The sequence below is a fragment of the Macaca fascicularis genome, chromosome X, assembly GCF_037993035.2.
Source record: "Macaca fascicularis isolate 582-1 chromosome X, T2T-MFA8v1.1".
NCBI classification, from domain to species: domain Eukaryota; kingdom Metazoa; phylum Chordata; class Mammalia; order Primates; family Cercopithecidae; genus Macaca; species Macaca fascicularis.
The window spans coordinates 19,138,858-19,387,122 of NC_088395.1; the positions used below are offsets into that span (position 1 = coordinate 19,138,858).

General features: G+C 43.4%; 2 protein-coding genes across 7 annotated transcripts; one reads left to right on the forward strand and one right to left on the reverse strand.

The window, feature by feature from the left end:
* Window positions 1-72,924: 72,924 nt before the first annotated feature.
* On the forward strand, window positions 72,925-89,259 carry PDHA1 (pyruvate dehydrogenase E1 subunit alpha 1). The gene is made up of 11 exons (XM_045384312.2): window positions 72,925-73,083; window positions 78,274-78,333; window positions 78,874-79,047; window positions 80,168-80,294; window positions 81,953-82,044; window positions 83,361-83,453; window positions 84,534-84,689; window positions 84,863-84,934; window positions 87,089-87,156; window positions 88,330-88,438; window positions 88,906-89,259. The coding sequence occupies exons 1-11, from the start codon at window positions 73,027-73,029 to the stop codon at window positions 89,068-89,070; spliced, it is 1,173 nt and encodes a 390-aa protein (XP_045240247.1). The 5' UTR covers window positions 72,925-73,026; the 3' UTR covers window positions 89,071-89,259.
* A 228-nt stretch (window positions 89,260-89,487) lies between these two features.
* MAP3K15 (mitogen-activated protein kinase kinase kinase 15) lies at window positions 89,488-239,385 on the reverse strand. Of its 6 annotated transcripts, none has more exons than XM_045384311.3 (29): window positions 238,823-239,385; window positions 213,334-213,473; window positions 211,044-211,067; window positions 191,091-191,284; window positions 187,203-187,371; window positions 183,830-183,936; window positions 156,110-156,280; window positions 150,982-151,094; window positions 150,260-150,419; window positions 145,130-145,280; window positions 143,309-143,416; window positions 139,878-139,927; window positions 137,333-137,428; window positions 130,407-130,494; window positions 128,069-128,202; window positions 124,849-124,976; window positions 122,157-122,287; window positions 121,818-121,923; window positions 109,980-110,137; window positions 104,371-104,554; window positions 103,432-103,591; window positions 102,533-102,707; window positions 101,216-101,401; window positions 100,846-100,951; window positions 98,424-98,589; window positions 92,171-92,283; window positions 90,902-91,002; window positions 90,748-90,824; window positions 89,488-90,251 (listed from the first exon to the last, which is right to left on the reverse strand). In XM_045384311.3, the coding sequence occupies exons 1-29, from the start codon at window positions 239,181-239,183 to the stop codon at window positions 90,167-90,169; spliced, it is 3,942 nt and encodes a 1,313-aa protein (XP_045240246.2). In that variant the 5' UTR covers window positions 239,184-239,385; the 3' UTR covers window positions 89,488-90,166. The 6 variants fall into 6 exon arrangements, 5 of the variants coding, with proteins under 5 accessions (XP_045240246.2, XP_005593173.3, XP_015299068.3 ...); XR_287236.4 differs by lacking the exon at window positions 89,488-90,251 and adding an exon at window positions 91,264-91,321 and having other exon boundaries at window positions 90,797-90,824; XM_005593116.5 differs by lacking the exon at window positions 211,044-211,067.
* Between the last annotated feature and the right edge of the window lie 8,880 nt (window positions 239,386-248,265).

Below are 248,265 nucleotides of genomic sequence, written 5' to 3' on the forward strand. Positions count from 1 at the left end.
ATATCTTTTTTTTTTTTTTGAGATGGAGTTTCACTCTTGTTGCCCAGACTGGAGTGCAGTAGTGCGATCTTGGCTCACTGCAACCTCCGCCTCCTGGGTTCGAGTGATTCTCCTGTCTCAGCCTCCTGAGTAGCTGGGATTACAGGTGCCCGCCACCACGCCCAGCTAATTTTTGTATTTTTAGTAGAGATGGGGTTTCGCCATGTTGGCCAGGCTGGTCTAGAACTCCTGACCTCAGGTGATTCACTCGCCTCGGCCTCCCAAAGGGCTGAGATTATAGGCGTGAGCCACCTCACCCGGCCAAAATTTTCTGTATCTTGTGCTGAGTGGTGAATACAATTGTAAAAAAAAAAAAAATCATCTAACTGCATACTTACAAACTATGCATTTTATTATATGTAAGTTATATCTCATTTTTTCAATCAGAAAACAATTACCCCAAATATGACCTGCTATGACACATTTGCACCTTAAAGTGAGTCTTTTACACCTGTAGGGGAAAAGGTGGGAATTAATATTTCGGTCCTGCTGTATAACAGGCTCTGTGTGAGACTTAACATGGAAGAATTAGACTTTTCCATAAAATACTAGGTAATCCTAGGAACCAAATGTAATTCTGTGACATTTCTTATCAGGCTCTTTCAAGAGCAACCACTTTGGGTATTTTAATGGCAGATGGAACTTTTAAGGAATTTTCATTTCTAGGTGGACTAATAGTTCACCTTGAAAATGACAGTAATGTGCATCCAGTTTAACATGATAAAGAATTTCTAGATAAATACTTGATGAATTTCATGTCAACAAGATTATATTTGCCAGTGGAAGGGCTTAAATCAGGATTGAAATCCTAAATTTACATGTGACAATGATAAGTGTCCCACCAACTTGAAAGCACACCAAACAAAATCATAAATTCTCCTTGGCGCCACAATGAATCTCTTTAATACATTTTTATTTCAAGAATAAAACAATCCAGGAAAATCCCAGATGTTCATTTTATAAAGCCAAAATGAAGAATAGAACAAGAATAATCTATAAAACAGAACTTGCTCTTTGGAGGAGAAAAATGAAGTGTGCAGGAAAAGAAAAAAAATAAATGTAGGTTTTCTATTATTGTTTTGTACTCTACTTCTCCAGATCTATTTGCTTTATATATTTAGGTGCTCTGATGTTCCATGCATGTATATTTACAACTGTTATATCCTGTTGCTGAATTAACCCCTTCATCATTATATAATGACTTCCTTTGTCTCTTTTTAGTTTTTTACTTAAGATCTATTTTATCTAAGTATAGCTACTCCCATTCTTTTTTGGTTTCCATTTGCATGAAGTATCTTTTTTGTCTATGTGTATCCTTAGAGGTGAAATGAGTTTCTAAAAGAAATTTTTATTTTTTTAATCCATTCAGCTATTTAACCCATTTACATTCAAGGTTATTAGCGCTAGGTAAGGACTTACTATTGCCATTTTGTTTATTTTTTTTTTCTAGTTCTTTTGTGGATTCTTTGTTCCTTTCTTCCTTTCTTGCTGTCTTCCTTTGTGATTGTGATTTTTCTCTAGTGATATGTTTTGATTCCTTGCTTTCTGTTTTTCGTGTATCTACTATAGGTTTTTGGTTTGTGGTTGCCATAAGACTTACAAAAAATGTAGTTATAACAGGTTATTTTAAGCTGATAACAACTTAACTTTGATTGCAAAAGAAAACACCAACTTTATACTTTTATTCCACTCCCACTCCCCTCATCCACATTTTGAATTTTTGATACCACTATTTACAGCTTTCTATATTGCATATCACTTAACAAATTATTATAGTTACTATTTTTAATAGTTTTCCCCTTTAACACTGATACTTAAGCTGTAAGTAATTTATGCACCACTATTACATGATTAAAGTATTCTGAATTTGACTGTGTGCTTACATTTATCAGTGAGTTTTATCTCTTTAAATGTGTTTTGTTTTTTTTTGTTTTTTTGTTTTTTTGGTTTTTTTTGAGATGGAATCTCACTGTCACCCAGGCTGGAGTGCAGTAGCGCGATCTCACCATTCTCCTGCCTCAGCCTCCTGAGTAGCTGGGACCACAGGTGCCCGCCACCACGCCTGGCTAATTTTTTGTATTTTTAGTAGAGATGGGGTTTCACCATGTTAGCCAGGATGGTCTCGATCTCCTGACCTCGTGATCTGCCCACCTTGGCCTCCCAAAGTGCTGGGATTACAGGCGTGAGCCACCGTGCCCGGCCTCTTTTTAAATGTTTTTATGTTACTCACTAACATTCTTATCTTTCAGCTTAATGAACTCCATTTAGCATTTTTTCTTTCTTAAATAAAAAGCATAATTTAATAAGGCAATAAAAATATTTAAAAGCAATGTGATAACAACACTGAATATTTTCTAATTGTTTAAAGACCAATTATTACCAATAAATTATTATAGTGTCACCTGTAGCCATGAGAAACCACCCAGAAATACTTCTATTCTAGAATGGAAAGATATCTTATCACACTCTCATGACTGATTCTGATCAATTTTATTAATATTAAGATCCTGAGCAGGGTACCTATTTAACCAATAACATTTGAGGGGAAACTACCCTTACATGCACTCGTGCCCATTTTGACCTCTTCAAATGACAAAAGCTCAGTATAACTGGTTTCCCTAACCAAGAGAATCCTCTCCAATAAAATTAATGCCCAGGAGACCACATGAGCCACCTTCTTCACAAGTGCCCTTTTAGAGGGCCCAGTCTGAAACTGACCTCTCCAAAGTCCTTTGCTTTAAAAAAAAAAAAAAAAAAAAAAAAGATATATTTTTGTTTCTGGCTGGGCACAGTGGCTCACACCTGCAATCCCAGCACTTTGGGAGGCCAAGGTAGACAGATCACTGGAGGTCAGGAGTTTGAGAGCAGATTGGCCAGAATGGTGAAACCCCATCTCTACTAAAAATACAAAAATTAGCCAGGCATGGTGGTGGGTGCCTGTAATTCCAGCTACTCGGGAGGCTGAGGCACGAGAATCATTTGAACCTGGGAAGCAGAGGTTGCAGTGAGCCAAGATGGTACCACTGCACTCCAGTCTGGGTGATAGAGCCAGACTCTGTCTCAAAGAAAAAAAAAAAAAAAGAAAAAGAAAAAAGATATCTTTTTATTTCAATAGCTTTTGGGAGTACAAGTGGTTTTTGGTTACATGGATAAATTGTATAGGGTGAAGTCTGAGATTTTGTATCCATCATCTGAATAGTGTACATTGTATCCAATATGCAGTTTTTTATCCCTCACCCCCATCCTCCCCATCTGAGTCTCTAAAGTCCATTATATCACTCTATATGCCTTTACAAGTCCATTATATCACTTGACATGCCTTATCCATAAAAGAAAGTCTAAACTTTAAGCCTATTATTTGAAGCTTTGTATAATCTGATTCAAAGTCTTATAACCTTTATCTTCTATGACTTTTCTACATTTGCTCTTTGGTCCAGCTAATCCTGTCTACTTAATGACTTCAGAATGACTTTCCAAATCTCACCTCCAAACTTTGTTCATGTTATGATTCCTAGTAGAGTGGCAAAGTGGAAAAAGCATAAATTAAGTTCATTCTCACTCCCTGTTTGGCCACTTATTAGCTATGTGATCCATTTATTAACCATGTGAGCTTGAGCAGGTCTCTCAATCTTTCTTAATATTGATTTTCCTATCTTTAAAATGAGAATATTAGTACCTGCCTCTATTTTGATAGTTTAGTACTCTATTTTAAGTACTAAATGAGATGGCTGATATGTCTGACACATCATCCAGGATAAATATTACTTTCCTATGAGGTTTTATCTTCACTTCTGCCTTGAATTTCCTACCATCTCAAAGCCTTCCTAAATCCTATTCTTTCTTCAGAGTCCCACTCAAGTCCTACATCTTGAAACCTTGTTAAACCACCCACTTCACCACTGAATTGGCCATTAATATCATACTGCCTGATGTTGTAATTTAACTTTTACTAGAATATCTTGTCTCCTCAGTGGTCTTGTAAATTCCTCAAGGGGAGGAACTATTTTTGTGTTTATTATACATCAACCACAGTGCAAGTTCATAGTAGATTTTAATACTGTGCTTCTTCATTAGGATGGGGGAACCCAACAAAACTCAATGGCAAGGTCAGCTGCATAGGTATGTGATATGGTTTGGCTCTGTGTCCCCACCCAAATCTCACCTGGAATTGTAATCCCCATAATTCCCATATGTCAAGGGTGGGACCAGGTAGAGGTACTTTGATCATGGGGGCAGTTTCCCCCATGCTGTTCTCGTGATAGTGAGTGAGTTCTCACAAGATTTGATGGTTTTATAAGCATCTGGCATTTCCTCTGCTTGCACTCACTCCATCTGCCACCTCGTGAAAAAAGTGCCTGCTTCTCCTTTGCCTTCCACCGTGATTATAAGTTTTCTGAGGCTTCCTTAGCAACGTGGAACTGTGAATCAATTAAACCTCTTTCCATTATAAATTACCCAGTCTCAGGTATTTCTTCATAGCAGTGTGAGAATGGACTAATACAGTATGCAACCTGTGCAGACACACAGGTTCCTGTGTTCAGAAGGGCCCCAAGCTTGGTTTAATGCTTGGCTGTTACTGTCTTGGAATTCTTAGTAATTTATGAACAAAGGCCTTACATTTTATTTCGCATTAGGCTTTGTAATTATGTAGCCAGTCCTGCGTGACAGTCTCCCTAATTTGAGGAGACAGAATTCAGAATGCAGAGTAGCCAAGGTAGATAGAATAGAAGTAGCATAAAAGAGAAAGCTACACGGAGAGAGGGCTCCAGAGATTTGCAGAGAGTTCCTCTCAAATCTTCAGCTAAGTACTCAGGTGTGCATATGTATAAAGGGACTACCCAAGTCTAGAGAAAGAATCACTGGGCCGGGTGCGGTGGCTGATGCCTATAATCCCAACACTTTGGGAGGCCGAGGCGGGCAGATCACGAGGTCAAGAGATCAAGACCATCCTGGCCAACATGGTGAAACCCCGTCTCTACTAAAAATACAAAAATTAGCTGGATGTGGTGGTGCATGCCTGTAGTCCCAGCTACTCGGGAGGCTGAGGCAGGAGAATGGTGTGAACTGGGGAGGCAGAGGTTGCAGTGAGCCGAGATGGCACCACTGCACTCCAGCCTGGCGACAGAGCGAGACTCCATCTCAAAAAAACAAAACAAAACAAAAAAAGAATCACTGGAAGGGAAAAGGTAGAATAATCACCAAAGTTTCTTTATTAATATCAAAGTTGATTTCAAAGTAAAGACCATTCCCAGAGATAGCTTTTTCATAATGATTGAAGATGACATAATCCTAAATATTTATTTAGCGTTATCATGAGGACATAAAAATCCTAGATGTTTATATACCTAATAACAGAATTGCAAAATACTTGAGGTAAAACTTAAAGAACTGGAAAAATAGGAAATTCTACAATTATGATCAGAGATTTCAACATGCCTATCTCAGTAGTTGATAGAACTAGTAGACATATAAAATCAATAAGGATATAGAATTGAACAACACTATCAACCCACTTGACCTAATTGACATTATAAAACATTCTACCCAACAACAGCAGAATACACATTATTTTCAAGTACACATGGAACCTTTTAGCAAGAGGGACCCTATTCTGGGCCTGTTTTTAAATGTAGGTTTAATTATTATTCAAATATGGTGAAGCCAACAGAACAGGAGACAATTACCATTGAAAACAGTTTATTCTACTCACAGATCCCAAGAGGAGGGGGCAATTCATGCCACAGGGGACTACACAGGGAAGTACCAGGGTCAGTCAGAAGGCCCAGGGAGAGGTAGGAACTGTGTACAAGAGCCTTTATTGTGGGTTTCCTTGAGCAGGAATGGTGAGACAGGGCAAGCAGGCTTAAAACTGGCTAATTTAAATAGTTTCAGCCTGCTCTGGCCATAGGAGTTGTCTGTCCCTAGTGGTCTGGTACCTGGCCCTGGGATGGTTAGGGCAGATGGGCAGAGTGGCCTGGATTGTAAGAGCTCCATAACGGAGGTGGTTGGGTATGGGCTCTGGATTGGTTGGTTTGCATATGAAAAGTACAGTCCCAGGTGAGTTGTTTGTTATCTCTAGGAACTACCTGGCCCTGGGATTGGCAGCTCCTCTAGGGTCAACAAGGCCCTAAAATGTCAATGCATTGGAAAATACAGAATAGGCTGGGCATGGTGGCTCACGCCTGTAATCCCAGCACTTTGGGAGGCTGCGGCAAGCAGATTGCTTGAGCTCAGGAGTTCGAGACCAGCCTGGTGGGCAACATGGTGAAACCCTGTCTCTACCAAAAAATACAAAAAAAAAAAAAAAAAAAATTACCCGGATGTGGTGGCCTGTGCCTGTAGTACCAGCTACTCATAGGCTGAGGTGGGAGGAGTGGTTGAACCAGGGAGGTCAAGGCTGTAGTGAGCTAGGATCCTGCTACTGTACTCCAGCTTGGGTAACGGAGTGAGATCCTGTCTGAGGAAAAAATATTTATATATATATACACACACACACACACAGAATAAAGATACATGATTAATACAGGGCCATAAAACAAGTCTCAATAAAGGGCCATAAAACAAGTCTCAATAAAATTAAAATTATTCTTATCATTCAAAGTATATTCTCTGACTACAATGGAATTAGAAATCTATAGCAGATATGCAGAAAATCTCCAAATATTTAGAAATTAAACAATATACTTTTGTATGGATAATGGCTGAGGGGAAAAAACAAAGGACATTAAAAAGTATTTTGAACTGAATGAAAATGTAAATATATCAAAGTTTATGGCATAAGAGTGAAGCAGTTCTTGGAGGAAAATTTATGAGTTAGCATTGAAGGCTTGTATTGGAAAAGAAAGATTTTCCCATAAATGGCTTACGTTTCTACCTTAAGAAATAATAAAGAGCAGAAACTAATGAGACGGAAAACATAAAACAGAAAGATCAATGAAACTAAAAGCTGTTATTTGAAAACAATAAAAAAAAATTGATAAGTCCATCGTTAGTTCGCTCAGGAAGACGGAAAGAAAACAAACTATCAGAACCAGTAATAATAGAGGGAACATCACTATAGAACCAACAGACATTAAATAGTTAGTAATGGAATATCAAAAACAACTTTTTACCAATAAATTAGACAACTAAGATGTAATGGGCAAATTTCTTTACTGAGCCTTGATAGTTTGGTCATTAAAGAAGTAGATAGCCCAAGTTTCCCTATATCTACTAAATAAATTAAATTTGTGGTTAAAACCCTTCCCACAAAGAAAACTCCAGGCCCAGATGCCCTCAATGGGGAATTCTACAACATAATATTCCAGAAAATAAGAAGAAACACCTTTCTTTTTGACGGAGTCTCACTCTCGCTCTGTCACCCAGGCTGGAGTGCAGTGGCACAATCTTGTCTCACTGAAACCTCCGCCTCCCAGGTTGAAGCAATTCTCCTGCCTCAGCCTCCCGAGTAGCTGGGATTAGAGGCGTGTGCCACCATGCCTGGCTAATTTTTTGTATTTTTAGTAGAGACAGGGTTTCACCATATTAGCCAGGATAGTCTCGATCTCCTGACCTAGTGATCCACCCTCCCTGGCCTCCCAAAGTGCTTGAGTTATAGGTGTGAGTTACTGTGCCCAGCCGGAAGAAACACTTTCTAACTCATTCTATGAGGCCAGCATTACCCTGATACCCAAAGCAGACAAAATCATTACGAAAACAAAAACAAAAAAAACTATAAGCCAATATCTCATATGAATATAGACACAAAACTTAAAATTTGAACAAATTGAATCCAGCAATATGTAAAAAGAATAATACAGCATGACTAAGTGGGATTTATCCCAGGAAAGCACATGTTGGTTTAACATTTGAAAACCAATCAATTGTAATTTACTGTATTAACAGATTGAGAAGAACCATATTATCTCAATTGATGCAAAAAAAAATTTGACAAAATTCAGCATGCATTCATAAAAGCTCTAAGAAAACTAGGAATAGTGTGCAAAATACTAAGCCCAATAAAGGACATCTACAAAAACCTACAATCTTTAACTTTATGGTGAAAGACTGAATGCATTCCCCATAAGATTATAAATAAGGCAAAAATGTCCACTCTTAATACTCCTATTCTACATTGTACTGAATGTCTTAACCCATACTTTAAAGCAATTAAAAGAAATTAAAGGCATACAGATTGGAAACGAAGAAGTAGCATTGTCTTTATCAACGGACAATATAATCGTCTAAATAGGAAATCCTAGGGAATCTACAAAAAAAAAAAAATCAAACTAGAAATGATTGTCAACTAATTTTATTTCTATGTACTGGCCACAAACCATCAAAAACAAATTTAAAAGATGCCACTTGTAATAGCATCAAAAATATGAAGTACTTAGGGATAAATTTAACAAAATACATGATTTATACAGTAAAAATTATAAAACATTTTTGAGAGAAGTAAGACTTGAATGAATCGAGGAGATATATACTGTGTTTGTGGATTAGAAGGCTCAATATTGTTAAGATGTCACCTGTTCCCAATTTCATTTAGAGATTCAGGACAATCTCAATCAAAATCTCAGCAGGCTTTTTTGAAGAATTTGACAAGCTGATTCTAAAATGCATATGGAAACACAAATGACCTAGAATACCCAAAACAATTTTGAAACAAGAACAAAGCTGGAAGACTTACATTACCTGATTTCAAGACTTATTATAAAGCTAAAGTAAGGAAGACAATGTGGTAAGGTAAATATATACTTTTAGATCAATGGAACCAGAATAGAATCCAGAATAAAGTCACATATAAAACATCAATTGAATTTTTTTTAAAAAAGGTGCCAAGTTAGCTAATAATAATAATATTTTCAACAAATAGTGCTGAAACAATTAGCCATATGTAACAACAACAACAACAAAAACGAACTTGCAACTTTTACCTCATACCATATGTAGAATTTAAGTAAAAAATATAAGGGCTAAAATTGTAATGCTTCTAGAAGAAAATATGGGACAATTGTAGGCAAAGACTTTTTGTTAAAAAAGATTTTTTTTCTCTTTTAAAATTTAAGAGAAGGGACCTTACTATGTTTTGCAGGCTGGACTCAAACTTCTGGGCTCAAGTAATCCTACCACCTCAGCCTCTAAAGTAGCAGAGACTATAGGTACATGCCACCATGCCTGGCTCCAAAGACGTCTTAATGGGATATTAAAAGCACAAAATATTTTGATAAATTGGACTTAATAAAAATGAAAAACTATTCTTTAAAAGTCAGCTGCCGGGCGCAGTGGCTCACGCCTGTGATCCCAGCACTTTGGGAGGCTGAGGGAGGTGGATCACCTGAGGTCAGGAGTTCGAGACCAGCCTGATCAACATGGAGAAACCCCGTCTCTACTAAAAATACAAAATTAGCCGGGCATGGTGGCACATGTCTGTAATTCCAGCTACTCGGGAGGCTGAGGCAGGAGAATCGCTTGAACCTGGGAGGCGGAGGTTGCGGTGAGACGAGATGGCGCCATTGCCCTCCAGCCTGGGCAACGAGAGTGAAACTCAATCTCAAAAAACAAACAAAAAAAAAAGAAGTCAGCTATGGCCGGGCGTGGTGGCTCACACCTGTAGTCCCAGCACTCTGGGAGGCTGAGGCGAGAGGATCACCTGTGGTTAGGAGTTCGAGACCAGCCTGGCTAACATGGTAAAACCCTGCCACTACTAAAAATGCAAAATATTAGCCAGGCATGGTGGCACATGCCTGTAATCCCAGCTACTCGAGAGGCTGAGGCAGGAGAATCGCTTGAACCCAGGAGGCAGAGGTTGGAGTGGGCCAGGATTGCACCACTGCACTCCAGCCTGGGTGACAGACTGAGACTCTGTCTTAAAAAAAAAAAAAAAGTCAGCTACAAAGATAAAAAGGCAAGCCAAAGTCTGGGAGAAGATATTTGCAACACATATATCTGACAAAGAACTTGAAGAAACTCTCCTACCTCAATAAGAAGACAAGCAATATAATTTAAAAACTGGCAAAAAATTTGAACAGGTACTTTACCAGAGAAAACATAAAGGTAGCAAATAAGCAATGAAAATATCCTCGGCCGGGTGCGATGACTCAAGCCTGTAATCCCAGCACTTTGGGAGGCCGAGACGGGCGGATCACGAGGTCAGGAGATCGAGACCATCCTGGCTAACCCGGTGAAACCCCGTCTCTACTAAAAAATACAAAAAACTAGCCAGGCGAGGTGGCGGGCGCCTGTAGTCCCAGCTACTCGGGAGGCTGAGGCAGGAGAATGGTGTGAACCGGGGAGGCGGAGCTTGCAGTGAGCTGAAATCCGGCCACTGCACTCCAGCCTGGGCGACAGAGCAAGACTCCGTCTCAAAAAAAAAAAGAAAAGAAAAAAAAAAGAAAATATCCTCAATATCAATTATTATGGAAATGTAAATTAAAACTCAATGAGATACTGTATTAATTTGCTAAGGCTGCCATAACAAAATACCACAGACTGGGTGGCTTAAACAACAGAAATTTATTTTCTCATAGTTCTGGAGGCTGGAAGTCCAAGATCAAGGTGTCTGCTGGTTGGTTCCTTCTAAGGGCTGTGAAGAAAGGGTCTGTTCGATGCCTCTCTCCTTGGCTTGTAGATGACCATCTTCTACTTACATCTCTTCAGATCATCTTCCCTCTATGCGTATTTATTTCTGCATCCACATTCCCCACACTTTTTTTTTTTTAAGACAGGGTCTTACTCTGTCACCCATGCTGGAGTGCAGTAGCACAATCAGGGCTCACTGCAGCCTTGACCTCCCAGGCTCAAGCGATCCTCCTGCCTCAGGCCCCAAGTAGCTGGGATTACAGGTATGCACCACCATTTCCCTCCCTTTTTTAAGGACACCAGTCATGTTGGATCAGGGCACACCCTAGTGATCTCGTTTTAACTTGATTACATTTGACCTTATCTCCAAGTAAGGTCAAATTCTAATATGCTAGAGGTTAGGCCTTCAACATAAGGATTTGTGGGGAGGGGGACACAATTCAGCCTATAACATCACTGCATACATATTAGAATAGTTAAATTTTAAAAGATGTGTTGGCAAGGATGCGGCACACTAGAAACTCTCACACTGCTGCTGGTGGGAATGGAAAATGGTGCAATGACTTTGGAAAAGTTTGGTGGTTTCTTATAAAGTTAAACACATACCAAGAAAGCCACACAGAAATTCCACTCCTAGGTATTTGCCCAAGAGAAATGAAAGCATATGTCTATACAAAGACTTGTACAGTAATATTCATAATAGCTTTATCTGTAACAGCCCTGAACTAGAAACCACTCAAATATCCTACAACAAGTCAATGGATAGGCAAGTTACAGAATATTATTCAGGAACAAAAAAGAATAAACTATTGATACACAGAGTAACTTGGATAAATCCCAAAATAATTGGTCAGTGCAATGACAGAATCCAGACACAAAAGATTTCATTTATATAAAACTCTAGAAAACATAAACTATTAAGTAGTAAAAAGAAACAGATCAGTTATTGGGAATAGACAAAGGGATAGGGGAAGGGAGAAATTACAAAGGATCATGAGGACATACTTGTTATTTCAACTGTGCTGATGGGTTCACATATATATTTATAACATATATATAATATACGTATGAAACCATCAGCATGTGTGTATATATAAATATATATACCTACACAATATGTTAAAATGCATCAAATTATACTTTTGAAATATGTGTAATTTATGTTTATATCAATTATACTTCAATTAAGCTGAAAATAAAGGGACATGATTATACCAACTCTTTTTTAAAAAAAATCTGATAATTCTAATGCTATTCAAATTGCTGTAGACTATAGAAAAATTTTTTAAATGTTTATATATAAAGTTGGACTAAAATCTGATAAATATTGCAAATACACACATACAGTATCACAGTCTAATCTCAATTATGTATTTTGAGGCAAAAATTCTGAATAAAATATGAGCAAAGAATGTAATAGTATATTGATCAAATTAATGACTAAGTACAGTTTACTCAGGATTAAGAAAAATTCAATATTAGTAAATTTTTAAAATATTATTTGTCATAGTAATAGATCTGGTGGGAGATGAAGTGATCCTCTCTCTAGACACTGAAAAGGTATTTGGTAGAAATTAGCCAGTATTTTTTTTGCCACTATTTTTGATAGAAAAAAAAGACACATAAAAAATAGGAAGATATAGACTCTTTAAGATATGCACACACACATAGCTATCTTTGGCCAAAAGCCAGCATATTACTTAAATGGAAAAACGCTAGAGCCTTTCTCATTAAAGTCAAAATCAAGACAAAGAAAACCATTATTTGTCACTGTATTTGAGGTACTACTGAGCACAATTAGATGGGGAAAGAAAACAGAAGTATGAAAATTGGGAAGAGGCAAACTATCAAAAGAATCAACGGAAAAATGATTACAAATACAGAATTTAGTAAAGCAGCAGGGTAAAAATTTCATAAACAGCCATATGTCCAAAGAAAAATGAAAAGACCACGCTTTCAAAAGTAACAAAAATTCTCCATTACCTAGGAATTAAATTCTCAAGAAATATTAATATACAATAGCTATGAAAGCAAAACTTTGAAGGACTATGTATATATATATGTGTATATCCATATATGTGTGTGTCTATATATATGTGTGTGTGTATATATATATCATGTTCTTCATGAAGAATTGCCTTCATAAAGATTTTTTAATAAGAAAAAGACAATTCTTCAAAAATGGGTGAAAGACCCATAGCATTGCACAATATAAAATACAAACACCCAATAAAAGTATGAAAAGATCCTCAATTTCATGACTTATCAGAGAAATACAAATTAAAGCCAAAATGAAATACTATGCACCTGCAAGATTGGCAAAAATGACCATCTGACAATATCATGTTCACAAAGATAAAGAATAAGGAGACTCCTCATAACCAAGGGTAGGAGTCTAAATTGCCACAACTGTGGCACTTAGAAAAGTACAGTTTGTCATTGTCTTCTAAAGCTGAAAATTTATATTTTCTCCAGATTATAAACAAACCATTCAGAAACTTGCCCACTTATGTACCAGGACACAAGTAAAAGAATAGCAGCATTGTTTCTGGTAGCCCCAGATTGGAAACAACCCAAATTTCCATCAACAATAAAATGATACATTAAAATGGTATATTCTTACAGTAGAGTACTGCACAGCAATAGAAATGAATGAACTAGAGCTACATGAACAACCTGATGAATAGCACAAAGCAATATTTTGCATTCTCACAAAAGAATATGTACAATATGTTTCCTTTTAGAGAATGTTCTAAAACAGGTCAAACTAAATTACCACATAGATGATGAAATTATATGAAAGTGAGAAAGTGATAATAATAAAAGCCAGGTTCCTTTTAGGGCAAAGGAAAGGAAATAGTAAGGAGGATTTGGATGCTTAAAATGTCCTTTTGTCCTTTTTTTAACCCAAATGATATTTAGACAGGTGTCCACTTTATAATGTTTCATTATGCTTCCTATTTTGTGTGTACTTTTTGCCAAGTTATTTCAGAATTTCAAAGGAAAAAACCCCACTACAATAGTAAGATGTGCTAAGTATATAAAAAGATACCAAGAAAAAAGGAATGGCAGATGGTTCTTAAATATGAGACAAGATGCTCAGCCTCACTTGTGGAGAAAAAACAGATGCAAATTAAAATTATATTCAGATACCACTTTTTGCTTATTAGATTGGCAAAAATCCATAGCATGCCTTGTTAGTGAGGCTGTAGGAAACAGACATCCTCATATATTAAATCTGCATGATCCCTGTGGAGGGTAATTTGGCAATATCTATAAAATTACAGATGTATATTACCATTTCATCCAGTAATCCAATTTTTGGGAATTTCACGTAAAATATACCTCCTTATGTCTAAAATGATTTATGTACAGTATTATTCAAACATTATTTGTAACAGCAAGTAAATGAAAACCACTCAAATGCCCATCAATTGGGAACTGGTTACATAAATTATGGTACAGCTGTACAAGGGAACCCATGCAGCTAGACCAAGGCAATGAGGAGGATCTGTATGTACTGACATGTAAAACTCTCCAGGATGCATTATCAAACAAAGGAAAAGATTCAGAACCTTATATATAGAGGTTACCTTTGTTCGCACGCGTGTAACAACTCTGGAAGGATATACATGATACTGAAAGATGATACCTATAGGAGGGTGGGGAGTGGAAAATAAGTGAGAGATGGAAGTGGGAAGGAGACTTCAGCTATATAACCTTTCTATATAATACATATATATATAATATATACATACAAAATATATAAATTATATAATTTTATATATAAATGTAAAACTATATATAATTATGTATATTCTATATAAAATTATATGATAGATTATATATTTATAATATATTAAATTACATATTTTATATAATATATTTAAATGTTTGAAACACGGGTCCTATTGTGGGGAGGGGGTAGGGGGGAGGGATAGCATTAGGAGATATACCTAATGTAAATGACGAGTTAATGGGTGCAGCACACCAACATGGCACATGTATACATATGTAACAAACCTGCACGTTGTGCACATGTACCCTAGAACTTAAAGTATAATAAAAAAAAAGTTTGAAACAAGTAGATATAATATCAATTCAAAAAGTTAAATTTTTTGTTTTGAGACAGAGTCTCACTCTGTCTCCCAGGCTAGAGTGCAGTGACACTATCTCAGCTCACTGCAACCTCTGCCTCCTGGGTTCAACTGATTCTTGTGCTTCAGCCTCCTGAGTAGCTGGGATTACAGGCATGTGCTACTACGCCCAGCTAATAAAAAACTTAAATTCTCAAAGGAAAAAATATATATACACAAAAAATGTTTACCAATGGAACCATAAGTCTGTTGGTGTTTGGGGATGGAGAAGAGACAAATGACTTCACACTCAGATGAACAGGACCAAATCTGTGAAAATAAAATGACACAACTCTAATAACCAAAAAGTCACTGGAAGGTTCTTGGATAACACTGAAATACCATTAAGAGCCCTTGATACCTTGTGACAAATGGGGAATCAACAGTCATTGGTTGATGAAAGTTACTAGGAAAATTATTTCCTTTTTATACCCCATTAAAGTTGAGACTGTTCACCAACCTTTGCAATTGTGAAGGATATCAAAGGGTACAGAGTTGTGTCTGTATTTCCTGTTTAGTTAAACTTGAAGTTTCATTATTCTTTAATTGAATGATACATCACTAGAGGTTAAGTAATTTCTCTTAGATATCAGTAGAAAGCTTATTTACTGATAGATATTAGCACCTTAGTAACATTTATGATTCATGAGTCAATTCCACTAACATTTTCGTGCTTGGAAAAATTCTATGATTTGGTCCAAGAAATTTCTCAATTTCTACCTCTTTTAATTCTATTATATGTAACATGTCAGGCAATTTTCTTGTGTAGACATTTTTCTTTTTAAAACTGCATCATGTCATCTTTTAAAAATTTTCAGTGACAATCATGAAACCAAATTTAAGTTAAAATTCAACCATGTCTGATATTACAAATGCAAACACCACCAACATAACGTTTAAATGGTCAGATCATTTCTGTACATGGCACAGACAATCACAACCACATCACAACTTGCTGCTTTGCCTAAAGGCTGACAAATTTTCTTAAACATGTATTGCCATTTGGGAATTGTTAAAATATTTTATTGCCTCATATTATTGACGAGATATGTTCAAGACTTGTTAAAGTGAATTTACATAATTTTCATCAGTACCTTTAGGATACAGTTTAGGGAATAGGTAGTAAATTTCAAAGCTTGCAGGTGAATTGACTGAATAACATCTTTTAAGATTGTGTTTAGCTGCATATGGCCTAACTGTGGTGACATATCCAAATAGGGGTTTATATTTCTCACATCGGTGGAATTCAGAGGTTAGCAATCTGATCTGCAAGCAATGTCCCAGGATCCTTCCACTTTGAACTCCACCATCCTTAGAGTATGGTTTTCCATACTGTGCTTGTTACCCAATGGATATGTGATGGCGACTCCATCACCAGCCTTATGTCTGCATTCCAGCCAGAAAACATCAACAAGACAGGGAGGTGGGGGTAGCATCCATATCAGAATATCAAACGCGTTCCCAGAAACCCTTTGTTGACATCTGTTCAGGTCCCATCAGCTACAATGTGTCACCTGGCCTTACTTCGCTGCAAGGGAATCTGAAAGGGTATTTTTAGCTAGGCACTCTGCCTTCCAGAACAGAAGTCTGTGTCATCAAAGAGAAAATGGGCATTGAGTATAGGTGTCTAATAGTATCTTCCCCGTCACCAAGAGGTTAAGACAAGTTAAGGACTTGTCTCCTTACTGTCAGTGAAATGCCCCACGATTCAGACGTGGGGGTGCTGAGGAGAAAAATGAAAAAGAGCATATTCACACAACAATATATTTCATCCAAAAATCCCACTGTTTTTAGAAACAAAATTAGCTCCTGTGTGGTTATTAAAGAAGATTCAGGTTATATAATCCAGATCCTGTTGTAACTCTGGACCACATGTGATTGTTCGGGATCACCACGAACTAGACCTCACTCCACATGGCTATTCTTGTTTCCAGTCACATTGTCTTCTCATGTTCACCACAGAAATGGATGGCAAGACAGAGCTGGTCATTCACTGCCCCGCAAGAATATTTCTATAAAGGTCTCTAGTGGAGCCCATGAACAATCGTCCTTGGAAGAGAGTCTTGACTGGAAATAGCTGTCATTGGGTCTACCTTGTAAAGAATCAAGGACGCAGAATGGGTCTTTTGGTCCTGTAACTAAACAACACAGACTTTAGCATGGCCTGTATCAGATCAACTGAGTTCAGTTTTCTGGACTCCTCAAAATTATCATTCAAAAAAAATGATTTTATATGTGATTTACAATGATTAGATGAAGAAAGCAGACTGAACCCACATGCCAGCCTTCCCTTCTGCCCTCAAAGCTGTTGAAGTGACAGAAAAGATATACACACACAGTTTTGAAAATAATTAATGCATGTCAGTGCTAGAAAATAGGAATCTCTGAAAGAGGGAAAATGTGATCGAATAGAAAGCAAGAATAAATTAGGGATTTTAGAAATTAAAATTTTGATTGTTGACATTTTCTGCCCTGCAACTCCTAGTTATTTATAAGAAGTTTTAAGAGAGGGGCCGGGCACGGTGGCTTACACCTGTAATCCCAGCACTTTGGGAGGCCAAGGTGGGTGGATCACCTGAGTTCAGGAGTTCAAGACCCCAGCCTGGCCAACATGGTGAAAGCCCGTCTCTACTAGAAATACAAAAATTAGCCAGACGTGGTGATGCATGCCTGTAATTCCAGCTACTTGAATGGCTGAGGCAGGAGAATTACTTGAACCGGGGAGGCAGAGGTTACAGTGAGCCAAGATTATGCCACTGCACTCCAGCCTGGGTGACAGAATAAGACTCTGTCTCAAAAAAATAAAACCCCAAAACAAAACAAAAACAAGTTTTAAGCGAGGAAATAAAGTGTCTTAAGCCCTGTTTTCTAAGCAATTAGCACCTTCCAAATTAGTAGTTTAAAAATCTTAGAGTACAGCTCTTTAAAGATGAAGATAAATCATATTAGGGTAGAATCACTACCAAAGATTTGGATTTGGAAAGGACTTTGGCCATTCTGAAAAAAATGAGGCAAGTCTAACCAATTTGCTAGCCCAGCGTGAAAGACGATGTTGCTTCTGTAGTGTGATATGGTTTGGTTCTGTGTCCCCACCCAAATCTCATCTCGAATTGTAATTCCCATGTGTCAAGGGAGGGACCTGGTGGGAGGTGACTGGATCATGGGGCAGATTCCCCCATGATGTTCTTGGGATAGTGAGGGAATTGATCTCATGGTTTTAAAAGTGGCAGTTTTTTCCTGCACCCTCTTGCTCTTTTGCTGCCCTGTAAGATGTGCCTTGCTTCCTCTTTGCCTTCTGCCATGATTATAAGTTTCCTGAGGCCTCCTCAGTCATTAGGAACTGTGAGTCAATTAAAGACTCACAGTTTTTCTTTATAAATTACCCAGTCTCGGGTATTCTTTATAGCAGCATGACAATGGACTAATACATAGTGCCTGAGTGATTTGCTAGCAATAAAAAAAATCCATGATATTCCATGTGGTCCAAACAAGGCTTAAGCTGTGACAGGTGCCAAAACTACACTGGAAGCCTTGACAGAACCAGCTGACTCTTCTATACAGTTTCCAGCCTCTAAGCTTTTCAGGTCTTAGCTGGAAATACTAGAAACAGAATCTTTCCCAGTCTTTTGAAGTTTGTCTAGCAAAATCACTTTGTGATTTTGTGCTTAAAAAAAAAAAGAACACGAATATGATTCTGTAAAACAAATTAGTGTGTAATGAAATGATTTAAAATTTACTACATTCATTATCTGCTCACAGTATCTGGCATGATTACAATAAAACTCCATTAGAGAAATATGGAACGGTCCAGATTCAGAATTGTCTGATTTCTTAATGAAGAACAATAGGGCATTTAGTTGGTTGAGAAACAACAGTTCCTTTGAATTACAAATTAACTCAATATTAGTGCTGTGGTTTTAATGCATTTAATATTTCATCACAGTGGGAAGTCTACTAGGCTTGAAACAGGACATCTGAATTCTAATTCTAGGTCTGTTACTACATGCCTCATGACTTTGAACAAAACAGTTAACCTCTCTGAGCTTTGGTTTCCTCATCTGGAATATGAAAGGATTGGACTAAAATATTCTCCAAGGTTTTCTTCCTACCTCTGAAATATGGTGGCTCCATTTCTTTTTTCCCCCCAGGGCTCTTTGATTCCCACACCTCCTTCCTCTATTCCAGGCTTCTAGGTTACTCTTGCCTCTACTTCCCCCACTGCCCAAGGTTATTCTTTGTGACATCTGCCATCCTAGGCAGTAGCACCTATCCCGGGCTTCTTCCTCCTGGACGCCAATGAAAACTTCCTCTCACGTGTCCCATTTCCTCAGAGCCATTCTACACATGGATTTCCTTCTCTGAGTAACAGTTCCTTCACCTAAGAGAGTGAAGTGATGCTGAGGATAGGAGCTACTGTGGCTAGGTCAGGGTTGGGGAAAGGTCAAGTTCTCCTGTCTGTTCCATGCTGCTGGGCCCTGTTCTGTGATAATCAAGCCTTGCATGCTTGCCTCTAATGTGGGTCTGTAAGGAGGGTCCTGGGGGGTTGAGAGACTGAGGGAGGGAGATGCTCGCCTGGTTTTGAATAAAAGTAAAGCGGAAAGCCTTTGCCCAACATGCATAAACATCAGCCTATTCAGGTTGGGCATAGTGGCTCATGCCTGTAATCCCAGCACTTTGAGGGGCTGAAGCAGGCAGATCACTTGAGGTCAGGAGTTTGAGAACAGCCTGGACAACATGGTGAAACCCTGTCTCTACCAAAAATACGAAAATTAGCCAGGCAGGTTGGCGCGCACCTGTAATCCTAGCCACTGGGGAGGCTGAGGCACAAGAATCACTTGAACCTGGGAGGCGGAGATTGCAGAGGTTGCACTGAGCCAACATGGCGCCACTGCACTCCAGTCTAGGTAACAGTGCGAGACCCTGTCTCAAAAAAAACAGTCTATTCAGTCATTTAAATTTTAATTTAAACTTATGCAAATGAGGTAGAGTACATGTAATTGCATCTGTGTACATAATAACCATTATGTACAGTATTGTAATAATTTATATCTATACTTAAATATAAGTGGTTTAGTTTTGATTTTTGCCTATGGGAATCTCACCCCAAACCCTTAGATGTTTGTCTAATTCTCTCGGGTTTTTTCTCCCCATCGTGGGTTTTGAAGGAAGTTTTCTGGGCAGTGGAGACACCAAGGCACTAAGCAGCTGGGCGCGGTGGCTCATGCCTGTAATCCCAGCACTTTGGGAGGCCGAGGCGGGCAGATCATGAGGTCATGAGATCAAGACCAACCTGGCCAACATAGTGAAACCCCATCTCTACTAAAAAATACCAAAATTGGCTGGGTGTGGTGGCACGTGCCTGTAGTCCCAGTTACTTGGGAGGCTGAGGTAGGAGAATCGCTTGAACCTGGGGGGCGGAGGTTGCAGTGAGCCCAGATTGTGCCACTGCATTCCAGCCTGGCAACAGAGCAAGACTCTGTCTTTTAAAAAAAAATTACTTCACAATCCCCTATATTGCCTGTCCTCCCAATTCTATGAGTCAGTTGGCATATTTATCTTATAAGCCTGCATGTCACAATACCCAGCCTGCCTGTAACACAAACACAAGGTCACAAAGTGCATGCCCGACATTTACAAGCTCTCCTGAACCCCAAATCTTCTCTCCAAAAACCAAGTTCCCCGGAGCGTCTCCCTTCTGGCTGGATTGGCACGGTTGTAGTGTATATTTATGCATGTGTGTGTTTACCCTACAGGCTAAATGATTGCATCTTTTCTTTTAACACACTTACATGAGAAATGTCTCCTGTGTGTAGCCTGAAACTTTATTTTTCACTTTAACCAAAACATTATCTCTCACTTATCAATATCTTGGCCCACGTGTTGTTGTGCCACGGCAGAAATACTCAGTATAAGAAAACCGAAAGGCAAGGAAATTCTGTGTCGTCTCCCTTGGTATTCCACCTCCCCACCCCCACCCTCGTGTCTAGACATTGCAGCAGGCTTAACAGTTACCACCCTTTTTTTTTTTTTTTTCCACATTTCATTAATTGGACAAGTCAAACAATAGCTAATGTGGCAATTCTGTGCAAGTTAAAACACTGGAACATGTTACCCCACATTGCCTGCCAAATCACACTAAAATTTGGATCCACGAAGGTGCTGAAAGACTTTTTCAAAAGTTTGTCCTGCCTGGCTTCCTGCTTTTTCGGCCGACTTTTAAAAGGGATCAGAGGAAGTTGTTCAAGAAGCAAATCAACTACAACAGCATAAATAGCAAAACAGCATAAAAATAACACTTCCTTGTTATTTTTCACAATTAACTGAAATCCAGAGTTTGGTGGCGGGGGAGAAAAAAAGGGAGTGAGACAGAGCGTCCCCACACCCTGAGATAATTGCATCAGGGTGGAAAAATGAACACCACACCCAGGCGGTCAGATTTCTGGGGTCACTTAATCACGCTCTGCACACCTGTGCTCAGAAGGCAGTGCAGCTGCAGAGACAAATGCTATTAGACGAAGAAGCCAATGATCCTGTTCCTTGCTAGATTTAGCTGCTTCCAAATGTCCAAGATGAGCTCAAACAATCTTTGAAAAGTGAAGTGAAGCAAAAGCACAAAAATGGTCTCCGCAGTGTGCTCTGCCAGAGTCAGTCTCGGGGCCAAAAATTCTCTTCCACACTGCTTCAACCTATGCTTGGTCTTCCAACAGGACCTCAGTTTCCCATGGCCATGACGTTCTTCAGATGCTCTGTGCATGGAGTGAGCTGTATAAATGAGGGTCTCCAGCAGACCCCAGAAGCACCTTCAGATTCAGTCCCTCTAAATATCGTCAGCTCTGTCTGTACCTCTTCTTCTTGGGTTTCCTTGCTTATAGTATTCCCAGTAAATATTACTAAGAGGTGAGAATGTGAACACTTGCAGGAAGTAGAACAGCGATTATTCATTCTTTTGTCACAGATTTCCATGGAAATCCAGGAAATGAAACAGAAAGGAAGTTGATCAAAGAACTGCTTTAGGTTTGTAGTCTGATTTTCATGAAAGTTCGGTCAGGAGACCATACTAGACAACCTCAAAGGCCAATTCAGGCCTGAAATGCTGCTTTTTTTTTTTTTTTTTTTTTTTTTTTTTTTTTGCCTGCACATTAGGATTTGGGTCTGGATTGGGAACAGGATTTAATATACCAAAGCAGGCCATGAGCCTGGCTGCTGAACTTCCCGAGTTCAAGATATGGTTGGTTGCCACATCCTTCCATGGATTTGGTCTATTTTACAGCTAGAGGCAAGGATCCAGTGTTTGAGAAGAAATCCTGGGATGATTCTGAGATTGCTGTTGATGATCCCCATCCTACCCTGGAAGTCTTCAGAAGGACAAATCTATCCATCTCTCTAGGGCACTTAGAAGAGGACCTGGAGTTGGCCTGGAGCCTCTGAAAGCAATTACCAGCAAAGCCCATTCCCTCGTGGGAATCCACTTCAGTTTTTACACTCATCTAGAGCTAGCAGGATGATAAAGCAGGTTTGCCATCAGTGCCCTGTATCCCCTGTTAGAGCGCACAGGCCCCATATTGTTCTTTCCCTTTCTTCTTCCTGGGTACTTAATGCACTCATGTGGTCCCTGCATGGTCCAGCATATTCCACCAGCTAGACGAACCCTGGTGCCTCCCAGCCACTGTCACACCTCACTTGGATCTTGCAGCAGTGTCTGGTCTTGAACCTCCTACAATCTGTTTTCTATCCTAGAGCACAAATCTTGTCAGGTTATAGTCTTTCCTAAAACCCTTCCTTGGCTTTCCATTAGCGTTAGGTTGGACAGCACGCTTCTTTCCATGGTGGGCTTGTCATTTAACATCTGGCCTGTGCTGCTCTCTCCAGCCTCATCCCTTGCTACTTTCCTACACACATGCAATGCTCTCTGCAGAATTTTCTTCAGTTCCTTTACTGCACCATGCCTTCCAGCCTTCATACCTGCTATTCCCTTTCCCTCTCCCGGAATACTCTTTCCTTCCTTCCTTTTTTTTTTTTTTTTTTTTTTTTTGAGACGGAGTCTCCCTTTGTCACCCAGGCTGGAGTGCAGTGGCGCGATCTCGGCTCACTGCAAGCTCCGCCTCCCGGGTTCACGCCATTCCCCTGCCTCAGCCTCCGAGTAGCTGGGACTACAGGCACGCACCACCACGCCCGGCTAATTTTTTGTATTTTTAGTAGAGATGGGGTTTCACCGTGTTAGCCAGGATGGTCTCGATCTCCTGACCTCGTGATCCGCCCGCCTCAGCCTCCCAAAGTGCTGGATTACAGGCATGAGCCACTGCGCCCGGCTTTCCTTCCTTCTTTGCACAGGTCATCTTTGACATGAGTTCACTCCTCATCTTTCTCCACCATGAAGCCCCCTAATTTCCCTAGGCTGGTTTCTATTCTCCTATAGCCACCTGTACGTCTCCAGTCACACCTCCTTGTCACTGCTTCGTTGGTTGCCTGTCACCCCTGACTAGACAGAAAGCTCCACGGATGCAGGAACTTTACCTGTTTTGTTTGCCATCAATCCGTCCAGGCACCTGGATGTATTCTTACTGCCATGCTTAGCAGATTTAGCAGAAACTCACCATCACCCTTGGCCTGATGGATCTCAAAAAATAACAATACTACCTAATATTTCCACTTCGGGGTCTACAACATTACTTCCTTTGACATGTCATCTTGAGAGGTAGGCAGATGAGCTCCACCTTGATATACCAGTGTCCTGGGGCTCAGGGCAAAAGCCTCAATCATCATTGTCTATTCACTCAGTGGCTACTTCTGTCTACAATATGAAAGGCCTCATGTTAGTTTCTAAGGATACAAACATGAAAAAAGAATGATCTTTGTACCTGAGAATCTCAAGGTCTAGACAGAAACAAAGTGTGAGAAGTTGTAATGGAGGTATGAACAAAATGTGGTGGAAACAGAAAAGCTACTGACTCGACTTGGGGAAGGTAGAAAGGTCACAGCCAGTTCCTTTTGTCTTCCTGCAAGCTTCTACTGATCCTTTGAGACTAACTTAACCTGTTACCCGATCCTTGCCTTTTCTCCTCTCTATCCCTTTTTGAGGCTCCCTCAGTTCTACATAGAACAAACTGAACCGTGGTCCCATAGCACACTTATTTTATAACACCTATCAAGTTCCTCAAGTCTAGGAAATTTCTGTAAGTCAGGAAAAGTGGAAGTCAGGCCCACCAGATGGCTGCTACATGTGGGCTGAGGAGCCTCCAGAGAGAGAACTTGATCCCAGACACACTGAGCCCAATGGGAAACCTTAGTCATCAGGCAGGAGAGGCAATCTACAAGCTAAAGGATGAGAAGCGATTCTGAGGACAGCAGGATGTCTGCCACTGAGATTTTCATACCTCTAAACCTCCAGTGCAAACTCACAGCTGGAGTGTGAGCTGGAGGGCTGTGAATGAAAGCCGAAAGAGCTGTTTCACTAAAAACCTTTAAGAAATTCAGATATTGGCTGTATGCTTTGGGAGCCCTCTAACAGACTGAGACATAAAGGAGAGATGGGCATCCTCCCCCTTTATCCACTGCAGACCACATCTCTGGTACTACAGGGACCCCAGTGAGCCTGGAATTGCCCCTGGCCAAGCAGCAGTGACACCCAGCCAAGACTTCAATGCCGTAAGTAGAAAGACAAGCACCCAGTGGGACAAGATAGATCCCTAGGGTAGTACTTACCAAATTGTGGGGCTTGATGCATTAGTTAGTGGGTCATGAAAATAAATTGGCGGCTCATGACCAGCAGTTTTTAATAGACTAGAATTGGATTAAAAAATCAGAGAGCCTCAGAAGTAGTGTTTTATGGAAGTAGGCATATATGTATATGCAAGTATGTGTGCATGTGTGAGTATACATGTATAAATGTACTGGGTCATTATGTAAAATATATCCCTTCCTGTGGACCATGGTCAAAATCACAAAGGGATTGCCTGTGGAACAGTAGCATCTGATAGAAATGGTAGTTAACTTAAATCCTGTATTTAAGTTCATAAATATTCCCAGATGTAACCAAGTACGGTTTGCAAGAGCTAGCTGCACGATCCACTATAATAGCCGTTAGCACATGTGGCTATTTAAACTAAGTAACTAAAAATAACAATTCCATTCTTTAGTAGTACTGGCCACGTTTCAAATGCTCAAAAGAGACTTCTGGCACAAAAGAGGCTATGCTCAAAAGGGGCTAGTACATTTTTCGCATATACCTTATTGGATAGCACAGATATAGAACATTTCTAACATCCAGAAAGTTCTATTGGACAGCTCTAGGCTACAGGTTCCATATCAGCAGGAGCGGGGAAGAGTCAGTGAACTATAGGCACTGACTGTTCCGGCTTCTGCCTATACCCACAGACAGATGAGCCCTGGGAATCCTAGAGAAATGATGTACTATCTACTTCCCCACAACCTATTCCCAGCCTGTCCAACTGGATTGTGAGGCCCTTGAAGATGGACACTATGTCTTACTCATCTTTGTCTACAAGAAGAAGAGCAAGTTTAGGGAACTGAGAGAACTGAAGCTGAAAAGATTATGAGATATCCAGGAAGAGAGATTTCCAGGATATGGTTCTTAACCCTGCTTCTGTGTCAGAAATTACCTGTGGAGTTTTAAAAACATGCAAATGCTTAGGCCTTGCTCTACATAAATTGGACCAGAAATCCCAGGGATGGGGCATGTACACCTATATATTTTTAAAGTTCTACAGGTGATTGTAAAGTATACTCTGACTCCATCATTGACCCCTATAATTATAGAACTTGAAAAAGAGGTTAAGCTGGACATTAGGTTTAGAAATCATCAACATGTAAACTGTACTTATGCAAGAGGAATGGATGAGTTCACTCATGGAGATTGAAGAACAAGAAGAGAGGATAAAGCACAAAACCTAAGATGGAAAGAGGCAAGACTAACATAGGATCCTGAGAAGTGAAGGTCAAAGAACTAAAAAGGAACATCAGTAAGTGTGCATTTTAGATGCAAGTAACAGAACGTCCTAGCTCACATCAGCTTAAACAATAAGGAAACTTCACACACAAGAAGTTCACTAGCATGGGCTCCAGGCATAGTATATGAGGGCTTCAACTTCACTTCTGTGCAACTTGTCCAGAATAGTGTCGGCTTCCTCCCCAGGCTGGAGGGGAAATGACTGCAAAAGTTCTTAAAGCAATTGTTCATTGTCATGTGGGATAGAACCATCACGATTGACTTAGACTAATCATATTTGGGTTTGAATGAATGTTGAGGTGTCAATCACAGTAAACACGACAGAAGGGAAGCAGAAGAGATGGGTGTCAGAGAAGTCAAAGGAGAAAGTAGATTACCTGCAGAGTCAAATGCTGCATTGAGGTTAGGGTGCATACTTTGCACATAGTAGAATTGAATTATTTTTAATAAAACATATTTTCTGGTGGTTGATCATGATAAATTAGCCTTACCTAGCTGGAACCATGATATATAACAGCTCAGAATTCTAGCAGGTCACTCAAAGGCAGAGATCAAGAAACAAAGAGGGTCATAGTAAAACAAAAAGAAAAAAGAATGGAAGGTCAAGAGTAGGGAGAAAAAAAAGAAGTTTTTAAGTTGCCATTAACAGCACAGAAGACATCTTACCATCATATCCAGCCAAGAAAAAAGTGTTAAATCAACCAGAGAACACATATTCCAAAGGTCCAGATTTAAGAGCAGCTGTAACTTGTGACTTATGGTAAATTTAAAGAACTTCAGTGTCTTGTTTTACTTAGTGTTGTCAAGGCAGCCCCATGGCCTCAAAAACTTTGGCAAAGCAATTTTTTGGCCAACAGAGAAGCCATCTCTCAGAGGCCTCCGTTGGCCATTACCCACTATGTAGATCAGTTCCTTGATGCTATTCTCAGAACAAATTTTCCAACAGATGATAAGTCCATGAAAACACACTGAGAATTGTAGGATAATTTATTTTCCATCTGTTTTCACCTGTACTCAATTGAGGATACCAGACCATAGCCCAGGCAATATATGACAGAGGCCAAGGGCTACTCCACCCGTATTTTATAAAGTACCCATCGTGCCAATTTTAGCATTGCAGCTGTAAATAACAAGACCCCAGAGTCCCGGGGAGTGATCTCATTCTCAGACATATATCTGAGCTTAAAGACAACCAGTGTGTTGTTAGGGATCATTGTGTTACTGGGGGTGCTGAGCTCACTAAAGCTTACGTGGCCCAGCTTCATTTCCTAAGGGTTCTTATGTGCATTCTCCCCTCCCTTTTCCATCTGGGAATTGCATAAACCGTTTCTCAGGGACCAAAATATAAGAACCATGCACTGGGAGATTTGGTAAGAAGTAGGGGAGGCACATCATCTCTACTGGCATAGTCTGATAGTTTCATTTTTGTATTACTCAGTGGGGAATTTAACAGCAAAGCACACTGGAGATGTCAATTGAAAACTCGCCTTAAAATCTGTCAGCAGTTTCCCATGGCTTTTGCAATAAAGATCAAATTCCTAATATGGCTTACAAGACCTTGCAGGGTCTGCCAGCCCCTCCACTATCCACCATGCTGCCCCCTACTTCTCACTGTCCTCTGGTTCCCTGGCAGAGGAGGTCCAGTTCCCTCTATCTGGAACCCGCTCTACCTCACACACAGTCTTCTCCTACTTTGTTCTTAATAATCCTAAAAAGTTCAACTCAAAAGTTACTTCCTCAAAGAAGCTTTCCTAGATTATATTAGGATCATCCATTATACCTTTTCCTAACTATCTGAATTTTTTTTCTTCTAGGACATTTATTCAATTGTGTAATTAGTTCTTTAATTTCTGTCTTTCGTGAACACTCTTAAGTATAATATGAGTTTGGTGATCATGTGTATCTTGTTCACTCTCCTCAGCACCCAGCCCAGTGCCTGGCACATTGTAACTCAGTAAGTATCTTGCCTACCAAATGACTGCATGCATGAGTTGCCATTCCTCATCTCCATTTGAGCTAAAGTGGGTGATTCTAAATTCCAGTCTGTTCAATATTGAAATAGCTCAAAAGGTTTTTTCTTATGCTGGTTAGTTAAATTCCATCTGCTTTCTTCTCCCTTTGTTCAAACACTTTTTTTTTTTTTTTTTTTTTTTTTTTTTTTTTTTTTGAGACAGTGTCTTTCTCTGTTGCCAGACTGGAGTGCAGTGGCATGATCTCAGCTCACTGCAACCTCCACCTCCCGGGTTCAAGCGATTCTCCTGCCTCAGCCTCCCGAGTAGCTGGGACTATAGGCATGTGCCACCACGCCCAGCTAATTTTTGTATTTTTAGTAGAGATGGGGTTTCACCATGTTGGCCATGATGGTCTTGATTTCCAGACCTCATGATCTGCCCGCCTTGGCCTCCCAAAGTGCTGGGATTACAGGTGTGAGCCATCGCGCCTGACCCCTGTTCAAACACTTTTTAAATAACAGTTTCATTGGCATATAATTCACATGCCATATAATTCACCCACTTAAAGTGGATAGTTCAATGATTTTTGGCATATTCACAGTTATGCAGCCATCACCACCAGTAATTTTTGGTATGGTTTGACTTTTTGTCCCCACCCAAATCTCATTTTGAATTGTAATCCCGTAATCCCCATGTGTCGTGGAAGGGACCCAGTGGGAGGCAACTGAATCATGGGGGCAGTTTCTCCCCATGCTGTTCTCATGATAGTGAGTGAGTTCTCACGAGATTTGATGGTTTCATAAGCGACTGGCATTTCCCTTGCTAGCACTCATACTTCTCCTTCCTGCTGCCATTTGAAAAAGGACATGTTTGCTTTCCCTTCTGCCATGATTATAAGTTTCCTGAGGCCTCCCCAGCCTGGCGGAACTGTGAGTCAGGTAAACTTTGTTTCTTTATAAATTACCCAGTCTCGGGCAGTTCTTTATAGCAGCATGAGAACAGACTAATACAATCTTAGAATCTTTTCATCACCCCAAAAGGAAATCCTGTACCCATTAGACAGGCACTCCTCCATTTTCTCCCAGTCCTAGGCAATCAGTCTACTTTCTGTCTCTGTAGATATGCCTATTTGGGACATTTTATATAAATGGAATCATATAGTATGTGGTATTTTGTGACTGGTTTCTTCACTTAGCGTAATGTATCAAGATTGTAGCATATATCAGCACTTCATTTCATTTTATTGCCAAATAATACTCCATTCCATAAACACTTTATCAGTTGATGGTCACTTGAATTGTTTCTATCTTTTAGATATTATGAATAATGCTGCTGCTATTTATACATTGATGTGCAAATTTTTGTATGGACATGTATTTTCATTTTTCATGACATATACATAAGAGTAGAATTTCTGGGTCATATGGTAATTCTATGTATAACCTTTTGAGGAACTGCCAAACTGATTTCCAAAGCAGCTGCACCGTTTTACATTCCTACCAGAAGGATATAAGGGTTCTAATTTCTCCACATCTTCACCAACACTTGTTATGGTCCAACATTGTAATTATAGCTATCCTAGTGGGGTATGAAGTAGTTTTTTGTGGGGTTGTTATTGTTGTTGTTGTTGTTGAAATGGAGTCTTGCCCTGTCACCCAGGCTGGACTGCAGTGGCACGATCTCAGCTCACTGCAACTTTTGCCTTTCAGATTCAAGCAATTCTCCTGCCTCAGCCTCCTGAGTAGCTGGGACTACAGGCGTGCACCACCACACCCAGCTAATTTTTGTATTTTTACTAGAGATGGAGTTTCACCATGTTGGCCAGGCTGGTTTCAAACTCCTGACCTCAGGAAATCCACCCACCTCGGCCTCCCAAAATGCTGGGATTACAGGAGTGAGCTACGGTACCCAGCCCACATTGTGGTTTTGATTTGCATTTCCTTGGTAATAAAGGATGTTGAGTATCTTTTCATGTGCTTATTGGTCATTTGTATACCTTCTTTGCAGAGCTGTCTATTCAGAGCCCTTGCCTATTTTATAATTTAGTTGTTTTCATTGTTGAGTTCTTTATATATTCTAGATATGAATTCCTTATCAGACATCTGATTTACAAGAATTTTCTGTCCCTCTGTGGGTTGTCTTTTCACTGTTTTAATAGTGTCCTTTCAGGCACAAAAGTCTTTGATTTCGATGGAATCAAATTTATCTACTTTCTCTTTTGTTGCCTACACCTTGGGTGTCATATCTATGAAACCATTGCCTCATCTGAAGTCATAAAGACTTAGGCCTATTTTTCTTCTGTGAGTTTTTATTTTTGATCTATTTGAGTGAATTTTTGTATGTGATGTGAAGAAGAGTTCCAACTTCATTCTTTTGCATGTGAGTATCCAGTTGTCCAGTACTATTTACTGAAAAAACTCTTCCCCCAATTGAATTATTTTGTTACCTTTGTCAAAAATCAATTAACTGTAAATGTGATTTATTTCTGGACTCACAATTTTATTCCATTGAGCTATAAGTCCAGCCTTATACAAGTACCACACTGTCTTGATTGTTGTAGCTTTGTAGTAAGTTTTGAAATTGGAATATATAAGTCCTCCAGCTTTGTTCTTCTTTTTCAAGATTGTTTGAGCTACTCTGGGTCTCTTGCATTTCCATGTCAATTTTAGGGTCAGTTTGTCTATTTCTGCAAAGAAGCTAGCTGGGGTTTGGATAGGGATTACATGAAACCTGTAGATCAATTTGAAAACTCATCTTAACAATATTAATTCTTCTGGCTTATGAACATGAGATATCTTTCCATTTATTTAGTCCTTCTTTAATTTCTTTCAGTGTTTAGTAGTTTTCAGAGTACATGTTTCATACTCCTTTTGTTAAATTTATTCCTAAGTATTTTATTATTTTTTATGCTATTTATAAATGAAATTATTTTCTTAATTTTATCCTTGGATTGTTCATTCCAAGTAGATAGGAATAAAATTGATTTTTGTATATTGATCTTGTGCCCTACAACCTTGTTGTTAAAGGTATCACAACCTGGAATCTGAACTATCAGTTCTCTTTTTTTTTTTGAGATGGAGTCTCACTCTGTCACCCAGGCTGGAGTGCAGTCACATGACCTCAGCTCACTGCAACCTCCACCTCCCAGGTTCAAGCGATTCTTGTGCCTCAGCCTCCTGAGTAGCTGGGACTATAGGTGTGTACCACCCCACCCAGCTAATTTTTGTATTTTTAGTAGAGATGGCGTTTTGTCATGTTGGTCAGGCTGGTCTTGAACTCCTGACGTCAGGTGATCCACTAACCTCGGCTGCCCAAAGTGCTGGGATTATGGGTGTGAGCCACCTTGCCCAATCTATTGCTTCTATTTCATCTAATTAATCACATCTGGGTTGAAATCTTACTGTTCAATGTTACTCTTTATGTGGAGGTCTTATTTTAAATGAATCAATTAAATTGTCATATTTAAAGGATAACCTGGCTGAGTATAAAATGCACAGGCCACACTTTCTTTTGCTAAGAACTCTAAAGCTACTGCCCCATTCCCTTTTGGGCTAGACATGGCTATGGAGAAGAATTAAACCAGTCTGCCTGTATCCCTCTTTTGTGGTTGCCTTCTTTCTGCTTGGATGCTTGATTGAAACTCATTTATTTAATAGTTCTGTATCTTTTTCCTAGAATGGAGGGGTATCCTTTAGATCCACAGCAGAGGTATCAATTTCAGTAAATGTGATATTGGCAATACTTTATCATGCACATTCCAATTTTGTCAATTGACTCAGCAATGTTCTTTATAGCATATTCCCTTGTAATGCAGGATCTTCTGTAAGTTTATGTATTGCATTAAGTTGTCATGTTCTTTAAGCCCCTTTCATATGAATCCATTCATTGATGTTTGTTTTTGATGACATTGACATATTTAAAAAAATACAGATCATTGGCTTTTTTTAAAAATAGAATGTTCCTTAGATTCCAGTTTTATATTCCCAGCCAGAACACCCAGAATACTATATACATGTTGTGTCTTTCTCGGGATCTCACAGCCATCTGATGTCTATCTGACCCTCATTTGTGATGTTAATTCTAATCCCCTCATTGAGTTGTTACCCAATTCTATTTCATTACTAATATTCTAAAATATTAACATTTGTCTTTTTCCTCTGTTCCAGCTGCATAATCTCAAACTTTTTCTCTGTCAATAATTTGATATTATACTTTGTATCCATTCTCCTTGCTGTTTCTAATTAATTCTTTCAACCTCTAGTAGTATTGTTCTGGTCCTCAGTATGTTTCCTTATCTCTGACATCTCCCTTTTTAGCCACACCTGTTGTTTCAGCATTTCATCTTGTTTCTTTGTCTTACTTTTATTTTCTCATTCTCAGTGTTGGCAGCTGTCCAGATCGGTTTTTCCTGACCCCCTTCCAATTTAACTAAAATTTATTTATTTTTATCTTATAGCTCCAACATGAGGTCTAAATCAGGTGGTCTGTACACTGTTCTCTGCCCTGACAGTATGATCATGGGGGTGGAGGCAGAGAGTTCAACTGGAATTGTGTGTCCCCAGTGGACATGGACTGTCTACAGAATTTCTTCCGTGTCCTATGCTAGGAATTCAGACCTCATACTTGGGTACATATCCTATTCCTAGTATGTTGCATCTTTAGGCTTGAAATTTATGCTTCAAATTTTAAATGAATCTATAGTAAATGGCACAATCAGGGGATTTTATTTTTCTGTCTCTAATAAAATACTCAGGGCTTTTCCTTGTTTTTTTCCTAGAGATTGTTACTTTATTTATTTGTTTATTTATTTATTTATTTTTTGAGACAGAGTCTCACTATATTGCCAAGGCTGGAGTGCAGTGGTGCAATCTGGGCTCACTGCAACCTCTGCTTCCCGGGTTCAAGCGATTCTCCTGCCTCAGCCTCCCAAGTAGCTGGGACTACAGGCATGCATTACCACACCTGGCTAATTTTTATATTTTTAGTAGAGCCGGAGTTTTACCATGTTGGCCAGGCTGATGTTGAACTCCTGACCTCAGGTGATCCTCCCGCATCGGCCTCCCAAAGTGCTGGGATTACAGGCATGAGCCACTGTGCCCAGCAAGAGTTTGTTACTTTTCTTATCAATTCTCTTTTCTCTAAATTGAGAGTTACTGGTAAGAATTTGAATTTTTGTTGACTCACCTTTTTCTCCTCCAGTATGACTTCAGGTGACTGTAGGTAGAGGTAAGGGTGAGTTTAAGAGCAATGGTGTGGGGATAAATGTTTAACAACTGGCTCTCAAAAATACAAATCCATAATGTACAAGGTATGCCAATTTTCATAGTTTAAATACTCCCACCATAGCCAGGTTCAAGCTGCCAACATGACACTACTAAATGCGGAACTGGCACACACATCATCATTATATAGTATTCCTACCACACAGGCAGACTACATGTAAACAGCCTCAGGAGCATAGATAAAACTAGGATGAAATATAACAAATAGGAAGTGATGATTTTTGAGAATTTACTACCTTTGCTTTAAATATAACTTATTAATTATAAATTTATATACTTTAATTCGTAATAATTGCTGTGTTTATGAACTGGCTCGAAAGATCTCTGAAAATTGGACTTTGGGCTCTGACAAACCCCAGTATGAAACTGCTCCAACACAGCATTGAGCCCAGAGTAAGAGCCTGAATTATCCATTTCTTCCCCTGGCCACCATTTCTTTATTTTTATTTTTTATTTTTTGGCAGGCACAAGGTTGTACCCCTTTTCTTCTATGGTTGCTGTTGTTAAACTTTTGCTATTTTTTTTAAACATTCCTTTTTATTTGTATTAAGGGAAAGAAATTCTATGATTGGCTTCATCCTGCCATCTTTATTTCAAGATCTTACTCTTTTTCTCACTCTACAAGTTTCTCTTGGTCTTTTTAGGTTTTATGTACTGTTTGGAACGGAGAAGAAAGTAATAGCATCTAAAATAGAAATAATAAGTCTTAGCTAAGTATAAACACTAACCAGAGTTGGAAAAATAGTAAGTTAACCACTCAAGTTGAGGAAAGTTAACAAAGAAACAATTGTAGAGCTATGTAAAGATTTCAAACAGACAATATTCAATAATAATAGAGATAATTTACCCTGAAGAAAGAAAGAATCATTTTCCAACACATGGCAGATGACCAGCCCCTTACATGTTACTTTGAAGGGTGAGGTTTAGTGATAGGTGCCTCAGTGTACCCAAGAGCATGTGAGCTGGTCAAATACAGGTAATTTGTTTTATATATATGTTGGCCAAATTTTATATATATGTGTGCATATATATATACACACACACACACACACGTACACACATACATGCAACATATATATAATTTTTTGAAAAAAATTCTATACTGAGAAGAGTGTTTTTAAAGGATTACTTATTAAATGATTCCTCACTGAATCAAATCATAGATTCTAGTCAGTGTTTCCAAAAATACAAGTTATTCCCAGCCCTGGCTGAACGTTAAAATCACCTGGGGAGCTTTTAAAAAGCACCAATGCCAGGACCCCACTCCAAAAAATTGTGATTGAATTGGGCTAGGGTGGAGCTGTGCTATTAGTATTTTTGAAAAGCTCCCCAGGTGATTTTCATCAGCAGCCAGGGTTGAGAATCCCTGTCATAATGTAACATTTAGCATTTTATTAATACTCCAGAGAATCTACTAAAGTAAATATATTAGCCCCATAAGACAGTAATGAATAGGAAAAATGGTAAATTTCCTGGAGCTATATAAAGAAAAACAAGATAATCACAATGTCATGAAGGTCTGTTTTGGCTGGGCCTCCAAAAATTTTATAATTTTTAAAAAACCTATGCAATGACTTATTGGAGCAAAAGTTTAACCATTATAATAATAGCTTGAAGCTGCATACTAAAAAATAGCATGCTTTCAGTTTTTCTTTTGGAGTTCAGGATTGTCAAGATGGGGACATCAGCATGTACAGTTATTCATTAGGCAGGGAGAGACCCCATGAGCCTTCTACAATAAAATCCTATTGATGTGTTTTAGTTAAAGATGGAGCCAACATTTATCCTTTCTGAGCAAACTGTTCCTCAAGAAGACAAATTAAAATAAGATTTTAAGGGGAGATCTCTAAAATATTTAACCGAATCAGCTTCCCCCAAGGACTTGATTACAAGGGAATTAAGAGACTTCATAGATGCGGTAATTATCTACTCACCAAAACAGGATCCTTGAAGATCTCTTCTACTTTTCAAATTAGATTTAATTATTGAGTGTGTTTAAAATAATATAGATACATTTCTCTATTAATCAGGACTCTTTCGGTTGCACATAAATCTAATTCATTTAAAGTTAAGAAGAAAAGGAATTTATTGGTCAAATGACTAAAAATTCTAGAGACAGATTTCAGGCAAGGCTAGGTCTAGGGTCTCAAACAATGTCATCAGATATCGGTCTTGTCCTTTCCATCTCTCTTCTGTTTTCCCTGCGAGTAGATTCCATTCTTAGGCAGATTATCTCCTCATGGTAGCAAGATGGCTGCCAGTGGCTCTAGGCTTTTCTACAGCTGTTCAGCAGCCGCAGCAGAACCACTCCATTTCAACGGTGCCAACAAAAATCATAAAATTGAGTCTTACTGGCTCGGATTGGACTGGTTTGGGCCCCTCCTTTAACCAATCTCTGTATGCACTGGGGTGCCATATTCTGATTGCCCAGGATTTTGTCACATGCTTACCCCTGGAACTGGAGTGGGGTCAATTGTACCTGATTTACATGATTGAGGGTGGGGTAGAGGGTGGTTACCCAAAGGGAGATTGCCATCAGAAGACTTGGGGAATAGATGTTGAGCCAAGAAAAACAGGTTCACCGTGATTTAGACAAATTATTTCAAATGAAACTTCCCCAACTCTCTTTACTCCAACTTCCCATACAGCTACAACCACCGAGGCTTTATGGTATCTTAGAAGTTATTTTGTTTCTCAAAATTCAAGTATATTATCCTATATCCCTTTGGTATCATGAATAAATATCTTTGGATAAGAGGTAGGTACTTAATAAATGCTGAAGGGGGGTTGTGCTATATCAGGCTACTACTGAAGTTTGATATATTACCTTTTTATTTGCCTCAAGAGAGCTAAAAATTTATTTCGTATGAGAAATGCAACTTTTTGAAGAATAGATTAACATGGCTGAAGACACCGCTCTCTAAACACTCTTTAGTCACAGAGACAAAAAGCCTTATGTCCAAGTTTCCCTCGAACCCAAAGCAGATGTCTTGAGGTTATTTTCAAACTAGAAGGAAGCACACCCTGAATGGGTGAGAATATCAGTATAAACGACCTCAGAAACACCATCAGTTTCCACAGTTCTGAGGTGTACTGTTAGAAGCGAGTTAGGGACCAGTATTGAAAGAGTTTATGGTTTCTGTTTTGTTAGTCCCAGTCGTCATGGCAACCCACGGGTTCTACATAAAGCCTGAAGCCAGCAGACATGTAATGGAATACATTCCTCCGTGTGAGTCAAGCCTTGTTGAAAAGGAAGCAATCACCCTGTTATGGAAATAAATCATAAACTCCTATGAACTGCCCAGAGTTGAAATAAGCAACTTTTTTGGAATCACATTTCCCCCTCCTCCCACATATTTTTGATGATAAGTAAGTTGGCAGCACTTCATTTCTGATGAGACTGTCCGTTCCATCTTTGAGAAGGGGCGTAGTAATCTGTGGCCTGCTGTCTACCTCCCGAGGTTTCAGCGAGGATCAGATGAGAAAGTACGTGAGAGAACTGTGAACAATGCTTTGGGCTACACTAACGTAGCTAGTGCTATTGGTTAGGAGTCCTTAACATTCACAAATGGAAGTTCCAGATACTATTTTCACCCACCCCTGAGCCATTAGAGACGACTTCCTATGACATACATATTAATATTTTGTTCAGTCTAAAAACCCAAGTGACAAAACTTCCGCTGTTCCCCTGGGGCATCCTGTTCCACCACAGAGCCAGCAAGTTCATGCCAGTAGAATATAGTATTTAATAGCTTGGACTTTGGAATCAGACAGACATGGATTCAAATCCCAGCTCTGCTGCTTTGTAGCAATGGGAACTCAGGCGTGTTACTTAACATTTTCGCATTTCAGATTCTTGTTTATAAAATGGAGGTAATGGCACCTACTTCACAGAGCTGTGAGGAAAATTCAATACAATAATGTTAATACAATAATGTTAATACAGTAATGTTAATAAAAGCACCTAGCAGTCTCTGGCACATAGGAGCAAATACATGTTAGATATAATTGTTATTAGCTTTATTCTCTTGGGACATGACCATCTTTATTTTCTTGCTAATTCTTATTGGAAGTGTTTCTTACCATATTAAATCCTTTTTTCTTCTTGATTTTCTTTCTTGCTTTCAAGTACCATTTTAGGCCAGATGTGGTGGCTCACGCCTGTAATCCCAACACTTTGGGAGGTAGAGGTGGGAGGATCGCTTGACCCCAGGAGTTCAAGACCAGTCTGGGCAACAGAGGGAGACCCCTATCTCTACAAAAAATGGAAAAAATAGCTGGGCATGGTGGTGGATGCTTATAGTCCCAGCTACTTGGGAGGCTGAGGTGGGAGGATCCCTTGAGCCCAGGAGTTTGAGGTTGCAGTGAGCTGTAATCACACCACTGCACTCCAGCCTGGGCAACAGAGCAAGATTCCATCTCAAAAAAAAAAAAGCAAAAACCCAAATCACCAAATGCTATTTTAATACTTTCTGCTATTTTAATCATCACCTTTTGTTATCTCATTGATTAGAATAAACACAAACCATTGATTGGTTTATCCTTGAAAAGTAGATTTCATGACAAAGATTCTTAGCATCTTTAGTTACTTATTGTCCAGTATTATTATTATTGGCTTTACTGCTCTATGCTGACCCCAACTCACCACCATGTTTTCACGGGACCTCCTTGGCTCAGATATGAGGACATTGTTAAAGTGTCAGTGGGCAAACCCACTTCTGACAGGTGGGATAATGGGGGTCAGCAGTGACAGCCATACACTCCCTGATGCCTTCACCAGGCAGGGAGCTGGGCTTGGATGATCCACAAAAGCCACGTTGCACAATTTTGGCAGCAAGTTTCATCCATTATTTATCCATTACATGGACAACCTGGTTAGATGCCTGCAGCTTGGGCCTGAGCTCTTCATCATTCCAGCATTGTCAGCCTGAGTCGACCGATTTCTGCTTCTAGGAAAGTTCCTTTAGAGAGGGGTGGAAATTCCACCAAACTCCAGAATTCTTTCAAACTCCTGAACTGGTGAACCCTTGAGCAGATTCTTCTAATGGACTCAGAAGAACAGGATTTGGAGCTGCACATTTGCATAGGATCAGTTTTTCCAAGAAATGTAGCCCTCCCTTTGGATAATTAATTTGGAAACATTGGCGAGTCCTTCTACCTGGCCACATTTGTTTTCCCCATCTTCTTGGAGACTGACCTTAAAATAGTTTCTCTATCTTCATTCTTCCAGCGATTTCATGTATTCTTTTCCAGCATCTTCATTAATTTTCATACTAGGCTGATTTTTCTCTGCTATAAAAGGTTTTTAGGTTCTTTAATGATAGCTCCTTAATTCCTTCTGAACCTGCTTCTCCAGCACAGAGTACAGTTCAACAAAAGGGATTTTTACAGGCACGCCACATCCCTTAGTGACCAACATGTTAAGTAATATATTCTTGGCCTCTCCCTCACCAGCAAGCCTCGATAGTTGGGTTGTGTGGGGAGGGAGGGGGTACAGTAGTCAATTCCCAAAACAGATTTTTTCCTCTTTACTCAAAGACACCTTGAGGACCTCATGTTCAAGTCAGAACTATTTTGGGCGAAAAGGAGACAGGACATTTGAAACCTTTGTGTCTGGTAAAGTCCTCCCCAAATAGCATTAGACTCTCATCTCTTCTTTGCAGTTGCTAATGGGTCGGTCAAATGCTGATTACACCACCCTTGCCTTGGTCTGTACTCTGACCCTAAGACCTCTTCTTTTAGGCTGGTCATTTCTTTAGTTAGAACCACAATCTGAAGGGAAAAATGTGTTTGATTAGAGTCTGAGTCAATTTTTTAAAAAGACTTCATATGCTCCAAAATTATTTTATTCCATCTGACCAAATAGCCTGGTGTCTATTTTTAAAAATATCGATTATGCCCTGCAATGAACTTGCCATTTTCAAAACAACACAAACTCTAAGGCAATAATAGTGATTTGTAGTGATATTGGTAAACCAGGGGTACCTAACTTAATTGGAGTTCAGTTTTTTAAATTGCAAAGTTGTAAATATTATTTACAATTTCTTCACTAATGGAGCTGTAATTTTATGCAGAGAAGGGCTTCTCACCCTCAGCACCATTGACATTTGGGCCGGAGAATTCGTTGTTAGGGAGTAGAGTTTGGGGTCCTATGCATTATGGGATGTTTAGCAGCACCCCTGATCCGTACCCATTAGATGCCAGCAGAATTCTCATTCCAGTTGTGACAACCAAAAATGTCTTCAGACATTGCCAAGCATCCCCTTGGGGACACAGCAGCCCCCTGGTTGAGACACACTGATGTATAGGACCCGGCAACACTGTCTTTGCCTTGCTTGCTTTTCTGGACTATGAAAATCTTAGAGTCTGATGAAAAATAAGAACACTAAGTCCCAGAATGTCCCATTTTGACTCTATTATTATAAAATCCTTTACTTTTCTCATTCAGCATTTTTAGGAAAACAATAACACTTCCAAATATAGTTATGATATATAAACATTGGTCCCTGGCACATCTCACCTCTCTGCTAATGGGTCAACAAGAACAGGACTTTTCATGAAGTTTTCCAAGAGCTTGCAGGCCCCCTCTCTGGCCTAGTTCACTGAGGGCCAGGGTAAAACTACTCATTAGCAAAGTGACTAACCTACAGGCCCATTAGTTGAAATAGTGAGGGGAAAAGGAGCGTAATGTTTCCTGTGTACTGTTTTCTTTTTTAAAGTTTAATATGCAGTCGTCTAATGAGTGGCCACATCCAAGTTGATTTTACAAATTGGCAAGTTTGGTCTTTTGCTGTCCAAGTACTTCCAGGCTCATCGGGATTTCCATAGGCCCTGAAGTAAAAGGAAAATGGTGGCATCCCATGCATTCTCTGCTCTAATAACTGCTCCTCTACCCCATCTCCCATTTCCTTCGCCATCCAGCTTCTTCCTGACTTAGACTTTCTTGCTCTTCTGAAGACCGGCTGACGATCCCACCCACTCCCCTAAGCTTGGAAAGAGGCAAAGAAAAGAGCAGTAACCAGAACCTGAAAGAATAGCTGTTGGGGCAACCATCTTGTGGGAGCTGGTTGGTATACCACAAAACCCAGCAAGCCGTGTTGACCCAGCAAGGAGGGGACCTGGAGAATAAATAGCCCAACCTCACTCTCCCTTGCCCTCCAGTTCCTGCCACAACCTTCTATTGGCCAAACCCAACCAGAAAAGGGAGAGCAAGGGAGCCTGATGATGCCATCCATATGGGGTGGCCTTCCTAGGCATACAGCAGAGTGGAGGAGGACGAAGAATGGATCTGGGGAACAAACGGAAGATATCTAGCCCACACTGCAATCCCAAGGAACATCAGAAGCCCTCGGAGTAGGGAAAGATGTCACTTGAAAATTATCCCCTGGTAATTCCCCTGTGTCCTCTGGGGTTGAGACAAGCTGCCTTAAAGCATGACGGAATGTTTCAAAGCTCTCTAACCCCCTGCAGAGGGTTCCATTGCTGAACTACCCAGAAATAGACTCAGCTTCTACAATCACCATTCCATTCTATGCCTTTTCCACTTACCCGTTGTTTTTCTGATTTCTGCATGAATCTATCTGCAGGAAGATCATTTGCTAATCTGTTTTCTCCTCACTTTGGTGTTCACAATCACTTCAACTCCATGTAATATTTAATATTAAAAGCAAACTTTTAAAGTCAACTTTATTAAGGTATGTTTGACAAATAACAAGCATTTCACCTCACACGGGAGGTCATGAATATTCCTTCATAGAAGAGTGTGGGCATCCCTCGCGTGTGGACAAACTGTGTAGGCTTCTGGGGTTTTTGGTTTGTTGGTTTGGGTGGGGAGGGGAGTGTTATTGGGGTTTTTTTCTGAGAAGCACACAAAATCACACTGCTTTCTGAAAAAGGTACCATCCCAAATTAATAGCACTACGAAAAATGTGAAATCCTGATGAACAGCAGAATGACACTGCATATACCCACCTAAATTTGAAGTGTCTCTCAAAGAATCCCCACTACTTAGAAATATCAGTGACAATGTAGTTTCTGATTGACTACTAAGAGAGTTTTACAAGGTATGATTTATAAGCTAATTTAAATATAGCAATCATCATCATCATCATCTTCTTTTTTTTTTTTTTCTTTTTTTGAGACAGGATCTCGCTCTGTCACCCAGGCTGGAGTGCAATGGCACCATCATGGCTCACTGCAGCCTCACACTCCTGGCCTAGAGCGCTCCTCCCACCTCAGTCTCCTGAATGGCTGGGACTACAGGCACATGCCACCATGCCTGGCTAATTTCTTAAATTTATTATAGAGATGGGGTCTCGGCCGGGCACGGTGGCTCAAGCCTGTAATCCCAGCACTTTGGGAGGCTGAGACGGGTGGATCACGAGGTCAGGAGATCGAGACCATCCTGGCTAACACGGTGAAACCCCGTCTCTACTAAAAAAAAAAAGTACAAAAAACTAGCCGGGCTAGGTGGCGGGCGCCTGTAGTCCCAGCTACTCGGGAGGCTGAGGCAGGAGAATGGCGTAAACCCGGGAGGCAGAGCTTGCAGTGAGCTGAGATCCAGCTACTGCACTCCAGCCTGGGCGATAGAGCGAGACTCCGTCTCAACAAAAAAAAAAAAAAAAAAAAAAAGAGATGGGGTCTCGCTCTGTTGCCAAGGTTTGTCCTGAACTCCTGAGCTCAAGTGATCCTCTTGCCTCTGCCTCCCAAAGTGCTGAGATTACAGGCGTGAGACACCACACCCAGTAGCAATCTCCTTGCATAGCAAAATAAGTAAATCTCACAAAGAAAATGAATATGGGAAACTAATGTTAGTATCATCAAAACACAATAGACAAGAATAATGGGGGAAGTTGTAGGAGTTACCCTTCAGTTTACATTTAAATCTACAAACATCATTTTGGGATGGTTACACTTAGATAAGTTATTAGTGTCCATTAATAAGTAAAGCTTTTATTTCAAAAGTATATTTGAATATGTAATATATGTAAAGCAAGAAACCAAGTTTAACCAACTTCAGTGATTTTAATTTTAAAAATTCAGATTAACAAATAATTAGCTTTTACAATTGAAATGTAAGCAGAGATAATCCCTGAATATTGTCATTCTTTCTATTCTTACTGTTAACTTTTTAACTATTACATTTACACTTATGTGTATGTTTGATACACAGAGATACATATATACTGCCGTAGCTTGTGTTTTTGTTTGAGAAACTTAAAATTATGCTCTGACATTATGTCAAAAAAAAAAAAAAAACCAAAAAACTTGAATTCGCTACCACACCTGAAGTTGACACAAAATCTGCTAATCTACATACTCTTCAGAATCTGCTGTGAATTTCTAATGTCTAGTAGGGTTGAGGAACAAAAGCCATCCATATCCAAGACCAGTTTTACATGTAGGTGAAGTCAGTGGTTTATTATTTCAACAAAAATTAATTGAGCTCCTCCTATATGTGGGGCCCTATGCTAGATTCTAAGAATGTAGTGTAAATGTGACAGGAAATGTTCTGATTATGTTTCAACAGAGGAGACAGACAACAGGTCAACAAATAAGTAGGCAGTATCATCCCACGGGGTGATAAGTCCTCTGATGGTGTGAAAGGATAGGAAGTGGCTACGTGGGTGGCTGTCTTAATAGGATGGTCAGGGAAGCCCTCTCTGAGGAGATGTTTAAGCAAATATCAAAATTGGTGGCTCATGCCTGTAATTCCAACACTTTGGGAGGCCGAGGCAGGAGGATCCCTTGAGTGCAGGAATTCAAAACCAGCCTGACTGATGTGGTGAAACTCCGTCTCTACAAAAAATACAAAAATTAGCTGAACATGGGGGCGTGCACCTCTAGCCCCAGCTACTCACGGGAGGATTGCTTGAGCCTAGGAGGCTGAGGTTGCTGTGAGCCACGATCATACCACCGCATGTCAGCCCAGGTGACAGAGCGAGACCTTGTCTCAAAACAAACAAACAAACAAACAAACAAACAAACAGACAAACCCACGAGTGGAAGAGTGAGCCATGAGAGTATCTGGAGAGTGTTCTCAGCAGAGGGAATGGCAAGCGCAAAGGCCCTGAGGTGAGAATAACCTTGATATATCCCCAAAACAACAAGAAGGTCAATGTGGGAGGTCTGGAATGAGCAAAACATGGGATCAGAGGCAGAATCCATATTGTGCCAGGCTTTCTACACATAGGAAGGCATTGGAGTTTCATTCTAAGTGGGATAAGAAAAACTATGAGAGTATTTTAAGGTGAGGAATGATCTGATTGAACTGGAATGAATCTTTCTGGCAGCTGTGTGGAGAATGGATGAGGAGGGAAGAGAGACTGTGGGATAGTCTAAGCAGGAGATGATGACGGCTTTCTACAAGGTGAAATTGGAAGCATATCAAGATCTTCTTTAGCCAGGCATGGTGGCACATGCCTGTAAGTCCCAGTTACTTGTGAGGCTGAGGTGGGAGGATCACTTGATCCTAGGAGGTCGAGGCTGCAGTGAGCCGAGATCATGCTACTGCACTCCAGCCTGGGCAATAGGGCAAGACCCTGTCTCAAAAATTAAAAAACAAAACAAAACTCAAAAAGACCTTGTCCTAAAATATCTTCCCCACTACCCACCACCCATTCTAGAAATTCCATCGCACATATACTAAAATCGGAAGGATACAAACATGAATAGCGTGGCACCTGTGCGAGGTAGTAGTTCATTTGTTTAAACATGACATTTTTCTGGGTATTCCTTGAAGTTGCAGGCATATAACATCAGTTCACCAGCTGCATGGTGCCAATGAGTTTGTCAGGGCATTTTCCCCTAGGGCAGGCTGAAATGGGCAGCGTGGTGGGGAACCCTAGCCTCAGCAGAAAGAAAGGAGAAAAATGGAAAAAACTTCTTCAGTGGAGGAAGAAGTCTGTAGTAGGCACTGAATAAGTATCTGTTGAAGAAAAGAACCTTTCCCGTCATCACTGTCTTACCCAGAGCTGACCCAGCACGTTGAGTAGGCCACCAAATGGCCCACCGTCATCAACACCGAGGACCAGGAGCCAAACATAGAAGACATGTAGGTGTGGACTCAGCCCCACTAGACCAGACAGGTGGGTGATCAGCTGGCAGAACTCCCCATAGCTGCTCCAGTCCTGCAGCTTGGAAGACAGGCGGGCCTCTGTGAGGAAGCTGCTTGACCTGCCTTCCAAAAGGACTCTGAGGACACAGTCCATGACTGTACACAGCTAGGGATACCCAGTAGCCTCTGAGCCTGTGGCCATGACCCTCTCGAGGTTGTACAACTGTATACCCCCTGAACTCTGGAAGACAGGCCCGCAGGGCGAGCCAGGGGCCTTGTGGGCATGGACTCTGAGCTAGGACACATCATTGCTTTGCAGAGCAAAGCCCTGCAATCAATAGTATTCACTCCACATGCAAAAGGACTCCCTGCCTGTCTCATGGTTTGTACCCATTTTGTTCTGCTTATGCAAGAGTAGGGTTTAGGGCCGGGTCTTCCCCACCAATGGATCCTGGTGATCATAATCATCAGAGGTAAATATGTGTACCGTCCTGACCTGAATGTTTATATTGGTTCACTCACCAGGTCCCAGCACAGTGGCAAAGAAGGTACTGCTATCTTCATTCTCCAAGGGAGTCTCAGAGAAGTTAAGTCATTCGCCCAAGATCCCAAACCTAGAACCCAAATCTGGGCTTCCTCATGCTAAATTCAAGGCTTTTCTCACAATCCCAGCTCGCAGTGTAACAGGTGGATCATAGCAAATCTTAAATTCATGTGTGTTGGAAAGAAGGGAGGGAGACATCAAGTGGGGAGGGGGTGATTATGTCATATCTTTAGAGAACTGATCAAACAATGAATTGAAGCACTTGGATACCAACCAGTTCTCTAAATTCAGTTTCTGAAAATTTTGGCCTCTGATAAAATTATTTCCTGGGTGGAAGATCGTTAGATGTCAGAACAATCATGTTGGCAAGATGGACTTTAGGGAGTTTTAACTCCCTATCCACCCTTTCCCCATCCCTACCTCCCACCCTTTTCAGGGCAGGTTTACATTTAATTCTATATTGATCAGGGAGCCAAAATAAATTTATATTTAACTTTCTTAAAAAAAAAAAAAGCTAGGCCGGGAGCGGTGGCTCAAGCCTGTAATCCCAGCACTTTGGGAGGCCGAGACGGGTGGATCACGAGGTCAGGAGATCGAGACATCCTGGCTGACACGGTGAAACCCCGTCTCTACTAAAAAATACAAAAAAACTAGCCGGGCGAGGTGGCAGGCGCCTGTAGTCCCAGCTACTCGGGAGGCTGAGGCAGGAGAATGGCGAGAACCCGGGAGGCGGAGCTTGCAGTGAGCCAAGATCACGCCACTGCACTCTAGCCTGGGCGGCAGAGCGAGACTCTGTCTCAAAAAAAAAAAAAAAAAAAAAAAAAAGCTAGATGTTTATCAAACCTCTATTGTGTGTAAAGCAGAAGGCCAAGGGCCGTGGGGAAGCTATGTTCCCTGGAACCTCAGAGTTTAGAATGTAGTGTAGAACTGAGTCTAATTTATTTAACCTCATGAGACCTTAACCTTCTTATCTGTGAATGGAGATGATAGTGCCTACCTCATAGGATTGTTGTGGGAATTAAAGGAGACTGTGCCGTATACACTAGTGCATAATAGATGCTCAAAAACATATAGTAATGACTCCATTCCTGGAAGGGTCAGTATGTTCTTAAGTAACCAAATTGCATTAGTCTGTCCTCACATTGCTAATAAAGACATACCTGAGACTGGGTAATTTATAAAGGAACAGGGTTTAATGGACTCACAGTTCCACATGACTGGAGAGGCCTCACAATCATGGCAGAAGGCAAGGAGCAGCAAGTCATATCTTACATGGATGGTGGCAGGCAAAGAGAGAGAACTTGTGTAGGGGAACACCTCTTTATAAAACCATCAAATCTCGTGAGACTTATTTATTATCATGAGAATAGCTCAGGAAAGACCCATCCCCATGATTCAATTACCTCCCACTGGGTCCCTCCCAAGTGGGAGGTAATTGTGGGAGCTACAATTTAAGATGGTATTTGGGTGGGGACACAGCCAAACCGTATCACACATCCAGCAAATGGTATTAGAGGTGTGCCAAGAGTTGGCTGATTTAACTTCTCACTAAGATGTAAAGGGCTGGCATTGGACCCCTTCCCTAGTAGGTTTTGATAGGAAGAATGGAAGGGTAGGCTTCTGAGGCAGGGAGTACTGACAAGAAGAGGAAGAACACACAATGGGAAACAAAGTGCCCAAAGGGCTCAAATAAGATGTTTGATTTGAAGGCAGAGGCAGGCAATAAGACACCAAACCATAAACAAAGCTGGTCTGAGTATTTTGTTTTATTTGTTCTGCACCTCTTGGAAGCAAGTGCAGCAGGGAAAGGCCAGGAATTCCGAAAAATAAAAGCTCATGTTAGCATCAGTCCCAACTCACCAAGCCAAGCTGTCCTGGAGATTTTAACTATGCAGCATTCATCCTCATTGCCCTATGGGTTCTGGTCAATGGAAACTGGTTTGCTCTTAGAAGGATTTTGCAAGCTGACTTCAGTCCCTGACAACATCTGTACTCTCTTGCTCCTCTTAGAACTTGAAATAATATTTAGGGACTGTCTTGAAACACTGAGTGCTGTCTGGTTCTTTAGTTAGGTACTTCCTCCATCATCTCATCCTGTCCACTGAAGGCCCCAGCTTCTATGAGACAAGCAGGCTGCAGGCTGCCGTGGTCACCTAGTGCCTGGTTGTGCTACCACTGATCCAGTTCATGCTATCACATTACCACCTAGGCTTCTTGGGATCAGAGCTTGAGGCCCCCATCCAAGATGACAGTACATTAACTTGTGCTGCCCCAGAGAAGGCCCTGCGTAACCTAAGACCCCCATTACTGTGACTGGAATGAATGAAACCAAAACACACACTTCACTGGAAAAACCTTGGTGGAGCTATTTCAAAAGGACTTCAAAATCACACAAATCATGGGAATGTCAATTAGTGCAGCCACTGTGGAAAACAATTTGGTGGTGTCTCAGTCTGTTCTGTGCTGCTATAACAGAATACCTGAGAGTGAGTAATTCGTGATGAATAGATATTTACTGGCTTACAGTTCTGGAGGCTGTGAAGTCCAATATCAAGAAACTGGCATCTGACAAGGGCCTTCTTGCTGTGTCTTCACATGGCAGAAGGTGAGAAGGAGAGATAGAGGACAAGAGGGGGACCAAACTCACCCTTTTATAATGGCACCAGCAACACCCATGAGGGTGGAGCCCTCATGGCATATTACCTCTCAAAGTTCCCATCTCTTGATACTGTTTCAATGGCAATTAAATTTTAACATGCATTTTGGAGGGGACAAACATTTAAACCATAGAAGGTGGTAACTAAACAAGTTAAACATAGACTTGCTATGTTTATACAGTTCCACTCCTGGGTATATACCCAAAAGATTTGAAAACAGGTGTTCGAACCAAAACTTGTACACAAATGTCCATAGCAGCATTATTCGTAAATAGCCAAAAGGTGGAAACAACACAAATGTCTATCAGCTGAGGAATGGATAAACAAAAGTTGGTATATCCATAGAGTGCAATATTATTTAACCATTAAAAGGAATGAAGTACTGATAACGTGCTACAGCATGGATGAACATTGAAAACATTATGCTAAGTGAAAAAAGTCACAAAGAGCCACATATTATATGATTCAATTTATATAAAATGTCCAGAATAGGCAAATCCATGGAGACAAAGTAGTTAGTGGTTGCCAGGGGCTGGGAGGACGGAGGAATGGGAAATGACTGCTTAATGGAAAAGGGGTGATGAAAATGTTTTGGACCTAGATAGCGGTAATGGTTGCATGATGTTGTGAATGTACTAAATGTCACTAAATTATACACTTTAAAATGGTTAAAATGGTAAATGTATGAGTATTTTAGTATAATTTTTAAATTAAATCAAAATTTCAAAAAAAAAAAAACAGTTTTAAGTACTTCTTTCCTCCCCATATTTTTCCTTATTTGAACAACCTTGCAGAAAATGCAGTCAAGAAGTAGTATTTGAATTTTGAAGTCTTAGAAGTTTTTAAAAAACAGCTAATATCAGTTGAATTTTACCTTTTCAACATGTTATTCATTATAAAATATATGGAATTATTTAAATTTATTTTGTTTTTATTTTTCCTGGCTTTATTGCAACATAATTGACAAAAATTGTATATATTTAATGTCTACAACTTGATGTTTTGATCTATGTACACATTGTAAAATGATAACCATAATCAAGCTATTTAACACATTTATGACCTCACAGTTACTTTGTGTGTGTGATGAGAACACTGAAGATCTACTCTCTTAGCAAATTTCAAGTATATGACACAATATTGTTACCTATAGCCATCATGCTATACGTTAGATATCCAGAACTTATTCATTCTGCATAACTGAAACTTTGTACCCCTTGACCAACATTTCCTCATTTCCCTCACTCCCAGTCCCTGGCAACCACCATTCTACTCTGTTTTTTCATGAGTTTGATTTTTTTAGATTCCACAAATAAGTGAGATGAGCAGTATTTGTCTTGCTATGTCTGGCTTATTTCATTTAGCATAATGTCCTCCAGCTTCATCCATGGTGTTGCAAATGGCAGAATTTCCTTCTCTTGTGGGCTGAATAATATTCCATCATATATCTATACACCACATTTTCTTTGTCCATTCATCCATTAATGGACGCTTAGTTTGTTTCCATATCTTGGCTATTGTGAATATGCAATGAACATAGGAGTGCAGATATTTCTTCAACATACTGATTTCATTTCTTTCAGGTATATACACTCAGAAGTGGGATTGCTGAATAATATGGCAGTTCTATTTTTAATTTTTTGAGGAACTTCCATACTGCTGGGAATTTTACGAGGTTCCTCTTTTCTCCACATGTTCGCCAACAATTTTCTGTCTTTTTGATAATACTCATCCTAATGGATGTGAGGTGATATCTCATTGTTTTTTTGATTTGCATTTTCCTGATGATTAGTGATGATAAGCACCTTTTCGTGTGGCTAAGGTCTATTTATATGTCTTAATTGAAGAAATGTCTATTCAAGTCCTTTGCTCATTTTTTAGTCACGTTATTCAGGTTTTTTTGCTCTTGAGTTGTTTGAGTTTGCTATTATATAGCAAACTATATAATAGTTTGCTTAGCAACCCCTTATCAAATGTGTGGTTAACAAATATTTTCTTTCATTCTGTAGGTGTCTCTTCACTCTGCTAATTATTTTCTTTGCTGTATGGGAACTTTTTAGTCTCATGAAATCCCATTTGGATTTTTTTGCTTTTGTTACCTGTGTTTCTGGGGTCATATCCAAAAAATTATTGCACAGACCAACATCAAAAATTGTTTTCCCTATGTATTCTAGTAGTTTTACAGTTTGGGTTTTACATGTAAGTCTTTAAGCCATTTTTAGTTGATTTTTGTATATGGTATGAGATAAGGGTACAATTTCATTCTTTGGCATGTGGATATCCAGTTTTCCCAAAACCATTCACTGAAGAGACTATCCTTTCCCCATTGTGTAGTCTTGTTATCCTTGTCAAAGATTAGTTGATCATATTTGCATAAGTTTATTTCTGGACTCTCTATTCTGTTCCATTGGTATATATGTCTTTATGCCAGCACCATACTGTTTTGATTACTGTAGCTTTGTAAAGTATTTTAAAATCAGTGTGTGATGTCTCTAGTTTTGTTCTTCTTTCACAGATTGCTTTGACTATTTGGGGTCTTTTGTGGTTTCATACGAATTTTAGGATTGATTTTTATACTTCTATGAGAAATGCCATTGGAATTTTTACAAGGATTGCATTGAATACATAGATTGCTTTGGGCAATAAGAACATTTTAACAAAATTAATTCTTCCAGTCTGTGAACACAAAATATCTTTCCATTTATTTGAGCCTTCTTTAACTTCTTTCAGTAATGCTTTATAGTTTTGAGCATATAGATCTTTCACCTCCTTGGTTAAATTTATTCCTAAGTATTTTATGTTTTCTGATGTTGTTGTAAATGGAATTTTTTAGAAATTCCTTTTTCATCTAGTTTGCTGTTATTGTATTAAAATGCAACTGATCTTTGTTGATTTTGTATCCAGCAACTTTATTGAATTTGTTTATTAGTTATAACGGTTTTAGTGTCTTTAGGGTTTTTTACATGTAAGATCATGTCATCAGCAAATAAACAATTTTACTTCTTCTTTTCTGATCTGGATTCCTTTTATTTATGTGTTGTTGTTATTTTACCTAATTGCTCTGGCTAGGACTTCCAGTAACATGTTGAATAAAAGTGGTGAGAGTTTGCATCTTTGTGTTGTTCCTGATCTTAGAGTAAAAGCTTTCAACTTTTCACCTTTGAGTTATGATGTTAGTTGTGGGCTTGTCATATATGACCTTTATTATATTGAAGTACATTCTTTCTATACCTAATTTATTGAGAGTCTTTATCATGAAAGGGTGTTGAATTTTGTCAAATGCTTTTTTCTGCATCTATTTAAATGATCATATATTTATCCTTCATTCTGTTAATTGTGGTGTTTTACATTTATTTATTTGCATATGTTGAAACATTTTTGTATCCCAGGCATAAATCCCACTTGATCATACTGTATGATCCTTTTAATGTGCTGTTAAATTCAGTTTGCTAATATTTTGTTATAGAGTTTTGCACCGATGTTTGTCAGGGATATTGCCCTATTATTTTTTCCTATAATGTCCTTTTCAGCTTTGGTATCAGGGTAATGCCTCATAAAGTGAGTTTGGAAGTGTTCTCTTCTCTTCAGTTTTCTGGAATAATTAGAACAAATTTGTATGAATTCTTCCTTAAATGTTTAGCAGATTTCACCAGTCAAGCCATCTGGTCTTGGGCTTTTCTTTGTTGAGAAGTTTTAGATTACTAATTCAATCTCCTTACCAGTTATTGGTATGTCAGATTTTCTATTTCTTTATGATTCAGTCTGGGTAGATTGTATGTTTCTAGAAATTTATCCATTTCTTTCAGAATATCAAAATTATTGGTGTAGAATTGTATCAGTTATAATGTCTCCTCTCATTTATAATTTTATTTATTTGAGTCTTCTCTTTTTTCTCAGTTAGTCTAGCTAAAGGTTTGTCAATTTTGTTTATCTTTTTAAAAAAACAATCCTTTATTTTTTTTTTAGAGACAGAGTCTGGCTGTGTTGCCCAGGCTGGAGTGCAGTGGCATGATCTCAGCCCACTGCAACCTCCGCCTCCCAGGTTCAAGCAATCCTCCTGCCTCAGCCTCCCAAGTAGCTGGGACTGTAGGCATGCACCACCACACCTGGCTAATACCAATTCTTAATTTTGTTCATCTTTTCTATTGTTTTTCTAATCTGTATTTCATTTATTTCTGCTCTGGTCTTTGTTATTTCCTTCCTTATGCTAACTTTGGGCATAGTCTGTTCTGTTTCTGGTTCCTTGAGATGTAAAATTTGAACAGAGACTCTACGTAGAGAATAATATTGTGTCTACCACTGTTAAATGTCTTGACCTTGATAATTATATTGTTTTTTCATAAGAGTTTCCTTGTTCATAAGAGACACATGCTGAAGTATTCAGGGTGGGGTGAAAGGTTATCATGTCTACAACTTGTGCTCACATGGTTAATTTAAAGTTATGGAGAGAGAGGGAAAGAGGGAGAGAAAGCAAATGTGGTAAAATGTTAACAATACATAAATCCAGGTGAATGGTATACAAGTATTTGTTGTACTGTTCTTATTGTTACTTTTGTGTAGGTATTAATTTTTCTAAATAAGTTTTAGTTGTCATAGAATATGATGAAATGTTCTATGATAAGGCCCTGAGGGAAGGGGGGACAGCAGCCTCATGATCCCTGCTGCCTTGTCAGTGCCCCAGGAAGGTGGCAAGACCTTGGAGGGTATAGCCATGTGACATGTTAAGGGACACTGAATCCCAGGGATGGGGGCTCAGCAAGTAACTGGTAGAGCAAGGATTTGAACTCAGGCAGCCTGACTTTAGAGTCTAGGCTCTTATCCCCTCTGCCATGCTTTTGGGTGGCTGCCCATCTACCCATAAGGCCAGTTCTCCCTGTACAATTCCCACTTCTAGCTCCCAGCTTGCAAAATAGAACCTGTGATTTATTAGAGGAAGATGCTACTCTGTGGTGTAAGAGAAATGTCAGAAGCCTATTCCAGCTCAACAGAGCACAGGAAAATTATTCATTCCATCCCTCTCAATAGGCAGCCAAACTTTCCATACTGCAGATGACTAAAAGATAGAGCGATTGTGCCCAGGAGGGCAGGACTCTACTGCGAAATGTCCTGGCTGGTGATGCTTTCCCCTCCTGCAAAGAGTGAGGTTCTTCCAAGCAACACTGGTGTTCTCCATCCCCCCACGGGTGTGTGACTTAGGTAAGCCTGCCAAAGTTGCACACTGCACCTTATCTGGGGACTTAAAAGAACTGGTCTTGCACTGACGGCAACTTGTGAAGCATAATGAATTGCAGATTCCTTCTGGAGATGCTTCAGCTCCTTGATGTCTCAGATGTGTGGCCAGCATGGAGCACTCCTTGGCAGTGAGGATCCTTCCGCCTCCAGCTGGAGAGGAGGTCCAGATGACAGAAACCAAGGACATCACTCAGATAGAGCATGGCTTTCCCAAGACTCTGTGGAGCAGGCTCACATGTATGAATGGGGCTTTGGGGAGCCTACCCTTTCAGCAGATCCAAACCACACAGATCACAGAGATCTATGGAAAATAATGTCTTCCTCATGAGTTGACTCAATGTTAGCAATAGTCTTTGGCTTGGCTCAGTGGCACTCTGGGTGGAGAAATGATGCAAAGAGCTTTTTCTCTAAGAAAAGGGGGCAACAAAGTCGGCAAAGGACATGCTCTGTAACCTGAAGAAAGGCCTTCCCAAGATAGCATTTGCTTTCTGCTCAGAGAAGCACCATGGGCTGTGGTTCTGTAACTAGTGCTTCCAGTTATATTTCTTACCTATTATTATCAAACCGTAAAACTAATATGGATATAGCTGCCTGTAAATTTGATTATTCCCCAAACTCTGAGAAGTAACTGTCACATATCCCATTTTACAAATAAGTAACCAAGTTAATATAAACCAAAATGATTTTAATTTTAATCAAGATCAAGTTAGAAGCAGAGTACATTCAACAACATGGACAAATCTCATAGATATTAAGTTAAATGAAAGAAGCCAGGCAAGAAAGAACACATACTATATGATTCCACTTATATGAAGTTCAAAAACAGGCAAAACTAAGCCATGGTAAAAGAAATAAGAACAGTGGTTACTTCTGGGAGGGTGGTGTTGACTGGCGAAAGGCATGAGGGAGCCTTCAGGGATGCTAGAAAGTTCCATATCTTAATTTCGGTGGTAGTTCCACAGGTGTAGACATATACAAAAGTTCATCAAGCTGTACTCTTTAAGATTTATGTACTTTATTTAAATTATCTCTCATAAAAGAGTTCACAATTTTTACAGAAATCTTAAAGAAAATATAAGAAACTGTTTTGAAGATGCAAAGCCCCAAATTAACAATCAGCCTTTATTTAGATGGGTGTGAGCAAATCAGTTTATATCAGTTACCATAAAAATTCAGTTAAGCTTTAGTTGTTCTGTATGTTGACATCATAAAGTTGCCCTTAAAAAGAAAAGAAAACAACAAAAATCCAAACTTGGAGCTATGAACGCTTCTTATAGGAACTTACATTTCTTAGAATGTTTACTTAAAGTTGTGGCCTGTGATTGCTATGAATGGTTGATTTTACTCAACTACCTTTGATTACCTGGATGGCCATGACTGTGATCTAATTCTAAATACAGTCATGTGTGACCTAACAATGGAGAATGTTCTCAGAAATGCCTTGTTAGACAATTTCATCATTGTGCAAACATCACAGAGTATACTTACACAAACCTAGATGGTATAGCCTACTACATACGTAGGCTACGTGGTATAGCCTATTGCTCCTAGGCTATAAACCTGTCCAGCATATGTTACTGTACTGATCATAGGCAACTGTAACACAGTGTAAGTATTTGTGAGATAGTAATTTTTCAGCTCCATTATAATCTTATGGGACCACTGTACTACATACATTTTCTCATTGACTGAATTGTTATGTGGTGTGTGACTGTAATTCAACCACGTACTTCTGGGAATTAAGAGCATAGTTAAAGGCATTTCTCCTTGAAAGACATTTAGAAGATAAACACCATGACAAAACAGATCAACTTAAAACACAAAAGAGAATCCTGGAGCTGAGGGGTGTGATAACTAGTCGAGTTGCAAGGCTATCAAATGTGAGAAACAGGCTTGGAGTTTAGAGATTTAAGATGTATTAATGTGATTATGGAGGCTGGCAAGTCCAAAACCTGAAGGGTAGACCAATAGGCTGGAGACCCAGGGAAAAGTCAATGTTGAAGTTCAAGTTTGAAGGCAGTATGCTGGCAGAATTCCTTCTTGCTTGAGGAAGGTCAGTCTTTTGTTCTATTCAGGCCTTCAACTGATTGGATGAGCCCCACCCACTTTATGAAGGGCAATGTGCTTTACTCAATCTACCAATCCCAGTGTTAATCTCACTCAAAAACACCCTTATAAAAACACTCAGCATACTGTTTGACCAAATATCTGGGCAAAATGGCTCAGGCAAGTTCACACATAAAATTAAACATCACAAGTCCATCCCTTGTGAACCTGGCATTTATATGCATCTCCTTAAGCCAACTTAATCTCTAAATAGAGATAATAACAAGGTCATAATTCCACCTAACATGATAGAACCATCCTTCATACAACTGAAAAGCCACTAACCCCTTCCCCAGAAGAGAAGGTAAAGTCTTTAATGTTTACCCTTCTCTTTGACATCCCATAACTTAAATACTATGATGTAAAGTGAATAATACCTAAATACTATGATATAAAATCAACACATCTTATGTTACATAATAAGGGGATAAGAAAGGGAAGAAACCAAAGATATTTCATGCACACAAACATAGTCACAACAAAATAAGAAATACTCATGACAATTACAGTTCTGGTTTCTACACTAGTCACATAGTCATAGCTGATGTTTATAACTACCTTCCTTCACTACTCAATCGATATTTCCTTTGCTCTAAGAATCCTATCCTCATACAACAGCGTCCAAAGGCTAGACTTGGGAAGGAAAATACCTCCTTACCTCCAATATTTTATTAAAAGTCAGGAAAACTTTCCCAGAAGTCCCCAGACAGTTCCATCATGTCTCATTAATCACAACTGCCTTCCAGGCCCATTCATAAACCAGTCAATAGCAAGCAGAACAGAATTGCCATGATTGGCTTAAATTAAGATTCTTCCCAAGAATTGGGGCAGGGGGAGGGTGGGGGGAATGAGGGGGATGATGTCTGACACCTGAACAAAATCAAGGCTCTCTTCAAAAGAAGAAACGCAAAATGGCCGAACCAAGAGTCAACCAACAGTATCTGTCATACAAAGTCAGGAACAAGACAAATACAATATTACTACCGTTCAACAATGTCCTAGAATCCTAGACAAGGCATTAGGACAAGAAAAAGAAATGAAATACAAATAAAAGAGGAGAACATTGTCAGACTATATGCTGACAGTATGATTTTCTGGCAAATCAACTGAAAATGAACAGACATGTTAGTGATGAAAATTATAAGTTGTAATAGAAAAAAATCTCATTTTCAATAGCTACAAAAATAATAAAATGCCTTTGAATGTGTCTAAGAAGAAATGCAAAAAATAATAAAAAGCTAAGTAATTGACATGTATTTGCAGTAACAAAGTAAGTACTTAATCCTCTCAAGATTAAATATAATCCTCTCAAGAATCCAAAGAGCTAGCACTCTTATTATCTCCTCTTGCCCTGTGAAGAAGCTAGAACACAGATTAGCTACCTTATTTAAGGTTGCACAGCTAATAAGCATCAGAGCTGGGAACAGAACCCAAGAAGTTGGCTCAGGAGCTGGTGTTTGAACTACTGCATTGTATCAGCTCCTGAAGAGAAATTGATGAAACCTGACTGAACCATTTATTGCAAGAGAATTTTTTTTTTTAGACAGGGTCTCACTCTGATGCCCAGGCTGGAGTACAGTGATGCAGTCATGGCTCACTACAGGATCAACCTCCTGGGCTCAAGCAATCCTCCTGCCTCAGCCTCCCAAGTAGCTGAGACCACATGCATGTGCCATCATGCCCTGCTAATTTTTGTACTTTTTGTAGAGATGGGGTTTCGCCATGTTACCCAGGCTGGTCTCAAAATTCCCAGCTCAAGCGATCCTCCCACCTCCGCCTCCCAAAGTGCTGGGATTACAGGCATGAACCACCGAGCCCAGCACAAGAGGATTTTTCAGACCTTCATAGGATGATTCTAAAATTCACATGGAAATAAGAATGCACTGGAATAGGCATGACATTGTTTAAAAAAACAGCAATAAGGGAATGTCTTCTTCTACCAGATAGAAGAGCATGCTATATAGCTATGATAATTAAAAATAGTACAGTATTTGCACAAAAAATAATAGAGCAATAGAAAGGAATTCAGATCCCCTAACAAAGAGACTCATGTATATTTGGAGATTAAGTACAAGCCTTTCAGTGACTGTATATTTTCATCCCTCTCAAGTAGATACCTAGAAGTCAGACTTGGGGCAGGAACTCTGTTCTGGTCTATGGTTGCAAACATCCTTGGTTCAAATCCTGGGTCAATCACTTGCTAGATGGGCCCGCATGTGCCTGTTTCTTCATAAGTAAAGAGGAAATGCTCGGCGTACCCACCTCATAGGATTTCTATGTGAGGATTAAATGAGTTAATATTGATGATGTGCTTTGACTGGTACCCAGCACATAGCAAGTGCAATTGAAGTGTTTGTTAATTAAATAAATAAAAGAAATACAGTTAACCCTTGAACAACGTGAGTTTGAACTATGAGAGTCTACTTGTACACAATTTTTTTTTCAACCAAAGGAAGATCGAAAATACAGTATTCTTGGGGCTGGGTGTGGTGGCTCACACCTATAATCCCAGTACTTTGGGAGGCCAAGGTGGGCGGATCACCTGAGGTCAGGAGTTCAAGACCAGCCTGGCCAACGTGGCAAAACTCTGTCTCTACCAAAAATACAAAAATTAGCCGGGTGTGTTGGTGGGCGCCTGTAATCCCAGCTACTCATGAGGCTGAGGCGGGAGAATTGCTTGAACCCGGAAGGCGGAGGTTGCAGTGAGCCCAGATCGCACCATTGCACTCCAGCCTGGGTGAGAGAGCGAGACTCTGTCTCAAAAAAAAAAAAGTATTTTTGGGATGCAACACCTGCAAATGCGGAAGGCCGACTTAGTCTACGAGGGCTGACTGTGGAACTTAAGTATTTGAGGATTTTGTTATACACAGTTGGGAGGAGGGTGTCCTGGAACCAATCCCTAGCCTATACCAAGGGATGACAGTAGATAACAGCAATGGTAGTTCAAATCAGTGGGGAAAGGATAGTCTATGCAATAAATGGGCTGGCATAATTAGCTATCCATTTGAGGAGAGAAATTGGGATTTCCATATCATGCCATTCAAGCCAACACATATGCACTCACACATTTGCAGACATACATACATTTCAGGTGAGTAAAAGACACAAAAATATAGGAATATTAGAAGAAAATATGGAATCTGTTTATAACCTCAGAGTTAGGAAAGACCTTCTTAAGACCAAGAAAACCCCCCACAAAATCATTAATTATTGACATGATTTGAGATGAAATGATTAATAAGTGTAACTGCATCAAAACTAAAAATAAGGCCCGGCACAGTGGCTCACTCCTATAATCCCAGCACGTTGGGAGGCCGAGGTGGAAGGATTGCTTGAGCCCAAGAGTTCAAGACCAGCTTGGGCTACATAGTGGGATGGCATCTTTACAAAAAAAAAAAAAAAATTAATTAGCTGGGCATATGATGCATGCCTGTAGCCCCAGCTACTCAGGAGGCTGAGGCAGGTGGATTTCTTGAACCCAGGAGTGCAAGGCGGCAGTGAGCCATGATCACACCAATGCACTCCAGCCTGAGCGACAGAGCGAGACCCTGTCTCAGAGAAGACAGAGATTTAAAAAAAATATATCTGTAAGACAAAAAACAACATAGACAAGGCTTAGAGATACAATTGGAATAAAATATATGCAACATATGTGACAGGTAAAAAATATACTGCATATATAAAGAACTCTTAAAAATTCATAAGAAAAAAACAGACACCCAAAAGAAAAATGAGCAAAGGATTTAAGTAGACAATACACAAAAGTTGAAACATAAATGATCAATTACTTAGGAAAAGATGCACAAAATCATTAGGAACGGGGAAATGCAAAGTAAATAACTGTGAGATTACTACTCTTCACCCATCAGACTGACAAAACTTAAGAAGTATGACATCAGGGGCTGTGAAAGGTGCTTTCAGGTACCACGGTTGGGAGTGTAAACTGGGAGGCAGTCCACAGACCCTTATTTGAAATCTGTAGGACCAGCTGTGTTTCAGAGTTCACAACACTTCTAATTCTAGAAAGGCAGTGCAATGTACCCACCATATGTTGCATAACACCCACAACAAGGTCTGTATAGCACCTTTAAAACTCCAATCCAATGAATACTTTCTATAGCAACTCTAAGACTATTAAACACTTTCAATAGGCTCATGTCAGTTCAGGTAAGGTTTTAGAACCAGATGGATTCAGAATAAATTGGATTCTACCACCAAATGAATCAGCAAAATTCTTTAAACTTTCAGAACTTTTTGGATATCAGGATTGGAGTGATGAGATTGTGAGCCTGCACTGCTATTTTGAAGGTAATACAGCAATAGCAATAAAATCCAAAATATGCAAACCCATTGACCCAGCAATTCCACTTGCTGATATAGACCCTAAAGAAACACTCCCAGCCTGGGCAACATAGTGAGACCCCTCTCTACAAAAAAATACAAAAATTAGCCAGGTATGGTAGCTCACACCTGTGGTCCCAGCTATTCAGGAGGCTGAGGTGGGAGGATTGCTTGAGCCTGGGAAGTCGAGGCTCCTATGACCCATAATGGTGCCACTGCACTCCAGCCTGGGTGACAAAGCAAGACCCTGTCTCAAAAAAGAAAAACACTCACATGCATTCTCAAAGAAACATGTGGGAGGATGTTTATTACAGCATTATTTGTAAGGATGAAAATCTAGAAGACAAGGAAATGCTCATTAGTATTAGAATGCTTATCTAAATGAAGATGGCCCCATACTCTGGTATACAATGTAGCATTTAAAAGAATGAGGAAGATGTGTATGTGCTGGCATAGAATGATCTCTAAGAAATATTTGTAAGTGGGAAAAAAAAGTTTGCCAAATAAGAATTGCCATTATCACTTAAGTAGAGAGAAAAAAATAAGATGATGTATTTCCTTACATTCATGGGTGCATTAGAATCAACTGTGGACTTTTTAAAACTCCCAATGTCTGGGCAGGGCCCCGGACAATCTTTCATCAAAGCACTGAGAATAATAGGTAAAACCAGAAAAATGTAAATATCCGATGGTAGGGAGATGATTAAATAATAGCTCATCCATACAACAAAATATGATACAGTCATTCAAAATTATGTAGTAGAATGTTCCTTAATGATATGTACATGGTTCTGCAGCAGAATTTAAAAAGAGTTATAGTGGGTGGGCACAGTGGCTCATGCCTGTAATCCCAGCACTTTGGGAGGCTAAGGCGGGTGGATCACTTGAGGTCAGGCATTTGAGATCAGCCTGGTCAACATGGTGAAACCCCATACCTACTAAAAATACAAAAATTAGCCGGGCATGGTGGTGGGTGCCTGTAATCCCAGCTACTCAGGAGGCTGAGCCAGGAGAATCGCTTGCACCCTGGAGGCCGAGGTTGCAGTGAGCCGAGATTGTGCCACTGCACTCCAGCCTAGGTGACAGAGTGAGACTCCGTCTCAAAAAAAAAAAAAAAAAAGTTACAGACTATTTCTGGCATATATCATTTTTGTTAATAATATATTTGTATTTAGAAAAAAATACTAGAAAGCTAAAACACCAAAAGTTTGACAGTTGCTTGCAGTTTCTCTTCTCTGGGTTTATCTGTATTTTTCACTTTCTAAAAAGAACGTGCATTTTCTTTTCAGGCAATGCATGATTTATTTTCAGTCTAAGACCATGTTCCTCAACTCCAGCACTGTTGACATTTGGTAACACGTTGTTCTTTGTTGCGGGCTTTCCTGTGCACTGTGAGATGTTTAGCAGTGTCCCTGTCCCACCAGATGCCAGTAGCACCCTCCCCGCAAGCAGTGACAACCAAAAATGTCTCTAGACACTGCCAAATGGCTCCTAGGGACAAAATCAGTCCTGAGATTTTGAGAACCACAGGTCTAAGAGAACCTAAAACCATTAAACGTCTCAATGAATGACCATGAAATGAAATAAGATTATTCAAACTTTGTTTCAGATTTGCATGATTTTTTTTCATTTTGAAGAAACCAGCGTTCTGCCAATATTTAACCTAAAACCATACTTATTCCAGAAGACGAGGCCACGTCCTCAAATGTGTAAAACAGCAGCAAACAAGAAGTGCCAAGATTCAGAAGTCACGTTTCCCCTTTTAAACTCATTTGTCCACTTGCTGCAAGGTTGAGACCTCTAGAAGCTGAAGTTGGGCCAGCCTCACGGGGCATCCATTTCCCATGTGTCCTCACACTGGACCAAGAACAGGAGAGAAACAGAACCCTCTGACATGTTCTCTATCCAAGACTTCCTAAGGACCCTCCTTCTTACTGATGGACTGTAGTTTCTTGTACATACACAGATGCAGCTGATGCAAGAGAATTCCCCAAGGGTTTTGTGATACAACATTAGTCTGAGTGGAGAAGATTCCATGAACATGTCGTCTAGTACCATTCTAGGCTCTGAGAGGAGCACCATGTTCAAGATACCTACCCTTGAAGGCTCCTCCCATTCTAGTGAGGAACACCCACGATAAACGCATCAACAAAATCATTCCACGGAACGGAGCAGATGGGTCTAGTCACGTGGAAAAGTCACTTGGCGGCAGCAGGGAGGGGCAGCCTTTATCTGGTGATGCCAGCTGAGCCCTCAAGGCAGAGAAGGGGGCATGTATGCAGAGATCTGGGCGTGAGCTGGTGAAAGCAGACCTCTGAGCCTGGAACAAGTGGGAGTATTGGAGGAACAGAAGGGAGAGACGATGTGGCCAGGCTACAGCAAACAGAAGGCCAGTGAGGAGGGGAGAAGTCGGGGTCCGATCAGGTCATGCCTTAATAGGTCTCGGTAAGAACTCTGACTCTTACTCTAATTGCAGTGGGAAAGCACCCGTGCGCGTTAAGCGGGGGAGGGACAAGATCTGGCTTATGCTTTTGGAAGACACCCTTGACTGCCACATAGAGAGTGGACAGGAGCAGGACAAGGCTGCTATTTAGCCTCCACAAGAAGCCCAGATGAGAGAGATGGACAAGCGTGGCCCAACTAGGTGCAGAGGTGGAGGCAGCGACAGATGCAGTCCTGTTTAGAAGAAGGCTCTAGATCTGTGTGGGAACGCTCAGGTGCCATGGAGCACAGCTGAGGGGTGGCAGTAGTGTGGCACTCGGGGCTTTGCAAAGCTCTAGGGTGTGAAGCAGTGACTGATGACAGACACCATGAATGCCAGGGCCTTGGACACCCATTTTGATTTTTAAATAGGCTAATAGGGCATCTTGTAACATCCCTGCGAGTCAAAGCCCAGGACCCCAGGAGCTCCCAGCTGTGTGAGCAATGCAGACCGGGGGCCAAAGCACAGCCCAGTGCCATGAAGAGCCCCAGATTCGTCTTTGACCAATTCCTAATCAGTGGCTGATGCCTAAAACACCACCATTTGAGATTTCTTTGGAGTTTAGGTCTTTAGCTCGGAAGAAAACGCAAATTCCCTTCCCAAAGGCAAAACAGAAGGTGGTGAGGGAGACTGGACCTGAAGTTAGCAGTGTGACCGTGAACTTGAGGGCAGCTGGACGGAGAGGCCGGTCAGGACAGAAGATTCGGATTTCCGATTTAGAAACAGCTTTTGCGCTGTGGAACTGGAAATAATCAGGGGTACATTAGCTGGTGAGCACTGGGAAAGCAGGTTTTGATGGAATGAGGGGACAGGACTCTGTGGCTTCGGGAGATCTCAAAAAGGAGGAGGCAGCAATTAGCACCAGAAAGAGCCGCCAGCTAGCAGGAAGAGAGCTTGGCTGCTTCCCAGGTTTCCTAAGTGAGCTCCGGCCTGGCCTCGAGTGTGTCTGGTCTGCAAATCACCAAGCCCTTGCCTTGTCCTTCTGCAGCTGCTGGTGCAGCCCAGCCTTGGACAGAGTGAGACACTCCCTTCTGGGATGAATCCTGCGGGGACCCTAAAGGCAGCTTTTCCAGGCTCCTCTGGGCCATCAACCCAGTTAATTGGAAAACCATGTTCCTGAATAACTAAGTTACTGAAAAAGCTTCAATAGCTTCTGAAAGCACAATCAAACCTAATTTTCTTACTGAGTTTCTTTTTTTTGAGACAGGGTCTCACTCTGTCGCCTAGGCTGGATGGAGTGCAGTGGTGCAATCTCAGATCACTGCAGCCTGGGTTCAAGTGATCCTCCCACCTCAGCCTCCCAAATAGCTAGGACTACAGGTCTTACTTTTTAAAAATAAACTTAATTTTGCTTATGTTTTAGTTCACTAACTTTTTAAAAAATCTCAACTTGAAGGCATTGAAAAGAACATCGTTATTCTAGTCTTGGAATATAGAAGTCTTGGGAATAGAGCTCAAATGCTCTAGATTTTATTCTATTCATATTTCCTTTCCTCCATTCATTTGATCCTCACTGACCTCTCACTGTTTGTTTGTTTGTTTGTTTGTTTCAGATGGAGTCTCACTCTGTTGCCCAGGCTGGAGTGCAGTGGTGCAATCTTGGTTCACTGCAACCTCCACCTCCCGAGTTCAAGCTATTCTTCTGCCACAGCCTCCCAAGTAGCTGGGACTACAGGCTCGCGCCACCACGCCCAACTAGTTTTTGTATTTTTAGTAGAGACGAGGTTTCACCATGTTGGCCAGGCTGGTCTCGAACTCCTGACCTCAGGTGATCCACCACCTCGGCCTCTCAAAGTGCTAAGATTACAGGCATGAGTCACCGTGCCCAGCCTCACGTTTTTCATTCATTCTTCTTTTAACTTGTTTAATAAATACTGAATTCCTATTATGTATCAACTACTGTAGTAGAGGTTGAGGAGACTGAAAAATTCGATTTGATTTCTGCCTCAGAGGATCTACTACTGGTAGGAAGAATGTGCAAACGAGTCATTAAAATGCAAAGATTAAGTCCTATATTAAGATATATTCAAATCATATGTACTAAATTTTAACTTACACTTTAATTTACCAAGTAAATACATTCTGTAAGTTTATCACCATGTATTAATATGGTTTTTGACTAAATTCCAAGAGAATTCCAGACACATGACAAATTTTCTCATTATGTTAGAACACCACCTGTGGAATTCTTATGTAACTGCAGAGCTGGCTTTTTATTTCTTATGTTAGATACGGACTTTTTTACATAATCGCATAACAGTTTTTAATTTGTTGTGTTAGAGTGTCATCATGTGGAATTTTTATGTAATTGCAGAATATATTTTTGTATCTCTTATGTTAGAATGCCCGCTGTGGGGTTGTCATGTAAATTGCGGGATCGTAAGGCAGATTTTTTTTTTTTTTTTTTTTTTTTTTTTGAGACAGGGTCTCACTCTGTCGCCTGGGCTGGAGTGCAGTGGCGCCATGCACTCGGCTCACTGCAGCCTCCACCTCCCAGGCTCAGGTGATCCTCCCATCAGTCTCCAGAGTAGCTGGGACTACGGGTGCACACCACCACGCCTGGCTAATTTTTTGTACTTTTTTTTTTTTTTTTTTTTTTTGAGATGGAGTGCAGTGGCGTGATCTCAGCTCACTGCAATCTCCGACTCCCTGATTCAAGTGATTCTCCTGCCTCAGCCTCCCGAGTAGCTGGGATTACAGGCATGCGCCACCATGCCCAGCCAATTTTTGTATTTTTACTAGAGATGGGATTTCGGACGCCTGACCTCGTGATCCGCCCACCTTGGCCTCCCAAAGTGCTGGGATTACAGGTGTGAGCCACTGCGCCGGGACATATTGTACTTTTTTTTAATAGAGATGGGGTTTCACCATGTTGGCCAGACTGGTCTCCAACTCCTGGCTTCAAGTGATCCGTGTACCTTGGCCCCCCAAAGTGCTGCGATTACAAGTGTGAGCCACCGTACCCGGTGAGACTTTTTTCTTTTTTCTTTCTTTTTGAAACAGTCCGGCTCTGTTGTCCAGGCTGAAGTGTAGCGGTGTTTTTCTTATTAATGAGGTTCGAGTGCCACCTAGGAAAATTTTCTTGTAATTGCATACAGATATGTTTTTCTTATTACTCTGATTACATCGCCCCCTGATGGAATTTGCCTGCAATTGCATATGAGGGTCTTCCCTATTACTCAGGTTAGAGTGCCACCAGGTAGAATTGTCGCGTAATTGCAGGACAAATATGTTTTTCCCACTATAGTGGTCCCTGCCAACTCTTATCTTCAGGGGATATGTTCCAGGTCCCCCAGTGAATGCCTGAAACTTTGAATAGTACTAAGCTCTCTGTATACTGGCTTTTTCCATCTAATTACCAAGATGGCTAAGTGACGAATGATGGGTAGCATATTCAGTGTGGATACCCTGGACAAAGTGGCGATTCACAGCCTGGGCAGGACAGAGCGGGACGGTGCGAGATTTCATCACACTACTCAGAACAGTATGTAATTTTAAATATGAATCGTTTATTTCTAGAATTTTCTGTTTAATATTTTTGGCGGAGGTTGACCATGGCTAACGAAAACTGCAGAAAGCGAAACCTTGGATAGAGGGGATGGCTGTACGCAGGTTAGTGCGCCACCTGGTGGAATTTTTCTGAAACTGCAGAACAGATGTGTTTGTTATTTCTCTTGTTGGAATGCCACCTGGCGGAATTGTCCTTTGTTAAAAAATACACCTATGGTCCTCAAACTTGGCATCCAAAACACCTGGAGAGCTTGTTATTTTATTTTATTTCTGAGACAGGGTCTTGCTCTAGCACCTAGCTGGAGTGCCGTGGTGTGATCACAGTTCACTGCAGCCTCAACCTCCTGGGCTCAGGCGATTCTCTTGCCTCAGCCTCCCAAGTAGCTGGGACCACAGGTGTGCCACCACGCCCAGCTAATTTTTGTGTTTTTAGTAGCAGTGGACAGGCTGGTCTCAAACTCCTGACCTCAAGCAGTCCTCCCACCTCAGCCTCCCAAAATGCTGGGGTTAGAGGCGTGAGCCAACATGTCCAGCCTGGAGAGCTTTTTAAATAGAAGATTGCAGGTCTCCACTCCCAGAGTTTCTTATTCGGGAGGTTTGGGATGCAGTCTGGGAACTTGCATTTCTAACAGATTTCCCAGTTTGTGTTGATGCTGCTTGTCTGAGGCTGCACTTTGAGAATTACTAAGTCCTCACTCCTTAAATTTTAGTTGCACACATAAGTGGGTTCTTTCCTATATGATTTTCACAAGTCTTTCATCTTTGAAGAACTGTAGAGATTTGAAATCTTGGCTTTCTGGAGTCTTTCCAAAGAACTCAGGATACTTTTTTTTTTTTTTTTTTTTTTTGAGTTGGGGTCTCACTATGTTGCCTAGGCTGGTCTCAAACTCTTGGGCTCAAGTGATCCTCCTGACTCCTGAGTAGCCGGGACCACAGGCACGTGCCACTCTGTGCAGCTCGGGATACCTTTTGATTAAATCTACCAGTTGCTTTTGAAACCAGTTTTTACAACCTGATCTAAATCACTTTACAATGTAGGGTTTTGTCTGGTTTTTATAGCCCTACATCCTAAAATAGGCACTCTTGAAATAATCTGTTGGAAGAATGAATGAATGTGGCCCTTTGACACTACGTCACTTGGATAAATAGGGTCGTGTCCCACAATTAAAGCAGGTGAAGCTCTTTGTCTTTTTCCTTCTCTACAACCTCACTATTATGCTACAATAAAAGAAGTCATAGACAGAATTTTATCCAGATCATTTATTTATGCAGGCACAAAATGTGCCATACATCCTGTTCCCTTAAGCTTGGCAAGGGCCTGTTCTCTCCTTTTGGGAACCATGACAAGCTTCTTCATGAAGTGTTGATCCCAGGCAGACCCAAACAGGTGGCTTGTCAGACGGTTAGACTCTATTCACACGAGAGCTGGCGTCCCTGAGAGTCTTTTGAGCCAACTGCATATCTATTTTCTTTTCTTTTTTCTTTTTTCTTTTTTTTTTTTTTTTTTTTTGAGACGGAGTCTTACTCTGTCACCCAGGCTGGAGTGCAGTGGCGTGATCTCAGCTCACTGCAACCTCTGCCTCCCGGGTTCAAGTGATTCTCCTGACTCAGTGTAACCTGCATGGACCTAGGGGGACTGAACAAAGGGGGCCGAACGTGGGAATAAAAGACAAGAGACAAAATAGTATATTTGGAATAGTATATTTATGACAACCAGCCCTATGAGATGAATGTTGTCATTATGCTCCATTTAAAGATGAGGAAACCGAAGCACAGAGAGTTTAGGCAAATTGCCCGAGGTCACACAGCTGGTAAGCGGTTGAGCCAGGATTTGAGACCAGGCAGACTGGTGCCAGAGTCCAGATGGTAGGCCGCCTCTCCGTAGGACAGTTCTTAGGTTTCCAAAGGCTGCTTCCATTTGGGGATCAGCCACAGAAAATGATTGATAGTAACTTCAGGCCAGACTCATCAGCGTGTGCCTGAAATCTTCCCTATTAAAATACGTATTTTTCCACATATCTCCATTGGATAATAAAAAGACATGATGGGCCGAGTGCAGTGGCTCCCTGTGATTCCAGCACTTTGTGAGGTTGAGGTGGGAGGATCGCTTGAGCCCAGGAGTTTGAGACTTGCCTGGGCAACATAGCGAGACCCTGTCTCTATTTTAAAAATCATATAGAAAGATATGCTCATACTCACTGTGGTTCACCTATCTTAGATTCAGGAACCCCGTGCTCTCCTGAACGCACTATGGCACCTCCTTCCATTAATTTCCTTTAAGGTCCTGTCATGAGAGGGCACAGCTCATCTTCCATATTTACAAAATGCAAAGCTGATATGAACATCCTTCTTTGGCTTCCCATTATTCTTAGGAAAAGTGTCTAAATCTTTAATGAGGTCTAACAGGACCAGGAAAATCTATTGCCAACCTCGTGCTCAGTGCACAGACCACAGCTAGAAGTTCTTCTCAGTGCTGAGGTCTGAATGTGCCCCCTAAAATTCATCTGCTGAAACTTAACCTCCAATGTGAGGGTACTAGGAAGCAGGGCCTTTGGGAGGTGATTAGATGATGAGGATGGAGCCCTGCCCACCCCTCCTGGGCCCCCTTGAATGGAATTAGCACCCTGATGGAAGAGGTTGAAGGGAGCACCCCAGGCCTTTTTTTGCCCTTCCACTCTTCTGCCATGTGCGGACTCAGCCAGAGGGCCCTCACCAGACACTGAATGCCCTGACCGTGGAGTTCCCAACAGCCAGAACCGTAAGCAATCAATGTCTGGGTTTGTTTGGTTGGTTGGTTTTTATTGTTGTTGTTGTTGTTTTTCGAGACAGGGTCTTGCTTTGCCACACAGGCTGGAGTGCAGTGGCACAACTGTGGCTTACTGCAGCTTCGACCTCCCGGGTTCAAGCCATCCTCCCATCTCAGCCTCCCAAGTAGCTGGGACTACAGGCACCTGCCACTATGCCCGGATAATTTTTGTATTTTTTGTAGAGATGGGGTTTCACCACATTGGCTAGGTTGATCTCAAATTCCTGGGCTCAAGCGATCCACCTGCCTCAGCCTTGGAAAGTGCTAAGATTACAGGTATGAGACATCACGCCCAATCAGTGTTTGTTGTTTATAAGTTACCCAGTCTCAGGTATTTTGTTAAAGCCACTCAAACATTACAAAGTCCCCCAACAGCTTGATCTAGTAATTCCTCAGGGGTTACAACACAAGGATATTAAAATTATATGGTTCCTTTTTTATTTACCGCTGGAAATTGTTCTATAAAGAACTATTCCTCATCAACTATTTGTTGACATTGAAATTCAGTCTATATAAGAAAGGCAGAATAAGTCCTCGGTTCTTTCCCTTTACCAGATTTCAGAATAATTACTATTGGGCTGGTCTTTGCTTCTAGGTCTTTCCAGTCGACAGAGTTAAGATACACACACACACACACACACACGCACGCACGCATGCACATCATTTCTGCTTTGAGACACAGTCTCATTCTGTTGCTCAGGCTAGAGTGCACTGGCACGATGATGGCTCACTGCAGCCTCCACTTCCCAGGCACAGGTGATTCTCCTACCTTGGCCTCCCTAGTAGCTGGGACTGCTGGTACGCACCACCATGGCCGGCTAATTTTTTATATTGTGTAGAGACAGGGCCTTACCATGTTGCCCAGGCTGGTCTTGAACTCCTGAGCTCAAATGATCAGCCCACCTTGGCCTCCTAAAGTACTGGGATTACAAGTGTGAGCCACCGTGCCTGGCCAAGATATATATCTTGAAAGGGGGAAATAATCATGAGTTTATACTGGTATTTCCAATTCAAATTCAGGACCACTAGGCTTTGACTTGTTGAATTTTACATTTGTGTCTCTGTCTTTTATACTGAAAATCTTGGTTCCCAGTGGCATTAACATAATTATATATTTACTTTATCAGTGTGGGTATGTGCAGTCAAATAATAATAACACCTGACAAATGAGAACAATTTAAGATTTTTTTCTGTAGAGATGGGGTCTCCCTGTGTTGCCTAGGCTGGTCTAGAACTCCTGGGTTCAAATGATCCTCCCACCTCAGTCTCCCAACGTGCTGGGATTACAGGTGTGAACCTTGCCTTAAGATTTTTTTTCCAGTTCCTTTTGTCTTTAGGCTATACCCCACCAAGTATATGCAGTCACATTGCTGTGGTGTTAAATAACTTAAGATCATTCTCTGCGGGGTTATGCCAACCACTTGATATGTCATTAAATTGATTTGTTGTATTTCATTTCAATATTTATTTCATTGTGTTTTATGGTTGTGTAAAAACATTTATACGGTTCCAAAGTTAAAATCACCCCTAGCCATAATCCCTTCACCAGCTGGTGCTTAGTACATCAAAGACATTCGAAAATATTTGTTGACTTTTATGACATATATATGAGATTGTCCTATTCTAATTCATCTGCTGGGGGATGGGCGTTTCCTACTAGAAAACCAGAGACATGTTAAGGAGCATGATTTGCCTTAAAGCTCAGCTTGATCGAATACTTTTAGGGTGATTTGCTAACGAAAGGTCAAAAGGCATATTACAGGGTCTCTAATCAAAATTGCCCTGCTTCACCCAGATAAGTTTTTTTTGTTTTGTTTTTTAGAGAGATGTGGTCTTGCCCTGTCACCCAGGCTGCAGTGCAGCGGTGCAGCCATAGCTTACTGCTGCCTCAAACTCCTAGGCTCAAGTAATCCTCCCTCCTCAGCATCCCTAGTAGCTGGGACTACAGGCATGCAACACCATACCAGACTAATTATTTTATTTTTTGTAGAGACGGGTATCACTTTGTGGCCCAGGCTGGCCTCAAACTCCTGGCCTCAAGCGATCCTCCTGCCTTGGTCTCCCAAAGTGCTGGGATTACAATTTCCCCCAAGATTAATGAGCCCTCCTTTCTTAAGACTTTCTCTTCCTGCCTTTTGCAACTCTTTCTTTCTCTCCGACCTCCTCTCCTGATACAAGAGTCTTTTGTGAATGTTCTAGCACGTTACTATAGCCTATAGTTACTATAGCCTAGAGTTAATGACTATAACGTTACTATAGCCTATAGTTAATGACTATTAACCACAATCATCACCTGTCACCACTTGACACAGCATCTCAAAGTGTCCCTCACCTTCAAAGTTGCTTCCAACTCCGCTTTGAAATATCTGAAAACAGTTGGGCGCGGTGGCTCACACCTGTAATCCCAGCACTTTGGGAGGCCGAGGTGGGCAGATCACCTGAGGTCAGGAGTTTGAGACCATCCTGGCCAACATGGTGAAACCCCGTCTCTACTAAAAAAATACAAAATTAGTCGGGCATAGTGGTACTCACCTGTTTTCCCAGCTACTCGGGAGGTTGAGTGAGGAGTATCGCTTGAACCCGGGACTCAGGTGTTGCAGTGAGCCAAGATGTCACCACTGTACTCCATCCTGGGCAACAGAATGAGAATCTGTCAAAAAAAAAAAAAAAGAGGCCAGGCGCGGTGGCTCATACCTGTAATCCCAGCACTTTCAGAGGCCAAGACGGGCAGATCACGAGGTCAGGAGATCAAGACCATACTGTCTAACACGGTGAAACCCCATCTCTACTAAAAATACAAAAAGCCCGGTGTGGTGGCGGGCACCTGTAGTCCCAGCTACTCAGGAGGCTGAGGCAGGAGAATGGTGTGAACCCGGGAGGCAGAGCTTGTAGTGAGCCGAGATTGCGCCACTGCACTCCAGCCTGGGCGACAGAGCGAGACTCTGTCTCAAAATAATAATAATAATAATAAATATATATATATATGGAAAACAAGAAATGCAGAGAAAATATCCTAGTCATTGAAAAATGGGTTGCTTTGTTTCTGCACTGCAAAGTTACTACTTTAAACTTTGTAATGAATCTAATCGAGATCATTTGAGATGATGCAAATGTCCTGTTTCTCATCATACATTTACCCACTAACTTTAGCCTCTATTGATGATAATTCTCACCTGCAACAGTTACTGTGGTCTTTGCCAAATGGTGATTTTCTTTTTCTATTTTCATCATTCCTTCTATATTAATTAATTGGAATTCTAATGTAAGGAAAAGTTGTTCCTTCAAACCCATTGATTTGTTCAATCATGTATTTCAGTAGGACCTATATTTTATTTGTTCCTTGCTATATCTTCAGTGTGTAGTACAGTGTCTGACACATAATCGGTGCTCAATAATAGGTGTTGGATGAATGAGCGAATGAATGAATGAATTTGTATCCGTATGTGGCCTACAGAGTTCCCGGACATGCACAACCAATATCACCACCCCATGGAGATGACTCCCAAATTAATATTTTTAGCATATGTTCCAGACTTACAACTCCAACCTCCCGGGAGACATCTTCAGATAGCTGTGCCACCTCCACCACAAGGTCAACATGTCCCAAACCATTCAGACCAGCTTTTTCTCCTGAGCTGGACATCTGGCCTCCAACCTTTTCATTCTCTTTTACCTTTCATATTCTATCAGCAGCAGCAGCTGCTGAAATCATACCATGCAAGTTTCTCACGTCCATCTCTGCCTTTTAATGGCACCCTCTGGCTCTTTTAAGAAGTTTTCTTCCACTACAACATGGTCATCAAGTTGGAAGGACTCAACACGATCTCTCAGTCCAGGGTCTGACCCAGTGCCCAAATTCTTTCTCTAGCTATGCCGAGAGCTGGTCATGCTTTGAACTTCTGCTTTGAATACTTTCAGTGACACTGGGGGAGAATTATCTCATTGGACCATTGTCATTGTTAGAAAATTCATTGTTATGCTGAAATGAAAGGATTTTATTCACACACACACACACACACACACACACACACACACACAAAATAGCTCTTCCTCCTGTAACATGACTGGCCTGAAAATGTGTGAAGACATATCCAATCCTCTCTGGTTTTATTGTTCATTCAATTTTCTGTTCTCCTCCTGGCAGGATTATATTTCACCTTGTGGAACCCAGACATGGTCGGGTAACTAGCTCTGGTCTGTGAAAATTGAGAGGAAGTGACATGTGTCACTTCTGGACAGAAGCTTTGAGAGCCGGTTTAAATGATCCCTTTTCCCTTCATCCATGAGACAAGCTAAGTTCCACAGAGAGGGTGCCACGCTGCGAAGGACCTGTGTTATGAGCACGATGGCTCGTGCCACTTCAAATTCCTCAAGTGACTGAAATTTGGAGGTCAGTTGTTACCCCATCATAACCTAGCCAATTCTAGTTAGCCTGTTTTCTTCCTAACTTCTTTAATCGTTCTTCATAAGTCACAATCTCAGCCCCTCACCATTCTGACCACTGTCCCCTGGATTCCACTCAGCTTAGTCATTATCCCCCTTAAAATGTGGAGCCCAAATGTGAACCCCAGGTGCAATCCCACTAGGGCACAACAGAATGGGTTCCTGTGCCCTTTGATCCTCTGAATAGAGCCTCTGAATAGAGCTTTGGTGTTTGTCTCTGTGTGTGCTTTCATCATTGGCTGAGCCACGCTGTTAACTCGCAGTGAACCAATAACTAGAGAAAAAAGATTTTTCCCATTGACCTCTCGACATATATTGGGAAACAAATTTTTTGATCCGCGTTCAAGTAGACAGGGCAGAATTCTCCAACTGCTACGTGATCTTTTAAAGACAAGTTAGTGGCAGACCATTTACAGAAACCAGGTGTTCTGTCTTTTGGCTCTGAGCATACTGCTAATCTTCATCATCTCGTGTACTGAGCGAGGGCTGCAGAGCTGCAGCACCGGCAGGACTAGGCGCTCGATAGTACCCGGCGCTGCAGTGCGAAATCTAGGAAGGCGCCTTTCCCGCGGCGCCCTGGAGGCGGGACCCCAGCTTCCCACGCAGGCGCTCTCAGGTCCCGCCTCCTCACCCGCCCGCCGCGTGGCGTCGGAAAGAGCGCTCAGCCCCTCCCTCTCTGGCGCTGATACCCAATGGGCAGCCGCAGGCCTTTAGCAGGGGCGGAGCACCCCCTGGACGCCGTTCTGGTTGGCCCGTGGCCCGGCGCAGTGCATGACGTTATTATGACTCTGTCACGTCGCGCTGCGACTGAGGCGTGGCGTCTGCTGGGGCACCTGAAGGAGACTTTGGGACACCCTCGTCGTGCCTCTTGGGTTGTGAGGAGTCTTCGCTGCCGCCAGTGCCCGTGCTTCATGAGGAAGATGCTCGCCGCCGTCTCCCGCGTGTTGTCTGGCGCTTCTCAGAAGCCGGTGAGACCTCCTGGGCGGCCGGGGTGGGGCGCGAGCGGGGCTGAGGCGGGGCCGGAGGGCGGGCCGGGCCGGGCCACCCAGAGCTGGGTAGAAGGAGCTAGGGGAGCCGGGGAGCCTTTACTTCGCCCCCACGCCCTGCTTTCCGTTCCTGGCCTCAGCAGAAGCGACGCGGACCGGGATCCTGCCAAGGTCCCTGTGGACTTCCCCCTTCTCGACACCCCGCTGCCGCCGCCGGGCCCAGCTGTGCGCCGGGCGAAGTCAGTGTGCTCAAGAGGTGCCTGTTGGTTTACAGGACTCGGAAAGGGTGGCCTCGGCCTCCTTCGAGTCTCCGATTGACCCTACTCATTTCAGATCTTCCTAACTTAATTTCTCTTGACCGAGAGGCTTTGTAATAGCGTAGAATCTGGAGACGGAGTGGCTCCGTTCAAACAGCACCCTCACCATTGACTAACCCTGTGACCTTGAGCAAGTTTTTAAACTTCCCGGGGACCCGGTTTCCTGAAATGTTTGCGCTAAGTGGAGTTAATCTCTGAATGGAGATAAGAGTTATCTCTGAAATGTTATCGGTTATTAAAATGTTATCAGTTAACTCTAAAATGGAGTTTTAGAGTTGTTTTGGGGTTGTCTTGAGGATTCAACGAGTGACACGTGTGGATACGATTCCAAATAGCACCCGGCACATAATCGATAGCATGTGTGTTGAATAGTGTTATTTATTGAGTGTCCCGTTCGGTATACATTTCTTGAACACCTGGGCTCAGTTCTGAGGCGGGTTCACAGAGGGTCAGCCTCTTCAGAAACAAACTTCCTCCCCTTCCCTCTCCTTCAACATCTGAGCTTTTCTTGGCAGTGAGTTCAGGAGTGCGGAAGCAGAACTCAGAGGACGCTGCCCTCCCCTCCCCTTACCTACACATTCTTGGGGTACAAGTAGCTAAAGCAAACAGCAACGATGCTTGAGGGGCGGGGGGTAGAGTCCAGCACTATTTCATGGCCTCAGCATTTAGAGGTGCCTAACACCTAAGCTTCTAGCATTCTGACCCCTAGGCACAGTGAGGTCGTGTTCATTGGTGTAACTGCAGGCCTCGGGATTCTGGTAATTCCCCCAGGACTTGATACGGCTCTAAGTACAGGCAGAGATTGTCAAAAGGTAAGAGGTATGCCCCTCTAGGAATCCTGTTGCCTAAAATAATGACAGAACTGCCGGGTGCGGTGGCTCAAGCCTGTAATCCCAGCACTTTGGGAGGCTGAGGCGGGTGGATCACCTGAGGTCAGAAGTTGGAGATCAGCCTGGCCAATGTGGTGAAACCCCATCTCTACTAAAAATACACAATTAGCTGGGCATGGTGGCGGGTTCCTGTAATCCCAGCTACTCTGGAGGCTGAGGCAGGAGAATAGCCTGAGCTCGGGAGGCGGAGTTTGCAGTGAGTGCCATTACGCTACAGCCTGGGCGACAAGAGCAAGACTCCGTGTTTAAAAAAAAAAAAAAAAGTCATTCCCTTTGGGGATATCTGTGGGTAGAGGGCTGTACCGGTAGTTATGGGCTTAGAAACATCCGTCCTTTAGGCACCCCGATGTAGGTTTATTATTTCTTCTGCAAGTCAGGTTTATCGTTTCCTCTATCAGTTTGCAGGGTCTCCCCCCGCCCCCACCTTACAGTAGGAAGAAAATTGAATTCCAGATATGAAGTCACCTTAGAAAGTGCCCAGGTATCTTTCCACTTAGTGGTGTAAACTCTTCAGATAATTAGGAAGTTTTCTGTGTCACTCAACTTGTCGTGGACTAATTAGGAACAATTCCTGAAGCTTTTAAGGGTAGAACTAAAAGTTTCACCTTTATCTTTTTAAAGGGTGGAATAATTAACGTGTTGACTGTTTTTTGTAATTCTTCATACTTATGGATGTCTTTTTACTTAACTATAAGTAAGAAGATAGATCAAGGTTTTAATTTTTTATATCATACATGTAAAAAGACATTTTGTATATAAGCCTTTCACAAAAATCCTGACAGTAAACAATAAGCAGTGGCTCACCCAAATTAGGCAGACTTACTGAACTAGATTCCTACCATCTGTGTGATACTCCATGAAGGGAGGGATAAGTTTAGGCAGCTGGTCTGATGGCTGTGACACAAGTTAATCCCCTTAACCTCCCAAGATGCTGTGTGTTTTTTCCTTTTTCATTTTTTATTCTCCCTGGTATTTTTGTTTTGTTTGAGATAGAGTCTCTTTGTCACCCAGGCTGGAGTGCAGTAGCATGATGACAGCTCACTGCAGCCTCAGCCTGCCGGGCTCGAGCGATCCTCCTACCTTAGCCTCCTGAGTAGCTGGGAACATAGGCGTGCGCCACCATCACACCCAGCCAATTTTAAAAAAATAAATTTTTTTAGTAGAGGCATGGTTTCGCTATGTTGCCCAGTCTGGTCTCCATCTCCAGGCTCAAGCAGTCCTCCCACCTGGGCCTCCCAAAGTGCTGGGATTGCTCTCACTCTCTTAAAACCAGGCAGGTGGGGAGATTCATCTCAGGTTTAAAGATTGCCATTGTCTTATCAAAGAGTGTGTGTTGTGAAACTTTGAAATGAATTTCAAGATTGTGTTTTCATTTTTGAATAAGGTCTATAGTTTTCATAGTTCTTATTTCATGGAAGAAGACTGAATTGCATTTAAAATGTTATTCTTTGTTTTATTGTTTGCATTTCTGTATGACTTTTTGAGATCTTTACTGTGTTTTGGCTTTATAAGTGGTAGGTAAGAGTTTTAATTTACACTGTTAGAATATGGAATTTTTGAAACATTTTTCCTCTTCCACATGAATGATTCCTATGTATTTAGGAAGTTAAAGTTTTACTTTTTTTAAATTAATTTTTTTTTTAGGCTGGACTGCAGTGGCACAATCATAGCTCACTGTAGCCTCAGATGTGCGCCACCACACGTGACTAATTTTTTAATAATTATTTTTGTAGAGATGAGAGTCTCATTATGTTTCCCAGGCTGGCTTTGAACTCGTGGCCTCAAGTGATCCTCCCACCTTGGCCTCCCAAAGTGCTGGGGATTATAGGCATGAGCCACCATGCCCAGCCTAATTATTATTTTTTAAAATTTGAATGGGTTGTTCGTGGTCTCTGTCAGAGAGGAATCCCATTTAACAGAGAATCTTTTTATGACTCTCCAGAGAAAATGAATAGTAAACTTATCTTTTCAACAAGCTCTCAGAAATTACGATACACTCACACTTCTGATAGGACTTTTAGCTTCTTTAACTTTGCTCCTTTCACTCGTATCAGTGGTTCTTATTTTTGAGATACACAATAATGAAGCCAGGGGAGAATGTATCTAAGTAGCTTTCTGGCAGTCCTAATCTTTGCAGGCACGAGATTACGGGTGCGTGCCACAGCACTGGGCCCCTTCTTGCTCTTTATTGTATAGCATTATCCTGCCTCATCGTTTCAACTCTAGGATTGAGAAAGAAGTTACCTTTCCTCTGTTACTGTTTCCTGGCTGATTTGGACTCCTGCCTTCCAAAAACTGCAGTTTCTGTAGTTGTATTTGGAAATTTATTTCGCAATACAGTACATTTCTGGCCCCACAAAATAATTTATTAGTTGCCAAGAATAACACATCTGTTTGATGATTGCCAAATATAACCATTGATTTGCTGTTTCACCCTCTCTCAGCTTTACTTCTTCCTAAATTCCCTTCAGTTTTTCTGAGATACATTAGTGGACTGTCTCTGTCTGTAAGTTAACTGAAACACTGATTCTTAGTATTTCAGTTGTTTTCCTCCAGCACTGTCATTGTCTGTGTTTGTTGGCTTTGTCCTATAATGGTCTATTGAGGGATGAAGAGATATGTAATTAGCTTTCTGCCTATTGGCTTGTACACTCCAGCATATACTTGGCAGATCAGTCTTAACTCTTCTCACCAAGATCCAGTCCACTGCTGGATTACGTAAAGTATGAACACATCAAATGTGCTTTTTATGGAGAAATTATGTTGGTTTACATGTCAGTGTGTGAGAATATGGCAGAAGGGAGTTAAAATAGTACGATAATACTAACTGGATAAATACTGTCATCTAACCTAAACCTTAGCCATTACATAGAATACTTTTGCTGTGAGCAGGTTTGCTCAATTGTAAAACTGGAAAGGAATCATTTCTTGCCTCCTCCCAAGCTTTTTACCTCCAAACAGTGACAGCCACCCAAACGTCAAGAGAACAGTGTTTTAGAGAACGTTTCTTTCTACTGGGGCTTCAGGAGGAGCCTACCCAAGATTTAGGCTGTTCGAATTATAAATTATAAAACAGCTGGCTCAAGCACATTGTGTTTAAGTCAGAGAGTGCTAAGTATCTTTTCTTTTGTCTTGTCTCCCTAATGTATTTATCTCATACTTCAATCAATTTAAAATATTTTTTCTTACAGATCCAATTTGATAGAAGAGTCAACTTTCCCTGGAGTGGGGATTAAATCATAGTTTTATTTGAAGTATAATTTTGGCTTGCTCAAAATGAACAGTATCTGGTTATGACTAGAATGGCATGAACAGGTCGGACGCGGTGGCTCACGCCTGCAATTCCAGCACTTTGGGAGGCCAAGGCAGGTGGATCACCAGAGGTCAGGAGTTGGAGACCAGCCTGGCCAACATGGTGAAACCCTGTCTCTACTAAAAATACAAAAATTGGCCGGGCGTGGTTGTGGGTGCCTGTAATCCCAGCTACTCGGGTGACTGAGACAGAAGAATCACTTGAACCCGGGAGGTGGAGGTTGCAGTGAGCCGAGATTGCGCCACTGCACTCCAGCCTGGGTGATAAAAGCAAAACTCTGTCTCAAAACAAACAAACAAAAGAATGGCATAAACAAACACAGCTCACAGATGATCTAGTCTCTTTAGCCACTAATTTCATTATATTCTCAACTATAATTTCTTTGAAAACAAAGGATGGGTTTGGTTTTTGCCCCTCTTTGCACTGCTTGCCTTCAGATGGCGGGATGATCATGTTTCATTGGCCAAAGCATGAATTCATTTTGGAGGCTAAGAAAGATGCAAACACAGTGCACAGGGTGGAAGAGAAGCCTATGAGTACGTTGGGGCTTATTAAATTTCCATAACTTCATCCTGATAACTGATTAATAGTTATACTTTCCAAAATAGCTGACAAAAAGTACTGATTTGTTTGTATATTTTTGTCTTTTAAGGCAAGCAGAGTGCTGGTAGCATCCCGTAATTTTGCAAATGATGCTACATTTGAAATTAAGGTAAGAGGTGTTTTACTTTGTTAATAATTTTTTCACAGGTACACTCTGATATACAGTTTTACTTTTAGAATAGAACATGTTCAGTCATTTTCTTCTAAACGTTCAGGATCAGAGGTTCAGAGAAGCTTCACGAAAACTAGAATTTATTAGCAGCAGCTTGCTGTTGTTCTGTGGGGGGTAGGGGGAGGAGCTAGAAAATAAAAATAAAAGCTTATTCTAAAGTTTAGAAAGTAATTCAGTGAAATATTTGAATAAGAAGAGTCTTAGTTGTTTCTTTGAAGGTTCTTTCAACCTATATCTCAGTTGGCTTCTAGGGGCTTTCAGTGAAAATCATAGAAAGATTTCCTTTCCCCAAGCCCCATCTCATTGCACAGTGAGGTTTATGGATTTAAGGAACAGAGGCGATATGAAGCATTACTAATGTGCTCCTTAGCAGTTTTTCAAGTTCAATATTATTTGCAATGGAATTAGATCTTAGAGTGGTCAACAGTGTTTGCAGTGTAGTATGTGGAGGATAATAACTACCTTATTCCATTTCAGAAATGTGACCTTCACCGACTGGAAGAAGGCCCTCCTGTCACAACAGTGCTCACCAGGGAGGATGGGCTCAAATACTACAGGATGATGCAGACTGTGCGCCGAATGGAGTTGAAAGCAGATCAGCTGTATAAACAGAAAATTATTCGTGGTTTCTGTCACTTGTGTGATGGTCAGGTGAGTGGTAGGTTTGTGATAGAACTGTGTTTTTAGGTACTGAAGTATGGCTTGTACTTATTGGGCTTTACCCTGCCTTATGTATCAGAAGAGTTTGAGGCTGGTAATGTAATTTTCTTTTATTTATTTATTTTTTTGAGACAATCTCTCTGTCGCCCAGGTTAGAGTTATAGTGGTGTGATCATGGCTCACTGCAGCCTCTGCCCCCTGGGCTCAAGCAGTCCTCCCAGCCTCCCAAGTAGCTGGGACCACAGGTGCACACCACCAGACCCAGCTAATTTTTGTATTTTTTGGAGAGACGGGGTCTCACTGTGTTGCCCAGGCTGGTCTCAAACTTCTGGGCTCAAGTGGTCTGCCCACCTTAGCCTCCCAAGGTGCTAGGATTATAGGCGTGAGCCACTGTGCCTGGCTGAAGCCAGTATTTTAGAATTAAAAAGTAGAATGCCAAAACCTGCTATGAAGCTTAGGCTAAAGAATTCATTCACACATAACATTGCCAGTTTTCTGTTCTCAGAGTTTTACTATTTTAAAACTTTCTGGCACTGTGATCACCTGTACTGTATATAATTTGGAGAGAAAGGATTAGTTTGTTTTTTGTTTTGTGGGCTTATGTCAAGGGTTATAGAATCAAATACCTATAAGGGCCAGCCAGGTAGAATAAATGAGTGAAGAAGGCTAGGTATACAAAACAGAATGGTGACAGGGACTCGTGCTGAACTGGGACCAGCATGCCCTACCCAGAGGAATGCCATGACTTGGTTCCAGCCAGTTGGTGCCATGTGGAAATCAGGGGTAATGCTTCCTGTTTTCCATGTCTCCAAGAGAAGGCGGAAGTCTGGATTTTCATGTGAAATTCCCCAGTGTTTTAATGTTGACATCTGATGTAGGATTTGCTTTTAGGTCACCATACAGGAGAAAGGAAGGAAGTGGCCCATGTGTGGGTTGCCAGTTTATTGCTTCTGGCTTGGGCCGTCCGCTCTGTATTTTGGTGGAAAATAGCTACTTTCTCTGGTTATTAATGACAGGTTCTACTAGCCCAAATATTTCACTACGGTCTAGGAAACGTTTTTATTTAGAAACATGTATCGTATTGCTTCATAGTTTCTCCTTCCTCTAACAGGAAGCTTGCTGTGTGGGCCTGGAAGCCGGCATCAACCCCACAGACCATCTCATAACAGCCTACCGGGCTCATGGCTTTACCTTCACCCGGGGCCTTTCCGTCCGAGAAATTCTCGCAGAGCTTACAGGTTTGCTGTTGATTTACAGAAAGGGGAAATGAGTGGATTAAGTTTTTAAATATCTCTCATTAAGATGCTATTTTATGAGTTAATATTTAAAGTTTTAAGTTTCTTTTTTTAACCCTCTCTCCTTTGGTGCTCTGGTACTTCTGTTGTGCTCTTGAGTTAACTGACCATTTGTGAAGTTCTCTGGCCCCTCAGGTAAAAGTTTAAAACAGTTTAGTGCTATAAAATCACAGTAGATTTGGTTATCATTCAAGCATGCCAGCAGAAGTCTAGCAGTCATAAAAAAGTAAGTTGGGTTGAAGCTTGGTATGCGATGTAAATTCTAGAAATCTTCTTAATATTCCCCTTTTCTTTGTCCCCCTTGACTATTTTTTTGTTTTGGTTTTTTTTTTTGTTTTGTTTTGTTTTGTTTGAGACTGTGTCTCACTCTGTTGTCCAGGCTGGAATGCAGTGGTGTGATCTCAGCTCACTGCAACTGCCACCTCCCAGGTTCAAGCAATTCTCATGCCTTAGCCTCCCAGGTAGCTGGGACTACAGGCATGCACCACCACACCCGGCTAATTTTTGTATTTTTAGTAGAGATGGGGTTTCACCATGTTGGCCAGGCTGGTCTCCAACTCCTGACCTCAGGTGATCTATCTGCCTCGGCCTCCCAAAGTGTGCTGGGATTACAAGCATGAGCCACCACGCCTGGCCTGTTTTGTGTTTTTGAGACAGTCTTGCTTTGTTGCCCAGGCTAGAGTGCAGTGGCCTGCCTCAGCCTCCCAAAATGCTAGGATTACAGGTGTGGGCCACTGTGCCCAGCCCTTCTTCTTATATATATTTTTTTGTTTTGAAGACAGAGTTTCGCTCTTTTGCCCAGGCTGGAGTGGCTGGAGTGAAGTGTGATTTTGGCTCACTGCAACCTCCATCCCCCAGGTTCAAGCAATTCTCCTGTCTCAGCCTCCCGAGTAGCTAGGATTATAGGTGCCAAACCACCACAGCTGGCTAATTTTTGTATTTTTAGTAGAGACCAGGTTTCAGCATGTTGGCCAGGCTGGTCTCGAACTCTTGACCTCAGGTGATCTACCCACTTCGACCTCCCAAAGTGTTAGGATTACAGGCGTGAGCCACTGCACCCGGCCCTCCTTGACTCTTGAACTATGGTTGTCCCTCCATATATCCAGGGGATTGGTTCTAGGACCCTTGAATATACCAAAATCCTCAAATACTCAAGTCCTGAAGTCAGCCTTCCATATCTTCGGGTTTGCATCCTGAGAATATTGTATTTTCAATCCATGTGTGGCTGAAAAAAAAAATCTGTATAAGTGTACCCGTGCAGTTCAAACCCTGTTCAAGGATTGAATATATTTAGTGTACTAGTAGAGGAGAGGTCCTAAGATGTTGGTAACTGGTCAAAAAACCAAAAAAGTCTACGGTACCATCTGGACTTTTGCTAACATCTGAAGGAAACTAAGTGACTGGAGAGTAGGAAAAGCTGGAAAGGTTGAAGCACATGGAACTAGTAAAAGGACAAGCAGAAACGTGTTTGCCTGGAGAGACAGGTACTTAGATGACTGAATTGGCCTCTGCGTTCTAATGGTTGAGCCACTTGGGGTGTGGTTTGGTTTGCTTTGTAGAGTTGGTTTGTGCTGCACATGTGTATGTTCTGCCATTTCCAGGACGAAAAGGAGGTTGTGCTAAAGGGAAAGGAGGATCGATGCACATGTATGCCAAGAACTTCTACGGGGGCAATGGCATCGTGGGAGCGCAGGTAGTCAAGGACGAGGACTGTGTGCTGCTTTAGATTTGGCCCTGGCCTTTGTCTTCAAAAACTTTCCCAGCCCCAGACAACTTTTCGTGAAGTAGTATAGCCATGTGCTGCACAGTGACACTTTGGTCAATGTCGCATATATGATGGTGGACCCATAAACTTATAATAGAGCTGAAAAATTGCTGTCACCTAGTGATGTTGTAGTGGCACAACACATTACCTTTTCTATGTTTAGGTACGCAAATATTTTGCCTACAGGATTCAGTACAGTCACATGCTGTGCAGCGTTGTAGCCTAGGAGCAGTAGGCTCTACCATACAGCCTAGGTGTGCAGTAGGCTGTACCTTCTAGGTTTGTGCATTACAGTATGGTGTTCACACGACAAAATAGCTTAGTGATGCAATTCTGAGAATATATCCCTGTTGTTAAGCGATGCGTGACTGTATTTTGGGGGCTTGGTTTGCTTTTAAAAACCTAGTGCTTCATATCCTACCATTTGAGCGATGAGTTGAGTAGATTTGGATGGTGATTTATAATGTTTCCTTTTAGGTGTCTGCTATTTTATAAGTAAGCAAGAGCCTCTAGCAGTGGAGCCTACCTTCCCCTTCCTATTTGTATTTCAGTACATTGCCTTATCTTGTCAACTTCATTATGGAGTCCTTGTTCTCATCAGTTAGTGAATGATGAAGAATTAACAGCACAAAATTATATCCCAACTGTTTCTTTTCCTAGTATATTAAGATTCTATTATGTGTTTTTTTAAAAAACCTACTTTTTTTTCCCCCCTTTTTTCTTTTGAAATGGAGTCTTGCTAAGCCGCCCAGGCTGGAGCAGTGGTGTGATCTCAGCTCACTGCACCTCCACCCCCGGGTTCAAGCAATTCTCCTGCCTCAGCCTCCTAAGTAGCTGGGACTACAGTTAAGCGCCACCGTGCCCAGCCATTTTTTGTATTTTTAGTAGAGGCAGGGTTTCACCATCTTGTCCAGGATGGTCTCGATCTCTTGACCTCATGATCTGCCCAAAGTGCTGGGATTACAGGCGTGAGCCACCATGCCCGGCCACGTTTTATTTTTTAACTCTTGAATGCAGAAATGTTATTGCTTACTGGTTAAAATAGAACATAGTATTTATATATTACTTTACTGCTTCATTGAAAATATCGGGGGTGGGATAAACAGAGAGATGGGGTTGGAAGGAGAGTTTGTAGCAGCAGTGTAATTTCTGTGCCAGATTCTGACCAGGAGTTAAAATGCAGGGCATTGATATCTCCCCTCATGGATTTCTATGGTTCCTTTCTCGGTTGTCCTTAATGTTAGGTGCCCCTGGGCGCTGGGATTGCTCTAGCCTGTAAGTATAATGGAAAAGATGAGGTCTGCCTGACTTTATATGGCGATGGTGCTGCTAACCAGGTAATTATGTCTCTTAACTTTCCAATAACGGTCTTATTTTCAAAGTGTTTAATATTCACAGTTGAATTTCCAAAGCAGCAGCTTATTGCTTATTAGGTGAAATAGTAATTCCTATGGCTAGCTCAAATTTGGTTGACTTATGGCCAGATTAGAGAGTGACCTTTTAGCATTGTTTCACAAAAGACTTAGGGGGGCGCATTCCTGTGAAGGAGCTCACCTTTGCTCTATATCAGTGCTTGATAAAGGACCTCCCCTAACCTATTGCAAAATGATACAGACCCATTCTCTTGGATGTCCGCGCTGGCAGTGTCAAATTCGGGTAATAGCGTCTCAGTCCTAATTCAGTTTTTGTGCTTCTTTTTGTGCTTCTTTTGGTACCGAGTAATACCCAGTCTGTGGCCGGTACTCTGTGAAGCCCTGTTCTAGAGGCTGATTCTTAGGTGCTGGTTCACTCTGACTATCCAGTGGGCCCGATAGATTTCATACTGATCTTTTTTCCAGTGTGTTCCTTACTGCTAGCATGGCCCCAAAGAAACAAGTAGTAGTTGGTTTGTCATCTTTCTTAGTTGCAAGAGTATGATGCCTGCTGCTTCTTATCTGTCACCCACCCCGCTTTCCCTCACCATCCAAAGCTCGGTTTTTTGGTTGTTTTTTTTGTTTTGTTTTTGAGAGAGAGTCTTGCTCTGTTGCCCAGGCTGGAGCGCAGTGGCACGATCTCCACTCACTGCAAGCTCTGCCTCCCGGGTTCACGCCATTCTCCTGCCTCAGCCTCCCAAGTAGCTGGGACTACAGGCGCCTGCCACCATGCCCGGCTACTTTGTATTTTTAGTAGAGACGGGGTTTCACCGTGTTAGCCAGGACGGTCTTGATCTGCTGACCTCGTGATCCACCCTCCTCGGCCTCCCAAAGTGCTGGGATTACATGGCTGAGCCACCGTGCCCAGCCCAAAGCTCGGTTTTAGAAGAGGAGGCTTTCTGTGCTTTATGAAAGCTTTCTGTGCCAGGCAGAGCAGCAGCTGTTACAGATGATGGATCCTAGAGAAAGAAGCCAAATGAAACCCCTTTTCATAACTACTTCCAGGGCCAGATATTTGAAGCTTACAACATGGCAGCTTTGTGGAAATTACCTTGTATTTTCATCTGTGAGAATAATCGCTATGGAATGGGAACATCTGTTGAGAGAGCAGCAGCCAGCACTGATTACTACAAGAGAGGCGATTTCATTCCTGGGCTGAGAGTAAGGACACCTGTGGTGGGGCCGGGGCCAAGGCCAGGGGTATGTCCTTGTGCAGACCCTTGACAATCTTAGAAACATTGAAGAGTTTCGTTCTCAAACATAAGCAGGTGATGTGAAAGTAAAATGGTTTGGGGCAGCTGGATTCATGCTTCGCCCCTCCCGTTTATTAACAGGTGGATGGAATGGATATCTTGTGCGTCCGAGAGGCGACAAGGTTTGCTGCCGCCTATTGTAGATCTGGGAAGGTAAGACTCTAAAGGCCTCTGGGCTAATGACATTTATCTCTGGAAGTTCAAAGACTGCCTCCCGTGTGCCTGCTGAAGCTGTTAGTGGGTAGCTGATAATTGAGGTGCACAAGATGGAAGCAGAGTGAAGCAAGCAGGGCTCCTTTGGGTAGCTTGGTCTTGGTAGCTCACCTGCTGGGAAGCCCACATTTCTCTCATTTGGGGGAAGTCTGTCCTGGTGCTTCCTCTGCTTTCGCCTGTCTTCATCATGACAACTACACTGCCTTTTTGTTAGGTTAATTCTGTCCCTCCTCCCCACCCCCCATTAATCATGAGTCCCTTGAAGGAACAGATTGGGGATCCCCGTAGTGTCCAGCATAGAATGTCATGTATACAATAGGCATTTAATGTGTGTGTCTTACACAAACAGTATGGTTGAAGCTTGTAATCTTAGTCTTGCTCAGTCCTAAGGATCTTTCCCTTCAGTGTATGGCAGTGAGGGAGATGGTAACAGGGAGACTGGCCTAAAGAGGTTTCAGTTCCTTCAGCACTAGTATAGGCTTAGGAGGTTTGGGTGTTCTCCCTAAATTAGTGTTCCACAGCCCAGACACAAGGTTTCTGAAGTTGTCACTTCAGTGCCATACCATGTATGTTTGGGCAGTGATGCAAATGTCAGAAAGTGGGGAGACAGGGAAGTAAGGGTGGGATGTAGTAACATTAAATAAGAGCTAATGAGTAGAATGAACTAGAGCAGGACCAAGATGACAGCTTGGATACAATGGGCTGAGCAGTCTGTCAGGACCCTAAGGCTGGGAGTGCCAGGCCCTGAGTGATGGATATTGACCCCACCTCTCCCAATTCCTGAAAAGAATACATGCGGGCCAGCCCTGGCTGGAGACATGGTGATTTGTAGAATGTATGACTTCCCAAACACATAACCTTCACAATTCTGAGTTAGGTGTTACTGTTTTGCCCATTTTGCAGACAAGGAAACTGAGCCACAGAGCAGTTAAAGGTACATAGCTACTCTTATCATGGAGCCAGCTCCCCACTCGCCCGTTTTAACTACTGCACCAAACCAATCAAGGATCCTCAATGTTTCCCCATCCCTCAGTGTTCAGAGCCATCTCCTGGAAGTGGGCTAGTGTAGAATGAGCAAGCCACTTGGTGATAGACCCCAAGTGGTCATACTCCCAGCAGAGCCTCAGGGTTTGGGTAGCAGAGGTTGTTGGTGCCTGTCAACTTTGTTACACACTAGCAGGATCTGTGAAGTAGAAGTGGCTGCCAGCCCCACAACACACTACGAGAAAGGAGCATGAGATGGAAATCTGCCTAGCCAATAGCAGGAGGCTCTAGAACATGCTCAAAGCCTTTTTTTTTTTTTTTTTTTTTTTTTGAGACAGAGTCTCGCTCTGTCCCCCAGGCTGGAGTGCAGTGGTGCAATCTCGGCTCACTGCAAGCTCCGCCTCCCGGGTTCATGCCATTCTCCTGCCTCAGCCTCTCGAGTAGCTGGGACTACAGGCGCCCGCCACCGCGCCCGGCTAATTTTTTTTTGTATTTTAAGTAGAGACGGGGTTTCACCGTGTTAGTCAGGATGGTCTTGATCTCCTGACCTTGTGATCCGCCCGCTGCTGGGATTACAGGCGTGAGCCACCGCACCCAGCTGCCTTTTTTTTTTCACAGGGTCTTGCATGGTGGCACACTCACAGCTCACTGCAGCCTTGACCTTCCAGACTCAGGTGATCCAAGTAGCTGGGACTACAGGTACATGCCACCATGCCTGGCTAATTTTTGTGTTTTTTGTAGAAATGGGGTTTTGCCATGTTGTCCAGGCTGGTCTCGATCTCGAACTCCTGGGCTCAAGTGATCCAACCACCTCAGCCTCCCAAAGTGCTGGGATTACAGGCATGAGCCAACACACCTGGCCTTCAAAGCCTTTTTGATTCAAAACAAGCTGTTGGTAGATTGCCTTATTATAAATGAGAAAACTGAAATATGCAATCAATACATGCTAGAAATGAGAACAGATCAGTCAACCAATAAGAAATCCATGATACCTCAAAAGATCTGGTAAGAATACACTGGATGCTTAATAAAGGGCCTGCGTCTGAGGCCGTGGAGTGTCAGCCTGCTCTTCCCGTCATCGTTCCTAACTGCCTACCACTTCTGTTTTAGGGGCCCATCCTGATGGAGCTGCAGACTTATCGTTACCACGGACACAGTATGAGTGATCCTGGAGTCAGGTGTGCTCATGGGCACTGTGGTTTCCAGAAGGGGTGGGCTTTGAATGGTGTTACATGGCAAAAGAAACACATTTCAATATTTGCTTTTGGAGCTAGATACCAGTTCACTTCATGCATGCAGTTGTGTTGGCATCAAGTTACCTGAAAGCAGTGCCTCCTAATAAGAAAGCTTTACTGAAAATGCCTACAATGTATAGTGTGTGTGAGCACGAGCAGTGATTTTTAGAGTGTTATATACCTTAATTGTGCAGGAAAATTGTTACATAAAACAAGACCGATGGTAGTGTAGTATCTTGGGGGCATTTAGCTTTTGTAGGCATTACCCCAAGTCCATGCATGGCATACTCCACCTGAGGAGGATCAGAATTTGGAGATGTTCTTCTGTCTGGTATAGAGCTAAGGGTAACTAGGTGTTCAATCCGTTCAAATACATCAATCAAAAAAGCTAGGTTTCACTAGAAAGGCATGAATTTTACTTTTTTGCTTAGCTCTGGCCTGTAATTCTGGAATCCCAGGGTTGACACAGTTGAATAAATAAGCCTTTGTAGAGTGGATTTCTAAGGGAAAATCATGTAGAGAGCACAGTATATGGAATAGATCCACTTTGTGTAAATCTGTTGTGGAAAATGGTAGAATCCTTTTAGTGTTACTTCAAATGATGTAAGCGTAAGATACATTGGTTTTGCTGGCTATGCTTCTTTAGGGGGGCTTAAGGGAGAAAGGCAAGGCACGTGGATTTCCTGCTTGGTGCTCTTAAAATCTATCACCACACACACCATCTCTGCTGTCCCCTCCCATGTAGTATACAGGAGCCCAAATGGGTGGGATGAGTGACACTTCTTTAGACCCTTATGTCTAAGTCAAAGAAGCAAGCAAAAACTTGGCCCTTGTTGTCAGAATGCCAGGGAAGCCATGTGACTTACCAGCGTACGGTTTTCTAGAAGACAGCAGTAGTTCTTACAGAATGTTAGGCTGTGCTCTGGTATTTTGAAAGTATAACTCTGCCACTCCTATAGTGACATAGCATTGATGTGCCCCTTTGTTTCAGAAACAAACACACTTCTGTATTTCACCTAATTGGGACAATCCAACCCCATGTCATATTTCATCATGCTGTCCTTGCTCTACTGGAACTGTTCTTACTGATCGATTACTACTTTTCCCTCCCCATAGTTACCGTACACGAGAAGAAATTCAGGAAGTAAGAAGTAAGAGTGACCCTATTATGCTTCTCAAGGACAGGATGGTGAACAGCAATCTTGCCAGTGTGGAAGAACTAAAGGTACAGTCACTTGTTTGTGGTGGTTTGAAGGTTGGCTTTTTTCGCCTCCCACAGAAAAAGTTGCCACCCCCTGGGTGGCCACAGCGTTTGGGTGGGTTCCTCCAAGCCCAGAAAGTGATGTGCCGGGGCATAAATAATTCCGAAGCCCCTCGGGGTGGGGGCTTTTCCTTTAGTTTCCTCTATTCAAAATTGTATTACTCTTTAGATTTTGGTGGACTGTAAACCACCATCACAGTGGCAAAGCCCCCACAGTAGCATAGTAGCATAATTCTTTTTTTCCTAAAAGTATACTGTGGATTTTTAATTCATAAAAAATATACACCCTAGAAATCTGTATTCCAAAATCTTCTGAATTAGCAACTGTTCATACTTAGAGTTACACCAGCAACAGGTCCTCCGTAGAACTCTGGTTGGTACCTAAACTGCTGTTCATTCAAAAACCTTTTACACTGTTACCTAATTTTTAGGAAATTGATGTGGAAGTGAGGAAGGAGATTGAGGATGCTGCCCAGTTTGCCACGGCCGATCCTGAGCCACCTTTGGAGGAGCTGGGCTACCACATCTACTCCAGCGACCCACCTTTCGAAGTTCGTGGTGCCAATCAGTGGATCAAGTTTAAGTCAGTCAGTTAAGGGGACTAGAAGGGGAGGTTATACCTTCAGGGGGCTACCAGTGTTCTCAACTTGGTTAAGGAGGAAGAAAACGCAGTCAATGAAATTCTTGTAAACTTCCATTAAGACTAAGTGTGTAGATTGAGCAGGTAGTAATTGCATGCACTTTGTACATTGTTGCATTAAAAGATTAATTATTGAGTGCTTAAAGATTATTTTTGACTTAAAATAGTTGAACAAACACTCTAATTATGAAAAGGAAGAACAATACCTTGTGTGCCTGTTTCCCCCACCCCCAGCCACCTTTTTGGGAGGAGACCATTATCAATCACAGGGCCCCTCACAGGCATGCTTGTGGTAACAGCCCACAGTGTTCTGCCATAGCACCCGCTCCGAGCAGTGTTTGTTGGTGCTACAGCCTGTTTGCGCTGACCATCATTTCTCTGTAAGACATAATATTTATTATCAGGCAGGAGGACAGTTCCATTTTAAAATAAGACTTTCACAATCATTTCAAAGGCCACATAACTTAGTTTTCTCTACTTACACATTCAGTATAAATAAATATGTAGCTATTTTCTGTTCATATCAAACATTAACTACAAGGCACATTCGTATCAATTTTGTGTTTCTCAAATTTAAGTACCATACCAGTTCTGAAGCAGTGTCCCAGCTTCCATGTTAAACACCCCTTGTTTCACCATTCCAGCAAGTGCTAAAGGGTGTACTTTTTTTTTTTTTGAGACAGGGTCTGGCTCTGTTGCCCAGGCTGGAGTGCAGTGGCGTGATCACAGCTCACTGCAGCCTCCATCTCCTGGGCTCAAGCAATCCTCCCACCTCAGCCTCCCTAGTAGCTGGGACTACAGGTGAATTTCCTAATATTCCGGGAGGTCAAAACTAAGGCTCACTGTTTTCACAATACACACAGTTCTATGTTTATAAATAATAGGTTTCAAAAGAAACTCAGGACAGTGTTTAAAACTTAAGTTCTTAAACTATTAATTGAACAATGGCATTTTTAAATACGTAAACAGCAGAATTCGTGTGTACACTAACAGAAGCTTTAACAAAACATGTAGCATGGTGGCACACTCTGCTCCAGCTTAGCTGATTGGTATCAAGCCTCATCTTTGGTTTCTGAGGCCTCCTGAGCCCTTCTGTACTGGGAGACTGCACTCCAGAGCCTGCAGAGGAGACCACCCCTAGGAAACAAACAGAGCTGTCTTCAGAGTCAGAGCTTCAAGCCAACAGAGCTTAAAAATGCAGTCCCCAACTTAAAAACCTAATGAAAATCAAAACATTCTCTTCACATATGGAGGTGACGCTCGTGTCCCAGCAGTGGTAGGACATGGCCTTAGAGGTACGTACCTGCAGAGAGCTGGCTATTTCAAATGACTCAGGAACAAGAAGGCAGGTTGCAGTTTAAAGAAGGGGGTGGGTCCAGCATGCGGGCACGCTTGCTGTGTGCCTTCCCCCACTCCCAGCCAGGCATTAATGGCAGGAAATTGGCCAGCTCTTCTCTGTCACCTTCTGACTTCTGCCTGGCTTTCAGTTTCTGCCATGCCTTGGCTTTTTCCCAGCTTGAACCTAGCAGAACTCCAGAGTTTGGGGGGAGACCCAGCCCTTTGTTTTCTGCTTTAAGCATATTCACACATAAAAAGTCGTGTTCTCTTTTACAAACTGTTTTGAGGCTCTTACCGTAGTCGAAGGTATCTTAGATCTTCCTTAGTGATCTCATTAAGAATATCAGAAAGTGTATAACCCTCTTCAACAATCTGAAACAAAGATCAAATCCTTAAGAGCTGAGCAGCTGTGTAATAACAGCATAAGAATTTCTTTGTTGTAAAGTTACCTTTTCAATTGTCTTTGCATCGGCTCCTTGCAGCCGCAACCAGTCTATAAGTTCTTTATCTGTTCTCTGCCCATAGGGCCCTGCTGGGTTCTCTGTAATACCTGTAACGATTAGCAATTTGTTATCTATTAGTCTAACCATAAAATTCTTCAAAAGTAACCAGGTGGATTAATAAATGATTCCAGAATGTAAATATAATGTGAAAAAGAGATGAATTAGCCCTGTATCACTCAGCCACTATAGTACGTATTACACAATTCATAATTCTGAGATTTCACTTTCTAAAGAGAAGCCTCCTCATCTAGGATACCTTCAGTTAGTTTGGAATTTGACATGTTAGGTCTACCGCTTTAAATGCTTACCCTCACATCTTTCAAATGCCTTTCCTTAGGAATCACATCCCTAACTGCGTTGGAAATCCTACAAAGAAATAGGTTTTAGTGTTGAGGTTTTACATCGGAGCTTATCTAGTCCACATTCCAAGAGGTAGCTCTGGAGCTCATTTCTAAGTGGCCCAAAACGAATGTTGGGTTGACAGAGACATACTTATTTACTTATGCAGTAAACTACCCTTTTTAGGTGTCCAATATGCTATGAAGGTGGCAGAATGGATACAGAAATGATTGTCACTCCCAAAAGTCCTCATGTGCCCTTTTACAATCAGTCCCCTCACCTCCCCATTCTGATTCTGTCCCTGTAGTTCTGCCTTTTCTGGAGGAAAAGGAATCATGGTATGTGAATCTTTTTTTTTTTTTTTTTGAGACAGGGTCTCACTGTCACCCAGGCCAGAGTGCAGTGGCATGACCTCGGCTCATTGCAGCCTCGACGACCTGGGCTCAGGTGATCCTCCCACCTCAGCCTCCTGAGTAGCTAGGACTACAGGCACCCATCCACCAAGCCCAGCTGGTTTTTTTCTATTTTTTTGTAGGAATGAGGTTTTGCCATGTTGACCAGGCTGGTCTTGAACTCCTGGGCTCCAGTGATCTGCTAGCCTCAGCCTCCCAGAGTGCTGGGATTACAGGCACGAGCCACCATGCTTGGCTGTGAATCTAGCTCTTTCACTTAGCATACTGCATTTATAATGCAGCCATGTTGTTGAATGTATCAGTAGTCCCTTTTTATGATTGAGAAGTAGTCTAGAATCTACTGGAGTCCTGGATTAATAGAAGATAACCTCATTGTTTCTTCAAAGCTAACTAGAATATTAGCTAGATTTTAAAGTTTGTCTCTCCCACAAACACACCTAAGAGCAAGTGGAAAATGACTCACAATTTGATTTTAATTTTAACTGAAGGTGATACAATTCTTGAGTTTTCTGTTCTAGAGTTTGCCGCAGAAGATTCTGGTACTCTCTCTCTTTTTCAACTAGGTGTTCCAAAAGTCTGGTTTAAAAAAAAAAAAAAAAAAAAGCCATTATCCAGAGAGCATTCAACACCATTCAATTTAACTCAAGCATCTGTTGTGCATACATTAGAGATTTAAAAAAATGGAAAATGGGACAAGTCTAAGAGTCAGCCTAGAGAGGGAAGCGCATGTGTTTCTTCAGGTTCTGTGACTCAGACTTCAGTCTGCGGAGGGGAACCTTCCTTGTGTTTTCCTCCCCTTGACAACAAAGGCCAGTGCTCACAGCTTGGGTATATTTTTGCAATGGACTCAATGTGTGCCCCTCACCCGCCCCAAGTTCATACGTTGATATCCTAACCCACAAGGTGATGATGTTAGGAGATGGAGCTTTGAGAGGTGAGGTGAGAGGAGTGTCCTTGTGAAAGGAGACCCCAGAGGCTCCCTCATCCCTTCCACTACGTGAGAACACACAGTGAGAAGATGGCCATCTGTGAATGGGGAAGCAGGCCCTCACTGGCCATGGAATCTGCTGGCACCTCGATCTTGGACTTCCAGTCTCCAGAACTGTGAGAAACACATTTCTGTTGTTGATAAGCTGCCTGGTCTCTGGTGTTTTGTTACAGTAGCCTGAACGCACTCAGGCAGTTTTGTCTCAAAAACATATCATGAACCAAAAGATCCCGATGTTGATCAGAACTCAGCCAGAAGGACGATGTGATTATTTAAACCTGGGATAAGGCCGCTGAAACTAGAACAGAATGGTAAGGTTCTTTCCTCCTCACACGGGACTAAACCATGAGGACAGAAGCCCCTGCTTTTTTTTTTTTTTGAGACAGAGTCTCACTCTGTCGCCCAGGCTGGAGTGCAGTGGCACAATCTCGGCTCACTGCAAGCTCCGCCTCCTGGGTTCAGGCGGTTCTTCTGCCTCAGCCTCCTGAGTAGCTGGGACTACAGGCACGTGCCACCATGCCTGGTTAATTTTTGTATTTCTAGTAGAGATGGGGTTTCACCATATTGGCCAGGCTGGTCTCGAACTCCTGACCTCAGATAATCCACCTGCCTCGGCCTCCCAACGTGTTGGGATTACAGGCGTGAGCCACCACACCCAGCCAGAAGCCCCTGCTTTGAATGGGGCAGAGCAGGGACAGTGAGAGATGCTGCTCTGCCGGTGGGGAGGATGGCTCCCGCCAACATCCAGCAAGCACTTCCTACCCAGAATCCAGGACTGTGCCAAACACTGCATGAATTCAGTCACTGAAGCCTTGTGGCACTTCTAGGAAGCACTGGTTGTTCTAAACCCCCGTTTTGAAGCTGAGGTAACTGAGGCAGAGGAGTTAAGTAACGCCCAGAGTCCACAGGCTGGGCTCTTCCCATAGGACCGCCTCCTGAAACCCAGTCTTGCTCATGGGCTCTCTGGGATCAGATAGGACTTGGCACAACTGTGCCTCAAACTTCCGAGTCCCCACATGCCAGCTCAGGCATAGCATGTCTTGGGAGAAAGGGCTGACAGATTGGAACTGTGTCTAGCTTTTGTTGGGGTTCAGAAAACAGTGCCCCCAAATGGCCTCAGCAGCAGCCTCAGATGCAAAAGTTTTCCTCTGACCTTCTCCTGCCTCCCTCTCTCGGTCCATTGTCCTGGAGGCACCATAGAATCCCTCTTCCCCAAAACGGGGCATAGAAACCAGAACTCCTCCCCAAAGCCAGCCACAAAACCTAAAAATATGACTCTAACTTTCCCTCCGCCTTTCTGTGTAAAAATTGGTTATAAAGAAATTCTTGGCTGGACGTGGTGGCTCACACCTGTAATCCCAGCACTTTGGGAGGCTTGGGCGGGCGGATCACCTGAGGTCGGGAGTTCAAGACCAGCCTAACATGGAGAAACCGTCTCTACTAAAAATACAAAATTAGCCGGGCATAGTGGCGCCCGCTACTCGGGAGGCTGAGGCAGGAGAATCGCTTGAACCTGGGAGGCGGAGGTTCAAGTGAGCCAAGATTGTGCCACTGCATTCCAGCCTGGGCAACAAGAGTGAAACTCCGTCTCAAAAAAAACATATTCTTCAGGCTGGGCGCAGGCTGAGGTGGGAGGATCACCTGAGGTCAGGAGTTTGAGACCAGCCTGGCCAACATGGTAAAATCCCGTCTCTACTAAAAATACAAAAATTAGCCGGGCGTGGTAGTGGGCGCCTGTAATCCCAGCTACTCGGGAGGCTGAGGCAGGAGAATCATTTGAACTTGGGAGGCGGAGGTTGCAGTGATTGTGCCACTGCACTCCAGCCTGGGCAACAGAGCCAGACTCCATCTCAAAAAAAAAAAAAAAAAAAAGGTTATTCGATCTATTTTGTTTGACTGTAGGTGATAAGACCCCCATTCCAGAGGGTCCTGCTCCACATCCAGGAGAAAGGAATGCTGCTCAGAGAGACCAGGAAGGATCTAGACAGACAGGCCTTGCTGCGTTTCCCCAGTCTATCAGCATTCAATCAGGCCCTTTTTATCCCTGTTTCTCCACAGCTCTCCATACTTTGTTAAGCCCAAGCACGAAATAAAAATGGACAATTTCCCCTGGATCTTTGGGTCTTCATGCTGAAGGCTCCCGTGTATACATGTTAAATACATTTACATGCCTTCTCTCTAATTAATCAGCCTCATGCAGGTGATTTTCAGCAAACCTCCAGGGGCCAAGGGCCTTGCCCCCCACACTTTTGTTGTTTGCTCACATACCTAGTACATGGAATTTGTTTCTTAACTGTGTGTTCCTTTAATTCATTTATATGATCCATGCTGGTGAACTTGGGAATACAGAACTAAGCTTTATTGAAATTACTGAAGGTGGCTGGGTGTGGTGGCTCACACCTGTCATCCCAGAACTTTGGGAGGCCGAGGCAGGCGGATCACCTGAGGTCAGGAGTTTGAGACCAGCCTGGCCAATATGGTGAAATCCCATCTCTACTAAAAATACAAAAATTAGCCGGGTGTGATGGTATGTGCCTGTGGTCCCAGGTACTCAGGAGGCTGAGGCAGGAGAATTGCCTGAACCTAGGAGGCGGAGGTTGCAGTGAGCCAAGATTGCGCCACTGCACTCCAGGCTGGACGACAGAGCAAGACTCCATCTCAATCAATCAATCAATCAATAAAAAGACTTCAGGTAATTATTGAAGTTGCCATGAGAAATCACTGCAACAGTAGAGAGGTTAGAACACAGGAACTCCCGGATTATTTGGTAGCAAAGTGAGGTGGGGAGAGGAGAACACTTCTGCCCCAGCACAACAGCAAAGAGGAAATATTGATGCTCAGCAAATTAGAAGTCCTCTCCAAGCCCTCCCCTGCCTGCTTTCATCCTGGTCTCTCTAGTAGTCCTCCTTTTACGTTAGTGAAGGAAACAACACAAGCTCATGCCTGTATCCACTGAGAAGGGCTCTCAGGACTCATTCATCAGGACACACACATCATCCTTTCCAAGAGGTGTCATCTTCCTTCAGCTCTGCCCAACTGCCACACAGCCAAGGCACTTCATACTACAGTGATATGGTTTGCCTGTGTCCCCACCCAAATCTCATCTTGAATTGTAGCTCCCATAATTCCCTTGTGTTGTGGGAGGGACCCAGTGGGAGATAACTGAATCATGGGGATGGTTTCCCCTATACTGTTCTCATGGTATTGAATAAGTCTCATGAGATCTGATGCTTTTATAAGGGAAAACCCCTTCCACCTGGCTCTCTCATCCTCTCCTGTCTGCTGCCATGTAAGACGTGCCTTTTACCTTCTGCCATGATTATGAGGCCTCCCCTCATTAAACCTCTTTTTCTTATAAATTGCCCAGTTTCGGGTATGTATCAGCAGCTTGAAAACAGACTAACACACACAAGGACAGGCACCTTAGGCAGGAATATGCAGTTCATGTCAATGCCATTCACAGACTGGCTGCTGTCTAACCAATTCCTCATTCCACTGAGACTGGAAAATAACACAATGACTATCGACAGTGGAGAGGAATAACCTTCAAACCCATATATAATCATTTTATGAATTTGGTGATTATAAATCTTATTGGGTGACCCAGCAACTCCATTACTGGATATATACCCAAAGGAATATAAATAGTTCTATTATAAAGATACATGCACATGTATGTTCGTTGCAGCACTATTCACAATAGCAAAGACATGGAATCATCCTAAATTTCCATCAATAACAAAGAAAATGTGGTACATACACACCATGGAATACTACGCAGCCATAAAAAAGGAACGAGATCATGTCCTTTGCAGGGACATGAATGGAGCTGGAGGCCACTATCCTTAGCAAACAAATGCAGGAACAAAAAACCAAATACCATATGCCGTGGGAGCTAAATGATGAGAACATGTGGACACATAGAGGGGAACAACACACACTGGGGCCTGTCGGAGGGTGGAGGGTAGGAGGAGGGAGAGGATCAGGAAAAGCAACTAATGAGTACTAGGCTTAATACCTGGGTGATGAAACAATCTGTACAACAAACCCCCATGATGCAAGTTTACCTATGTAACAAACCTGCACTTATACTCCTGAACTTAAAAAAAAAAAAAATCTTATTGGGAAAAAATATTAAAGAAATGCTAAGTATTATTACCAACTTTAATATTTGTGATATTTTTAAAACTTTCAAAATGTTGCCACCACTACCATTTAACTAAAACTCTGGGTCTTTTTAAAAAAGAAATGATTAGATGATCTGAGATTGAATTTGAGAGATCCCTGACAGCATATACAACTTTTCATCCAAAATACGTAGCTGCCCCCTTATCTCCCAGTTAAATAGTCATTAGCATTACTCGCCAGTGATCACACAGCAACAAAGCGTCATTTGGAACGAATACCAACTCATTTGCTGTAACTACGGATTACTTTTTTTTTTTTTTTTTTTGAGACGGAGTCTCACTCTGTCACCCAGGCTGGAGTGCAGTGGCATGATCTCGGCTCACTGCAACCTCTGCCACCTGGGTTCAAGTGATTCTCCTGCCTCAGCCTCCTAAGTAGCTGGGATTACAGGCACACGCCACCACGCCTGGCAAATTCTTATATTTTTAGTAGAGACAGGGTTTCACCATACTGGCCAGGCTGGTCTCTAACTCCTGACCTTGTGATCCGCCCGCCTTGGCCTCCCAAAGTGCTGGGATTACAGGCGTGAGCCACCATACCGGGCCAACTATGGATTACTTTTAAAAACCAAATCACGCAGCTGATAATGTGACTTCCCAGAGCAAACAGGAATATTTTTATTCATTTCACAAATATTTCTTCCTTTCTTTTTTTTTTTTTTGAGACGGAGTTCCTCTCTTGTTGACCAGCCTGGAGTGCAATGGCACAATCTCAGCTCACTGCAACCCTGCCTCCCAGGTTCAATCGATTCTCCTGCCTCAGCTTCCCAAGCAGCTGAGATTACAGGCGTGCCCCACCATGCCTGCCTAATTTTGTAGTTTTATAGAGACGGGGTTTCACCATGTTGGCCAGGCTGGTCTCAAACTCCTGACCTTAAGTGATCCACTCACGTCGGCCCCTCAAAGTGTTGGGATTACAGGCGTGAGCCACCATGCCCGTCCATTTCACAAATATTTATTAAGCACCTACCATGTGCCAGGAAGTGAACAAAACAGACCAGTGCATTGGAGGAATATGATGCTGATGCCAGGGTTGCCTGGTTGGGAAGGCAGTCCACTAATGCCCGTCTAGGGATCATGACAAATCACATGGAAGAAATGACAACAGGGCAAACTTCCTCAGGGTTGGGATTATGGGATGTGCATCCACTGATGAAGTGCTAACCAACCCCCAAACCCTGCGACTTCTGCAGGGGCAGGCTGCTGAGCCTGCGAGACCCACACACCATGCCAGGCGCCCCGTCTTGGTGAAAAGACACAGAGAAAGAATTCAGAGATGCTGCTGCCTTCAGTATGAGTAATTTCTGTGTGGCCTGGGGCAAGGTACTATACCACTGATTTTTTTTTTTTTTTAAAGGAAGGCATTCCTCTAGTCCCTCAATTAAGGCTGAGAATACACCCTTGCCCAGTTCGTGGATGATGAAGCTGCTTTTTCCTAAGACCTGGGTGAGACACTCAACAACCAAACCAATTCATCAGCATCTTGGTGGCTCAGGCCATTGTCCCAGCCTCTGCTCCCAGAGGGCCCAGAAGCTTCTCACCTGTTGGTCTCCTGCCTGAGCTCACCCAGCTGGAGGCTCAGGTGCTGCTGGTGGGGCTGGGCCTCCTGGCCAGGTCTGGCCGCTGGGGGATAGCCCTCTTCTGCTTCATCCATGTCCTTATCTACCCCTTCAGTCTCACAGGTAGGCTCAAAGTGGGCTTGGAGCTCTGCAAATCACACAAGACATGACCATGGTGAGCAAATCAGGCCAGTAGGACCTGGGGTCACAGACACCCGGGTCAGCCAACCGGGCTGTTTGGAAGCTGGCCTGGCCCGTGCCATGCTCCATTAGGGGACCGCTGACTTTACAAATGGAGAGGAGACCATTCTATTTGGTTCTCTGCAGCGTAAAGCTGATCACGCCAGTTTCCAGAGGAAGAAATTGAGGCTTAAGGATATAAAGCGAGCCAAGGCCAGCATTTGAAGGGTACAACCAGGCCAGGCGCGGTGGCTTACACCTGCAATCCCAGCACTTTGGGAGGCTGAGGCAGGCAGATCACTTGAGGTCAGGAGTTCGAGACCAGCCTGGTCAACATGGTGAAACCCCATCTCAACTAAAAAATATATACAAAAATTAGCCGGGGCCAGGTGCGGTGGCTCACGCCTGTAATCCCAGCACTTTAGGAGGCTGAGGTGGGCAGATCACAAGGTCAAGAGATCAAGACCATCCTGGCCAACATGGTGAAACCCCATCTCTACTAGAAAAATTAGCTGGGTGTGGTGGCGCACACCTGTAGCCCCAGCTACTCGGGAAGCTGAGGCAGGAGAATTGCTTGAACCCGGGAGATCGAGATTGCAGTGAGGCGAGATCACGTCACTGCACTCCAGCCTGGTGACAGAGCAAGACTCCGTGTAAAGTAATAATAATAAATAAATTAATAAATTAGCTGGGCGTGGTGGTGCATACCCCTGTAATCCCAGCTACTCGGAAGGCTGAGGCACGAGAATCACTTGAACCCAGAAGGTAGAGGCTGCAGTGAGCTGAGATTGTGCCACTGCACTCCAGCCTGAGTGATAGAGCAAGACTGTCCCAGAAAAAAAAAAAAAAAAAAAAAAAGAAAAAAAGAACTAGGTACAGCCAGACTGCCACCCAAGCCTGTGCCGTTTTTACTACAGAAGATGTCTGCTTGGAGTGGGAGAGGAATTAAGCACTGGGGTTTCCCAGGCCTCTCCTGCAGCCGAGCCTGGGCTACACAGTGCATTCAGGAGGGTGAGCCGGAGCCGATCAGCAGGGGGCTGAAGGAAAGGGGGAAACCGTGATGGCAACAGAATGGGCTGTAAAGCCTCCCTTAGCAGGAAGAAGTTGCCAGAGAAGGAGAATCAACTTTGGTAACGTTTCAAAAAGGAAATTGGGCTGGGCGCGGTGGCTCAAGCCTGTAATCCCAGCACTTTGGGAGGCCGAGACGGGCGGATCACGAGGTCAGGAAATCGAGACCATCCTGGCTAACCCAGTGAAACCCCGTCTCTACTAAAAAATACAAAAAAAAAAAAAAAACTAGCTGGGCGAGGTGGCGGCGCCTGTAGTCCTAGCTACTGGGGAGGCTGAGGCAGGAGAACGGCGTGAACCCAGGAGGCGGAGCTTGCAGTGAGTGGAGATCGCGCCACTGGACTCCAGCCTGGGCGAAAGAGCGAGACTCCGTCTCAAAAAACAAAAAAACAAAAAAAAAAAAAACAAAAAGGAAATCGACAAAAACCAAAGATTTCTGTAACTACTATGTGATGATTCGGAGAGAGGAATCTGAGCCACTGTATTGTCAATTACCCAGGAGGCATTCCTCAGTGCACAATGAGGGGGATCCCAGGGGACTGGAGGATCCTTCCTCTCTGGCCCCATGCTCCCTTTTTATTTTATTTTTATTTTATTTTATTTATTTTTATTGAGATGGAATCTCACTCTGTTGCCCAGGCTGGAGTGCAGTGGCGTGATCTCGGCTTACTGCAACCTCCACCACCTAGGTTCAAGCGATTTTCCTGTCTCAGCCTCCGAGTAGCTGAGATTACAGGCATGTGCCACCAAGCCTGGCTAATTTTTTGGTATTTTTAGTAGAGACGGGGTTTCACCATGTTGGCCAGGCTGGTCTCGAACTCCTGACCTCAGTTGATCTGCCCACCTCGTCCTCCCAAAGTGCTGGGATTACAGGCGTGAGCCACCGTGCCCAGCCCCATGCTCCCTTTTGAGATCGTGAGTTTAGTCTATGTGCAGTCACCTTCATTATGCTTCAGGGACATGTAAATACAGCACCATGAGATGCTCTCAGAACTGCAGCATCAGCCCTGCAAGAGGTCTATGACAACAGGCATTTAATTGCAAGGAAGTAGATAACCAAGATGGAAAAGAGAAAAGCAACAACTGTTGAATGAAGAGGATACTTCTTATCTTTTCACGGCCTAAAGCTGACCTTGACCACAAAGGGGGCGCTCACCTGGGATGAGAATGGTGACCGCGGCCTGCACCGCTCGGCGGATGATGTTGTCCATTGCGAACATCCAGTGGGGCCTAATTAAGTGGTTCCTCAAAATTTTATTTACCTAAAAAAACAAAGAAAAATCACAAAAATCCAGATTTCTAGTGCATTGCACGGAGAATCATGGCAATCTATACTCATCCTCTTGGGGACCGCATGTAATTGGCCAGTTCACCCAGATGCCACTTCCTGGACTTCACTGTTTAGGAGGAGCTGCTGAAGCTCAGGGTTCGGGTGCACACAGTTAAGAAGAGATGGGGGCTATGGAGGAAATGGTCACTGAATTCCACGATCTGGTGTGTTCCCTAGGGCCAGATGGAGCACTTACGGCATCCTGAAATCCGAACAGCACCAGGTGAATCTGACTGATGGACGAGCTGTCAAAGTCCAGGTCCACCTTGAGCTTTGAGATTGTGGTCGCCATCACCCGGTGCTCTGGGGAGCGGATGAAGTCCCTCAGGATCCCAATGATTTGCTTGATGTGGCCAACTGAGAGATGCAACTCTTCGGAACTCTGACAACACACACAAATCATTTTCACTGAGTGAGTCGGATTGAGAAAGCGAGAATTCAGAACATACTGGGGGAAGCAAGATGGTTCATTTGCTGAGAAACTTGTGGAACTCCCAGGTGAGAAGGGGTCTCTGTTGGTTCCTGGAATTCCCTCCATAACCATCCTGTCAGGGTTCTGGCCTCTTCTCCCTGGTGGGTGCACGGCTAAGCCCCTCTGTGAATGGCCTCCTGTTTAACCCCTTGTAAGAGCCCCCATCAAGGCCATAGACATAGTTCAGAGCGGAGCAGTGGCCTTTTCCTAAAAGGCCCTTTTCCATCCAAAATAAGGGAGGGGGGCCGGGCGTGGTAGCTCACACCTGTAATCCCAGCACTTTGGGAAGTCTAGGCAGGCGGATCTCCTGAGGTCAGGAGTTCGAGACCAGCCTGGCCAATAAGGTGAAACCCCATCTCTACTAAAAATACAGAAATTAGCTGGGTGTGGTGGCAGGCACCGTGTAATCCCAGCTACTCGGAAGGCTGAGGCGGGAGATTCACTTGAACCTAGGAGGTGGAGCTTGCAGTGAGCCAAGACCACACCGCTGCACTCCAGCCTGGGCGACAGTGAGACTGTCTAAAAAAAATAATAAAGATTAAAAAACAATAATAATAAACTGAAATAAGGGAGGGGGATCGGTTTACCAGTCCTGCGCCCTAGTTCAAAGTCAGATATTTTCACCCATAACCACCCTCCCCAAGGTGGCTGTTCTCCCAGCTTCTGAGGGCAGCTCTAGCATGTCCTACAGTTGGGGATTCACTCCAGGACTCAAAACCGGATCATGCGAGAGGCCAGAGAAAGTGCTTCGGGCTTTCTGCTACAATCTGGCTGGTTTTCACCAGGTGGCAGCACCGCCCCACCAATGCCTAGAATCACTGCGGTATCTGCAAATCCATGTTTCCGCAGAGCTTTTTTCTTTGTATTTTCTTTTGTTTTGTTGGGGAAGGGAAGGACATTAGGGAAACATTTACAGTGATCACTGTAACTATGCAGATGTTCCAGGGCGGCAGGAACCGAGGTCCCTGACTGGACCTGTCTGGGGACTGGGACTTGGGCAGAGGGAGCGGGAAGAGTCGGTGCCCTCCCTCGGGCAAGCACCTGGGCCACGCACTCCTGCAGGTTGGAAACCACCTGGTTCTGCTCCTCCCAGAGGATTTTGTACAGGATGGCGCGGCGCTCACTGTCCTTGCGCAGCAGGAAGAGGCCTGGGTCCCTGTCCTCCGGGGATGAGGCCAAGCCGCGGTCTTCCAAGGCTGAGCTTTCGTCTGGAACACTGTGGACAAACACGTGTGACAATCTCTGTGTGTGCCGGGGCACTGTCCCCGGGAGTGTGTCACATTAGGACGCCCTGGAGGAGGGCTGAGAGGTAACTGCGACGCAGTCCCTGTGCTCAAGAAGATGAAATTGTCAGAGGAAGGACAGACATGCAGTGTTCTGTCAACCCCCACAGCAGCGGGGAGAGCAGGAGGGGGAGGCGGGATAAAGGAGCCTCCCAGGAGAAGGGGAGGAGGGAGGGAGGGAAGGGGGCAAGCGCAGAAGGAGAGGTGAGGGAGGAAAGGTGAGGGGGACAGGGGGAGGAGGGAGAGAGAGCAAGGAAAAGAAGGACGGGAGGAGGAGGGGCATAGGAGGAGGAAGGAGCCAGAAGATGAAGGGACAGAGGGGGCGAGGGGAGGTGATGGGGCGAGGGGAGGTGATGGGGAGAGAGAAGAGGAAGAGGAAAGAGGGGAAGTATCGAAGGAGAGGGGAGAAAGAAGGGAAGAGGAGAGATGGGTGAGGGCACATGTGGGGAATGAAAGGACAGGGAGGGAGGGGCAGGGACAGCGAGTGAATGAAGCGCCCTCCTTGCCAGGATGGGACCGCCCAGCCGCCGTACTGCCCTGCAGAAGGGAAGCAAAACCCCTCAGCGGCCATCTGCTTGGGCCCAGGGAGGTGCCTTGTGGCAGAGGACTGCCAGCACCTTTTCAGGCCTGCAGCGGAGGGACAGGACGCGGGTGTACCTGAGAAGGTGGCCAAGGTGATGCCTGGGCGCCCGGGTCCTCTCAAAGAGTGCGTCAGGCTGGGCGTCGGAGTCCGGGGAGACGGAGCTGTGCTCACTGCTGCTGGTGGCCATGGGCTCCCCCTGTGTGGGCAGGGCCAGGACGACACCCCGGGGACCTTCTGTAGGGGGACAGCCAGACACCGAATGGGGAGCCTCAGAGAGGGACGGGGTAGGGCTGAGTCCCTGGCAGCCCCTCAGGCCCAGGTGAATTGCCCAGGCACCCAGGATCCTGGAGAAATGTGGGTCGGGCGGGGTATGGGCCCCAGGTGCTGTATTTCTACTCCGATGCATGCAGTCGGGGGTCCCTCATGCAGCAAGTTGCTGAGTCACTCTCTGGTGGCTTCTGACCCTGATCGGTACCAGGGAAAAGAGGATAAACTGCTTCCTTTTCAGGGTCCACTCTTACATCATTGCCAGTTAGGACTTACTGCCCCAGAAGGTGTCACTGGACTTCGGTGGCCTGCAGGACAGCCACCTCAGGCAAACCTCCCTGACACATCCTTTCATCAAGGTCAGGGTTGGCACATGATGACAAGCCAGGCTCCAAAACGGAAGCCCCAGGCTCTGCACGTGGGGAAGACAAAGAACCCCAGCTGGGGTACCTCTAGCCCCCCCACTCTCTTCCCAATCCTGAAGGAACAACTTCCAGCAGAGGGCAGTCCAGCCACCCAGAGACGCCCCGGGCCTCTGTCAGAAGATCCAGGTGCATTTATTAGTTAAATTTTGACACCCTCCAAACCTACTGCATAGGTCCCGTCACTCTTTACAAAAATGGGCATGACGTGAGCAGCCCAGTACTCTGGCCGGCCAGAACTCGCCCTCCTAAGCAGCAGAGAAGCCCAGGGGCCCAGCATTCATGTGGCCAGGGTGCTGCCCCAGCTGGCCAGGGAGGCCTCACCTGAGGGCTTGAAGGCAATTCGGTTCTTCTTGGCCTTGTTCACCTGCCTTAAGAAACGCTCTCTCAGTAGCTCAGCGGCGGTGGCGCGTTTGTGGGGGTCAGGCTCGAAACAGGATAAAATGAAGGCTCGGGCTTCAGCTGAAAGAGCTTCTGGAATCTCAGGGTGGATCTTAAACATGCCCACCTGTGTTTAAGGGAGAGACAACCGATGTGTCAGTGAGGCCTTGGGTGAATTCGGGTATCCACGTCTCAGTCCAAAGCTCCTGTACACCTGGCACAGGGCGGGCATAACCCATGCCTCCACCCCGAGGTGGAGTCCATTTCCCGCCCTGCCCCCGGCATCTTGTGACTTGACTTTGACCAACAGATGGTGACAGAAGTGACATGGTGAGAGTTTCGGGGCCTGGGCCTTAAGAGGTCTTGTGGCTCCGCTAGTCCCCCTTAAAGCCCCGAGAATACCATGCAGAGAGGAAGCCCAGGAGGCACAACCCCGTGGAGAGGACGCCCCAGCCATCCCAGCTGGAACTGCCACGAGGGAGGGGCCTCTCAGGCCACTCTGCTCCAGCCAAACCACCTTAGCTGCAACCACGTGAGTGAGCCCAGGCGAGACCCACAGAAGAGCCAACAGCTCACGGAGGCATGAGAAAAAGCCATCGCTTTGAGCTTCTGAAATTTTGGGGTGGTTTGGTACATAGCAGTAGAGAACTGAGATGGGACTTGGAACACAGCCTAGGGCGGCATGTCCTCTAAGGATACTGAAAGGCATCTGTTACCTGTTCCCTGACGCACAGGGTCCCCAAGAGATGCCTTTAACACCTCTCAATCCCTCTGCATCCACAGCCCAGATTCCCAGCCTCCAGCTCAAAACCACAAGCAGACAAAACCTTGAGGCTGCCCACGTACAGACAGGTAAGTAATGGCTCTCTGTCCCTGTGACCTGTAGGGAAGCAAGAGTTGGTTCTGAGCTGTCACATCTTGCTGTGACATGGGCATGCTTCCATGACATGTTACATAGCCCCTCATTCATAACTGTTCCCAGTAGGGTGGCCCTCTCATCTTTTTAGGAGTTGTCACCTTCAGTTTCGCAGTCCACCCTGTGTCTTTTCCAAGCCCACCCAACAATCCAGGCGTGGAAGCTGTTTTGTCCTCCAGACCCACACCCATTCCCAGCTCCTCAGAGCTCCTGGGGGCTGGCTTGGCCTCCACGAGCCCCGCCGAGAGAGCTCAGAGTGCTGCAGTGTAGAGGGTAGAGCCTCCCGACTTCATGTCCCCTTGACTTGGCAGCCATGGCCATGTGCTGTTTCCAACGCACCACTCCTCCTGGCCAGGCTGCCCAGCTCAGGAGTTACAGATTCGAAGAACACTAAATGCTGGGTGAAATCCCCCCACCAGGTCTGCAATGCAGGGCGCCTCACAGGTGGCTCCTCTCACCTGAGCGGTAGGGAGGTTAAGTCGGCAGTGCTCACAGGCGCTAGGATACAAAGACCAACATTCAGGCAAGAACATGAAGAGGAAAGGGTGGCCTCTCCCCTGGCTCTCAGAAGACAGCAAAAGTGGGCAGCACGCTGACACCTGGCTGGGATGTCCTCTTTAAGGGTGCTTTGCTGTGACCCAAAAGGTCCTCATATAGGTCTCCTGGGGCCACTGTAACAAAATACCACAAACTGGGTGGCTGAAACAACAGAAGCTTATTATCTCACAGTCCTGGGGGCCGGAAGTTCAAGATCCAAGTGTTGGCAGGGCCAGGGACTCCTGAAACATGTAGGGAATCCCCCTTTGCCTCTTCTAGCTTCTCGTGGTCTTCAGGTGGTCTCTGGCACTCCTTGGCTCCTAGATGCACCCCCCTCACCCGTCTGCCTCCCCGAGGCATTCCCCTGGGAATCGCACTTTGTCTTCTGAGCATGTGTGTTCAAGTCTCCACCCCCACCCCCCAACTTTTTGAGACAGGGTCTCACTTGTTCGCCCAGGCTGGAATACAGTAGCATGATTATAGCTCACTGCAGCCTCCAACTCCTGGGCCCAAGGGATCCTCCCACCTTAGGTTCCTGAGTAGCTGGGACCACAGGTGTGTGCCACCAAATGGGCTAATTTTTTAATCTTTTGTAGACACAGGGTCTTGCTATGTTGCCCCAGGGGATCTTGAACTCCTGGCCTCAAGTGATCCTCCTGCATCAGCCTCCCAAAGTGCTGGGATTATAGGGGTGAGCCACTGCACCTGGCTCAAATATCCCCCCCTTTTTAAAAGACACCAGGCTGGTCCAAGTGCAGTGGTGTTTGCAGCTAGTTGATGACAAACAGTTACAGATTTCTTTGTTCCTTCTCCACTCCCACTGTTTCACTTGACTAGTTAAAAAAATAAAAAGATTAAAAAAAGAAAAAAAAAGTATAAAGACACCAGTCATACTGGATTAGGGCCCACGTTCCAGACCCCATTTTCATTTGATTTTCTTTGTAAAGACCCTATTTCCAAAGAAGGTCACATTCTGAGGTACTGGGGGTTAGGACTTCATAGATCATTTTTGGTTGACACAGTTAAATCTGCAACACTCCCTTCGGGGGAAAGAGAGTTTCCTTTGTTTCAGATACTGCCCAGAAGTTTCTTGAAATTTTTCTAAAGGATTGAAGGGTACCAGAAATAAGTAACACAGGGGCCATTATTTATTTAATAATAACTTTCTCTTTGGCAATGAAAAGTGACTTCATATGCCATCCAAAGAAGTCAATACATTTTCAAACCCTTCGTACAGGCTGGGCACGGTGGCCCTCGCCTGCACTTGGGCGAGGAGCACTTTGGGATGCGGAGGCAGGTGGATCACTGGAGTTGCCAGACCAGCCTGGCCAACGTGGTGAAACCTCATCTCTACTAAAAATACAAAATAGCCAGGCATTGTGGCCCACGCCTATAATCCCAGCTACTCGGGAGGCTAAGGCAGGAGAATCCCTTGAACCCGGGAGGCAGAGGCTGCAGTGAGCCAAGATCGCACCACTGCACTCCAGCCTGGGCGACAGAGTAAGATTCTGTCCAAAAAAAAAAAAAAAAGGCCTTTGTACAGTGAATTAGCTGAACAAAAACAAGTGGAGGTGGGGAGCCACTCATGCCCTATTGAGCAATCGAGCCAGTCACAGCCTTCAGCCCTCTCCCAGGTTTCCCGGAAGTCAGCTGGTCAGAAAGCAGCCAGTCATGGCTCTCAGGTGGGCCTCATGTTTTTCTCATCACCCGCTGCTGTTTATTCCAACGCTGCTACGGAAGCTGCAGGTTAGATCTACAATGGCCCCAACAGGGTCCACCGCAGATGGTCAAAGTGCTGAGGAAGGTCGTCGCCGTCTTCCAGCTCAGGCACTCAGGGTCCTGTTGGGATTGCAGGTGTCAGAAGACTCTTGTCGACTCGAGGTCTTGGCCTTGGCTCTGAACCCCAGCAGCTGACAGGAGGGCGAGAAGCCCTGAGAACCTTCTTCAGGGGCCTGGCCAGGCTTAAGAGAGCAGCCAAGGCACCCAAACAGGCAGCACTCGGGACCCATTGGACGTGCTGCCCTCACCTCAACCGGCAGAAACCCATACTCACACCTCCAAGTTCCTTCTGCCCAAGAGGCAAGCAGGGAGCCCGGCACAGACGCACGCCATGAAGACACCATGTTTGGCAGAGAAGCCAGGAAGAGGCCTCTGGAATCGCATTCTATCAGGCCCATGTCCACACACTGTGGCCCCATCATCCATAAGCAATGGCCATTCGTCCTTTTGTGAGCCTGCTCTCTCAAGCCAATGCTCCATGGAAGGTCAGTGCTGGAAACGGCATCCGAGGGCCAGAGCCCTGCATTAGTCCGTTCTCATGCTGCTATGAAGAAATACCTGAGACTGGGTAATTTATAAAGAGGTTTCATTGATTCACAGTTCCACGTGGCTGGGGAGGCCTCAGGACATTGACATTCACGGCAGAAGGCACCTCCTTCACAGGGCGGGAGGAGAGAGAATGAGAACCAGCAAAGGGGGAAGCCCTTATAAAACCATCAGATCTCGTGAGAACTCACTATCACAAGAACTGGATGGGGGAAATCGCCCCCATGATTCAATTATCCTCACTAGGTCCCTCCCACAACACGTGGGGATTATGGGAAGTACAGTTCAAGATGAGATTTGGGTAGGGACACGGCCAAACCATATCAAGCCCCTTCCATGTTTCTAAGTATACACGAGGCCAGAAGCTGCACACCTGACCTTGGGTACACAGGGGTGTCCTGGCATCAGCTTCCCGTGAGGCCACAAGGAAGGACATCCCTTTCCACAATTTTGGCTGCTCAGCCGTAAAAACCCCCACCCACAATGCTCAATCTACACTATGCTGGCCCCAGCACACGGACTGCCCTTCCTGTTAGCTCCGGGAGGGTTGTTGGAATGATAAGGGCTATATTTACCTGATAGCCCAACTCCCACCTCTCCAGAAGCCAGTCAGAAACCTGTCCCCCAAAGGCACAGACCCCACATGGCCTTGGAGTCTTACCCACTGTAAGAGCAAACATGAAGGGAAACTAAGGGCCTGGATTCTCCCTGTTGAAAATAAGGGGAAAGGGCCTTCCCCCACCCCCACCCCACCCAGCTTTCTTAGAGCCTTGACTTTAGAGAACTTATAATTGTAAGGTTCTTTCTGTCTCCAAATTACATGTGAATCTTTTAAACAGCTAAATAAGCCTCTTGCCAGAAATGTCTTTTCCAAGGACCTGGAAGCCATCTCTTTGAAATGTAATCATCAAAGAAGAGAGGGTCTCTATCTCCTAGTTTCCTTTTCTTTTTTTTAAACTTGTCATCTTTTATTAATTTTTTCATAACTCTGCTCTCCCCAGAAATAGGAAGGTAGATTTTTCACTTTGGTGGTGGCTTCACTCCAAAACTACCTACCTACTGTCTTAAAGATACGAGTTTAGTGTTTTCCTTTTTTTTTTTTTTTTTGAGGCGGTGTCTCGCTCTGTCACCCAGGCTGGACTGCAGTGGTACAATCTCGCAATCGGCTCACTGCAACCTCTGCCTCCCGGGTTCAAGCGATTCTCCTATTTCAGCCTCCCAAGTAGCTGGGATTACAGGCGTGTACCACCACGTCCAGCTGATTTTTGTGTTTTGTATTAGAGATGGGGTTTTGCCATGATGCCCAGGCTGGTCTCTAACTCCTGACCTCAGGTGATCTACCCGTCTCGGCCTCCCAAATTGCTGGTATTAACAGGTGTGAGCCACCAGGCCCGGCCTATATTTTCCTTTGGATGAAGCCAAACAGTGAACACAAACGGTTCCCCCAATCACCAGGTGAGTCTGAGATGAGCTCTGTGTGACAAATGGCGCCACCAAGTTGTCTTACTTGAGGGCCGGTTCTGGTTTCTCTTGAGATCCCAGACGTCACGGGTTGTGTCTGCTCGGCTCTATGAAGCGGTGAGATTGCTTTCCGTCCCTGCAGTCTCAGCGGATCGCCTGTGACGCATCTCACACTCTGGTTTAATGCTTATTCAATAAAAAACTGTTTCCTTCTCTCCTACCTTTGTGGAGAGGTTTTCTGCACTGGGAGGAGACTTTGTTTTGAATTCTACTTCCCAACCACGCCCAACCTCAATCACAAAGCATGACTTACTTTGAACATTGCTGCCTGCGGCTCACCGAGCTCATGGAACGGAGGCTTGCTGGTGGCCATCTCGATGATGGTGCAGCCCAGGGACCAGATATCGGCTGGGGCACCATACCCACGAGGCCCTTGGTCAATTATCTCAGGTGCCATGTACTGCAGGGTGCCTATTTGGAAAAAAACAAACAGACTGTGGGTACCATATTGCTCAGAAACTAAGTGGCCTGTAGTCCCAGCTACTCGGGAGGCTGAGGCAGGAGGATCACCTGAGCCCAGGTGTTGGAGACCAGCCTGGGCAATATAGCAAGACCTTGTCTCTAAAACAAAACAAAAAACCCACCACTAACTGTGAAATGAATGGCTTCATGAATGGCAGATGGAGTCTTGTCCCATGCATAAATTTTTTTCTTTTTTTTGAGACAGAGTCTCATTCTGTCGCCCAGGCTGGAGTGCAGTGGCGTGATCTCGGCTCACTGCAAACTCTACCTCCCGGGTTCAAGCAATTCTCATGCCACAGCCACCCAAGTAGTTGGGAATAGAGGCACAAACCACCATGCCCGGCTAATTTTTGTATTTTTAGTAGAGACGACGTTTTACCATGTTGGCCAGGCTGGTCTCGAACTCCTGACCTCAGGTGATGTGCCTGCCTCGGCCTCCCAAAGTGCTGGGATTACAGGCGTGAGCCACTGCACCTGGCCTGGTTGCATCTTTCTTTGACCAGAGACATGCAACATGCCTTCCTTTAATACTAACCACGTGGAGAGAGGACTGCCTGGCCCCTCAAAGGACAAATGGCGCAATTCAGTCAGCACATATTAGTACATGCCAAATACGGGGAAGCCAGAACGTGAGAAACACAGCCTGATGGTAGGGAGCTGCCTAGTGGAGGAGATAGACAAAATGCTGGCAGCGGTGGCAGTAATGGCAAAATGTGGTAGGTACTAGGACAGAGAAATACACAGAAGGCTACAAGAACATTAATAAAATAGGGTTTGACTCTCTGCCTGGTTTGGGTCAGGGAAATCTATGGCTGTGTCCATTTGGGTCTCTGAGGAGTAAATGCCAAGACGAGATGAAACATATGAGAGATTTATTGGGGAGGTCGTCTCTGAAGGACAAAGCGGGAGGGACCGGGGCGGGCAGGGCCGGCTACGGACCACACAGCAGGTTCAACACCTGGGAGCGGAGGAGAAGGCAGAATCGGGGACAATCTGGGATGGCAGAGCAGCCCAGAGAGGGCTTCAGCCAGGCCGCTGGGGAGTCTGCAGCCCAAAGTCATCCGCTGGAAGAGTCCCACCTGGGTTCTAGCACCCCTGCCAGGCTCAGGCCTTGGTGGGCAGCAGCCTGGGTAAAGTGTGACTTTGCTGGGTTGGTAGCCAGGGTTGTCAGGGAAGCAGGGTCCTGCTGTGAAGGCCGGAGAGCTGGACAAAGGGGATCATGGGTGTGAGACAGACAGCGGGTCTGGGGAACAAGCCATGTCTGACACAGGGCAGGGTGTGGGAAGAGTTAAGGAGGCAATGGCAAGGGCACAGGCCCAGGGGCAAGCTGGGTGGGCCCAGGGCTCTGGCTTTGGACGTGCTCTTGTGGGTCACAAGCTACCAGAGGTGTGCCACAGGGAAGGTGGTGATCAGCTGTGGCGGCGGGAAGCTGAAGGGTTGTTGAGGGGAGACAGTGCAAGGGGAGGCCAGTAAAGGGCTCTGCGAATAACATCCTTTGTTTTCCTTAAAACTCAGCCTGTGCAAAGGGGACGCGTGTGGAAGTGACAGCAGCTACTGGGGGCTGGCAAAGAAGACAGCAAAGTCAGAGATGACCTTGGCCACGCATGAATAGAACACTGAAACCCAGAGAAATTCAAAGAACTATCTCAGGATTACACAACCAAAGGTTTCCCGAGTTTTAATCAATGAAAGCAGGGACGGGCACGGTGGCTCACACCTGTAATCCCAGCACTTTGGGAGGCCAAGGTGGGCGGATCACCTGAGGTCAGAAGTTCGAGACCAGCCTGGCCAACATGGCGAAACCCCGTCTCTACTAAAAATACAAAAATTAGCCAGGCGTGGTGGTGGGTGCCTGTGATCACAGCTACTCAGGAGGCTGAGACAGGAAAATCCCTTGAACCTGGTTTGCAGTGAGCTGAGAACGCACCACTGCACTCTAGCCTTGGTGACAGAATGAGACTCAGTCTCAAAAAAAAAAAAAAAAAAAAGAGAAAGAAAGCAAAGGGCGCACTGGCTAAAAAGAAAGTTTGGAGAAGCCACCTACTACGCGCCCCTCTGGAAGATCCCATGTCTTATTAGCATTCTTTCCGTGCCCATTTTAAATACTCTAGGGGCGGCTGTGATGGACAGAATGTCCTGCGATGATGGCAACGTTCTATTCTGTGTGGTTAAATATGGTAGTCACTAGCCTCATATATTTGACTGTTGGGCCCTTGAAATGTAGCTAGTGAGACTGAAGAAACGCATTCTTAAGTTTTAATTTTATTCAATTCCAAGTGACTTAAATATAAATTTAAATATGAATTGGGTTGTATCAGTGAGCACAACAGATCGGTGAGGCACAAATGATGGCTTTGGTCTCCAGAGCTGATGCCCTGGCGGGGAAGTGTTCAGTGAGCTGCAGAGTTGGGCAACATGGCGGCACATTACACTTGATGCCCTGTTGGGAAATCCCAGAGCCCCAAGAAGGGAACGTCCGGTGACATAATATCCCCTATGGGCTCTTGCTGCTGTAACAGATGGAGAGGTCTTGGCAGGGAATGTGCCTTCTAACGAATCTCTAATTGAGGAAGGATCCGACACTGTGCTTCTTATGAAGTTATCCTCTCTCAGCTCTGCTCTGTGAGGCTGAGTCTGGGATTCTGCTTCGCTTACAGCTCCCCATTAGGCTCTGTAAGCAGGTGGCGCTAAAGAGAGACCCTGGAAGGAGGTGGGAGGGAGCGGAGACCTGCTGTGTGCTTGCTGTGGCCCTAAGCTTGACATTGGACCCTCAGTTGGCCCCAGTCTCCAGCTGTGTGTCACCCCATACTTCCAGAACCAGCCTCATCTTGCCCCTCAGAGGTACCTGCTCCAGCCTGGTGACACTCCCTCCCAACAAGTTCTAATCTCACCCTCCCATTTGACCCCCAAGCCCTAGGGGGATAGGCTTCCTGATACCTCAGGGCTTCCCTTTCTGCCTTTCTGGTTTTTGGTACCCAGCAAACAGTTATTTCTATTAAATTCTCTCCGTGGAAATAACTGGGGTTATTTTTGTTTTCCTGCCTGGACCCTAACATAATCACTAAATTTATTTCTTCAAAGAGCATGAGAATACATTTATAGATGTATCCAGCAGTAGAAAAAAATGCTAAACCAAACATAAATGGCTAATGCTAATTGGCTCTGGTCAAATAACTGTCCATCCTGGTACAATTATTTCATAATTGAAGCCTATTTAGTCTGCTTAATTCTAAATGTGGAGATTTTGCACAGCAAAGGAAACAGTCAGCAAAGTGAAGAGACAACCCACAGAATGGAAGAAAATATTTGCAAACTACCCCTCTGCCAAGGGATTAATCACCAGAACACATAAGGAGCTCACACAACTCTATCGGAAAAAAAATCTAATAATTTGATTTTTTAAAATGGGCAAAAGATCTGAATAGACATTTCTCAAAAGAAGACATACAAATGTCAAACAGGCATATGAAAGGGTGCTCAACATCCCTAATCATCAGAGAAATGCAAATCAAAACCACAGTGAGACAGTATCTCACTGCAGTTAAAATGGCTGATATCCAAAAGACAGGCAAAAACAAATGTGGGCAAGGATGTAGAGAAAAGAGAACCCTCACACACTGTTGGTGGGAATATAAATTAGTACAACCACCATGGAGAACAGTTTGGAGATTCCTCAAAAAACTAAAAAGAAAGTTATCATAGGATCCGGCAATCCCACTCCTAGGTATATACACAAAAGAAAGGAAATCAGTATATCAAAGAGATATCTGCACTCCCGTGTTTGTTGCAACACTCTTCACCATAGCTAAGATTTGGAGGCAACCTAAGTGTCCATCACCAGATGAATGGATAAAGAAAATGTGGTACTTATATACAATGGAGTACTATTTAGCCATTAAAAGAATGAGATCCTGTCATCTGCAACAACATGGATGGAACTGGAGATCATTATATTAAGCGAAATAAGTCAGGCACAGAAAGAGAAACATTACATGCTCTCACTTATTTGTGGGAGCTAAAAATCAAAACAATAGAACTCAGGGACATAGAGAGTAGAAGGATGGTTACCAAAGGCTGGGAAGGGCAGTGGGGGCTGGGGGAAGGTGGGGATGGTTAGTGGGTACAAAAAAAATAGAAAGAATGAATAAGATCTAGTATTTGATAGCACAACAGGGTGACTATAGTCAATACATTTTGGCCGGGCATGGTGGCTCATGCCTACAATCCCAGCACTTTGGGAGGCCGAGGTGGGTGGATCATTTGAGCCCAGGAGTTTGAGACCAGCCTGGGCAACAGAGCGAGACCCCATCTCTACTAAAAATGTACAAAAAATTAGTCAGGGGTGGTGGTGTACACCTGTAGTCCCAGCTACTTGGGAGGCTGAGGTGGGAGGATCACCTGAGCTCAGGAAGTTGGGGCTGCAGTGAACCAAGATCATGCCACTGCACTCCAGCCTGGGCAGATGGGAGTGAGACCTTGTCTCAAAACAAACAAACAAAACAAAAAAACTGTACATTTAAAAAAAATGAAAAGAGCATAATTGGATTGTTTGTAACACAAAGGATAAATGCCTGAGGTAATAAATACCTTATTTACCCTGATGTGATTATTACACATTAGATGCCTGCATCAAAATAGTCTATATACCCCATAAATATATATACCTACTATATACCCACAAAAGTTAAAATTTGCAGATTTTAAAAAATATGGAGCCATGGTGAACAGCACTCTTTCTAAAGGCAAGGACTTAATAATGGCATTCATAGTAGTTATTTACTGCTGTTTAAGAAATGATCCCCCAAATCTATCAACTCAAACAACAGTTAGGTCTTACAGAGTTTCTAAGGGTTGAAATCCAGGAGCAACTAGCTAGCTAGGTGGACCTGGCTCAGGGTCTCCCAGGAAGTTGCAGTCCAGACAGCAGTTGGGGCTACAGTCATCTGAAGTCTGGACTGGGGCTGGAGGATCAGTTTCCAAGCCCACTCACTAAGGATAGAGCTAGTGGAGGGTTTCGGTTTTTCACTACATGGGATCCTCCATAGGACTGGCTTGAGACATGGCTTCCCTCAGAGAGAGTGATCCGAGAGAAAGAGGAATGGCACACTGCCTTTTATGACCTAGTCTCCAGGTCACACACCATCACTCCCACTCCTTCCTATTCATTAGAAGCAAGTCATTAAGTCCAGTCCACATTCAATGGGAGGGAACCATGCAAGGGTGTGACTGTCAGGAGGCAGGGATCATTGGGGGTCATTTTGGAGGCTGCCTGCCACAAATCTGACTTCTGGTGAGCTCTTGATGGCTTACCAATTGTCTCCACATAGCTTTGTCCATCTGACTCAAACGACTCTGGAAGGTTGGGCAGAGGAAGCACTGTCTACCATTATTCCTGCTTTACACAGGAGGCAACTGAGGTTCAGAGAGGCTAAAGGATTCGCTTAGGCTAGAACCCATGTCTTCTACCTCCAAGTTCAGAACTACACACCATGACATCACTCATCCACATGCTACATCAAGAAGAAGCACTGCTGGAAAAAAAAGCTGCCTGAGTAAGAGCATGTAAGGATTTCCAAAACCATATTGGAGCATCTTTCCATGTCACTGGAAGGTACAGGGCAATAATGGAAAACTGGGTGCTCCATTTTATGCACTACTGTATTCACGGGGTAACCATTCACTCTCAGTACTGCCAACAGAGAGACGGACACACACAACTATTTCAAATACTCAAGGGAACACTCCCTGGTGGGACACACGCTGGGTGTGTACATCAGCTATCCCAAAGGCTGGATTCTGTCGAGAAAACCAAGTGAAGATGGCATTGTGGGGCATCTGAATCATGCACAACTCCTGGAAAATTGGGTTGCCTTAAATCTGGCTCTCACAGGCCAGGCACAGTGGCTCACACCTGTGATCCCAGCACTTTGGGAGGCCGAAGCAGGCGGATGGCTTGAGGTCAGGAGTTCGAGACCAGCCTGGCCAACATGGTGAAACCCCATCTCTACTAAAAGAACAAAAATTAGCCGGGCACAGTGGCACGCGCCGGTGGTCCCAGCTACTCGGGAGGCTGAGGCAGGAGAATCGTTTGAACCTGGGTGGCGGAGGTTGTACTGAGCTGACAACATGCCACTGCACTCCAGCCTGGGCGACACAGTAAGGCTCCATTTCTAAAGAAATAATAATAATAAATAAAAATCTGGTTCTCTTGGGGCCCCATATGCTCCCTAAACTATATTTCCTTCAAGGTATGCCCTAACACACTGGTCACTGGTCACAGCCCACTATGGCTCTTAGGTACCCACACCAGTGCAGTGGTGCAGAGTTCAGAAGAAGGTGACCAAGAGACCCACAGGCACTGACTCAGACCCCCTAGGGCACAAAATCCATTGGGGACTCCTGGAGAATTGTCCAACAGGATTTTAAGATTACCAGCAAAGAAGACACACGACAGAAGACACGAGTTTATAACTGAGGCCCAGGAACCTTCTATTCTGATCAAGGGGCTGAGAGAGTTGACAGAGTAGTGTAGGGGGTGGTGCTGAGGCAGCTTCTTCAGAGAGAGAGATGCTGGGCTGCCTACCCTCTCCCAAGTTACAGGATTTGGGGCAGGACTGTCCCCAAAAGCGTGTGGGCCCAGGGCAATTCAAGCCACTCAATACCAAGTCACGATCAGTACATCTTCCACAGGCCCTTAGAGATACCGTTAGAGCCCAAATTTCGAAATTTCATGTTAATCAAGTACAGAAAAGAAAAGTACGGTACAATCTTCCCATGGTCCAAGGGACTACCCTAGTTGACCTGCCCAAGGGATGAGTCTGGTGGGAAGGGGGCGCCACTTGTTCCTAACCCAAAGCCTTTGAAGGGGGCTTCACTGAGCCGACTCAGCTCCGTGTGTATGTGTTCCTGTAGGTAAATTACACAGTGGACTGGCTCCCAAGGGAGCAAAGGTAACTTCCAGCAGCAGACAGGGGGCTGTATGGTCTGGGGATACTGCCACACCCTCTCAACAGTGGGCTGAAGCTTCATGAACCCCGGACACCAGATGGGGGACCTATTACAGAAATACTGGCTTAGGGTTTATCTTTTATTTTTATTATTTATTTGATTGATTGACTGATTGACAGGGTCTCATTCTGTCGCCCAGGATGGAGTGCAGTGGCACAATCATGGCTCACTGCAGCCTCATTCTTCTGGGCTCAAGTGATCCTCTCACCTCAGCCTCCTGAGTAGCTGGGACTACAAGTGCACACCACACACCCAGTTAATTTTTATATTTTTGGTAGAGACGGGATCTCACTATGTTGGCCAGGCTGGTCTCAAACTCCTGGGCTCAAGCGATCCTCCCACCTCAGCCTCCCAGAGAGCTGGGATTACAGGCATGAGCCACCGTGCCCGGCCTATGGTCTTCCTAAAAGGAATCCTGGGAGTCTCTCTCAGAACCTATTCTGGTTCCAGGAGCTGCCCAATAAAATATTAAAAAGAAAAAAAGAAAAGGAATTCCTGCTCAAACACAGTCCTCCAGGAGCTGAATCCCTCAACAGAAAGAGATGGAGGGAGGATGTGATGTAAGCGGTAAATGACTGGGAGGAGGGGCAGTCAGACAAAGGACAGGCCCCTGCCCACGACACAGGCGTTACATCCAGAGAGAGCCGGCGAGGGAAAATCACTAAACATCAGCCAGGCCCACAGCATGCAAAGCCAGCTTCCAACGGTGCTAGTCAAGTGACAACTTTCCCTGTTCCTGTCCTCTCCTTTCTGCAACTGGTGATTAGAGAGAAGAAGCCAACACCCTGCTCCTGACCACAGGTCGCTGCCTGCAGGGAGAGGGGAGAGCGGTCTGACTTCTGAATGAGGACCAGAGTGTTGATCAGTGTATTAGCCTGAATCCTTCTTTTTTTTTTTTTTTTTTTTTTGAGACAGGGTCTAGCTCTGTCGCCCAGGCTGAAGTGCAGTGGTGCAATCTCCGCTCATGCAACCTCCGCCTCCAGGGTTCAAGCAATAAGTCCTTTTTAATTCCTGAATTCAGACTGTGTGCGCTCCTTCAAGTGTCGGTATGACTTTCTCTGTTATGTAAGGGTGGCTGGAAAAGTCAAAGGAAAGAAATCCCGCCCCGGGCAGGATGAAAAGTGGGAGAGAAAAATCCAGTGGCTTTTGTGATTATACCCTTTGAGTCCAATGGGTTCAACACATAAGTTACACACCTAAACTCAGTTCTCTTAAAGGCTCCTTCCAGCTCTAATAACCCATGACTTCTAAGTACAAGTGAGTATTTAATTAGCAAACACTTCAATTGCACTTGCTATGTGCCAGGGACCAGTCAAAGCACTTCATCAGTAACTCACTTTACTCTCATAAAAACCCTATGAGTAGGTACGACGAGCATTTCTATTTTACTTATGAAGAAACTGAGGCACATGGAGGTTATGCCCAAGGTCACAGAGCTAGCAAGTGGTTGGGCCAGAATTTGAACCGACGATGTTTGCAGCCAGACAGGAACAGAGCTCCTGTCCTGAGTTCTCCTCCTAGGTATCTACCCCAGAGGGCTGAGAACACATGTTCACACACGCTTTGTATGCGAATGTTCACAGTATCATTATCCACAGTGGCCAAAAAGTAGAAACAATCCCAAATGACTGTTAACTGGTGAATGGATGAACAAAATGTGGTTCTCCACACAATGGAATGCCATTCAGCCATGAAGAACAAGGAAGTACCCATACACACCACTGCATGGAGGAACTGCAAAAACAGGACTCAACGTGAAAGAAGCTACATGCAAAACCCCATATGTTGTATTCATTCCATGCATGTGAATATCCACAATGGGCAAAGTCACACAAACACAACAAAGCAGATGAGTGATAAGCTGGGGCTGGAGTGGGAATGGGGACTGAGTACCAAGGGGCATGAGGGCTGCTAGGTTCAGACACTGGATCGTGGTGATGGCTGAGTAACTCAGTAAATTTACTGAAAACCAATGAATTGTGCACTTCTAAGGGGTGCTCTGATGATATGTCAGCTATACCTCGATAACGCTGTTAAAAAAAAGGCAAGTGGGGGCTGACCCTGGCTATAACTTCCTCCCGTTCTCACAGGTTCCTATGTGTGGGGCAAACCCTTCAGAGGAACACACTGAGGGAGGGCTCCAGGCCAGGAAGTTGCCTGAAACCCTCTGGCTCTCCTGCCAGGCTGAGCAACCACCGACCCAGAGTTCTGCACCAACCAGCTGAGATTTCCTTACAGAACTGCTCTGTTTTGCAAAGAGCAATTATATGCAGGGGAATTTCCTAACCAAAATGAGACCCCTTCTTTATTATCCCCCAAACACCCCTGCATTCTTTTGCAATGCAAAATCCATGCCTCCCCAAGCCAATTACTTGGGAAATGTGATATGCAAGGATGAATTATACATGTGTTTTCTTTGTGAGTTTGTTTCCTCCTCAGGGATGCTAATTAGGAGATAAATTGTTGGGGGTTTTATGTCTTGAAATAACTCCTTGTCATATCAGAGCCCCTCTTGCTACGTACTGCCAAGCTAATTGTTGGCTTCCAAAGAGGAGGATACAAGTTATTTTCAATTAGGGTAGTAAAATGCTAAAAGAAACTAAAGTGCTAGTCATACATACATATTCATATACACATATTGATAGATGTATATGTATATTTATACCAGAAACAATGAATGAAAATTCAATGCACTCATTCTTTGGGAGATTCTGATAGTGTCCCTGGTATAATATTTTCCCATTTTCAGGCACACTATCTCCCTTGTGTTACAAGTGAGAAGTCATTTTGTGATGTATTAAACTTCTCTTTAGATGGTGAATGTGTCTCCACTGTGGGTGTCCAGTGGCTGACACACAACAACTCTCTCGTTGACAAAAAGGCTTTCAAAGCTGAGACATTATTCACCAAAAATAAGACCCAAGCTGTCCACTCTACAGCTTTAGTGACTGCAGAGATAGAGAACAGTCACCTGTCTTTTATACCTTATTTCAGAGCTATATTATTTTAAGAGCTGATTTTTTTTTTTTTTTTTTGAGACACAGTATCGCTCTGCCACCCAAGCTGGAGTGCAGTGGCACCATCACAGCTCACTGCAGCCTCAACCTCCTGGGCTCAGGAGATCCTCCCACCTCAGCCTCACTAGTAGCTGGGACCACAGGTGCACACCACCACACCCAGCCAATAATTGTTATAATTATTATATAATATATAAATATAACATGTAATAATGATTATTTATTTTTTGTAGAGATGAGATTCTCCCTATGCTGCCCAGGCTGGTCTTGAACTCCTGAGCTCAAGTGAGATCCTCCTGCCTCAATCTCCCAAAGTGCCCAGCCTATGAAAGCTGTTTCTTTTTTTTTTTTAAAGAAATGGGGTCTCACTATGTTGACCAGGCTGGTCTTGCACTGCTGGCCTCAAGTGATCCTCCCATCTCGGCCTCTTAAAGTGCTGGGATTACAGGTGTCAGCCACTATGCCAGGCCTCAGCTGCTTCATAATTCTATCAAGCAAGATCTTTGTGATCTTTACATTACTCCTTGGGGGACTACAAACCTTTACTTATTCAAAAATCAGTACTTCTTTCCAACGATCAAAGTTCTTGTTATTAGTCAGGTTTAAGCAGGAATTTCCAATAGCCACAGGTAGCTTTTGACCATCATTCTACTTATTGATCTTGCAACTGTGAAACTAGCTGGTAATTGTATACCACCCTTTGAACCCAGTCCCTCTCAATGCTCGTTATTCCATCACTGACACATGGACAAGAAAATCCAGTTCCTCAAAATCACTTAGAATACCACATTCCCCAGGAAGAATTAGCCTCTCTTGGAAACACAATCATGTCAAAACACAAGGTACCAGAATTCACTACGGTAACAGGTTATTTTTATGACAGACCAATAAAATGTCTTAATCAGTTGTCTGAGGAATATTGTTATTCAGCATTACCTACAATTTCAAATAACGTGCTATTAACTTTAAAGAGATGTGCTGCCATCCTGCTGATTGGTTGAGGGACCTTCAGAAAGCCTGAGCAGAGGCCGGGCACAGTGGCTCACACCTGTAATCTATCCTAGCACTTTGGGAGTCTGAGGTGGGCGAATCACTTGAGGTCAGGAGTTCGAGACCAGCTTGGCCAACATGGTGAAACCTTGTCTCTACTGAAAATACAAAACTTAGTCAGGCATGGTAGGGGGCGCGCCTATAATCCCAGCTACTTGGGAGGCTGAGACACGAGAATCACTTGAACCCAGGGAGGTGGAAGTTGCAGTAAGCCGAGATCATGCCACTGTACTCCAGCCTGGGCGACAGAGTGAGATCCCGTCTTAAAAAGAAAAAGAAAAACCTCAGCACCTCAGCAGAGCACTCCATCTACCCAACTTCTGGATGACAAAGAAGAAAGTAGGGCAAGCTTGTTGCCACAAGTAGCTGGCTAAGTGCATCACTATGACAAAGTTAAAACAATTTGAAGTTGGGGACAATACACCGTCCACTTCAAGTAAATTGCTCACTCTGCTCCGAGAAGGTGCTCACTGAATAACGGTTGAACAACCACAGCTTGTGCAGAAAGCGTAACTGCGGGATGGGCACCCCACGCCAAGCTCTGGTCCGCTTACCAGTAAAAGTCTCTGTGCAGGGGTTCACACCCGCAAGACGTTTTGAGGTCCCAAAATCGGAGATTTTCACCACTCCACTGTAGGTGTTCACCAGAACATTATCGCCCTTTGGAAAAGAACAACATAAAGTGCTTAAAAGACTGGCTGAAACGAACTCATAGGAAACAGATCTGGACCTTGGGAAACCGTCACAAGTCTCTAGGGAAACTAGACTTTGCATTTTGGGGACGGTTGTGCTAAATCATACCCCTGTCAGCCAGTCACTCAGCAGATACCACCGACAGCTCTCGTGATCTGATACGAGCAAAGGCAACCTCATCAGCTTTAAAAAGCAAGTACCTTTATGTCTCTGTGCACGATCTGGTTTTCATGGAGATACTTAAGGCCCTCCAGGATCTGTTTGGTGTAAAACTTGATCGTCGGTTCCTTCATCGGCCCCCATTTGGATCGCAGAAGAGCCGAAAGGCTTCCTAGAGACAGTCACGGCAAAAAACGTAGCAGGAAGAGAAAGTTTCAATGGTGAGAGTTCAGGGAAATAAAGTGAGGTGAGGTTTCTAACCTAACATAAGCGCTTACACCAACACCATTGGATCTGGGCGAAATGCAACATGTTTCCTCCCCACTATAGCTACAGCCAGAGAACGGACTGGAAGCGAAGCAGCACATGAACCTGACCAGAGGCGGAGGGTGAACACAAACCCCTTGTGCCCCCTGAAATTCAGTGGGGCCAATTGTGGGTTTAGCTCTGTTCAGCTGCATGAAGTTAGGAGGAGAGCGAAATAATTCTCTCTCAACTTGAGGGACACGGCCTGCTGGCCTACATAACTCAGGTCCCATGACACTTGTTTACAGCAGGTCTGTCTCAGCCATTCTGCTTGGGTCAAAGCCATGTTTTATACCTTTCCTGTAATCAGAAGTGGACAGGTCCAGAGTGAGGGGCCCTTTAGGGTGACAAGGACTAGGACTGGAAGAAGTTGGGTCTCTCTGTCCTCAGTGCGAGAAAGCCACAGTGGCAGGTCACAGGGTAGGACTGTCTTGATCAAGAACCACTTCCCCCAATTACACTATTAAACACTGAACATTTGGGCCAAAAGAAAAGCTCCCTTCAGGACGCTGTGACCACGTCTCAAAGGACATCATGTGAGCTGCAGGACGTCCTGTTCACTGGCAGGAACGGGCCCTCAGACATCAGCTGGTCTCAGCTTCCCACTTACACAGTGTTATGGGACCTTGATCTACCTTGGTCTCCCCATCTGTAAAAGGAGATGAAACATCTGTCTCTGATTCTGTTGATGCCCTTAAACCTAAGACCTGGGATGGGGTTATCAACTAATGTGAAGAGTAATGGGCTGGGCGCAGTGCCTCACGCCTGTAATCCCAGCACTTTGGGAGGCCAAGGTGGACAGATCACCTGAGGTCAGTTCAAGACCGGCCTCGTTAACATGGCAAAACCCCATTTCTACTAAAAATACAAAAATTAGCCAGGCATGTTGGCGCGCACTTGTAATCCCAGCTACTTGAGAGGCTGAGGCAGGGAGAATTGCTTGAACCCGGGAGGCAGAGGTTGCAGTCAGTGAGCCAAGATCGTACCGCTGCATTCCAGCCTGGGCGACAGACAGAGAGACTACTCTCAAAAAAGAAAAAAGAAAAAAGCAGCAATGGACGAGTTTTCTGACAGACTATGACCAACTTAAGGGGAAAAGAAACTACTTCATTTATCCTAACATAACCCTGAAAATCTAGCCCACTGCCTGGCTCTTTCTTTTCTTTTTGGAGACAGAGTCTCACTGTGTCACCCAGGCTGGAGTGCAGTGGTGTGATCTCGGCTCACTGCAACCTCCGCCTCCCGGGTTCAAGCGATTCTTGTGCCTCAGCCTCCAGAGTAGCTGGGACTACAGGCACACGCCACCACACCTGGCTAATTTTTTGTATTTTTAGTAGAGAGGGGGTTTCTCCATGTTGGCCAGGCTGGTCTTGAACTCCTGGCCCCAAGTGATCCACCCGCCTCGGCCTCCCAAAGTGCTGGAATTACAGGCGTGAGCCACTGTGCCTGGCTGACTGCCTGGCTCTTAATAAATATACTTAAGACTCTTCCTGTAATAGTAGACTCTTAATAACTGTCGGTTGAGTGAATGAATGAAGATTTCTAACTGAGGTTTCAACATCTGTATTCAGATAACTATTATTTTATTGAAGGGTTTGATTTATTATTTCAATGAGCACTTACTGAGCTCTTGTTCTCTGCCAGACAGAATCCACCCAACAGCTCACTGAGACAGCGTTGTTATTCCAATAATTATTACTCCAATTATCAGAGTCATTATTACTCCAATTTTACAGTTCATTTATTCAATCAGAAAACTGAGGGCACAGAGAGGGAAAACAATTTGCCTGAAGTCACACAGCTTGTGGATGGAGGAACTGATTCAAACTAGATGGTCTGGCTCCAGATCCCAGGAACTCCCCACCTGTGCCCTACCTCTTGAATTCAGGGATTTTTGTGGATAAAACACTGGTGCTTGAGTTCATCATCAAAATGCTATTTTGCATTGTCACTTTAACACCTATGTTCCCTCTTCTGCACCCTTGTCCAAATCCATCTTTTAACTCCTAGACTGTGAAGGCCTCAAGGCCAAAGACTGTTTTCTCCGTAGACAGTCAATGAATATTTGTGGGTTGAACAAACTGCATCAACAAACCAGAAATAGACTGCTTATATGACATTTGGAAAGTATCCAACTTTCCAACATCTAAAAGGTCTGTTGCTTTTTTTTTTTTTTTTTTTTTTTAAGAGCGATGGGCTTTGGTTCTGTCGTCAGGCTGGAGTGCAGTGCTGTGATTGTGGCTCACTGCAGCCTTGACCTCATGGGCTCAAGTGATCTTCCCACCTCAGCCTCCCAAGTAACTGGGACTACAGGCGCCCTACAGGCCTGGCTTAGGGGTCTGTCATTTTGTAAATGGCAGGACAACAAATGACATCAATGTTGTAGTGATTTTCAGAATGTGAGACCAGAAGACAGCGACTACTCACCTCCAGGCACCTGCTCCATAAATATCTTAATGTAGCCATTCTCTGAAACAGAGCCCAGGTACTGAACGATATTGCGGTGCTTCAGGTACTTGTGCAGGGCTATCTCCTCATGCAGTGGCTGGGAATACCTATTGGGAAAACAGAGCCAGGGTCACCTGCCAAATCCCAGGGACTCAAGACCCACATCTCACCTCAACAGGACCTGCCCCACTGCTGCCCATCCCTTCTTTCTGGAAACTTGCTCTTCTCTGGCTTCCATGAGACTACTCAACTTCCCATCTGTACAACAGAGGATAAGCCTACAGCCACGCAGGGCTGCCAGGGGCCAAGGCATGTCCATTTCCTTAAGCACTTAGTGGAATAGCTGGTATGTGGTGAGTATTTAGTGAATGACTGCTATTGTTACTACTGTTATTGTTAGGGCCTGAACCCACCAACCCTTCCTTACCTCTCTCAACAGCCCCTCTTCCTCTGCCTCCTCCCATGAAGAGTGGTCATCCTCTGCCTCCCATGAAGGGTGGTGTTCTGGAAGGTTCTGTCCTCAGCTGCCCTCTTGTCTTATTCTACAGAGTCACCCCAGACCACAACAGCAGCCACCTAATGGGCCACCCAGCCCTGGTCTCTGGCCTTTTTAATCCATTCCCCACCCTTGGCCATTATACTACCTCTTCTTAAAACATACACTTTACCGCATCCCTTCCCCACATAAATTCCACATAAAGACCAGGCTATTTAATGTCATATACAAGGACTTTCAAAGATCAGTTCAGGCTAAGGCTTTAAAAAAATTTTTTTGGCCTCATTTCAAGAGCATTTCACTGCCCTGTATCCTACATTCAAGTCATATCAGACAATCTGTTGTTCTCTGAATATACTTTGTGTTTTAAGAGCTCTGTTTTTCCATCAGCATAGGCCTCCTTTTCCGCTAAACAAATTCTTACTCATCCCTGAAAGTCCAGCTCAAAGTTTATCTTTATTTTTAAAAATATCTTTATTTTTTCAAACTTGCCACAACTCACTAAGGAGAGTAATTCATTCCTCTTCTGTGTTCTAAAAACACTCTGTGTACTCCTCTATCATGGCACTTGACACTTTCACTCACAGGCAAAGCATCTGCATTTCCCACCAAACCAGCACCATCCTGGGAAAAGGACACTATCCTAGTCACCTTTCAGTCCCCAGTGCCAGCCCAGAGTCTGACACAGAGAAGGTTCCGATCATCGTAAGTTCAGCCTATATATTTAGGGTGCTGAACAAAACAGTCTCTAAAAGGTCTCTTCTGGCTCTCATAATCCCAGGAACTACTGATCAGCAACAAAAAGCTAGAACAGCTATTGCTACCAAATGAAGGAGATGGGACATGCCAGCATTTTCCCCGAATATATACAACTGCAACACCTTATCCATCATGAGAAAAGAGACTGGATGCTGGATGAGGAACTCAAGAGACTCGGATCCTAGTCTTGTTTCTAAACATCCTTGGGAAAGTCATTTAATCTTCCTCAGTCTTGATTTTCTTATTGGTGAAATGAAGAAATGGAAATAGTTCATTTCAGGTCCTGTCTCATAATTCACGTATCATAACATGCTATCCCACTGAAAATCAACAAATAGATGAATGGATGAATGAAGGGTCTTAGAGCTGGCAGAAATCCCTTGCAACTCATCCCCAGTATATCAGCAATCACCCGGATAAAAGGGTATTTACACATATTCGTCAGCACTCGGCACTGAAGGCAACCCTACAGCTGTGGTCTGGCACCCCTGTGGACCCTGGGATGATTAATTCCAACTGTGTGTGTAGCTTCTCTACAGAAACACTTGGCAGTCAACACTGCAATGCTCATTTCGCATTCTGTGGTGGTATACATTTAAAAAGAAACCTTTTTTTTTTTTTTTTTTTGAGACAGGGTCTCACTCTGTCACCCAGGCTGGAGTGCAGTGGCACAATCTCGGCTCACTGCAACCTCTGCCTCCCGGGTTCAAGCGATTCTTGTGCCTCAGCCTCCCAAGTAGCTGGGACTACAGGCATGCTCCACCATGCCCACCCATGTAAGTTTTGTATTTTTAATAGAGATGGGGTTTCACCATGTTGCCCAGGCTGGTCTCGAACTCTTGACCTAAAGTGATCTACCCGCCTCAGCCTCCCAAAGTGCTGGGATTACGGGCTTGAGCCACAATGCCCAGCTAGAAACAAACATTTCTTCAAACTAAAAAAAGTCAAAGAAATGAATAAGCAGTACTAATGGTAGAAAAACAGTCCAAAATCCATGGGTGAGGGTGAAGGGTAGGATGTTAAAAAAAATTCTGTACTGCAAAAATCTATTTTTTTTTTAACTACATGTAATTTTCCGCAATGATGCATCTGAACAAATCATAGCCATTTTCAACTGCTACAATGTGAATTTAAAATAACCCAGTCACATTTAAAAATTATATTTGCACTCAAAAATTAGACAGGCATGGTGACGTGTGTCTGTAGTCCCAGCTCCTCAGGCAGCTGAGGTGGGAAGATCGCTTGAGCCCAGGAGGCAGAGACTGCAGTGAGCCGAGATCTGCCACCGCACTCCTGCCTGAGTGACAGAGTGAGACTTCATCTCAAAAATGTATATATACTTGCAAACAACTACGCAAAAAATGTAAAACTTTAGACCTAGCTGATGTGGAAAAACAACAAACATTTTCTTTTAAAATATGATCCTCTGCAATCCACATGCCTCTGAAGTGAAGTTCTTCCATTTTCTCAATCTATAATACACAAAACAAAAGCAGATCACGCCAGGTGCGGTGGCTTACGTCTGTAATCCCAGCACTTTGACAGGCCAAGGCGGGCAGATCACTTGAGGTCAGGAGTTTGAGACCAACCTGACCAACATAATGAAATCCCGTCTCTACTAAAAATACAAAAAAAAAAAAAAAAAAAAAAAAATCAGCTGGGTGTGGTGTAATCCCAGCTACAGGTTGAGCCACAAGAATCGCTTGAACCTGGGAGGCGGAGGTTGCAGTGAGCCGAGATCATGCCCCTGTACTCCAGCCTGGGCAAGAGAGTGAGACTCCATTTCCAAAAAAAAAAAGGCAGATCATCCCTATTACAAGAGAATGACAGGTTTTGTGATAACATAATGCTTTCGTCCTTAACTCCTCCACACCATCAGCAGTGGGTATGGGATCTGGGGTGTGGAGATGGCACCCAAAATGTGGAAGGCCCGCCTGGACTTGCCTGCTATCTCTCTCCGGAATTTCTTTGATGGCTATTCGCACTTGATTGCTCAGATCTCGGCCAGCATACACAATCCCATACGTGCCTTTCCCCAAGACAACTCTCTCACCATTTGCATCATGGTCATACTCATACTGAAGAAGGAAAAACACAAGGACAAAAAAGCATACAACTTGTAGCGGACAAGCCCTCTAAGGCCCCAGAGTTGTCTAGCAACTAAAAAAATATAAATAACATTATTTGAGTGCCAGGCAAGTCACAATCTTAGCTTAGGCCCTTTTCATTAAATGACTTGAAAGGGGTAGAATTCCCCATTGTTCACGTGTTGATAGTACGACCTTATGAAATGGAATCCAAGAAAATTAAAAATATGGTTCGCACATAACTGGCTCACCTTTTGGAAATTCCTCCCCATTTTAATGCTGCAATTTAAAACTGCTTCTAAGCATGTTGAATACCCCGACTAGGTGTCTTCCTGCATAATCCCTTATCAACTTGTCAGGAAACAAATATCTTTCAGTAGCCCAGAAAGGAAGTGAAGGTCAATATAATTAACATTATCTTAATAAAAAAGGAAATATGCTGGGGCTTCCCCACTCTTTCAGGCATATGGATCTAGTAGTAAACACCTCGTACAAAAATTTGATTTACAATTAGCATTACTATTTTGTTCCCCCATCTTCCCATCAAAAGCTGTCACATACAGATGCATTTGATTCTTCTCGATGAATAAAACAAATGTGACTGTAGGCTGAGCAACAATTATTTAAAGCAGAGAGGCAGCAATCAATTCTTTCTGTTATTAGGCATGATCCACTGCGTCTACTTACAGAAGTGCAACCTACACACGGAATAGCTGGGGGTATGTGGGTGTCCTTTCCCATCTACTTCTAGGGATGCTCATGACAATTAAGATTACTAAAGGGTTGGCCAGACACGGTGGCTCACGCCTGTAATCCTAACACTTTGGGAGGCCAAGGCAGGAGGATCACCTGAGGTCAGGAGTTCGAGACCAGCCTGGCCACCATGGCGAAACCCCATCTCTACTAAAAATACAAAAATTAGGCCAGGCGTGGTTGTTCATGCCTGTAATCCCAGCACTTTGGGAGGCGGAGGCGAGTAGATCATCTGAAGTCAGGAGTTCGAGGCCAGCCCAGCCAACATGGTGAAACCCCATTTCTACTAAAAATACAAAAAGTTAGCCAGGCGTGTTGGCACATGCCTGTGGTCCCAGCTACTCAGGAGGTTGAGGCAGGAAAATTGCTTGAACCTGGGAGGTGGAGATTGCAGTGAGCCAAGATCACGCCACTGTACTCCAGCCTGGGCAATAGAGCAAGACTCTATCTCTAAACAAATAAATAAAATACAAAAATTAGCCAGGCATGGTAGCACATGCCTGTAGTCCCAGCTACATGGGAGGCCGAGGTAGGAGAATCGCTTGAACCCAGGAGGCGGAGGTTGCAGTGAGGCGAGATTGCGCCACTACACTCCACTCCAGCCTGGGCGACAGAATGAGACTCTGTCTCCAAAAAAAAAGATTACTAAAGGATCTCCATCAGTGTCTGATGTAACTAGCAATCAGCCTGCTCCATAGAAGACTTTTACCTCACACCTCCCTCTGTTTCCCATACCTGCTGCCCTCAAAGCACCATTGCTTAGTTCATTTCTACAACAAACTCTGGTCCTGACCTAAGAATTCTAGAAGTTAACTCAATTATTAAAATGAATCCTTTTGATATTTTCTGAAAGAAACCTTAAGGAATTCCTTTCAGTCTAACCTGAGAGTACAGAAAATCTCATTAAATTGTAATCACTGGAAGAACCTGAGTGGCACATCTGAATACCTGTGCAAGATTTAAACACATGTACAATGATTTAGTAACTGTGGACTGTATCGGTGCTGTCCAAAAGAGCTTATGATGAGCCTACTTTTTAAAATGATTTTAAAGTTGTATTTAATATACTACATGCACATAGCTATAACTGAAGTCATTTTAAGCATAAATAAAAAAATCTGCTTCCAGGGGCCAACTAATTCTCTTGTAGTCTCATAAGCATGACTAATTAGCTTAGAGAAAACTTTCATAGGTTGTACACAAAAGGAAATTCTAGTCTAGTCCATGGCCATATTTTTCTTAAGCATTCTGAGAGAATCCCAAAGTAATGAGATTCTTCTACAGAGACACATTAAACATGATCTCTGGGAGCCATGCAGTGATGACTGGCAGGTTCATAAAACATACTCAACAGAGGACTTTTACAGAAAGATGGGACATTTTCTTGAAGCATCAAACACAATCAATAATGTTTTCCATATTCTAGGTCGTCCATGACTCACCTCCAAGGTGTCTCCATCAGTCTCTCCCTCCAGCTCCACTGTACTGCCTGCTGTATTGGTTATCATCTCTTTGACCAAAGAGAAAAATCTAGAACAGCAAATGTCACAAATATGTTGCCAATTCAGAATTGCTCTCATTCCTTGTTTTTAACTTAGCTTTATTAAACTGTACTTAAATATAAACCAAACTTTTACAAGTCATGGAACAATCGATCCCCTCCTTGATTTGACATGGTACTTTAGTGGTTATCAAATGTAGGGCAACTACCAATGTGATACCTGAATCCCCTCTATACAGTATCTCCACCAACTGGTTGGCCAACTGATGCTTGAGTAGCTCCAGCAACAGAAAACTCATTACCTCCCAAAGACAGCTCATTCTTGGAAGATCTTAATGAGAAATGTTTCCCTTTTATTGAACCAAAGACTTCTTTTATGTGGGTTCCATCCGTAGTTTGCTTACAATTAACCACTTTTCTACATGACACCCCATTAGAAATGCACATAATTTTACCATGTCCCTATAAGTCTTTCCTTTCTGTCCCATCACTGTTTTCCCCAGGACTTGCAAGTTACTCCACTAGCAGGTAATTCTTCAGATGATGTCCCTGTGTTATTATTTATTTATTTATTTTAAAGACAGGGTCTCACTCTGTCACCCAGGCTGGAGTACAGTGATGTGATCATGGCTCACTGCAGCCTCAGCCTCCTGAGCTCAAGCAATCCTCCCACCTCAGCCTCTCAAGCAGCTGAGACTACAGGCACCCATCACCAAGCCTGGCTAATTTTTGTACTTTTTGTACACAGGGTCTCATTATGTTGCCTAGGTTGGTCTCGAACTCCTGGACTCAAATGGTCCTCCCACCTCAGCCTCCCAACGTGTTGGGAGGCATGAGCCACCATACCCAGCCTCCTGTATTATTCTTGAAGTCTAGCCTCAAGACCAGTGTTCAGAGGGGATCTAATCAATGCTAAGGATAGTGGGACCATCACCTCTCAAAGTATAGACAATCTAGTTCTCAGTAAGATACAGGGTGTTACATAAGGGGAATGGCGAGAAGGAAACGCATAAGGTGGCCACATCATTCTGTTGACATAGAATAAGCTTAATGTTGACCCATAAATCCTTCTCACAAATTCTGCTGGGCCGCATGGGCCACTTCCTAGACTTGTGCAGTTATTTATTTGGATACAAGTCACCTTGACTCATTAGAACATTTTTACTTACAATTCTATCTTAAGATGTCAAGGAGGAATACTGTACATTTCAGGATAATTTCCATAAACCATTAAAATAAAATGCTCTTTTTTCTAACTAACCCATCTCACCTTTTCTTCTTCTAATCTTCGAAAGCTGGGAAACCCAACAGTCAGGCTTCTTAAGAGATATATGGTATGCACTCACAGAAGAACTAAGATTTAAAAGACGGTATCAGCTGGGTGTGGTGGCTCATGCCTGTAATCTCAGCACCTTGGGAGACTAAAGCAGGAAGATCTCTTGAGCCCAGGAGTTCGAGACCAACTTGGGCAATGTGGCTGAAACCTCGTTTCTACAATTTTTTTTTTTTTTTTTAATTAGCCAGGCATGGTGGCACACACCTGTAGTCCCAGCTACTCGGGAGGCTGAGATAGGAAGATTGCTTGAGCCCAGGAGGCAGAGGTTGCAGTGAGCCAAGACTGCACCACTGCACTCCAGCTGGGCAACAGAGCAAGACTCTGTCTCAACAGAATAAAATAAAAGATATCAACTGTTCTTTTTTTTTTTTTTTTTTTTTTTTGAGACAGAGTCTCGCCCTGTCACCCAGGCTGGAGTGCAGTGGCCGGATCTCAGCTCACTGCAAGCTCCGCCTCCCGGGTTTATGCCATTCTCCTGCTTCAGCCTCCCAAGTAGCTGGGACTACAGGCGCCCACCACCTCGCCTGGCTAGTTTTTTGTATTTTTCAGTAGAGACGGGGTTTCACCGTGTTAGCCAGAATGGTCTCGATCTCCTGACCTCGTGATCCGCCCGTCTCGGCCTCCCAAAGTGCTGGGATTACAGGCTTGAGCCACCGCGCCCGGCCGATAACAACTGTTCTTAAGAATACGGAACAACTGGGACTCTCATACATTGCTAGTGGGAGTGTAAAATGACACGACCACTTTGGAAAACTCTTGGCAGTATCAACAACCGAAGCTGAAGATAAACCTACCCTATAATCCAATAATCCACTCCTAGGCATATACTCCATAGAAACCAACATATATGTTCACCAAAAGGCATATATAAGAATGTTCATAGTCATTTTCTTCATAATAGCCCCCAAACAGAAACAATCCAAGTCTTCATTAATAGAAGAACAGATAAATTGGAACACAATGGAATGCTACACAGAGAAATAACTGATACACACTTCACAGTTGGATCTCATTTTGTTTTTTGTTTTTGAGATAGGGTATCACTCCGTCACCCAGCCTGGAGTGTGGTGACGTGATCACGGTTCACTGCAGTCTCGACCTCACAGGCTCAAGCAATCCTCCCACCTCATCCTCCTAAGTAGCTGGGACTAGAGGGCACACCACCACGCCCAGCTAATTTTTTTATTTTTTGTAGAGACGAGGGTCTCTCTATGTTGCCCAGGCTGGTCTTGAACTCCTGGGATCAAGCGATCCTCCCACCTTGGCCTCCCAAAGTGCTGGGATTACAGGTGTGGGCCACCGTGCCCAGCTATGAATATTATTTTAAGGGAAAGAGGTGAGAAACAAGGGTACAAACTACATGATTCTGTTTATTTGTAGGTCAAGAACAGGTGAAACTAACCGTTGGCGGTAAAAATCAAAATAGTTAACACTGGGGGGAGTTTAATGACTGTGAAGGGGCACAAAGCAACTTCTGGGGTGCTGATCTGGGAGGCGGGTACAAGAATGCAGACACATACAAAAATTTATCAAGTGTACATATTAAGCTGTACACTTAAGTGTACATTACAAACTTTACTTGTTTGTATGTTATACATCAATAAAAAAATTAAAATGTATTGCAAAAAAGGCACTGAGTACTGAATGAGGGTCAAAAGGGCACATTCTGTAGTAGCAAAAGGATGTTCTGCTTAATATTAGGTTTTTAATGGCAAAAACTGCAATTATTTTTACACCAATTTATATCTGGCACCATTTTTTCTACTGTAAATTGAAGGTTATGACCCAATGATTCCCTAGTCTGCTATTTATTCTATTGTTTTTTTGTTTTTGTTTTTGTTTTGACAGAGTCTTGCTCTGTCGCCCATGCTGGAGTGCAGTGGCTTGATCACTGCTCACCGCAGCCTCAACCTCCCAGGCTCAGGTGATCCTCCCACTTCTGCCTCCTGAGTAGCTGGGATTACAGGTGTATGTCACCATGCTGAGCTAATTTTTTTTTTTTTCGTACTTTTTGCAGAGATGGGGTTTCACCATGTTGCCCAGGCTGGTCTCGAACTGCCCACTCAAGCAATCCTCCTTCCTCAGCCTCCCAAAGTACTAGGATTACAGGCATCAGCCACCACACCCAGCCTAGCCTAATCTTTAAATATGTTGTGACAATGATTGTCTGAGACACAATGAATTAAGATTTTCTCAAATTACATGATACAAATAAACTATGAATAAAGGGAACTTCCTCAATCTGATAAAGGTTATCTACGAAAAATCTGCTGCTAACATCATACTTAACGATGAAAGACTAACTTCTTTCTTCTTAAAAACAGGAACAAAATAAAGATGTCCACTCTTACCACTTCTATTCCACATTGTGCTGGAGAGTCTAGCTAGGATAATTAGGCAAGGAAAATAAAGGCATGTAGGTTGGAAAGGAAAAACTAAAACTGTATCTGCAGATGACATGATATTATATACAGAAAACCCTAAGGAGTTCACTAAAGCCCATTAGAACTAATACATGAGTTCAGCAAGGTTGTAAGTTATAAAATCAACATTTACAAATCAAGTGTATTTCTATACATTATCAGTGAACAATCCAAAAGTGAAATTAAAAAAACAACTCCAGTATCAAAATAATAAAATCCTTAGGTACGTATTTAATGAAAGTAGTACAAAATTTATACACTGAAACTACAAAAATATTGTTGAAAGAAATTCAAGAAAACCTAAGTAAATACAAATCCATCCTGTGTTCATGGATCGGAAGCCAGGATGGTTAATATGGCAACACTTTCCAAATTGATCTAGATATCCAATGTATTTCCTGTCAAAGTCCTAGCTACCATTTTTTCTACAGAAATTGATAAGCTGATCCTAATATTCACATGGAAATGCAAGCATCCACAATAACCAAAACAATCTTGAAAAACAAGAAGGAAGTTGGAGGGCTCACATTTTCTGATTTTACAACTTACTACAAAGCTACAGTAATAGAGAAAGCATGGTACTTGCATTAAGAATAGACATACAAAACAATGGAATGGAATTTAGAGTCCAGAAATAAACTACATCTGTGGTCAACTGATTTCCTAAAAGAGTACCAAGACCATTAAATCAGGGAAAGAATAGTCCATTCAACAAATGGTGCTGGGACAACCACATATCCACACGTTAAAGAATAAAGTTGGAACCCCTACCTTACACCATGTCCAAAAATGAATTCAAAATGAGTCAAAAACCTAAACATGAAAGCTAAAACTATAAAACTCTTGGAAGAAAACATAAAAACCATAGGACACCTCAGGTTAGACAAAGCTTCTAAGACAGGAGCCAAAAGCACAAATGACAAAAGAAATAAATAGGTAAGTAGTACTTTGTCCAAATTGAAAACTTTTGTGCTGCAAGTAATACCATCAAGAGAGTGAAAAGACGACTTACAGGATGGGAAAAGCATTTGCAAATCACATCTGATAAGGAACTTGCATGGAGAAAAAAATACATTTTATATACATGTATATATCACTCTTAAAATCAATAATAAAAGGATAAATAACCCAATTACAAGTGGGCAAAGTTTGGAGATAGCTGGCAAACACCACTTTCACCAGATGATCCAAGTTAACATCACCAATAATGACAGACAGATATTGCGTCCCTTGTTATGAGGCACTGAGAAGGACACATCATTTCTGTGATATTCCTGCCAAATACATAACATCAGTGTACTCGTGAGGAAACGATAAACAAATCCAAGTCAAAGGACTACCCAAAATAAACTGTCTGTACTCTTGGAAAGTATTAAGTCAAAAAAGACAAAGAAAGACAGATGATGAACTCTTCCAGGTGAAAGGAGACTATGTGGACATGACAACTAAACGCAACATATGATCCTGGATTGGAACGTGGACCAAAGAAAAACCTTTTGTTTTGCTATAAAAGACATAATTGGGACACTAAGTAATATTTGGATAAATGTTGTAGATTATAGTACTATATATCTTAATTTCCTCATTATATAACTGTCCTGTAATTACGTGAGTATCCTTGCTTTTACAAAATACACTCAAGTATTCACAGGTAATGGAGCATTATGTCTACAACTTACTTTTAAACAGTTCAGAAAGAATAACCATATGCACAGAGAGAGAATGTAAAACCAATGTGGTAAAGGGTTAATCCTGAGAAATTCTGTGTAAAACATATATGGAAATTCTTTGTATTGTTTTTTGAAACTTTCCTATGGCTCTGAATATTTTCAAAAATAAAAAGTTTAATTTTTTTTAATTGGGCAAAGAATTTGAATAGACATTTCTCCAGAGGTATATAAATGGTCAATAAGCACATGAAATGATGCTCAGTATCATTAGTCATCAGGAAAATGCAAATCAAAACCACAATGAGATTCCACCTCACATCCACTAGGATTATGATACTCAAAAGACAGATAATAACGAGTGTTGGTAAGGACATGGAGAAATTGGAAGCTGCATACATTGCTAATGGGAATATAAAATGGGGAAATGGTCTGGGAGTTCCTCAAAAGGTTAAATGTAGAGTTACCATAAGACTCAGCAATTTGACTCCAAGAGAAATAAAAACATGCCCTCACAAATACTTGCACATGATGCTCAGGGAAGTATAATTCATAATTGTCAAAAAGTACAAACAACCCAAATGCCTACTGGCTGACAGATAAACTGTGGTATAGCCATACAAAAGAATATCATTCAGCCACAAAAAGAAATGAAGTACTGATATGTGTCACACATGGATAAACCTTAAAGAAAATTACGCTAAGTGAAGGAAGCCAGTCACAAGACACCACATACTGTATGATTCCATTTATATGAAATGGCCAGAATAGACAGAGCCATAGAGACACAGAGATTAATGGTTGCCTAGGGCTGGGGCCAGGATAGGGTGAGGTTGAGGAAATGAGGAGTGACTCTATGGATACTGGGTTTCTTGTGGGGTTGATGAAAATATTCTAAAACTGGATTATGGTGTTGATTGGAAAACTATGACTATACTAAAAAACGCTGAATGTTATGTTATTTAGTTTTTTAAATGGAGTTTCACTCTTGTTCCCCAGGCTGGGGTGCAATGGCACAATCTCGGCTCACTGCAACCTCTGCTTCCTGGGTTCAAGTGATTCTCCTGCCTCAGCCTCTCAAGTAGCTGGGATTACCAGCATGAGCCACCACATCCGGCTAATTTTGTATTTTTAGTAGAGACAGGGTTTCACCATGTTGGTCAGGCTGGTCTCCAACTCCTAACCTCAGGTGATCCACCCTCCTCAGCCTCCCAAAGTGCTGAGATTACAGGCGTGAGCCACTGCGCCTGTCCAAGTTGTATATTTTAAATGGCTGAATTGCCTGCTATGTGAATTATAGAAAATTTTAGAGCTTTTTTGAGATGTAAGTTAACATTTCAAGAAAGACAGTAATAGCAAGTAAATATCTTTCAGAACAAAGGCCCTTTAAAAATGATTCGCCATAATCAGATTGCAAATACCTGAATCGGCTATAACTCACCTACTGCACTGCTCTTCGGTGGAAAAGTAGATTTGAAAGTCATCAGAATTATCATGGACATAAAGAAAACAACACCGTTCATCAAACTTTGATAGACTGTAAAATTTCAAAGCATAATGTTTATACATAAGTTATGATACCCATTCTAAATCTGTGACACAATCTTTTCTATTTTATCAATTTCTGAAAGATTCATTAATGTTTTAACAAACACCCCCTAAGTGTGCCTTTTATTTCTCTATGAAATTTAAATACCAGAGACATTTATCTTGCTTATATTTGAGTTGGTATTTATCAATTGACCTTAGTATAAACTTACTCTTAATATAATTCAGTGCTAAGCAAAGCATACGGGCAACAGAAAAGGGAGCAAAATATGGTTCTCTGTCCTCAAGGGGCTTATAATCTCATGAAAAAGAAAGCCAAGGTATTTGTGAAATAATTTATTGCGGTATTAAGGGAATTTCTAGATTCAGAAAATATCAGGATACAGTATTTGTGACCACACAAGGAAAATGGAAATAAATATGGCATTGTAGCTCAAGAAAGGCCTTTAAATGTTTGTTATCTGGTCCATCTCCACCCAGTGTCTGTACCTGACTCTACAGCTCATCCAACAAGCAATATTCAGCTTGCCTGGACATAGCCAATGACAGGAAATCTGCTAGTAGATTGTATGTTAGAGAGTTCTTCACCCACCCTGGGCCAAAGCCTCTGCAGTGGCCTTCATGCCAGGAGGTATTATGGAGAGGAAGACTATATTCTCTTCTATAATTGTCCCTTCAAAAACTGAAGCCACTTTATCTCATCCTTTCTAAGTTATCTCTTCCTGAGATCCAAACTGTCCTAGACCATTCTTTATGTTATAGATTGCATGACAAATACTGGGTTGGAACACCAAGAGTACAGGGGAGATTCAAGAAGAATTAGAACTAGATTATAAGTGAGCAGGTTTTGAAAATCAATCTGTAAAGCAACTACCACAGTTAGTTGGAGAGCCTCTGGAATGCTCAAAGTATACTCTTCAGGTCACATCAGTCCCGGGGAGGGGTGGGACGAGGCTGATACGCCCTCAGGCCCTTTGTAAATTCCCACTGATGGCTGAAATGGCACCTAGAGGTATCTCTATGAGGAGGCACAAACAGAAGGTCCTTGACTACTTCCTCTAACACAGTTACTAAGTAATACACTTTGGAAAATCTTTGCCAGGCACAGTGGCTCACGCCTGTAATCCTAGCATTTTGGGACGCTGAGGCGGGTAGATCACTTGAGGTCAGGAGTTCGAGACCAGCCTGACTAACATGGCAAAACCCTGACTCTACAAAAAATACAAAAATCAGCCAGGCATTGTGCCACACGCCTGTAGTCCCAGCTACTCTGGAAGCTGAGGCAGGAGAATCGCTTGAACCCGGGAGGCAGAGGTTGCAGTGAGCCGAGATCATGCCACTGTACTCCAGCCTAGGTGACAGAGCAAGACTCTATCTGAAAAAAAAAAAAAAAATCATCTACTAGCAGATTTTCTGTCACTAGCTATGTCCAGGCAAGCTGAATATTGCTTGTTGGATGAGCTGTAGAGTCAGGTACAGACGAGGACAGAGACCATATTTTATTCCCTTTTCTGCTGCTTTGTGTATGCTTTGCTTAGTGTATTTCAAATTGCCTTGCATTTCCTGGGCAGTATCACCCCAACGCACTACTTTGTACTTAAATTATTTCCCTCCTTTTAAGTGATACTGACGGTATTCTAATTTCAATACTGATGTTTCCAGGACAGGATCACACTGTGTCTGGAAATAACTGGGGATTCATTCAGTGGCTGAGGTAGCCTCAGAATCAGAGAAAGGAATGTTCTAGTCCAAGCCCTTTATTTGAAGAAAATAGTGAAGAAACTGAGACTTAGAGCAGCTGAGTGACTTTCCTAACATCACACAGCAAAGAGAGATTAGAACTCACATCTACTTCAGAGCCAGTCTCACCCTCGAATGAACTGCCAGGGTGACAAGTGCAGCTGAGATGTTTAGCCCTGCTCGGGTGAGGCCACACAGCTCAGGCCCAAATGGTTACCACTCCTGATCCAAAATGCCAAGAGCTACGCCTCTCCCCAGAATACACCACCTCATGCCCTCCCTGAAAAAAATCTCCCGGCTCCATTAGTCTGTCCACAAGATCCCAACCCAAGTGTCGCTACTAGTCATCTCCTGGCTTCAGTTCTCAGAGTCACTGAGCACTTGAACATCTTTGGCTCAAAAAAGATACATCTTCTCTTCCTACAGATCACTTCTTTTAAAAAAAAAATGACACAAGTGAGTTTAGTCTGCTGAGTATGAGCAAAGCTACTCTATTATAACAATCCAAGAAGTTCTTACCAGGAGTACACTAGTATTAATAACTAGCTCAGGCAGGACAACAAAACAGAAGAGGACATTTTGGATTCCATTAAAAATAACAACATTCCATATTATGAATAAGTGGAAACATTAAAGTGCATAAAACATTATCATCATTTGCATTAAAACAGTAACTCCATTTTCTCCTATGTTCTTACCTTATTCCCTTTATGGAAGAGGCTGTAAAATTCCATTCGTGCATTTGTTTCTGCAAGTTATCAAAGACAGAAGTCAATAGTTTGAGTTTTTTTAAGCAAAAGATTTTTTTTTTGTTTCATTCTATGGTCAATCATTTCTGCTATTTTACCTGCCAGTAGTGATTTTTTTTTACGGGTTAGAGCAATAAACCTTGTATAACTTGGAACACCAGAAACATTTTCTTATGTATTATAAAAATTCGCTTGTCTCTCTAATCCAGTTTACATGATGTAAATTTGAAATAATCTAAGTTTCAGATAGAAATAATAAGCATAGAATAAACACACAGTGAGAGGCTTTTCCTCTTCTGTCAACATAGTAGGCAAACTCTAAAACAAGCATGAGAACAGCCCACCTACGTTGAATGACTTGCAAAAATACTGGGAGAGGCAAGACTGTGGCAGATACCTTTCAGCACTCATCAGTCTTCCTCTTCTCCCTGAACAGAAAGCTGAACTACATTTCCCAGCCTCCCTTGCAGCTAGAGAGATATACAGTGGAGTTTTGACCAATGGGATGTGAGCAGGAATGCCGTGCATCGCCTGCAGGCGTGACTCATAAACTCCACAGCAACCCTCTATTTCCTCTTTCCCCATACAGTGCAAGATGGAATGCCCCCCAAATGCCACCCTCTGCAACCTGGATATGATATGAGGCATAGATAAACTTTTATCATGTTAAGATATTGAGATTTGGAGGCTGTTTGTTTTAGAAGCTAGCCTACCATGACTAATAGAAAAACTAACTGGGATTTCAAGCAGCACCAAGTTGCACTTACAAACAAAAACTAACTTGGTCCCCTCCCTTCACTACCATTACACTTTGCACAAAGCTAAGCCTGAGAAGGAACATCTGAAACTCCAGTTTTGGAAAATCCATAGGCAACAACATCAATACATTGCCAACTGCAGAAAATAATTTTAAGTAGGAAAATCCATTTGGGCCAGGTGTGGTGGCTTACACCTGTAATTCCAGTACTCCGGGAGGCCAAGGTGCCGAGTGGGGGGGAGTGGTCACTTGAGGTCAGGAGTTTGAGACCAGCCTGGCTAACATGGTGAAACACCGTCTCTACTAAAAATACAAAAATGAGCTGGGCATGGTGGCACACACCTATAGTCCCAGATACTCAGGAGGCTGAGGTGGGAGAATCAGTTGAACCCAACAAGTGGAGGTTGCAGTAAGCCAAAATCACTCCACTGCACTCCAGCCTAGGCTGGAGTGGACAGAGTGAGATCCTGTCTCAAAAAAAAAAAAAAAAAAAAAAAAAAAAATCCATTTGGTTGGCCTGAGGAATGTCACAAGTGACCAACTAAGCCACCCAGAGAAGAAAAGTATGAGAACCACGTGACTGAGCACAGCAATGGCAACAGGAACAGACGGGGAAGATGGTTCCCGAAGGGAGAAGTTTTAGTTATATGTGTTGATCAAGCACCTACCATGTATGTGCTAGGCAAAGTACTAATACTGAAGACACAGCAGAGAACCACAAAATTCCTGCCCTCATGGGCCCTACATATGAGTGAAGAGAGATGGACAATAGATTAAATAGTAAAATCATAGCATGGGGGGGCGGTGAAAAGTGTTATGAAGACAAACAAAGCAGGGAAGGGCATTCAGATAGGGCAGGGGGTCACGTTATTCAACAGGATGTTCAGGGAAGGCGTCGCTGATGACTTCTGAACAGAAAGCTAAAGCAGGGGAAGGAGGAAGCCACACGGATGCCTGGGGGAAGACTTCCAGGCAGAGGGAACAGCAAGTGCAAAGGCCCTGAGGCAGGGGTGCGCCTGGCACATTCAGGGACCAACAAACAGGCAAATATGGCTACAGTGGAGTGACTGGGGTGGGAGTGGAAGAAGAGGGTGGAGAGCTCATGGGAAGATCATGCAGGGCCTCTAGGCCACCCTCGGGACATCAGCTTTGACTCTGCATGAGACAGGAAGCCACTGGAGGCTTCTCATAAGAGGGTATGAGACTATGAAAGTCAGCAAATCACATCCAACTGCATAGAAAGGCTAAGTGTATTTCAGAGGAGACATGAGTCCAAAGTCATGCAGAGAGGATAGTGGCAGACAGCAGGAGTCTGCCTTTGCATTCAGACACAGAAATGGCAGCCAGGGCAGACTCGAGAGAGTCTTGTCTGACCCACAGCCACCTGCAGGAGACTGCACATATACAGAAAGCTTAGCCACATGAGTTTCCAAAGTCTTTCCCGATGGCAGGTCTATTCCAGGATGGCTTTAGAGAACTTGATTTGGGAGGAACATTTACTAGTTAAGTAAACAACACATTTTATGTCATAATCAACAGGCATTTGTTCAGGAGTGGGTAACTATTCTGTAGCTCCTACAGCCACAAACATATAGAAGTCATGTATGGGCATTCTTAGGATGGTCTTCTGTGCATGATACAGGCAGTTGGTAGCCTAGAGACACTCTGTGCAAGGAACGAAGGGGCGGTTAAAGATGGCTTTGCAAAAGCTAGGACTTGGATAATCGGAAGAAGGAAATCCCAAAAGGAACAAGGATGGAAATAAAAGGGTAGACAGGAGCTCCAGCAGGAACAGTTCAGGGGCTGGTAAGAAGACAGCCTGACTGGCACTGAGGGCTGGAGAGAAAGAGGAAGGGAGGGGGCAGGATTGTATACAGAGGGACTTGAACACTCAGTAAAAGAGTCTTGAGTTTTATCTAGAAAGCCACAGGATCCAGTAATGGTTGAGATTCATCAAGAAAGCCAGTCTAAGTGCTTCTAAAAATATATTACTATTTTATTTTTCTAGAGACAGGGTCTCACTGTTGCCCAGGCTTGAGTGCAGTGGTGCAATCATAGCTCATTGTGGCCTCGGCCTCCCAGGTTCAAGCGATCCTCCCACTTCAGCCTCCCAAGCAGTTGGGAGATGTGCACCACTATGACCGGCTAGTTTTTTAAATTTATTTTTTGTAGAGATGGGGTTTTGCTGTGTCGCCCAGGCTGGTCTTGAACTCCTGGGCTCAAGCAATCCACCTGCCTTGGCATCCCAAAGTGTTGGGACTATAGGTGTGAACCAACACACCAGCCTGTATCCTCTACTCACTTCCCTATGGTTTAACTATATAAAAAAAACTAACCAACTTGTATTTAATGTTTTTATACACACACACACACACACACACACACACACACACACACACATTCCTCCCCCCCCCACCTCACCACATGCCCACACACACACATATGCATACACACACACATAATGGAAAAACCTGCTTTCTCTCATCTGTGATCATACTCTCTCATATATTCTCAAAATTCAGAAGTTAAACACGGGTGCCTATTCCTTCAAATACTACCATTTAGACTTCCCTATTTGAAAATTTAATCTTTGATTCAATTGCTTGTGAGTTTTCCTCCTTACCATTTCTGTGGGTGAGACATGCCATAAAGAAACCATTCTCTCCTCGGCTTCATTGTTTATGGAAACGTAAGAAGGCTGGTACACTTTGGTTGGCTCTATCACCAGAACCTGAAACAAGAAGAGATGCCTGTTAACGTACACGGGTAGGAAACACAGCGCACCACAGCGCACCCTGCCCAGCGAGGAGGCGGGGAGGTCCGTACTCAATAAATCCTCACTGAGGGCCAGGCACAGTGGCTCAAGCCTGTAATCCCAGCACTTTGGGAGGTTGAGGTCGGAGGATCACTTGAGCCCAGGAGTTCAAGGGCAACATATTGAGATGCCATCTCTTTGGAGGTGGGGGGAAAGATGCAAGGAGATAAAAAAGGTGATGGCCCATCAGTAAGGTGTTATTTTGTTAAGAGAGAGGAGGAGCAGGGAGAGAGGGAGAAGAGGGTGAGGAGGAGGAGAGCGGGGAGAAAGGGTGGGGAGAAAGGGTGGGGAGAAAGGGTGGGGAGAAAGGGAGCTAGGAGGAGAGGGGAGAAAGGAGAGAGGGGGAAGAAAGAGAAAAGGGGGAAAAGGAGGGAAGAAGGCAGCGAAAGGAAGAAAGTGGGGAGAGAAAGAGGAGGGCACTTTGGGAGGCCAAGGTGGGCAGATCACCTGAGGTGAGGAGTTCGAGACCAGCCTGGCCAACATGGTGAAGCCCGTCTCTACTAAAAATACAACCATTAGATGAGTGTGGTGGTGTGCACCGGTAATCCCAGCTGCTCATGGGGCTGAGGCAGGAGAATCGCTTGAACCCAGGAGGTGGAGGTTGCAGTGAGCCGACATCACACCACTGCATGAGACTCCATCTCAAAAAACAAAAAACAACAACAACAAACAAAAAAAAAAAAAAAAAAAGAGGAGGGGAAGAGAAAGAGGAGGGGCGAGATGGGGAGGGAGAGAGGGAATAAATCTCCAAAACAAAGCAACATGTTTAAGATCACTAAACCTGGTTAGAGATTATGCTGTTGTCTGCTCCGTTTTTTTTTTTTGTACCTTTCAGTAGGTTTGAAATATTTCGTAACTAAAAAAAGATTTTAAAATGTATTATTAACCAGCAACAAAATAATTATCAATCATTTCAAACAATCTCTTATTAGATGCTTAATGAAATTCTTGGAAATGGGCTGTTCACAAACTCTCAAAGCATAAATATGGAACACAATTATCTGAAGTTCAATTTCCAAGACATTCACATATTTCACTCATGACTCTAAGATGGTCATAACATTAAAACAAAAATTCCATGAAAAGCTAAAAGCAATTTTGCCTTTTTGATACGTTTTAAATATTAATTAGTGGCCTTACAGGCAATCCAAAGCTTAACAGGAAACCATGCTGAATTCCAAGTTTCCACTCGTGGTGCTACATTATTTTAGAGGAAAGTGTGTCCACTTTGGCACTAGTGACATTTTGGGCTGGATAATTCTTTATTGGAGACGGCTGTCCTTTGCATTATGGGATGTTCAACAGCATCCCTGGTCTCTATCCACCAGATGCCAGTAGCGCCACCTTCTCCCCAAGTCATGACCACCAAAAATGTCTCTGGACATTGCCAGAGGTACCTTAGGGGGACAAAGTTGCTTCCAATTGAGAATGACTACTACAGAGGATACGGCCAACGATCTATCAGTGAGCTGATCTATCACTTACTGATTTCACATAAGATTGATGTTTATCCCAACATTTAAAATTACTCTACGGCTTTCTTTAGTTCAGAGTATTCAATAGTTAAATAGGACCATTCCCTAGTTTTTTTCCTAATCTTAAAAAAAAAATGGATTTAGCATATCTTACCGGAAATCTGAGTCCATTAGTGACTTCATTTGTTGCCTCAAAAATTATATCTAACCAGAAGTTCAGCCGCTCTTGCCTGGGTGAGTGTTCAATAATGGGTTTCTTGAAGCGCCGAATTAGTAACAAGTTCTGAACTAATGATCGCAGGTACCTGGAAAAATCACAAACAGCAACATATTGGATTCCTAAAGAAATTGAATTCAAGTCCCTTTAAAAGAAGCTTTCCAAAAGCTTTTATTCACTTAAGTTCATATTATATCATGAGTGCTTCATAAATGACTGCTCAGCAGCCACAAAACTAATTAAGAAAACCCAAGCAGTAGGCAAAGTAAGTCCATCCAACAAAATAACACAACGTGGCTTTTTACCAACATTGGGCTAAACCTCAATTTTAGTACCTATTGTCTAAAATGGGAGATTGGAAAGCATGTGATAACTGTTTTAAATAACAAAGGCAGGCACAGCTGACTCTTGAACAACACAAGTATGAACTGTGGAGGTCCACTTACACACAGATTTTTTTTCCCAATAAATACATTGGAAAATGTTCTGGAGATGTGCGACAATTTGGAAAACTTTGCAGATGAAGTGTGCAGCCTAGAAATATCAAAAAAAAAAAAACAGAAAAAGCTAGGTATGCCATGAATGCATAAAATATACGTAGACACTAGTCTATTTTATCATTTACTACCCAAAATATATACAAATCTCTTATAAAAAGTTAAAATGTACCAAAACTTACACACACAAACACTTACAGACTGTATACGGCACCATTCCCAGTCAAGAAAAATATAAACAAACGTAAAGATGCAGTATTAAATCAAGACTGCATAAAATTAACTGTAGTGCATACTGCACCACTGTAAGAATTTTGTAGCCACCTCCTGTTGCTATTGTGGTGAGCTCATGTTATAAGTATCTGCTTAAAACTCCACCATGTGGCCAGGCGCGGTGGCTCACACCTGTAATCCCAGCACTCTGGGAGGCCTAGGCGAGCAGATCACCTGAGGTCAGGAGTTCAAGACCAGCCAGGCCAACATGGCGAAATCCCGTCTCTACTAAAAATACAAAAATTAGCTGGATGCGGTGGCAGGCGTCTATAGTCCCAGCTACTCGGGAGGCTAAGGCAGGAGGATTGCTTGAAGCTGAAAGACAGAGGTTACAGTGAGCCGAGATCACGCCACTGCACTCCAGCATGGGTGAGAGAGCGAGACTCTGTCTCAGACACAAACAACAACAACAAAAAACTCCACCATGTGAGACTGATCATTTTTGCATGAGCAGTTCATCTCTCCAGTAAATTGCAGATCATAGTAAAAAGTGATCACTCACGGTTCTCGTGCATTCTTCATTGTATTTAGTGCAATACCATAAACCTTGAGTAACACCATGGGACCCATACAGAGTGCCACTAGTGATACTGGAAACGCTCCCAAGAAGCAGAGAAAAGTCATGACATTACCAGAAAAAGTTGAATTGCTTGATATGTACTGCAGATTGAGTTCTGCAGTTACAGCTGCGGCCATTTCAAGACAAATGAATCCAGCCTAAAAATCGTTGCAAAAATAGAAAAGGAAATTCATGAAGCCGTCACTGCAGCTATGTCAGCGGTTGCAAAAATCCTGCACTTTTTGCAAAATATAAAATACAAAATATTGTTTATGTTATTGGTAAGGCTTTCAGTCAACAGCAGGCTATTAGTAGTTAAGTTTTTGGTCAATTTTTAACTGAGCCCCTAACCCCCACATTGTTCAATGGTCAGCTGTAGTTCAAAGTTCAAAGCAATTACAAAATGACAAAATTTCAAACTCATTTTCTTTTTAATTAAACATGTTACTTTGAGGTAATTTTACATTTACATGAAGTGCTAAGAAACAATACAGAGAGAACCCATATATCTTTGACCAGGTTTACTCCAATGGTAAGCATCCTACAAAAACTATAGTACAATACCACAACTAGGATGTTGTCACTGATACAAGGCAAGACAGAGAAATTTCCATCCCCACAGGGACCCTTCGTGTTGCCTTCCCACCATCATGCCTACTTCCCTCCCATCCCACCCACTCCCTTACTCCTGGCAATCACTAGTCAAACTCACTGTCTTTTATTTTTTTAAAAATTACAATCTGACTAGGTAGATTTTGATGTTATGACATCTTGACTCTGACCACACCTTTGTGCTCTTTTCAGGCATATTGAACTTTTTGGAACATAGGTGCCAGGCAGTATTATTATATATCATAGTATTATTTATATCATAGTATTTATATCATATTATTTATATCATATTATTTATATCATAGTATTATTATATATCATAGTATTATTTATATCATAGTATTATATATCATAGTATTATTTTGCTCTTTGAGGATAAAAGCTGGAGCTATCCTGGGAAGATAGGCCAGCTAGACTCCAACTGACTTGCTTGGGTACTCAGCAGGCCTGTGCTGTCCAAACTCTACACATTCAAAAGAAAGATCTGGCCCTGGACTGGCTATTGGGAGATCACCTCTAAGCCCTTGGGATATACTGCCAGCTAAAAGCATCTCTGTTTATCTGGGACCTTGGGCCATCCTAGACAGTTTATGCTAACGATATGATTCACAGTCCGTGTCCTGGGCCACATTGTATCAGTTTGACCTCTGGAGAGGTTGGAGCTGAGGTATTAATATCAGCCACATGAGGACTCCATGCCCACGTGACCCATCCCCAATAAAAACCCTGGACATTAAGGCTCAATGAGCTTTACTGGTTGGCAAGACTTCATGCATGTTGTCACACATTTTTGCTGGGAGAATTAAGCACTGTCCACATGACTCCACCGGGAGAGGACAACTGGAAGCTTGCACCTGGTCTCTCCTGGACTCTACCCTATGTACCTTTCTGCCTTTGCTGATTTTAATCTGTATCCTTTCATTGTAATAAACCATAACTAAGAGTATAACAGCGTTTCTGAGTTCTGTGAGTCCTTCCAGCAAATCATGAACCTAAGAAGGGTCTTGGGGACTCCTAACAACAGGTAATAACAGTGTAAGTCCTATAAGTGAGCCCAGGTGCTGACGTAATGGGATTGTATCCAATCCTGGGGTCTCCACTCCCTGAAGTCGGCTCCATCTTGCCCAGATAACAGCAATGCACTTTAAGATTCGTACTTTTCAAATAGCAGCCACTCCAGGAGGGCTAGAGGCCCAGCCTGGCTCTGTGTCCTCTCAGCCTCAGAGAACTTTCAAGGGGTTCGAGGGCCAAATTTAAGTTCCTTCAGATTGGGAAGAAATAGGATCAAACTAATTATGACTGAAGAGATTCCTACCCCCGGTAATCCGGACTGACCCGCTGAACTAGGATGTAAGGGATGGTCAATGAACACAAATGGTTAAAAGTATGTGGGGTTTTTTTGGGTTTTTTTTTTTTTTTTTTTGAGACAGAGTCTCGCTCTGTCGCCCAGGCTGGAGTGCAGTGGCCGGATCTCAGCTCATTGCAAGCTCCGCCTCCCGGGTTCATGCCATTCTCCTGCCTCAGCCTCCCGAGTAGCTGGGACTACAGGCGCCCGCCACCGCGCCCGGCTAGTTTTTTGTATTTTTTAGTAGAGACGGGATTTCACCGTGTTAGCCAGGATGGTCTCGATCTCCTGACCTCGTGATCCGCCCGTCTCAGCCTCCCAAAGTGCTGGGATTACAGGCTTGAGCCACCGTGCCCGGCCTAAAAGTATGTTTTTTAAAGTTATAAAAATAATCCATATGCATTTAGGAAAAATCAGAAGACAAAGGTAAGAAAAACCAGAAAACAAAGGTAAGAAAAAAAAAAAAAAACAGAATAAAAATCCTTATAAGGCTATCTCCCTGACACAACCACTGTCAATATTCTGAAGAAAATCATTCACCATTTATTGATTATACAAGTATCTATTGAGCATTTATTATGAGACTATAGCAATCAATAAGATAACCACGATTCTAACGGAGCTTCATGTCTACGGGGAAATCTGATACCGCCCACCCTACCTGGGCCTTTCCCTACAAGTCACATGCCAAACACATATTTTTAATTAAAACAAGATCATATAGAACAACGGTTCTCAAGGTGTGGTCACCAGAGCAGCAGCAGCAGCTTAGAATTTGTAAGTGCAAATTCTCAGGCTCTACCCCAGACCTACCGAGCCAGAAATCCTGAGAGTGGGCCCAGCAATCTGTGTTTTATTTCTTTATTTTACCTATTTACTTTTGAGAGAGGGTCTCACTCTGTCACCCAGGCTGGACTGCAGTCATGTAATCACAGCTCGCTGCAGCCTTGACCTCCCGGGCTCAAGCGATCCTCCTACCGCAGCCTTCCCGAGTAGCTGGGACCACAGGCGTGTGTCACCATGCCTGGCTATTTTTTTTCTTTGGTAGAGACTGGATCTCACTCTATTAGCCAGACTGGTCTCAAGCTACTGGGCTCAAGCAATCCTCCCACCTCGGCCTCCCAGAGTGCCGGGATTACAGGTATAAGCCACTATGCCCAGTCTGTGTTTCAATCAACATAGGTTGATTCTGACGCACAATAAAATTTGAGAACCACTGATACAGGAAAATCTACCCAGGAGCTGGCTTTTCTTATTCTACAACAAACCACGAACACACTTCCACGTCTCCAAACATTATTTCCCGCACATTTAAATGGCTGTGTAAGGCTGTTGCTGTGCCACCATTTTATTTACCACACCCTATTATTGTTCTTTTAGTTCCAGTTTTCATTTGTGATAAACATTTTCTTGGTGTGCTTTTTTCACTTTATTATATGCTTTCTCACAAATGCATAATACATACTAGTAGCCAAGAGTATTTTGCTCTTAAGGACCTAGACAACCTGCAGAAATTATAATAGGATAGAAGGCCTAATCTCAGGGATGGAGCAGGCAGGGATATATTCTGTGTGGATCTGTCTTTCCCTCCCTTCACATAAAAGCAAGGGAATTCTCAGAGCAGTTGTGTCTGTGCTAACTTTGCTTTAATGAAAAGTCAGAAGGAGAAACATAGTGATTATTACTGTTTTTGCACTTCCACGTTTTTTTCCCTGAGGAAGACATTTCAGAACAAGGTCATGTGTTGAGATGGCTGATGACAACACACAGACACAACTCACCAGACTGGAGGTTTCAGTTTGAACAACCTCTCTGCTGCCTGGACGGCTTTCCCGACATCACTGGCCAGCATGCTGACGCTGAAGAACTGACCCACATCCCAGTAATTGTTCATTTTCTCCAAACTCCCTTTTCTTCCCAACAAACTGTTCAGCCGGACACCTTAAGGATTTGAATTTTAGATAGTCAGAAAACTCTTTCTTAGTTTCTGTCATATTGAGGATAAGCAGGTATTTTATTTTGGCTGCTGTCTCAAGTACGCTGTAGGAAAAGTAACTGATTGTTACTTTTGAAATATAATGCTAGTAGGATGGGCACGGTGGCTCACGCCTGTAATCCCAGCACTTTGGGATGCTGAGGCAGGCGGATCACTTGAGGTCCAGAGTTCGAGACCAGCCTGGCCAACATGGTGAACTCCCATCTCTACTAAAAATACAAAAAAAAAAAAAAAAAAAAAAAAAATTAGCTGAGTATGGTGGTGGGCACGCACCTGCAATCCCAGTTACTCGGGAGGCTGAGGCAGGAGAATTGCTTGAACCCAGGAGGTGGAGGTTGCAGTGAGCCAAGACCGCACCACTACACTCCAGCCTGGGCAACTGAGCAAGACTCTGTCTCAAAAAAAGAACAGAAATATAATGACATAATGCTAGTTATTTCAACATACTTTTTAATGCCAAACTTGTATAATCAAAGCATCAACATCTGCAGTAATAAACAGCTTTACCTATTTTCCTTAGTTCCAAGGAAGTTTCAAATTGTTGTCCAGCAACTATCAGCAAAACTGCAAGATTAATTCCCGAATAGAGAGATGACTGGAGTTCAAACCCTTTGCGATACCTATAATTACAGAACCACCAAAGTCTGATTATATTACAACAAAAAATGTTTAAATAATGGTATAAACCAACTTTCTCATGAAAAGTTTTCTTTCTTTAAGTTTGTTGTTGCCTATTCCCCTTGCCTCCCACCACCACCTTCACAAACAGCCACATGCAGCTCTCTAGTAACTTCAAAAATGTCGTAATAGGCCAGGCGCCATGGCTCATGCCTGTAATCCCAGCACTCTGGGAGGCCGAGGCACGTGGATCGCTTGAGGCCAGGAGTTTAAGGCCAGCCTGGCCAACATGGTGAAACCCCATCTCTACAAAAAAAAAATACGAAAATCAGCTGTGGTGGTGCATGCCTGTAATCCCAGCTACTGGGGAGGCTGAGGCAGGAGAATTCGCTTGAACCTGGGAGGTGGAAGCTGCAGCAAGCCAAGTTCGCACCACTGCACTCCAGCCTGGGTGACAGAGCGAGACTCGGCCTCAAAACAAAAAAAAAAGTCATAATAGCAACACAGTAACTTACACCAGGGAGGTTTTTTTTTTGTTAATAAGATTATTATAAAAGCCTCACTGATTGTATAAAATAGGGAAATCATCACGAAGTACACAAAAGAAATTTAAACTCAATTCTAATCCTACTCCCAGAAGATCACCATGATTTGATGTCCGGAGTGCAGAGGTGTAATCATAGTTCACTGCAGCCTGGAACTCCTGGACCCAAGCAATCCCTCCACCTCAGCCTCCCAAGCAGCTAGGACCACAGGTTTGTGCCATCATGCCCAGTTAATTTTTTTTTCATTTTTTTTAAACACAGGGTCTCACTCTGTCACCCAGGCTGGAGTGCAGTGGCACGATTATAGCTGCAGCCTTGAACCCCTGGGCTCAAGCGATCCTCCCACCTCAGCATCCCAAGTAGCTGGGATTACAGGCATGAGCCACGCTGCCCACCTAAACCTTGTTTCTAAAGTTGGATTCTAATTATGCATTGAGTATTTTTTTATTACATCGAAATGGCATCAATGGTAGGCCATTTCTCTGCAAGCTGTTTGCTTTTAACAATATGGAGTTGTTTTCTCCTGCAGGAAGCAGTATTGCCAAAATCCAGGATCCCAAATAACTACAGGAGCAGTGGCAAAGTAAGGCCAGTGACAGCGATCTACTCTATCAGGATAAGGAACAGGATACAAAATTGGGAATCGTATTTTTATACCAAAAGGTTAACAGTGACAAGTTCACTCTCTTCTTTACCCTTTTCTATACATAATAAGTTCATTTCTGTTCTATGAACAAGTATGAAAATTATAGGCAGGAAAAAAGAACTCAATTAATGAAGTAACAACACAAGTGTCTTTAAGTGGCACAGTTTATACCAAAGACTTGCTAGTAGTAATTTTGTCACTCATGTGACAGCAAGAGATTTCAACAACAAAATATTAATTCTTCAAAGGATAAGTTATCATTGAAATCAGTTAAAATATGGCTTTATCAATTCTGAGGCATAATACAAATAGCCTCAGACAGATCAGAGGACACCAAGAAAGTCCTTCCTAGCTTAGTCAACAAAATTCAACCTTTTTTTTTCCTGTGTGTTTTGGGAATTTTAAATTCTACCTCCTTCTAGATGTGACTGTTTTATTTTCTTCTACTATGAAAAGTTATACTGAGAAGAGGGCCGAGAGGGTTGCTTCTCCAGAAGTCAAGCAGGCCCAACTTTGGGGCAGAGAAGAGCTGAACTCCAGGCAGGATTGTAGTCCCAGATTCACCACTAACCAGCCCTGTGATCTTGGACCAGCTCCCCACCTCCCTGAGCCATATGCTCCATGTCCGCACTGGAGAGGGTGGGTTAGATGATATCCAGGATAGATCTTATCCACAGCCACCACGCCCTGAGCAGAAGACGAAGCTTCATTTGCTTCTGCACCTACCGCCACTACCTTCTGAAGCCACTGGAGAAAAACTCCTAGGACTTTCTTGAAGGAGCCAAAGGCAGTGATTTTCTGACCTGGGGACTGAATTCCCAACCACCATAGTGGGAATACAGCTTTCTGTTTTGGCTTTACCAAACATTAACTTCCCTTCGATACCCTGAGTGACTCCTCTCCACCACACGGTGCATTAGGAACTACAGGACATTTAAAAAAAGAAGATGAGGTCATTATGTTCCAAGACACTAGGGTGGAAGGGAATAAGATCTACACATAATTAGTAACAACAGATGCAAGAATGTGGTATCTTAAAATCACACAAATTCAAGTGTAGAGGAACTCACAAAAGACATATAGGGCCATCTCACCTAGATACTTGAGACATGGCATAAAAATAAAGAGAAATAATAACAGCAGTTTGAGAAGCCAAGGCAGGCGGATTGCCTGAGGTCAGGAGTTCAAGACCAGTCTGGCCAACATGGTGAAACCCGTCTCTATTAAAAATACAAAAAAATTTGCCAGGCGTGGTGGCAATGTGCCTATAATCCCAGCTACTCAGGAGGCTGAGGCAAGGGAATTGCTTGAACCAGGGAGGTGGAGGTTGCAGTGAGCTGAGATCACACCATGGCACTCCAGCCTGGGGGACAGAGCGAGACTCAGTCTCAAAAAAAAAAAAAAAAAAAAAAAAAAAGGCAAGAGAAATGAAACAGCAGTGATTTGGAAAGGGAACCCTCAGCACAGAAAACAGCAGCAACAGAGACAGTAGTCTGGAAAACTCCTTAGGAACTACAGTTTAGTTGGACACACACCAGGTAGTGGGAAACAGGGCTAGAGGTAGGTTGGAGAAAGTGTTCAGGACACCTAGAATGGTGATCTGAGAGTCTGAATTTTTACATAGTAGGGAGCAGGGAGCCATGGTGGGTTCTTGAGCTTTAGGAAGAATAAGTTACAAATCTGTGAAGGATAGACTGAACAGACAGCAAGCAGGGAGTCTACTTGGGTACTGTTAGAACATTCCTGGCAAGAAAGTTAAAAAAAAATGGCAGTGACTGGGGGCAGTGGTGATGGGAAAGGATTGGCAAGCCGTGAAAGAAGGCTCGCAGAAGCGCTGCAAATGGGGCCTGACTGGATGGGGAGGTAAGTGAGTAAAATGTATCGAACACTGACCAAAAGTTTACACCTAGGAGGGTAGAGAATAGTAGTAAGAAAGCAAGACATTGAAAGCCATACCTTGTGGAGAAGAGTAAATGACTTCAGCCTTCAAAATGTTGAGTCTGAAATACCAGCATCATCTTGAGGTAGAACAGGTGGGCAAAGGGGGGAAGTGTAAGGCCATCACTTAGGATGTTGGGCTGGAGAGTTCCAGCTAAGGGTCCCTAGGTGTGAGAGTGGCTGGGATTGCCAGAGAAGTAAGTGCAGATGGAGAGAAGGTGGGGAGGACAGAGCCTCCTGTGTGTATGAAAGGAAGAGAGAGCGAGAAAGAGAGAGGAAGCAGTTAGAAATGAATGAAAGCAGAACAGCAATGCCAAGAGCTCTTATGATGGAAATGAATGATGTGGGCCTGTTGGTTCCACCTTCAGAATATATCCTGCATCCAACTTCTCAACATTTTTATCCCCACCACCCTGGCTCAAGCCACCACCAGCTCTCCCCTGAATTACTGCTATATTCTCCTGTTCCCTGCTTCTGTCCTTGTCCCTGTGATAGACTGTTTAATGGCCACAAATTCCTCCCATTGCAATATGCATGTACCTCTGCAATGCAACTTTGCTATTCCTCCTAGCCAGAGGTGGAGCATATTCCTCCATCCTTTTGAATGTGGGCGGGCCATGTGATTTGCTTTGACCAATAGCATGTGGCAGAAGTTAACCACGTGTGAGTTCCCAAACCTAAGCCTCTAGAGGCTTTGCTGCTCCCTTGTTCACTCTCTTAGAGTTCTGCATACCAGGTAAGAAAGCTGGTCTACCAGGATTAGAACCACATAGTGGAGAGCTGAGGCACACCATCAGTAGCCAACACCAGTGGCCAAATGTGTACAGGGTCATTTGGATCTTCCAGCCACACCTGACCCTACAGCTGACTTCAGTTTTAGAAGTGAGCCCAGGTGAAGCCAGCAGAAGAAGTGCCTGGCGAAGCCACAGAATCATGAAAAATCATAATCATTGCTGTTCAAAGCTGCTAAGTTTTGGGTTATGCAGCAAGTGACAGCTGATACACCCCCTAAAATATATTCTTTGCATAACAGTGAGTACTCCTGTTAAAATGCATGTCCGATCTTGTCACTCCTCTGCTCAAACCCTCCATTTGATGTTCCTTCTCACTCAGAGCAAGAAGGTCTTGCCCCCTTCCTGTTTCATGTTGCTCTCCACCCATCCCTTGCTTACTGCTGACCATCCTGGAGTGTGCCTGGCATGCTTCATCCTCAGAGTCTCTGCCCTTGCTGTTCCCTCCGCCAAGAACATTTTCTCCAGTTATCTGTGAAGTTCACTCCCTTATCACTTTCCTACCTTTAGGCACCTTCACTGACCACCCTATTTAAAATTGCAGCCCACCCTTCAGAGCCCTCCTTTATCCCCTTCCCTGCTTAACTTTTCCCCATAGCCCTCACATGACATCCTACATGTGTCGCTTTCTTTAACTTCCCTCACCAGCAAGGCAAGGCCCCCAAGGGCAGGATTCATGTCTGTTGTGTCTGTATCCCTACCACCTAGAAAAGTTTCTGGCACACAGTAAGCCATCACTGAACATTGTTAAATAAATGAACAAATAAGTGAATGAATGAACAGATCACTGGGGAAGATGATGCCCTGGTGGTGGGGGACAAGGTTCTGGAAGTGGGAGCTCGGAAGGAGTGTGCGGGGCCTCCTTCTTGGCCCTTAAACAAGTGTACCTGTGGGAAGAGTGTGACCAGTAGAAAACCCTGTTTCTCATGGTTTTCTCTCAAAAAGGGAATCTGGAAATTCCCAGACCACATTTACTACAAATAGTTGCTCACTGCCAGCAGACAGACATATACATAAGGAAGAGATAACATCCTCAGCCTATGTGATTCTGTTCCTTGAAGAGATGCATGTGCTGATAACTCAGGCTGAGGGTTTACCACTCAATGGCGCTGTCTCGGCTGGTGTCATCTTTGCAGTCTGAATCCAAGAAGATGTCCTTGTAGATCCTCCCACACAGGCAGAACATGTCGGGGCCCGGGTGATCACAGCTCTGCAGAACCTGGAGCATGATCTGCAGAGCCTTCTCACGGTCACCTGTGCTGTTTCTCCTGAAAGACAGATGTTATAAGGTCACAAATGAATGAATTAAGACAATGGAATAGAGGCCAGGTGCAGTGGCTCACACCTGTAATCCCAGAACTTTGGGAGACCAAAGTGGGTGGATCATTTGAGGTCAGGAGTTCGACACCAGCCTGGCCAACATGGTGAAAACCTGTCTCTACTAAAAATACAAAAAGTACCCAGGTGGTAGTGGCCCATGCCTGTAATCCCAGCTACTTGGGAGGCTGAGACAGGAGTATCACTGGAACCCAGAAGGCAGAGGTTGCAGTGAACCAAGATCGCGCCACTGTACTCCAGTCTGGGTGACACAGTGAGACCTATTTTTTTAAAAAAAAAGACAGTGGAATATATATGCATTCATCGTGCTGAAAGACAGGTGCAAGGATGCTGTACTTCAGCAGAAAAATTATTTTTTTTCATTTTCCAATGTAGTCACTGCTTAAGATCCACACCGATGAACCTTATACAATTATACTCAGTCTCTACTTGATTCTATCTCAACAACTAAATCATAAGGAAATGAAAAAATAAGCAAAGGGGAAACCTATATAATAAAAAAGACTTAAGAGTCATATCAACTAAATGCAACATGCAGACTTTGTTTGGATCGTGATTCAAACAAATCCACTAAAAAACATATGAGGCTGGGTACAGTGGCTCACACCTGTAATCCCAGCACTTTGGGAGGCTGAGGCGGGTGGATCACTTAAGGTCAGGAGTTCGAGACCAGCCTGGCCAACATGGTGAAACCCTGTCTCTACAAAAATACAAAAATTAGCCAGTTGTGGTGGCAGGTGCCTGTAGTCCCAGGTACTTGGGAGGCTGAGGCAGGAGAATCACTTGAACCTGGGAGGCAGAGGTTGTGCCAGTAAACTCCAGCCTAGGCACCAGAGTGAGACTCTGTCAAAAAAAAAAAAAAAAAAGAAAGACAATTGGGAAAATTTGGGCACTGACACTGAGAAATTGTTAATTTTTAGGTATGATAATGTAAAACCTAAAAACTGTTCATTTTTAGGTATGATAATGTAACCATGCCTATGTTTTATAAGTGTCTTTAACCTTTTTCTTTTTCTTTTTTCTTTTTTTTTTTTGAGACGGTCTCGCTCTGTTGCCCAGGCTGGAGTGCAGTGGCATGATCTCAACTCATTGCAACCTCCACCTCCTGGGTTCAAGCAATTCTCGTGCCTCCCTCAGCCTTCCAACATAGCTGGGATTACAGGCATGTGCCACCACACCCAATTAATTTTTGTAATTTTAGTAGAGACAGGGTTTCACCATGTTGGCCAGGCTGGTCTTGAACTCCTAGCCTCAAACGATCCACCTGCCTTGGCCTCCCAAAGTTCTGGGATTACAGGCGTGAGATACCGTGCCCAGCCAAGTGTCCTTAACTTTTAAAGATACACACTGAAATATCTGTGGATAAAATGGTACGTCTTTGCTTTTTAATAAACCCAGCATTGTGGTGTAAAGGAGTGGGTGGGGGCAAAGGAGAACAAAATTGGCCATGCAATGATAATTACCAAAGTGGATATGGGGTAGATGGGGGTTTATTATTCTGATGGTTAATTTTATGTGTCAGCTTGACTGGGCTAAGGAAGGCCAGAAAGATAATAAAACGTTATTTCTGGGTATGTCTGTGAGGGTGTTTCTGGATGAGATTAGCATCTGAATCAACAGTCTGAGTAAAGAAGACCACCCTCACCAATGCAGGTGGCATCATGCAATCCATTGAGGGTACCAAGAGAACAAAAAGGCCAAGGAAGAGTGAATTTTCTTTTTTTGAACTGGGAAATTCATCATCTCCTTGGACATCAGAGTTCCTGGGTCTTGGACCTTCAGGCTTCAGGACTTACCCCAACAGCATCCCTGGTTCTCAGGCCTTTGGACTCAGACCAAATCACACCACAAGCATTCCTGGTTCTCCAGCTTGCATGGGACTTGCCAGTCTCTAGAATCACCTGGGGCAATTCTCATAATCCATCTCTTCCTCTAGATCTCTATACATCCTATTGCTTTGTTTCTTCAGAGAACCCTGCCTAAGACAATTATGCTATTCCCTACTTTTAAATATATTTGTGATTTTACATAAAAACAAAAACAAAAAAGGTACCCATCCTGACCCAATGATTCCACTTCTAGAATCTGTAATATGTACATCTTTTTTTTCAATAATTTTTTGAACAAAGATGTTTGTTATGGCACTGCTTGTAATAGTAAGGAACTGGAGATGACTCAGACATCCATTAACGGAAGAACAGCAAAATATATTTTGCAACAACCAGACTACAGAATAAAGTAATCATTATAAAGGGGCAGATCCATGTGTAATTACCCAGAGGAACATCCGTAACAGTAACATTTCATGGAAAAAACCTGAACTAAATGAAAAGCATGACCCAATTCTTTGAAATAAACACTATTCACATGTTTATGTACATAGACAAAAGTCTGTAAGGATACATATTAATATGTTCAGAAAATCATTGCTGGGATTTATACAAAACTGGGTATGTTTTATTAATAACCATCCTAATAAATGAATAAATTATTCTTTTTAATTTCTTGGTAATAGGTTTTTTTGTTTGTTTGTTTGTTTGTTTTGAGATGGAGTCTCGCTCTGTCACCCAGCCTGGAGTGTGGTGGCACAATCTCAGCTCACTGCAACCTCCGCCTCTCAGGTTCAAGCGATTCCCCCACCTCAGCCTCCGGAGTAGCTGGGATTACAGATGTATACCACCACACCCAGCTAATTTTTGAATTTTTTTTTTTTTTTTTTTAAGGAGAATTGGGGTTTAACTATGTTGGCCAGGATAGTCTCGAACTCATGACCTCAGGTGATCCGCCAGCCTCGGCCTCCCAAAGTGCTGGGATTACAGGTGTGAGCCACTGCGCCCGGCCACAATAGGCTCTTTTATGTTTTCTTTCCTGAGGACATGCACCTCAAAAACTACCGCATCATCCCAGATGTCAAATTAGTACCTAAAACAGCCAGACTTTCTCAACTGGGGTTCCATGACAGAATTAATCCCTGGAAAAAATTATTTGATTATTTGAGTAACTATTTTTTCAGGGCTCCCAAGGATGGTACGTAGCCAGCCTCATTCTGGATGCAGAAGAGAAATTCAATCATTTCATACAATAGATGCCAGCGGGCATTAGGACTTAATTGTCTTGTGGAACCCAACCTGGGTGGAAAAGGGCTAATCTAGACACTTGGCCACCTTCTGGAAACCTGCAATAATTAAGCCTGTATTTTGACTCGGACTTTTTCCATTTTCTACCTTGATACTGTTCTAACATATTTTATCTTTCCTCTTTTTGTCATATAGAATCTAACTGAACTAACCTGCAAACCGGATCTCTTGTTGCACAGCCATTGTATAATATTCTTTAATTTTTAAGAACCAACACAAACCAACTCAAATTTACTAGAGCATTTAAATAATTTCTAACGTCTGTGGCAAGAATATGAAAGATTGAAACTTTAATGAGGCACAACATTTCCACATCTGTAATTAGCCAACTTTTGAAGTGTGAAATATTCATGATTCTGAAAAGAATGTACTAAACTCAATAAACTCACTTAAATGCCTTTTTTTTTTTTTTTTTTTTTAAAGACAGGGCTTTGTCGCCCAGGCTGGAGTACAGTGGTACAATCTCAGTTCACTACAGCCTCAACCTCCCAGGTTCAAGCGATCCACCCACCTCAGCCTCCCAAGTAGCTGTGACTACAGGCACGTACTACTACACCTGGCTAATTTGTGTACTTTTTGTAGAGACAGGGTTTCACCATGTTGCCCAAGCTAATGCTTAATTATTGATATGAGCTCAGGTTTGTTTGGATTTTAGCTTTTTGGACCAGTTACATCAAGATTTCCCTTGAATTTTCTCATTAACTTGAAATTTACCCTTGTTACTCGAAACAAAAGGTCTTTTGAGTAAAAACAAAACAAAAATCAAACATTTGAAAAAATTAAAAGCAAAGAGATTTTCAGCTTAAAAGCCACTTTAAGACAGGTGTTAAATAACTAATCCTTTTAGTGGTTAATAATCAGCTTTTGGATCTGCTTATCATTTTCAGATCCCAAGGTATCCAAGAACAAGCCTACAGATAAAAACTCCTATGTTGAATCAGTCAGCAACATCTGTTTCTGGCAATTAAGGCCATTTCACAATTAAGAGAAGGAAACTTTGACAGTGGGTCTGAATCTTGGCTGCATATTAGAATCACCTGGGAGGCTGGGCATGGTGGCTCACACCTGTAATCCCAGCACTTTGGGAGGCCAAGGTGGGCAGATCACCTGAGGTCAGGAGTTCGAGACCAGCCTGGCCAACGTGGTGAAACCCTGTCTCCACGAAAAATACAAACATTGGCTAGGCATGGTGGCAGGCGCCTGTAGTCCCAGCTACTGAGGAGGTTGAGACAAGAGAATCACTTGAACCCCTGAGGCAGAGGTTGCAGTGAGCCGAGATCGCACCATTGTACTCCAGTCTGGGCAACAAGAGGGAAACGCCATCTCAAAAAAAAATAAAAATAATTAAAAAAAAAAAAGTATCACAGGGGAGCTTAAATCTGAAGACCCAGACATCAGTGCTTCTCATGCTTGACTTTCTGAGTCAGTAGGTTGGCATCATTGCTAAATCCACCACTCCCTTCTCACTCCTTGTCCTATCTCACATACATATGCATTTGACAACCGTGTACTCCTTCCTCCTTGGACTACTTTTATCATTTGATTTGCAGGACACCACACTCGCCTACTTTATTTTTTCCTACTTTAGTCCATCTCTCTGATCTTTTCACACTGGAGTGTACCTTGGCAGTACCCTTGGACATTTCATCTTTCTTGGTTACTACCCTAGATCCCTTGATCATCCACTGCTGTGACTTTTCAAACCATCCATATTCTGATGACTTCCAAATTTCTATATCCAGCCCAGGCCTCTCCCCTAAAATCCAGACTCATATATCCAACTGCCTTCTCAGCATCTTGTTTGCATGTTGATACCTCAAACTTAATGTGTCCCAAATCAAACTTTTTTTTTCCCCCTCCCTGAGACAGAGTCTCACTGTCACCCAGGCTGGAATGCAGTAGTGCATTCTCAGCTCACTGCAACCTCTAAGTCACAGGGTGAAGAGACTCTCATGCCTCAGCCTCCCAAGTAGCTGGGATTACAGGCGTGCACCACCATGCCCAGCTAATTTTTGCATTTTTAGTAGAGACAGGGTTTAGCCGTGATGACCAGGGTGGTCTTGAACTCCTGGCCTCAAGTGATCTGCCCACCTTGGCCTCCTAAAGTGCTGGGATTACAGGTGTGTGCCACCACGCCCGGCCCCAAATCAAACCCTTCATTATCCCATCAAACCTGTTCTACAGTCTTCCCCTTCTTGTCAAATGGCCAATCCATTCTTCCTCTTATTCAGGCCAAAAACTTTGCAGTCATGTTTGGTTCCTCTAACACCATTTATTGGACCAGGAGATTCCGCTGGCTTTTATTTCAAACTATATCTGAAATTGACCCACTCCTCATTAAGCCCACCCTTACCACTCTGGTCCAAGCCACGTCATTTCCTGCTTCCACACCTTCTAGTCTCAGCACAAGTCATAGTGATCCTCTACGCTGTAAGGCAGGTCATGTCATCCTTCTACTCAAAACTCACCAGTGGCTCCCATCTTAGAGCAAACACCAATTTTCTTTCAATGGCCTGTAAGGATCTACAAGATGTGTTCCTAGTTATTTCTCCAACCTCATCTCTTACCACTCCTGCGCCCCAATCACCTCCTATGCTCCAGCTACACAAGCTTCCTTGCTATTCCGCAAGTTGATCCCTCTACCTGAAATGATCTTCCCCCACATATCACATGATATGTTCCCTTGCCTCTTTCTGATCTTTTCTCCATGCCACTTTCTAGTAGGTGTGGTCTTCTCTGAGCACTCAACTTAAAACTGCAATCTTCCCATCCTACTTACTGGCCACCCTATCACCCTAAACTGTTTTAATACATTTAGTTTGGTTTTTTTTTTTTTTCATTCTATCTCCCCATTTTAGAATGCATGCTCCAAGAGGGTAGAGATTTTTGGGTCTGATTTGTTAACTACTGTGCTTAGAACTGGATCTGGCACAAAGTAGGTGATCAATAAGCGTCTGTTAAATGAATGACTGAGCAGTTATTGTAGTGACATGGAGAGATCTCTAAGCATTGATTACTAAGTGAAAAAAACAACAGAATACCTCCTGTGTGGTCCTATAGTTTAAAAACTCTACAGTATGACATATTTTCACAGTATGGAAATGCATAGAAAATTGTCTCCAAGAATATACACCAAACTGACAAGAGAGGTTACTTCTGGAATATGGACGGGACAAGAGATTAGAGTTCAGAGGGATAACTGCTTTAAATGGATTGTTTTTCAGTTTTTCACAGTAATATACAAACATATTCATCTACTATTACTTTTGTTTTTTTGAGGCAGGGTCTTGCTCTGTTGCCCAAGTGGAATGTAGTGAGTGGTGTGTTCATGGCTCACTGTAGCCTCAAGCTCCTGTGCTCAAGTGAAACTCCTGCCTCAGAGTGCTGGGAATACAGGCACGCACCACCACACCCAGCTTTTATTTTTTTTTATTTATTTATTTTTGGTAGAGACGGGGTCTTTCTATGTGGCCCAGGCTGGTCTCAAACTCCTAGGCTAAAGTGATCCTCTTGCCTCGGCCTCCCAAAGTGCTGAGACTGCAGGCATGAGCCAACACACGTGGCTTCACCTATTACTTATGCAATAAAATGCACAGAATAAAAACACAACACTGGATTGGGAATCATATAGAGCTAGATTCTGGTTATTTTCACACCATTGATTACCCAACCCATTTGAATTTTGAGCACGGCACTTAGCCCTTCTGTGCCTCCGTCCTTCACCTGAAGTGTCTGACTTTGCTTACCTCAAAGCATTGCCATGAGCTACGGGTCTGCCAGAGCATCGACTTGCCACCAACCATCCTGTCTCCCTGGCCCTCTTTTCTACACTGTGTGTCTACAAGAGGAAATTCATAGGGCAAGAGACAGAATCCCAGTAAATCCTCCTTCTAAGCCAGCCCTGAGCTTTCACACACAAAAGGTCTTGTTAGATCAGCGTCCTTCCTAGGATATAGTTTGTGTCGGGCCACCTGTCAAAAACCTTACAACAGACTTCTGCTTCCAATCAAGATGTAGAAGAATGTGAAAGGTCTTCACTCCCGTAGTGACAATAAAAACCCAAACAAATATAAAAATCACACCGAGTTCGGGCACAATGGCCCATGCCTGTAATCCTAGCACTTTGGGAGGCCAAGGCAGGTGGATCACTTGAGCTCAGGAGTTTGAGACCAGCCTGGCCAACATGGTGAAACCCTGTCTCTACAAAAATACAAAAATTAGCCAGGTGTGGTGATGGGTGCCTGTAATCCTAGCTAGTCGGGAGGCTGAGGCAGGAGAATTGCTCAAACCCAGAAGGTGAAGGTTGCAGGGAGCAGAGGTCGTGCCACCAGCCCTCACTCTCCCTCTTGCTCCCTCTCACCACATGAGCTGCCTGCTCCGCCTTCACCTCCTGCCATGAATAAGACCTGCCTGAGGCCTCCCTGGAAGCTGGGCAGACACCAATGCCATGCTTGTACAGTCCGCAGAACTCTGAGCCAATTAAACCTGTTTTCTTCATAAATCACCCAGTCTCTGGTATTTCTTTATAGCAATACAAGAACGGCCTAACACAGGGATATAATATTCTATATCTTGATTGTGGTGGTAGTTTCATGGGTGCGTTTATTTGGCCAAAATCATCAAATCGTGCACTTAAAATTTTAGTTTATCGTATGGTGGTGTTTTGAGACAGGATCTCACTCTGTCACCCAGGCTGGAGTACTATGGCATGATCATAGCTCACCGCAGCCTTGAACTCCCAGCCTCAAGCAGTCCTCCCATCTCAGCCTCCTCAACAGCTGGGGCTACAGGCATAAACCACCAAGGCAAGCAAATTTTTTCTTTTTTCTTTCTTTTTTTTTTTTTTTATAGACAGGGTCTCACTGTGTTGCCTAGGCTGGTCTCAAACTCCTGGCCTCAAGTGATCCTCCCGCCTTGGCCTCTCAAAGTACTAGGATTAAAGGCATGAGCCACAGTGCCTGGCCTATGGTATGGAAGTTATACCTTATTAAAGCTGACTTTAAAAATACTAGAAAACTAGGCAGTAGTTCTGATAGTGTCCTACTGGGGCAATCACTGGTGTCTGCCCTCAGATGCACTCTTGGCCTTTCTGCACCCCTGCTTTGTGTTACAGGGGAGCTGACTCCTCTAGGTTGCTATGCTCAGCTGACAGCAACCGGTGGGAGGCACTGGGGGCAGAGGGTGAGGCCCTGCAGGATGGGAAGGAAGAAGAAGCCAGCGCAGTTTCTCCCTTTTTCTTGCCACTCCAGCAATAGCCGCATCTCTGTTAGACCCAGCTCCCACCAGGCTGGCTCACAATTGTTCCAGGTGATCCTGGCACCTGGGCTCTGGTAACATCACCTCTTCCCTGGGTCCCTCCAGCCAAGGGGTGATAGCAGCTTCCTGCTGATGCTAACTTCAGGGCTGCCTCATCATTTCCGGTCTGGTTTGTCAGCTCTTCTATCACCTGTGTAACCAATTTCCTACATTGTTTCCTCTATTTTAGTATATATGCTGCCGAAGCAAGCACATAAGTTTCCTCTATTTTAAATACCTAGAGTGGTCTTTGTTTCCTGACTGGACCCTGACAGATACACACCTACCACAAGAAAGCAGGTGCCCTGCTCTGGCCAGATGCCTTGTATTTACGTACACGGAAGGGAACAACTAGAGGCGACCTGTGTCTTAGTGTGAACAATGTTCAGAGCCAAATAAATGCACAAACCCGAATGGTTGTTTTTCTCCTCTACAAATAGGACCCAGTTATGTATCAGGCACAACCACCATGAAATCATCCACCCTAGCTGCCATCATCCCAACCTTTCCCAGTCTCCTGGGATCGCAAAGCACCACCTGTGAAGGCCGGGCTCTACAGTGGGCTGACAGGCCCTCTGATGGGGCTGGGCATTGCCCAGGTTGGCTTTCCCATTCACACGAAGGCAGTAGGAGCTGAAGAGTGGCCTTGCCTGAACTCTCTGTTCTGCTCTGTGACATGTCACCAGGAATCTCCACGCTGACAGATCCAGTTAAACTCTACTCCTTATTTGAAATTGTAACAGGGTCACCAAGCCCCATTTCTTTTTGTTTTCCTGGGCACACAGCCAGACCACATTTCCCAACTTCCCTTGAAGTGAGATTAGGACACGAGACTGACTTGTGGCCAATGAAACATGCAAAGAAGTAATAAACATCACTTCCTGAGCAGGCTCCTACAACCCTCTCTAGTATAGTCAAAAGTGCAAACAACTCAAATGCCCATCAACTGATGAATTAATGAAGTGTGGCCCATCTGTACAATGGAATATTAAGCCATAAAAAGGAATGAAGTCCTGACACATGCTACCACATGGATGAACCTTGAAGACAGTATGCTAAGTAAAGGAAGCCAGACACACACAAAATACATACTGTATGATTCCATTTACATGAAATGGCCAGAATAGGCAAAGCCAGAGAGACAGAAAAGAGACCAGTGGTTTCCTCAGGCTAGAGAGTGAGGCAGGAGAAGGGGGGTAACTATTAACAGGTTGCCAAAATGGATCAGTGATTGCTTAGGAATGGGGGAGAAGAATTGAGGGAAGCCAGGAAGTGGGGGTAACTGGTAATGGGTATGGGTTTTTGGTGGCGGGGGGAGGATGATGAAAATATTCTAAAATTGATCGTAGTGATGGTTGTACAACTCTGAATATGGTAAAAAAAAAAAAAAAAAAAAAAAAGCCACTGACTTGGACACTTTAAATGGGTTGTTCTTTGGGTCTCTGAGACAGGATCTGGGTCCGTCGTCCAGCCTGGAGTGCAGTGGCGCAATCTCACTGCAATCTCCAACTTCAGGGCTCAAGCCATCCCGAGTAGCTGGGACTACAGGCATGTGCCACCACGCCTGGTTAATTTTTGTATTTTTTGTAGAGACAGGGTTTTGCCATGTTGCTCAAGCTAGTCTCAAACTCCTGAGCTCAAGTGATCCGCCTGCCTTGGCCCCACAAAGTGCTGGGATTACAGGTATGAGCCACTGCATCCGGCCAAAATGGGTTAATTGTATGGTATGTGAATTGTATCTCAGCAAAGCTGTTCCAAACACAGACACAAAACTTCTCTAACAAGTCACCATGCTCTTTTCCTATCATCTGGCTGAAAGGAGATCTGAGGACCCAGGAGAGGGCAGAACTTCAGGATGCAAGGAGACTGAGTTCATCAAGAAATACCTGAAGAAGAGACTGCCCAGCCAGGATACATCCACATTGGAATAGTGCGTGAGTGACAAGAAACTTTGATCATGTTTAGTCACTGAAACTGTGGGGCTGTTTGTTACAACAGTTACACTAGCCTGACTAATACCCAAGTCAACACTACCGAGGCGGCAGGGGTTCCCTCGGTCAGGAAGATCTGTTCCCCTCTGACTTTTCACCACATCCCTTTTTTAGCAGACACCCGGGATCTCACGCTAGGAAGACTTACATCACCACTGACCCTGACCTAGCCCATGCAGACCCCTCTACTTTTCTGCATTCCCTGCTTTGAGCCACACCCTACTTCAGTGGTTATCTTTGGGTAGTGGTATCACCGGTAATTATGTTTTTATATTTTTCTGTATACAATGAGTATGTCTGACTTGGATGTTTTTAAGCACAGACTCACATATAAATAAAGAAAATGCAATATATTTACTTTCTACTACCAAACTTTAAATTAACTGTAGCACCCAGACACTCATTATGTGGCTCTCTTCTAATACTATACCATGGTTGATCATTAGTCACTTCTTCATTCACTTACCCATTCAACAATTTTTTTTTTTTTTTGAGGCAGAGTCTCACTCTGTCACCCAGGCTGGAGTGCAGTGGTGCGATCTCAACTCACTGCAACCTCTACCTCCTGGGTTCAAGTGATTCTCCTGCCTCAGCCTCCCAAGTAGCTGGGACTACAGGTGTGTACTACCACACCTGGCTTTTTTCTGAGACGGAGTCTCACTCTGTTGCCCAGGCTGGAGTGCAGTGACACAATCTCGACTCACTACAACCTCCACTTCCCGGGTTCAGGTGATTCTCCTGCCTCAGCCTCCCGAGGAGCTGGGATTACAGGCATGTACCACCACATGTGGGTTGGGGTTTCACCATGTTGGCCAGGCTGGTTTCAAACTCCTGACCTCAAATGATCCACCTGTCGCAACCTCCTGAAGTGCTGGGATTACGGGCATGAGCCACTGCGCCCAGCCTTTTTTTTTTTTGAGATAGAGTCTCGCTGTGCCGCCCAGGCTAGAGTGCAGTGGCACAGTCTCAGCTCATTGCAACCTCCGCCTCCTGGGTTCAAGTGATTCTCGTGCCTCAGCCTTCTGAGAAGCTGGGATTACAGGCATGTGCCACCATGCCTGGCTAATTTTTGTATTTTTAGTAGAAACGGGGTTTTACCCCATTGTCTCAGCCCAAAATCTCCTTAAGCTGATAAGCAACTTCAGCAAAGTCTCAGGATACAAAATTAATGTGCAAAAATCACAAGCATTCGTATACACCAGTAACAGACAAACAGAGAGCCAAATCAGGAATGAACTTCCATTCACAATTGCTTCAAAGAGAATAAAATACCTAGGAATCCAACTTACAGGGGATGTAAAGGACCTCTTCAAGGAGAACTACAAACCAGTGCTCAGTGAAATAAAAGAGGACACAAACAAATGGAAGAACATACCATGCTCATGGATAGGAAGAATCAATATCGTGAAAATGGCCATACTACCCAAGGTTATTTATAGATTCAATGCCATCCCCATCAAGCTACCAATGAGTTTCTTCACAGAATTGGAAAAAACTGCTTTAAAGTTCATATGGAACCAAAAAAGAGCCCGCACTGCCAAGAGAATCCTAAATGAAAAGAACAAAGCTGGAGGCATCACGCTACCTGACTTCAAACTATACTACAAGGCTACAGTAACCAAAACAGCATGGTACTGGTACCAAAACAGAGATATAGACCAATGGAACAGAACAGAGTCCTCAGAAATAATACCACACATCTACAGCCATCTGATCTTTGACAAACCTGAGAGAAACAAGAAATGGGGAAAGGATTCCCTATTTAATAAATGGTGCTGGGAAAATTGGCTAGCCATAAGTAGAAAGCTGAAACTGGATCCTTTCCTTACTCCTTATACGAAAATTAATTCAAGATGGATTAGAGACTTAAATGTTAGACCTAATACCATAAAAACCCTAGAAGAAAACCTAGGTAGTACCATTCAGGACATAGGCATGGGCAAGGACTTCATGTCTAAAACACCAAAAGCAACGGCAACAAAAGCCAAAATTGACAAATGGGATCTAATTAAACTAAAGAGCTTCTGCACAGCAAAAGAAACTACCATCAGAGTGAACAGGCAACCTACAGAATGGGAGACAATTTTTGCAATCTACTCATCTGACAAAGGGCTAATATCCAGAACCTACAAAGAACTCAAACAAATTTATAAGAAAAAAACAAATAACCCCATCAAAAAGTGGGCAAAGGATATAAACAGACATTTCTCAAAAGAAGACATTCATACAGCCAATAGACACATGAAAAAATGCTCATCATCACTGGCCATCAGAGAAATGCAAATCAAAACCACAATGAGATACCATCTCACACCAGTTAGAATGGCAATCATTAAAAAGTCAGGAAACAACAGGTGCTGGAGAGGATGTGGAGAAATAGGAACACTTCTACACTGTTGGTGGGATTGTAAACTAGTTCAACCATTATGGAAAACAGTATGGCGATTCCTCAAGGATCTAGAACTAGAAGTACCATATGACCCAGCCATCCCATTACCAGGTATATACCCAAAGGATTATAAATCATGCTGCTATAAAGACACATGGACACGTATGTTTATTGCAGCACTATTCACAATAGCAAAGACTTGGAATCAACCCAAATGTCCATCAGTGACAGACTGGATTAAGAAAATGTGGCACATATACACCATGGAATACTATGCAGCCATCAAAAAGGATGAGTTTGTGTCCTTTGTAGGGACATGGATGCAGCTGGAAACCATCATTCTTAGCAAACTATCACAAGAACAGAAAACCAAACACCGCATGTTCTCACTCATAGGTGGGAACTGAACAATGAGATCACTTGGACTCGGGAAGGGGAACATCACACACTGGGGCCTATCATGGGGAGGGGGGAGGGGGAAGGGATTGCATTGGGAGTTACACCTGATGTAAATGATGAGTTGATGGGTGCTGACGAGTTGATGGGTGCAGCACACCAACATGGCACAAGTATACATATGTAACAAACCTGCACGTTATGCACATGTACCCTAGAACTTAAAGTATAATAATAATATAAAACCCCCCCCCCCAAAAAAAAAAGAAACAGAGTTTTACCATGTAGACCAGGCTGGTCTCAAACTCCTGACCTCAAGTAATCCACCTGCCTCGACCTCCTAAAGTGCTGGGATGACAGGCATGAGCCACCGCGCCAGACCCCATTCAACAAATCTGTATTGAGTGCCTACTCTGTGGGTGTCACAATGTTACTAGGCACTGGCTATATCATGGCCTAGTATACACCATGGCCCCTGCCCCCTCAGGCTTATAGTACAGCAGGAGGGATGATAGGTATTAAACAAGTAATACAGAAATTGAGTGCTATGAAGGGAAATAACAAGCACTATAAGAATGAGTAACAATAGGAACATCCTTTCCAGACTTGGTATTCTTTGCAACATCAGCTTTTCTCAGAAAGAGACACTGAAACTGAAGGATGATCAGCTTCAGTCTGGTAAGCAATGAGGGAAAGGGTATTCTGGGCGGGGGAACAGCATATGCTACCATCCACAGCTGAGAACAGCCTGCTGCCCTAAGACTGAAGGCGGATGAGGGCAGCTAGAGAGGAGCAAACCAGGAGGCACAGGCCAGGCCACATGAAGTCATTTCTATTCCTCTTATGCCAAGTTTCTCAAAGGCTCTGCCTAATCAAGGAACTTCCTACCCCAAAGGACTCAGGAGCTATTCCCCAGGTTTCACATGTCACTCCAAATGGCTTTCCAGATTCTAGCTCCTCCCAAGAAGCCTTCCCCGAAATACCCAAGGAATAGCTATTTTTCCACAAATGTGCTCCACTTACCGGGCCGTCCTCACACCCCCAACTGCACAGGAAAACTAGCACATGGGTAGTTCCTTCGTGTCTCCTGAATCCTTTTCTGCGCATTCCTGCCATCCATGAATAATCTCCCAAGGGCTGGCTGCTGGTCAGAACTTCCTTTCATCTGACTTGCTGAGCAACTATTCTTTAAAACGTCAAGAAAAGTGGCATTGTTGTTAAAATAATATTTAGTCCATGTCACCTAAGATCACCACGAGACCTATTCTGATGTGCTGCTAAGTGTCTAGGTCATTTTTCACAGGAATTTTCTCATCTCATACAGGTCCTCTGATGGTTATCACTGATGTTTCCTTTGGCTTGATGGCAGAGCCAAGATCGCCATCTGTTCTTAAAGGGAGGCATCACAGGAGACTTTTCTCTCTGCAGTGATTCTCCTGAGCTGCTGTGAGGAGAAGCCAAATCTATGTGTGCAAATTCCAGAGATACGCCACTAAAACTTTTCTGCCTGCTCAGAATGATATTTGTTGGCCGCTCAATCATGCATTAAAAAAACAGAACCACTTTTGAATAAAGAAACATCTCAAGGAAAAATCTTCAATACAGTAGCCAGGCAACTATGGCATCAACACCTCTGGTAACAAATCTCAAAGTATACATATTTTAGATCATTCCTGGCGTCTTCTGCAGAGCAAAACAAACTACAAGAAACTAAAATTAAATTCTCCCCAGAATTCTGTACAAAATAGAACACAGAAAGACTCAAGAGCTCCCCAGAAATTGATATTTCAAGAAAAACAATTGATCAGAGAAAGAAGGCATTAGAGATTTAAAACAACATCAACTCCCACAAGGGCAGTAGGTGCGAAAGACACACAATGGCCTGATTGTGTCCCACTGGCACTCACCTGTGCATACAGGCTTGATGGCTCCTAGTGCCACTGCCATTCTCCCTCTCCCCACCACCCCTGGGAGTGTCTCACCCCGAGGGCAGCCCTCAACCAGTGATGGCTGAGAGTTAGTGGATAGGACCCCAGCTTCCTCGTCCATTGGGTGAGACAACTCTATATGTTGTTCTATAGAGAATGTTCTATAGAGCCTCCCCAAACTCCTCAACACTAGAGAGCCTCAGTTTCCCATACACTGATCATCTGCTCATTAATATACCCTCCACTGCCTTTCTTTCTTTCCCTGTCTCATTTCCCTGTCTCCCTTCTGAAACTTCCTAGGCTCACCTCCCAAATAAACTATCTGCCCCCAGATTCTTATCTCAGGGGCTGTTTTGGGGTTGGGGGAGACCTAGATTACGACTCTAGACATACATTAAAAGTTCTTAAGAAAAATTAGGGGCCAGGCATGGTGGCTCGTGCCTGTAATCCCAGCACTTTAGGAGGCTGAGGTGGGTGGATCACTTGAGGCCAGGAGTTTGGGACCAGCCTGGCCAACATGGTAAAATGCCATCTTTACTAAAAATAGAAAAATTAGCCAGTTTGGTGGCAAACGTCTGTAATCCCAGCTACTCGGGGGGCTGAGGCAGAAGAATTGCTTGAACGGAGGAGGCAGAGGTTGCAGTGAGCTGAGATCGCACCACTGCACTCCAATCTGGGTGACAGAGTGAGACTCTGTCTCAAAAATAATAATAATAATGTGATGGAAATATTAAACTAAAATTGCTTTTAAAATTAATCAGTCAAAGGCCAGGTGTAGTGGCTCACGCCTGTAATCCCAGCACTTTGGGAGGCTGAGGTGGGTGGATCACCTGAGGTCAGGAGTTTGAGACCGGCCTGGCCAACATGGTGAAAGCCCATCTCTACCAAAAATACAAAAATTAGCCAGGCGTGGGGTCAGGTGCCTGTAGTCCCAGTTACTCAGGAGGCTGAAGCAGGGGAATCACTTGAACCCAGGAGGCGGAGGTTGCAGTGAGCTGAGATCATGCCATTGTACTCCAGCCTGGACAACAAGAGCAAAACTCCATCTCAAAAAAAAAAAAAAAAAAATTAATCAGCTAGCAACAGCAACAAAACTAGACAGAGACTACCTGAGGCAGCGGACAAATAGTTTGAGGAAAATTTGGCATTTGGCAGTGAAATAAATTGTACGTATGCCTTTTAGTTCTCTTAACCTGTGTTCTAACAAAATCTTTTATTGTTTAAGCAAAAACTCCTTTACTATAACGTGTTACTACGAAGCAAAGTGAGAAAGCACACAGAGTAGGTTTTCCTCTCCCCGGAATGGTGACATAATTGAGTCTACAACAACAAACAGGACTGACATAGATGGCTGATAGGATAAAGAATCCATCATAAAGCAAGGTCTTAAAGGATCTGTCTCCAATCGTTCAACTAATAAAATGATGCTTCAAGTTACAGACTCAGAACTTTTGAAAGGAGAGCAATATTCAAAATCATCTGGCTCAAATCACTCTTTCTCTTTTTAAAGAAGATGACTATAGAGTCTAGAAAAGTTTGGTGACCTGCCTAAGGCCATGCAGATAGTGGTGGAGTCGGAACCTGGCTCATGTCAGTCTCCTGTTTACAAAACCTTCAGTAACTACTCCCTAGGGACTACAGAACAAAATCCAAATTCCTTAGCTTATCAGTCAAGGTCCTCAACCCCTGGGGCCAACCTCCCTCCTCAGTCATCTATTTCTCCCTATCACCTAAACAAACCATTCAGTCAGGCTAAACTGGACTGTTCACTGTAGTTAGAGCCCATCTTAACCTCTGGTCTCATCAAACATCAACCACTGAAATACAAGGGGTGGCATCGGGTGAACTTGTAATCTGGCACCTGGAGTACAACTAAAGAGACACCCTGAACTGGAACTGGTACCCAGCCTACAGCCTTCCCTTACTTTTTTAAAAAAATTATTTATTTATATGCTTTAAAAATTAATTAGGTAATTTATTTTTTAAACTTAATGATTTATTGATTGAGACAGCCTGGCTCTGTCACCCAGGCTGGAACGCACTGGTACAATCATAGCTCACTGCAACCTCGACCTCCTGGGCTCATGTGCTACTCCTGCCTCAGTCTCCTGAGCAGCTGGTACTGTAGTTGTACACCACCACACCGGTTAATTTTTAAATTTTGTTTTGTAGAGACAGGGTCTTGCTATGTTGCCCAGGCTGGTCTCAGACTCCTGGCCTCAGGAGTTGCTGGGGTTACAGGTGCAAGCCACTGTGCTTGGCCCTTTTTTTTCTTACCTTTTGTATGTCCACTTCTACTAATTCCTGGGAAGTAAAGTGACTTGCCCACACATACCCAGCTAGTTGGTAGCAGAACTGGGATAGAATACAGGCTGCCTAACTCTCAAACCAACACTTTCCCTACAAAGTCCTTTCTTTACAAACCTTTCAACACAGGCATAAATGCATCCTCTCTGTATTGCTGAAATAAGAGCTGTGATATACCACAAAGTGTTCACACACACTGAAACACAACTCTTCTGAATCTTAAGTGAAGCATTATCCAGACTCACTTACTGATAATATTTCATCTAAAGTAAAATGTAAATTGCCATCCTGAATTTACAAGGGGATTATATAGGGTTGATTTAGTGGCCCTTCTGTCTCTTTAAAAACTCATCCATGAAAATCTGAAAGGCTGTCTCCCAGTTTCTCTTTACCAATGTCCTTATCTCAAGGACAATAGCAACGGGGATGAACGTATGTGAAGTCTCTCAACGTCCACTCTAAGGTGGAGGAGGCTGAATCTACAGGAAAGTCAATGTTTCCCAAGCGGAACGGTGGCTTTTGTCATTTGTTTGAAATCCTCAGGCAGAGGGCAAGAAGGCAGCTTTTCCAGGGTTAGTGTCTCCTGAATTTCCAGTTTGGTCTTCCTGATTCAACGTGGCAACAAGGAATTCAGAATGCAGCTAACAGGGAATGTTCACATGCAATTGATTCAGAGTGCCAAGCGGAGGCCCTGGCAGCAACTTACACGCGTCAGGATTTTCCTAAGGAATGGTTAATAATTAATGGTTTACCCTGCATGTCAAAATGTATTACAAATGAATTCCCAGTCCTTATGTCCTCAACTGATATCTGAGGCTGGTAACTGCAATACAGGCTACCACGAGCCTCAAAACAATCAAGTGAGCAACTGGCAGGGCTGTTAACACTGTTAACCAATTTTCTGGATGCCCAGTCACAAAAGATATGTTAAAACAAAGTCTCCTGTATTTAACTTTACTATTACGGGTGAAAAAATACCTTAAGCCACTGGAGGAAGTCTCCCCTCTCGCCGCCAAAAAAAATTATGCATGAGAAAAACATAAGGAACTGTGCTCTTAAATCTCATTGATGGCAAATTTGATGTCAGTTAGGGAAAAATTTTATTTGAAAGTCCTTTACGCATTGTATTCATTAGTCTTAGCTCTCTCAGGGTTGCATTTTCTTAGGCTGATAGAAAACTTGGTCATAACATTGTTTTTGGTTCAGACTATCATTGGAGATGACCTAACAGTGGTGGTTGGAATTCTCCGGTGGGAAATAGAAGGGCAATTAACATTCATCCAGCATTATTTAGGCACTGGGCACTATGCTAAATATTTTACTTATGATATTCTTATTTAATTTTTAAAGTCTCAAATTAATTCCCATCATTCCACTTTTTTTCACAGCAATCCAGTCCACAGTTCTGTGGGTTGCAAATAGCAGAACGGTTTTGGCATATTTCTCAAACCATTCCCCAAGTTGAATGCTCTCTGGGTAACCAACAGCCGGTTAAGAGCTCTGGGCCACTTTCTGGCCACATTACAAGCAGTTTTTCTTGCCTACTTTTAAGCAACCATAATTCCTACAGACTAAGCCACTTGGCACTTGCCCTGTTGACTCTGTAATCTTTTTATGTAACACTAGGCTATCTCCCGATTAGAATTAAGAAGTGTAAATGAGGGATAAACGGAGGAGATATCAAACTTTTATTAATTGCCTTCTAGCTGCCAGGGGCTGTGCAGTCATTTGCATATGGCATATCTTATTTAGGCATCACCATCCTGGTTTACAGATGAACAAATTCAGGCTGAAGGAGTTTAATTAGCTTGACATCATATTGCTGGTGATGCAAATGTCAAAGTGTGTGCTTTTTCTATACCTCAAATGTCTCCCTGTAAATCAGTGGTCTCAACCAGGAGGGATTTTTGTACCCTACAGGACATTTGCCAATGTCTAGAGATATTTTTGGTTGTTACAGTGGGCGAGGTGCAGGGGGAGTGTTATTGGCATCTAGTGGGTAAAGTTGAAGGATGTTGCTAAACATCTTACTATACATAGGACAGCCCCCATGACAGAGTTATCCAGCTCCAAGTATCAATAGTGCCAACGTGAAGAAACCCACTCTAAATCAATAAACTTTCAATTTACCAAATGATCCCTTTTTTCTACAAATACCTATATTCATATAAACCCTGTCCCGTGCAAAATAGTCACCTCAGAGGGCCAGATACTTATTCTAACAATGTTCTTGTGCTAACAGCACTTCTATAAATTTCTCTTAAGAACTTTTTCAGAGCCAAAGGTAGGTTATTTTAAATATTGTCTGTGGTGGCGATCTCTGTATTTTGCTAGTAGTTTTGGTATTTGGAAATGGTCAAAAGCTATCCCTCAAATCTGGTAGAAAAAAATATGGGTGATCAAGCTACACAGTAACAGTAACAGTAACAGCTCTAGCCAAGCACCTGCTTCGTGCCAGGAGTACTCCAAGTGATACTAGATGGTAGATGTCAGTATCCCATTTTAAAAATGGGGACACTAATGTTCCAGGAGGTTAAGTGACTTGACCACAGTCATAACACTGAAGTACAGAAGCAGGAACTGGAACCCAAATCTGTCTTCAGAACACACTAGAATGATACTGACTTCCTATATGCCTTGAAAGCTAGCAATTCAAAATTAGCTGGGCATGGTGGCATGTGCCTGTGGTCCCAGCTACTTAGGAGGCTGAGGCGGGAGGATCACTTGAGCCCAGAAAGTCAAGGCTGCAATGAGCCATCATCACACCACTGTACTCTAGCCTGGGCAACAGAGGAGAGGAGGAAAGGAGGACAGGAGAAGAGGGAGAGGAGAGAAAAAAAAAAAAAAGAAAGCTGGCAATTCCAAAGAAAAAAAATCCTCTCTGACTGATGCCATCATATTCTGAATAATGGCAGCATTGCCAAAATCAATGCAGAACACTGCAGTGAAATTCATTTGAATCAAACAAATTCACTTGTTTGTGTAAGTTCAGGTGTGTGTGTGAGAGAAATATATACATGTGTAATTTTTTATTTTTATTTTATTTTTATTTTTTTTATTTTTTATTATTTTATTTTATTTTATTTTTTTTTGAGACGGAGTCTCCCTCTGTTGCCCAGGCTGGAAAGCAGTGACCGGATCTTAGCTCACTGCAAGCTCCACCTCCCGGGTTCACGCCATTCTCCTGCCTCAGCCTCCCGAGTAGCTGGGACTACAGGCGCCCGCCACCTCACCCGGCTAGTTTTTTTTTTGTATTTTTTAGTAGAGACAGGGTTTCACCGTGTTAGCCAGGATGGTCTCGATCTCCTGACCTCGTGATCCGCCCGTCTCGGCCTCCCAAAGTGCTGGGATTACAGGCTTGAGCCACCGCGCCCGGCCTTTTATTTTTATTTTACCTTTAAGCTCTGTTAGACTTGAAAATGTAATTTTTAAAAAAATCACCTGTTAACTTCAGGCACCCCTCAGGAATCCTCTTCCTTTACACACAGCCCTTCTACTGACACATAAATAAGTTAGTAAATAAAGGAGGAAGACAAAAAGGAGGGAACTGAAGAAGGAAACAGAAAAGGAAGATATCATGGGCTCAAGGAGGTCAGTGAGGAGGAGTAAAGACAAAGCCCTTTGAGTAAATACTTTTTTTTAAAAGATAACATATTGGCAAGGCCACTGCTCAGAAGATAAGATTGTTCATTTATCAAGAAAAAAAATACAACTGGCTTTTTGTTACAAAAAGTATACATATGGCAAGGATTTCATGGGTATGACACTGCAAGCACAGGCAACAAAGCAGGATTAGATAAATGGAACATCCAGCCGGGTGCGGTGGCTCACACCTGTAACCCTGGCACTTTGGGGAGGCCGAGGCAGGTGGATTACTTGAGGTCAGGAGTTCGAGACCAGCCTTGCCAACAGGGCAAAACCCTGACTCTACTAAAAATACAAAAATTAGCCAGGCGTGATGGCGGGTGCCTGCAATCCCAGCTACTCGGGAGGCTGAGGCAGGAAAATTGCTTGAACCCGGGATGTGGAGGTTGCAGTGAGCAGAAATCATGCCACTGCATTCCTGCTTGGGCAACAGAGTCAGATTCTGTTTCAAAAAAAAAAAAAGATTAGATAAATGAGACATCAAACTTAAAATCTTTTGGGCATCAAAGGATACAATCAACAGAGTGAAAAGTCAACCTATAGAATATAAGACAATAGTTACGAATTGTATATCTGATCATGAGTTTATTGAATATATACATAAAAACAAAACAAAACAAAACCCTCCAACAACAAAAAAATCAAATAACCTTTTAAAAAATGGGCAAAGTACTTGAATAGACATTTCTCCAAAGATAATATACAAATGGCCAATAAGCAGACGAAAAGATGCTCAATGTCACTCATCAGAGACATGTCCACTGAAACTACAATAGGCTATCATCTTATACCCATTAGGGCGGCTAATAAAAAAAAAAAAAAAGAAAACAGAAAGTAAGTGTTGGCAAGGATTGGAGAAACTGTACACTGCTGGTGGGATGTAAATGGGGCAAGCACTACGGAAAACAATTTGCAGATCCTCAAAAAATTAAAAATATGCCAGGCATGGTGGTTGGTTCATGCCTGTCATATCAGCACTTTAGGAGGCTGAGATAGGTGGATCACTTGAGGCCAGGGGTTAAAGACCAGCCTAGGAAACAAAATCCCATCTCTACCAAAAAAAATTAGCTAGGTGTGGTGGTGCGCACCTGTACTCCAAGCTACACAGGTGGCTGAAGCAGGAGAATCACTTGAACCTGGGAGGCAGAGGTTGCAGTGAACCCAGATCATGCCACTGCACTCCAGCCTGGGCGACAGAGCGGGATTCTGTCTCAAAAGGAAAAAAAAAAGAAAAAGAAAAAAGTAAAAATAGGACTACCGTATGATCCAACAATTTTACTTCTGGGCATATATCCAAAAGACTTGAAAGCAGGGTCTAGAAGAAATATTTGCATACTATGTTCATAGTGGCACTATCCACAATACTCAAGAGGTAACCTAAATGCCTGACAGATGAATGGATAAACCAAATGTGGTCTGTAGATACAATGGATTATTCAGCCTTGAAAAGGAAGTTCTGACACATACTACAACCATGAATGAACCTTGAGGACATTATACCAAGTGAAATAAGGCAGTGAGAGAGAGACAAACCCTGTACAAGGTTGTTCAACCCGTGGCCCATGTGGCCCAGAATGGCTTTGAATGTGGCCCAACACAAATGCGTAAACTTTCTTAAAGCATTATGAGGTTTTTTTGCAATTTTTTTTTTTTTTTTTTTTTTTTTTTTTTTTTTAGCTCATCAGCGATGGTTAGTGTATTTTATGTGTGGTCCAAGACAATTCTTCTTCCAATGTGGCCCAGGGAAGCCAAAAGATTGGACAATAGTGCTGTACAATTTCACTTATATGAGGTACCTGGGATAGTCACAGCCACAAAAACAGAAGAATGGTGGTTGCTAGGGACTGGGCAAGGGAGCAATGGGCAGCTGTTTAATGAATACGTGCAGAGTTTCAGATTTACAAAATGAAAAGTTCTAGAGCCCTATTTCACCATATGTTTACATATTTAACAGTAGTGAACTATATGATTAAAAATGGTTAAGATGGTACATTTTTATATGTATTTTTTTGCTACAATAAACACCAAACCAAGGCCGGGTGCATTGACTCATGCCTGTAATCCCAGCACTTCGGGAGGCCGAGGTGGGTGGATTACTTGAGGTCAGGAGTTTGAGACCAGCCTGGCCAACATGGTGAAACCCCGTCTCTACTGAAATACAAATATTAGCCAGGCGTGGTGGTACGTGCCTGTAATCCCAGCTACTCAGGAGGCTGAGGTAGGACAGTCACTTGAACCAGGGAGGCGGAGGTTGCAGTGAGCAAGATCACGTCACTGTACTCCAGCCTGGGAAACAGAGCAAGACTCCATCCCAAGAAGAAAAAAAAAAAAAAAAACCTAAACCAAACCAAAAGTTTATATTATGAATGGCAGCTTCAATACTCAGCTATCATCTAATGCTCTCATCGTCTATAAAACACCCAGGACACATAAAGGTACAGCCCAACAATTTCAAGTGGAGGGCCCTGCCTTATTTTGGTTGTCCTTCAGACATACATACTAAAACATACAAAAATTAGCAGGCGTGGTGGCACACGCCTGTAATCCCAGCTACTCAGGGGGCTGAGGCAGCGGAATCGCTTGAACCCGGGAGGCGAAGGTTGCAGTGAGCTGAGATTAAGTCATTGCACTCCAACCTGGGCAACAGAGCGAGACTGTGTCTCAGGAAAAAGAGAAAAAAAAGCAGTACATGCAGCGTGCTATGGGGAGGGAGTTCTGGTTCCAGATCTGTTATTGACCAGGTGTTATATTTTGGACCCTTGCCTTTTTCTTTGTTTCTTTCTTTCTCCTTTTCAAAACAAAGGATTTGGACTAAATGATTCCTTTTAAGTTGGCAGATTTTGTGGTTCTCTTCATTAGAAAAGCAACAAGTATATATCCTTCTTTCACAAGATGCTTTTAGGCACGTGGAGACAATGCATTAGAAAAGTGGGAAGATGTCATCATTTTTCTACATTTGACAAACATGTCATAAAGAATGCTACTTATAACCACATGGAAATAAAGACAGCAAGATCAAACAGTGACTATCAACAGAAGAGACCAAAGGAGGCTCGTGGCTACTGTAGCGATGACAAGCTCACTCTGCCCTCTCGGCTGGGAAGCTCAGAGACTAAGGCTCAGGTGAATACAGTAGGTTCTGGAATAAGCATGCAGCCCCTCTGGTGTGGGCTGGATTCAGTCACGTTCATCTAATGTCCCCTGCACACATTTCTAGGGTCTGCAGAGTATCCTCATCTAGCACTCCCTTATTTACAGAATGATACATCAGACATTCCAATCAGTGTGTCACACATCCAACTGCCCTGCCACTTAGTGAGTAATTCAAAGAGGTAAATTTTGCCAGAGTTGGTAGTCTCAATCCAAAGATGCTGGAAGTAGAATATGAGTACATGCCTTCTATTTTGCGACTGGCAGGTTCTGTTTTGTTTTTAACCTGCGACTTTGCTTCTGATTTTCTTCTTCTAGACCGTCCAGCTCACTGGCTGGATCCCTGATCAGAATATTCTGACTACATTCATATATCTAATAAAGTCCCATTTGTAAAAGCAACAGCAAATAAAAATCACTCATAAAGGACTCCACGCCATCAAGCAGCAAGCAGTTTAACTGCTCAGTGGAAACTTGAAGTAGCTTAGAATGGGCTTCTGAATGCAGTGGAGTGGAAGGCATCAGGGAAAGCTGACCGGCTCGAGCCAGCTTTCCCACTAACAGGGAGCCCTTGACATCTGAGGGTCGGAAGTCATCCATTACTGCCAACCTTTAGTAACTAATTTCTGGCCATGATTTGCTCCACTTCCTGAGAGCTAAAGGTCAACTTTAATGCAGGAAAACTCATTTCTTGTCCATCACTATTTTCCCCTTTACAGATACAAAGTAATGCCATAAACTCCCTCAAAGCTATATATACCAGTTGGGTATCTCTTATATGAACTGCTTGGGACTAGAAGTGCTTTGAATTTGCGGTATTTCAGATTTTGGAATATTTACATTATACTTACGAGTTGAGCATCCTTAATTTGAAATACAAAATGCTCCAATGAGCATTTCCTTTGAGCATCACGTTGGCACTCAAAAAGTTTTGGATTTAGGAGCACTTTGGAATTCAGATTTTCAGATTAGAGATGCTCAATATGTAATGCAAACTCCTACTATGCTGGTGGCTGGCCAAGTTAAGCCTAAAGCAAAAATGTGAAATTCAAGATCAGGTTACATGTGTAAATGAAGCAAGTACTGCAATCCTATAGAAAATCCTTAGTTTGGGCCGGGCACAGTGGCTCACGCTTGTAATCCCAGCACTTTGGGAGGCCGAGGTGGGTGGATCACAAGGTCAGGAGATTGAGACCATCCTGGCTAACACAGTGAAACCCTGTCTCTACTAAAAATACAAAAAAATTAGCCAGGCGTGGTGGCGGGCGCCTGTAGTCCCAGCTACCTGGGAGGCTGAGGCAGGAGAATGATGTGAACCCGGGAGGCGGAGCTTGCAGTGAGCCGAGATTGTGCCACTGCACTCCAGTCTGGGCGACAGAGTGAGACTCCGTGTCAAAAAAAAAAAAAAAAAAAAAGAAAGAAAGAAAAGAAAACCCTTAGTTTGTTGGAGAAAATGAGGTTCTCAGCGTTGAGGATCCCGTCTGGCCCTATTAAACAGAGCCACTGTCTAATAGGAGATAATCCGACTAAAAGGAAAAGACCCATCAAGGAGAAAGGTGGATCTCTGGTGTGCAATCCCAGCCACTCTGCTTCCAAACTGGAAACGTATTCATCTCAGGATCACCTCATCCTGCTATACCCGTTTCTTCTAAATACCAATTTTCTATGTCTTTTTTTTTTTTTTTTTGGAAACAGGGTCTCCATTCTGTCACCCAGGCTGGAGTGCAATGGTGCAATCATGGCTCACTACAGCGTCAACTTGCCAGGACCAAGCAAGCCTCCTACCTTAGCCTCCTGAGTAGCTGAGACTACAAGCATCATGCCTGGCTAATTTTTTTTTTTTTTTTTTTTTTTTTTTTGTAGAGGCAGGGTTTTGCCATGTTGCCCAGGCTGGTCTTGAACTCCTGAGCTCAAGTGATCTGTCCGCCTCGGCCTCCCAAAGTACTGGGATTACAAGCGTGAGCCACTGCAGCCGGCCCCAATTTTCCATTTCAAATCTTGTTTTAACTCTTTTGTTATTTTCAGAAAATGGCAATCTATTATTTCATTCTCTGTCTGACAACAGTTACCTCTACCGTGTCTGGGAAAAAGACTTAGTGATGAGTAACTTAAAACGCCCTTATAGTTTTTATTTAATGAACCAATTTTTTACAGCACTTACAGTGTGCCAGGCACTCTCCTCCCAAGAACCTCAGAAGTGATGACTCATTTAATGGTTATTAATCAAGCACAGGTAAATATAAATAAGAATGGAGTTTACTATGTTGGGGGAACAGTTACAAGACTGCTTTATCAGGCTTAATGAAGACTGGCCTTCATTCACAACAATGCATCCTTGGGATGCTGGGTTTAAAGACTGCTGGGGAGAGTGTAGGCACATTTCCACAGAGACCATGAAGCTTCCTCCCAAAAAGGAATCAGAATCCTACCATTGTTTGCCAATGTCTACTACAAGCACACGCTATATACCCGAGAAACGTATCCATATGTGTAGAAAAAAGCATGTACAACAATGTCCATAGCAGCGCAATTCTCAGTATCCCCAAACTGCAAACAACCTAGAGGCCCATCAGCAGTAAAACAGATGATCGTGGCATATGTATACAAAGGACTACGCGACGGCAATGAGAATGAACAAACTGCTAATATACACAACAGCATAGATGAATCTCATGAACACGACGCTAAATGACACAAAAGAGTGCACACTGTGTGATTCCGTTTATGTGATGTTCAAGGACAAGCCAAACTCATCTATGGAGACAGAGGCTGCAACAGTGGTCACCTATGGAGGGGGTAAGGATTGCCTGCAAAGAAGCACAAGAGAACTTCTGGGGTGATGGAAACATTTTCTTTTTTGATGGGAGTGTTTTTTCCATGTGTATAGCCAATTATCAAACACAAATGATATACTTAAGATGTGTGCATTTTGCTGACTGCAAATTTTAGCCTGATTTAAAAAAGAGATGTGACCTCGTATGTGTTACAAGATACATGAAGCCGGGGGTGCCTGTTTTGCTGCCATCATAAGCTATTAGGGTGGATCGATGTGTTCAATCTCACAGCTAGAATGTGTATTCCAAATACAAAGTCCCTGACGACAAAGACTGGGCCTTGCCCATCTTCATAACCTTGGCATTTAGTATGTGACCTGGCTCATACTCGATGTTGAATGAAAGAAGGAAGCAGAATTCAACAGGCGGCATGTTTCAAAACCCTGTACATACACTATCGTTCTTACCTATTCAGTGCAAACGCATAGTGGAATTTAATGTTATGCTGATCGGCCAAATCACATGTAGGCAGCATCTCCAGTGTTTCTACCAGCTTCACCATCGCATCATAGTCCTGTTGGCAAGAGGTCCCAAAGTGAGCAAGAGAGGAAACACAGCTCTTCACTGATTTTTCTGAATTGTTATAAACATGAGACAGCCTCAGCACTTAAAGACAGGCCCTTCCTTACAAAGGGCATTTAGTGAAGTTACCTGTAACCTTTAATAGGAGGGAAAAAGACCAGAAAATAAAATAGATAAGAGAGAGAAGAACAGAGAAGGAATCCCTGCTATCAAAGGGCATGAAACATCCAAAGGCAACAAAAGTAAAGGAGCCCAGCAGGCAGGAAACAGCTGAGTGTAGGAGAGTTAACAGTATCAGCAGAGGCCAGGCCTGGTGGCTCACACCTGTAATCCTAGTATTTTTGGAGGCCGAGGTGGGTGGATCGCTTGAAGTCAGGAGTTCGACACCAGCCTGGCCAACATGGTGAAACCCCATCTCTACTAAAAATACAAAAATTAGCTGGGCATGGTGGCGGGCACCTGGAATCCCAGCTACCCAAGAGGCTGAAGCAGGAGAATTGCCTGAACCTGAGAGGTGGAGGTTGCAGTGAGCCGAGATCATGCCATTGCAGTCCAGCCTGGGCAACAGAGCAAGACTCCGTCTGTCTCAAAAACTAAAACAAAATAAAAACAGTATCAGCAGAGATGTGTGTTAAAGTGAGCTGGACAAATACACACAAGCAAACTTCCAGTCAAAGCAGATAGATTCCAGTCCTTCCTATTTTGCCAGAATCAAATACATTAATCTAAACTAGTGTTTCTCAACCTTGGCACTAGTGACATTTCTGGACCATAATTCTCTGTTGTGGGAGCTGTCCTGGGCACTGTAGGATGCTGGCCTTGACCCACTGGAAGCCAACAGCACACCACCCTCCTCATGCCCTGCACATATACGCTTCGTTTTTATAACTGAAAATGTCTCCAGACACTGCCAAAAAAGTTCTTGGGTTGAGAACCACTGCTCTAAACTCTGCATAATTACCTGGGGAAAAACTGCGACCATGCTTGTCTCAGCCAAGTCCCCTCTTAGCAGTGCCACCTGTTACTCTTTCAGCCAGGCTTAGAATCGTTGGAACTGGCCAACTTGCCGACAGCCAGCCATAGTCAGCAGAACAGGGCTTCCCACTGAAATGCCATGCCTGTCCTGTGGCTCTGCGCCTTGCTGCTGCTGCCCCAGGAGGGAGAAGGCAGTGTATTCCAAGAACTTCTTGGCCCACCTTTGAGCATGAATGGAAGGTTATGAAAAGAAGGGATGCATGGAGAGAAGGGCAAAAAGAAGCAGCTTGAGGGAAGAAAGGCTTCAAGAAAAGCCATTCCCATTTTCTCATCCTGGAAGACATGACCTAATCATTACCATCATCCTTAGTAGCACCTGCTACTAAAATCAGCCAGCTGGCCGGGCGCGGTGGCTCACGCCTGTAATCCCAGCACTTTGGGAGGCCGAGGCGGGCGGATCACAAGGTCAGGAGATCGAGACCACGGTGAAACCCCGTCTCTACTAAAAATACAAAAAATTAGCCGGGCGCAGTGGCGGGCGCCTGTAGTCCCAGCTACTCAGGAGGCTGAGGCAGGAGAATGGCGGGAACCCGGGAGGCGGAGCTTGCAGTGAGCCGAGATTGCGCCACTGCACTCCAGCCTGGGCGACAGAGCGAGACTCCGTCTCAAAAAAAAAAAAAAAAAAAAAATCAGCCAGCTGGCCAAGCACGGTGGCTCACACCTGTAATCCCAGCACTCTGGGAGGCTGAGGCGGGTGGATCACCTGAGGCCAGGAGTTCGAGATTAGCCTGGCCAACATGGTGAAACCCCGTCCCTACTAAAAATAAAAAAAAGTTAGCCAGGCGTGGTGGCAGGCACCTGTAATCCCAGCTACTTAGGAGGCTGAGGGAGGAGAATTGCTTGAACCCGGGAGTCAGAGGTTGCAGTGAGCTGAGATCACACTACTGCACTCCAGCCTGGGCAACAGAGCAAGACCCTGTCTCAAAAAGTAAATAAATAAAAATTCGAAAAACAGAAATAAAAATAAAATCAGCTAGCTGCATCTGTTTATCACTAGGGGCAGGAATTCCTTATTGGGTGACTCTGTTTTGGTCCAGGTCATAAATGGATGCCTCCATCACTTCAATTTAAAGACTTCTAGCCAACAACCCTCAACATGGCTTTGTGGAACTCTAAGAGTAAGGAACATGACCCTGTGTTCCTCCAAAGGGAAGGAAGGCAAGACATCCTTAGAGATGGCTCAATGGCATTCAACTTGGAGGGAGGAAACGCTCAATTTCCTTCACGGAACCACAGACCAGAAGCCCAGTCTCAGAACTCTCCAGGAGCTTCTGATGCTTGTCTTAGAATAAACAGCTACATTCCCTGGGTCCTGAATGTGTTTCTGCTACTCCTGTTCTCCCTGTCACTGATGTATGGTGGTAAACAAAGGAGGAAGTGAGAAAAGCCTAAAGGAAGTCGCACAGCAGAGGGGTTAGGAACAAGGACAACGGAGCCAGTCAGTCTCAGTCTGAATCCTGACCTAACCAACTGCTGTGTGACCTTGGGCAAGTTACTTAACTGCTCTGTGCCTCAGTTTCCTCACGTATAAAATCAGGATAATCAGAGTATACATATCCTATATAGAGTTGTTAAGAGGATTAAATGAATTTGGGTTTGTCAAAGGGATTGCAACAATGCCTAGCATAAAGTTCATATAAACTTCAATTCTTGGCTCCTGCCAAACAGTCCTGTTTATGACATCTCTTCTTGTCGGAGTGGTCACACCACCCTCGATGTGACAAAACCTCCAAAATTTCCACCGCAACAGATAAGCTGGATGACCTATGACCTAGCCACATACCTATTTGTCTAGAAAACAGCCACCTCTGGCCGGGCACAGTGGGTCATGCCTGTAATCCCAGCACTTTGGGAGGCCGAGGCAGGTGGATCACCTGAGGTCAGGAGTTTGAGACCAGCCTGGCCAACATGGTGAAACCCTGTCTCTCCTAAAAATACAAAATTAGCCGGGCATGGTGGTGCATGCCTGTAATCCCAGGCATGAGATTAGGAGAACAGCTTGAACCCGGGAGGCTGAGGTCGCAGTGAGCCAAGATCGCGCCACTGCACTCCAGCCTGGGCAACAAGAACAAAACTCCGTCTCAAAAAAGAAAACAGAAACAAACAAATAAAAAAAACCCCAGCCACCTCACCACATACTGAGCATACAAGTACTTCACAAGAAGTTCCTCAAGCCAAGGAAGAACGCAGCATACGTGAGCCTCGGCTAGGTGGATTTCATACCTGGATATCACGGTAGGACAGGAGTAAGTTAATGATGATGTCTGAGGTCAGAACCTCAGTATTATCCATGCGGAGCTTGATCCGAGCCAGCTCCTTCACCAGTTCCTCACCTTGGTACTTCTCTCTGGCTTTCCGGATGTCATTTAACAAGGTTTCTTTGTAATAAACACTAGAGAAAGAAAACCACAAAAACCTCCAGTCACATCTACACACACCCAGGACTGTCTTGCGCCCAAAATGGTTCTCATTGACGTGACTTAGGCTAACACATGGGGACCTCGGCCCAAACCTGAGCCTCCCTGCGCCATCAAACAGGAGATACTTTCTACTTATTCACATTTTATAGACCGATAAATGACAAATAAAAATCAGTTCATTCAACCTTGAAGATATTTCCAAAGGTGACTCCCATCTGTACTCAGATAACACACAGAACATGCTGCCAACCAAGCCCACTGTCTCTGGCATTTTCAAACATATAGAGGGCGAGAAGCTACCTTCCTTATGTATGTATTTTGCCCACTAGTAACAAAGCCAAACGGAGCTCCAAAACCCAGGACACATACATGAGAATGCTTTTCAAATGAATTTCTCTATCAGGTGTCTCTCGTTAGTAGTCATGAAGCCTTCCCCAATTGAGGTGAGGGCTGGAAACTGGTGTTATGTCCCTGAGCAATACAAGATGGGACACACAGAGGTCATGCCCGGAAACTTATGGACAGCCTTGCTCTCCTCATCATATTGAATGGCCAGAATGTTTTCCTTTTTTTTTTTGAGACAGAGTCTCCCTCTGTTGCCCAGGCTGGAGTGCAGTGGCGCGATTTCAGCTCACTGTAACCTCCTCCTCCCTGGTTCAAGCAATTCTCCTGCCTCAGCCTCCCAAGTAGCTGGGATTAAAGGCATGTGCCACCATGCCCGGCTAATTTTTGTATTTTTAGTAGAGACAGGGTTTCACCATGTTGGCCAGGCTGTTCTCAAACTCCTGGACTCAAGTGATCCACCTGCCTCGGCCTCCCAAAGTGCTGGGATTACAGGCGTGAGCCACCGTGACTGGCCCGGAGAATGGCTTTCTAATGGAAAACACAAAACTTCCTTCAGGTAAGCACCTAGATAAGCACAAGGAAGCTTAAAAACACTTAAAGCAGTTAAATTCACACTGGAATATCACCATACTCTCTTGAAGGGCCAATGCTATTATCTTGTATTTGGTTTAAAACCTTGAAAAATGACCTAATTTGGTATACACAGGATGAGTTACAACAACCATAGATTGATTTAAAATATCTTGTCTATTTTTTATAGGAATTTTTAAGTGGAGGTGGGACACTGCCAAACAGTAATACTGTCGCCCCATTAAGAAGTTGAAATGGGGCCAGGCATAGTGGCTCACGCCTATAACCTCAGCACTTTTGGAGGCCAAGGCAGGAGGATCACCTGAGCTTAGGAGTTCAAGACCAGCCTGGCCAATGTGGCGAAACCCCGTCTCTACTAAAAACACAAAAACTAGCTGGGCGTGATGGTGGTGGGCACCTGTAATCCCAGCTGCTTGGGAGGCCGAGGCAGGAGAATCGCTTGAACCCGGGAGGCGGAGGTTGCAGTGAACCGAGATCGCACGGCTGCACTCCAGCCTAGGCAACAGAGTGAGACTCGGTCTAAAAAAAAAAAAACAAAACAAAAACCACACACACACACACAAAATGAAGCTGAAATCGTCTAACTGCAGAGTGTAAAATTAGGCTGTCCATTAAAAAGAGAGTAAGCTAAATTTAATAATAGTCTTCAGAGAGAGAAACACAACATGAGATAGGATAAGAACAAATGGTGCCTACTTTCAATAATTACAAAACAATGCCAAATATGTATATGTACAGTACATAACCTGGTCCAACGCTCACAAGAGGACTCCGTTAACATTTAAAGAATGAAGTGACGCACACAGCAGGGGTTCTGATAGAAAAATATCAATGCACTGCTTTAGTTTTCTATTTCCTTATTTGTCAATTGCCATCATCCCAATGATGCACAAAATTAGCAGATTCTGCCAGTGTTTAAAATTCTGTCACTAATTGAATGAGTCATTAAGTTGGATGCCAGTCATTAAGTTGGATGCCAGCCATTGCCCATTTGGTGGACTATAAAGGCATTGAAACTATTAAAGTGTTATCAGGTTAGCCTGATAAGTAAAAAGTTATACTTCAGCCTTATTTTTCAAGGGTAATTCTGAAAAATAATTTTAATAAACTAAGAAACCTAAGAAGAACAGTACCTTGTAGGTAAATTAAACACTGGTTTGAGGATGGCTTGAGGATATCAGATATGTAATAAGCATGCAGCCATTTCTGCCTCTGTAATCAAGGAAGATATTGCTGATCAATGAGAACTTGGAAATGGCTTCCAAGCCATTCTAGCACAGGTCTCAAAATAGATTTTATAAATCTATCAGAGCTGGCACTTGAGCTAAAAACTTCCTTTCCATCTGTGTTATAGATGTTTTAAACTATAAGCACCACTTCCCCTCTTACTGTTGCCAGACACTGCCAGTTCATAGGGTAGAATCCACCAATAGGTATTTCAAGCCCTTTGAAATTAAATGAAATCACAAGAGTTGTTTGCCTACTGATACATACACACACTGAATGAGAATCAAACTTGAATCCATGTCTTGCAAAGACCTAAATCATCTGGCAGATCTAGCCAGTCTACCTCCTTGTCAGACCTGAAAATATGGTATTGGGAGAGCTTTCCATAAAACTTCACTGAAGTGTTTATTTTGCAATCAGACACTAGTTAGCAAGGAACAACTGCATGAGGTTTTCCAGGAATGTGCCACAAAATGTCCCCCATTTGCTCTCTATGTTGGCATGCGGTCACACATATTTAGGTTTCCAATCTCCCTTTCCATTAAAGTCTGTAGAAGAAGGTCTGCATCCAGAGAAGAGGTGATGGGATAGAAAAGGACACCATTAAGAAGTGTCCTTGTCTACATACCAATACTACAATAGAACACTCCGCAGTTCAGGGTGCCACTATTTGAGCCACAGTGTGACAGGAGGTCCTCTACATTTCATTTCAGGTCAGCTCTGCCAGTGTTTGGGATTTTCATTTGTTTTGGAAGGACAAATCCTTCTCCTTGTGACACAACTTACGGGAATAAATCCTTTAAATTGGCCGCAAGCAAAATAACTGGATCCTTTGGTTAAGAAGAAGAATTTTTCTGTCTTTTACTTTCACAATAAGAACATCTGAAGGTATGGTTTCTTGAGCATTGAGGCTCCAATAGGTGAGCTGACTATTTCAGTGCTACACAGGTAGGAATCACCTAAGCCAAGATTCCAATCTAAACCTATTCACTTCTGCATATTTCACCTCACCCAACCTAAATCTAAAGACAACACAGCACAGTACACCCTGAGGATAGCTGCTGCTCCACTCAACGCACAAAGGCTTATTAAAGCACGAGAGCGTAAGGTCAGAATGACCTTGCTGAGATATTTGAAGAGCCTCAACAGCCATGGGAGTGTAAAACCATGCTCAGAAATCATCTTGAAACACAGGATCTCAGAGCTGAAAGAGATCATTTAAAAAAACATCACTGACAACTTCCTATAAGTTGTCTTATCTAGAAGAGCGAGAACAGTCAGAGAGAAGAAAAGTTACATGTCAAGATCAAACAGGAAGTCAGGGCCAGACACAGGCTCAATCCTGACCTCTTAATTCCAGTTCTATTCTCTTTTGGCTTCATTTCAGTGGCCCAGCTAAGTGAGCCAGTAAGGTACAATAGTGGGTTCTCCAGCAACTCTGGTCTCCGTGAAGGTGTACCACTTCCCTGAAAGTGAAGGGGAAATCTTGATGAGTCTCCAGGGGTTACTGGTGGCAGATGGGAATTACCATGAGGTCACGTGGATGTCCTTAAGGAGGCTAATGAACCTGTCCACCAAAGGCACGCACAGCGGGCCCAGGATGTTGTCCCAGTTGGGCTGCATGTACTCGGAGGCTCGTCTCTGGGCATCACTCTCGCAGCAAAAATAATCAGCACACGGTGTCACGATGTATGGGATGAAATAATAATTTCCACTGGATGCCTGGAAAAAAGAAACAAAGATGTTCCAGAAAGTAACTGATGTGGAAGTGTAGGCTCTGGGCAGGTGGGGCCTGGTGGGACAGGCACGGAGAAAATACCTGAGGACGAAAACAATTCGTGCAATACGACTATGGATCTATTAGGCACAAAACAGGAAACCACTTGATTTCAAAAGCTCTACCGCATAGATATATGACAAAATTTGGTTTCAAATACTGATATGTATGTATCTCTGAACTTCATTGGCAGAAATTTTAGGGTTTTAAATCTCAGAAATCACATTGTTTCATTATACATACCCAAAACCAGAGGGAACTTGAACCTCCTGATAAGCAAGGATTACAACGTGGCATATTGTTTTTCTTTCAGCATAGATGAAAAAGGCATATCATTTGATCATTTAACTATAGGTGAACTATTATAAACTTTGTGGAATAAAAATTTCTCTGTAGGAAGCATATATTCATTAATATAATGAGTCTCAGATCTTTTCTGCTTTTTGAGACAGGGTCTTGCACTGTCACCCAGACTGGAGTGCAGTGACGCAAACATGGCTCACTGCAGCCTCAACCTCCCAGGCTCAAGCAATCCTCCCACCTCAGCCTCCATAGTAGCTGGGACTACAAGTGTGTGCCACCATGCTCAGCTAATATTTCCATTATTTTGTAGAGATTGGGGTTTTGCCATGTTGCCCAGGCTGGTCTCAAACTCCTGGGCTCAAACAATCTGCCCACCTCAGCCTCCCAAAGTGCTGGGATTATAGGCTTGAGCCACCATATCTGGCCTAAATTTCATATTTTTACATGTCCTGAAATCATCATCTTATTTTGATATTTTCCAACCATTAAAACATGTAAAAAACCATTCTTAGCTCCCAGGACATACAAAAACAGGTGACGAGTCAACGTTGTCTTAGACAAAGCTTCTGATATTCTATTATCCCTGAAAATAGGGTTGGTTTTCTGAGAATACTTACATTCTGCTGCAATGCAGCAACTGGAGACCATCCTTGTGGGTACCAGCTATTGGCATTAAGCCTGTCAAAACACAAATACTGGCCAGGCATGGTGGCTCACGCCTGTAATCCCAGCACTTTGGAAGGCAGAGGCGGGTGGATCATTTGAGGTCAGGAGTTTGAGACCAGCCTGGCCAACATGGTGAAACCCCATCTCTACTTAAAAAAAAAAAAAAATTAGCCAGGTGTGGTAGTACATGCCTGTAATCCCAGCTACTCAGAAGGCTGAGGCAGGAGAATCACTTGAACCCAGGAGGCAGAGGCTGCACTGAGCCGAGATTGCACCACTGCCCTCCAGCCTGGGCGACATAGCGAGACTACATCTTAAAACAAACAAACAAACAAACAAACAAAAATACCAGTGTTGTAAGTAGAAAGGGTAAAAATTCAGGGGGGTATGTGTGTGTGATAAGTGGGGTAGCAGGCTCCTATCTACTTCTTCACAACCACTAGGAATTGCCTACCCCACAGGAACAAAGACCCTTTGCTCCCTATGGTACTTTTTTTTTTCTGAGACAAGGTCTTGCTCTGTCACCCAGGCTGCAGTGCAGTGGTGCAATCACAGCTCATTGCAGTCTCAAACTCCTGGGCTCAAGCTATCCTCCTGCCTCAGCCTCCCAAAGGGTTGGGATTACAGGTGTGAGCCACTGCACCTGGCCTTCTAATACTTTCAAGTTCTTAAAGAGACTCAAATCACTCAGCATTAAGGTTTTGGTAAATTAGAGATAAATTTCTCCCTCATCCATGCCAAGAAAGCCACGTTCCTAGACTAAATTAAATGATATTTATATATTCAAAAGTTAAACTTTCTTTCTTTCACCTTGATATGGTTAGGCTTTGTGTACCTACCCAAATCTCATCTTGAATTGTAATCCCCGTAATCCCCATGTGTCAAGATAGAAACCAGGTGGAGGCAACTGGATCATCATGGGCGGTTTCCCCCATGCTGTTCTAGTGATAGTGAGTGAGTTCTCAGGAGATCGGATGGTTTTATAAGGGGCTCTTCCCCCTTTGCTAGGCACTTCTCCTACCTGCCGCCTTGTGAAGAAGGTATCTTGCTCCCGCTCCCACTTCTGCCATGATTGTAAGTTTCCTGAGGCCTCCCCAGCCATGCTGAACTGTGAGTCAATTTAACCTGTTTCCTTTACAAATTACCCAGTCTTGGACAGTTCTTTATAGCAATATGAAAACAGACTAATACACACTTGAAATTGCTTGAGTTTATGGTCAAAGACTTCCTAGTTCAGAGGGAGAAAAGGGCTGTGTGGATCAGTGAGGTCTAGAAGGAAAAATACCTTTGAAGAAACGCAGTTTGTTATTTTCAAAAAGTTAAAGCTGGACTGGAAGTGTAAGGAGCTTCCCAGATCCCATCCCCAGAAAGACAACCATAACTGATGAAAATTCTTTTCAAACAGCCATTTAAAGCAAGCTTGTCCAACCGTGGCCCACGGACCACATATGGCCCAGGATAACTTTGAATGTGGCCCAACACAAATTTGTAAACTTTCTTAAAACATTTTGAGATTTACACACAAACTTTTTTTTTTAATAGCTCATCAGCTATTGTTAGTGTATTTTACATGTGGCCCAAACAATTCTTCTTCCTCCAATGTGGCCCAGCAAAGCCAAAAGATTGAACACCCCTGATTTAAAGTCTCTACAAGTTGTCCTGAGGGCATGTAGCAAATGGAAAAACGTTTTATTCAAGAAAATCTAAATCTTGGTAGTAACAGTAAGATTCTGCAGCATTCGGGCCATAAACTGCTCCCCCATCCCCATACCCAGCCCAGAGTGACTGAAGTTCTACTCTAAGTAGGTGTGGCCAAGACAAAAGGGCTCCCTCTTGTCCCTGGTCCAGAGTCACTGTTTCTCCTTAGGAAGACCAGGCCACCAGCATTCTTATCCCTCACAGCCTGATATTGTAGAAGTTCTATTCCAGGCAAGTGTGGTCAAGATGACCAGGGCTCCCTTGCTTTACCCAGCCTACACCTGCAGGGTGGAAGCTCTACCCTAGGCAAAACAGGCCAAGAGACTGGGTGCAGTGGCTCACGCCTGTAATCCCAGCACTTGGGAGGCCGAGGTGGGTGGATCACGAGGTCAGAAGTTCGAGACCAGCCTGGTCAACATGGTGAAACCCCCTCTCTACTAAAAATACAAAAATTAGCCAGGCATGGTGGCGGGCACCTGTAATCCCAGCTACTTGGGAGGTTGAGGCAGGAAAATTGCTTAAAACTGGGAGGCAGAGGTTGCAGTGAGCCGAGATCACACCACTGCACTCCAGCCTGGGCAACAGAGCAAGACTCCATCTCAAAACAAAACAAAACAAAAACAAAGAAACAAACTAAAAACAGGCCAAGAATGCTGAAACTTGATTGTCCCTGCCCCAGCTCTCTCACAGAATGAAGGTTCCATGACAAGAGAGGCAAGCTGAGAAGACCAGAGGCTGTTGCCCCTACCCAGCACCCCACTCAGAGCAGGGTGTCACCCCAAGAGAAGCAGACTACTGTTTCCACTGCCATCTCCACAGCAGTGGTGCAGAGCTCTGCCCAGGGAAAAGGCAGGCTGTAAGAACTGCAGCTCTTCACAAGGAGAGCGACTTCATGCGGAATATGCCATGGGGAAGTTCAAGCTCATGAGTGCTGTACAAAACATCATGGAGATTTTGGTGGCTGACAATCAAGAGAAGGCTGGTAGCTCTATGACAGGAAAAAGTAAAGGGTAGACCACCTAGAAGTTTAACAGAGAACTGGGAAAGAGACAGCTAAGAGGAACCTTCCTGACGTCAGAGCAAGCCTCAGGGATTAGATTTAAGGACTATTCCTGCAAAACTTTAATTGTATCAAACTGTGGAACAATTATGCCTCAAGGTATTGTCAAAAACAACAGAACAATCAGCTAAGGAGGGAGACTAACAACTGAGTGTAATACCAGTTGTATAAGACCAATACAGAAGATTAGTCAGAAACTTAACAGGGAGATCAGGGAAACAGAAAAAGAGAGTCTAGCTGCAACTACTGTCATTCCTGGTGAGGATACAAGAGTCAGAGTAACTGTGCACACACACACAAGAGTGTGCCCTTTAAGAAGTGACATTAGAGGCTGCACATTGCAGAAAAATAGACTTCACTGATCTAGTCAAGTCATGAAACAAATAAACAAGTAAACAACAAAAAGAACATGCCCCAGAGGCAGAAGGCAGAAAGATCAGTATCTGAAGTTTCTACAATATCTTATCTGAAATGTCCAGTTTTCAACAAAAAACACAAAACATGCAGAGACAGGACAGTGTGATCCACATATGGGAAAAACAGTAGGCAATGCTAACTGCCTTTGAAAGGACCCAGATATTAAATGTAGCAGACAATGACTTGAAAGCAGATATTACAAATATGTTCGAACAACTAAGGTAAACCATACTTAAATAATTAAAGGAAGGTATTATGACAGTATCTCAAATACAGAAGATAAAGAAAAATTACAAAAAATGGGGGGGGGGGGTAAGAATTCTGAAGTTGAAAAGTACAACAGCCAAAATGAAAAATTCACTCAAGAGGCTCAACAGGCAATTTGAGTGGTAGAAGAAATTATCAGCAAACTTGAAGACAGATCAATAGAGATATGCAATCTGAAGAACAGAGAGAAAAAGAAAAAAATGAACAAAGTCCTAAAGGAACACAGGACAGCATTAAGTACACCAACATATGTGACACCTAATAGGAGTCCCAGAAGAAGAGGAGAGAAAGGAGCAGAAAAATACTCGAAGAAATAATTGCTGAAAAGTTCCCAAATATGATTTTTTTTTTTGAGACAGAGTTTCATTCTTGTTGCCCAGGTTGGAGTGCAATGGCATGATCTTGGCTCACCACAACCTCCGTCTACCAGGTTCAAGTGATTCTCCTGCCTCAGCCTCCTGCATAGCTGGGATTACAGGCATGCACCACCACACCAGCTAATTTTGTATTTTTAGTAGAGACAGGTTTTCTCCATGTTGGTGAGGCTGGTCTTGAACTCCCGACCTCAGGTGATCCACCCACCTCGGTCTCCCAAATGCTGGAATTACAGGCATGAGCCACCGTGCCCGGCCCCAAATATGATTTTTTAAAAAAATTAAATCTACATATTCAAGAAGTCAAATGAACTCCAAGTGGGATAAAGGCAAAGAGGTCCACACCCAGACATGCCACAGTTAAAATTTTGAAAGATAAAGAGCGAAAATCCCGAAAGCAGCAAGAGGAAAATGTTTTGTCATATACGAGAAAATTCCAATCAGATTAATGTGACTTTTCATCAGAAACAATGAAGGCCATGGGATGACATATTCAAAGTGCTGAAAGAAAAAAAAAAGTCAACCAAGAATTTTATATCCACTAAAACTATCTTGCAAAAATGAAGATTAAATATGAACATTTTCAGATAAACAAAAACTGAGATAATGCTAGCAGACCCATCTTATAAAAATACTAAAGGAATTTCTTCAGGCTGAAAGCAAATGACACCAGACAGTAATTCAAATTCACATGATAAAAAACAAAGAATACCAGTAAAGGTAGTTATGTATACAATCATAAAAGATAGGATAATTGCAAATTTCCTCTCCTTAACTGGTTTAAAAAGCAGCTGCAGAAAATTATGTATATAATCATGTGTTGTGGTTTATACAGATGTAATATATTTGAAAATAACAACAAAAGGATACTGGTAGGAACGGAACAAGGCTATATTGGAATAAGGAAATGACACCAAACGGTAGCTTGAATCCACAGGAACAAATGAAAAGTACCAGAAATGGTAAATAAAAAGGTTAATATAACTCTCTCTCTCCCCTACCTACATTCTCTTTTCTGTTTCGTTAAAAGACATAATACAAAAATACTTATAAACATTACAATTAAATAACCCTGAGCTTCTGTAACAGGTCGGTAAATTGAAGGTACAAGAATCTAATCTATTTGTAAAGAATTGTTATATGTCTTATAACTGTCTCCAAAACAAACATTTCTGCTGAAATCTTGACGTTATTCCCTTAGCAAACCTAGTCTTCCCAAATACTACAAAAGTAAACTTTGCCCCAGAGTTCTGATCAAATCCTAAATAATGAGGTGTGAAAAACTGGATTTTGACAAACGTGATATGTGCCATCACAAGTTCTTTGGTGAAAAAGAAATACTGTTCAAGAAGGCAGAGCAGTAGCAGCAGAGACTGATGAAGTCTACCCCCCAGTTAGCAGAGGATCTGATTCACAGAGCAAATGTTTAGTCCTAGTTAGAGAAAAATAAGGAGAAAGAAAAGAAATGCATGAACTCTGAAACCAGTTGAATGAGTTTAATGAACAGGACTGAGGAGACAGCAGGAATCTGGAGACTTGGGAAGGTAAAAATACTTCCCTTGAGAAAGTCTTCCAGAAAGTTTAAGAAATCTGACAGAAATTGGGATTAACGACTACCTTTTAAAAAGGAATTAATAGACTTCCAAATGAAAGCATAAGATCTTAAGTACAGTACTTTTGTTCTAGACCTAAACATCTTCAAGTGATGGAACACATTCAGACTCTTGTTGGTCAAGAGACCAGAAATTAAAAATAAAAACAACGATTAACATAACACATGCTCAATAGCAAACTAGGATCAGCTATTTGTAGCTGTTACATTTATAAGTGGAAACATCTCAAGAATCCAGCTCATTAAAACATTTAACAAAGGCAGTTTAGTTCCCTACATAAAGAGGTATTTGAACCAGTATGCTAACCACATTAATATGTAAACTCTTATTCTAAACACTCTCCAAATATTTCCAAAAGGGTGGTTCTGATATAGTAAGTGAGGTCAGAGGCCCAAGGAAAAGTCACTCGTCTCTGACAGTGTGGGGATAGGAAGCAGAAGAATTTTTCCTCTAAAGGTTTTGGTTCCTGACCTAGCAATTGGCATTTCCAGAACTACTACCATCTACAAATATCACCACCATGAAAAGACTGTCCTATGTCATCACTCAGATTAAATAATAGGTGCTTTTAATAAGCACTCATTACAAAAGCTTAATTATATAGTCTTAAGTGTCATAATTTTAAATGCCTGCCTAATACCTGTATTTACCATCTGGTAACTATATATAGGATACTTAACCATTCTTCTATTGCCTAACTTTCAGTTTGTTTTGAAATTTCCTTACTGTAAGCGTCACTGAGATGAACATCTTTGCATATGGCATCTTTGTACTGTGGTCTTTTCCCAAGGATATCTTCCCAGGAGTAAAATTACTAGAACAAATTTAAGGTTATTAATATATGTTGACCAAACTGTTGTCAGAAAGGATGGAGCAATGTACACTCCCACCCACAGTGCATAAGGACATGGTAATTTATTCATCCTTTCAGCAGAACTGGATAGTGTTGTTTTTCACATTTGTGAAGTGTGGTGAACAAGAAATACTTTATCAATATAGAAACAAAGTATCATCTCAACTCAAGCGTAGCAATGTAGTGAAGAATTCAGAGGGCCAAGGATTGAATTCCAGCTCCATCCTATCCCTAAATGGATGACCCTGAAAAATGTACTCACCTATCTAAACCTCAGTTTTCTCATCTTTAAGAGGGAGATAATAATAGTGTCAGCCTCATTAGACAATAGAGGCTTAATCACGGCCATTTTTTTTTTTTTTTTTGCACAAATATTCTCTATGTGCAATAGTTCTAGAAGGGACTAGGAGTTCTAAACCTGAGATCCAGTCATTCTTGCGGGGGCTGGCGGAGGGTGGTCTGTGAACTTGAAAGAGAAAAAAAAAAGTTGTGGTCTGTGAACTTTGTCATCATTTGCCCTCAACTGAAACATAACATTTCCCTCACTTAGGAATGTAGGTAACACACCCCAGTAGTAGTAGACTTGAGACTTAAGACTTTGTTGGTAACAGGAGTCACAGACTTTTTCATATCACATTACAGTTCCTGCAGAGATTTCAAAATAACTTTTATACCCATCACTACTCCAAGTATTATGACAGTTTTTAAGATCTGCTGTTTGATCTCAAAGACGTTAGTAAAGAAGCACGTAATTATAATTTTAGAATATTTTGATAACTGTATTTTGATATGAAGGGTCTCCTTTGTAATGCCTTGTATTTAAACACTTTAAAACAGTGATCCCCAACGTTTTTGGTACCAGGGGCTGGTTTCATGGAAGACAATTTTTCCACGGACCAGGTGGGCAGGGGTTGGGGATGGTTTCAGGATGATTCAAATGCATTACATTTATTGTGCACTTTATTTCTATTATTATTACATTGTAATATATAATGAAATAATTATACAACTCACTGTAAAGTAGAATCAATGGGAGCCCTGAGATTGTTTTCCTACAACTAGACGGTCCCATCTGGGAGTGATGGGACACAATGAGAGATCATCAGGCATGAGTTTCTCATAAGGAGCACACAAACGAGATCCCTCACATGTGTAGTTCACAATAGGGTTTGTGCTCCTATGAGAATCTAATGGCGCTGCTCATCAGACAGGAGGTAGCGTTCAGGCGGTAATGCGAGCAATCGGGGAGCAGCTATAAATACAGATGGAGCTTTGCTCGCTCGCTGCTCACCTCCTGCTGTGTGGCCCGGTTGGTGGCCCAGGGGTTGAGGACCTCTGTTTAAAACATATTCTGAGAAGGGCCCATAGGCTCCTCCAGACTGGCAAAGGGGTCCTGTGACCCCTAGAAGGCTAAAAACCCCCAATCGTGACTCTTAGATGCTTCACGTAGAACATCCTAACTGCAGGCCTAAAATGTCGGAGTTCCTTCAGTGGGCTGCACATATAAACCTCTCCATGAATAAACAGTGCAAGGCCCATCTGCAAACAGCTTCCTAGATTCTTCAGGACAGCCCAGGAGGAGAGCATGTCAGAGCCTCCACTCAACTGTCCATTGGTTTCAATCACGGCCACTAACTAAGGACACCTAGGATTTGCTCCTCACCTGGCTCCTCTGCAGCTGGAATATTAAAACAAATGAAGCTACGCAATACCTGTGGACTATGTATGCTAATGGCAAACTACTAAAAAATTCCAAGGTTTAATAGATAAAGTAGCCTTGGGGTTGGCTATACTTTCCCTCTTTTCCGCAGGCGCCCCATGCAAGGCATCCAAAAGTCCAAGAAGGCCAAGAAAGATATCCAAGCCAAGGTCCCTCATTACACCAGCACTTATTTTTATTTATGGCTCACAGCAGGTGGCAAAGCTGGTCAACAGCAGCACAGGGTTTATAAATTAATTCTTTGGAGCAAATATGATATGTCTGAATTTGTACCAGCCAACTTCATAATGAGACTTGTGGCTTGACCTTCCAGAAAACATTTCTTATAATGATACAAACATTTAATCAGTCAACAAATAGCCAAGTGAGAAGAGGGAAATAAAGTATCTAAGGCAGATGGAAAGCCACTTAATGCTACACAAGATGAACTGATTCCTGAGCACTTTCAGAAGAATGTGCATCTCAATTGCTGGCACAATGTGGTACTTCGGACCTTATATCTTGTAACACAAGTAGGTCACAAATACTTAGTGAAAACCACAACTGAAAAACCACAGAAGACTGTTCCCAAGAAAATTTAGGGAGCAAATGAACAAATATGGAGCAATGGATTTTTTATATTATTTCATGTGACCAGGTATGACAAAGTTAATTTATTACAGAAGAAAATCCAAGTTGACACAACTCCAAAAAACACAAACTTTAGGCTCAACAGATATAATTATTTGTCTAGCCAGTTAGATACATACATATATCCATTGTCCAGAAAAATGCAGTGGTTTTCTTTTTAGATCAATGCAAACAGCATTCTACATTAGTCCTTTTCTGGTCATAAGAGGAAAAAAATATTCAAAAACTGTATAACAATTTCAACGGGATAATCAGGATACAGTGCTGCTTAAAAGTAAATGAAGATATCCCTGCTGGAAACGTGCCATGGAGTGCTAATTAAGCTGTTGCGACAGTTGATTTACTTTGTTTACACAACTGAATGGCCATCACAAAGTCACAGGATTATTTCAGAGCTGGCACAAATCTCAAAAGTCACCTCATTAAAATCATATCATTTAACAGAAGAAGAAACCAAGACCCAGCAGGTTAACCAACCGGCCTACAGATGACCAAGGAGCCAGATAATCTCAGGCCCTACTCCTGTCCTCCCAGGATTCTAGTCATTAACTGTAACTTCTGCTTAATTCTGAAATATCCTGAAATAAAGCTGCACAAACAGCTCAACATAAGTGAGTGAATGGCGAATTCTATGGTCTGTGAATTATGTCTTGATTTAAAGAAAATAGATGGGTGCCATGGATATGAAACACATATCCAATTGGTAGGTAGAATTAAATATGAATAATTTGGTTCTGACATTGGCCCTGTGAAATCTGACATTACCCCTATGATATTCAAGAGGTGCAGAGAAAAGTTACCCAGCGTACTCCAATTGAAGAGAACACACAGGAGCAAGACCACAGGCAGGAACAACAACATAAAGACAAAAGACTAACAACCCAGGATGAGGGAGAAACAAGAGAACATACACAAATAAAGTAAATATGCAAAGGGGCTGGGCATGGTGGCTCATGCCTGGCACTTTGGGAGGCCAAGGTGGGCAGATCATCTGAGCTCAGGAGTTCGAGACCAGCCTAGCCAACATGGTGAAACCTCGTCTCTACTAAAAATACAAAAATTAGCCGGGCGTGGTGGCACATGCCTATAGTCCCAGCTACTTGGGAGGCTGAGGCAGGAGAATTGCTTGAACCTGGGAGGTGGAGGTTGCAGTGAGCCAAGATCATGCCACTGCACTCCAGCCTGGGCAACAGAGCAAGACTGTTCGAACGAAAAAAAGAAGAAAAGGAGGAGAAAAGAAAAGAAAAGAAAAAGGAATGAAGGAAGAAAAGAAGGAGACAGAGAGAGAAAGAGGGAGGGAGGGATGGGGGGAGGAAGAGAGGGAAGGAGGAGGGGAGGGGGAGGAGGGGAGGGGGAGGGGGGAGAGAGGGAGGGAGGAGGGGGGAGGAGGGGAGGGGGAGGGGCGAGAGAGGGAGGGAGGAGGGGAGGGGGAGAGAGGGAGGGAAGGGGAGGGAGGGGGAGAGAGGGAGGGGGAGAGAGGGAGGGGGAGAGAGGGAGGGGGAGAGAGGGAGGGGGAGAGAGGGAGGGGGAGAGAGGGAGGGGGAGAGAGGGAAGGGGAGAGAGGGGGAGAGAGAGAGGGAGGGAGAGAGAGAGAGGGAGAGAGGGAGAGAGGGGGGGGAGGGGGAGAGAGGGAGAGAGGGAGAGGGGGAGGGGGAAACGGGGGGAACAGGGAGAGAGGGAGGGGGAAGGGGGAGGGGGAGAGAGGGAGAGAGGGAGGGGGAGAGAGGGAGGGGGAGAGAGGGAGGGGGAGAGAGGGAGGGGGAGAGAGGGAGAGACGGAGAGAGGGAGGGGGAGAGGGAGAGAGAGGGAGAGAGGGAGAGACGGAGAGAGGGAGGGGGAGAAGGAGAGGGAGAGAGGGAGAGAGGGAGGGAGGGAGGGAGGGAGGGGGATAAGGAGGGGGAGAAGGAGAGGGAGAGAGAGAGGGAGGGAGGAAGAGGGAGAGAGAGAGGGAGGGAGGGAGAGAGAGAGGGAGGGAGGGAGAGGGAGAGAGAGGGAGGGAGGGAGGGGGAGAAGGAGATGGAGGGAGGGAGGGGGAGAAGGAGATGGAGGGAGGGAGGGGGAGAAGGAGAGGGAGAGAGGGAGGGAAGGAGGGGGAGAAGGAGGGGGAGACAGGGAGAGAGGGAGGGGGAGAAGGAGAGGGAGAGAGGGAGGGAAGGAGGGGGAGAAGGAGAGGGAGAGAGGGAGGGAAGGAGGGGGAGAAGGAGAGGGAGAGAGGGAGGGAAGGAGGGAGGAAGGAGGGGGGAAGGAGGGGGAGACAGGGAGAGAGGGAGGGAGGGAGGGGGAGAAGGAGAGGGAGAGAGGGAGGGAGGGAGAGAACGAGAGGGAGAGAGGGGGAGAACGAGAGGGAGAGAGGGGGAGAATGAGAGGGAGAGAGGGGGAGAATGAGAGGGAGAGAGAGGGAGGGAGAGAGAGGGAGGGAGAGAGAGGGAGGGAGGGGGAAAGGGAGGGAGGGGGAAGAGAGGGAGGGAGGGGGAAGAGAGGGAGGGAGGGGGAAGGGAGGGAGAGAGAAAGAGAGGGAGGGAGGGGAGAGAGAGGGGGAGAGAGAGGGGGAGAGAGAGGGGGAGAGAGAGGGGGAGAGAGAGGGGGAGAGAGAGGGGGAGAGAGAGGGGGAGAGAGAGGGGGAGAGAGAGGGGGAGAGAGAGGGGGAGTGAGAGGAAGAGAGGGAGGGGGAGAGGGAGGGGGAGAGGGGGAGAGGGAGGGGAGAGAGAGGGGGAGAGGGAGGGGAGAGAGAGGGGGAGAGGGAGGGGGAGAGAGAGGGGGAGAGGGAGGGGGGAGAGGGGAGGGAGAGGGGAGGGAGAGGGGAGAGAGAGGGAGGGGGGAGAGAGAGGGGGAGGGGGGAGAGAGAGGGGGAGGGGGGAGAGAGAGGGGGAGGGGGGAGAGAGAGGGGGTGGGAAGGAGGAGGAGAGAGGAGGAGAGAGGAGGAGGGAGGGAGGGACAGAGAAAGAACAAACGGAGATTTTTACATAATTCATGTTCTGTGTGTAAAATAAAATTCTCCCTATTATGAGACGTAGCTTTCTTGTTTGAAATTGAGTCTTTGCTAATAAAAGCACTAGAAATCTTGATTTGGAACTCAGAAAATCCAAAGGATACAGAAAAGAGAAAAGAAACTTAATCGTCTTTCTACCAAAGTGTCCCTAAGCAATCCATATCATTTTTGATCATATTGAGTCCTAAGCCACAGGAAACTGAAGACCTGAGAAAGTCAAGAGGAAAAAACAGGAGAAATTGTTACCCTGACCTCAAGACCTACACATGTTCCTAAGCCAGAGGAAAGACTTCCAGTATTGAAGACAATGTCCCCAATATTGCCAGTGTCTGTTTCTCAAAGAATTTCTAATTTATTTGGATTATAAAGACAACCATTTTAATGGGAACAATGAGTTTCTCTTAAATCTCACTGGCTTTCCAGAAAAAAAAAAAAAAATCACCTAAACCAGAGGTCAAGAACCAGATTAATTTTTTAATAACATGTTTTTTAATAAGGTGTTTTGTTTTTTTTTTTTTAAATAACGTGATCCTAGCTTGGAAATTTAACTCTGCTTTTTAAAAAAACAACTGTGAACTCTGGCTTTAGGACATGACAAATGAAAATAAGGTCCAATGTACTTTTCACAATTCCTTCTGCAAGAGTTGGGTAGAACACCTTGTTTTCTCCCAGTAATTCTCCTGGGGGACAGAGAAGGTGCATATCTCCATGGTGCCTCTCTAGCAAGGCTATGCACAGCTTTCAGGTAATTTACCCACCAATTCAGTGGAAAAAATTATTGCAGTGCCTCTAAGCCTTGGAAATGTATTTCTTAGTCTTGGGGTATACGTGACACACATACGTACACACATTTCTCAAATGAAATAATAATAACGTGGTGGATACTCAGGTATACCACCCAGAACCCCCCCACCCAACTTCAAGGAAGGATGTGTTGCCCCAGTTGTTGGGAGTTCTCTAGGAAGCAGCCCCTTACTGTTAGTCCCTTCTGAACTGCCTCGGTTCCAGAGAGCATCTCATCCAAGCTACCTTCCTAGTAATGAAGGACAAATGGAGGAACATAGAGGCCTGGCCATTTCATCCCAACCCAAGACAACTCAGAAAGGCCATTTCAGCTCCAGACCTTCCTCCCAAGGTGGTCAGCCAAAGCTGTCATTGAGCCTGCATCTCAGCTGCACGTCTCCCTCTGGCCAGTCCCGCTTCATTTACTCCCCTTCTCCAGCAGCCATCCCAAAGGCATCCCTTAATAAACCTCCTGTACCCTAAACTCAGCCTCAGAGTCTGGGAAATCAAGCTGCAAAATAAGATGTAAGTATAAAGGTATGATTATGTACACTAGTGGCAAAGTACTAGGAAGTTCCAAGGTTAAACAGATAAAGTAGCCTTGGGGTTGGCTGTATTTTCTTCACTCTTTTACTTTCATAAAGACTCAGCCTTGATCTGTCACCATATAAACATGTTTTCTAAAGTGATAAACTGCAGAAAGTGGCTAGCTCTGTCATCTCCAAAGCAGCATAAAATAGTATAAGAATTAAAATGGATGAAAATACAGGAAAAACCAGAAGTCATTTGCATAGAACTCTGACCAAAAAGTCGATTACCATTTTCAACTCAATCAAATACTGAAATATGAAGTGAAATGTAGTGTTCTAGATTTTTGTGACAGGAATTTTTTTAAAGTCAATCCTGAAAAGGAAATTAAGAAAACAATTCCATTCACAAGAGTAACCAAAAGAATAAAATGCACAGGAGTAAGTGTAACCAAGAAAGTGAAAGACTTGTACACAGAAAACTACAAAATATTGCTGAAATAAGAGAAGACCTAAATAAATGGAAAGACATCCCACATTCATGGATTAGTAGACTTAAAACTGTTAAGATGTCGGCCGGGCGCGGTGGCTCAAGCCTGTAATCCCAGTACTTTGGGAGGCCGACGCGGGTGGATCACGAAGTCAGGAGATCGAGACCATCCTGGCTAACATGGTGAAACCCCGTCTCTACTAAAAATACAAAAAACTAGCCGGGCGTGGTGGAGGGCGCCTGTAGTCCCAGCTACTCGGAGGCTGAGGCAGGAGAATGGCGTGAACCCGGGAGGTGGAGCTTGCAGTGAGCCGAGATCGCGCCACTGCACTCCAGCCTGGGTGACACAGCGAGACTCCGTCTCAAAAAAAACAAAAAAACAAAAACAAACAAACAAAAAAACTGTTAAGATGTCAATACCAGCCAAGCAATCTACAGATACAATGCAATCCTTATCAATATTGGCTTATAGCTTTTTTTTTTTTCCCCCAGAAACGGAAAAGCTGATCCTCAAATTCATATGGAACTTCAAGGGGCCCCAAATGGCCAAAATAATGTTGACAAAGAACAAAGTTAGAGGATTCACACTTCCCAATTTCAAAAATTACTATAAAGCTAAAGTAATCAAAATAGTACAGACTGCAGTGAGGTGTGGTTGCACTACCGCACCCCAGCTGGGGTGACAGAGTAAGACCCTGTCTCAAAACAAAACAAAAAACAAAGAAAAATAAATTTTTAAAAAAGGGCTGGGTGCAGGTCAGGCGCGGTGGCTTGTGCCTGTAATTCCAGCACTTTGGGAGGCCAATGCAGGTGGATCACCCGAGGTCAGGAGTTCAAGACCAGCCTGGCCAACACTGCGAAACCCTGTCTCTACTAAAAAAAAAAAAGAAATTAGCCGTGCGTGGTAGCGGGCACCTATGATCCCAGCTACTCGTGAGGCTGAGGCAAGAGAACTGCTTGAACCTGGGAGGCAGAGGTTGCAGTGAGCGGAGATCACGCCATTGCGCTCCAGCCTGGGTGACAGACTGAGACCCTGCCTCAAAAAAAAAAAAAAAAAATTTTAAACCAGTGTGGTATTAGCATAAGAGTAGACGCATATCAATGGACTATAATTAAGAGTCCAAAAATAAACCCTTACGTATACAGTCAATTGATTTTGATGAGGGTGGCAAGACGATTCAAAGATGACAAGATAGTTTTGTGTGTGTGTGTGTGTGTGTGTGTGTGTGTGTGTGTGTGTGTTTTAAAGAAACAGTGCGGGGACAACTAGGGATCCAAATGTGAAAGAATGAAGTTGGACATCTACCTCACACCAGACACAAAAATTAACTCAAAATGGATCAGAGACCTAAATGTAAGAGCTAAAACTATAAAACTTTTAAAAGAAAACATAGGAGTCATACTTCATGACCTTGGTTTGGGCTAAGAGTTCACAGATACACCAAAAGCACGATCCATAAAAGAAATAATTGATAAAACCTCTAATAAGGGTCTTGCTTCCAGAATGTATACTCTTACACAGCTTCGTAGTAAGAACACAGCCCAATTTTAAATGGGCAAAAGATTTGAATAGACATTTCACCAAAGTAGACTATGAATGACTAATCAGCACATGAAAAGATGCTCAACGTTATTAGCCACTAGGGAAATGCAAACTAAAAGCACACTCAGGTATCAGTTCATACTAGAACGCCTACAATAAAAAGACAGATGATACCAAGTATTGGCAAGGATGTGAAGATACTGGACCTCTCAGTGCTAGTGGAAATGTAAAATGGTGCAGCCACTTTGGAATTATTTTGACAGTTTCTTAAGAAATTAAAGGTATATTTACCAGCCAGGCATGGTGGCTCACACCTATAATCCCAGCACTTTGGGAGGCTGAGGCAGGCGGACCACTTGAGCTCAGGAGTTTGAGACCAGCCTGGCCAACATGGTGAAACCCTGTCCCTACTAAAAAAAAAAAAAAAAAAAAATTAGCTGGTCGTGGTGGCACATGCCTATAGTCCCAGGTACTCGGGAGGCTGAGGCAGGAGAATCACTCAAACCTGGGAGGTGGAGGTTGCAGTGAGCCAAGATCATGCCACTGTACTCCAGCCTGGGCTACAGGGCGAGACTCTGTCAGAAAAGAGAAGAGAAGAGAGAGAGAGAAGAGAGAAAAGAGAAGAAAAGAAAAAAGAGAAAAGAAAAGAAAGGAGACAAATGTGCCCACTTCACTGCTAAATGAAGCTGAATTCAATACATCATCAAGCACAATTTTATCTTTGTTATTATTTTTAATTTTTCCATCTTTCTGGGTAAAAGTACAATTTTAGAAATATCAAATAACTCCTTGAAAAGAGATCTCAAAGCATCTTTGTTTTCACATATTCATAAATCATTTCAAACATCTGGCTACATGTTCAGGGTGTGGCATCTAATTCATATCCCTTATTTACAAGACTTCACTGTTCACTGTGACTATGTATGTATGTATTGTATGTATGTGTGTGTGTGTGTGTGTGTGCGCGCACGCTAAAATCTTTCCAAAATGATCACAAACCCACAATTCCATCAGATTCTCTCTCGGAATCTCTGGGGTCATATGATCCAGGTGTCTGATTCCAGGGTTACCCCAATCCACATGGAGGGGACAATTGAGCAAATTCTCCTTAGAAGCTACCCAAGTTACTTTGACATTGTTTTAATGTTTAATCACCATTAGTTGCAAGATGTCCATTCTGCTGATCCAAACCATTTTTCTGTTTACCCTACTTCCATCCCATCTGGAGTGGAAACAGTAAATGTCTCTTTACTTTCAGAAAGAGGATAGCATTTGAAGATGACTACTAATGGTACCTCTCAAGGCTTAGTTCCCTTTAGCTTTACCTCTTAGGGGCGATTTTCCACTCATCACGTCACCTAGGATCCTTTTATTCTTCTGAGTGCTCTAAATTTTCACATCTTGCCAAGCATAATGACCAATACTGGGCACCAAATTCTAACATAATGCCAAATATAGCAAAGAGATTAGCTGCCAAATCCTTTACAGGGGTCCCCAACCCCCGGGGCCATGGACCAGTACCAGTCAGTGGCCTGTTAGGAACCAGGCCACATAGCAGAGGTGAGCGGTGGGTGAGCGCGCATTATTGCCTGAACTCCATCTCCTGTCAGATCATTGGTGGCATTAGATTCTTACAGGAGTGCAAACCCTATTGCGAACTGCGCATGCAAGGGATCTAGGCTGCGTGCTCCTTACGGGAATCTAATGCCTGATGATCTGAGGTCAAACAGTTTCATCCTGAAACCATCCCCCACCTCTGGTCTGTGGAAAAATTGTCTTCCATGAAACCAGTCCCTGGTAATGAAAAGGTTGAGGACCACTGCTTTAGAGTAAGTTTATTCCTAAAAAACAAATACCTAGGAAGAATAGTGCCGAGGTATGCTTAGAATTACTAAGAATGTTAAGGAATTCCTGGGTGTTTTGGAAGAGGGAGAATGCACCAGAAGGGAGGTATGTAGTGGAATTGTAACAGCATGACACCAAGTCTCCTGGAGGAGAGAATATTTCTGAGTGCTGATGCATCCAACAGTGAGGAATGGAGAAAGAAAACGAGTTGTCTTCCTTGCTCCTTGCCTCAACGTAACTCTTGCTGTTTTAAGGAATCAGCATTTCATAGCCATTTCTTGCATTAAATCCAGGATACATCTTTTTGCTTGTATAACAAATATGGAACCACAGATGTTGAGGGCTGGAACGTATCAATGAGCAAAACAGCATAGTTCAACATTTCTCATTTTATTGCTGAGGATCCTGAGGCCTAGGCAGGGGTGGAACAACTGACTGCCCAGTGTTACTTAGAGACAGGGCTGCAGCTATAACTGTACCTCCTGGGCCTCAGGCCCAATCTCCTTCAACTTCTTCCTCATTTCTCCACAAAGTAGGTAATTTTAAAAATCAAGGCCTAGTGTGGTGGCTCACACCTGTAATCCCAGCACTTTAGGAGGCCAAGGCGGGCAGATCACTTGAGGTAGGAGTTCGAGACCAGCCTGGCCAACATGGGGAAACCCTGTCGCTACTAAAAATACAAAAATTAGCCAGGCGTGGTGGTAGGTGTCTGTAATCCCAGCTACTCAGGAGGCTGAGACAGGAGAAGTGCTTGAACCCGGGAGGCAGAGGTTGCAGTGAGCCAAGATCATGACACTGCACTCCAGCCTGGCCGACAGAGCAAGACCCTGTCTCAGTCTCAAGAAAAAAAAAAAAAAAAAAAAGTCACGCCTGGTCCCATTTCTTTTCCAAAAGGAATCTAAAACCACCCGATGCCTTATCTTATAGGCCTGCTTGTAAAATTCATGCTCCAATAGTAATTATGTGCACTACACCACTTGCTATGTTTCTATAACTTCTATTGCAGGTGGGGTGCTCTGTCAGTGTCCTGGGGAAGCCTGGGCCCCCAAGCTGCAGGCTGGGGACTTCTGCAGAGGGTGCCCAGGGGACAGCTTTGCCTCCTGGGCCCTTTTTTCCCTCTCCTAGGAACTCCAACTGGAATAGGAAGAGAGTCTGCAGGCCTGTTCCTTCTAGAAGGGCTAGCAGGAAGGAGACTAAGGCTCTAAGGAGAGGGACCAAGGGCCTGTCCTGAGTCTAGGTCATGGTTTCTCAAACCACAATGCCATAGGTCTGGAGGGATGGGCAGCTTGGGGTGCATTCGAGGGTACAGGATAACCTTGGCAACATTTCCAAGGCCAAGATCCTTTTAAAACATTTTTAGGGTGGTGATTTTATTATACTATTCAAACCAATGTGGCAATAAAACTATGTAATTTCAGAACTTTTAAGCCAAATCAGGAGACTTCAGTACATAAATGGGACAGAAGGAAGTAGAATTCCATCCCACTTCTTTTCCATTTGTGGCAAGAAACTTGTGCCCCATATTAACTGGCATACAAGTTCACGTTCCTGCATCGTTAGGGAAACTCTGCTTGGGAAGTATGGGAGGTACTGACTCCAGCAAAAAGATTATTGGTGGTCCATGGAACATCGACCCAGCTCAGAAGGAGTCACCCAGAAGGTTCCAGCTCAAAGTCCCAGCAGGTAATGAAGAACATACACTTTCTTGCCTGGCCTTGCCTTCTGGCCCACACCCTCAATGGCTGAGTGGGGCCTGGGGCTGGCAGGCTGAGGCACAGGGAGATTTCTAGCTGTCCTCCTTAGAAACACAACCCACAGGCATGATTAGAAGTCATCTTGCTACCTGGATGATTTTCAGGCAAGCATTTTACAAACTGACATTTACATTTAATTTCAGAATTAAAATTCTGAAAATGTAATACTTACTGTGTTTTTTTGAGTTACCATGTCCTGAGAAGAAAAAGAAAAAATGAATATAGCTTTTTTTCAAAACAGCTAATTTCCATAAGCATTAGCCAGTACTCCCCTCTATAAAAGAAATTAACCATGTAAGAATTAATCACATAAAAGCACCCACCTTAGAGTAAGAATTAATCATGTAAAACCTCCCTCTCCAAAAGCTTCAAACACAATGAACCTCTGAATTGCAACATTCATATTCCAGAGAAAATTGATCACCACTGGTTAGCCTTTGGAACTATTAGAGGGCATGTATGCTTATAAGGATTTCCCCAGAACAGTGCCAATGCTTTTGCCCAAAAGATATTTTGAGCTTCAGGTTTGGGGTACTGAGTGCTCTCATCTTGCCTTCCCAGAAAAGAATGTCAATGATAGCAAGGAAGGGCCTAGAAGGCATTGTGCTATCCCCAGATCTGGAACCATTTCTTGAATCAATCAGTGTGAAGGCCACACCACGGTCAGCTTTCCTACAGAAAGGGTGTTGGCAGAAGAATTCCTGACACCTCGCTACAACAATCTAGGAATGTTCAAATTCAGTGACAACAATTTTAGTCAGTAAATGTAGTATGATAATTAGGCAGCTCTTGACTGTCTCATTTACGCACCAACACTTCCAGAGGGGGAGAAAACACCATAATCAAACAGCTGCCCTGTAAAACATGTTTTATATATTCTGAGATTTTTATTTCCTGATAACAAGTGCAAACTGCTGCTTCTGGTGTTAGATATAACTGACTACCCATTTCCATTTTAGGAAATAATTTTCTGTATCATTAAAAATTAAAACATCTAGTCCATAAAACTTTCCAGAGGGCTTTGCTAAGGCACAGTTGAAGAAACTGTCCTAAATTGGAAAAAAAAAATTCTAATTTCACGTTTTTCATCAAAATATAGGTTAATAATCTATATCTTTCATACTTGCTAAGTTCTAAATATTCCTAAGCCTAACTACCTTCGTGAAAATCAGTAAAAGAAAAGGTCAGTATCTAAATATCTAATGTAATTTGCATTGGTTTATCGCCCTGGGGAAACTATTCTACAATGTGAAGTACACTAATAAAAGTCTCTTCTTTCACTGTCATACAAATGACTTATTAAAATAACAGTATTTTGCCATAATTACTGAGTACATATCTATGTAAAGTATATATGATGTTTAGCACATACAAGTTATACATCTCAAGCAGGTGGTATTTCTACCAGGAAATAATCTCAAATCCTTACACAACCCTGAAAACCTAGTTAATATTAAATCTCAAGAAACACAATGAAAATGTCCAACTTTGGCATAAAATTTTACTACTCTCTACCAGTGATTTTTAACACTGAGGGAACTGAACCTTTAGAAATGATGTCTGCGAAGGCTGACTCTCCAAACCATTGGTTCTCACCCATGGTTGCACATTTGGGAGGTTAAAAAAATCTCCATGCCTGGGTCCCACCCCCATCCCTGAGATTATGTGAAGTAACTGGTCTGGGGTGAGGCCTAGGCATGGGGATATTTACAAGCTCTCCCAGTAATTCTGAAGTGCACTCAAGGCCAAGAAGCACTGCTATAAACAAACTAATCCATTATTTCTAAAATGATTTAACATAGGCCAGGATTTTCTGACTAAAATATTCAAGAATATCAATATCCACTGAATTTCGGAATAACTCATGTTAAACATTTCCACTATACAAATATAAGCATTTTAAAAAAATACTATAGTATCCAAAAAAGCTTGTATCAAACTTGCAAAAATACATTTTAGAAATTCTTAACCATGAATGAGTCGTGCAGGAACACACATGTTTACAGTTTTGCTTTGCTTTCAGACTAGGGGAAAATAACATCAAAGACTAATTGAGTCTATGCTAAAATATTCTGTCCATTTCAGTAACTGTTCAATGTCTTCATATTATTATCCAAGTTGAGAACTGATTTTTATGTGTAGGTTTGGATCCAACAGCTCACGAAGGAATTCGGAACAGTGTGTTTGCTTCAATTGAAACTAACAGGAGTGTTTGCCTCCACTTCCCTAACGAGCCTGGAAATGCCCAAGTTGCCTGCACACGTATGACTGTAGCACAGATGCTCACAAAGTGGCCAGGAAGTCGTCTGTGTGAACTAGAACCTGTGGTGGGAAGGAAAGAATTGCACAAACAAGCCTTTGTTTTTCTCCAACTTCCTGTACTACTGTGGCATTTCAGCTAGACATATAATTCTGCTTTCCCAAAACGAAGTACTCAGGAGAATGTGAACAATACCCTGTACCTTCAAAGAGAGAGCAGTGTCGGCATCGGTGTCATGGTACAAGATCACATTATTGGCCATGTCAAAGCTTTCTCGGACTCCAAGATGGTAGAAGAGGGAAGGCTGTCTGGAGACATCACTCATGTCTACCACAGCAACATCTGCAATGAACAAGGAGAGGACAGGATTAGGGGAGATGATCTGTCTACTTCATCTACTCACTGGTGATCACCAGTGGGGAGCTATAGCAATGTGTATTTCTGTCATCAGCCTGTTAGGTAAAATAAGGAATGATTTGATTAAAATTACCCTATGAACTGTGGAAGAAACGCAGTAAGAATCTTTTTGAATCCTCTTTCTTCTTCAAAGTGCTGGGAATGTAACCTCACTTAGAACTTGCTGATGGATTTTTAATGTTATTTTTGTTATGACTTATCATACATCCGAAGAATATATTTAGCTTATATATCAGGCATAAAGTATAATGCAATGAAAAACCATGTACCTTCTGTGTAGCCTAAGTCAGAGGGTTACCTGCACTCAGGGTCCCATGTGCCCCTCTCTAATCACATCTCCTCCCTCCTGCCCAGAGAACACTTCTGTCTGGATCTATGTATTTATCAGTTCCACGCACGTGCTATAGAATGAACGTTTGTTTCCCCTCAAGGTTCATATATTGAAACCTAATCCCCAATATGATGGTACCTAAAGATGAGGCCTTTGGGAGGTGATTAGGTTATGAGGATAGAGCCCTCGTAAATTGGATTAGAGCCCTTATAAAAGAGACTCTGGAGAGCTGGTTTCCCCTTCATCATTCCAGGACACAGGGAGAAGGTCCCGTCTATGAACTAGAAAGCAGGTCCTCGCCAATGAGTCCGCCACCACCTTGATGTTGGACTCCCTAGTCTTCACAATTATGAGAAATACATTTCTGGCTGGGTGCAGTGGCTCATGGCTGTAATCCCAGCACCTTGGGAGGCCAAGGCAGGTGGACCACCTGAGGTCAGGAGTTCAAGACCAGCCTGTCCAATATGGTGAAACTGTCTCTACTAAAAATACAAAAATGAGTTGGGTGTGGTGCCAGGTGCCTGTAATCCCAGCTACTCAAGAGGCTAAGGCAGGAGAATTGCTTGTACCCGGGAGGCAGAGGTTGCAGTGAGCTGAGATCGTGCTACTGCACTCCAGCCTGGGCAATAGAGTGAGACTCTGTCTCCAAATAAATAAATTTATGTTGTTTAGAAGCCATGCGCAGGCATTATGTTATAGCAAACAGACTAAGACAATATGTACAGGCATGTATAGGCATTACACGCACACACACACAAATTCCTTAACAGTGTATTGCTCTGTTTTGTATGTCTTTGAACTTCATGTAAACGGTATTGCACTGTACATATATTCTTCGGCTTGCAATTTTTTGGTGGCATTCAACCAATTTGTGCACTTAGCTCCAGTTCATGCATTTTCACTTCTGTATAGAATTCTGTTGTGTGACAGATTTTTATTCATTTCGTATTTCACACTGCTGCAAAAAACAGTCCTGTCATAGCTCCTGGCTCACATGTCTACCATGAGCTTGACATATAATGTGCCCTAGCCGGGCGCGGTAGCTCATGCCTGTAATCCCAACACTTACAGGCATGGCCGAGATGGGCAGATTGCTTGAGCTCAGGAGTTCGAGACCAGCCTGGACAACATGGTGAAACCCCATCTCTATAAAAAATACAAAAAATTAGCCGGGTGTGGTGGTGCGTGCCTATAGTCCCAGCTACTCAGGAGGCTAAGGTGGGTGGATGACTTGAGACTGGGAGGTCGAGGTTGCAGTGAGCTGTGATCACGTCACTGCTCTCCAGCCTAAGTAACAGAGTAAGACTCTGTCTCATAAACTAAAAAAAATAAAATAAAATGCACCCTAGAGTTGCACCCTGTAATAGAGACCTATTCTAAACAGAGGAGCAACTTCTTCCATAAATAATGAGCATGTTTACATTATGCCTAGCAGTATGGGGCACCATTTCAAAACTCCAAACATTCTAGAGGATGTAAGAGTTCCAAGTTTGACGGGAGCTTCCTCACCATGTGCAGTGGAGATATAGGAATGCAGTGTCCAAACTCATGCTTGCACTGCTGTGACTCCTAGAAAGTCACTGAAAATCCCAATGGGACAGAACAGAGGCCAGTTGAACAAGGGCATGAAGAAACATGAAGGGACGCAGCAGTGCATCAGCACCAGACACTGCTGGCTCTGTACAGAGGCACTGGGAACCTGAGGCCAAGTGCCGCTAAGCCCCAGAGTGGGCCTTTCATTCTCTTATTTATGGATTGCCTGCTGTATGGCAGGATTGTGCTGGGTGCCAGGGACAGAAGTATCAACAGGGCATAATCACCTCCCTCAAAAGAAAAACCCAACTACAATACAATGTGGGTAACCAGAAGAAAGGGGATGGTTAGGATCACCGTGAGGGCAGCCAAAATGAGGGAAACAGTGAACAGAGTACCCCCAGGAGGGTACATAATCCACACCTGAGTGGAGGGCAATCACAGAAGTCCGGGGAAAGGGATATTGTCCATGACCTGAGGCTCTGTAAGAGTTAGGCAGGCAAATGGGATGAGGATGCAGGGGATCAAAGGGAAGGAAAGAGCGGTGCAGGAACAGAAGCCAGCTAGTGCAAGGGGTCAGCAGCAAGTCAGGGTGTAAGTGTGAAGGCCACCCATGGATCACTTCCTCAGGCCAGAACACCCCAGAAAACAAGCCTGGAGACGGAGGGCTGGACCTTCCTTGAGGCAATGGGAAACCTATGGTTGGGTTTTTTAACTTTTTATTTTTACTTACTTATTTATTTTTGAGACAGAGCCTCCCTCTGTTGCCCAAGCTGGAGTGCACCGGTACGATCTCGGTTCACTGCAACCTCCACCTCCCAGGCTCAAGTGATTCTTGTGCCTTGGCTTCCAGAGTAGCTGGGACTACAGGCATGTGCCACCATGCCCGGTTAATTTTGTTGTATATTTTTAGTAGAGATGGAGTTTCACCATGTTGGCCAGGTTGGTCTCGAACTCCTGACCTCAAGTGATCCACCCACCTCAGCTTCCCAAAGTGCTGGGATTACAGGCGTGAGCCACTGCACCTGGTTACCCTTTTTTTTTTTTTTAAACAGAGATGGGGTCTCACTCTGTTGCCCAGGGTGGTCTTGAACTCCTGGCCTCAAGCAATCTTCTCACCTCGGCCTCTTCAAGTCCTAAAATTACAGCTGTGAGCCACTGCTCCTGGCCTCTTTAAAACTTTTTATTATGCAGAACTACAAATATACATAAAAAGTAGACAGAATAGTATAATGAAATCTCCATACCTCCCACCTCAACAACCACCAACTCAAGGCCGGCTTTGTTTCATCTTTACTACTAACCACAACGTCCACCCCTTCCTCCCTGTGTTATTTTAAAATAAATCCCACCAGACACCATACTGTTTTATTCCCCAATATTTCAGGATATATCACTAAAAGATGAGAACTCAAAGAAAAAAATAAAGTATCAATGTCTCACCTAAAAATATTTTTAAATAATCATGAGAGTTTTTAGCAGAAGACTCTGAGTCAAATGTACCCGTTAGAGGTCGTCTCCTAACGAAAGGATGCATGTCTGTGCTGAGGAATCACTCTGCAACCCAGCCTGATCAACTTCTCTCAAATGGATAATTCCACTCCCCAAAGACATTTGCTTAGTCAAGATAACCGGCCAGCGCAGCTGAGTAAATCACACATTCTGCCTATAGGATTGCTTCCTGGACTCTTACTTATCTACATTAAAAATTATATGTTTCAGGCCAGGCGCGGTGGCTCACGCCTGTAATCCCAGCACTTTGGGAGGTGGAGGCGGAGGCAGGTGGATCACCTCAGGTCAGTAGTTCGAGACCAGCCTACACACCATGGTGAAACCCCGTCTCTACAAAAAGTACACAAAATTAGCTGGGCGTGGGGTGGGCACCTGTAATCCCAGCTACTTGGGAGGCTGAGGCAGGAGAATCGCTTGAACCTGGGAGGCGGTGGTTGCAGTGAGCCAAGGTTGTGCCACTGTACTCCAGCCTGGGTGACAAGAGTGAAACTCGGTCTCAAAAGAAAAAAAAAGTTGTATGTGTCATAGTGATGCTATGAAAAAGTAGCAACATAGACATTAATTCCAAGGCCATGGTGACTGTTAATAATGAGTTAATAAAGGCAAGGAAGCAAATAGAAACAGACAAAGGGGAGTAGCGGAAAGGGGCAGAAGGGAGGATAGGGACAGTAATCCTGAAGTCACGCAGCCCATTTTCACAGGCAACCTTGAACATGGCAGAGGAACTTGTGGCCAAGAAGATTCCATTTTGATCAAGCGACATGAGTTCCTTCCTTCCTTTACCTTCTCAACATTCTGTGCTGGGACGCACTGGCCTACCGATGATTGGGAGAGACTTTTCACTGTCAATGAAAAGAGGACATATTAATACTGCTACTCAAAACAAACCAAATTCTGAGCAATTCATGTTCAACAGGAAAATTGCCTCGAATCTAAAGTTGAAATTTTTGCCTGACATTTGTCACTCAGGCCAGTAGACTAAGTTCACTTTGAGGATTTATACCAAAACCGTAGGCAACTGGCTTATTTTCAGAATTTCTAAAACATGAATTTAGCATCTGATTTATAAATGTGAATTGTAATAAAACACCAGATTGGAACTTTTATTCCATACAAAGAGAAAAGGGCTTTATCCCTAAAGAGAGCACCAGTTACCTAAAACCTTTCATCACCACCGTGGTCACATGCTTTGCCATTTACAAAACACTTCCACAGACGTCTCAGTTGAATTTCAGAACCCCAGCAGGCAGGGCAAGTACTGGCTTCACTTCCCAGGTAGAAAAATGAAGTGCAAAGAGGTTAACAGACTCGTCCAAGGTCGCTCAAGTACAGCATGAAGAAGTCAGGACTCAAAATCAGCTTTCCCAACCCCAAGTTCTGTGTTCCCCGATGCCCTGATGAGGCTTAGTACATTCCTGACACACTGTAAAACTCAGCTACCTGGGGGCAAAACAAATTTATCTATCAGGCTAAATCTTAAGCAAAAAGATCACAGATAAAAAGGAAGAGATAAAATTCAGATTTTCATTCCCAAATACACCCTGTGCTCCTAGCAACCATTACCTTCCAGTTCCTACTGACGCAGGCCAGCTTCAGGGAAAAAGCACATATCGTACAAACCATCTTTTCTGACCCTGAGGCAGGCACACACACCCATCCTACCTATCTTGGTTTAGCAAACTTTAAGAAGTGATACCAGGCATGGTGGCGTGTGCCTAAAGTCCCAGATACTCTGGAGGCTGAGGCAGGAGGAGTACTTGAACCTCGGAGTAGTCCAGTCTGGGCAACAGAATGAGACTCTGTCTTTTTAAGAGAGAGAGAGAGGAGGAAGAGAGAGATACTACATCAAAGATTGCAAAAAGCCAAGGTTCCAGTTGAAATCTATGCTTAGCAGTAAAGTGTAATTTAAAAACCAGTCACAATGACCTCAAGCATGAGGTTAATTACAAGGACCCTGAAACACACTAGTATGAAATAAGAAAGATGATGCATAGGACTTTAGTTCGTTGAAAACTTTTGAATACTATCTTGAATACTATTTTTGCTAAATGTTTTATGGGTAATACATAAAACTAATTTTCTAGTGTGGTTTAAAAGTATCTGATTTCTGAAGCAAAGCATTACTCAACAAAGTGATATGACGGCAAATGATTTACCATATAGTACTTCTGTGACTGTACTGGCTCATGCCAGTCTTTAAATATACACCACGTTATCCTTAAGCCTATCTAACTCCCTGCAGAAAAAAAGAAATTATGAAAGTAAGTAAGACTGGCTTTGTCTAAACGAAAAGTGCTAGACTTTAGAATAAGTTTTTGACCAAAGACTTCAAAACAAAAATTGGATTGGACATATGACAGCGCTAGCTACCTAAAAGCTACCTTAAAAAAAAAAAAAAAAAAAAAAAGCCCAGATATGCTGGACAGAATGCACTTCTCCTAACTCCTACCATAATTTAAATCTTACTTATTCACTGCTGCCTATTTCTGACATAGTCAGGTCAAGTCAATGAAGAAAGTTGTGAAGTGTTTTGTTTGTTTGTGTGTTTGTTTTGAGATGGACTCTTGCTCTGTTGCCCAGGCTGGAATGCAGTGGTACGATCTCGGCTCACTGCAACCTCCGCCTCCTGGATTCAAGTGATTCTCCTGCCTCAGCCTCACAAATAGCTGGGATTACAGGCAAGGACCACCATTCCCGGTTAATTTTTGTATTTTTAGTAGACATGGGGTTTCCCCATGTTGGCCAGGCTGGTCTCGAACTCCTGACCTCAAGTGATCTGCCCACCTCGGCCTCCCAAAGTGGTGGGATTACAGGATTGAGCCACCACACCCAGCCTGAAGTGTCACTTAAATCTTATTTTCCAATATCTTAAGAAGGAGCCAACATACCAATTCAGTGTTAGGACATCAGCAAGTCCTTACCAACTGTCATAGTGGGTGGGTACTCGTTGCCTGGGGCATCGAGTTTTAACTAGGAGGAAGGAGGGGAGGCACGAGGACATCAGGAAACTACCTGGCCTCCTATCTTTTGCTTCCCAGTATCAGATTTTTTTGGTAAGAAGGACTGAAAGTAAGTCTTTTTTTTTTTTTTTTTTTGTTGAACTATGTAAGTGTGATTGTGTCCACTACCAGTTTTTCCAAAAGAAATGCAGCACATATAAGCCAAATACGTTTTACTCACTGAGGTGAATGGGCTCATTGGGCTTAATTTCAGACCACTCACAGTGAAATATTTGCAATATACATTACAGCGTGAGTTAAGCCACTTTACCTTTTGCACATACACATTGCTCTTCCAGCTGACAATGCAGAAAAAATACGCAGCATGACACTGCAAGGTAGACTGCATTCATCACTTTAAATGCTATCAATAGTTTTACTTGGGAGGCTGAGGCAAGAGGATCACTTGAGCCCAGAACTTTGAAACTACAGTGAGCTATGATCGTGCCACTGCACTCCAGCTTAGGGGACAGAGTGAGATCCCATCCCTAAAAAAATAAAAATACATGGGTATTGATATCATTGTCATCATCCTTGCTGTAACATACTTCACAGTTTCAACTCCGGGTTCCCTGGCAGCCTGTGAACACACCACCCAATTTTTTTTTTTTTTTTTTTTTGAGATGGAGTCTCACTCTGTTGCCCAGGCTGGAGTGCAGCGGCATGATCTCAGCTCACCGCAACCTCCATCTCCCAGTTTCAAGTGATTCTTGTGCCTTAGCTTCCTGAGTAGCTGGGACAATAGGTATGCACCGCATGCCAGGCTGATTTTTTTGTATTTTTAGTAGAGACAGGGTTTCTCCATGTTGGCCAGGCTGGTCTTGAACTCCTGATGTCAAGTGATCCACCGGCCTCGGCCTCCCAAAGTGCTGGGATTACAGGCTTGAGTCACCGCGCCTGGCCACCATCCCAGTATTTTCATCTTCGTCATCTGAAGATTCCTCTTCAGCTTTCCTCAACCCTTTTCTAAAGGGAAAGCTTTGACATGACTCTGTAGCAAAATTTTTGGAGACATATTCTGAGAAGCCTTTTCTGACCAGTAGATAACCTCTTCTTTCGAAAGGTCCATGTCACGCATCACCTTCAAACTGTGCGCAATTCTAGAGTGGTGCAGAGTTTGATGTACTGCAGCCACACGCTGCAGACCCTGACAGGGGTACCGCTGAGCCTTCCTGTTACTGTGACAAAATCACAGTAAGTAGCCCCTGCATTTCTTAATTTGTTCTCCAATTATCTCGTTAAAATGAATGTCAGTTGGCTTGAGAGAACCATCGCTTTTACGTATACTCCTCCCACAATAATACACTCTCCTTAACAAAATCAACAGCTCCTTAAAGATCATCACTAAGCATTCGGACTTCCGCCTGGCTGCTGATTCCACCCATTCCGTGCTATACATTTCCTCAGCGGTATCTGTCCCCATAGCCTGTGGGAGTGGTGACTCATTGCTTGATACAGGGGCCATGTTGCTTGGAACTTGCCCCTTCTCATTTCCTTTTTTGTAGGTGGTCCGTTGAGAAGGGATGTGTAGAGTTTATGATCTGCATCAAGCACTCCATAGCCAGAGAGTGCTTTATAAAACTTATCTATTTGCTTCTTAGGAATGATAAGCACATTGGATGCAGGATTCTCATTCTCAGGATAGATAACACTTTTTTTTTTTTTTTTTTGAGATGGAATCTCACTCTGTTGCCCAGGCTGGAGTGCAGTGGCATGATCTCAGCTCACTGCAACCTCTGACTCCCAGGTTCAGGCGATTCTCCTGCCTCAGCCTCCCGAGCAGCTGGGATTATAGGCATGCGCCACCACGCCTGGCTAATTTTTGTATTTTTAGTAGAGATGGGGTTTCATCACGTTGGCATGTTAGCCAGGCTGGTCTCGAACTCGTGACCTCAAGTGATCCGCCCGCCTCAGCCTCCCAAAGGGCCGGGATTACAGGCATGAGCCATCACACCCAGCCCAGATAACACATTTTTTAAATAAACCCATCTAACAAGTCTTAAAACTTTAGCCTTGTGAGAGCCAATGATAATCACTGTGAACATCAAAATAGTCTTTGCTTCCAGCTCAACCAAAATATTTGGTGGGATTCACTGGAGGCCAATGAAGGTGGCAAAATATTTGGTGGGATTTACTGGAGGCCAATCAAGCACCTTTACGATATCAACAATTTTCATTTCCTTTTTGTCCCATTTATTCTACATTTCTTTTACTCTCAACATTAATGGCCGCACAAGGCATCTTGTATGGCTAGAACTGGGCTGATGCGACGTGGCTGGCATTAGGACATTCTGGTGCTATAGTAAGCATTGTCGATAAGATGCAGAGATATTTTATTATATTCTGATTCCTACTACTACATGACAAAACACCTCAAAATCAAACAGCACAAGTTTGAGTTCCTCTGCACAGGACAAGGAATGGGGTTAGGATGCAATCTCCAATCTCAAAATTTTGAAAACTTTCCTTACAAACTGCAGGCGTATAAGGCAACCCCACTACATGATAACTGCCCAAGGGATCTGAGCCGTGCATTTTTTATTTTACTATATAACTTTGCTGATTTTAAATAATGTATAAAAATATACACTAACAAGTGAAATGTGATAAATGGAAATATATAGCTACTGATCGATACCATTAATTTCAACCTAAACGCAAGCTTTGGCATGTATCATATATTTCCTAATGTAGTTATTCCAATAAAGTAGTTTAAATTATGGAAACATTAATACTTTGTGAAAAAGTTCACACACCGGGTTTCAGCAATTTATTATTTCACAAAGCACATTTCATTCTACACTGGGGTTCTGGTATGTTTACTGATGGGGGTTGAGGGGAGTGGTGCAGGTCGGGGAGGGTGCTGACATTTACTGAGCACTTACTAAGTTCAAGGCACAGAAGTTGAATCTCTATGCAGGGATCTTTTTAAATGAGGCTCAGAGATATTAAGTAAGTTATCCAGGTTCACACAGCCAACGAACAAGACGGTAGAAATCCAAACTCTGGCCTATAAAGCAAATGTTCTTTCTCCGTCACCACCTGTATCACCAGGGCCAGTGTGACACAATAATAGAAGACATGTTTAGAAGGTTTCATTACAGGTCTCTGGTGAAAGTTTTTGCTCTGGAAGGCAGAAAGGCCACTACATCAAGGATAACCTGCACTTCCTGTACTTATCTGGATAATGAGATGAGGAGAAGGCAGTAGTGGTCCTGTCTTCTGGACTCAAAGTACCTGGGGGCACTTATCGTGAGGCAAGACCGGCATCCCACGTGTTTAAGGCATCAAGCTTGGTTTGTCAAGACGCACACATGTCATACTTCACTTGAGATGAATCACATATCTAAATGTAAAAGCTGAAACAAAGTTTTTGGAAGAACACATAAAAGAGTATCTGCACAACTGCAACCTGGAACGTTCCTTAGGGAAGATACAGCAGGCAATCATAAAAGAATAATATTCTAGATTAGACTTCATCAAAACGAAGAGCTTCTGCTCATCAAAAGCCACAAATATGTACATGAAGAAGCTAGCCACAGTCTGGGAGCAAATATTCACAAAATTTATTTCTGACAAAACACTTAAATCCAAAATATATAAAACCCTCTCATAATTCAATAAGATGACAGACGACCCAATTAAATGTGTCAGTGGCTAGAATGGACACCTCACAAAGGAAGATATCTACATGTCCAAAAAGCACATGGAGAGGTACTCAACATCATTAATCATGAGGGAAAGACAAATTAAAACTGTAAGGAGAAACCACCACAACCCCTATAAGAAGAGCCACAATTGACAAGATTGGTAATACAGTGTTGGTGACGACGTGAAGCCACTGAAACTGTCACACACTGGTGTGACACAATATAAAATGGTACAACCACTTCAGAAAAAAAGTTGGAAGTTTCTGATATATTTCGACACACACTTAACCCTTTGATCCAGCCATTCGACTCATAGGTATTTACTCAAGAGGAATAAAAACATTGGTCCACAAAAAGTCACAAACACTTGCAAATTGCAAATGTTCATAGCTTCTTTGGTTGTAACAACTCCAAACTAGAAGCAACCCAAACATTCATCAATAGGAGAATGCCTAAACTAAGCAGTATATTCTTACAATAAAATTGTATACTATTAGAAAGGAGCAAACTACAGATACACACAACTGTATGGACAAATCTCCAAAACATCACGCTGCATGAACGAAGCCAGACACCAAAGAATACATATTGTATGAGGCCATTTAGATGAAGCTCTAGGAAAGGCAGATCTAATCTACAGAGATGACAGCAGATCAGTCATAGCCCTTATAGGGGCAAAGGGAAGATTGAGGGAGAAGGGACATGGTGGAACTTTCTGGAAAAACAGAAATTTCTCTATATTGTGATGGGGGTCGCGTTAGACAGTTTTAGTCATTTTTTAAGGTTGTACAGCTGAGATTTGTATATCGCAATGCCTATACATTTCACATTCAAAATGTTTAAAAAGAATAATTGGCTGGGTGCGGTGGCTCACACCTGAAATCCAAGCACTTTGGGAGGCCAAGCGGGTGGATCACCTGAGGTCAGAGTTCAAGATCATCCTGGCCAACATGGCAAAACCCAATCTCTACTAAAAATACAAAAATTAGCTGGGTATGGTGGCATACGCCTGTAATCCCAGCTACTCAGGAAGCTGAGGGAGGAGAATCGCTTGAACTTGGGAGATGGAGGTTTCAGGGAGCCAAGATTGCGCCACTGCACTCCAGCCTGGGCGACAGAGCAAGACTCCATCTCAAAATAAATAAATAAAATAAAATAAAAGTAAAAAATAAAAAGAATAATCAAGTATGAGGTAGGGAATGGATAGAGGTAAAGAAGAAATGAGAACAGCAGGATAATAATTGTCAGAGCTGGGTAATGTACATGTTTGAAATTTTCCATGATAAAATAACTTAAGAGGGAAAGTTATCTACATCAAACGCTCCTGGCTCTCTCTACCTTCTCTTTCCCCTCCCTATCTGTGTCCAGTTCTGCCTGGCCCCTGGGATGGCCTGCCACAGACCCCAGTTCCTGAATGAGCTCTACTTCCTGCCAAGACTCACCCACCCCTCAACTCCCTTCTGCTTCGCAACCACTCTCCCTCCCCAAACCAAGCCCCAACAACAGCCAGGCAATTCTGCCAGTACCATCACACACAACTGCCAAAACCTGTGCAAGTTACTGGGCAACAGGAATTTTTCCAGCCTACTTTATAGAAAGTTCAGTCCTATCCCAACCATGCTATTTGGCCGCGATCGAAACAGCACCTATTTCAAAGCCAGATACATAGAAGACTTTTAAAAAACAGTTTATGGCCTGTATTCCAAAACTATGTTTGGAAGTTCACTGCAGGGAACTGAAAATACATTTTGCCCTAATAACAGATAATACACAGCCAGTAAGGTAGCAGACCAGCCCACAGATATCTACTCTAAAATGCACTCAAGGCTCAAACAGCAATGTCTCTCCATTAAATGCTGCAGGTGCAATGCTTCTTTCAAAGTTGGCCCACATGACTAAGGTGAGGAAAGTTCCAGGCTCAATTCTGAGTCAGTAGCACTAAGCAGCATGGAAAGGAAGGAGGCTCAGGATGGGGCCCCTGTAGGCAAGCCAACAGCCAGGTCCAGCAGAAGACAGCTGAGGTCCTGCCATGGACTTCTGCAGCCGGGCCCCTTGGAGCAGTCATTGCTGTCTAGCCTGAGCACACCCGGCCACTCTCTCCAGCAGGGAGGGAGAGAGGGAGAAGGTTTCTGAGTTACAACCCCATCTTTAATCTCCTACTGTACTTAAAGTAAAAATTATACTTATATTCTAGAAAATAACATACAGTATGGAAAATACGGACAAACAAAAAGAAAAAGAACCGGCATTCTCAGCATATAATTGAAACCACTACTTCCATCCCAGTATGTCCAGTGTGAGTTCTTCTAGTCTCTTCTGTCAGATACGCACCACTGAAGAGAAAGGTTCAGACCTAGAAATGTGTCATTAGGATGGATGTTATTTCTTAACAAAATCGTAAGTGCACTCTATCTATGGCCTGGCTACCATTTTCAACATGCCACTGGAAACTGCATTCTAAATTTCTTTTGAGGGCACCAGATAAGTTCTGCTTTAGCCCAACAGGAGAAGCCAGCTGTCATCCGTGCCCACTGATGATTATTTTTAACAGGAGCTGGGTAGATATTCCTAGCAATCACTCAAACGGTGGCAAAGAAAACTGTACCTGGCTCCTGGCCATTGAACAGTTCACTGTCTGGCAGAAGATCAATCATTAAATCAATAATTATTTAAGGGCTGGGGTGCGGTGCCTCATGCCTGTAATCCTAGCACTTTGGGAGGCCGAGGCAAGTGGATCACCCGAGGTCAGGAGTTCGAGACCAGCCTGGCCAACATGGTGAAACCCCATCTCTACCAAAAATACAAAAATTAGCCAGGCAAGATGGCACATGCCTGTAATCCCAGCTACTCAGGAGGCTGAGACAGGTGAATCATTTGAACCTGGGAGGTGGAGGTTTCAGTGAGCCAAGACCACGCCACTGCACTCTAGCCTGGGTGACAGAGAATCAGTCTCAAAAAGTAATAATTATTATTTAATCACAATTGTTTTGCCTGTGAGGAAAGAAAACCTCAGCATACAAAAGCCAACAGGGAGGAGGATGGGAGTCCACGCAGGCTCCCTTGAAGAACCTGGATATGAAAGCTGAACAGATATTGATCAGAGGAAGACTACAGGTGGGGGTGGGGACTGATATGGTTTGGCTGTGTCCCCCAAACCTCATCTCGAATTGTAATCCCCACGTGTGGAGGGAGGGACCTGGTGGGAGGTGACTGGATTATGGGGGCGGTTCCCCCATGCTGTTCTCGTGACAGCGAGATCTGATGGTTTAAAAGTGACAGTTTCCCCTGTGCTCTGTTTCCTGCCACCATGTAAGACGTGCCTTGCCTCCTCTTCTGCCATGATTTTAAGTTTCCTAAGCCCTCCCCAGTCATGCCAAACTGTGAGTCAATTAAACCTCTTTTGGGGCCAGGCACAGTGGCTCACGCCTGTAATCCCAACACTTTGGGGGGCCAAGGCAGGTGGATCACTTGAGCTCAGGAGTTTTGAGACCAGCCTGGGCAATATAGTGAGATCCCCATATCTACAAAAAAAAAGTAAAAATAGCTGGCCATAGTGGCGTGCACCTTTAGTCCCAGCTACACACACAGGAAGCTGAGGTAGGAAGATTGCTTGAGCCCAGGAAGGTGAGGTTACAGTGAGCCCTGTTTGTGCCACTGCACTCCAGCCTGGGTGACAGAGCAAGAGCCTGTGGGAGGGGAGGGGAGCGGAGGGGGAAAGAAAAAGAAAAGAAGGAGAAAAGAGATGCATTTAGGTATTTTTAGCAGAATGCATGACAAGCTCTATTAGTCAGGATAAGGTAGGCTATGCTGCCACAACAGACAAATCCCCAAGGCTTCAGTGGCTTAATTGCTATTTTTAATCCCTGATCTTCAAATCTGCCACAACAGAGGCAGAGAGATGGAGGAGCGCATCATCTAACTGCTTTAAGCCCAAAGTGATGCTTGCTGCTGCTGCTCACATCGCACTGGCCAACACTAGTCACGAGGGCCCAAGGGATATGAGGAAATGTGGAAGAACATACGGATGTTTGGCTAACATTGCCTTTGCCATGCAATGCATCAAGCTAATAAAGAATCCAGAGACACCACCACAGAGGGAGAAGCCAGACATAACTCACATGAAAAGTGGCAAGGAAAACCACAGCTAGTCTTATTTTAAACCATTTCATATCTTTTGTTTAAAAAAAAAAAAAAAGCCCAATATCACTGTCAGATAAAAACTAACAATCACTACAGTATCATTTTATACCAAAGGAAAAAGTTACCTAAGGCTGGGCATGGTGGCTCACGCCTGTAATCCCATCACTTTGGGAGGCCAAGGCAGGTGGATTGCTTGAGCCCAGGAGTTCAAGACCAGTCCGGGCAACAAGGCAAAACCTCATCTGTACAAAAAACTAGCCGGATGTGGAGGCGTGTGCCTGTAGTCCCAGGTACCTGGGAAGCTGAGGTGGGAGGCTCACCTGAGCCAGGGAGGTAGAGTCTGTAGTGAGCTGTGATCGTGCCACTGCACTCCAGCCTGGGCAACAGAGTGAGACCACCTCTCAAAAAACAAAACAAACAAACAAAAAAACAGAAACAAAAATAGGTATAGGGTTCCTACAGCACCAAACCATTTCTTTTTTGAAAGATTTCATGTAAAAAAATAACAACAAAAATAAAACATTTGAAAAAGTTACCTAGCCTCCAAAACTGATGAAACCATAAAGGAAGATAAAATGTCTCCACCCACCCCCACTCCCTCCACCACCCAAAGCCAGTATTAACCTGATGGCTGATGGTCTAAGCATCTCACTTCTATTTTCTTAGCCCACAGCAGCATAGTGAGGGGCCCCATGATTGGCATGTACTATGAACAGTAATGATCCCTGACATGAGATGACCCACTGCCTGACTTTCTCTTGGTAACGCATGCCCTAGGAGACAATTTTCTAGCAGTTGGACTAGATTTTCAAAACCGAAGTTGCACTCTCTTATCACTATAACAAACGATGCCAAAATCTCAGTAACTGGACCAAATAAAAGCTTCTGTCTTGCATATGCAAAATCCAAAGTAGATATTCCTCCTCTGCCAGCTGTCCTCCAAAGAGTAACTCAGGGAGTCAGGTGCCTTCCATCAAGTGCCACCACCATCATCTACATGGGGCCTCCAAGGTCCCCATGGGGACCATGGAAAGGGATGAAGAGATATGGGAAGGCCTAGTGGATTCACCAAAAACTTGACCCAAAAGTGGCAGACATCACTCTCACCTTTATGGTAGTAGGGATGAGTCTACGTAGACTCAAAGGACGCTGGGAGATGTAGTCCTTGGTTCTCAACAATAACTATGAGCATATATCTTTTCTTTTTCTTTTCTTTTTTTTAAGATGGAGTCTCAGCCGGGCGCGGTGGCTCACGCCTGTAATCCCAGCACTTTGGGAGGCCGAGACGGGCGGATCACAAGGTCAGGAGATCGAGACCATCCTGGCTAACACAGTGAAACCCCGTCTCTACTAAAAATACAAAAAATTAGCCGGGCGCAGTGGCGGGCGCCTGTAGTCCCAGCTACTCAGGAGGCTGAGGCAGGAGAATGGCGTGAACCTGGGGGCGGAGGTTGCAGTGAGCCGAGATCGCGCCACTGCACTCCAGCCTGGGTGACTGAGCGAGACTCCGTCTCAAAAAAAAAAAAAAAAAAAAAAAAGATGGAGTCTCGCTCTTGTCACCCAGGCTTGAGCACAGTGGCATGATTTTGGCTCACTGCAATCTCTGCCTCCTGGGTTCAAGCAATTCTCCTGCCTCAGTCTCCCAGGTAGCTGGGATTACAGGTGTGCACCACCACGCCAGGCTAATTTTTGGGGTTGTTTTGTTTTTAATTTTGAGACGGAGTTTCACTCTTGTTGCCCAGGCTGGAGTGCAACGGCACAATCTCGGCTCACGGCAACTTCCGCCACCCGAGTTCAAGCGATTCTCCTGCCTCAGCCTCCCGAGTAGCTGGGATTACAGGTGCCTGCCACAACACCCAGCTAATTTTTTGTATTTTTAGTAGAGACGGGTTTTCACCATGTTGGCCAGGCTGGTCTGCAACTCCTGACCTCAGGTGATCCACCCGCCTCAGCCTCCCAAAGTGCTGGGGTTACAGGCATGAGCCACTGCGTCTGGCCTGATTTTTGTATTATTAGTAGAGATGGGGTTTTGCTATATTGACCAGGCTGGCCTCGAATTCCTGACCTCAGGTGATCCACCCACCTCAGCCTCCCGAAGAGCTGGGGTTAGAGGCATGAGCCACCACACCTGGCAACAGCACAAATCTTTAGCGGCCACCTCTCTATCTCCACCACACTTTATACCCCACAATGACTCTTGTGCAAGCCAGCCAGAAAAGGAGTTATCATCAGACTAGAGCAAAACCAAATAATGAATCTGGAGACTGAAGCCCTAGTCTTAGGTTTTTATTTAATTTATTTATTTATTTATTTATTTATTTAGAGATGGAGTCTTGCTCTATCACCCAGGCTGGAGTGCAGTAGCGCAATCTTGGCTCACTGCAACCTCCACCTCACGGGTTCAAGCAATTGTCCTGCCTCAGTCTCCCAAGTAGCTGGGATTACAGCTGTGTGCCACCATGACCAGCTAATTTTTTGTATTTTTAGTAGAGACAGGTTTCACTATGTTGGCCAGGCTGGTCTCTAACTCCTGACCTCAAATGATCCGCCCGCCTTGGCCTCCCAAAGCGCTGGGACTACAGGCGTGAGCCACTACGCCCAGCCTAGTCTTAATTTTTCTATCAATGTTCAGGAAATATGAAAACATTCTAGTGTGGGTTGCAATAGTTCACAACTTTTAAGATCACTGTGCACATAACAGAAGGAAAAAACAAAAATCAGAAGCAGGACCCCTGGGTCAGGAAAGTAACATTTAAAGGAGGTTCAGAGAAGAATGAAGTTAAGCAAAGCCAGACACAACAGGTATGGGAAGATCACTTGTGCCTCAAAAGCTGTTCTTGTCATTTAAGCAGTTAATAGCTAACTCAAGAAGGCTGCTAATTAGCATCTAGGTAGAGGCTCTCACTTACACTGTTCATTAACTAACCACCTAACTGGTAAAAAGCATTGTATTCTACCAGTCCCAATGTCATTTTAAGACTTCCTACTACAATAAGTGTGTTCAATTACAGCATCCTGGGAGAATAGCTTCTACCCGTCAAAATGTTTGGGAAAGTATGAGACAAAGTCACACAGGTCTTCTTTGCTTCCTGCAACTTGCCTCGAGTCTTTAAGATGTTCACAAACACTGAGAACCTCTAGGAGGGAGACACAGGATGCAGTTGAAAAAAGTCTACGAAAATTAACCAGGCACGGTGGCGCATGCCTATAAGTCCCAGCTACTCGGGAGGCTGAGGTGGGAGGATCACTTGAGCTCAGGGAGGCCGAGGCTGCAGTGAGCCATGATCACGCCACTGCACTCCAGCCTGGGTGACAGAATGACACCTTGTCTCAAAAAACAAACAAACGAAAACAAAAAAACTAACAAACTCAACCCTAATGTAAACTAGATTTCAAGTGAGTATGATGTGTCAACATATGTGTAAGTTCATCAATTGCCACAAGTGCCGTAGTCTGATGGAAGATGTTCATGATAGGGGAGTTTGTGGGAGAGGGCAGGGGGGTTGATGGGAACACTCTGTACTTTTCCTCTCAAGTTTGCTGTGAACCTACAACTGCTCTAAAAAAGAGTATTTTTAAAAAAGTTCTGGAGATGCATATTGGTTTCTAGGGTTTTGTTGGAGACGGGGTCTCGCTGTTGTTGGCTCGGGCTGGAGTGCAATGGCACGATCTCAGCTCACTGCAACCTCTGCCTTCCAGATTCCAGTAATTCTCCTGGCTCAGTCTCCCAAGTAGCTGTATTTTTAGTAGAGACAGGGTTTCACCATGTTGGCCAGGCTGGTCTCAAACTCCCGACCTCAGGTGATCCACCCACCTCGGCCTCCCAAAGTGCTGGGATCACAGGCGTGAGCCGCCGCGCCCGGCCAGTGTATTGGTTTTCGTTTTTTGAAATGGCGTCCTGCTCTGTTGTGCAGCCTGGAGTGCAGTGGTGCGATCTTGGCTCACTGCAACCTCTGCCTCCTGGGCTCAAGCAATTCTCCTGCCTCAGTCTCCTGAGTAGCTGGGACTACAGGTGCACACCACCACGCCCGGCTAATTTATATATATATATATATATATATATTTTTTTTTTTTTTTTTTTTTTTTTTTTTTTTTTTTTGAGACGGAGTCTCGCTCTGCCGCCCAGGCTGGAGTGCAGTGGCCGGATCTCAGCTCACTGCAAGCCCCGCCTCCCGGGTTCACGCCATTCTCCTGCCTCAGCCTCCCGAGTAGCTGGGACTACAGGCGCCCGCCACCGCGCCCGGCTAGTTTTTTGTATTTTTTAGTAGAGACGGGGTTTCACCGGGTTAGCCAGGATGGTCTCGATCTCCTGACCTCGTGATCCGCCCGTCTCGGCCTCCCAAAGTGCTGGGATTACAGGCTTGAGCCACCGCGCCCAGCCAATTTTTATATTTTTAGTAGAAACGGGGTTTCACCATGTTGGCCAGGTTGGTCTTGAACTCTTCAGCTCAGGCGATTCGCCCACCTCAGCCTCCGGAAGTGCTGGGATTACAGGCTTGAGCCACCATGCCCGGCCTGGAGATGGATATTGTTGATGGTCGTGTAACAGTGTGAATATATGTAATCCCACTGAAATGAACACTTAAAATGGTCAAAATAGTAAATTTTGTTATACATATTTTGTCACAATTTTAAAAACCACAAGGACCGGGGGTGGTGGCTCACACCTGTAATCCTAGTGCTTTGGGAGGCTGAGATGGGAGGATCACTTGAGCCCAAGAGTTCAAGTCCATAAGATCTCATAGAGTGAGATTTCATCTCTACAAAAAATAAACAAAATGTGCCAGGGGTGGTGGCTCACTCCTGTAATCCCAGCATTTTGGGAGGCTGAGGTAGGAGGATCACTTGAGCCCAGGAGGTTGAGGCTGCAGTGTGCCAAGATCGTGCCACTGCACTCTAGTCTGGGCAACAGAGTAAGACCCTGTCTCAAAAAAAAAATCTACATATATATACGTACAAAAATTTAAAAATAAATATTTTAAAATAATTTAGAAAACACAAATGGGACATGCCCTGCCCCTCTCAGCCCATGGTACTTTCCTTTTCCAACAGCACCCACTTGTTCTTGCTTATGTCCAAGGCCTGCCTGCCACTTTCCTGCAGCTCATCCAATCCACTATACGTGCTAGTGACACAGCCACAAGATTTAGACCCACACAGGACCCCACGAAACAGGACAAGGAGATGGAAAACCACAGTCAAACCTGACTTTGACTTGCTGTGAGAACAGTAGACAGGAAGTACTTAAATTTCCCGTAGATGATGGCCCTAAAACATACTTGGGCCGAAGCAGACCTGATAGATATCTACAGAACTCTCCACTCCAAATCAACAGAATATACATTCTTCCAGCGTCACAGAGCACTTATTCTAAAATCGACCACATAACTGGAAGTAACACACTCCTCAGCAAATGCAAAAGAAGGGAAATCATAACAAACAGCCTCTCAGACTCAGTGCAATTAAATTAGAACTCAGGATTAAGAAACTCACTCAAAACCACACAATTACGTGGAAACTGAACAACCTGCTCCTGAATGACTAATGGGTAAACAACGAAATTAAGGCAGAAATAATGAAGTTCTTTGAAACCAATGAGAACAAAGACACAATGTACAAGAATCTCTGGGACAAAGCTAAAGCAGTGTTTAGAGGGAAATTTATAGCACTAAATGCCCACAAGAGAAAGCAGGAAAGATCTAAAATCGACACCCTAACATCACAATTAAAAGAACTAGAGAAGCAAGAGCAAACACACGCAAAAGCTAGCAGAAGACAAGAAACAGAACTAAGATGGGAGCAAAACTGAAGGAAATAGAGACGTGAAAAAACCTTCAAAAAAAAAATCAATGAATCCAGGGGCTGTTTTTTTGAAAAGATTAACAAAATAGACTACTAGCAAGACTAATAAAGAGAGAAGAATCAAATAGACACAATAAAAAATGATAAAGGGGCAATCACCACTGATCCCATAGAAATAAAAACTACCATCAAAGAACACAATAAACACCTCTACACAAAAAAGCTAGAAAATCTAGAAGAAATGGATAAATTCCTGGACTCCCTCCCAAGACTAAACCAGGAAGAAGTCGAATCCCTGAAAAGACCAGTAACAAGTTCTGAAATTGAGGCAGTAATAGCCTACCAACTAAAAAAAGCCCAGGACCAAACGGATTCACAGCTGAATTCTACCAGAGGTACAAAGAGGAGCTGGTACCATTCCTTCTGAAACTATTCCAAACCATAGAAAAAGAGGGACTCCTCCTAACTCATTTTATGAGGCCAGCATTATCCTGATTCCAAAACCTGGCAGAGATACAATAAAAAAAGAAAATTTCAGGTCAATATCCCTGATGAACATCGATGTGAAAATCCTCAATAAAATACTGGCAAACCGAATCTAGCAGCTCATCAAAAAGCTTATTCACCACCATCAATCGGCTTCATCCCTGGATGCAAGGCTGGTTCAACATACGCAAATCAACAAACACAATCGATCACATAAACAGAACCAATGACAAAAAACATGATTATCTCAATAGATGCAGAAAAGGCCTTCAATAAAATTCAACACCCCTTCATGCTAAAAACTCTCAATAAACTAGGTATTGATGGAACATATCTCAAAATAGTAAGAGTTATTTAAAATAAACCCATAGCCAATATCATACTGAATGGGCAAAAGCTGGAAGCATTCCCTTTGAAAACTTGCACAAGACAGGGATGCCTTCTCTCACCACTCCTATTCAACATAGTGTTGGAAGTTACAGCCAGAGCAATCAGGCAAGATAAAGAAATAAAGGGTATTCAAATAAGAAAAGAGAAAGTCAAATTGCCTGTTTGCAGACAACATGATTGTATATTTAGAAAACCCCATGGTCTCAGCCCAAAAACTCCTTAAGCTGATAAGCAACTTCAGCAAAGTCTCAGGATACAAAATCAAAGTGCAAAAATCACAAGCATTCCTATACACCAATAATTGACAAACACAGAGCCAAATCATGAGTGAACTCCCATTCACAATTGCCACTAAGAGAATAAAATACCTAGCAATATAGACCAATGGAACAGAACAGAGGACTCAGAAATAATGCCACACATCTACAACCATCTCATCTTTGACAAACCTGACAAAAACAAGCAATGGGGAAAGGATTCCTTATTTAATAATTGGTGTTAGGAAAACTGGTTAGCCGTATGCAGAAAACTGAAGCTGGACCCCTTTCTTGCACCTTATACAAAAATAAACTCAAGATGGATTAAAGACTTAAATGTTAGACCTAAAACCATAAAAACCCTAGAAGAAAACCTAGGCAATATCAGTCAGGACACAGGCATGGGCAAAGACTTTATGACTAAAACACCAAAAGCAATGGCAACAAAAGCTAAAATTGACAAATGGGATCTAATTAAACTAAAGAGCTTCTGCACAGCAGAATAAACTATCCTCAGAGTGAACAGGCAGCCTACAGAATGGGAGAAAAATTTTGTAATTTATCAATTTGACAAAGGGCTAATATCCAGAATCTACAAAGAACTTAAAGAAATTTACAAGAAAAAAACAAACAACCCCATCAAAAAGTGGGCAAAGGATATGAACAGACACTTCTCAAAACAAGACATTTATGTGGCCAACAAACATATGAAAAAAAAGCCCCATCAACACTGGTCATTAGAGAAATGCAAATCAAAACCACAATGAGACACCATCTCACACCAGTGAGAATGGCGATCATTTAAAAGTCAGGAAACAACAGGTGCTGGAGAGGATGTGGAGAAATAGTAACACTTTTACACTGTTGGTGGGAGGGTGAATTAGTTCAACCATTGTGGAAGACTGTGTGACGATTCCTCAAGGATCTAGAACCAGAAATACCATTTGACCCAGCAATCCCATTACTGGGTATATACCCAAAGGATTGTAAATCATTCTACTATAAAGACACATGCACATGTATGTTTATTGCAGCACTATTTACAATAGCAAAGACTTGGAACCACCCAAATTCCCATCAATGCTAGACTGGATAAAGAAAATGTGGCACATATACACCACAGAATACTATGCAGCCATAAAAAAGAATGAGTTCATGTCCTTTGCAGGGACATGAAGCTGGAAAACCATCATCCTCAGCAAACACAGGAACAGAAAACTAAACTCTGCATGTTCTCACTCATAAGTGGGAGTTGAATAATGACAACACATGGACACAGGGAGGGGAACATCACACACACACCCCGCAGCCTGTGGGGGGCGGGGGAAGGGGAGGGAGAGCATCAGGACAAATACTTAATGCATGCAGGGCTTAAAACCTAGACGACAGGTTGATGGGTGCAGCAAACCACCATGGCACATGTATACCTATGTAACAAACCTGCACGTTCAGCACATGTATCCCAGGACTTAAAAAACAAACAAACAAACAAAAAACAAAAAAAAACTTGGGCCGTTCAACAGCTCCCCTACCCCACAAGGTTTTTTCCAGAACAGCATTGTTGAATAGGACTTTCCGAGATGAGGAACGGGTTCTGTAACTTCACTGTCCTACCTGGGAGTTATTGTGCCTACAGAGCACGCATTTATTTATTTAGAGACAGGCTCTCAATCTGTCACCCAGGCTGGAGTGCAGAGGCATAAACACAGGTCACCGCAGCATCAACCTGGGCTTAAGTGATCCTCCTGCCTCCGTCTCCCGGGTAGCTGGGACCACAGGCACATGGGTGCCACCATGTCCCGCTAATTTTTACTTTTTTTTTTTTGCTCAGGTTGGTCTCGAACTCCTGTACTCAAGCAATCTTCCCGCCTTGGCCTTCTAAAGTGCTGGGATTACAGGCGTGAGCCACTGCACCTGGCCTATCGAGCACCTTAAATGCCACTAGTGCAACCAAGGAACTTACCATTTTTACCGTATTCTAACCAGTTTAACTGTCAAGAGCCACCTGGGGCTAGTGGCTACCAAATTGGACAGAGTGGTTTTAGAATTTTGGCGGAAATGCCAAAAAGCTGAGTGATAGAGGAGGAATCCAGGAGACCGTGAAGGTCATGTTTAGCCCAGGAACCCACTTCTACTGTGTATGTACTTTTTCAAACCTCTGAAAGTAATTCTAATGCACTGAGAAATGATTTACTCAAGACTAGGACAAGGTTAACCAAAGGGAACTCATGGTACAGCCCAACGTTCTAGGCCATCCAGGCCGGAGTGAGCCAAGGTGACGCGTCTGTTGTGTGGTTCCAGAATTGAAAGCATGAGATTTGACGTCTGCATCTTCACAGTCGACCTGTTTGTTAGAAGAGGCCCCATACACACACACACACTCCGCCCCAGAAAAAGCAAAAGCCACTGCACACGAATCTTTCAGAGGTGGCACCAGCAGGAAGGAGAGTGTTGTGCCTCATGGCAAAAGGAACATTTAACCGTTCAGAGAAGAGTCTGTTCGAACTCCAATTTTGGAGCAGAATGAATAGAAGTTGAGAAGATGGAGTGGTTCTAGGTGAAGTGGGCTCCCGAATGACTTTTCTAAAAAGATGTTAAGAGCATACTCAGTGTGGTCAGAAATGTCAGGAGAGTGCTTTCAATGGGTCCAGCTGCCACTTGTTTAAACAAGCCTGGCACCCACCCCCCCCCCCCGCCCTCCCCGCCCTCCCCGCCCCCTTCCAGCTGGGGAGAATTTGCTCTGCAGGAAACACAGATCCGTGCTGCCTGCAGCAGAGGCTGAATCCTAATAATCCTAGCTTACTATTACAGCAAAGCAACTTCCCATCCTAGCTCATCAGTTTTTAGGTTTAGGATAGGCACTGTTACTCCCTTTGACCAGTGGAGAAACTGAGGCACAAGGACTCCCAGGTAAACTGTCTCACATATAATGCTTCTGAACGTCACCCAGGTGCCAGAGGTTTGTCACCAAAGGCGCTGTAAGGAAAAAAACGTTAAGCAACAATTCATTCCACACCAAGAGAAACTCTTGCCAATCCAAAGTACGGTTCTTAAGGCTGGATTCTCACGGCACATTTATTATAGTGAGTTTAGAGACCCAGAGTCCCACTCCAGCAAAGGTGCCCTCGAACCCGTGAATGCTGTGCATTATGGGATAAAATATACATCACAGGGTGGTGGATCACACTCCACCGTCAGTGTTTTGGGGACGAGAATTGAAGTGTGCAAAAGAACACTGGGTATTTCTAAGTAGAGAAAACACACACACACACACGCGACACCGATTTCCACTCCTGGCTGCAAAACGGAATCGCCTGAGAAGCATGACACTTCTGAGGCCTCGGGTGCTTATGCCATTGGTCTGGGGTCCCATCTGGACATCCAGAGTTTTAAAAGCTTCCCAGGTGATTCTAATATGTAGCCTACGTTGGGCCCCACGGCCGTAAGAGACCTGCCAGGAGTGAGAAAGCAAAAGTTGGATAACTCGGAGAAGGAGGGCTTGGTAGGGTTTGGGTTACAGGTTGTTTCTTGGGTTATCTGATGTTTAAGATGCCTGAAGAATCAGTCTAAATGCCCGGTGGCCTCTATTTTCTTATCTGTAAAAGGGCACAACGTTAACGACTCTACCCTCCCCCAAAGGCAGGACGGTCCTGTTGGAGGAATCAGGGGGTGAGAGGATAGGAAGGGGGCTAGTGGGAGGGGGACTGGGCAGAGGGGACTGGGCAGAGAGGACTGGGCAGAGGGGGAGAGGAGGAGGATTAGGGGGAGGAGAGGGGGACTAAGGGGAGGGGGGACTAGGGAGAGGGGGGACTAGGGAGGGGCGACTAGGGAGGGGGGGACTGGGGGGACTGGGGAGGGGGGAGTAGGGGGAGAGGGAACTAGGGGGAGAGGAGACTGGGGGAGAGGAGACTAGGAGGAGAGGAAACTAGTGGGAGGAGGGACTGGGGGAAGGGCGGGGGGACTAGAGAGGAGGGAGACTAGGGGGAGGGGACGGAGAAGGAAGGGGAACGATGAGGAGAAGGGAGGGGAACGAGGGGGAGAAGGAAGAGGGGGAAATGGAGAAGGACGAGTGGACGGGGTACGAAGGGAAGGGGGACGAGGGGGCGGGCCGGGTGCCCTGGCTCGTGTGAGGGTAGGTAAAGTGGGACTGAGGTGGGGACGAAGCCGCTCTCACCTGCGTCGTAAAAGGCGTCGAGCACGGCCGTCTCCCCGAAGTCCAGCTCTCCGAAGGGCAGGGAGGTGAGGTGAGCGCCCTCGGCCTCGCAGGCCCGCAGCAGGCACTGCCGCGCCCCCGCCTCCGGGCAGCCTGCCGCGCCGCCCTTGGAGCTCTCACTGCGCACATATACTGCCCGCAGAGCTCGCCGCGGCCCGCCCCCGCTCTCGCCCTGGCCACTGCTGCCTGCCGCGCCCTCCGCCGCCCCGTCGGGCTCCGCCGGCCCGGCCGCGCCCTCCACCCCCGGCGGCGGCGGGCACTGAAGGGACTCGCTCGCCGCCCCGAGGGCCCCGGCCGGAGCATTCCCACCGCCACTCTCCATGTGCCCGCCTGCGCGCCCTTCCTCTGCGCGAGTGGCCCGCGACTGCGATCCGCTAGGAGGCACAAGTTACGGCAGCCGCGCAGGCGGTCCCGGCACCTGCTCCTGAAGCGCGGGACGCTAAGTGAATCGAGGGAACTGAGCGCACCGGGGGCCCCGCGGCGGGTCGAAGACTGCAGTGCCCCTAGGCTGCAGCCTGAAGCTCAGGCCTCGCGGCCCCCAGCGCCCTTTGAAGGCTGGAGAGAGAGAGGCGGGGGCTGGGGACGTCAGGGCGAGCGAGGGGCGGGGAGGGGGCCGGGGAGGGCGGCAGGGCAGGAGCGGGGAGGGTGCCCCCTGCTGCCCCCTCCAGGCAGCGCCCGCCCGCAGCCGGGAGACGCCGAACACGGGAACAGGAATTGGGGGACTTTTTTTTTTTTTTTTCTGCCATCCCTCTAGCCTGATCACCATTAGGAGCTCCAATTTCTTTTTTCTCAAAACAACTTGAAGCATTCGAGCAGGGTAAAAACTCTTTCAAGGCATCGGTTGGATGGAAATGTTCTATTCCCAACTCAATACAGACGTATTAATAGTTTTCACCCGGCATTGGGATGAACGGATGCTTCATCCCGGGTTGCCAAGCGCACGGCCCTCCTTGAGCCCTGTCCCAGAGGCCGGCTCGTCCTGGCTTTCGCCGTGACCTTGACAAGGCATGGGGAGGCACCAGCAACAAACTTTGTCTGGAAGATAGACTCCGAGTACGCTGCCTGCCTGACCTTTGAAAATGCCGTGAACCCAAAGGGGCCCTCACTCAGCTCTTAAGCACTTCACGAATTTGGACACAAATATTAAAAAAATAGTGTTGCCACTGAGGGTAATACCATTATTCCTATTTTTTATCTTTTTTGAGACAAGGTCTGTCGCTATCGCCCAGGCTGGAGTGTAGTGGCGCGATCTCTGCTCTTGGCTCACTACAAGCTCTGCTTACTGGGGCTCAGGCGATTCTCCCACCTCAGCCTTCAGAGTAGCTGGGATTGCAAGCAGGCACCTCACCATGTCCGCCTAATTTTTTTGTTTTTATTTTTTATTTATTTATTTATTTTTATTTGTAGTAGAGACGGGGTTTCACCACGTTGGCCAGGCTGGTGGTGAATTCCTGAGTTCAAGCGACGTGCCCGCCTCATCCTCTCGAAGTGCTGGGATTACAGGCGTGAGCCACCGCACCTAGGCCATTGTTTTGTAAAAGATAGAATGCACCGGACGCTGTCACAGACTTGGAGGTTTTTCTTTTTTCAATTGCAATATTATTTTAAACTTTATTTCTAATTGACAAAGAATAATTGTATATATTTAGGGAATACAATCTGTTGTTTTTCATTTAAGTTCAGGGGTATATATGTGCAGATTTGTTACATAGGTAAACTTGTGTCATGGGGGTTTGTTATATAGATTATTTCATCACCCAGGCATTAAGCCTAGTACCCATTAGTTATTTTTCCTGATACTCTCCCTCCTCCCACCCTCTACCCTCTGATAGGCCCCAGTGTGTGTTGTTCCCCTCCATGTGTCCATGTGTTCTCATCATTTAGCTCCCACTTACCAGTAAGAACATGCAGTATTTGGTTTTCTGTTTCTGCATTTGTTTGCTAAGAACAATGGCCTCCAGCTCCATCCATGTTCCTGCAAAGGACATGATCTCATTATTTTTTATGGCTGCATACTACTCCATGGTGTATATGTACTACATTTTCTTTATTCAATCTACCATTGATGAGCATTTAGATTGATTTCGTGTCTTGGCTATTGTCAATAATGCTGCAATGAACATACACATGTATGTGTCAACAGAGTGAACAAACCTACAGAATGGGAGAAAATGTTTGCAAACTATGCATCTGACAAAGGTCTAATATCCAGCATCTATAATAACTTAAATTTACAAGAAAAAAACAAACAGCCCCATTAAAAAGTGGGCAAAGGACATGAACACTCTTCAAAAGAAGACATACATGCAGCCAACAATCATATGAAAAAAAAGCCTCAACATCACTGATCATTAGAGAAATGCAAATCAAAACCACAACAAGATACCATCTCACGCCAGTCAGAATGGCTATTATTAAAAAGTCAAAAAATAACAGATGGTGGCGAGGCTATGGAGAAAAAGAAACATTTATACACTGTTAGTGGGAGTGGAAATTAGTTCAACCATTGTGGAAGACAGTGTGGCAATTCCTCAAAGACCTTATAACAGAAATAACAGTCCACCCAGCAATCCCATTACTGGGTTTATGCCCAAAGGTTTTCTCTTTTTTAATAACAGCTTTATTGAGCTATAATTCACATACCACACAATTCACCCATTTAGAGTGTACGATTCAATGAATGTTTTTAGTATATTCATAGAGTTGTGCAGCTATGGCCATAATCAGTTATATAAAATTTTCATCACCCCACTCCCCAGTGCAAAAAAAAAATCAGTACCCATTAGAAACCACTCTTGCTTCTTCCCAACATCCCCAGCTCTAGGTAACCATCAGTCTACCATCTCTGTAGATTTGCCTGTTCTGGACATTTCATACAAATGGAATCATGCAATGTGTGGACGTAGGTTTTTATTTATCTTGGGTATATACCTAGGAGCAGGATTTCTGGGTCACATGTTAACTCTACAGTTTTTTTAAAAAACTTTTTTATAGAGATGGGGTCTCACTATGTCATTGAAGCTGGTCTCGAACTCCTGGCTCCTACCTCAGCCTCCCAAAGCACTGGGATTACAAGTGTGAGCCACCACGCCAGGATTAACTTTATGTTTAAACTTCGGAGAAATTTCCACGGTTTTCCAAAGTGGCTGCACCATTTTCCATTCTCACCAACCAGCAGTGTTCCAATTTCCCCACATCTTCACCAACACTCGTTATTGTTTTTTTGATTATGACCATCCTAGCAGGTGTGAAATTGTACTTCATGATGGTTTTGATTTGTATTTCCCTGATGGCTAATGATATTGGGCATCTTGTTGTGTGCTAATGATTGGCCGTTTATATAACAACTTCTGAGTGATGTCTATTCTAATCCTTTGCCCATTTTTTAATTGGGTATTTGTCTTTTTATTATTGAGTTGTAAGAATCCTCTATATATTGTGGATAGAAGTTCCTTATCAGATACGTGATTTGCAAGTATCTTCTTCCATTCTGTGAGCTGTCTTTTCACTTTCTTGAGGGTGTCCTTGGCAGCACATCACAAGCCATTTTGACACGTGCAGGATAGGACTTATAAAGCATTTCAGCTTCTTTTCACGCTTCAGTACTAATACAATCCACCTCCCACCCCCAAAGAAAGCAGAAACTATCTGTATAAATCCATGAAGAAATCCTGCCCTCATTCCAGCCCTGGCAGAAATCACAAGCAGCTTCCATATGTATCCTTGTCTGTGGTCAATGAATGGAAACTGGGTTCTGAGGAAATCTGTGAGAACACACAGACCAGGCTGGGAAGCAGGAAAGTCCAGAAAAACTCTCCACACCTTTGTTCTAAGACATTTTTTGTATGATGCTATAAAAGGACACATGTGTTCTTTGTAACCTTGTAATGCATAATAATAGTAATTTTCCTAATATATCTGTTCATCTGGAATTATTCCAGGGACTGCCACAGCCTTCAGAAGGGCAAAGATGCCCACTTAAAATCCCTTGCCAGCATCTTGCTGTTGTCCCCATCACAATCTTCCCAAATTCCTCTCAGCTCTCACTGGGGCCCTGCTGATCGAGTGAGACCCACAGGAGCTGTGAATTCTGGCTTGAATAAGATCTTCCTCTAAATACAAACCCTGCTGAGTAAATGCTGAGAACGCAGCATTTACCCAGCTAAAGAGCACCTTCCCCGAAGTTAGGACACACAGCCCACCTTCTCATTGTGTGTAGCAATTTGCACACCTGAAGCATGCCCTGGCCCCTTCCCCCAATGCCCTTCCTACCTCCCCTAGCCCCACTGAGAAGAAAATTGCAAAATGCTGGATTGGTTTCTTCTGTTTAATTGAACAATTGTCTTGTTCTTACCTTTGCCTTGCCGCTTACTAAGTACATGTCCTGGAAACAACTTTGTCCTAATGTAGAGGTATCATGGAAAGTTCTTCCATATATTTATTTATTTATTTATTTTTGAGGCAGGGTCTTGCTTTGTCACCCAGGCAGGAGTGCAGTGGTGCGATCACAGCTCATTGCAGCCTCAACGTCCTGTGCTCAAACAATCCTCCCACCTCATTTTTTGATGTTTTTGTAGAGATGATGTCTCAGTATGTTGCACAGACTGGTCTCCAACTCCTGGGCTCAAGCAATCCTCCCGCCTTGGCTCTCAAAGTGTTGGGATTACAGACATGAGCCACCATGCCTGACCTCTTCCATATATTTAGAGGAAATCCCTTTGTGACTGCTACCCGCTATTTTTTTTTTTTTTCACACAGGGCCTTGCTCTGTTGCCCAGGCTGGAGTGCAGTGGTGTGATCATGGCTTACTGCAGCCTTGACCTTCTGGGTTCAAGCAATCCTCCTGCCTCAGTCTCCCAAGTACCTGGGACTACAGGTGTATGCCACCATACCTGGCTAATTGCTTTTGTAGAGATGGGGTCTTGCTATGTTGGCCAGGTTGGTCTCTAACTCTTGGGCTCAAGCAGTCCTCCCACCTCCGCCTCCCATAGTGCTGGGATTACAGGTGTGAGCTACTGTACCTGGCCACACCCACTGACTCCAATTTAATTCTTCTTCCACATGGCAACTATCCAAGAATTCCCCTTAAGTCTTCTCTTTTGCAGGTGATACCCCATGTCCCAGGCCCTTCAGTCATTTCTCCATGGCATCACTTCCAGACTACTCTCCACCCTCATGGTCCTCTTCTAGGGGATTCCATATTTGTCTCTATTGTTGTTTTGTGTATGTAAAAGACTTTTAAAATTAAAATGTTTTCTTCTGAGATAATTGTAGATTCACATGCAATAAGAAATCAGAGACATCTAGTGTACCCTTGACCCAGTTTGCCCCAATGTTAACATCTTGTTGTACACTATCATAACCAAGACATTGACCTTGATACAATCAAAATACAAAATGGCAGGGTACAGTGGCTCACAGCTGTAATCCTAGCACTTTGGAAGGCCGAGATGGGCAGATCATCTGATCAAGACTCCATCTCAAACAAACAAACAAAAAGTTATGTCAATGGAATCATACAATATGTAACATTTTGAAATTCTTCTCTCATTCAGCCTCATTCCTTGGAATTCATCCAAGTTGTTGCATGTATCCATAGTCCATTCCATTTATTGCCGAGTACTATTCCATGGCATGGATATACCACAGTTTCTTTAACCATTCACCATTTGAAGGACATCTGGGTTGTTTCCAGTTTTTGCCTATTATAAATAAAGCTGCTATAAACTTTCATGTACTAGTTTTTGTTGTTGTTGTTTCTTTGAGATGGAGTCTCGCTCTGTCACCCAGGCTGGAGTGCAGTGGTGCGATCTCGGCTCACTGCAACCTCCACCTCCCAGGTTCAAGCAATTCTCCTGCCTCAGCCTCCCGAGTAGCTGGGACTACAGATGCGTGCCACCGCGCCTGGCTAATTTTTGTATTTTTGTACAGACGGAGTTTTACCATGTTGGCCAGGCTGGTCTCAAACTCCTGGTCTCAAGTGACCTGCCCGCCTCGGCCTCCCAAAGTGCTGGGATTACAGGCATGAGCCACCATGCCTGCACCCACTCTTTTTTTTTTTTTTTTTTTTTTTTGAGACAGAGTCTCACTCTGTCACCCAGGCTGGAGTGCAATCTCAGTTCACTTCAACCTCCACCTCCCAGGTTCAAGTGATTCTCGTGCCTCAGCCACTGTTTAGCTGGGACTACAGACACCCATCACCACACCCTGCTAATTTTTGTATTTTTAGTAGAGATGGGGTTTTGCCATGTTGCCCAGACTGGTCTTGAACTCCTGGCCTCAAGTCATCTGCCAGCCTCAGCCTCCTAAAGTGTTGAGATTGCAGGCTTGAGCCACCATGCCCAGCCATCTTGTGCCCATTTTCTAGTTGGATTTTTTTTTAAACTCTTTAGTTTTGTGTGTTCTTTGTATACTCTAGATCCTTTGGTGGATATGTGGTTTGCAAATATTTTCTCCCAGTCTGTAGCTTGTCTTCTCATCCTCTTAACAAGAACTGTCACAGACAGAGCAAAAGTTTTTAATCTTGATGAGGTCCAATTTATCAATTTTTTCCATTTATGGATTGTGCTTTTGGTTCCACATTTTAAAATTTTTTGTGTAGCACTAGGGCCTGAAGATTTTTGCCTATGTTTCGTTCTAAAAAATTTTATAGTTTCACTTTTACATGTAAGTCCATGATCCATTTTGGGGTAATTTTTGTATAAGATGTGAGATTTAGGTTGAGGTTTACTTTTTTGCCTGTGGATGTTCAAGTGCTTCAGCACCATTTGATGGAAAGCTTGTCCTTCCTTCACTGAATTGCTCCTTTGTCAAAACTCAGTTGTGCATGTGTATGAGTCTCTTTCTGGGTTCTCTATTGCATTGACCTATCAGTCTGTCCCACCACCATTACCACACTGTCTTCATTAGTGAAGCTGTATAGTAGCTCTTAATACTGGGTAGAAGGATTCCTCCTTTACTTTTCTTTTCCAGGATTGTTTTAGCTATACTTGCATCTAGGTTCATGAGAAATATCGATCTGTAATTTTATTTTCATTTTTTTGGTACTGCCTCTGCCTTGTTTGGATATCAGGGTAATACTAGCCTCATAAAATAGCTTGGAAACTATTCTGTTATCTTCTATCTTCTGGAAGAGATTGTGTAAAATTGGTGTCACTTCTTCAAATGTTTGGTAGAATTCTCCAGTGAGGTCATTGAGACTTGGAGATTTCCTTTTCAGGGTGTTTTAGTTTTTTCTAATAGTTATATAACTATTCAGATTGTCTATTCTATCTTGGTTGAGTTTTGGCCTATGTTTTTCCATATACATTTCAGAATAGGCTTGCCTATGTCTACAAAAAACGTTTCTAGGATTTTGATAGGAATTATATTAAATCTAATAGATCAATTCAGAGAGAATGAACATCTTTATTATGTTGAATCTTCCAAATTATGAGCATTGTATGACTCTCCATTTATTTAGATGTTATTTGATTTCTTTCATTAGAATTTTAATTTTCAGCATACAGATCCTGTACATGTTTTGTCAAATTTATACCCAAGAATTAAATTTTCTTTAGCATGATTGTAAATGGTATGATGCTTAATTTCAGGCTTCACATGTTCATTGTTAGTATGTGGAAATGCAACTTTTTGTATGAATTTGTATTACACAACCTTGCTGAGCTTACTTATTAGTTCAAGAGATTTTTGTTTCCTTGAAATTTTCTATGTAGACAATCATGTAATCTTCAAGGGAGAGTTTTTTTTTTCTCTCTCTCTCTCTTTTTTTTTTTTTTTTGTTGTTGTTGTTGTTGCCTTATTACTGTGGCTAGAACTTGCAGTACTATGTTGAAAAAGAGCAGTGAGAGTGGGCATCCTTGCCTAGTCCCTGATCTTAGGGGAAAAACATTCAGGTCTTTTACTCTAAGGATGATGTTAGCTGTAAGTTTTTTGTAGGTGTTGTTCCCTCTGTTCCTAATTCGCTGAGAGCTTTTATTGTGCATGGGTATTTCATTTTTTTGCAAATGCTTTTTATGTATCAATTGATATGACCATATGATTTTTCTTCTTTAGCCTGTTGATACGGTGGATTACACTGATTTTCAAATGTTGAGCCAACCTTGCATTCTTGGAATAAATCCCACTTAGTTGTGGTGTGTCCTTTTTTTTACATATTGCTGAATGTGATATGCTAATATTTTATTGACAATATTTGCATCTAGGTTCATGAGAAATATCAATCTGTAGTTTTGTTTTCATTTTTTTTTGGTATTGCCTTTGCCTTGTTTGTATATTGGGGTAATACTAGCCTCATAAAATAGCTTGGGAACTATTCTGTTGTCTTCCCTCTTCTGGAAGAGATTGGGTAAAATTGGTGTCACTTCTTCAAATGTTTGGTATAATTCTCCAGTGAGGTCATTGAGACTTCGAGATTTTTCAGAGTGTTTTAATTACAAATTCAATGTTTTCTAATGGTTGTATAACTATTCAGATTGTCTATTCTATCTTGGTGAAGTTTTGGTAGTTTGTGGTTTTCAAGGAATTGATCCATTTGTTCCAAGATGTTGATGTCATAAAGATGTCCAAGATGTCATAAAGTTGTTCTTGTTTACTATACTTTTAATGGCTCTAGGGTCTGTAGTGATATCTGTTTCATTCTTGATTTGGTGATTTGTGCCTTCTCTCTTTTTATCTTTTTCAGTTTTGCTATCTATCCAACTAAATGTAAATATTCAAGTCTACCGATGAGCCCATCAATGATAGCCTTCATTTCAGTTACTGTTTTTTATTTCTAGCCATTTGATTCTTATAGTTCCCATCTCTGCTGAAATTACCTATCTGATTTTGCATGATGTCTACTTAGGTTGTGAGAGACTTTAACATAGTAATCAGGCTGGTCATGGTGACTCACACCTGTAATCACAGCACTTTGGGAGGCTGAGGCAGGCGGATTGCTTGAGCTCAGGAGCTCGAGACCAGCCTGGGCAACATGGCAAAACCCCATCTCTACAAAAAATATAAAGAATTAGCTGGCTGTAGTGATGCATTCCTGTAGTCCCAGCTACTTGGGAGGCTGAGGCAGGCACATCACCTGAGGTCAGGAGTTTGAGACTAGCCTGGCCAACATGGTGAAACCCTGTCTCTACTAAAAATAAAAAAATAAAAATAAAAATAAAAAATTAGCCAGGCATGATGGCACACGCCTTTAGTCCCAGCTACTCGGGAGGCTGAGGCAGGAGAATTGCTTGAACCTAGGAGGCAGAGATTGCAGTGAGCTGAGATCAGGTAATTGCACTCCAGCCTGGGTGACAGAGCAAGACTTCGTCTAAAAATAAATAAAACGCAATAAAATTATCTCTGATACTTTAATAGCAGTGCCATATCTAAGTCTGAATCTGATCACTTCTTTGCCTCTTCAGAAT

Coding starts and splice junctions, on each gene's coding strand:
- PDHA1 (XM_045384312.2), top strand. CDS start 73,027: ATGAGGAAGATGCTCGCCGCCGTCTCCCGCGTGTTGTCTGGCGCTTCT. Junction 80,295..81,952: donor AATTCTCGCAGAGCTTACAG/GTTTGCTGTTGA, acceptor TGCCATTTCCAG/GACGAAAAGGAGGTTGTGCT. Junction 84,690..84,862: donor ATTTCATTCCTGGGCTGAGA/GTAAGGACACCT, acceptor GTTTATTAACAG/GTGGATGGAATGGATATCTT.
- MAP3K15 (XM_045384311.3), bottom strand. CDS start 239,183: ATGGAGAGTGGCGGTGGGAATGCTCCGGCCGGGGCCCTCGGGGCGGCG. Junction 145,281..150,259: donor AAACTGAAACCTCCAGTCTG/GTGAGTTGTGTC, acceptor TGATTTTTCCAG/GTACCTGCGATCATTAGTTC. Junction 124,977..128,068: donor ATTCCGGAGAGAGATAGCAG/GCAAGTCCAGGC, acceptor TTTTCCCAATAG/GTATTCCCAGCCACTGCATG.